The sequence below is a fragment of the Pelodiscus sinensis genome, chromosome 16 (genome assembly GCF_049634645.1).
Source record: "Pelodiscus sinensis isolate JC-2024 chromosome 16, ASM4963464v1, whole genome shotgun sequence".
Taxonomy (NCBI): Eukaryota; Metazoa; Chordata; order Testudines; family Trionychidae; genus Pelodiscus; species Pelodiscus sinensis.
The window spans coordinates 20276882-20565239 of NC_134726.1; the positions used below are offsets into that span (position 1 = coordinate 20276882).

Below are 288358 nucleotides of genomic sequence, written 5' to 3' on the forward strand. Positions count from 1 at the left end.
AACCTCTTTTGTTTAAATGTACCACTACTGTCCAATACCAGTGAAGCCTACTCACATTGGGACCATTTTCCACAGCAGTAGATTTCACATTAGTCAAGATATAGTATCCTAGTATATCTTAGCTGATTACACACTGTGGAATGTAACACACTTGCTCTATGAATTACAATGTCCCTGGACAGTAGGCATTGTTATCCACACTTTACCAATCGATAAACAATGGCAGTTTAATTTACTGTTTGTAGGCCCCATGAGTTGGGATTTACAAGTCCATCTTTCCAGAAATGGTAGTTAGCTTTGAATATGTACATAGTACTCCCACGTGGATTTGATGGGTTACTCTTTAGTCCAATCCCTGTTTCTATGAAAGTCAAAACTCCCAATGACTTTTACGGGACCCTATCGATATACAGAGCCTTTATATGTGATGACAGCAATAAAGAATGTTTTCAGTAAATTCTCCTTTGTTTCTGCTGTTTCACCAAAGACTCAGATTATTTGCTTAGTACTCATTTGCATAATGTTACATATGTGAACACCACTGTAAGGGAAACATTTTAGTCTCAGCAGCATCCACATTTTCCCATCTATTGTCACTGATCCTATTTTCTTTAGCAGAAGAGGTAGACTGATACTCAAATAAATGACTTCATTCAATTGTGAGTTACTACCCAGTTATCCTTTTAATGCACTCTGCCAACATTTGGTACATCTTTATGCTAGAAATACAATTTATAAACAGCTTAGCAGCTTGCACTCTGGGGACATATAGAGGAAAAAAATCAATTACACTCATCTTTACAAAGAAATGTCACAAAGCACTCTGGTATCAAGTTCAAAAGGTCCAGAACAACATATTTTAGTTAATGTTCACTTATTTCAGTACCAAATTTCCCAGTTAAAGTGGAGCCACTAGTCCTTAATGCTGATTTACTGTAGCAGACATACAGAAGAAATATTATGTCAAATTAGATCATTCTATTTATGTTATAAAATAGAATTGTGTGTATAAATAGGTTCCTTTGGAGAAAAGCAAGCATTTGAATAGTTGACTTTCAGAATGAATACATGCTGTTTCTGAAATTTCCTGAAATGAATCGGCTATTCCTCTGGACTAAACATTCAGGTTCTGTTTACTAAACCTACTGAGACAATTTATCAAACTCTTGGTCAAATCATAATGTGATTTATTTGGTGTGCTATTTAACATTGGCTAATCTTGTTTATAAACCTGAATTGGCTGAATTAGCCTTTTTGAAAAGGCAAGAAACCTGGCCTTTAGAGACTATGTAATTTGCAATCATGAACCAATTGAGTAGCTCTTTCACTTTTTCGGTTTGCATTCGCTTTTTACGGGATACTGATTTTCCTGTGGAGAAACGGTAGATAAAAGCAATGTCACAAGGAGTCCAACCACACCTGTGACTATTCATTTGCCTCAGCTCAGGACAGGGTCCCCAAAACTGGAGACAGCTTGAAAAGCACCTTGTCTTTATAAAGACTGAGAACTGCAAGCAGTAGGGAGAGAACAGCAAAAGTACAGGATCCTCTGGATGAAAGGAGAGGACCTTGTTCATCTGTGACTCTCAGGTCAATGATCTGCAGAGTTTTACATTATTGAGTATCAGTATCATTCCTCTTTAGCAATGTAGAGTCAGAAGACAAAGGCCGTCTGTCACGATTCCATCAGAAGGAGAAACACCATACCTTCGCCTCGGATGCTAGCGTTTTGGGGATACAGATGAAGCTGAGATCCAGCCTTTTAGCCGAAGCTTTACTTACATTGAAAGATAAGTTGATGTACAGTATACTTGGGCTAGCTCCTCAGGGTTCAAAAACTAAGTTGAGCAGGGGTGGACATTTTTGGGGGGCAGGGAGCAACAAAATTTGGTAAGTGGTCAAGGGTATTAAAGGAGGAGGTGCAGGATGTGAGATGGAGATTGGGTGCAGATGAGAGCTCGGGGTGCAGGAGAAGGTGTGGATTTGGGAGGGAGCTTGAGTAAAGGAGGAGGGTGTAACCTGGGCCACAGTATTAGGGTGCAGAGTCTAGGAGGAGGTATGGGTGCAGGAGAGGCTTCTGACCTGGAGGAGGGATGCAGGAGGGAGTGCAGGGTTTGGCAGCAGGTATGGGTGCAGAGGGTTTGTTTTACATGAGGCAGGGGTTCAGGGGAGGGAGAGGGTTGAGAGAAGACAGGCTCTGGCTGGGAGGCACTTACCTAGGCAGCTCCTGGCCAACAAGTGCCTCAGGCAGTGCCTCCCACACCGGCACATGCCACTCAGAGCAGTTTCTGGCCAATGGGAGCTGCAAGATTGCTGGGGGCAGGGCAGTGCATGAAGCCTCCTCCCCCCCAGATCGAGGCAGCACTCAGACAGGCAGATGGCCCCCACAGCTGGCTGCTCTGATAAGAAAGCAGGGGTAAAGGAGGCGGGAACTTGAGGCTCCTGCTGGGCCACGGGTCATATCCATCGCCAAAGTAGAGACGCAAAACGTGACGAGAGAAAACATCTGCCACTCATTCCACATGAAGCGCCACAAACAGAAGGGGAGGGGTTCATAGCAACTTCTCAATAGTAGAAACAATCAACAGTAAAGACAGTCAAGGCCTGAAGTTTCTGATAACTGCATAGTAGAAGAGTAAGGAGCCAAAAGGACATATTGATTACATAATGAGCAACTGCAAATAACATCCCCTCCCCAAACTGCTTAAAATTAATCCCTTGTAGAACACTAAAAAAGTCAGGGGGGCTTGCTTCTTAAAGTTATCTTTTTGCCAAATAACATGTAGTGGGTTCACTTACTTTTTCTACATGGTTTCTTCCCTCAGGGTTGCTTTTGGGGAGAAGTAGCTCGCTGTTACGCCACCAACGCACCCGTTTTGGGTGTGGTGTTGGTCTTTGGGGCACTCCGTTCTTAGTCCGTGCCCCCTTCCGGGTGGGGGGTCATTGCTGTTCTTTAGTCCGGGGTCCTCCCTACTCCCTAGAACCCCCCGTTTTTCTGCCCCGGGAACACCCAGTTCCCTCCATGCCATCCCAGCTTCAGTGGCCCACTGCCAGTCCCTTAATAGCCCCTCTGAGCAGACTACAGTATCTCCAGGACCCTCCTCCCTGGCCACAGGCACGCCTCTGACTGCCCGGTTGCCTCCTGCAACACTGCCTCCTGGTCTTACGGCCTGGGGCTTCCCTAGCTCAAGCTCCCCATCTACCGCAGCTGCCTCTATGCTAGCCACGGCTGCCTCCTTCACACCCCGGCCTTTTAGGGCTGCCTCCATGCTAGCCCCGGCCCTTCGTGACTGCCTCTTTGCAGCACTGGGCCTCAGACTGGGTAGCCTGGGTTCATCCTGCCATAGCCTCCCCAGTCGTGCCCTCTTCTAGGGAGCCTCTTGCTTCCCCAGTAGTCAGGTCTCCACTGCTCTCCCTCCAGAGCAGCAGGCAGGCAGATCTCCCTCTCCTCCACCAAGGAGCTGTTCTTATTGCCTCCAGCTGGGCCCTCCTCATTTGCAGCAGTTGGGCTTCCTGACTTCCTACTCTCAGCCCCTTAAAGGGCCAGGGCAGGGCAATGCCCTGCCACAAATGTATGTCTCAGTCGAAGAGACCCCTTTCCTACCTGAAGTACAACAGAGAGACTTGGCAACAAGACTGCAATCCATTCCCAATAAGAATAAAATCCTGTATTCAAGTCAATGAGAGCTCAGCTATTGACTACGGGGGCCAGGATTTCACTGAAAGTGTTTACTATACACAAGCAAGCTGATGCCTTTGAGTGCATTCTTGAACATTTATCTTTGCTCTTTATCATAACAGCAATCTCTAGACCAAACTGTACCTGCTATATTAATAACTGCCATAGTCTTACATGTCTTGCAGATGTAGGAAATGCATTTCAGATTGGGTACATGGAGCATAGAGTGCCAAAATGACCACAGAAGTAAGTCAAATGCAGCAAACAATTGTGGAAGTGGGTCCAGAACTACAGGTTGAACCTTTCTAGTCCAGCACCCTCAGGATCTGACCGGTGCTAAACCAGAGAATTTCCTGGACCATAGGAGGTCAAGAGTGTCCAGTAGTATTACAAACGCTTCCGCTACTTACTGGGCTCTGAACAGCACTGAACACAGAGCCAGGACGGGTGGCTGTAAAGAAACTTTATGGGACTGTGCGAAACTTGGCTGCACCCATGACAAATGGACATCGGCTAACTAAAATCATGTCGGACCATGGCTCATTGGTCTACAGAAGTGCCAGACTATAGAGGGTCAATCTGAGGAAAGCAATAAAAGCAATGTAACTTGCACTGATTAGGCATAGCCTGAATGACCAGACTGCAGATTTCTTTCGGAAGCTTTTCTGGAAGTTTTGGAAAACTTCTTCCAAAAGAGCACGTCCACACTGTCAAAGTGCATTGAAAAAGCCATCTGCTTTTCAAGAGACAGCATCCGCAATGAATGGACACTATCTGGCATTTAAACTGTGATTACTATGGACGGAAAGGCCACCAGGGCACCTGTGCTTTTTATTCTTTCCTCTTCTTCTGAAAACTCCCTCTTCTCCGTCCACACACGCCTTTTTCCGAAAGAGCTCTTTCGGAAAAAGGCTTCTTCCTCGTAGAAAGAGGATTACCAATGCCGGAAAAAACCCCTCTGGTCTTTCGATTCTCTTTTGAACAAACGTGATTGCAGTGTGGACGTAATTGAAGTTTTTTAGAAAAAAATGGCCATTTTTCTGAAAAAAACTGTCATGTAGACATACCCTCAGTGGATAGGCCACTTGAGATTTACACATCAAGCACCAAAGTAGGGGCTGGGATGTAGAAGGAAAGATCATGAAAGCACAAGAGGTAAAGCAGCCCTCTACACTTGCTAACACAATTCCTATTATTTACACTTCCGATTATACTCACTCTTGTCCCTCAACTTGCAGTGACAAAAGCCAAAACTTTGCCACTTAAACCCAGAGACATCCATTTTCGGTCCAGTTCACACTTGATGGCCAATAGTTTTTGTCGCCACTACATTAGCCTCCTAGACTCTCAAGGCACTAACAAGAAAGCCATTGAAGCAATTTGACTTTGTTCAGTCTAAAGGATAGTACAGATTTATTTTAAGACCCTGAAAAAGTGTGCGATTCGATAGAACTGCTTTGATTACTTTGTACAAGAAGCCAATTAAAACACAAGGTATCAGAAAAAAAAATCAGCCCTGCAGTAATACCATTGAAATCATTGGTGTTACATCAGGCTTCAGTCTGATCCAGCATCTTGTGGAGCACATTTCTTTTTCAATCTTTATTCTCACCTCACTTAGTGAGGTACACTGGTGTGAGGGAAGAGCCAGGATCTTTCCTTAGCGAAAGACAGAAGGACCGCCATCAGGATTCCAGAGCGAGAAATTAGTCAGCACAACTAGAATAGATGGGACTTCTAGCTCAAGTTAGCATGACCGTTCAAAAGCCTTGGATGATTAAATCATATACTACCATCTACTGGTAGAATCTCTGACTGCAGAGGTGTACTAGGAAAGCGGGAGCTCCATTCACATCCAGCAAAATCAGACTGGGATATTTTGGTTTTTTTAAACCATAAACTGAGAAAATATCCAGTCAGAAAGGGGAGATGCAGTTTCTATATCACGTGATCAAAACAGTAAGATGACTAGCCCACTGTTTCTCAACCAGGGGTACACATACCTGTGGGGGTTTACAGGTCTTCTAGAGGGGTTAACTCATCTAGATATCTGCCTAGTTTTAGAACAGGCTACATGAAAAGTACTAGCGTACAAGCTAGAATTTCATGGAGATAGAATGTTTAAAGTGGTTTATATTACTGGAATGCAAGTACATTTATATTCCAATAAACAGTAAAAATTAGAAAGCCAGCCAGGACAATGATAATGTGCTGTGACACTTTTGTCTGCTTATGTCTGATTTTGTAAGCAAGTAGTTTAAGTGAAGTGAAACTTGAGGGTACACAAGCCAATTGAAGACTCCTGAAAGGGGTACAGTAGCCTGGAAAGCTTGAGAACCACTTGTCTAGCAGATAATCATCATTCATTTCCTGCCTGCTCCAAACTTTTGGGTTCTTAGATCAGTTATTTAACCTCTTTAACCACTATACCACTTTGTAAAATAGGACTTGTGATACTTACCCACCTTTGCAAATTGTGGGGACCTACAGATCAGAATGCACTGAACATATGGGATGAACTATTATTTGTGGTTTATAAATAGTAACCATTCAATGAGGCAAGCAGGTTCTGCTTCCAGAAACACTTCCAACTCCTTCAATTAATTGCCTGTGGATTGAATATAGTGGATAGCATACAAGTGTATCAATAGCAACTACACATGGTCTTTCAAATTAGTCAAGATAGAGCTTTTTTCTAAAGCCCACCTCATGCTAGCCTGGAGACTGGGCACATGTGCAAAATCAGACAACTTGCATGCTAGTGTCTATGGAAGTCTTCAAAAAAATTTGCAAAGATTAGATTTCACTTGTTGGGAAAAATATCAAAATGTTCTGAGCATGGCTACACACTGTCAGCACCCATCTCTACGCAGTTTCTACAGCCTGCTTTAGAACTGAAAGTTTCTACAAAACCTTCCAAGGCAGCACTACACTAAAGCATTATGCTGGGTGCTGTAATCCAGCTTAGTTGCTGAAAAAATTAATTGGATCTCTAGCCTGCAGCAACTGGCTAGCAGAACCACAGCCAGAGATTGAGGAAATGTTAGGCAGACTTAAATGGGGACTATTTACTGAAGCAAAACTACCTATGCAAGCAGGTTTAGTGTTTTACAGCATTCAAGATTCTTTGTTTTAACTCATTTTAGCTGTTTTGTGTTGTATTGCGACATTTCAATTTGTGAATACAGATGCATCAGACACTGCTTTGATGTTATAATCCTGTATCAGCTAATAAGAGACAAATATTCAAACAAATAGCTTCTACAGAAAACTCCTTCTACCGTTGTTTTTGCAGGCTCTTCACTCTTAGTGCAAAAGTTCTTTTTTTAAAAATTCAACCAAGGCTGCCTCTTCCTTAGAAGCTTCAGGGGGTAGCCGAGTTGTATTTCTTCTGTAACAGACTAACAAATGGTCTGGTAGCACTTTATAGACTAACAAAACATGCAGATGGTATCATGAGCTTTCGTGGGCACAGCCCACTTCTTCAGATGACTGGAGTTGTACACATCCTAAACTCATAACTCCAGTCATCTGAAGAAGTGGGCTGTGCCCACGAAAGCTCATGATACCCTCTACATGTTTTGTTAGCCTATAAAGTGCTACCAGACCATTTGTTGTTTTTTTTCTTCTTTTAGAATCCGTCCAGTGCTTGTGTACATGGTAACTTCAAACACTACATGCCTGCTTTAAAGTTTTCCATCTCTGGAAGACTGACTGATCATATGGGGATGCTCTCCCTTAATTTTATCACATTAAAGCAGCTGTAATTGCAACCTGGATTTTATTTGATCATGAATGGGAAGGAAGCCCATATCGGAATGGAGTCCACAATAGGCAAATCTGGAAACACACACTCTAAAATCAACTTAGTAAAAGCTATTCTGGGATGGTGCTCCTGGTGCCAACCACTTACATATATGCCCTTCCTTTGCATCTGGTGCAGGAATTATTAGTGCAAAAGAACAGGTGCTCTAGGCCTGGTGTCAATAAGTCTGAATCGTGAAATAAACAGTGTACTCAGATACATAAACCAGGAATCCCTGACAACCCATCATCTCAAGCATTAGCACATTTACAAGAGGCTTTGACGACTCTCTCCTCAGACCCTATGCTGCCAGCACAATTTACTATGTTTGAGACACCACCAACTTCCTGAGGAAATTACAGAACATCAGTAATCTTTAACACCATCCTGGCCATCATGGACATAGAAGCCCTATACACCAACATTCCACACGAAGACGGATTACAGGCTTTCAGGAACACCATCCCTGATGACAGCACTGAACACATGATTACTGAACTCTATGATTTTCTCCTCACCCACAACTATTTCTGATTCAGAGACAATATGTATCTTCAAGTAAGTGGCATAGCCATGGGCACCCGCATGGCCCCACAATATGCCAACATATTTAAGGCTGATGAACAATGTTTCCTCAGCTCTTGCATTCTGCTTATGCTACATTGATGCATGTGGACCCCATGGGAGAGACCCTTGAAGAATTTCCACAGGGATTGCAACAACTTCCACTCCACCATCAACCTCAGCCTGGACCAGTCCACACCAGATCTACTTCCTTGACACTACAGTACAATTATATGATTGACACGTTTCCACCAGATTATACTGGAAACCTACCAAGGGCTACACTTACCTTCATGCCTCTAATTTTCATCCTAGACACATTTCTCAATCTATTGTTTACACCCAAGCCCTAAGATACAATATAGAGCATTCTTAAAGCTGAAATACCACCCGTAGATCAACAGAGCCAAAAGAGTACCCAGACACGAACAACTCCAAAACAGGCCAAGAAATAAAACAGAATACCACTTGTCATCACCTACAGCCCACAACTTAAACCCCTCCAATGCATTATCAACAATCTACAACCTATTCTGGAAAGTGACCCCTGACTCTCAGAGGCCTTGGGGGACAGCTCAATCCTCGCTTACACACAACACCGTAACCTCAAACAAATTCCTTCCAGTAACCACAGAGCACACCTTCAACAATCATCCAGGAACCCACCCCTGCAATCAGCCCCAGTGTAAACTCTGTTGACACATCTACACAAGCGATTTTGTCACTGGACCCAATCACATCAGCGGCTCATTTAACTGCATGTCCACTAATGTGATCTATGCCATCAAATGCCAGCAATGCTCCTCTGCCATGTATACTGGCCAAACTGGACAATCTGTACAGGAAAGAATTGAAGGACACAAATCAGATATCCAAAAATACAACACACAGAAACCTGTTAGAGAACACTTTAACCTGCCTACGCACTCATTAATGGACCTCAAAGCCACCCAATTCCACAAGCCAAATACAAGGGGGAGCATTGGAACTTAACTTCATTTCCAGGTTTGAGACTCATCACAAAGGTATGAATAAAGACATTACCTGACTAGCACACTACCTTCCCCAGCCTGACTTAAGAAACCAAACCAAACAATGGGTACTTACGAACAATTTGCACCTTCTCCATCAGCTGCATGGAACAGGAACACTCTAATTGACTTCCTCTCCCCTCCCCCATTTTGCCTTCCTTCTTCCCTCATCATCCCATTTATTTTGCAACTGGACCTTTAGTAACTCCATTCATCTGAAGAAGTGGGTTGTGCCCACGAAAGCTCATGATACCATCTACATATTGTGTTAGTCTTTAAGGTGCTGCTAGACTATCCATTGTTTTTCAAAGCTATACACATGCCAATGACTGATTTTTGTCTTGGTCTCCATAAGCCACAAATAAACTAGTGAGCTTAAAAACCACAATGAACCTCATGCAAGGGAACACCCATTACCAAGATTTTACTGTGAATCTACATTTCAATTATCTGGAGGATAACAACCCAAAGCAAGGAATTAAAGAAAACAATGCTCTATCTTAAGATGATCCCAAGAGCTTTGAGAGCATTAAACTGCTAGATTGAGCTCAGAATGCAAACTGCATTCATTACCACTAAATAGCACAAACCGGTATCCCCACACTAAAAAAATAATAATTTGAGAACTTGTTCTTAGAGAAAATTGGAAGACATATATTCCTTTCAGGAAACATTTTAACACCAGCATCACTTTGAATTTATCCATTACTGCTACACTTGAATTATTCAACTCAAGCTCTATGAATAAACTTAGCTTTTCATTTTAGGCTCAGTTTAAGATTTTGCAGTGCAGACGCCCAGGACACAAAGATAAAGGAAATCTGCAAGATGCATGCTTGATTACACTAAGGAAAACCAGGCAATTATTGAAAATGTAAAGATCTTTGTTCTATTCCAACAAGACTATTCAAGTTTTAGTACAAGACCTGGTCTACACTACAAAATTAGGTATATTTAACTGTACCAGGCAGGGGTGTGAAAAATCCCACTCCTGAGTGGCACTGGTAAGTTAACCTTAGTCCCAATGTAGTCAGGAATAGGTTGAAAGGAAGAATTCTTCCCTTGCCCCAAGTCCTGTCCCTTCCTTTGCCTCTTGGGAAAGTGGATTACCTACATCAATGAAAAAACTTCTGTCAGCCTAAGAAATATTGACCATGAAATGTTACAGCAGCTAAGTGTAGGCATAACCTAAAATTATAAATGGTTCTGGACACCACAGAACATGAACAAGATGGCAAGTCACTGGACAGATGCTGAAGGCTTTGCAATCAACAAGGAAGCATATTTCACTTTCTCCGATACTGTCTGAAATCAGCTTCCCCAATTATCACCTCTAATACTATTAACTCACAGACATTTCCCCTTCCCCACCTCTAATATCATTAACTCACTGGCATTCACCTTCCTTCCCCCCCCCCCACATCCCCCTTCTGTTCTGTAATGTGATTTGTCCTTTTCATGTGTGTTCATTTTTTTTTTAAATTGTATCCTTTGGTATATATGGTTGTGACTATTTTCTTCCATTTGATCTGAGGAAGTGGGTCTGGCCCACGAAAGCTCATCATCTAATAAACCATCTTGTTAGTCTTTAAAGTGCTACATAGTCCTGTATTTTGTTTCAGCTACACCAGACTAACACGGCTACATCTCTATCACTTGTCTGAAATCAGTCACTGTTGAACATCAGTCACTATACATCAGTTGCAGCATTAAAAAAAATCCACTAGCTTTTCACTGCTCAGCACTGTAATCTTGTGAATACTCTATTTATTTGCAGAAGAATACAAGCTTTAACAAAAGGATTACCTGGAAAGCCGAGGAACAAGCTGATCAGTTTTCCACTGTACTTACTTGCCAGACTAGGAGAAATTGTTGTAAGATACGGATTTAGATTTCAAAACACACATGCTACTTTGCTCTTCCTTTGGCACGGTCTTCATAGCACCATCTTTCGTTACCTAACCTCCAGGTAAAGACTCCACTGTAACCATATAGCCCAGTGTTTCTCAAACTGTGCTCTGTGGAGCCCCAGGGCTCCGCGAGACATCTCCAGGGGCTCCATGAGGTTGACAAACTAGAAACATAGAATCATAGAATCATAGAATCATAGGACTGGAAGGGACCTCGAGAGGTCATCGAGTCCAGCCCCCCGCCCTCAAGGCAGGACCAAGCTCCACCTACACCATCCTTGACAGATGTCTATCTAACCTGTTCTTAAATATCTCCAGAGAGGGAGATTCCACCACCTCCCTTGGCAATTTATTCCAATATTTGACCACCCTGACAGTTAGGAATTTTTTCCTAATGTCCAATCTAAACCTCCCCTGCTGCACTTTAAGCCCATCAATAGGTACAACACATACAACGCTGGGGCTCCGCATAAATTGTTATGCATGTAAAGGGCTCTGGAGCCCAAAAAGTTTGAGGATCGCTGCCCTAGGCTGTAGATATTAATACTTTTATGTAAGGGGTGCCTCAGTCTTTGCTATAATATGCAGCTTAACATTTCAGATCTTACACAGATTTTGACGGCCATTTTGGAGTTACTACTTAAACCTTGTTTCTTCTTGAACTGGAATTAACAGGTTGGCAGAATTAGAAAATTGTAATCAGAGTGGAGGAGATGCCATGTTCCATGTTTTTCATGGAATATACCATTAGATCTTAAGTGTTATTACATATTGCAGTGAATCACAGGAAATCATTAACATCAAATGCAAACAAGAGTCCGTTTGAACAATTTATTAGTATGCCTGTTTTTCACAAGTTTTAGAAAAAGAATCCCAGGATTTTGCCTCCTGTATGTTTTCGCCTTGCTTCCTCATGGTCCATGATACCAGCGGAAGTTGTCAGCACTATGTACCTATTAAGGAAAAAGTAGTTTCAATAACCAAATATGACACGCTCTTTAGAGCAGACTTCCTCACATACCTTATCTAGACTAGGAATTTTCATTTGGAATTCCTCTTAGCACTGTACAATTGAACCAGTAGTAGCAGTGTCATAAGCCCCAATTATGGCTGGCCCATGTCATCATTTTCAACCTCATGTCAATTAACTGCTCATAGCGAAAGAGTGTAATTGGCATTATGCCAAAGATTGCTAGCAGAGCCTGAAAAGTTCACATGGTAGTATTCCTAAAGTTGATCACGCTGATATTAACACTTCAATATTATTATTAAGCTTCAGACAACTGAGAACTTCAATCATTTCCTAAGGCCTATCTATGGTAATTTGCATGCTTTATGCACAGAAGTTGACTGTCGATTACCCTCATTCTATTTAATTCACAAAATAGACCAACGTTTAATCAATGGTAGCTGCCTGGACTGTGCTTGCAGCACAGGCAGCGCACAATACCCACTCCTTCCCCAGAGGCTCATGGTGCTCAGAAATCACACAGCTCCTGCAGCCAGACACTGAGCAGCATACTGGGGCATGGCAGACAGGGAGCCTGCCTGAAGGTCCAATTGGGCTCCTGACTAGGAGCAATCTAGGTAAATACCTCCTAGACAGACCCTACACCTGGAATTCCAGACTTTCCTTCCCCCACAACCCTCTGCTCTCCTGCCCCTTTTAACCCAAACTCTCTGCATCCCTGCCCCTGCACTCATACCCCCTCCCGGACCCTGCACCCTAATTCTCTGCCCTGATTACAACCCAAACCCCTGCACCTCCATCTCAGGTCATAACCTGAGGCCCTGCACCCATCCACCACCTACTCCTCCAGGTCAGAATACTGTCCTGCACCCATACCCATACCCTCTCCCAGATTCTGTACTCCCTCCTGCACCCCCATCCCTTACTCTCAAATCCCCTTCTGAACCCAAACTCCATCCCAGACCCTGCACCTCCTCCATTAATATCATGAAAAAGTGCAGCCCTTGACCACTTAGCAAGTTTTTTGAGTGCCCCCATCAGAAATCATTGTCCACCCCTGAATCTAGAGTAACAACCAAGGCTCTTGTTAAAGTCATTAATTTAATATCTAGATAATTTTAAAAAGAGTTCAATCATTTCTGATACTACACCTGTTAAAAAATAAAGTTCTAAAATACAAATTAAGTCTCTCCTGAATTTAAGACCAACATTCAGAAAGAATTATTTACTAGGTAGATGAAATTGATCAGTCTTGTCACATGCACAAATTGAAGAAAGAGTATGCGTCTTGATGCTAACTTTTAGCAGTAGGTAAAAAAAAAAAATCTTATATACACACTGAATTTTAAGTATCCTTTCTGAAAAAAGTGATCAGAACACATACCTTCACGACAAAGGATAATCTCAAGTGAAACTACCAAAGGTTGGATTCTCCTCCCCAACTAGCTTCACTTCAGACAGTTCATTGCAGTTCTCACTGTGAATTTCAACAATTAAACTGCATATCCGGAACTTACCCAAACTGACGTGAAGGCAAAAGGTTGTTCTGCCACTTTTCCAGGTCCTTCAACTGAACGTCAAATCTGGGACTGATCACACCACACTGTAAAACAAAACCCCCAAAAGAAGCTGAAGAAGTTTGATATAGCAGATTACTACATGTTTCTTCCACTGCCGCATGCAGTGTATTTGTAGCCCTTTTGGTCCAAGGATATGAGAGACAAAGGGGTGAAGTAATATCTTTTATTGGATCAACTTCGGTTGGTGAGAGAGAGAGAGACTTTCAAAATACACGAATTTCTTCATGTATGGGAAAGAAACTGGATTTATAGCTTATTACAATAATCTGCAACCAATGTTCCTCTAATTATTTCCATCCATGTGCGGAATTAATTTGATGTGCATAAAGCCATGTGTGAAAGTGCACCACCAATAGGAACACGTGCTGCTGGCTGTGGATGCTCTGCTTATCAACTGGAAGGCATTTCAATCTCTCCTGGGTGGCCATCCAAGTGCTCAGCTTACAGGGAACTCTGTAACTAGGTATGTAAGAGTATAACTGTTTAAACAGTTAACCAATAAATCTGGGTTTATCTGTTACCTTTAACTGTTATACATGGGCTCCCAGGGAGCTCACTGCTGCCCTGTGCTCCGGGTCCGTACCAACAGTTGAGATTTTCAGTGGTTACATGGTTACCTGCTTTAACATCCCTATCTGTAATCCATTACTACACACTCCCCTCTTCTTCCTATGATTGCAAGTATAAAAGAGCCATTCTACTTTGAATGGCACCTTACAATCTGTTCCACTGTGAATACCATTCCCAGACCTAAAGAGCTGTGCATGACTTGAAAACTTGCCTCTCACCAACAAAAATTAATCCAAAAGATAATACCTCACCTACCTTGTTTCTCTACACAAGTTACAGCATTTAAAGGAATTCAGTGCTATGTCTCTCTCCAAATCAATGACGCTCCTTTACTGCATATATTTCATCCACAATGCATACACTCAGGCCGTCAGATGGACTAAACAGAGGTAGGGATGTTAGCTATCGATTAATCTAGTAATTGTGTAACTGCATCAAATTTTAGCAATTACATGATTATTTGATAGTCCCCAGTGGCAGAATCCGCAGCCAGTGCACTCTTGGCCCCACTCCCAGGGAGCCCCCTACCACTCTACACTGCTGCCTGATACAGAGGCAGCAGCACTGGGCAGCAGAAGTCCCTATCTCCTGGCATCCCACGGAGCAGCCGCCCCTTCTCCCCACACATTCTATTGCCTATGATAGAAGCAGCAGTGAGGGAGAAGGAGAGGCCTAGGCGGTTCAGTGAAGCAGGCACATGAAGAAAGTCAGCTTAAAAACTGGCTCCCTTGCATGTGTTGTCTCCTGCCTGCCCCCCTTACCTTCTGCACCACTGCCTCTGCGTAATCTGGTGCTTGTGCAACAAGGGGTGTGTGTGTCACAAGCACGGTTACCTCTAATTTTTTAAAGTAAGGATGTAAAACACCATTTAATTAGTTAATCACTTAATGTTTAATTTAAACTGGTTAATTGCTGAAAGGGATCCCATGGCTGGTCCCACACTGATGCAGGTAAGGGACTGCTCCAGCCCAGATGGGCCACCGGTTAACCGCTGACATTGATAGTGCGCGGTGTGAGAGGGGACTTAGGGTTTGGGAAGATGAGGGGTCTGGCTGGAGGTGAGGGCTCTGGGGTGGGGCTGAGGTGTTGTGTTGTACAGGGCTCCAGGCTGGAGCCAAGGGGTTTGGAGTGTGGGAGTTGGCTCAGAGCAGGAGGCTGGGATTTGAAGTGTGGGGATCTAGGAGAGTTAGGATGGTGAATGGAGCTCAGGGTTGGAAAAGGATTTGAGGTGCGTACGCTGGACTGGGGCAGCACCCATCTGGGAGCAGCGGAGAGAACAGGTGGCTTTCACAAGTTCCAGGCCCATCTATAGGCATCGCCTCCTGCAGCTACTAGTGGCAGAGATTCCTGTGGACATGGGAGCACAGGTCCACAATAGATCAGTTACGGAGCCACTGCAGCCTGGTGTGTGTTCACGCACTTCTTCCCACAGACCATACAACCAAGCTTGAGCAGCATGGAGAGAAGAGGTCTCCCGGCACAGGCCGCAGGACATGGCACAGCAATTGAGGGAGGAGGTACCCCTCCCCACCAGCCTCAAAAAAGGGGGGTCATCACAGCCAGGAGGGTGGGCTTCACCACAAAGCCGGTAGCACTGGAGGTTGGGCACCAAATCCCTCCCCTGCCACTGGACAAGCTACACTCCCCAGCAATTTCCCCATGGAGCCACTGTGACCAGGGTGTATGTTTGATGCAGGTGCCTCTCTGTGCTGGACCTGGCATGGAGCCACTGTTTGGCCAAACATAGGTGGAGGCTCTTTCCTGTCAACCCTACAATGGAGATGGCACCGGGAAGGAGAGAGGGCGAGGGAAGGGGGGCAGGGGGAATTCCACAGACTATTCAATTAGTTGATTAACCAAAATTTAACATTCCTAGTTTCAAACACATGTGTCTAAAATGTTGACATTAAATTTCTTGCTGATTATTTCACAACTGACTTTTCAGACAAAAGCATTCCCAGTACATCTTCCCACAAAAGAGACATTTACTTTGTTATGGTTGCTCAAGCATATTTCTATTCAGCACAATGATTAGGACTCAACAAAGCTTCTACTTAAGACTATCATTACACAACAACCCATTCACAGAAAGCCTTCAAAGATTAATATAAATGAATATGAAATGTTTATTTCTCAGAATTAAACAGCTTTCTAGAAAAATACAGCACTAAATAAAACCCTACCTTGTTCAGTCTGCCTGTGAGATTAACAACAATTTTCCCAGCTCTGTGATCATCAATGATCTCAAATTCACCAATGTAACCTGCGAATGATTAAATCAAAAGGAAACTTTAGTATCCAAATTAGTGCACTGTTTCAAATTCAGACATATAAAAACCCTAAAATTTCAGCATTGTCTACGAGCAATTGGTTTATCTTAAAATTCATATACCAGTTTTACTAAACTGGCACCAATTTTTTGGACACCTATTACATAAGTAAAAAAACCAAGTATTAAAATTCACGCAGCTTTGTCAAGTCTTCACCTTTCAGCTATTACTGAATACACAGAAATTATTCTTTATAGAATGTATAATGCACAATGGTCTCAAATACAGCAACATTCAAAGTAGCAATAATTTTATGTTTGTCCTGCATCTCTCCAAGTATTCTTTTCAATTTTGAAGTTTAACAAGTTGATTAGTTTTCAAAGAGCAGAGTAGCCAAGCAGTTCACTTTCTCTCAGAGTCAGACTAAACCAAATTAAAGTTCACCCGGAAAGAAAATGCATGTGTTATCTAAGGAATCACTCAGACCCCAACACTGCCCATTGTGGATAGCTTCCAAAAAACAAAGTTGGTTTCATTTTGGCAGCATACCCAAGTTTTTCCAATTCTATACCCACCAAAAGACAACAGATATTTGCACTTAACCCACCAAAAATTTGTTTTTTCAAACTTCAGTGTGAGACACTGCAAGTGATACAATATCCCTTTTCTATAGGCCCTATTCAAAGTTTTTAGTATTTTTAGTACCTCTTACCTTGCATAGAAACAATTAGACATGCATTTCACTTTGTGATGACTTACCATGCTTCATCATCACAGTTAAAAACCGGACGATTACTTTAGAGCACGGTCTAATGAGAACTTGGCGTTTTCCACGTTTCTCTGCATTGTTGATACTTTTAAGGGCATCAGCCAGAACATTCATGCGCACCATGATGCCTGTGTATGGAACAAAATAAGTCACATATGCCACGTTCTTAGCGTCACATTTAAGGAGCAATGCTTTTAGGGAAAAGCTTCACATTGCTGTATGCAAATAACAAGGTTAACTGAATACGTTCTCCACAATTCAAACCCACCATAATATTCTACATTATATGGTACAAAAAATTTAAAACACATAAGCTGCGTCTAGACTGGCATGATTTTGCAGAAATACTTTTAACGGAAGTTTTTCCGTTAAAAGTATTTCCGCAAAAGTGCATCTAGATTGGCATGGATGATCTTGCATAAAAGCATCCGTGGCCAGTCTAGACATGATTTTGCGCAAGAAAGCTCCGATCGCTATTTTAGCCATCGGGACTTTTTTGCGCAAAACAGTTCTTCCCTGTCTACACTGGCCCTCTTGCGCAAGTATTCTTGCGCAAGAGGGCTTTTTCCACCTGGCAAGTTTTTGCACAAAAGCAACTGCTTTTGTGCAAAATATTGCCAATCTAGACGCACCCATAGTGTAAGATTTATGCTATGTTTTACAATAAAGTATGGTTTAAAGACTTTAAGCCTAGATTTAAAGCATATTTACAGATGCTGCAAGACATTCTGGTCAGAGTTTTTCCTAGTGGCAAGTGATTTCAGGTGTTCAGTATGAGAAAGACCTAATTTCCAGAGACTAGCTGTGTTTTCTAAAATCAGTCACCCTAAAAATTAAAGTCTTAGTTATTTTTGGACCTACTAGCTAACGTGGGCTAAAAATGGCTCACAAGGCTCTAGACAGTGGTTCTCAAACTTTTTTGGCCTGGAGACCTATCTGGGGGCTAGGGTGTCTAGTCGGTGGGAGGGTACAAGAGCTGGCTGGGGGTGAGGGATCTTGGCAGGAGGGTGCAGGGGCACTAACTTGCCTTTACCCCTTGTGCTGCTCCCAGGCATGGCCTCCCGCTGCTCCCATTAGCCAAATTCCAGCCAATGGAAGCAGTAGGGTAAGCCTCCAAGTAGCACACCCATATGCTGCTGTTCCCCCAGCAGGGGGAGGACTTCTTCCCGGTGAGCTGGATAACTCAGAGCTCTCTCTCTCTCTCTTCCCTTCCCCCCCACCTGTAGGAAACCAGAGCTAGTGCTCCAACCTCCCAGGGGAGGGAGGGTGAGGCTGGAGCACCAGTACAGGATCCACACTGTGGTGGGAAGGAGCAAGCTGAGTTTAAACAGCGGACCACTTGGAAAGCGGCCACAGACCACTAGTGGTCCGCAGTTTGAGAACCACTGATCTAGACCTATAGCAACTGCACTAGAGTACTAAGCAAGTCCTTAGAAACTACTGAAATCATATAATCGTTATACCATGGATTTGCAGGGTTGTTTTTTTTTTTTGGGGGGGGGGGAGGAATGGGGAGATGTTTTTCAAATTATTCCCAACCCTCGATAGTGAGATTCGAGATAGGGGTGCGATAGTGTAGTCGATTAGCCGAAAAGCAAAAGCGTTCAGGTTAATGCAACAGACTATACACACCGTGCCAGGCGGCAGTTAAGGCTAAACACAATCAGCACCCACCAATTTAGCAGAACTACGGGGTATTCAGCGGGAACCGTGACAAACCGACTGTTCCCTGCCCAGGCTGCGCCCTCCCACGGCAGAAACTAACTCCCCTTCCAGGGCCAAGCCTATGTCTGCACGTCCCCTGCCTCCGCGTCTCCCAGTGCCCGGCTACCGTCGCACAGCCCTGTCCCCAGCGCCCACTTTTATTCTCCCCCGGCCCGAGTCCCACGAGCCTGCCGCCAAGCCCGCCCCTTCCTCCCCAGTTCTCTGCAGCGAGCGGGTCCCAGGCTAGGAAAGCGCCACCCCCCCCCCCCATTCGGAGGGCTCCGCCAGCGGCCACGGCGGCCTCAGGCAGCGCCAAACGGGCCGGGCTGGCCGGGCGGAGTTCGGAGATGGCGGGACGGCGGGCGAAGAGGCCCACGGGGCCAGGATGGGGACAGTTCACGGCGGATGGCACCAAGGGCCTAGCGAGGCCCACAACTCACCGGTGCAGCAAGATGGCGGAAAAAGGAAGAGGCCGGGCAAGCGCAGGGAGTTATGGGAACTTCGGAAGGTGCAAGGAGCTCTCACGGATCTCGCGAGACCTGCTCTGCCAGTCGGAGAGAAGCCGCGCGCAGGTCTCTCATGCTGTCATTGGCTGGGAGCGCTGCCCGCCACTCTTCATTTGGCCCTGCCACCAGGTATCCAATAGCAACCGGAATACTTCCGGTCCGCGGAACTGGGGGCGGGGCAGGATTAGCTGAAGGGAGAACCTGAGAGCTCGCTCAGCCTGTCACAGCCGAGTCACCACCTCTCGGGAGGCGCGCGGCGAACAGCCCCTGAGCGCTGAGTCGAGCCCTCGGGCGGGGAAGGAGAGCGCGGAGCTGGAGCCCTGATTCCGAGCCCCTCTCCCGGTCAGGGGGTGCCATACGCGGGGAGTTTGGTCCTGAGGGAGCACCGGAAGCGGAGGCCTGCAAACTAGGGGGTGGGGGCTGAACTCTGTTCCTTGCAGCTGGCGGGCTGATAAGGGGGAAGCTAAACACCTTAGACCAGTAACGAGGGGAGGGAGGCGGGTTCATTGAATGAGCTGTGCTTCCAGTCAGGAGGCTCTGCTCACTCCCTGCTCCCCAAATCTCATTCACTTTCACCAGGCTGGGGTAGGGGGTTCGGCTGCAGACTTTCGTGGGCCAAGGGGTTCAAAGTGTGGAAGGGGACACCTTGAAGGGAGGGTGGTGGGGTGGGTTCTGGAGTGGCATAGGGAATTGCCTGGGGAGCACAGAGTTGAGGGCTCAAGTCCCCTCCTGCCACCCACTCTGAGAGAAGCCAATACAGGCTACCCCAGAGATAAAGCTGGCTCCTGCATTAGGAAAGCAGGAATAAAGGAGGTGGGGTGTATTCTGGAGTGGCCTAGGGAATAGGGCATCAGCATCTGGAGCACAGGGTGGTGGACTCAAGTCCTGGTCCCCCTCCACCCAGCCTGGCAGCCACCACCCATTGCTCTAGGGACAGAGCTGGCTCTGGCATTAGGAAGGCAGGATAAGGGACACAGGCTGAGTTTCTTGAGTGGGTTAAGGGATATGGCATTTGCCTGGGGAGCACGGGGGGGGGGGGTTAAAATCCCATTCCCCCTCAGCAGCTCAAGTCCCCCACCCATCTAGGGAGTGACCAGACAGTCAACACAGCCCAAGGGACTCACCAGAGGTGTGGGTGAGTTCTTGAGTGGACATGGAGATATGGCATGGCATTTAAGCATAAAAGAGAAATGAAAGTTATGAAATGCACAGACCAAGTCAAAAACCAAAACTAACCCATTTTGAAGCAGTAAAAGTAGTAACAACCCCCCCATCTGAAGTACATGTTGGATCAGGAGAGGAGTGGGAAAGGACAGTGTTTGTGAAGTGACAGATTTGCATTGCCAAGCTCCCTCCATCCCCTTCTGTGTGGAGACAGGGTACAGGAGTGGGTGGAGGAGGGACACTGACATCAGCAACCCCTCCCATGCTTTGCACAGCAAGCAGGCAGCTCCCAAGCACAGGGCAGGAACAGAATGCCAGGAGGAGGGGGGAAGCAACTGAAGGCTCCAAGATCTACTGGTTGGTGACCACTGCCATAGGAGCTCACAAGATGAAAATTGTGAAAGGCAGAGTCAGGGGAGCTAGACACCCTCAGGGGACATGGAGTGAGATCAGCACCTTGCCATGTTACTGACTTCATAGAGGAAGCTTGCTGCCTTTCATGTTTAAAAAACATTCTGGGGGAGGGGACACACAGGGACCTCTATAGAGCATCTTGCTCCATGCTTCAGAACTTAAAAGTAGGGAGCTCAACAACCAGCACAGTTAGTAGTGGAACTGCCTAGAAGGGAGCTAGGTGCTGTGCATTTGATGATATTCCAAAGATATTAGGAAAAATTGTTAATGATGCAGAAGTACTCAATGTTCTGTATTTGAAAAGAAACAGTATGATGTAACATGAGGCTGAAGAAGTACTTTCTAGTGCAGGGGTCAGCAGCCTTTCCCAAGTGGCACACCAAGATTTAACCCGCTTGCACTTGGCAGCACTGCTCTCCTGGGACAGTGCGACATTTGGGCTCCACTCTAACTCCTGTGGGGAGGGGAGAAGTAGCGTGCACTCTTCACCAGTAGCTGGATGCAGCATGGAGCCTCAGGGCTTCTCCCCCCTCAGGAAGCCGGCACTGGCAACAATCTTGCAGGAAACACAATATTAGATTGCCATCATAGGTGACGATCAAGGTGGCTTGGGGGAGGAAGTGGGGAGGTAAGGGGCAGGTTTCAGGGAAATGGGCAAGGCTGGGGGCAGGGTCCCATAGGGGTCTGGTCCATGAAGCCCTTGTCTTCCTGCCAGGGACCCAGGCACCAACGCGGTTTTGGGGCAGGGCGACCACCAATGTTGTTTTCTTCTCCCTTCAGCCACCCCAGACGAGCCCCAGAGCTGCAGACTGGGCAGAACTCACACTAGCACAGTCATTCCAAAACGTTTTGGTCCCTGAAGCACCTGGCTCAATGCAAACCTTTCCACTTACCACCACTGAAAACTCACTGTTAATTACATAATTATGCCTGAGCCATTTTGCTATTGCAACAGCTAGGGATAATGGCTTAATTTAAATTTAGACAGATTATCAAACTTCATTTTAAATAAACATGAGAAAGTTAAACTAAGTAAAATATTATGTCCAACACAAAAGTTTTCAATATTTTCTTTATTTATGGTAGGGCTGGGGAATTACCAGTTGGCGACCACACAAGTGAGAAGCAAAAAAACTACTCCAAAATCTCAATTCTCTGAGCCTGACCCCAGCCCCTAGACTCCCCCACAGCCCTTATCCCCCCCCACTGCCTCATCACCCCTACAGCCCCTCTGTCTCTCGTGTGGTGGTAACTCCTTAGAGACAGCCCCAGGCAGCCTGTTCCTATCCCCCTATCTGTGGGTCTGCACATGCAGGGGGCAGGATTTCAATCCACAGCTCTGCACAGGGTCCCTATGTCGCCTGGTGGAAGAGGGTGGGGCATTGGGGCAGCTCTTGGGGATAGAAGGGGCAGACATGAGTCAGGGCTTTCACCTTCCCCCATCCTGTGTGCTCAGAAGCCTCACAGCTGCGTGGACTCCAGAAGGGGGAGGGCTGAGCTCCCACCATGGACAAAGCATGCCATTGAAAAATCAGCTCACATGCCACTTATGGCATGTGCACCTTCAGTTACCAATCCCTGTTCTAGTGCATTTGTAACTAAGGAAGAAGTCAAACACCATATACAAGGGGTAAACATACTAAAATTAATTTGTACTCAAAAGTCCTGAAACAGTTTGCTGAGAGCTCTGGCCACTGATATTAATTTTTAATACATTTTGTTACACCAGGGAAACAGTAGACTACTAACGTGCTAGTATTCTAAGAGGCACATAGGATGATGCTAGTAGCTTTGAGCGCTTAGCCTGACAAATTCTGAGTAAAATAATAAAAAGTTCATAGGGATTACACTGATAAAGGAATAAAGATAGGAACACAATTCATTCCATGATTTTACAGAAAATCGGTTTTCTGGAAAAAAGTCTGATTATATGTTTAGTTGAGAAAGGTAACCAATAGGCTTTTGTATGCTGTTTGATTTTTGCATATTTTACTTACCTCTTGTAACTGTTCTTTGAGGTGTGTTGCTTATATCCATTCTTACAGGCGTGTGTGCGCACTGCATGCATGATTGTCAAAGCTTTTACCCTAGTGGTATCTGTCAGGTCAGCTATGGAGCCCCTTGGAATGGCACCATGATGTGAACATATATAAGACTACCAACCCCCTCCTCTATCAGTTCCTTCTTAGTGGAAGTCAGACAGAAGAGAAGTGGATGAGAAGGACAACAGTTGTTAGAGGTAAATAAGTAACTTTTTTCTTCAAGTGATTGCTCACGTGCATTACAATAGATGACTTACTAGTAGTTTCCCTGGAAGAGGGGTTCAGAATTCATCCTACAGCCAAATGAAGACTTCCCTGGTAAAAGCTGCATCATCCCTTGCATGCTATGTGAAAGCATAATGGGACATGAAAGCATGTACCGATGCTCACATAATGGCCTTCAGTATCTCCTGTATTGGAACATTCACAAGGAATGCACTGTAAGAAGCCAGTGGTCTTGTAGGGTGGGCTATCAGCAGCAGGGGTGGAACCTATGCCAGGTTATAGAACATCCTTATGTATGCAGTGATCCAATGGAAGATACACAAAGAGGAGATGGGAAGACCTCTCATCCTCTGGGCAATGGTAGTACAGCGCTGTGGTGACTTACACTGAACACAAAAAACATCTTGTAAGAGGCAAGGGCAAATTTTATGTCTACAGAGTGAAGCATATGCTCTCTATAGTTGGCATGAAGCTTAGGGAAGAACTCAGGCAAAAATACAGACTAGGTCACATGAAATCACCATAGGCAGGAATGCCAGATATGAGAGCAGCTGAACCTCATCTTTACAGTCCACCATGTACAGGAGCTCAACAATGAATGCCCTAAGCTCAGAGACCCTTCTGGCTGATGTTATCACCACCACAAAAGGCCACTTTCCAGAAAAGAAGGAGAGGGGCAAATGGCCAAGGGTTTGAACAGTGGGCCTATTAGTTTGAACAAGAGATGTTAGATATCATGTAGCTGAATAGTCACGTAACATGAAATCTTAGCATTTACTAAGACTATTCAATAGTCCCCAGGGCAGGGTTAGCTGCCAGTTCACTCCCAGCCCCACTCCTCGGTTTAACTGTGCGCTGTTGTATCAGAGGTCCGTATGCTGGTCTGGCAGGGGAGCCATTTTAAAAGCCAGCTCCCCATGCAGATCAGCTGCCTGCCACACTGTGCTGCCTCAGGCAGCAGTGCAGGGTGGCAGCAGCCTCTGCCTGCAGGGGGTCCAAGCTCCCCACAGACAGAGGCTGGTCCATGGCAGCAGCCCCCTCCATAGGGGACCCAGGCTCGCTAGAGAGAGAGGTTTCTCACTAGGATGCCGAGACAGCCTCTGTCTGCAGGAAGCTCAGAACCACTGTAGACGGGGGCCACTGCCGCAGCCTCCCCTGCCTTTTAAGCCATTCCCCCTGCCACTGGCTCCTTTCTGTCCCCCTCAATCCCGTGGGGGGCAGTGGCAAGCGAGTCAGTGGAACCAGCATGGATGGGGAGCCTGCTTATAAGCTGGCTTCCCACGTGCTTACACAGGAACCAGCTCCTACTTCCGGGAGGGAGAGGGGAAGAATTGTGTGTAGTCATCAGTATTAACTGATAATAATCGTGTGCTAGACTACACGTTGACATCCCTAGTTTGGACAGCATCAAGTTACGGTCCCACTGGAGGATGGGCTGCCTAACATAGGGATAATCTTTCTAACCCTGTAAGGATGCAACCCATCATGAGGTCATTGAACACAGATTTGGGGATAAGGTCTGAAATATTACCGACCTGAATGGTAATTCATCTAATCTTTTAGAATTGGTAGTACTCTAGGTAGGGTGTCTGGGTATTTTAAAGTAAATGCATTGTTTGGACTTCTAACCAATAAGGTAATACAGAAGCTGTTTTGTGCTGACTTAAAATAAAAATTAGAATAACCATCTGCTTTGGTAATTGGCTATCCCATTTCTTGCAGAGTACCCTAACAGACACCTCAGTTGGCTCCCCTGGGATGCTGGTTATCATACATCAGTTTACATTTTAAAAATTTTCTGCAGCTATGCAGTCTAAAGAAAATTCTACAACACTGAGCATTATACGAGACACTAAGAATCCAAAATGAGTTAAAATGTCAGCCTTGAGACATTAACAAAGGCTTCATTTTCCCTAGCAACGTCAAACTTTGTAGAATCCATAAACTTTGTATTTTTTGTTGGTTTGGCTTGGCTTACTTTGCTACTTTCAGATATGCTCTTTCCCAACACATTTAATCTAGGTCAGTCATAAGCAGCTGCTGCTGTGAAAGCTGTGAGAAGCAATAGTGGAAGGAATTCCACTTGCTGCAGAGAAAAGACATTAGTCTCTTCTGCTTCTATGACATTCTAGGTTTCTTAGCAGACTAAGCACTACTTCTCAGAATGAACAAACAGTTATACTGACAAGCTTTACTCTTAAAATAAATTAAAATGTTTACTATCTTTCAGGCAGTCATTACAATAAATGCAGTAGTTCAGTAGGAGAAATACTGTTCTTTAAGACAGTTTCTACGGGCACAAGGCAACATCCGAGAAGTTGAAGACAGGGATGGTAAATTGTGAGTAACTGACTAATCAAACAGTCAATGCATTTTGCATCAACTATTCAATTAGTCAATAGGCACCTCTGCCTTTAAAGTTTAGCAACAGCTGTTGCTACACTTCAAAGGCAAAAGCAAGGCAGGGAGCCCTGGGCAGCAGGGGAATCCCCAGCTCATCTCAGGCTCCAGTAGCACAGCTGTTTTGAAATGCCACATGGAGCCTGGGGTACACCCCAGCTGGCCCTGGGCTGCATGTGGCATTTCAAAGCGGCAACGCTGCATGGAGCCTGGGGTAGACCCTGTGATCCACATGGCACTGCCTCTGAAGTGCCCCCTCCTCTTTCCCCTGCCTTGCTGCCTCTTTCTGATAGAGGCGGGGGAAGAGAGCAACTAGTCCTTCACATCCCTAGCTGAAGATGGAAGTACTGTCAGATCTCCACTCTGGAAAAGGTTAGATTCACCATGAACATGTCAGGGATGTGCAAAAGAGCAACTCTTCAAAACAGTTCTCAAGTCTATATTTTAAACTAAAAGGTAACATGATTTACCTGTTTTACAGTTAAGACAAAGATCATTTTAAAACAATGTTCAACTTTTAAGATGCCTTGATATGTTAACACATCTTTCAGCTTTTTACTTGAGGAAATAGAAGTATGCTTTTAAAAACTGAAGTCATAGCTCAGAAGAGGCTTATTTACACGAGACAGATACAGCTACTACATCTATGAACAGACAACATATATAAAACCAGACAGGTTACATGACTCCATTACAGCAGTTTTCAAAATAATTGACTGTTAGGGTAATTATACCCTAGTCCACTTTCAACATAGTTTCAGTGCAATGAATTGACAGTAACATTACTACAGCTAGTGACTAAATTCACAATTTAAGTGTTCAGGAGCCCTATTTGTCAGAAATAATCCATGGTTTATTCAACTGACTATGCTAGCCAACAGAAACAAATTACTTTAGCTAGGCAACAGATTCACTTTCAGCCATATTTCTGCAGGCACTTGCGCAGAATGAATTGAATGGGAATGAAGAATGGTAATTGGTCTCTTCCCACTAGAATCAGTAGCGGAAGTCTCTATGCAAATTAACTAGTTCTTAAATCACATACTTTGCTACTATCTGCCACCACTGATCAGTAGCATATTGATGGTGGGGAAGCACTACTAACTTCGCAAAGGGGATACTTCATGATGAGAATACTATCCATACACTACAAAAGTGCCAATTCTTGTGCTTTAGTATGTGCGTAAGAGACTTGCCACTTGTATGGCATTTATACCAAGTTCAGGGCTGCTTCTCATTGTATAAAATAGGATTTTCCTAGATACGATCAGCAGTCGGACACAAAACTATGTCACTACCAGAGCAAACATGAAATACAGCTGTTGTAAGAATAGCATTTCTGCTGAATAGGGACCCAATTTTAAATTAGAGCCAAGGAGCAAAATAACTGCTTCTATAACATTAAGTATACATAAATTCTAGAAACTGTTCCCAGGGACACCTTATGCTGTAGATTAATTAGCCAGTGATGCTTCATTCATTTTTCTTCTCCTTTTGCTTGAGAAGTTTGTTAATTTCCCTTTTTGCCATTCCAACATACTTTGTAATGATTCCATGTTGGTTTAATCCAGGAAACAGCAATAGAAAACTCACTAAAATGAAATCAGATGGAGCATAAATTACTTAATATATATTTAGTTAGCAAAAGTTCCTTTCACTCTATAGTCCCACATGCTCACTGAACCCCATTAAGTGTGCTTTATATTGCTTTTACTTTTACAGAAAATAGGGATAGAATTAGATACATCAGAAAAGAGTAAATTTCAAACAAATTAGCAGTTTAGTGTATGAACTTTTCTGAATGTGATAGCCAAGAGGGAAAAATGTTTGCATCCACTCTGCAAAAGATAAACACTTACCAATAAGGTAGGTGAGGAACAGATTATGAACTTGCTGTCCTACCCAAGCAATCCCAGCAAGAGAACAGAGCATGGTCATGAAGTACTACGAATGAGAGATAAAAGTTATTGAAGGCCTGTCTGGGAATTTAAAATTTTGTGAAATCCCAAATTTAAAAAGTGAAGCTAACTCCCAATTACTTTAGTTGGAAACACCTCTCACCCAAACACATACATTATTGTTACAACCACTGATCAAAATACTGTACCTGATCTGAGATCAGACAAATGTTCTCATTTTCAGTTTATCAATATATTAACTGTCCCTTTGTTTGCAAGGGTCTTTCACACACATACATATAAATATTTCTGTAATGCAACTGTACCACCACTACAAAAGAATGGCCATAATGGGTCAGGACAAAGGTCCATCTAGTCTGGTATCCTGTCTTCTCAACAGTAGCAAATACCAGATGCCCCAGAGGGAATGGATAGAAAAGGCAATCAAGTGATTATTGCTTATTGCTCATTCCCAGCTTCTGGCATTACAGAAGCTAGACACCCCATCCCTGCCCATCCTAGCGAACAGCAATTGATGGACTTATCCTCTATGCATTTATCTACCTTTTTTTTTTTTAAACACTGTTAAGTGTTTTGGCCTTCACAAACTGATTGTGCATTGTGTGAAGCAATGCTTCCTTTTGTTTTAAAACCTGTTGCCTATTCATTTGGTGATCCCTAGTTCCTGTGTTACAAAATGAGTAACTAGCACTTCCATTTCTACTTTCTTCACACTGGTCATGATTTTTATATACCTTTATATCCCCTTAAGTAGTCTCTTTTCCAAGATGAGAAGTCCTAATCTTATTAATCTCTCTTCACATGGAAGCAGTTCCATGCTCATAATTGTTGCCCTTTTTTGAACCTTTTCCAACTCCAATGTATCTTTTTAGATGAGACAACAAAATCAGCATGAAGCATTCAAGATGTGGGCATACCATGGATTTGCAGAGGCAATATATGTTCAGGCTTACTGTCTATCCCTTTCTTAATGATTCCCAATTTTCTATTTGTTTGGTTTTTTTGGACTGCCATTGCACATTGAGTGAATGCTTTCAGAGAACTATCCATAAAGATCTCTTTCTTGAATGGTAACAGCTAATTTAGACCCCCTCAATTTGTACATATAGTTGGGATTATGTTTCCCAATGTACATTACTTTGTATTTCTTAACATTAAAATTTCATCTGCCATATGGTTGCCAAGTCATCCAGTTTTGAGAGATCTTTTTGTAGCTCTTAAGAGTCTGCTTGGAACTTTACTGTCTTGGGTAATTTTGTATCACCCACACATTTTGGCACCTCGCTAGTTATCCTGTTTTTCCAGATCATTTATAAATGTTGAATGGGACTGGTTCCAGAACAGCCCCCAGGAGGACACCACTATTTAACAGATAAGAAAACTGGCAATGTAGCATCTGAAGCTACTTTAGGCACACCAGAGTATCTTGGCTTAATGCAACACCTTAAAAAGACTGGTTTTCAATTGGCAGTTGCTTACAGAAAGTCATATTTATGTAATATGGTCTCAGATGCTGGGCTCCCCAAAATTGGTATCCTCAGGTTGGAAAGTGTTTGAGTTCAGAGCATAACTTTACATTGTGAAGTAGCTTCAACCCTCATTTGGTAGATTCACAAAATAAGATGTGTTCCCTGCTCTGCAAACACAACCAGACTTGCCAAATCTCAATACAAGATGCCATTTTATAAAGAGACAAAACCCTTCTTTTAAATATGAATAAAGCAGAATCACAAGTAATTTTTTCAACTTCCCCTCCCCATCACCTATCTTCACTCCTCATACATAAAAACTCAGGAGCAAGTGTACAAAGTACCATTTTAGGCTTTTCTTCCTTCAGTGTGAAGATACGTTTCCACCAGCCAATAATTCTGCGACGAGTTTTTACTAGGTTGCTGCAAATTTCATGGAATCTTTGCTGTTGTTCTGTGGTCCTTTTAAAAAAAAAGGGGGGGGGGGGAATTTTTAAATACATTTACTAAAATCAGAAATATTTTGAGCTTAAGATATTATCCAAAGTTCACTTTAAAGTTCAGGATATAAAATTCACTGCTCTCAGTAAAAATACAGAACATGCAGCGATCTTCATTCTGATGTTTAATAGTTATGTACATTGAAGAATGGCCTTAGTTTTATTTACTTTTATATTTCTTAAAATTACTGCCCATTTTATTGGGCACTACAGTAAAACCTGTGCTAGCCAGCACATTCAGGGATTAGGGCGTTCCAGTTATCTAAACATTCTGGTTATCTGAGGATCCCATCAACCTAGGAAAAACCAATGGACAATAATAGTAAAACTCAAGTTTTTAATATTGATAGTTTTGTAGTGTGAGGCAGTTGGTCTCATTTCTATTTTGAGCTAAAGATGATTAGTACTTCTTAAATAAAAAATTGTTAAACCAATCATGGTAAACCAAGCCAGGACTGTGCACCTGAAGATGAGACAGTATTGTGGTTGGGGGCAATGCCGGTTAAAGTGCCACATAAAGGTTTCACTGTATTTATCAATTGACTGTATACTTTGAATTTGTTTTAGAATTCACTCTACAGTGAATCTCTTGTAAATTGTGTACTATGCTTTCAGTGGCAATTAATTCTAAAGGCTTGCATAATAAGAGCATACACCCGAAATGCACATCACTACTTAAGTTATATTGGCTACCAAATCTGACCACACTAGCTGATACCATTGCATAGATTTTTCTCCTTTTAAACAGTCATATGGTTTTACCCTGGCATTAGCCAGTTATCCCAATTTAAATTTTGCTTTTTTTAAAATTCACTATACAATTCCCTTGGTTTTCCTTGCAATAGAGGTAAGGTTGCTTCTAGGAATGTAAAATCCCATTTAACTAGTTAACCAGTTAAACATTAAGTTTAGCTAGTTAATGGATTAAACGGGGGTAAGCTAGTCAGCAGTGTCTCGCAGAGGGGCAGGGTGGGACCACCCGTTTCTATCTGAGTGAGCTTGCTGACTCCCAACCAATGAGACCCCTTTCTAGATTTTTAGTTAGGCCACATCTAAAATCTCCCAGTATAAAAATTAGATTAGTAGAGCAAATTAAGACAACATGCCTATTACTAGAGACCTTTCTAGCTAGAATGAGGCAGAGCTGGGAAGACAACAGCTGCACTACCAAATGTTTCATTTCAACTTAAGCAGGGATCTCAAACTCATGACCTGGGGGCCATCTGCAGCCCAAACAGTTCCACAATGTGGCTTGCACATGGCTGCTGGCACATGAGTCACCTGGGGAGAGGGTGTCAGTACCCCCCTAGCTCTGCCCCTCCACTCACTCATTGCACTCCTTCCCTGAAACCCCCTCCTCTGAGGGACACAGTCTCTCGGATTGCCAGGGGGCTGGTGGAGGCTGCCAGCAGGGATCAGTACCAACCTCACTGCGGTAGTGGCAGGAGCCACAGGGAAAGTGGAACAACACAGCAGCCTCTGTTCTGCCCTGCTGCCATCTCCCAGACTGGCCTCCTTGCTCTGCTTCACCACAGAAAGCAGACGCTCCAGCTCTAGCTGGCCTGGGAGATGGCGGCAGAGCTGAGCAGGCTGCTGCATAGTTCCACTTCACCACCGTTACTGCTGCACTACCAGTGGTGGTGCCAGAGACTAGGGGCATGGGGGGTGTTAAATCACCCAGAAGCAACAGGCAGGGCCAGCTGATGCACAGGGGAGGGGGAGAGCAGACATGATGGGGGGAGGGGGGAAGATATGGAGGACCCCCCCCGCCTTGTCAGAAAGGAGTGTCTGCTGGCCCAGTAGGATGGGGTGTGCAATAAAGGGGCAGGGCCAGGACACTTCCCTGATGGCCTGGGGGTGGAGGGAGCATGTGAAGTCTTTGCTCCCCCACCCAGAGAGAACCACCAACTATTCTGAACAGCAGGTGCTTCCCTCTACATGCCTGCTCCCCTGGCGGTGGGAGAAGACTTTGTGCTCCCACCACCCTCAGGTCAATCAGGGCCTGGGGATTGGGGAAGCATGGGAAGCCTCTTGCTCCCTGCCCACATTCTGCAAGGGGTGCACTGCGTTTAGAGTCAACCGCCAACTGCTCATGTTTATTTTTCTAGTTTTGATTTTACATACCATTTATTAGAGCCAAAAATTCGAGGAGCAAGAGCAGGAACAAGATAGTCAGCCAAACACATGAACATGACAAAACAAGAGACACCTGAAAGAACAGAAGGGTCCAGGTAGTAGATCATCCTGTAAAGAAAAGGCAATGTAAAAATTCCTTCCTTCCGGCTTTCTGAAAATTCAGTCAGTTTACCCTCTTTAGTTTGCTGCATTTAAAACAATGGCTGAGTTCATCACAAAATTTAGCTTTAAACAAATTCAAAGAGGTAAGTTCTCCAGCAATTTAAGACACCCAGAGCCACTACCCTCCACTGAAATCTCACTGCATTGAATACAATTAAAAAGAATAAATGCAAAAGTGAAACCATCTTCCACTATCTACTCCAAAACAAGGCATATGTGGTGAAAAGTATAGCAGTTTTAGTTTTCAGGTAGTAACCAAGTGATAAATTGTATATAAAATGACAAGTAATGCAGGAAACTGGGTAGTAACTCTACCCCTACAAAAAAGGCGGGTTATTTTCCAAGCACCAAAGAATCACTATGTGCATACTCATTCTCCATGTACACCAGTGGTCTCCAATCTTTTTACACATTAGATAATTTTTTGAATTTAAGTGCAAGCCAAGATCTACCTCAAACCCAAATACCCTTGCTCCACCTCCTTTGTACCCCATTTCCAAGGATCCGACCCTGCTCACTCTGTCCTCCTCCATGCATCCTCCCTCGCTTTCACCAGGGAGTGGCAGTGAGTTGGGTCTTGGATTAAGGGATTTGGAGTGCGAGAGGGGCTCTGAGCTGAGCTTGGGGCAGGCTGTTGGAGTGCCATAGGGAGTGATAGCTGCAGGCTCTGAGAAGGTGTTTGGATGCAGGGGTGCTCAGGGCTGGGGCAGGAGCTTGGGAGTGCAGGAGGGGTACATGACTGGGGTAGGGTTTCAGGATGTGGGCTCTGGCTGGACACTGCTTACCTCATGTGGCGGTGTAGTGGAGCTAAGGCAGACTCACCCCTGCCCTGGCCCTGCACCACTCCCAAAAGCAGCCAGCGAACTCCCTCCATCCCAAGCTCTGTTGTGCCCCCCACCCTGCTCTGTGGTGATACAATACAGAGTGGGAGAGGGGGTACCTTTGTATCAGCACCCCTTCCTTCCCCTTCCCTCCTCTGTACCGCAAGCAGGGGGCTCCCCGGGATGGGGGAAGGCAGCTCCAAGGCAAAGAGCAGGAGATGTATAGCAGCAGAGAGAAGGGGCAGCTGAAGTGCCAACACTTGATAGCCTCTTGGCCAAACCAGTCAGGAACACCTGTCAGAGGCTCCAAGATCTACCAATAGATCCCAATCCACTGGTTGGTGACCACTGATGTACACTAAAGGTAGGAAAAGTAGAAATCAGCTTCATCTAGAAAAAGGAAGATTTAGGTTGGCTATTAAGAAAAACTTTAAGACAATTAAGTACTGGAATAGATTACCAAAGGAGATTATGAAATCCCAGTCACTGTAAGTTTATGAGAACAGGTTAGATAAACTGTCAGGAATAGTCTAGGTACACTTGGATCATCATTGGGGGCTGGACCAGAATGACCTGAAGGTCCCTGCCAGCCCTACATTTCTAGATGAAGTGGTAGAACTTCCTAGTGTAGATACCACTACACTTGTAAAGATAATTCTAACAGCATAGCTTCTTTTCCCCTAGGGAAAAATCAAGAACTATGTTTAGACCAGCTCTAGAGCCTCTGACCCACAAAAGGCACTGCTCTTCTCATAGGGTACGTCTGCACTTGCTCCCTACTTGGAGCTAGGGATGCAAATGTAGGTGACCGAAATTCCTAATGAAGCAGGGATTTAAATGTCCTGTGCTTCATTAGCATGATCTCACCGGCGTGTTACTCTGCTCAACAGCTGATTCGAACCAGGAAGTGCATGCCAGGAAGCATTAGTTCGAACCAAACCTCTTGGTTCGAACTAACGGCACTCCTCATTTTTTGGCAGGGACTTCATTTTTTGAGGAGTAACGTTACTTCGAACCAAGGGGTTTGGCTCGAAGTAACGCATCCCAGAGCGCACTTCCTGGTTCGAATCAGCTGTTGAACGGAGTAATACACCGGCGAGATCATGCTAATGAAGTGCAGGATATTTAAATCCCCGCTTCATTAGCAATTTCAGTCGCCTACATTTGCATCCCTAGCTCGAACTAGGGAACAAATGTAGACATACCCATATATACCGGTGCTGAGCAATGTTTGGATGAGCATCTGTTCAGTGATGCATAACATTCTACCCCATCTTGAGAGGTTTAAGACAGTGACATTCTAAGAAAAAAAAAGCAGACTGAACTTTGAGCACAAAGATCTCAAGTGCTTTGGCAACAGCATTAAATTATTGCTGACAAAGACCTGGAGCACAGTAGCAAGGTTCCTTTGAGATTTCTTGGACTATACTTCAGTGCTGCCACTGGCTTGAGTGCACATGGAATGTGCCTTGTGTCCTTCCTGCTCTAAGAAAAAGAAATGTTTAGAGCTTGGTGAGTTCTGCTTTCTTTGCATAAACAGAGGCCTTGGAGTAAGAAACCTGCACAGATGTATCATTAGAGAAGTAAAGACTTGCTAAGTTTCACTAAATTTTTGCTATTAGAAAATGTGAATGCAAACCCCTCTGATCACTTACAGAAAAGCAAAGGAAACACCACCCATCAAAACAAGTGGAAACCAAGCTCTTTCCCAACGAAGGATTTTGTCAGCTACCAGAATTACTTCTCCCCATCCTTGCAACTGTTCCTCCAAACTTGCAGTCTCTGCCGCCTACATTAAAAAAAAAAAAGTATTATCATTCATTAAGAAATCAAACAATTATAGCATCTAAAGTGCTTACTATAGATACTCAAATTATATGAAATAAGGACGACCTTTGGCCAGAAAGCCACTTTGAACCAAATTTTTTTAAATTAAGATACAGTATATGGTTTATTCCTTTTTTCAGTTAGGCACACATTTTTATACCAGTAATACTCAGACTCCAAAGCATATGGCATAAAGTTATCCAGTCAGTTTCAATCAAAATAATGAGACTGAGATTTTCCAAGCAGTTTAGGGAATGGCATCATCCGACAGCAGTGTTTTGAGACTCCAAACATATATGGCTACGTCTAGACTGGCATGATTTTCCGCAAATGCTTTTAACGGAAAAGTTTTCCGTTAAAAGCATTTTCCGAACAGAGCATCTAGATTGGCACGGACGCTTTTCCGCAAAAGCACTTTTTGCGGAAAAGCGTCTGTGGCCAATCTAGACGCGCTTTTCCGCAAAAAAGCCCCGATCGCCATTTTCGCAATTGGGGCTTTTTTGCGGAAAACAAATCTCAGCTGTCTACACTGGCCTTTTTGCGCAAAAAGGACTTTTGCCCGAACAGGAGCAGCACAGTATTTCCACAAAAAGCACTGATCTCTTACAGTAGGAAGTCAGTGCTTTTGCAGAAATTCAAGCGGCCGGTGTAGATAGCTGGCAAGTTTCTCTGGAAAAACGGCTGATTTTCCGGAAAAACTGGCCAGTCTAGACACAGCCACACCAGTTTCCACTTGCCTTCTCACCCTGCTGCCTGTGATAAACAGAGGCAGCAAGGGGTGGGGGGTGTAACCATTAGGGTTAAACAATGAGACAATACGGTAAGTTACTTGACTAATTTAAATTTAATGTTCCTGCTAATTCTTATTTGGATTATTACTGAGTGAGAGCCAAAGTTTACTTTGCTTCCTAAAAAAGGATTTAAATAATACACAAAACATTTTGATTAGTTCTTGGACAAATTTAAAAAGTGCCATTAATGAGAAAAGGTGTGAGTGTGTAAATAAAGGGCAGGGTGGCTCTGAAGGAAGGGGCAGGGAAGTAGGGGAAGTTTAGTTTTATCTTGGCATCAGATAGACAGCTTCCATTCCAGCTGGTAACTCCTCAAACTCCAGCTCTCTCTCAAGCAGAGCCGCATGAAGCCTGTAAACATAGGCAATATGCACTGGGGCTCCGCATGTTTAAAGACTACTCAAATTGCAGTTAGCCAGTTCTGTTGCTGAAAAACCAGGTGGCGAGCTCCTTAATCTCAGACAGACAAGACAGACAGACATTTCATCCACCAGGCAGTCTGGACTCAAGAGGCATGGCATACATAGTTCCTTCAGGAGATAAAAGGAAAAATCCCCATAGGGTAGGAAGTGCAAACGGAGCTCATACTCAGGGGGGTGTGGGGGGGAAGAGATGATTTGTCTCTGGCCCTTTTATCTCATCAATCCCCATAGCTGCACGTATTGCAGCAGACCAAAGCATGTGTCTCTTTCACTGATAAGATCTCAGCAACTCAAATTGTGCAGCTGAAAGCTAGGCTTAGTAAAAAAATAAATAAAAATCAGTGAGCTATGTGCCAGCATACAGTACTTAACTACACTGTCACTGCATACAACTAAACAAAACTTATCATACCAGTATGATTATTAGAAAGTCTTATTCACTATTAGAGCTCAAAACCAGCATGCACATTTTGCTTCCCATGCATTTTCTGAAATGTACATGAAGCATTTTTTAAAAGAGATTTTGGGATATCACTTTAAATAAGGTCCCTTATAACAGCATTTGAAAACCCTCTGCTCTTCTATAAACAATAATAAATGGGTTAAACACTGTGACAAAGTGGTAACTGTATCCACTGTTATGTCGCATGTGATTTCTACTATCCTACAATAAACCGTGTATGTGTTAAGGATGTTAAATTGCGTTTAATCCGCTAAACTGAGTAGTCGATGGAATTTCCACTAGGCTCTTGATACATTTAAGAGGCAAAGGCCCAGCATATGGGACCAAGTACAAGCAGGGATAGCTGAGTCCTGGCTTGCACCCGGTCCCCCGCTGCGCCTCTGCCTCTCCTGCCCTGCCCCCCCCCCCCCCCGAGATGTTGCTGGAGGGAGCCAGCTTTTAAACTATCTCCTTGCAGCACCAGCTCCTGCTCCCCACCTTTGCTGCGTGACTTGATTAGTGGCTTACATCCCTAGTGTGTGTGTGTCAGTTTCCCTGGGCACTGCTCCAATACCTAAAAAGAGATAGTGATGAGAATTTCCGTATCTCTTTCTTGCACACAATGACTGATGCTTTCTGTAACCTAAGCCTACGAAGGGCTGGGGGTGTAACCTGGTGACACCTTTTGCCAGGAAGCTGGACAAAGGCCAAGGCGGGGCTAACTGCAGGGTGGGGGTGGGCTTCCGAGTGGATGGGTTAGTCTCAGTGGTTTGAGGGTACAGGGGCCTTGGCTCTGAGCCTCCTGTCCCCAACTGGATTGTGCTGACTGCTTCTGGTTTAGGTGCTGACAAGTCTGTCCTAGGGATGTTAAAATGCATATAAGTAACTAACCGCTGACATTTTCAGCAGTTACACGTGAGGTGGCAGTTGGATCCCTGGGAGTCAGTGTGTGCAAGGAGCCTGCTTTCCCCACCCCATCCCTTCACTGCTGCCTCTGTATCAGCTCTCTGCATGTTCCAGAAGCCTGTGTGTAATCATGTACACGGTTACACTTTCACATCCCTAGTCTAAGATGTATCCCTGTCAAGTAATAAACCTTCTGTTCTATCTGCTGGCTAAGAATCATATTGGCCTGCAGCTGAGGGTGGCAGGACTCATGGTTAAGCCACCAGCCTTCAAGACTAGAGAATACCTCGGCAATGAGAATGTACACTGAAGTTACACTCAATCTGACTACTGTTTCAGCTCTCTTTTAAGAAGTGAATTCAAATGGTTTTTCCAGGTTTTTATTTTAGTTTGGACATTTGGCAGCACGTACATCTAGTGAGTCTCACTATTTCTTCCTATATTTTAAGGAAATAATTTCCTTCCTTCAATTTATTGGCTGTTCATTTGGAATTTTTAAAATAGCGTAAATTGAAGAGTCTTAAAATACAGGTAGAAAATATATTTCCAAACTACTTCTCAGTTTGGTTTAAAATTTCAACAGAATGGAAGTATATCCATCCTTTCCCTGTTCTGGTACCACCACCCATCAAGTCTTCACTTCTTCCATAGATATAGATATAAAATCCATCCCTTATTTCTGTCCTAACCAACTACCTAGCACCTTCTGCTGTCTACTTCACAAAAAGCTCCTCGCACCGAAATCCGCTGAAACAGGAAGAGGCCGAAGAAAAGGCCGCTAGGCTCTCGCTGAGAGATGACAAGAGCAGAAAACAACCCAGTACAGATTACGCAAATAGCGGTCTGATTTTACAACTGCATCCAGGGCTGGGCCACGCACAAATGACCCAAGCCTCGTGTGGCGTTTGTTTGGAAGCCGAGCTAACCCCAGCCCCCTTTCTTAGCGGGCAGTGGCCAACCCCACAAGCGTGTCAGAGGGCGAAGCCCTTCGGGTGCAGCGACCAATGGTGCCACGAGGGACTGCGGCAGTGGGGGCCGACAGGGGGCCCACCCGGCCTGCGGCTGCCCAACCCCTCCTGACCCAGTGTGCCGGGGGCAGATGTCTCCCTGCCACAGGCCCACAGGGCAGGCCCCGCCTCCCGGAAGCGGGCGAAAGGGGCAGGATTGGCTACGGGACCCCTTCGCTACGGGAGGCTGGAGGGGGTCAATTTTCGGTGCTCGCAGCGCCCGGCTGGCTGGGCGCGCTAAAGACGCGTGTAGGTAATGGGGGTGGGGAGAAGGAGACGCAGCCGCAGTGACTCCCTCGGTCCCTCCCCGGCGATTAGATGCTGGCGCACAGGGCCGCAGACGCTCACGTCCCCGCCACCGGCTGGCCGCCCGCCCGCAACACCCGCTCACCAGCTGGTTGGCGCTCCTGTTGTCTCCCTCAGCCATTTTGTACGCTGCAGCTGCGGCGACTGCGTCTAGTCGTGTGCTGCGCCCAGCCCTTCGCCGCAGCCCTCACACAGCGCAGCAGCCGCCCGGCCGCCTGCCCGCAGCCTTATAGACTCGGCTTCTGGAAGGGGCGGGGGAAACTGCTGGTCCCACCGCAACGCGGTGCCCGCCAATTTGATTGGCCGAATTAAGGGCTGGGTCAGGCCAATCGCAGAGCCCCCTCCTCGCCCAACGGCTACGGGAGCCTGCTGCCGTTGTTGTTTGAACACAGGCAACGGCCAATCAGATTCAGCCGAGAGCCGTTAACTGGTCGCTGGGCCTGTGACGTCAGCGTACAGCTTTTGCAGAAGGGAAAATGGGGGCGGGGCTTTCTCCTTTGGGGGGCGATGAGAAGCTCTCAGAGCTGCCTCCGTTTCCCAGCGGTGGGTGCGGGAATGACACCATCAGCGCCCACAGCTATGGGCTCCCCCATTCACAGCTGACAGGTTTTCCATCCAGGCATGGCAGCCTGGGCCATTAAACATCCGGTCAGCTGCTACCCTGCTGATCCCAGGGCCCCTGGGGGACACGGGTTGGCGGCTCCTTCCCAGAGCCTCACGCAGGCGTGTACCTTGTGTGGTTCACCCCCATTCCTGACCTTGCCGCAGCAGAGACCTTGGTACACGCCTGCCTCGAGAGCGCCAGCTTGCAGCGCCTGTTCCAGCTCCCCCAGAACCTCCTGCTGAGCGTCTGGCTGCCCTTGTCCCTGCATCTCTGTTTATACACACCCCAACCTCCTTGGGCCTGGCTCTGGCCTAGGCCCCCATCTATCACACGAGGAGGTGGCTGCTGGACGAGGGCATGCTCTGCAACTATGGGGCCTATTTCCACTCCTCCCTGATTGCACGTATCTTGGCAGAGATCCTCTTAACAGAGTCTGCTGGCTCCTAGGCAGTTCTGAGGAGCAGTGGGCACGGTCTGAGGTTCTCTGCTCAGCGTGCCCTTTGTTTTGAGCCTTTGACCTGCATCCCTGCCTCCAAAATGACTGATTTGTCATTAGTGTCCCAAGTGGTGCTGGGACCCTGCACCCATCCCACACCTAACCCCCTGCCACAGCCCAGAGTCCCTCCAATACCCAAACTCACTCCCTGAGCTTCCACCTCATTTTCCCCCCGCCCCCAACCAACCCTCTGTCCCAGCTGTGAGCCCCTGCCTGCATGCCAAACCTCTCAACACCCTATTAGTGGGTACTTGGTTACAGGGGCCTGCCACAGTAGTTGCCATATGCACAAAAACAATTCACAGACATTGGTCCATAGTGGCACAGCCGCAACTACCACTACGGCCAGCCCAGAAGAGGACTAGGCACAAGGAAATGAAAAGAAAACAGCAGAGTGGAATTAAAGACAAAGCAAGTTGGGGATGGTGACAGCTGCTTCTGGGAAGTACAACATCCTCTGATGTTACAGCAAGAACGTTTAGGGAACAACACATAACTCAGGAATGCAAAGTTCAAGAAAGTACTTCGGGGGATGGTGTGGACAGAGCCGTTCTGGCACACACTGCACAGTTTTGTCGTAGTAGGTGCAGTCCCTTTGCTTCTGGTAAATGGAAAAGCATCTATGGACAGTGATGTAATGGATGAAGCTAAAGGGAAGGCCAACAGAGGAACATGAATGGTCTGAATGTCAGCTAAACCACTTAAAGCCAACACCGACAGGTCGATCGTGATTGATCAGTCGATCGCAAGGCGTCCAGACCCCCCCATTTTCCCCCTACTCCCAAGAAGCCCCACTACCTACCTCCAGCGAAAAGGGAGATAGTACTGTTGCCTGGGCATAATACAAAATGGAGTCTGAGGGGTTCTTTTTCCCTCAAAGCAGTTTTCCCGCCAAAACAGGTAAAAGAAAGCTGTGCACCCAGCACTAAACCTATGCACTCAGCACCAAAGGCTGTGAACACCGCCCAATTGCCTGTGTGTGCACCCATTCTCTGCACACGGCACCCAAGTTTTATGCACCCAGCTCTAGTTCTCTGCACCCCGCTCTCTTCATGGTTTTCCCGCCATGAGATGTTTATATACCCTTGTCAAAGAGCATTCGTGTTCTTTGGCCCCCTTCATGTCCTGTGTGTGCGTCTGTAATCATCATTGCCCTGTGTCATCGTCTACCCGGAGGAGGCCAAGGTTCCAGCCTGCAGTCTGACAAGACTACCCACTGCTAGTGACGTTAACTGGAATAAGGGAAGCCTTTTCCGCTCCCACTAAGACTTTGGGACTTATAACACTGTCTCGCTTACGGATACTCGGACAGGATCCGGTGCCCACCAAGCGTCAGCTCGCAGGAGGCGAGAAGTATCCATCGAGGGATCGCTCCGTTTGTCCTTCCTTAAGGCTTTTCACTAGCCGCAAGGTTGAAGGTCACGGACATCGAACATCAATCGCCGCGTTGAATGTAATGTATACCCTTGTGTGTATGGGATTCTTCTATCTTCTTCTTTTCCAGGGTTAGGGTGGGACTGTTGCTGAGTTGTATGCTGTTTGCTAATGTTTGGTCTTACATTTAAAATACATGGTTTGGCCCTAAATTCTTGTTGTTTGGTGATTTCTAAGCTGTTTCCCTGGTGATTAGATACAGGATACCAGGCCGAATCTGGCTTCTGTGGGAGGGCACCTTAGGCTTTAATTAAATTGCATAGCCCATAGCACAGCAATTGTTTACCCCAGCTCTCCGGGTAACAGTTTGGCGACCGCGGCAGGACCTGGTGAGAAACAGCTTTGGTTTCCGCCAGGCCCTAGGATCACTCCCACTTATAGGAGTGGAGCCAGAGACAAACATCAGCAACAGTAAGCAACGAGATACGGTCCAGTGACTCGGGGTGGCATCTTCCCCGGGCCCCTATCCCTTTTTCTTCTGTCAGAGAGTGATATCGGGAGTAGCAGAGTGGGGACGCCCCTCTGGAACCCGATTCACCATACGGCAGCAGGCTCCCAGCCTGGCTGGCCAAGGCCTAGGCCCAATCCCCGGGAGCAGTTGGTTGGAGTAGGCCGCGGACCTACTTCCGGGTTTTAAACCCCTTTGCCGCTTGCTGCTTTTTAGGCGAAGCAATATAACTACTCCTCTGTCATTGTAGCATTTATTGTTGGGTGTTTTTGTGTACCGGTTTTCTAGCAAGACACCTCCGGCAGGCTTTGAGCAGTCAAGCCTTGCTATAACCAGGTGTCTTGGTTTTCTTTAGTGGAGGCTGGGTAAGCAGCCTTTTACAGCCATGGCAGCACCGCAGCTTTTCGGCACCGAGGGATGGAAACCGGCGTACAATAAATTGTCTGTTGAATATGCTTGTAAATAGTTATGGAACGGGAGCTAATCCCTGGGTGGATGGGTCCTTTAAAGGGGAAGATTCATTAGAAAAGTTTACTAACCTATGGGAGAAGTATATGGGAGCAAAACCTCAGCCTAAACGTAAACACCAAAAGCGGGCACTGCTGTATGGGCTAGCAATGACAAGCAAAGAGCTTGCCTCACAGCTTAAAGAGCTAAAAGCCAGAGATAATGAAAAGGAAAATCATCTAGTAGAGGTAGAGAATGCATTAGCAAAGAAGGTATCAGAATTAGAGGTTAAAGACTCCCAAGTTCAAGGTTTAACAGTTAAAAATTCTAGTTTGGAAAGTAAATTGATGGAATTGGAAGAAAAGAAAAGTAAATTGGAAAGAACCATACTAGAGCAGAATGAACAGCTTACAGATAACCAAGCAGTTATTAGACAGCTTCTAAAGGAGGCTAGTAGCTCCAAGGTTGCTGGGGACCACTCACAGTGCCAGATAGAGGTTGCTAAGTTAAAACAACAGTTAGGGATGGCTAAAGGAGTGATAGCAGCAATCCAACCTAAATACCATCAGGTGGATTGGCTGGGAGACTATGAAGAGGAGTCTTGTTTTCCTTCTGCTCCCCCTCCACAGTATCAAGGAGGGGAGGACTGTAAGGAGTTAGCAATTATGGCTCCTATTACCACAACTAGGGTGCAGTATCCTGGACAACCAGGCCCTGTTATAAAACAGGAACAGCGAGTGTTAACTCCAGAACAAGCTCGTGCTTTGGGAAGGACTATAGGGCCATGTAACAGGGAAAAGGTAGTAGACTGGATTGCCAGAGTGTGTGCTACCCCGAATCTGAGCCCAGAGGACATTGTTGTTTTGTTAAAAGAATGCATGCCAGTCGAAGATTATTTGGCTTTGCCTTACAAGGTGATTGGTAATCCTAATATAGAACCTAAAGAATTGTTCACAGCTGTCTACAAAGTTTATTTCCCTCAAGAGGATTTGATGGGAAAAGCTTATTCAGACACCCAAAAGATAGGAGAGAAACCTGATTCTTATATTATACGGAAAAGGACCTTATTTTGGTTATCTAACCCACAGAATGGTCAGGGGGGTGGCGTCTTCTGTGACACTCCTCAATTTCGACGGATGTGTTATCAAGGTCTACTCCCTAGTTTAAAACTGGCATTGGGAGCATATGATCATACCAACGCCCCGCTGTCTCTTTTAGAAGATCAGATAAGAGAAATTTATAACTTGCAGCAGTTAGCAGGAGCAGAAGTTAAAAAGGTATCTGCCCTACAAGGAGGGGGTTCATCTGAAAAGCAAGAGAAAAGGAATCTTGAGAAACCATCTCGTGTGTTGTGGGGGAAAAAGGATGAAATTTTTGTAACCAGGAAAGTTTTAGCACAGAGGCTTTCAAAATATTTACCTTGGGATAAGATCAAAGCCCTAAATACTGATTCCATCTTTAATGAGCTTGTATACTGGGAAGGGAAGACCAAAGCAGATGCGAAGGCAAATAATGAGATATCATCTTGTGCAGCTGTTACGGGATATACTACGCCATCTTGCTGTACGGAAACGCCATCTTGGGATGTACAAGGAGGCAGCCATTTTGAAGAGCGTGGGAACCTGGACCGTGGGAACCTAGACCGTGGGAACCCGGACCGTGGGAACCAGGAAGTTCAACATTGAAGGTGCCAAGCTTCCCAGCCCCATAGAATGGAACAGATTATTCCAATTACATTTGATCTCTATGGAAGACCAACAGTAGATATCATCTACAAAGGGAAGTTTGGGTGTTTTCAACAACGAGCATTGGTGGATACAGGGGCTTCCACCAGTTTCATATGCACCAAGCAACTACCTAACCTGAAGAATGTACCAGTGGATTACATCCGGACGTTACAATCATATAACAGCAAGACTTCTTTGGTACCGTTCATCACTGGAGTTGTGTGTCAACTAGGACCATTACAAACCACCAACGCTATTGGAATACAAGAACTGGACTGCATGGGAATCATGGGCATGGATTTAATACAAAAATTTGGACTAGTTGTGGATTTACCCAATCATTGTATGTACAGAACCAGTGAAAGCAATGATGTGGGAACAACAATATATCCTACCCATCGATTAGGAGCGATAAAAGCGTGCCACGGTTTATCAATGCCCACCTGGGAACCATCTATACAAGCTATTGTTAAACAACATCAAGAGGTATTTGCGCCACACAAATTAAGTTGCGGGAAAGTGAAAACATCAGTCAAGGTATCTGGACCAGACCCTAGGCCAGTGCGCCAATACAAATTTCCTAAAGAAGCAAATGAAGGAATAAAAGACACCATTCAGGCCTTGTTGGCCCAAGGGATTATAGTGAAATGTGAAAGCCCTTGCAACTCTCCCATTTGGCCGGTGCGGAAAACCGATGGGAAATCGTGGAGATTGACTGTTGACTTTAGGGAACTGAATAAAGTAACACCGAGATTGACTCCTGTAGTGGCAAAATACCCCGAAATAATAGCGCAAATTGCAAGTGGAGCAAAGTGGTTTTCAGTTATTGATATTTCTAACGCTTTCTTTTCGATCCCAATGACTCCAGAATCATGGTACTGTGACAGGGCGCCTGCCCTGCACTGGCCCTTTAATACTCGGACTCCGTCCCGGAGCCGGGGCTAGCAGAGAGGAGGCCAGCGGGAGCTAATTAGGGCTAGAGAGGGCCCAGCTGGCAAAGATCCAGAACTGCACGAATGGCTGGTAGAAGCCAGCTGAACCTATTAGGGCGTGGGAGAGCCCAGCTGGCAAAGATCCAGGACTGCATGAATGGCTGAGAGAAGCCAGCTGAACCCATTAGGGCGAGCAGGAGCACAGCTGGCTTGTGTATATATAGAGAAGCCCAGGTTGCTCAAGGGGGGAGAGAGGCCAGTGAGGGACTGGCTGTGGAGGAAGCAGGAGCTCCCAGGAGGGAGACTGGCTGGGGCTAGCCAGCTAGAGCTGGGAGAAGGTCGGCTAAGGCTACCCCGACAAGGGGCCGAAGGAAAGGCCCAGGCGTGGAGACAGGTTGCAGCCTGACTTAGGTAAGCAGGGCCACGGAGATAAGCCCAGGTGCCTATGATGAGCAACCCATACAGACTGTATTCTGCCCTGAGATGGGCTATATGAAGACAGTCAGGGGGCACTGAGGCGCACGGGGGTGCGGACCCCCTGACAGATGGTGGAGAACATGGGCAGTATAACCCCACCCTGACAGAAAAGGGGTTTATTGCGAGTAAATAGTGGTCGGTAGACCACAGGACTGGAACGGGGAGTTGGGGAAAAAAAAAAAAAAAGTGGATGATGAATAAGTATTGGAGGGCCTGGGAGGCCCTACAGGCGGGGCCATGGGAAAAGGGGAGCAGGCCACGACAAAGGGTTGACCTCGAGTTCCATAGCAAACCAGGCTCCAAGCGTTGGGGGCTGGGGCCGCGCCTGAGAACTTGTTTTGCCTGTGGGCACAGGGGACACCTGAGGAGGGAGTGCCCCTACGGGGTGGGAGCCAGGAGGCCCCCCCCAGCTAATAGGGATAAAGGGAGAACAGCCCCTGTAAAGACAACAGGGGAGGCGCGGACATGTTGGGCCTGCGGGAAGCCGGGCCACATTCGGAGGTTGTGCCCTGAGAGGACCTGGGGAAGGTGGCGGCAACCAACCGCCAGGGAAAGGACTCAGAACCACCGACCCGGGATGGTAAGAGAAACTAGGAGACGGGCGGAAGGTGGTTTGGGCCCGGGCGAAACCAACGCGCAAGGGAGCCCAGACTGGGGTCCTACCCCGCAGCGTGAGGGGCGGGGACCATCAAGCGGCCAGCGAAGGTACGACTCCCACACAGAGGGTGCGTATGGACAGGTGATGGCTGCTGACCTACGGGCAAGACTGCGGGACGGGACAAAGATCACCCGACAGGTATGGCTAGAGGGGAGGCCAGTGACCGCCCTGGTAGATTCGGGGTGCAGCCAGACAATGGTACGATCCGAGCTGGTCCCAGAGTGGGAGGCGGCCGGGGGATCCATATCAATGCAATGCATCCATGGGGATGTTAGCACCTACCCCACGGGTTGGGTCCGGTTGTCGGATGGGGTAGATGAGGTGATCTGCAGGGTAGCGTTGGCCCCAAAGCTGGTGTACCCAGTGCTACTGGGCCGGGACTGGCCGGGTTTCAGACGCATCCTGCGAGACTGGGAGAAGCAGGGGCCACCATCACCAGCAGGGACGGAAGACCGGGAAAGGGGAGCACCCCAAGGTCCCGAGGAGGAACCGCGCCCGGAGAAAATCCTCAGTTCGGAGGAAATAGGAGGGGATGAGGACTTCATGAGAGACCAACGGGAAGATCCCTCCTTAACCCATGCCTGGGAACAAGGGGCAAGAGAGACTGGGGACCCCAGCACGGGGGCAGCTGTTCGACCAACACCGCGATTCGAGGTAAGAGCCGATCGACTATACCGGATCGCCCGGTCTACCGACGGGCAGACAGAGGTTAGCCAGTTGTTGGTTCCCGCTCGGTATCGGAGGCAGGTATTAGACCTAGCACATGCGAACCCCTGGGCTGGACATTTGGGGCGAGAGAAGACCCTACAACGCATAATGCAGCGGTTCTTTTGGCCTGGGATTTATAAAGAGGTCAGAGAATTCTGTGAGTCCTGCCCTGAATGCCAACGGACGGCTCAGGGAGGAGTGCCGAAAGCCCCTCTAGTCCCTCTTCCTGTGGTGGAGGTGCCATTTGACAGGGTGGCTTTAGATCTGGTAGGTCCCCTGGAGAGATCCCGACGTGGGCACCAGTATATACTGGTCATAATCGACTATGCCACCCGATACCCTGAGGCGGTCCCCCTTAAGAACACGCTGGCGGCGACGCTGGCGCGTGAATTGGTACAGGTATTCTCCCGGGTGGGACTCCCCAGGGAGATACTAACTGACCAAGGGACCAATGTGACTTCCAAACTGATGGCGGAGCTTTGCCGTCTCTTAAACATTAAGACCCTGCGTACCTCAGTTTACCACCCGCAAACGGATGGACTTGTTGAACGTTTCAATAAGACATTAAAAAGTATGTTGCGGCGGTTTGTGGAGCTCGACCCAAAGGATTGGGACTTATTACTACCGGCACTGTTGTTTGCGGTACGAGAGGTGCCCCAAGCCTCAACGGGATTCTCCCCATTTGAGTTGCTTTACGGCCGCCAACCCCGGGGGATCCTGGACTTATTGCGGGAGAACTGGGAGGAACAGGATTCCAGGGTGACGGGTACAGTGCCCTATATCTTGGACTTGCAAAGGCGGCTCCGGACCGTAGGGGAGCTAGCTAGGGAGAACCTCCTACAGGCCCAAAATAAGCAAGCCCAGTATTATGACAGGGGCGCCAAACCCAGGATATTCCAACCGGGGGACAGGGTACTCCTGCTATTACCGGCGCCAGACTCAAAATTGTTGGCCAAATGGCAAGGGCCCTTTGAGGTTCTACGGCAGGTAGGCCCAGTGGATTATGAAATCAAATTATCGGGAAAACGAAAGGACAAACAAATTTATCACGTCAATTTACTAAAGAAGTGGAACGCCCGAGAGGGTATGCTTATTACCTTACAGCCACCAGAACCGGAACTCGGACCCTGGGGAGGCGACTTGAAGGCAGAAGGGACAGCGCACATTGGGGCCGAACTGACGGAAGAACAGCAGAAGGAGCTGAACTCCCTCCTTCGGGATTTTGACCAGGTCCTAACCACACAACCGGGTAAGACCCCCTTGATGAGTCACCACATTGCGACAACCCCAGGTAAGAAGATCCGGGACCACATACGACCCCTGCCCCGGAAAATGTGGAGGCCAGTTCAGGAGGAGCTGCAGCGGATGCTGCAAATGGGGGTGATCAGGGAATCTAAGAGTGAGTGGCGTAGCCCCATTGTATTGGTGCCTAAACCCGACGGCACTATACGATTTTGCATAGACTTTCGGAAGATTAATGCAATCTCGCGATTTGATGCGTATCCTATGCCACAAGTAAACGAACTGCTGGAGCGGCTGGGCAAGGCCCACTACATATCTACACTAGACCTAACCAAAGGCTACTGGCAGATTCCCCTGACACCCGCCTCAGAGAGCAAGACCGCGTTTGCCACGCCTTTTGGCCTGTTTCAATTCAACACCATGCCTTTCGGATTGAATGGGGCGGCAGCGACGTTCCAGAGGCTAATGGACAGGGTACTACAAGAACACCGTGAGTATGCGGCCGCATACATTGATGACATTGTCATTTTTAGTGAAAGCTGGACAGAACATCTGCGGCATTTGAAGGCGGTCCTTGAGGCGCTGGCCTCGGCCAAGCTCACGGCTAACCCAAGTAAGTGCCATTTTGGACAAAGAGAGGTGTCCTACCTAGGCTACCGGGTGGGGCGGGGAAGGATAAAACCCCAGGTGGACAAGGTGCAAGCCCTGCGAGATTATAAAGCCCCCACCACAAAAAGGCAAGTCCGCCAGTTTCTGGGTCTAGCCGGATATTACCGGAGATTTATACCCCATTTTGCCACGATTGCAGCACCCTTGACAGATCTGACCCAGAATACAAGACCCCAAAGAGTCCAGTGGACCCCGCAGTGCGAAAATGCGTTTAGAGCGTTAAAATACCAACTGACGCAGTCACCGGTTCTCCATCAACCCGATTTTACAAAACCGTTTGTAGTACAGACAGATGCGTCAGAGAGAGGGATCGGAGCTGTACTGTCGCAGGAGCAGGAAGGGGAGGAACACCCCATCCTGTATCTAAGTAGAAAATTACTCCCACGGGAACAACAGTATGCCACGATTGAAAAGGAGGCCCTAGCAGCTAAGTGGGCGATAGAGACCCTGCGCTATTACCTGCTAGGGGGAACGTTCACATTAGTAACGGACCATGCGCCCTTACGATGGCTGCAGACAATGAAGGAGACCAACCCTAGGATTATGAGGTGGTATTTGGCCTTACAACCATATAAGTTTGAGGTCTGCCACAGACCGGGGAAAGCCCATAACAACGCCGACTTTTTTTCTAGGTCCATAGAGACTCACGAGCTGGCGGGAAGGGCTGGAGTGCTGGAAAAGGGGGTGAGCGATGGGGCATTGCCGCCCCACACTAACATTGACGGGGTGGCCCTCTGGGGAGTGCACCGGCCCACACTCCGACATTGTGGGGCGTGCTCTGAGGCAGCGAGGGCAGACCTGGCGGTGGTGGGGCCAGGAGGAGAAACCAGACCCCGAGGGAGGGCATAGGAGAGGCCGGGCGGATGCCGGCCGAAGAAGGGAAGCTCGGCCCGAAGGGGAAGGTGTGTGACAGGGCGCCTGCCCTGCACTGGCCCTTTAATACTCGGACTCCGTCCCGGAGCCGGGGCTAGCAGAGAGGAGGCCAGCGGGAGCTAATTAGGGCTAGAGAGGACCCAGCTGGCAAAGATCCAGAACTGCACGAATGGCTGGTAGAAGCCAGCTGAACCTATTAGGGCGTGGGAGAGCCCAGCTGGCAAAGATCCAGGACTGCATGAATGGCTGAGAGAAGCCAGCTGAACCCATTAGGGCGAGCAGGAGCACAGCTGGCTTGTGTATATATAGAGAAGCCCAGGTTGCTCAAGGGGGGAGAGAGGCCAGTGAGGGACTGGCTGTGGAGGAAGCAGGAGCTCCCAGGAGGGAGACTGGCTGGGGCTAGCCAGCTAGAGCTGGGAGAAGGTCGGCTAAGGCTACCCCGACGAGGGGCCGAAGGAAAGGCCCAGGCGTGGAGACAGGTTGCAGCCTGACTTAGGTAAGCAGGGCCACGGAGATAAGCCCAGGTGCCTATGATGAGCAACCCATACAGACTGTATTCTGCCCTGAGATGGGCTATATGAAGACAGTCAGGGGGCACTGAGGCGCACGGGGGTGCGGACCCCCTGACAGGTACAAATTCGCCTTTACTTACCAAGATCAGCAGTATGCATTTACAAGGGTGCCTCAAGGTTTTCACAACGCACCCACTATTTGTCATAAAGTTGTGTCAAGTTTATGGAAGAACAGTAAATTTGCAGAGCACATTGTGAGTTATGCAGATGACATTTTAATTACGACTGCCAATCGTGAAAAACATCTGGAAGTACTAGAAGAGGTGTTGAAACTCTTAAAGAAAGCAGGATTCTTGATCAATCCGTCCAAGGCACAGTTGGTCCAACAAAAGGTTACGTACCTGGGGGTGGAGTTAGGAGAAAAAGGAAGGAAGCCAGACCACGAGAGGGTCAAGATGATAGCCAGTCTTCCTGCACCAACGGACGTCCATTCATTGCGAATGTTTTTAGGGCTCCTTGGATTCAGCAGAGACTTTAGTGAAAACTTTGGAGCCAAAGCAAAGCCCCTATATGTATTGCTTAAACGGAATCAACCATGGCAATGGACCTCAGTTCACCAAGAGGCATTCAAACAGTTGAAACAGGCTTTGATGGAAGCTCCAGCTCTGGCTTATCCTGATCCATCTAAAGAATTCTATATGCAGTTGTCCACCAATAAAGATGGGATTGGAGCGGTCCTTATGCAGAAACAAGGAACTTCCATTAGACCTGTGGCTTATGGTTCCAGAACATTGTCAGAGACTGAGCAACGGTTTTCCACCTGTGAGAAGGAGGTGCTCGCCTTAGTTTGGTCCCTGAACCACTGGGAATATCTTATAGGAATGGCCCCTATTGTTTTAAAGACATGTCATTCCCCGGTGAGGTACATTATTTCTGGGCGTGCAAATAATGGTCGAGTGAGCCACCCTCGCCTTGCACAATGGACCTTGACATTAATGAATCATCCAATTGTGGTTGAACATACTAACATGCCAAGTGTCATCCCAGCAATATTATGCCAACCAGTAAAGAGTTCAGAACAAGAAGAACATGAGTGCCCTATCCCAGATATTCGCCCTCCAGAAGTGATGTCCCCTTTTTCTCTAATAGAAAGTTATGATCTCGCCCAGAAGATTACCCCAGACCATATATGGGTAGTGGACGGGAGTTGTCATCGGAAAGATGGAAAGTTAGTAACTGGAGCTGCAGCTCTACATGTCCAATCCAGAAAAGAGATTTTGAAGCCCCTTAGAACCATGTCTGCTCAGGCAGCAGAAATCGTAGCCGTAATATTAGCGTTAGAAAACAGCAATCCTGACGTGGATGTTACTGATTCAGAGTGGGTTCTAAGAGCGCTAGTAGATTGGATGACCATCTGGAAAGAGAGAGGGATGTGTACAACTAACAGCAAGCCTGTAGCCTATGCATCACTGCTTAACTATGTATGGAACTTAGCCAAGATGCGTACAGGGAAGACTTACCTATTTAAAGTGAAAGCACACCGTAAAAACCAGGCGGAAATATCTAAACTTAACAATGAGGTGGATCAGTTAGCAAAGACCGCCGCTTCATTGCCTATAGATCAAGCCTGGGAAATGATAGGAAAAGAAGTGGTTCACAAAATCAAACCACCTAATGACTATCCAGATGCAGGTGTCACCGTAGATTTAGTGAAAATGCAAACAATGGATAGAGAAGTAACCACTCTAGCAAAAGAAGGAAAATATAAGGATCGTCGAATTTTTGTCCATCCTGGTGGGGTAATAATGACTAAAAAAGAAGAGATAGATGATATTCCAACAGTAGTGTTACCAACCGTCCTTAGGCAAGAGCTGATTGCTCTCTCCCATAACCAAGGACATTTTGGGTGTGAAAAGACCATGGACCGATTATCCACAGTAGCTTGGTGGCCTAATATGCAATCTGACACAGAGCATTTTATTCAAAATTGTTTAACTTGTGCGAAAAACAACCCAAAAATGGACCGACACTGTAAGCCAATTCGTCATCAACCGATCCACGGACCCTGGTATCGGTTACAAATCGATTTTATTGGTCCTCTGCCTAAAACAGCAAAAGGAAATTTATACTGCTTGGTAATAGTAGATCCATTTACTAAGTGGATCGAGGCGATACCTACGCGGAATTGCACGGCAAAAACCACTGCCAGAGTGTTATTAAATGAGGTATTTACCAGATTTGGGCTGCCCCATGAAATAGATAGCGACCAGGGCACTCATTTCACCAGTGACGTTGTAAAACAACTATGCATAGCCTTAGGGATCAAACAACGATTCCACATAGCTGGACACCCTCAATCATCAGGGTTGGTCGAGAGATCAAACTGGATGCTAAAAACGGCACTAAGGAAGGTGATTGACTCGTCGGAGAAGAGATGGGACGAAAACATTCCACTGATACTAATGGCCATCCGCTCTACCATAAGTGCAAATGGTTATTCACCTCATGAGGCATTACTAGGAAGATCTATGCGGACACCAGAACTATGGTGGATACAAGGAGGGGTGCCACCAGATGAGTTTCAGCCCAGAATGATGACCGACAACTATATCCAGAAAATCCTTACAGCCATATCGTCCATACAATATGACGTAGCATTGAACTTAAAGAAAAATATGAAGAAAATGGACCAGCGATTAGGAAATCAACTGTGTACGCAAGAATGGGAGATAGGAGACCAAGTATTGTATAGGTATATTAGTGAAAAGCAACATCCTCTCAGCCCAAGATGGTTAGGCCCATGTTTCATTATTGGTAAAGCAGGACCTACTGTATACCAAATTGAGATAGTGGCAGGGAAGCGGAAATTAAAGAAATGGTTCCACAGTTCCCAATTAAAAAAGTGGAAACCTAAACATCGACAGGATCCTCCTAATGTTCCTGTGAAGGATGTCCCGGGAGTCAGTTAGCTAATGCTTGTTCTTTTTCTTTCCTTACAGAACAATATGGACACTGTTATACTTTTGATTATATATTATATCCAGACGTCATGGGGTCTACTATTTCTGGAAAACGACTACTGGAGATGTACAGCTATCGATAAGCCATTGAGTGAGTGGAACATCCCAAAGACTTCATCCATAATCACTAGGAGACAGAAGATAACACATCTAGAACAATTCAAATCACAAGACTTAATCTTGTATGCATTTATGGCACAAGGAAAATATTACTTCAAGGTCGTGGATGAAAGATCCGGATACCCAGAGTTAACCTTTGCAGCTACCAAACAATCTAAAAAGGTCATCATAAGAACTCTCAATTGGTTTGATATGGGTCTCAACCCTCATGGAAAATGTGACTGGGGAATAGACATAGAGCAAATAGGATGTACTGAAAAACGACCAATAAGGTGCCTTGTCAACACTCATCAGCAAATGGGACCAAAACCACTCATCAGCAAATGGGACCAAACCAAATGTGTGTTTATGGACATATTAAGTCCCACAGTTGTCAAGCCAGGATCTATGAATATTTCTGTTCAAATAGTCCATATGGCAGCAGGCGTGGAAAAAGTGCCAGTAGTCATATATAGTCCTCATGGTCAGAAGATAACTCGCCAAATTCATTGCGGGATGCATGGACAAACAGCCCAATCTAGCACTCACCACGAGTCGATGTATTGTAAGTGGGAAAACAGGAAAAATATAGTCGGCTATGGATGCCATGGTGACGTAGAAGTAAAAACAGAAACCTCAGGCACCTGGACGGTTAGAGGACCGTATGAAGTGGTATACCAACTAAAAATCACGGTAGCTCATGCACCTACCCTGTCTAATATAGGCCCATATTAATCAAGAAAGATGTTGCTAAAGTAATGATGATAGAACCAAAATATTCTGTGAAAATAGTAACTATGCCCATGCATATTTCCACCAGCAAGATTAACCCAAATTGTCAATCCTACGTTATCCCTATGTTGAATGGATGGAATAGATGGTTAAGAATCATGGAGCCTGAAATTATAACGAAACGGCCCAAAAGGGATTTGATAGCAAAATTAATAGGAGGAGCAGGAGCGGGTATAGGAGCGTTAAATGCTATAGGTCAAATTCGGATAGCCCAGCAACTGGCTGCGCTGGCAAACAATTTTGTAGATTTAACACATCCCATACAAGATGCTTTGTTAGCTGTGGATAAGCTACAGTTAGATGTTACCAAACTGTTGCCATTATGGGTTGCCATCCAAGAAGCAGATAATTTACAGCTCTTACAGATCATGGAAAATATACAGAGTAACGTGTCACTTGCTCTAGCTTGTATCCAAGCTCAAGCAATACTAATAGATATCGCTAAAGACATTCTGCGTGATAGCACCAGTGGGAAAGTACCTGTAGAAATCTCAAAATTGCTTCAACCTTATTTAAATGAGCTTGAAAGAAGTAATCCAGAGTGGTGGTCAGTAATCCACACCAAATATGATTTAAAAGAAGAACAACTTCAAATGTCCATCCTTATGATGAGGGAGGCTCTTAAAGAATATATATACCCTATTGTACCTATTGGAATGTTTGTAAATCGTTCTTTGCTGCTTCCGTTGCCAGACAGAATGTGGGCACATATAAAAGAAGAAGATTCTACCGTGAGAACTGTAAACCTCCAGGCATGTGTGGAGCAGGTCGGACTTGGATATACGTGCACTACCGGATTATGGGAGTATGACCACATCTGTTTTAATCCCGATTTTGGGAAGTGTCACTACGATTTGCATCCCTCTAATAATGACAACAACCATTCTGTTGTGGTTCAGATAGCAGACGGGTGTATATGTATTCGGAGTTTGTGCCCCCATTTTACAGTAAATACCTATTATAAGGTAGTGAATCAAGGTACCTCTAACTTATGCTTATGCAAGGTGTTTCACATACAAGGATGTGACGTAAAGGTGATCTTGTCCAAACCATCAGAAGAGCAATATACTGTTAGTTTGCAGATGATAAGAATTATCGAGCCTGTATCAGTTGGTCCTAACTTAAATGCTATGAAATCTTTGTTCCACCACCCTGAGCTTATTGGTCTGGTAAAAGAAATAAATGATTTAGGGAATAGAACTGGGATAATTATACACCACGCTGTTGATAAAATAAGTGAAGTCAGAAAGCATGTAAAGACAAAAACAAGTGTAAACGTAAATGCAAATAATTGGTGGGATGTATTTTCATCTTTTAGTGAAATGTCACCTTTTATTAGTTACCCCATGATTGTCAGTTTTGTGTTACATTTTTGTATTTTAGTATATGTGATTGTACTGACTATGGTTGTATGTAAGATGGCTAATCATAAGGTTAGGAATACTTTTGTATTAGAAAAAGGGACAGCTTGATATTGTCAATAATGATACAATATGTAGACAGTGTTACCATAAAGAACACTCATTTTGTATTTAGTTATATAATGTAAGTTTGTAACTGTAAATGTTAGAGTGACGGTGTAACATGTTCAGTTCCCTCACACCGTAACACCGTCAAGAAGGGAAACTGTTGCCTGGGCATAATACAAAATGGAGTTTGAGGGGTTCTTTATCCCTCAAAGCAGTTTTCCCGCCAAAACAGGTAAAAGAAAGCTGTGCACCCAGCACTAAACCTATGCACTCAACACCAAAGGCTGTGCACACCGCCCAATTGCCTGTGTGTGCACCCATTCTCTGCACACGGCACCCAAGTTTTATGCACCCAGCTCTAGTTCTCTGCACCCCGCTCTCTTCATGGTTTTCCTGCCATGAGATGTTTATATACCCTTGTCAAAGAGCATTCGTGTTCTTTGGCCCCCTTCATGTCCTGTGTGTGCGTCTGTAATCATCATTGCCCTGTGTCATCGTCTACCCGGAGGAGGCCAAGGTTCCAGCCTGCAGTCTGACAAGACTACCCACTGCTAGTGACGTTAACTGGAATAAGGGAAGCCTTTTCCGCTCCCACTAAGACTTTGGGACTTATAACACTGTCTCGCTTACGGATACTCGGACAGGATCCGGTGCCCACCAAGCGTCAGCTCGCAGGAGGCGAGAAGTATCCATCGAGGGATTGCTCCTTTTGTCCTCCCTTAAGGCTTTTCACTAGCCGCAAGGTTGAAGGTCACGGACATCGAACATCAATCGCCGCGTTGAATGTAATGTATACCCTTGTGTGTGTGGGACTCTTCTATCTTCTTCTTTTCCAGGGTTAGGGTGGGACTGTTGCTGAGTTGTATGCTGTTTGCTAATGTTTGGTCTTACATTTAAAATACATGGTTTGGCCCTAGATTCTTGTTGTTTGGTGATTTCTAAGCTGTTTCCCTGGTGATTAGATACAGGATACCAGGCCGAATCTGGCTTCTGTGGGAGGGCACCTTAGGCTTTAATTAAATTGCATAGCCCATAGCACAGCAATTGTTTACCCCAGCTCTCCGGGTAACAGTACCAGGTTCCCGCGAGTGGACGGAAGTCCCACAGCTTAGCGCTGTGTGCTGGCTGCTCTGCCGGGCTCACTGCGGGAGGGAGTGTCGGCCTCGGAGGAGGAGCATGGCGACTCCTCTGCACTGGCGCAGGAGGGGTGAGTCAGCTCCAGGGTGGGCGCACGCGGGGTTTTCCTGTGCCGGGGGTGGGGTGTGGTGGGGTGTTTCCGCCCTGGGGCAGGCATGCACAAGATTTTCCTGTGCTGCGGGGGGGGGGGGGGGGGGGGAGGTGTTGGCCCTGGGGCAGACGCGCGCAGGGGTTTCAGCCCTGAGGCAGGTGCACGCAGGGCTTCCCTGCGCCACTGGAGGGCGGGGGGAGGTGGGAAGTGGGCCCGGAGGAGGCACGCGCCGGCTTCCCTCGGCGGGGAGGGGAATCTTGGGAGGAGGCAAATGCAGGGGACTCTCTGCCTCCACTGGCACCTTGCCCCCTGTCCGCACGCCGCAGTTCCCTCTCCCCAGCCATAGAACTCTGTCCCCACTCTCCTGTCCCGAGCCACAGAACTTTGTCCCCACTACCCTGTCCCCAGCTACAGAACTCTGAACCCATTCCCATCCCCACTCCCCGAACTCTGTCCCCACTTCCCTGTCCTGAGCCACAGAACTCTGTCCCCACTGGCACCCTGTCCCCAGCTGCAGAAACCTATCCCCACTGGCACTCTGTCCCCTGCTGCAGAACTCTGTCCTCTGCCCTCCCAGCACCCTGTTCCCTCTCCCCGGCCACAGAACTCTGTCCCCACTGGCTCCCTGTCCCCTGCTAAAGCACCCATTAGCACCCTTCCCCAGTACTATGTCCCCTGTTCCCACCAACACAGTTGGGGCCACATTAGTGATGCTTGAGGGAAGGGAGTAGGGGCTGTAGGAGGGTTTTTTTGCATCTCACTTGTGTGGCCCCAACTGACTTTTCTTGGGTTAGTGACCCCTGACTCAAAACAGGTTCCCTGCCCTTCTCAGAAATAAAGATAATGCAGAAACATTTTGTTTGACATAGTATTTTATTTAAAAATGGAGCATGTCCAACAAACCCCAAATTGGGACCAAGCACCCATCTGGCCACAGTATCATAACACTCCTGCACTCCCCTTTTCCCCAGACCCTACATCTGAGCCTATCATACACTGGAACCCCCTGTCCTGAGCCCCTCACATACCCCAACCCAAATTCCTGAACCCTCACATCCAGAAGTCTGTGGCTTGCTTAGTACCCTAACCCTACATCTGACCCCAACACTGCCCGACTTGGCGCCCCCTCCCTGAGCCAGCATCTCCTTATCCACCTTCTCCTGCATCCAGATTTCCTCCCAGAGCTTGCACCTCTCACCCCTTCCCACACCCAAATCCCTCATTCCCACCCCAGAGCCTACACATCCTGTCTCAGCCCAGCAAGGTTACGGCTAGACTGCAGGAATTTTTCAGGATTCCAGAGATATCCCAGAAAAACACTTCTACATCCACAGATGCATTTGTTCGTCCGCTTCTTTTAGTGGAAGAGCAAACATGCTCTTTCGGTCACCCCTATTCCTCTTTCCACGAGGAATAAGGGGGCTTCCAAAAGAAGGGGGTTTTCTGACATTTGGTCCAGACTAGACAGGCCAAATGTTGGAAAAACCTTTTCCTACAGAAGAATTGGGGGGAAAAGCAGCAGTATAAGTGTTGGGGATAGCAAATGATGGAGAATAGAGAGGGCGGGGCTTCAAGGAAGGGGCGGTGCGGTAGATCTTGGCTTGTTCTGTCATTTAAAAAGTGATCTTGGGTATAAAAAGGTTGGAAACCACTGACTTAAAGCATTCAAAAAACATGAGTAGGTCTCCAAAAATCATCTGGTTGATGGAGTGGTACCATCTTGTGGCTTTGTGCAAGAATTTCAGCTTTCATTAAAAAAAGTTTTAAGCCTTCTTGATTTTGGAGAGGAGGTTGAAAATATGATCTAAGTGTATTCTAAACAGGGATATAAAATCTCACTTAAAAAGTTAACCTGTTGAATGTTAATCATTCTGATTAACTGGGCTTCTGGAAGTCCAGCTGGGCTGGAGCGGTTGCTCGGGCTGAACCAGACCACACTCTGCCTGCCACACTGTGCCATGGGCAGGGGGCTGACCTGGAGTGCCCGCTGCCCGTAGCGTGTTGCTCCAGCTGGGCCGTTGATTAACTGGTTACCAGTAAGCATCACCCAGTAAGGCTGACGGTTTACCAGTTAACTGGTTACCCATTAACATACCTAATCCTAAAGACTCAGCCACCAGAAGATAAATGAAAGAATGGTCATTAAACTTACTGTGACTGTGGTTCTTCAAGAGCTGATGTCTATATTAATTTTACTTTTAGTATTCATATTCTTTTGATATGCAGCAGTAGTTCATTTATTGTCAAGGTCCAAATGGCCTGGTCAATGTATAATCAAGGTCCAGTCTCCAGAGGAAATATTTTTTAAAAATAACTAAATAATAAATTATTGGGGTCTGTTCAAAAGTCTGGCTTTCTAGATTTTATTTGCAGTCTTCCAAGTGACTACTTCTGGTATGGGGACTGTGCCATGCCCTAGATCAGTGGTCCCCAACCTTTTTGTGTCCAATAGCACATTCATGTTTTCTGAAGAGTGTGGCGGGCACCAACAATTTTTAAAGGCTTATTTTGTATTTGTACATTAAATAATATGGAAAACATAATATTTAATATTATATAATATATGAATCCATAAGATAAAGGTAATTTTACATGTAAAAGGTATTAATTAAATTATTTGGCAATTACTCTTTCACCTTACCATGTGAATTTGCTCTTTTTTATCTACCTGTAAGATAAATTTTTACAAAATTTTTACAAAAATAAATATCATAAACAGTTTTTATCTTATTTATTTTAAAAAAGTAAAACATTGTTGAACTGCTGGTCCAAATATATTTATTATTCTTACTTTAACATAGATAGCCAGTAATGGTTAATTAAAAAATATTCTCTATATTGTCACTTCTATCTGGATTTCAATAAACAAACAAATATGAAAAAAAGTTAAACACAAATTAATCATACATGCTTATCAGCACTTAATGGAAAATAGTGAAAAAACCCACATTAATTTATGTGGTTTTTCTAATAAAGTCAGCGTGGGTACGTCTACACTACAATGTTAATTCGAACTAAGCTAATTCGAACTAACGGATCCAGACTAAAAAACTAGTTCGAATTAGCATTTTGCTAATTCGAACTAGCATGTCCACATTAAGTGGACCCTGAACCGGGGTTAAGGATGGCCGGAAGCAGTGCCGGCAGGGCATCAGAGGAGGACTTAGAGCGTGGAGATGCTGTCTCAGGCTAGCCGAGGGCTGTGCTTAAAGGGTTCCGACCCCCACCCCGGACAGACAGTTCTCAGGGGTACCCCGCTTGCAAAGCAGTCCTGGCTTGGAGTGCCCGGAGTACCCACACTGAGCACATCACAGCACTCGGCCATCAGACCAGCTGCACTTGCCGCAGGCTGCCATCTGGGGAGAGGGGGCAATTGGGGGGCTGCAGGAGAGCTTCCACCCCCAGAAGCCCGCAGAGCCAGCCCAGTCCTCCCCATCAGGGGCGCGTACCCCATTCCTCCCTCACCTCCTTCCACTTACCCTTCCCTAGCCCCTCTTCTTGATGTACAAAATAAAGGACAATTGTGTTCAAAAATGGAATCTGTCTTTATTGAACAAAACTGGGGGAGACTGGGAAAAGGAGGTGGGAGAGGGGAAGAGAGAGGCTGGGAGAGGGGAGGGCAACTAAAATGATCAGGGGTTGGGAACAGGTCCCATATGAAGAGAGGCTAAAGAGACTGGGACTTTTCAGCTTAGAAAAGAGGAGACGGAGGGGGGACAGGATAGAGGTCTCTAAAAGCAGGAGTTGGGTGGAGAGGGTGCATACAGAAAAGTTCTTCATTAGTTCCCATAAAGAAGGACTAGAGGACACTAAAGGAAAGGAATGGGTAGCAGGCTTCAAACTAGTAACAGAAAGTTGTTCTTCACAAAGCAAAGAGTCAACCTGTGGAACTCCTTGCTGCAGGAGGCTGTGAAGGCTAGAACTAGAACAGAGTTTAAAGGGAAGTGAGATCAAGTCATGGAGGTTGGGTCCATGGAGTGCTATTAGCCAGGGGGTAGGAGTGGTGTCCCTGCCCAAGGTTTGTGGAAGGCTGGAGAGGGATGGCACGAGACAAATGGCTTGGTCACTGTCTTCGGTCCATCCCCTTCAGGGTCTCTAGGGTTGGCCGCTGTCGGCAGACAGGCTACTGGGCTAGATGGACCTTTGGTCTGACCCAGTACGGCCATTGTAAGCTCAGGGCTCAGGGTTGGGGGTCTCAGTGGACCACCTTGATTTTCATGCCAACCTGCTCCTGGGTGGCCAGGCTGGCAGCTCTCCTACCCTAGATGGCCACTTTCCTGTGCCTAGTGCGGAGGTCGTGGACAAGGTCCACGATGTCCACACTAGCCCAGGCGGGTGCCCGCCTCTTGCGGTCCCGGGCAAGCTCCCGGGAGCCACCAGCCTGGTCCCGGGAAGAGGGGGAGGGCTGGGGGGCGTCGGGTGGGTGGCTCGATCCGTGCCAGGTGCAGGGTCTGCTGGCTGGGTGCTGGCAGGCTTGCACCTGGCACGGGCACTGTAGCCAGCCCGTGCCCCTTTAAGGGGCCCGGGGCCGGGAGGGGGGCAGTAGAATTTCCCTGGTGTTGGCCAGAGTGGCCACCAGGGAAATCTGGGGAGGGCTAGCCTCCCACTAGTTCGAATTAAGGGGCTACACAGCCCTTAATTCGAACTAGTAAGTTCGAACTAGGCTTAATCCTCGTGGAATGAGGATTACCTAGTTCGAACTAAGCGCTCCGTTAGTTCGAATTAAATTCGAACTAACGGAGCGCTAGTGTAGCGCCTATGAAAGTTAGTTCGAACTAACGTCCGTTAGTTCGAACTAATTTTGTAGTGTAGACATACCCTGTGATTTTTGGCACTGCATTTCTTCAGCCAATTTTTCATAGTTGGGAAAGTAGGATGATATTCCCATTCGTAAGCAATCATCAAGATGAGCATCTGTAAGCCTAGATCTGTACTTTGATTTTATGAAGTTCCTTGTTGAAAACAGAATTTCGCATAGATAAGTAGAACCAAAATAAGATTTTATTTTGTATGCTACATTTTTTAAGGCAGGAAACTTTTTTCAGTCAATCAGATTCCAAAAGTTCTCATCTGTTGCACAGGATTTTTGAACAATATCATTCTGAAGGTCCAAAATCTCCAGTTCCACTTCTTCTGTTCTTACTTGAATGAAACTCGCAATTGATGTAGCCATTTCTGTTACGTCTATTTGGGAAGTAAAAGGATTCACAAGAAAGGTAACTACAGGCTCAGTGATGGTGAACTGTTGAAATCTCTTTTCAAATTGTTCCAGAAGTGTTTGAATATGGATAACAAATGGTGATGGGTTAAAATCACTATCACATACCATTTTCTTCATGCCTGGGAAATGTACAAGAGACTTTGTCTTCATATGTGACATCCACAAGATCAGTTTTGCTTTGAATGATTTTACAGAACCTATAATTTGAGCCACATGTTTGTCTTTTCCCTGGAGCTCAAGATTTAAAATGTTCAATTTGTCAGTTATGTCAGCAAGAAAAGCCAAGTCCATTAACCCAGCTGGAGTCTTCTAGTTGCTCAAAGTTCTGATTTGTCGACTTCAGAAATTCTTTGATCTCTTCAAGTAGGCTTAAAAAACATGCAAGAACTTTACCTTTGCTCAGCCATCGTACTTCTGTGTGCAAGATAAGATCAGATTGTTTATCATCAACAGGGCTCGACATATTATACAATCTACTTGCCTGTGGCGAGTAGATTGTAACCTGGAAGAGCCAGGTTCAGGTGATCTGCGCATGCGCAGAACGATCTGTGCACGCGCAGATCGCCAGACAGCATGGCTGGCGAGTGGGGCTCGCCGCGGTTTGGCGAGCCCTGATCATTAATATCTTCCAACAGGGCCTTAAAAAGTCGGTGTTGCAAAGGTTTTGCTCGAATAGAGTTAATTATTTTAATAACGACATTCATGACGTTGAAAAGAAAGAACTTTGACACACAAAGCTTCTTGGTGGATAATGCAATGATAAGACAAATTTCGAAAAGGATTCATCCAATGAATCCATTGGTGCCCCATCAGTGGTGATTGCAGACAGCTTGTGTAGTGACATACTAATTGATGTTGCGTATGACTTGAATAAATTGTAGATGTCCTCACCCTTTGTTCACCCTTTCATAGGCAATATTTTTAGTAACTCTTCTTTTACGGTGAAGTCACTAAATACCATCCTCACCATAACTGCCAATTGCGCTGTATCCAATATATCTGTCGACTCATCGAAGAGCAGTGAAAACCAGTCACATATTTCCAAGTCATTCATCCTTTAGCTGAGTTTGCATGTTGCTTGAAATTGTATGTATTCTCCTTGTAACAGTGTTGTCTGATAACTGCAAGTCTTGTATTGCCGACAAAAATCTCATGCTTGTTAGAAAATCCTTGAAGCAGGCAATCAGCACCAGTCAAAAATGCTTCTTTCAACAATTCACCATCTTGAAAGTGTTTTTTCTTCTTTGTGAGCAGATGAGCAATTTTAAAGGAAGCAATAGTAGCACTTTTAGACTTTACTACTTGTCTAGTGAAAACAGATTGCTGGGCAGATAGAAGAAAATTAATCAATTCAAATCAAACCTTTCTCAACTCAGATTTAAGTGGATGGCTAATGTCAAAAGAGCCGTGATTAGTTTGGAAATGGTGTTCAATATTATGTTTTTTTGGCGCTTCAACAGTACCACCACACACTAAGCAAACACATTTCCCTTTATTGTCAATAAAACAATAGGATTCTTCCCACTCTGCGTTGACATAATACGTACGTTGTCTTTTATTTGAACCACTCATTTTGGGCAAAATGTTATAAAAATAATAAATCGCAAAGCACAATAAAACAGCAGTATCAGTCAGGGGCAGATGAAAGTTTTGCAGGGCCAGGGCAGCACAATTTTGCGGGCTCCCCTTTGGAAAAAAATTAGAAAAAAGGCATCGAATGTGAAATTGAAGGCGATTTTCATATTAAATGTGAATTGGGTAAATTTGATAGAAGTTGGATAATTTTTATTTTAATTGTATTGTAATTCATTTTAAAACACAATTCTGCATTAATAAAAAGGGAGGATGTCCAAATGTTGAGCAAAAAAAGCACCCCCCCCCCCAAAAAAAAATCATGGCACCTTTAAATCTCACACTCCCTGCCACATGGCAGGAGAAGAATGTCCCAAGTGGCTTTCCAGCTGAGAAACTGAAAATACCAGGTATTTTACTGGTGGGGAGGGGGTCAGGCCAGAGGTTTGGATTGCGCCTCATGGGATTGCGCCTCACAGCAGAGGTTTGAGGTGCAGGGTCTGGGAAGAGAATTCTGTGGGTAAGGTGTCGGAGTGGGAGTAGCTGGGAGGCTGGACACTTATCAGTGAGACGCGCTGCTCTCCTGTTTCTCCCACAGGGGCTGCCTGGCCATGTGCCTGGGGATTGGTAGGTTCCCGCAGCTGCCATTGTCCAGGTCCGGCCAATGGGCTTGTGCGGAGGGGTGGGCAGAAACAGCCATGAGGGACCCTCCCCTGCCGGCTCGCAGCTCCTGCACCACAAAGGGCCCCACCATGGCTGTTTTGCGGGGGAGGGGGGCTATTGCTGCCTCGTGGCTGGACCCGACCAGCGCGGGGTTTGCTTCAGCTGCTGAAGCGCCTGCGCGGGCTGTCTGTTGTGGTGGTGGCAGGGCTCGAGCCTCCGAAGCGCCGCGTCGGACTGTCTCGTAAGCCCCAAGGCTGCCGACCCTGATCTAAGCAGGGGTGAATGTGCGTAATCTTAAAATGCTGGCATGGACTCACATAAATGCCCCCGTGGGTGCCATGGCACCCGCGGGCACCGTGTTGGGGACCACGGCCCTAGATGTTCTCACACAATGACCCTCTCCACTCCCCACCCCCCACCCCCCATAAAGGGAAGAAAAGAACGGTTACTTACCTGTAACTGTTGTTCTTCGAGATGTGTTGCTCGTGTCCATTCGAAGTAGATGTGCGCACCGTGTGCACCGCGTCTTCCGGAGCGTTTTCCCTAGTGGTACCCGTAGCGCCGGCAGGGCGCCCCCTGGAGTGGCGCCGCCATGGCAGGGCATAAGTACCCCTGCTGGCGCTGCCCCACCTCAGTTCCTTCTTGCCGGACACTCCGACGAAGGGGAGGTAGGGTGGGAGTCGAATGGACATGAGCAACACATCTCGAAGAACAACAGTTACAGGTAAGTTACCGTTCTTTTCTTCTTCGAGTGGTTGCTCATGTCCATTCGAAGTAGGTGACTACCAAGCTAACCCCACGGAGGAGGGGTCAGAGCAGTCATACCACCATAGTCATGAAGGAAGGTGAGCAATAAAAGGATTTATTTGAACAATCCAACACTGATAAGGCACATATTAAGAACAATGACAACAGGATATATTTACATATTTACATCACAGATTCGAGGACTGCAGAGCCCACCTCTGCATCCTCCCTGGCCTGCTGAGGTAGTGCATAGTGCGCTGTAAACGTGTGAAGGGAAGACCATGTGGCCGCCCTGCAAATTTCTGTGATTGGTACCTGAGCACCAAAGGCCACCGAGGACGCCTGCGCCCTGGTAGAGTGTGCCTTCACCCTGGGTGGGGTTTTACCAGCCAGTTGATAACATTCTATGATGCATTGCACCACCCATCTTGATAGCCTTTGTGTCGAAATAGGCGACCCTTTCACCTGTCCCCAAACTCAACAAATAATTGTTGTGATTTACGGAACGGCTTGGTTCTGTCAATGTAGAACGCCAGCGCCCACTTGGTGTCCAGGGAGTGAAGCACCCGCTCCTTAGAGGAGGCGTGAGGTTTTGGGAAAAAAAACGGGAGATAAATCTCCTGGGACAGGTGGAATGGTGATACCACCTTCGGGAGGAAGGCCGGATGAGGCCATAGGCTTACATTGATATGTGAAAAAACAAGGTAGGGCGGGTCTACAGTTAGTGCCCTTAGTTCCGACACCCTTCGAGCCGATGTAATGGCCACGATGAAAGCAACCTTCAATGAAAGGTGCTGCAGGGAACACGTGGCCAGTGGTTCAAAGGGGGGTAGCATAAGCCTCTGGAGGACCACATTGAGGTCCCAGGCGAGAAGCGGGGCCCTCACCGAGGATACAACTTTTCCAAGCCAGTAAGAAACCTTTAACCACCGGGTTAGAAAAAAGGGAGACTCCTGCCATACCAACCTGGAAGGCGGAGAGAGATGCCACATGGACTTTGATAGAGGAAAAGGATAGGCCACTAGACCAAAGCTGGAAAAGATAGTCAAGAATAGTTGGAATAGGAGCCAAGGACGGGTGTACTCCTCTCCGGGACGCCCAAGACGAGAAGCGCCGCCACTTGGCAGCGTACGACCGTCTAGTAGAGGGTTTCCTGCTACTGAGGAGGACCATCTGAACCTCTTGGGAACATTCCCTTTCAGGTTGGCTCACCACGGATAAACCATGCCGTTAGGTGGAGAGACCGGAGATCCGGGTGAACCATGATCCCCTTGCCCCAGGGTTGAGTTAGCAGGTCCCGGACTGGAGGGAGTGCTATTGGGTCTTGGATAAGCATGTCCACTATGATGGGGAACCAGAACTGTCTGGGCCACCTGGGGGCTATGAGAATGATCGAGGACTGAAAGGTCCTCGCCCTGGTCAATACCCTGGAAATTAGGGGAAACGGGGGGAAAGCATAGAGAATGCCCTCTGGCTACACGGTCGTCAGGGCATCCCCCAGGGAATATTTCCCCAGCCCCAGCAGGGAACAGTAGTTCCTGCACTTGGCATTGCGTGCCGAGGTGAACAGGTCTAGGCGGGGATAACCCCACCTGAGGAAAACCTGGCGGAGAGCAGAGTCCTTGAGCGTCCACTCGTGGGCTCCAAAGGATCTGCTCAGCATGTCTGCTAGCAGGTTTTTGCACCCCGGGAGGTATTCTGCCTGAGGTGTGATATCGTGCGTGACGCACAAGTGCCAAAGTCACAGGGCCTCTGCTTGTTGAGGTAAAAGACCGCAGCTGTGTTGTCCATACGAACCAGGATCGAGCGGTGGGAGAGCCTTGGCAGGAAGGCTTCGCAGGCTCTCCTCACTGCCCACAATTCCCGGATGTTTATGTGTAGGGCTCGCTCGGAGGGGGACCAGAGGCCTTGAGTCCTGTGCCGCCCCAGGTGTGCTCCCCAGCCCAGGTCGGACACATCGGTGACCAGAGTCAGGGAGCAGGGAGGGGCATTGAAAAGAACCCCACCGCGTACCACAGTTTCCTAGGTCCACCAAAGGAGGAAGTCCAGAATTTCTGGGGGCACCGTAATTATCGAGTCCCAAAGAACCCTAGATTGGCTAAAGGCAAACCACGCCTGCAGGGGGGTCTACTCATTCTGGCATGGCGGACCGTGTACGTACACGCCGCCATATGGCCCAGGAGCCTGGAGCAGACCCGAGGGGTCGTGATAGGGGACCGAGTTCACCCCGAGATCAGCTCCACTATGGAGAGGAACCTGCTCTTGGGCAGGAATGCCCTTGCCACCCTCGCATCGAGGAGGGCTCCCACGAATTCTATCTGCTGGGAGGGAGTCAGGGATGACTTTTCGACATTTATCATGAGTCCTAACCTTAGGAAAAGGGCTTTTGTGAGTGCCACGTGAGCTTCTACCTGCTCGTATGAGCAACCTCGGATCAGCCAATCATCGAGGTACGGGAACACGTGCACCCCTTGTTTGCGGAGATATGCGGCAACCACCGCCATGCATTTTGTGAACACCCTCAGTGCCGTACATAAACCAAAAGGGAGCACCGTGAACTGAAAATGGTATTGGCCCACCATAAACCTGAGGAACCTCCTGTGGCTGGGCCTGATTGCCACGTGGAAGTACACGTCCTTGAGGTCGAGAGTCGTGTACCAGTCCCCTAACTGTAGCAGTGGGATGACCGATGCCAAGGTCACCATTCTGAACTTGTGTTTTATGACCGTCTTGTTTAAATTTTGGAGGTCCAAGATGGTGCGGACTCCTCCCTTTGGTTTGGGGACAACAAAATAACGGGAGTAAAAACCCCTTCCTCGCAGATGCGGAGGAACCTCCTCTATTGCTCCTTTTTCGAGGAGTGCAAACACCTCCTGGCACAGGATGTGTTCGTGAGGGGTGTCCCTTACTAAGGACGGATAAGAGGGTTTTGAGGGCGGTGGGCCTAGGAATGGGATAGAATAGCCTCCATTTACTATGTTCAGAACCCAGGCATCCGATGTTATTATGGCCCATGCATGGGCAAAAAGGGATAGCCTGGCCCCAAACGGGGGGCCAGCACGGGAGACTGGTACAGGACTCTCAAACAGGGCGTCAAAATTGGGGCTTGCCCTGATGGGAAGGACCGTGGGGACCTCCCCGCTGGGTATCGGTCCTGGGGCGACGACGTCGGATCCCTACATACGAACGGGGCTTTTTTCGCCGCGGAGGACGGGGGCGGCGGGACCGCCCAGACGCGCCGCGGTCCCGCCACCCACGTCCTCCGCAGCGAGAAAAGCCTGGTCTGCTGGGGGGAGGGGTGTGCACACTAGCTGCGCCCCCCCAGCAGACCAGGCTTTTCTCCCCGACGCCTGGGGTAGAGTAGCTGGGGCGCTGCCAGGTTGGTCTCGCAGCGCCAGTCCTGGGCGCTACTGGACCTACCCGGCAGCACCCCAGCTGCTCTGTCCCAGGCGTCCAGATTCAGCTGCTGTTGAAACTGATCAGTGGCTGATTCCAGGAAGCCCGGGGCAGAGCAGCTCTGCCCCGGGCTTCCTGGAATCAGCCGCTGATCAGTTTCAGCAGCGACTGATTTGGGAACACCTGGGGCGCTACCGGGTTGGTCCCCGAGGTGCGGTGCTGCGGGGACCTACCCGGCAGCGCCCCAGCTGCTCTGTCCCAGGCGTCCAGATTCAGCTGCTGTTGAAACTGATCAGCGGCTGATTCCAGGAAGCCCGGGGCAGAGCAGCTCTGCCTCAGGCTTCTTGTAGTCAGCCGCTGGTCAGTTTCAACAGCGGCTGAATCTGGACGCCAGTTCCGACTTACATACACATTCAACTTAAAAACAAACCTACAGTCCCTTTCTTATATGTAACCCGGGGACTGCTTGTATTTAAAAATGAAGTCTGGCCAACAAGCCCCCAAGTGGGGCCCAGTCCCCATCTGGCTGCAGCATCATAGCAATCCTGTACCTGCCACACACTCCAACTCTGAGCCCATCATACACCTGAACCCCCTGCCCTGAGCCCCTCATATCCCCACATTCCCAGTCCCCTGCCATAATACTCTTACACCCCCACACACTCCAACCCTGTGCCCTGAACCCATCATACACCCAAACCACCTGTCCTGAGCCCTTCATATACCCCAACCCAGACACCTGCACCCCCACATCCCCAGCTCCTTGCCATAAGATTGACAGAAGACAGCCTGAATGAGTGCATGAAGCTGAATTTGATCAGTTACTATATAACCTTCAAAGAAATGTGCAAAAACATGCAGCAGCAGAAGTCCCTCTTCCTAAGTGATGCACCAAGCAGAGTGGGCCAGGACCATGTTGCTGCACTTTCCCCACCCTGCTGGTAAGTGTGGGGGAGACTGGCCCCTCACTGTGGGTACCAGACACCTACCTCCTTCCTAATACCTGTGGCTGCTGGCTGGCCCCTTGCCTCTTCCACCACAGCGCTTGGAGGCGCATGACCCCTTGTGCTCCCCCCACACTTCACCCCTGAGTGTTACCCTAGCTAAGAGGGGGTATGTCTATACTACCACCCTAGTTCGAACTAGGGTGGTTAAATGTAGGCAACCAAAGTTGCAAATGAAGCCCAGGATTTAAATATCCCGGGCTTCATTTGCATCTTACCGGGCGCCACCATTTTTAAAGCCCCGGTAGTTCGGACTCCGTGCCCGCGGCTACACGCGGCACAGAGTAGGTAGTTCGGATTAGGCTCTCTAATCCGAACTACCGTTACTCTTCGTGGAACGAGGTGTACCGGTACTTTGGATTAGAGAGCCTAATCCGAACTACCTACTCCGTGCCGCGTGTAGCCACGGGCACGGAGTCCGAACTACCGGGGCTTTAAAAATGGCGGCGCCCGGTAAGATGCAAATGAAGCCCGGGATATTTAAATCCTGGGCTTCATTTGCAACTTCGGTTGCCTACATTAACCACCCTCGTTCGAACTAGGGTGGTAGTGTAGACATACCCAGAGCGATGTGAAGTTATAGCTGCTAAATAGACTCCAATGCAACTAATAGAAAGTCCAGATTTTTTCTGGACTATTTACTAGATGTATATGGCTGGAAAGGGTGTTTTTGAGACATCTAGACATGAGATGTCCAAATACTATTCTTCCAAAGAGGGCTAATGCCACTCTGCTTGACACTTTTGTGCCTCAGAGCAGAATGTTCTGAACTTCAGGTCCTTTGGTAGATGTTAGCCAGCCAACATCCCGACTGTCAGATGTAACTGCATTGTTCTGTTGTAGTTCCATAGAACAAAATGACATCCTATGCTAGTCAAAGTGATTGGGGGACTGTGGCGAGAAATTAAACAGATCCAAATAACAGAACTCCCTGACTCATGCCAGAGTCTCATAACCATCATCTTGCTGTGGTTTCCTAAGACTGTTGGTATCATGGGAACTGGGAAGAAGCCAGACAAGGGGTTAAGAAAGGCATTTAACAGGGAGCCTATGCTGAAGCCTCTGGTGTAGAAAAATTGGCATTTTTTGTTCTGGTCCCTGGTAAATCTAGTGATAGGTATCTCTACTTGGAAAAGTTGCTCATCACCACTGGATCCTTTATCAAGCATTCATGGTTGTCGGAGAATTGGCTACTATTGTAATCTGCCAGCAGGTGCTGAGTGCCTGGAAAATGTAGGGCCTTGTTGAACACACCGGTACAGAATGGCCTCCTGACTACACAAAGATAACTTAGCTCCTTCTTGTCTATGTGATCTGTCACCACTTGGATTTGGAATCCCTGGATTAGAGGTATCTCCATCCTGTACCTTTCCCCCAACCCTGCCAGCATAAATCCAGATCCCACATCTGCATCCTCTGCTGGTGCCGCCTCAGCTCTGGTGACATTTGCTTCAACCCTGACCTTTCTTCCATCCATCCCTACCTTCTCCATGTCCCACATCTGTCTTCTCCCTTCTGCCACCATTCCTAGCTTTATGCCCATCCCTCCTTTCTTCTCTTCCCCTTCATTCTGGATATCCACTCCATCTCAAAAAATCTCATCTCAATAGAGGAGCTCATCTGTCAGCTCTCATAGTGATCTTTTTGTATGACACTGCCTCTGCTGCAGCCACATCTCTTACAATGGCCTCTCCTCCCACGTTCCACACACTGGACCACACCATGTGAGGGTGTCGGGCTTTTCCTCTCTTCTCCCTGCCTTTTCCAACCTCTCCCTCTCCTCCTTATCTTTCTTCTCTTTTGAACAGCACTGCTTCTGACTCTGGCTCTTTTCCACCCTCCTTTTTGATGCCCTCTACAGTTCACCCAACTCCTCTACATCAGCCTTCCTCTCGGATTTTGACTTAGAAATTGCACCTTCCAATTTCCCATTTTGATGGTGTATGGGACCCTTAGCTGCACATTTCCTCACCAGCACCTCTTCAGCCCATAGCCATGGTTCACCTTCAACCACTGATCGAAAGAGCTTGGACTTGGTTTTCACCAAGCTCTGCTGTCTCTCTGATGCTCGGTCCCCCCTTTGACTCTTACCTGGTCTCCCTCAACATCACCCATCACCAGCCCCCACTCCCACCTCATGCCCTATTTTTTGGCTTTTCTGTGACTTCCAAACCATCAGCACTGAATTGTTTGCTCTCAGCCCTCTCCTCCCTGCCTCTTTTTCCTTTCTTTCATTCGTATGCATGTTGATTTTTCCATTCCTTACGCTCCTCTACACCTGAACTCTTTTGCCTCTCTCCCTTATTACAAGGTCTGCCCTCCCAACCCTCAGCCCTGGCTAATCCCCAACATCCACTTCCTCTGTTCTTGATCTCATGCTGTAGTCTGTCTGGTGGAAATCCATTGATCAGACTGTCTTCCTCCATTACAAATTAGTTCTCTCCTTCAGTTCTCCCATTTTCCTAGCTAAAGAACTTTACTTCAACCTCTCTACCTTTTTGCCACATTTGACTCACTTCTCAAACTCTGCTCTCTTCCTACTTGCATTTTGATTTGCACAGGATCTTGCTGATTTCTTTCAAGTGGAAACTGATAAAATACAGTAACTTTTCTCTTCCCCTCCAATTGTCTTGAATTCCCCTTTACAACTTTCTTTTCCTCCTCAGATGCACAGAATTTTCCTCTAGCCTGTCCACTTGCCATAGTGTCCCCATCCTATTCCCTCATCTTCCTTGTGCCAGTTCTAATCCACTATTGTTCTATAACCTCTCACTTTCCACTGGCTCTTTCCTTTCATAATAGAAAAATGTAGTCTCTCCCTTCTTAAAAATACCCATCTTTGCCCTTTTTGCCTCTAGATCTTCCTCTCTACTTCAAACCTGATTCCTGTCAAAACAAAAATATCAGCCTCTATGGCTACATCTATACTGAAGCCTTCTTCCGCAAAAGCTTATGCAAATGAAGCAAGGAGTAGAATATCACCTGTCTGACTAGTCCTAGGGGATATCGAGTTGTTAGCTGTAATTGAAACTGAGCTCCTAATCTCTCCCTGTTTCTTTTCTCAATCACCGCGGACAATACCATCATCTTGCCTGTCAAAATCTGCATGTTATCTTTGCCTCAAGTCCTCTTGGTAGGTCCTAATTTGCAGATGATCTAAATCTTGCTGATTCTTTGTGCATAACATCGCTAAGTTAGCCTTTCCTATTCATCCACTGGGCTAAAACTCTCACCACTCTGCATGTTGATTACTTCAATATCCCTTTCTTTGGTTTTGAATGTGTATATTCTGTTTGTGTGCATGTATCAGTCCTGTATTTGATGTTAGAAATATAAAGCATAAACCAGTTTGATCTAGGTCTTCTAGTGAAAGCCACTAGTAGGACTTAAGTACCAGACCATTAAGTTCCCTGAAACAAGGATCTGTGAATAGCTGTTTTTCCTGTAAGCTTAAATTGTGATTGATCCTTTGAAGACATGTGACCATGCCACCTGCTGCTGGAATTCATCTTGAATTTGGTATTTTTCCAGAGGTGTAGAGCGGAATGAGACAGACTGCATGCCCTGATTCAACAATGGGAAACAAACAAGGACCGTCTTCAGCTTGCTTCACAGACTGCTCCTCACCACAAAAGAGCACATGAAAAGACCCAGAAAGAAGGGGGGAACTGCTAGACCAGGGCTACTCAGCCTGTGGCCCATCAGTTTGCAGCCTGTGGGTGGGATCCCTTGGGCAGTTTGGGTTTACACAGGGCTCAACTTGCAGCCTGTGGGTGGGATCCCTTGAATATGGCCTCTACTGGGAACACGCTCCACAACGGTGAGGCGTCTCCCAGGCGGGGTGAATAATGAAAGTCACAAGCACATGGGCTGGCTGGAACAGACAGGGAGGAGGTGCCAGGAGCACTGGGGCATTGTGGGAAGTGCTTTGTATTCATGCCTGCCAGTGTGAAATAAGCTATTTGCATATATATTTGCATGCACACTTAAGTTGCGGCCCTCTGCATGTGCGGAGTATCGTGTACCCCAGGGCTTCCAAAGTTGAGCTGCACTGTGCTAGACCAAGGTCAGAAAGGTGATCAGCTCTGGCCTGTAAAGATCTTTACCTGAAGTAAGAACTAGGGTGAGAAATTGATTTGTAACAATTTCCCTTAGTGTAAGCTTAGATGGCATATTGTTTTATTTTAGTTTAGAAACTTGCTTTGATCTGTCTGTCATCACTTGCAACCATTTAAATCCTAATTTGTATACTTAATACAATCATTTATCAAACAGTGTAAATAATTGTTTCCTGGGAGAGAATAGCTGTACATATCTCTCTCATTGATAAAGGGAGCCAACTTTATTTTCTCCATGTAAAACTTTTAAACAGAGTAAGATGCATTTATCTGGGGTTTTAGTCTCACTGGGGCTGTGCATCTGGGTGCTATCAAGTCCCTGTAGCTGAACCTTCCCAGAGCTGATATCAGTGTCTGTATTAGTCTGCAGGGTGGGCTGTTATCCCAACTCTATGCCTTTGCCAGGGAATACCAGAATTTATGGCTCAGCAGTACAGGGTGGCAGGGTTCCCCAGAGAGCAGGTAGGCAAGCTCAGTGGTATGATCAGCCGATCGTGTGATGAATCTCAAGGGGATCTCTGTGACTCAACCTGTTACATCCACTTTTTAAAGATCTAACTAATAAGTAGATTGCACTTTAGATATGCCTAACTTTATAATGAATCTGGATATTTATGAAGAAAAGTTCATAGAGGCTCCAATATTATAAAATCTTAGCATGTGAGGAGGACCATCGAAGCCAAAGTTACACACATGCTCAGTTTTAAAGGCAAAAATTTGGCACTTGCTGGATATTCAAGATGCTTTAATATTGTTCTTCTCCCTGTAATTTAGAAAAACAAAAATGACTGAAAACACCATACAAGGAAATTAAGAATACAAGTTGGTTTTCTTTTTAAGCTTTATTCAGTTAGGCAGTAAAGAACCCATCTCCACAAGCGTTTCATTTCTGGGTAGCAGAGGCGTAATACATGAGGCACAGGTGAGAGCATTAACCCTCCCCTCTCCCAGCTTCCAAGAAATAAAACAGCATATTTAATACAGTTTTATTACGATGGTGCTCCAATACAAATTGATTGTAAGGTTATTTGTAAGTGGAGAAAAAGTAAAATGAACTAACAGTGTGAGTGTCTTTTTAGGCATATGAAATTTCTTTGCTTTAACATTCAAAACACTGTCTTTCTTGCAATACATATCATGGCAGAGGGTTTGAAAGCATTGATATTGGAATGCATTTGCTCATGAGTATCAATAAACATACAGCCTGTGACTTTCCTACACCTAGTCAGGCAATCAGAATGCAAAAAAGGCCATAGTTTTGTTGGAATATCTTACTCTTAAAGCGCATCTTCGTGAAAGATTGGCAAAAGAGGCTAGAGAACGCCCATCTGCCTAGGACCTATGGAGAAGGCAGAACAGGTAACACATGGTAAATATGTAAAATGTAATTTTTTCTGCTACTTATGGCTGGTGTTAAGTTGTGTTATTTGATCATTTCTATTCTAGCCAAAGGGCTAAACTCGCCACTCACATAAGCAAGTGCAACTCTATTAATGTCAATGAAAATTATGTCAGCTCATGCCAGTAGTGAACTTTGCCCAAGTTCTTTAACTATGATTAAGTAATGATGAAAAAAATTCTTTAGTTAGCTCAGTATTTAAAAAGTGTGTTTTTACTCTGAAAAGTATCTAAAATGGCAAATGTTCTAAGTAGTTAAAATGGAATTCCAAGTTTATCATCTTTCAATGGCTTTTATACCAAATTTGCTAAGTTTACAAATAGAGAAACAGTATTTGCACTGGCCAGCCCTGCAAATTCATCTGGGATCTGAGAGTTAAGCAACGTGCTTTCTGTCTTGGGCATCACCACTAGTAATAGATTCTGTAATTGGAACAGAATTGTGCTAAGCATATGAGCCACAAAAAGATCTAGCTCATCTCTTCCATCATATGGCACAACATAGTATAAAGAATAAAACAGTGGAAAAATGTTAGTGAATAGGCAGATATGACAAAGTACAAACAGAAAGTAGAATTATTAAGCAGATGCCATTTGTATAGAAACTTTTCTGACCATAACCACACTTCGGGTGCAAAGCTGAATTTAAGAAAATCTTGATGGTAAGAAATTAATCAATGCTATATTTATCAACCATCTACTGAATTAACATGGCAAAGAAAAAATTACTTTGAGCAAATCTTTTCAAATGAGCTGAACAAAAATTGGATAGTTCTTCATTTTATTATACGCATAGGTCCTAGAAACCCCAGTGAACTGAAGCACAATAATTTACAAGTGTAAATTAAAGTATTAAGAAAGTGAATTAAAAAGCATATCACTCTACCTCCACCAGAACATCACTTTATTGTTTGTTTATCTGTCATCAACAATGTAAAACTCTACTAGATATTTTATCCTGGTTTTTAAAAAGGTAAAGATTACATTGGATTAGCTACGTTTTACCAAAGAAACTACAGCAATCACAGTAGAATGAGATTTGAGGGACAATTCTGAATTACAAAAAAGTGTACACTGCAAGAAGAGGGAAGTGCACATTAAATCAAATGCCTGCTAGAGTCATTACTTTTAAATGCACAGTGACAATCTTGAGAAACTGTACATGATAAAAAAAATTACAGAAATGATTTTAAAGTAACCAAAATTACAATTTGCATTTGATCAGCCAACTCAGAAGTAATCAATGAATGTTCAATATTTTCAGGGCTTTTGGAAAATTTCCTGTTTACCAAACAAAAATTATGTTGTTAATTTGACTAACCTGTGAAATACAAGGATTGAAATAAAAAGTATATTGGAAGTACGCCTAAACTACAAGAATAAGCCAAGGGGTGGGACAAGGGGAGAGAAAAGGGGAAGACACAAAGGCTTTTTCTTCTATCTCAGAAGTTCTTCCAATGCGGTATGTATCTGATACAGCTCTTTGCTTTCAGTCCATTTCTGAAGTTCATATCTTGTAGCCATTTTTATTCTAACTGGTCAACTCAACCAGCACTGTTGCCAACCAACAAGAGTAACAAGAATCTAAATGCATCAAATCTCCCTTTGCTGTGATTTCTTCCTGGCCCCACTTTTCTGTTTTTCTTTGAACAGGGTTCGATGTTGCCTGAATTGTTCACGGGGTCAGGTGGAATTGAGTTCCAAATCACTCTGCGGTTTGTAGCATTCCGATTTCTTTTCTGCAGCTAACCCCCTGACACGTTTGCAGTTCTTCTGAAGCAGAAAGACAACCGTGTTGTTCAGGCGGTGAGCCTTCACCCTTGGCCCTGGGGGGTTGCAGACCATTGTGTTTAGCATATCCCTGAGTGCAGCTATCCTGCAGGATTCACTTCCCAGTGCACCGAGATTTCCTAGGTTTCCTCAGAATAAGCCCCAGTATGCATCACCACCGGCTGTGGTGCAGCTATGGATGCCTGAGGCCGAGTTGATTCTGGTGGATGTCTGACCTTGCTGAACCAGACTGATCTGCTTTCTTCCTATTCATACCCAGGCTGTCCAACCTTCATACAGCTGAGCCAAGTTATCTAGATTAGTTGCTTCCTTAATCACAAAGTCAACCTATTAAAAAGAGCCAAATAAATAAAAGCTATTAAACTATTTTAACTGAATGCATTTTCAAATCATAGTTAACTGTTAAAAGTACTTGCTTATTAGGCCTTAATATTTATAAACTTGAATTAATTTATTCATACAAATCTACATATGAACAGACATACTGGGTCAGACCAATGGTCCTTCTAGCCCAGTGTCATGTCTTTCAAAAGTGTACGCCACCAGGAGCTTCAGAAGGAATGAACAGAACAGATAATTATTTGAATGATTGGTCCCCTGTTGTCCACTCCCAGTTTTTAGCAATCATAGGCTAGGGACACCTAGAGCATGGCGTTGCATCCCTGATCACTTTGACTTATAGTCATTGATGGACCTATCCTCTTATAAACTTATCTAATTCCTTTTTGAACCCTGATATATTTTTGGTCTTCACAACATCCCTTGGAAATGAGTTCCACAAATTGACTGTGTTGTGTAAAGTACTTCATTTTGTTTGTTTTAAACTTGCTGTCTATTAAACAGTTTTAGGAAAGGAAACACCAAATATCCTCTTTAAATGAATATGCTGCAAACATTTAAGGACATGCTCAGCTTTTCATATATACATAAGTTATACAGACAGAAATTATCATTATGATTATCTAACACTTCCTGCATAGCACACCATAGCACTTCCTTGAATTCCTGTTTGAACTCGATCAGTTCCATTGACTTCAATAACACTACTTATGTGCGTAAAATCAAGCATTTCCTTGTAGTGCTGAAATTCACAGGAAATTACTTCCTTTATGTTGCTCAGGGCTGGTGACAGACTTCGCCAGGCCTTGGGCAATGTGGGGCACACTCAGTTCTGAGGCTCCCCGGAAGGGGCGGGGACAGTCAGTCCTCAGAGCTGCCTGGACCATGCAGTACCTCTCCCAGTCAGCTCTCAGCACCATATGGACCACACCGTACAGGGTGCTCTGGCAGCGATTTAAAGGGAGCCCTGGTCCCTTGGCAACTGCCCCCTTTGATCTCCCCGTCGGTAGTCTTGATGTTATTCATTAAAGACAGGGAGTTGCAAAGGTGTGCACAAAAGTGTGACTGACAGTATACTGAAGGCAACAATTCTGATGTCCAAAAAGGGAATATAATATAGTTCAGGCTTAGTTGTATTGGCTCTGCAGGGCTAACAAGAATGAGAACTTTTGAATCACTAAAGTGAATATATATTGTGACAAAGCTCCTACTCAAAGTTGGTGGGTCCTGTGCTTTCAGGCAGGTTGTTTGCCTCAGATGCTCACAGCAGCCCTCAATTTAGACACCACAGCTAGGACATCAGCTTGTTGTTTGTTGAGCTAGTCTCATCATTGGCCAGCATAAGGTACAGAGGGAAAACTCCAGTCTCAGTGGACCCCTCAAATGATACTGGGCTGGGTAGATCCCTTTCTTTCCCCTAGCCAGTCGTTTCCTTAAGTGGAAATGGGTGTTGGGGGGAACCCTGGCCCAACCCTCTACTCCAGCCCAGGTCCCTGTAAAAGCAGCTACTTATAAATGACTCCAACACCAGCTGCAGTACAGCTACAAAACCCCTGAACTACTTAGCCACACCTCCTCCAGTAATTTCCTTGTCACAGGTTCTTTCTTGTAGTATCTGCTTGTGCTTGCTCCTTCTCAGCTCCCCGTGCACTAACTGCAGAGAAGCTCTTTTTAACCAGTCTCAAATGATTAATTGGCCCAGGTGTTCCAACTAGCCATGGTTCACTTGACGCTAAGACCACTTCATTAACTCCAGATGCTTAATTGCCCTGATTGATTCTGGCAAGTTCTCCCTGGTTCTGGACTGGCCCCTGCTATTTTACCCTAGGAACAAAGATTTACTCAATCTGAGGCTAATATACCTCCCTTCTGTCCCTCTCTTGTACTACTTTGACACACACAGCTGGATGTTCAGCAAAACTAAACTGAATATTATGGATGCACTTTAGTCCCTAGTCTGCAGTGACTCTATAGATATAGCCTAAACTTGCACTGGGTGCTTTTGCTCCCACATTGTACTGTAAAGGCATGTCTAATTTGCTCTCTTCACTATCAGGTGCCCCTCTGCTTCCTCTCCCAAACCAGATCTTCCATCCCACTGACCCTCGTTCCATAAAACAGGACAGAGCACAATATCCTGATGTGGATGACCAGTCCTGAGACCACTGACTACAGATTTCTGCTTTAACAAAAGCTAAATAAGTAAATTAATAATTTATTGACAGGGATTTGTTAACAAGGACGGTTACTTAAACCTTTATCAGTTCAACTCACCTGTTCAGCAACAGACATTCTCCTATTGGGATCCACATCTCGGCCCTCTAACTTGGCTTTGACTCGCTTCCACACACTAACTGCATATGAATTCCTTTCTTGAACAGCTAAAAATGAAATTTTCAAACAATCAGCTATATTCTACAGGAAACATAGAAACACGTTAAGACATTTTATAACCATTTTTATTCAGCTATTTACCCTTTCCTGTTTTAGGGTCTCTAACGGCCTTTTTAGGACTACAGGCAACACTTTTGCCTGTCCCTGGAACTGTGCTTGGAGGCGTATCTGCTGACGTTGCAAGATTTTTCTGAACTGGCTTTCTTGTGTTCTGTGACATGACCTCTGGCTGGGTCTTCTGGCCAGTATTGCTACGTACTGCTGTAAAATAAATGTTTCATCATTTGAGCAAGAGAATGGAGAAAAGTATTATTAGAACTGATCTGTTTTTCCATGCAAATTTAAATTTAACATTCTAAATAAGAGGAAACACACATAACCAGATCACTTGCTAGTTCTCTAAAACAAGTTCCTTGGAGATGATTAACTGTCCAGATATTCACATTAGTAACTAGTTATGAATGAATACACAAATTCAACTCCATGGTTCTGGGATTTGGTTTCCTGACAGTAAAAAGAAGTTTTGCCTTAAAAAGTGTAAACTGACCTTTTCATCCCACCCACAAATCTTGTCCAACTACTGCACAGCTGCATTTAGTTTAAGCATATTGCTCTCCACTGCCCTTGAACTCTCATTTGCCTTCTTCATCTCCTCTCTCCAGCTCCCTTCTTTCTTTTGCTCCTACCCTGCAACTCTCTCTCAAGACAGCTTCACCATTAACTAAGTAGATTACTGCCTGTTTGGTTTGCCTCCCACCTTTTCTCCATATGCTTCTCTACCCTCCCACAGACCTGAGGAGAATGTAGAAATTCAGAAACTTCTTAACAGGGCCATTTGATTCACAGTTTGGTCTAAAATGCTTGCAGTCACCTGTATGTGCCTACAGCACAAATTCCTTCTGTGAATGTATATTACCATTTAACTGTGTGTGCAGAGTGGACTGAAGGGAAGCTGAAGATATAAATGACAAGGCAGATCAATGTTAATTTTAAAATAATTATTAGGGCTGCCAAGCAATCTAAAAAATTAATCACGATTAATCGTGTGCGCGGCCCCTTTGAAAGGCCGCCCCAGTGGCCTTTCAAAGAGGCAGCACTGCGGGAGCCCAGGATCAGCTGGAGTGCCCAGCTGACACCAGCTTCATGCAGCACTGCATCTTGGAAACACTGCCGTGGTGGCGTTTCAAAGGGGCAGCGGCTATGCCTGCAGATACCTGGGATCAGCTAGATTCTCCAACTGATCCTGAGCTCTGTGTTGGGCTGCCCCTTTGAAATGCCGCGGCGGTGTTTCCAATGGACAGCACCACATGAAGCCCAGCATCAGCTGGAGTCCCCAGCTCCGTGCAGTGCTGCCCCTTGGAAACGCCACCCCCCCCCTGCATGTCTAAGGGGCAGTGCTGTGGGAGCCCAGGATCAGCTGAAGTCCCCAGCTGATCTTGGGCTGCATTGCGCTGTGCTGTCCCTTTGAAACACCAGGGCGGCGCTTCAAAGGGGCAGCGCCACGGAAACGCCTGTAATTAATGCATTAAAAAAAATTAATGCATTAATTGTGCTCTGTGTTAATCACAGGTGTTAATGTGCGTTAATTGACAGCCCTAAAAATTATTCATTGGCATAAAAAACTTGTGATTCTCATTTTCAGGCTCAACAAATATTTGGAACATCTGAATAAAAATTCCATCAGCTATTTAAAAAGTGGTCTTTTAGACTAACAGCTCAAACCGAGTTTGGATAAAACTGACACTTATTAAATAAAACTTGATATACACCCATGTAGTATGTGAGAAAATACCCGTGTCACCAAAATGGAATTTTTTCTCTTTGAGAAATTGGTGTAGTAAGTGTACAAACACCGGCACCCTGCAGAGATTGAGTACCTTATTTTTATAGTATACATACACACACATATTTATCGGATAGCCCCACACAGTATTTCAGTACATATACAAATGCATGATCCTACAACAGCCCTTTTCTCTCCTACTCCCCAGACTTCTTTATTTCTGTTCCCATTTTACTTCTTCACCTCACAAAACTAAATCAGAATATTTTTGTTCTGTAGACCATGTATTTATACACACTTAATAGATTCCCCTGCCAAAACTCGTGAGGAACTTATGCAAGCTATTCCTACTTTCCCGAAAGTTACCTGCAGCAAATGTTGGCTGATATGTAGCAGTTGATGTTGGGCTTGAACATTCATTTGATGTATCCGTCACTAAGGGTGATGCAAAACTCACTAGATTATTGTAGACACTAGGAAACATAATAAAATCCATAAATATTTATTCATATATCTATAGTAGGTTACCTAAAAATTCCAAATGAAACCCTTAGTAAAAATGAAGTGAAATTGTGCAACCAGATTGGGGAAGAACTAGACTGGTAGGTATGTCTAGTTTTATTTACACATGTAAACAGACAAGAAAATTCCCTACAAGCATAAAGGAAGCATAGTTTTACCTTTGACTCTGTGTTTTGAGTTCTTTCAGGGTGGGAGTTATTTCCTGCAGCATTTCAACATGCTCCTGATTGCGGACCTGACCCATAGCTTGAACCAATGTAAACAAAACTGTCTGAATATTGTCTTGCCATGATTTATATTCACCCAAGAACTGCCTAACACTATTGTCATAGGGAACATCTTCACCATCTGCCAGAGCAGCTTCTTCATCCTATAAATAAAGAAACTAGGTGTTAAAAGTCATTCATGTTTGCTTTGTTTTCTAGCGTAGAAGAGTTTAGCAGTTGCCCTATGTCTATAGTCTTCAATGGTTTTTCCTAGGAACACTACTTATAAGTGACTAACTTCAATAAAAAAAAAATCTGAAAAAATACAACTTAAAAGGTCTGACATTTCCTTTTCATCTGTTTTTAAAAGGTCTGTGTAAGCGTGTGGATTAAAACAGAATCCGAGAAATGCACACAAGAAAGGCAAGCCTTAAGTCTACCAATATCTGACCAACCCGTATCATACTGACTAATACCTGGCACCCCTTTACTCAATATACTCTTGAGTAAAATTTCTTTGATTTCAAAGTGTTAATCAGCTCAAACCTATCCACATGAGCAGGAATCACCCATTATTATATATTTTATTTTAAGGGATAGCATGAGGTAGCCTAATATGAATACCCTGGAAATTATTTTTGTCTTGACCACTAGACAGGTCTTCTGTAACAAAACAAAGGACATTTTGGGAATTACCTTTGCCATGGCTTTCAGCAGATGTTTGACATCTCCAAGTTGTCTATTGTGAGCAGTAAGCACTGTTTTAATACTATCAACCAGATTCTGAATTGTTTCACACACAGTTTCTATCTGTTGCTCTTTCTCTGTTTGCCCTGTCCTCTGAGTCGACATGTCCTGGGTTAGTTGTTTGTGAGCCAAGAGAAGCCATTCAGAGCTACCAATAGGATGTTCAAGATTTGTGCCCTGAAAAAAGAAAATGTTAAACTCTCTCTAGATATAATATACTATACTATACAGGTACAGTAAACCCTTGCCATTCATGGTGGATGTGTTCCTGACCACCACCACCAAACAGCAAAATCCATGAATAATGGAGCCATGGGGAAATCACCATGGCTACCAGCTGCCACAGTGAGTGTGGTGGGGGAGAGGAGGAGGAGAGGGAAGAGGAGCTGACTACTGTTGCCACCATGCACCAGGCCCCCCTCCCTGTGGCCGCTTCACTTCTCCAGGCTGGAATATGGGGTGCAATAGAGGGAGGGGTAGGAGAGAGACTCGCAAATACACAAAATGCAATTCTATAAGTCTCAAGGGTTGCCCTGTACTTCCATATTCTGTCTGCCACTAAATAGCTTTAACCTAATAGCATTTTCCTAGCTTTCCTAGCACACTAAATTAGTAAGAAAAAAAATAAAATGGAGAAGCCATTCATAAGTTTGGTAATTATGTTGTGTTTTACAATCCCTTTCTCCAATCAACTTTACTCACCACTCTCTGAAGTAAACGTAGCTCGAGGTCAGAGACTGAACTATTGAACTGTGATGCAAATGAACACATTTGTTGACAACGTTTGATAAGTTCAAATAATGCAGTGTCAAGACTCAAGGCTTCTGCTGTTCTAGTGCGCAAGCTTTCAAAATGAATGATGTTACTGCAGAGGAAAGTAACCTATACAAAGCAGAAAAAGCGAGAAGCATGTCAAACAAACTGCTAACTACAGGCAGTCCCCGAGTTACGCGGATCCGACTTATGTCGGATCCGCACTTACGAACGGGGCTCTCTCGCCCCGGAGCTGGCAGGCAGCGGGACCGCCCAGAGCGCAGCGGTCCCGCCACCTCGACCTCCGGGGCGAGAAAAGCTGCTCCGGGTGCCCCTGGTCTGCTGGGGACCGTCTCCAGCAGACCAGGGACACCTGGAGCAAAGCCAGGGAGGTGGAGGGGTCCCGCGCCTCTGAGGCTTTGCTCCCGGTGCCTCTGGTCTGCTGGGGACCGTCTCCAGCAGACCAGGGACACCTGGAGCAAAGCCAGGGAGGTGGAGGGGTCCCGCGCCTCTGAGGCTTTGCTCCCGGTGCCTCTGGTCTGCTGGGGACCGTCTCCAGCAGACCAGGGACACCTGGAGCAAAGCCAGGGAGGTGGAGGGGTCCCGCGCCTCTGAGGCTTTGCTCCCGGTGCCTCTGGTCTGCTGCGGACGGTCTCCAGCAGACCAGGGACACCCGGAGCAAAGCCGCAGCGGCGGCGGAGTCCCGCCGCCGCTGCGGCTTTGCTCCCTGTGTCCCTGGTCTACTGGGGGGGTGGGGGGGGGCGCAGCTAGTGCGCCCCCCCCCTCCCCCAGCAGACCAGGCTTTTGTTGTAGACCCTGGGGTAGAGCAGCTGGGGTGCTGCTGGGTTGGTCCTGCAGGGACCTACCTGGCAGCCCAGCTGTTCTGTCCCAGGCTCGAGATTCAGCCGCTGTTGAAACTGATCAGGCTGATTCCAGGAAGCTGGGAGCAGAGCAATTCTGCCTCCAGCTTCCTGTAGTCAGCCCCTGGTCAGTTTCAGCAGCAGCGGCTGAATCTGGAGCCAGTTCCGACTTACATACAAATTCAACTTAAGAACAAACCTACAGTCCCTATCTTGTACGTAACCCGGGGACTGCCTGTATATCAAACAAAAACACAATGATGCTTCAAAGCTTTTATCTGCAACCCTACTTTTAGGTAACCAATAGCACTCAAAGCAAAGAATAGTAACAACTGTGTCAATTCATAATCAATAACATTATATACATTTTTCTAATTTAAAAGCAGTCGGGATGAGTTCTGGAATTCCCAGAAACAGTCAACTGCCATCCTGACATCAGAGATTTTCAACAGCCTACAGTACCACCTGCAGCAAAACTGAACAAACTGTCCTAATTCTTAAATAATCCAACATCAACCAACCAGTTAAACAGCTTATAGCAGTGGTTTTCAAAGTATGGGTTGTGATCCAGTACTGGGTTGAGGAATACCAGGCGCTGGGTCACTTTGCTGTAGGGTGACTAGGCGACTAGTGGTGGTTGCTAAGGCAGGCATCCTCCCAGTCCTGGCTCCTCAGTCCTGGCATCCAGAAATGGCCAGCAGCAGGTCCGGTTCCTCAGCAGAGGGACACTGGGCTCCATGCACAGCCCTCCCCTGAGCACCTGCTCCACACTCAGATTGGCTGGTTCCCGGCCAATGGGAGCTGGAGAGGATGCAAGCGTATGAGAGCAGTGCACAAAGCTGCTTGAGCTCCTCTGCCTAGAACTCAGCCAAACTACTGGCTGCTTCTGGGGTACTACATGGCCTACAGTGCCAGGACAAGCGGGAAGCCAGCCTTAGAATCCCACAGCTCTGCTGCCTGTTCCTGGAGATAAGCCTGTAATCAACCTGGTGCCCCAGTCCCCTGTCCCAGCCCTGAGACTCCTTCTGCACCCCAAACCCTTCATTCCCAGCCCCACCCTGGAGCTCACACTTATGTTGGCTCTTGGGCATCAATAATTTTCTTCAACTGGACTGCTGAGAAAAAAAAGCTTGAAAACCACTGGCTAGAGTACCTGACTTGCTCTTTGACTTTCTTTTAGGACAAGGTTTCTTCTTTCAGCAATAGTGGCATCAAAATCTTGTAGGACCGGTGCCAATGCAGGATTGGCACCTCCTGCCCATTTCAAACGCTGCTCAATGCTGGCTTCGAGTGCTGCTAACTTCTCCTATATTGAGAAAATGAGGAGAAACCAAAAAATTGCAACACACATAAAGGCTGATTTTTTTCTCAACCACTGAACCCATGGGACTATCTTTCCTCTTGAAAGTGTATCTCAGCCGTCAGGAGAAGGGTGCTTTGCATACCTGGGTATTTAGTTATGCAGAAAATTTCCCGCCATCTCAACCACAGAATGCTGTGACTGCTGAGGCAGAGGGATGAAATAATATAACACTGCACAAAAGGTGGGGCAGGGAAAGGCAACACAGACTAAAAAGGCCAGGTAAAGGGTGTTAGTTCACCCTGGCTGATATCCAGAATCATAATGTACAAGAAGTGGACACTTTTGTAAAGGGTGGACTGCATTAGTACAATGAGAAGGAATTCCGATTTATGCATGCTGCAAAAACACTTCTCCCCAAAGAAAGCAAGTACCTGAACTGTTGCAATTGAAGTTTCAATCTGGCTCAGTGTATGAAGTTTCTTTTTCATGCTGGCTAATATTGCAGAACGGGGTGGAGTAATCGACATGGCTTGTGGGCGACTGATAAGAAGATCTTCATGCTGCCACTTTTTTTGAAAAATATTTTTTATTGTAGTTTATATAATTTTTTCAAAAATGTTAAACTTTTATAAGAAATTCTAACATGGTTACTTTTTATATCAAGGGTATACTTATAAAGGGCTAAACAATAAAAAGAATATATGTTACAGATATAAGCAGCAGGCAAAATGGCTATAAACATCAGTACAAGGTATACAGATAGCACTTATAAAATTCATGTATTTAAATGACATTCTGGCTAGGAATGTTAAATAGCATGTAACTGAATAGTTGTGTAACCACATCAAATTTTAGCAGTTACATGACTATTCGACAGTCCCTGGTGCAGGGCCTGGAGCCAGCGAGCCCCGACACCTCATGCTGCTGCCTCTTTATAAGAGGTAGCAGCATGGGGTGGCAAATAGGGATGTAAGTGAGTAGTCAAGTACTTGCTTCCCCCCCTCTATATGAGAGGCAGCAATGGGTAAAGAAACAGGAGCCAGTGCTGTGGAGAGCTGGCTTAAAAGCCAGTTCCCCGCAGCAGTGCTGCCTGCCCCCACCACTGCGCCTTCATCGGGGCAGAGTATGGGAGGCAGCTGCTGGAGCGGCCCCTGCTCACAGCCAGCTCTAGCCGCCGCATTTAAAATGCAGAGCTGCAGTGGTCCGGAGCCAGCATGAGCCAACTGCTTGGTCCTGGCTTGCGCTGGCTCCAGGAGCTACCACCGTTGGGCTATGCAGAGTGGCTCCCCTTATCAACTAATCACGCAGTCAATACAAATTGTATTGACTACACAAATAGCCAAATAACCGCTCCTTAACATCCTTAGTGGCAGGCAGAACTGGTCTGCAAGGGGGGTCAGTTTAAAAACCAGCTCCCCCACACAAACTAGCTCCACTTGCCACCCTATATCAGAGGCAGCAGCCCCTGTCCACAGGGGGTCCAAGCTTCCCACAGACAGAGGCTGCTCCACAAAAGTGGCCCCTGTTTGCAGGGAACTTGAACCTCTCCCATGGACAGGGGAGGCTGCCGTGGAGCAGCCTATATCTGCGGCAGGACCAGGCTTGCCATGGACAGAGGCTGCTCTGTGGGCTGCCAGAGCAGCCTCTGTCCGTGGGAAGCTTAGACTCACCACAGACAGAGGCTGCTTCGTGGTAGCCTCCCCTGCCCCGCCTCAATGCGCTTCTGCCTCAGAGAGGCAGCAGCGTGGGCGGAAGGGGCAGAGGAGGCACCATAGAGCCGGTGCTGAGGGGAACCAGTTTTTAAGGCAGCTCCCCCAGAAAGGGGAGGATGGGGGAGTCGGCAGAGCCAGCATGCGCAGAAACACAGCTTGAAAGCTGGCCCCATGCACTTATTAGCTCCTGCCTGTCCCCTTCACCCTCTTCACTGATACCTCTTTATCAGAGACAGCAGAGCGGGGTTGGTGGGATATGTGGATTCGGTGCTCGTGGGGAACCAGTTTTTAAGAGGCAGCAAAGGGTAAGAGAGAATGCAGATAGTTGACAAGATTAACTGACAAGCCCAGGCTTAATCGGTTAATTGTATACAGTAATTGTCTACACATTGACATCTCTATTACATCTCTGTTATAGATGTCTACACATGGACATCTCTTAGACCTGTTGGACTAAGTTGAATAACTATTTATTAATTGTTAACCCTTCAGAAAATATTTATAGAGGTACTTTCAATCTAAAGGAAAATGGATTACACTTTATACTTGGTGTTTAACCACCACAAGTTAACAGAAACAGAATATTTGAGAAGATGTTAAATGGTTTCATAGACAATTAACATTTTGTTACTTATTTTTAACAACAACACATTATTTACATTTAAAATAAAAAAAATCCACACTTTTCTAAGCCATACAAAACATTCCAAAAGGAAGACCTATCACAATACTATATTCAACTAAATATAGCAGGAATCATTATGGGCTTGTCTTCACAACCAGCATTACAGCTGTGCTGCTTTAGCAGCTTAGTGAAGATGCTACTATGCTGAGGGGAGACCTCTTCTCATCAGCCCAGAATCACCTGCCCAAGAGGTGATGGCTCTCTGTCAATGTAGCACTCTCTACACTGAGGATTAGATTGATACACATATATCAATGAGGGATGTGGGTTTTTTAAAAACTGTGGGCACTGCACTAGTTCTTCATTTCTTGAGGCAGTGGAAAGGAATTTTTCCTCACCACCAGATTGGACAAATGGACTTTTTTTCTGCCTTCCCCACAGCTGGTTTGGTGTGAGATTGTGGGAAGAGGCTTAGTTGGGCAAACATGAAACGGGAATTAGATTATGTTGTTACAATTCATGTTAATGTGGGATGGATTTCCAGTGCAGGTACTCTGTTGGGAAGAGATACAGTGATAAAATAAAATAGATTAGTTAAGGATTTAAAGGAGGCATCTTTTAAAGGAGTGGAAATGACAGGGGTGAGGGAATGGTGGTATGGCAGGAAGTCGAATCCCCTCCTTTACAGCCTTCTCTTACCCCTATATTTGGAGGAGAAGGTCCAAGCTGTGGATTGGCTGAGGACCACCATAGTGAAGAGAGAGGGCTGACAATTACCAAATTACCTGCACCATACACTTGTATCTGCTTGGTAATCCAGGATACTTAAGAATAAATTTGTATCATAATTTAATAAATCCAGTTTGGTTACTTTCAAAACTTATATTATAAATGGTCACATTTGTATCACTGTGAGTAGCTAGCTCCAAAAGCTATCAAACACACTACACTATTCTTCCACATCTGTGTATAAAATAAAATTTAAAAACTGAAAACTAAATTAAGTCTACAAACCACCAACATTCATTATATATTCCAAAAGCAATATGCATTTTATGTGCCTGCATAACAGAACTGAAGCATATTTTAGATGAATAATTTTAGGAAGAGTTTATATATGGCTTTACCTGAAACATGGCAATATGTAGCTGCACCCTCTGAAGGCTAGTTTTGCAAGAAGAAATACTGGTTTCAAGTCTGCGCACTAAATCATGTTTCTTCCATGCTGTGTCATATGAACTGGCCAATACGGTTGCCCTGTTCATGACCAACTGAGAGAACTTGCCAATTTGGATATTGTGTTCTACAGCTTTCTTACACAGGTCATCCACAGAAACTTTGCTTTCAGCTCCAAAGTCCTTAGCCTCTACTTGAGCAATGATATCCACTCCCAAAGCACTGATGAAACTGCACAGAGTAAGCCCCAAGGCTTGATTTGGAAGGCCAATTAAAAGTTGTCTCACAAAGTCTGCTGTAAATGCCTTTATAGGTTTGGCCATTTGGTCTTCACTAAAACAAGAATTTCTATAAAGGGCTTTCACATTGACAATTTGAACAGGTCCATTTACTGTGTTCTGATCTTCAAGTGAACTTGCTCCTTTAAAAGAAACAATAATTCATGTAACCATTTCATATACCTAAAAAATGTCATTTCTTTTCTGCATAGACAGCAATGTTATTACATGACAGACTTTACATTTATTTTCTAGACTTTGATATCTAAAATCTATTAAATTACAAAAGTAAAGATTAGTCCCATTCTGTACTCATATCACCTGTAAAGAGGTGGAGAGCAGGGAGGTTTCATATTGCTATGAAATGAAAATGGTTTCTTTTACATTAATGCATATTTACCTGACAAAGTTTTAGAAAATGTACCACAGAGTCTGAAAAATTCTTTAATTGTCTGTAGTCTCTTTAAAAAGAAAATCTCCTCTAAAACTTGTCGATTATCATCATCATCAAAAAAATTAACTTGAGTGCTCCGGGCTTCCCTGATTATGTCGATCTTACGCCAAGCGACAGGTACCTCCATCTTGTTTAACTGAATGAAAGTAAAGAAAGGGTTATTTTCTTGTTTTGAAAATATCATTGAGGTGCAAGACATTTATAAAAGTAAAACCATACCTTTTCAATTAACAAGCCAAATGCAGTTTCTACTTGGGCAAACATTCCATCAAATGCAACCAGAAGCATCTGGCCAGCTGACATTTTTGGAGTTTCATCAACTGAACCATTTCTTGGCTGAATTAGTTCACCATACTGAGCATGAAGTAGTCTACAAAAAAGTTGAGGCGGTTAAAATGTATTTTTGGTATCAAAATATATGACCACTGGTGAGCCTATTGACCAAGAAGTCTTGTGCAGAAAACTTATTCAAATTGTGATCTGCTGCAGGAACTGCAAAAATCATGAATTCCTCACTTTAGTTCATAATCTTCTCAGATTTTAAAGAATCTTCCTCTCCTGAAATCTCACCTCTCTTAAGCTTTGTTTTTTAAAATATCTTCCTAAGCTTTGTTTTTTAAAATCTTTAACAAAAATATGTGACTAAAAAATTGGCATTGGGTTGCCTATAAACTCCGGGAAATACTCAAAACACCAAATGCATTTAAGTCTAATTTATGCTGACAAAAATATAAACGGTTTTCAGAATCTCACATTTAGACTCATTTTACTATTAAAACTAAGCATTATCCATTGACATGTTTGGTTAAATATGTTGTTAGGTGAAACATTGTAACTAAAAGCCAGCAAAGCAAATCGAAGACAAACCGAGAATTGGACACTGTGGGTTAGAATATGACAATACATACTGAAGTTGAACTAAAGGACACACACACAAATCTATTTACCTTGCAACATCAATGCAATGAGTATGTGTTTCTTCTTCTAGCCCCATAGCTGCATTTCTTAAATAGGCTTGAAGAGATTCAACCAGTGTTTGCAAAGGGACTCCATCAGTTGTTTGTTCAATAAGACTGTCCAATTCATGAAGCATACTTTCTAAAGTGTATTCTCCTTTCATTAAACATCTAAGAGCTTCTGGAAAAATTATCTGCCTGAAGTTTGAGTTCAGTTCCTGTCAGAAGTATGCAAGAATAAGAAAAAAAAATAGGCTTCTTCCCTTTTTAGGTGTCACAGAATCATAGAGCTGGAAGAGACCTCAGGAGGTCATCAAGTCCAGCCCCCTGCTCAAGCCAGGAGGACCAATCCCAACTAAGTCAACCCAGCCAGGGCATTGTCAAGCCGAGACTTAAACACCTCTAGGGATGGAGATTCCACCACCTCCCTAGGTAACCCATTCCAGTGCTTTACCACCCTTCTAGTGAAATAGTTTTTCCTAATAGCCAACCTATCCCTCTCCCACTGTAACTTGAGACCATTGCTCCTTGTTCTGCCATACATCACTACTGTGAACAGCCTTTCTTTATCCTCTTTGGAACCTCCCTTCAGGAAGCTGAACACACACAATGTCTTATTTATTTTGTTATTATGCCACCTACAGAAAAAGTTATTTGAAGACAACAGATCACTGGCTAGCAAAAGGATCAGAAATTTGCTTCAAATAATTTATCGTATAAATTGAGAATACAAAGCCCTTAACTTTGAGCGTAGCTGTTTTAAACTTAAAACAATGGCATTTTACATAGACCAAATAGTTTTAAAACATTAAGTAGCGAAGTTAATATCTTACGGAAAGCATCTTGTTTCCCACCTTGTCATGACTTATTCAGATTACCTAGTCTCTGACTGAAGAGTGAACCACCACATTGTAGCATATAGCAATTTTATATGAAAAAAATAATTAGAAAACCTTTCAAGTAGTTTTAGCTTCTCTGGCTGTTATTTAGCAACAGAAATGAAGAGTTCTAGCACCATATGACCAACCAGATCTGCAAGGATTAAACGTGAGTGCTGTGCGGATGAGTGGTGGTGCAGAGACTTCATTTTGAGAACTATTTTCCATAAATAGAATGCATCAGAGGGCTAAAGCAGGCTGTGCAAGGTATCAGCTGGTGCCCTTCATGCCCAAAACAAGACACACACACACACAAAGTTAACTAGCTTACTTTAGTAAGCTACTCAACAAGTCTCATCCAACAACTCAAAAGGAAATATGGCCATATAGATAATGCATGCATCCAAAACACAGGTTAATGTTTTGCATTTACTTAGTACCTTTCTTCAAAGACTCTCAAAGCCCTTTAGAAAGGTGGGTAAAGAGTGCTTTTGAAAAGTGACCTGGGAGCATGAAAATCCTTAAAAACGTAACAGTGAAACCAGTCAGTGTCAAATGCATGGCTGGTAGAGCAAGTAATTGGTCCATACAATTCAGAGTTGCCCTTAAAAGCCAAAACTTTATATGAATGAGCACTCTTCTGTAGTTAAAATTAAGATAGGTCATTTTCCTCTCTCAAATCTGGGAACTGAGGCCTGTAAAGTATTCCTTTAGGGTGTTTCAAATAGCTTGGGGTTTTTTGGGTGCAGAGAGGGGGACACGTAGCTAGAAATAAACAGAAATGAGAAATTTTAAACATTATTTGAAAACCTTTTTTTGATTCCCAGTGATAGGGTTATGGAATATTAAGAAATAATAGCAAGGCAAAGTTTTGACTAATTTGTTACTATCTTTATCTTCTAAGTCTTATTACTATTAATAAATAGTAACTTAAAAAAACCCTCTGGGTTGCATTAATAATTTTAGTCATTTAACTATTAAGTAAAGATAGTAAGCATAAAAGGTTGAAAGTCGGGGAATAAATGGGATATTTAAGACTAAATCCCGATAAAAGAGTTCTTGTGAAAATGTAAAATAACTACAAATACTTTTGCAGAAGAATTTCTGAAACAACATGAATTATATGGCTTCACTGAATTAATAAAACAGTGGCCTTAAAGTACACTTCACCTGAAGTGAGATGTAAACTCCATTAGCTAAGTGAACTGCTTCTGATGCTTCAATTGGGTTAGGAATGTCTAAGTCCTGTGGGACCAGATGACATTGCTTCAATAACTGCACAAGGCATGTAACATTCCCACTCATGCTACACAGCTCCTCCAAGAACCAGGCTCCATCCCTTGAAGTCAGATCAACCAGTTGCTCTCCAGCACTAGATGCAGCACCTTCCATCATTAGATTACGTCTAAACAAAGCAATATTTTTGTTAGACAAGTAAAAGCATATGTGCTAATACATATTAAGTTTATTGTGCTTTTGATAAACTAGCCATAAAATCATGGAATGAACAGACCATCTTAAAAAAGCAAACATTTTATACTATATTCTAGGAACCATGGTAATTTAGATTTCTAATACCATTTAATCTAAATTTAATGTATTTTTCTTACTAACATCAATATCTCAAGTGTAAAAAAATAACTTTATATTCATTTTTAGCCAAAAAAAGTATCTGTGATGAACTGGGAAAATGTTGTTTCCATTTCTTATGTATTTTGTGTGACTGGTACCTTGTTTCCCAGAAATTGTGTATTGTTGCCTACCTAAATACATAGTGTGAAATCAAAGGAGGCCAAAAAAGGGTTGTTGAGGAGCCAGGTAAGAAAGGTAAAACAATCACACAGATAAGACAGCCTCTTACGCAGACAGCTGCAAGGGCATTAAGGTAACAAGTGAATGGACCATCAAGTGTGGAGCATCACCCAGCTCACTCCATCCAAGCTAAGATGTTTTTTTACCCTTCCAAAGGTTTAAACTGGGAGCAAAGGAGAACCTAAAAGATCAGAAAATGCTGACCAGCTTAAAAGATGCTTCTGGCCAAAAAGCAGGGGAGAAGTGGTCGGAAAGGCTGGTTAGGATATGACAATGAAAGGGCTGACAGTAACAGATACTCAGGGACTGGTGAGAAAAGCTGCTAGAGGATAGACTGTTTCACTCATTTCAGAGAAGGGGAATAAGCCAGATTAATTTGAGCTATGGAAAAAGAGGTTAAAGGTCAGGGAAGAAAATATGCATGTGGGTTTCTTATTTGACATATCTTTGGGGGAAAATACATCCTGCTCTCTCTTTAAATCAGCTGTTTCTGCATCACTACACACATACAGTCACAGGATCCCAGAAGGGAAACCATACAGTATCTAACCCCAGCTAGATCTCCTGAATTAGTCACAATTGGTAGTCAGGGGGCTGTAACCCAGAGACATAGAGGTTGCATCACTACAAAGACCCCATCACAAAAAGAAGGGGGGGAAGGGGGAGAGACAGGCCTGGACAGCCTATCCAGGGACCACATCATCAACTACCTATAGTATATGTAATAACAGATAGCTTACCTTGTAAGGGTGCAAAGAGCAGAGATTATAACACTTGCTAGGCTCAATGACCCCTCCTCTCCATTTTCATGAAGGAAAACTTTAATGCAACGTTCAATTTCTTTTAACTGTTCCTCACACACTGGCACAGTAACTGCTTCTTGTTTCAAGCGCTCCACCTGTCTGATTAGTCTGCTATTTATATCTGCTGCGTATCTCTGAAGAGTCATTTCTGTAGCAGTTATGAATTGACATACAGTGGGAGGTGGCTGAGGAGCATACTGCATTTCATACCTGTAAAACAAAAGCAAAATGCCAACCTCTCCTTTATGAAGCTCTAACATGTTGTGTTCCATGCTCTAGGAATACTACTCCATGTTTAAACAGGAACTGCGTCATGAAACATTTTAGGCCAAACTCTAGTTGTGAAAAAAGTAGAGGATAGATACCCTACTTTGGTTCTTCTGTCCAATTATGGATTGATAACTAATTCAATGGCTTCTGGCATCAAGTACAATAGTGCATGGATAGCATTTGTGCACACCTTGTCTTGGTAAAAAAAAAAAAAATGGTAAAAAAGTCACAATTTCCCCCCCTTTTCAGAAAGTTTTAATTGTTTAGTCAGCTTATACTATAACTGCTTGGCTCAAGTAACATTTTTTATCCTATTGTTGGGCACAAAAAGACATCATGAGAGTTGATATAAGTCAGGATACAAATGCAAATTAACCCTGTTTTTGTGTTCAACAAGTTTTCTTTTTCTTTTTTTGCTCAACAAGTTTGAGCCTTTAGTACCAGCACCTTTTCTCTCACAAAAAAAAAGCACTGTTTGAATGCATCTCCTTTTATTGAGGTAGAGAGTTTAGTTCACTTTCCCTTCATTAGCCAGAATTTGAGCCTTTGTTTCCAAAACATCTAATGCAGTAGATGCATTTGCTAGACCAATATACTCCATACTTCTTATAACTCAAAAGAAAAAAAGCCTTCCTTCTTCAAGTGTCACCTTTCAAACTTTTTTAGGGAATGAGTTGGCAATAAATTTAAAGCAGCATTGATACAAAGCTATTTATTTCATACCAAGATCCATTTGGGCGCTAAATTAGGGTACGTCTATATTGCACGCTTATTTTGAAATAAGCTATTCCAGAAGAAATACTCCAAAATAGTTTATTTCGAATAGCACATCTACACTACAGGGAAGCCTCAAAATCAATCCAAGGCAGGCTTCCCTAATGTGGATGTGCTATTTCGGAATAGGCATTATTCCTTGTGTCATGAGGTTTACAGAAGTCAGAATAAGCTGTCCATTATTTTGAATTTATTTCAAAACAGATTTTCTGTGTAGACCAGCAATGGCTAACCCGCAGTTCGCAAGCCGCATGCGGCTCTTGCCCCCCAAAAGTGTGGCTTGCAAAGCCACTCCTGTGTGCTCCACCCCCTCCCCCCCCCCAAATGGCTCCCCTGTGCTTACTGGGTTGGAGCTGCAGGGTTTTAAAAAATGGTGCCCAAGATGGCAGCCTTTTTTTTTTTTTTTTGCGCTTGACAGTTCTGGTGCAGCTCTTCACATTTTTTCTGCCACTGTTTTGGCTCCCTCTTTTAAATGGGTTGGCCACCCCTGGTGTAGACGCACCTTTAGTGATCATCCTACCTTTCTGCCTATGGATTATAATCCAGCATTGACATTAAAAGTCTATTCTTATGATCAATTAGTGGACAAAAAAGAAGCCTCCTAATTTCAGAAGTACTATTTATGTTAAAAACCACTGACCAGGCTAAAATATCAGTTTACTCTGCTTCAGTGTTTTTCTACCACCCACCATTGTAGTATTTGATAGCAATGCCAAAGTCCCTAGTGTACCCCAAGGAGTCTCTAACCTTTCTTTTTCATGATCAAAACTCTGCTTGGGGGTATGGTGGAGTTTTGTTTTAAATTATAATGGTCACTTTCCTCAAGTTGTGCATAGTCATTAATCACAAAATAAAGTAACAATATTTATAGTTCTGTTTTATCACTACATAGATAAAGATGACATACCACACTTGAAAAATGTTCTGTATTATCTTTTTAAAATTCTATAATAGCACCTTAAAAAGAAAGCATCCTTGGAAAGTCTATGGCATTTTAATATAAAACAAAACTTTGGCATTTTACATTTCCTGCTTAAAATAAAGGTATCTTGTATGTAGCAAGGATTAAATTATTAGGGAAAGCCACTGTCCTGCCAACTTACTTCCCATAGAGATCCTGACAACGTTCTATTGTCATGTTACGGATGAGTTCTTCCATCCACGTCTTCCATTGTTCAATTCTGTGTTTCTGAAACACAGCTTTTGGATACTGAAGAGCTACTGTTGCATAGTTATGCAACTGTTCAAGACAGCCACGTAAAACAGATCGCCTCTGCTGAAGAAGAGCACCAACCTCTCCCTCTAACTGCTCACACTGACTGATCAAATGTGCCTGGCCAGCATTCTGCAGAAAGGCTGTTGCTGGTACATAACTTGGGGGACCTTTCAAAAAAAGAGATTAAAATGTAACTATTTTCCTGTAAATATTGATGATCAAAGATGTAATATGACCATAATTTTAAATCGTATCTTCATATGTATAAATCCAGCATATTACAATAGTCAAGTCTCATAGAAGAAAACAAACTTAAGTAATTTCTTAAGAAAACATTTGGTTTAAAATACCACTAAATTTTTTTTTCATAGCTAAAAATACCCAGAGAAGGATACAAAGCTATTTATTTCATACCAAGATCCATTTGGGTGCTAATTTCTTGAAGAAGACTTGCAAGTTGAGTTGCCTCCAAGTTATTAAAAGCAGCTTGATAATGTGTTATCCACTGCTCAAATTCATTCAGCTTCACTTGGATTGCTTCCTGAACAGCTCTTTGCTGTGATTGCAGTTGGGTGTGTTCAGAATACCTGAGTTATAGAAGTCAAGAATCCATTAACTGCCATATGAGAAATTTGTAACTCAACTGATCAAAGCAGTATTAACTCAATTGATTTGAACATTTATTTTGTAAGTTTTACATATCACATTTTATAAAAATTTAAAACGAATTCAGTGGTTTTCAAACTACTGGTTGTGAGCCAGTACGGGGTTATGGAATGTCAGGCACTGGATCTCGTTGCTGCAGGAGTATCTGGTGACCAGTGGGGGTGCTAAGGCAGGCAATTTCCCAGAAGTGGCTAGCAGCAGGCCCGACTGCTAGGTTGCGGGGGAGCACTAGCTTCGCACTCCCACTGGTTAGAAACCGGTTTCTGGGTTGCTTCTGGGGTGCAATATGATCTACGGTGCCAGCAGAGGCAGGAAGCCTGCCTTAGCACCTCTGCTGCACTGTTAACTGGGAGCTGCTTAAGATAAGCTCCTCTTGCCCCAGCCCTGGATTCCCCCAAAGCCGGTCCCCCCTTCTACCTCCCACAGCTCTCATCCTCATCCGGAGCCCACACTGTAGTCAAATTATGTTGGTCACGTGCATCAACAATTTTCTTCAATTGGGTCACGAGGAAAAAAAAAATTGAAAACCACTGAACTAATATATTAAATACTTATGTAAATTGTATTTGCATTGTGAGAATAAGTTTCTCACCGCTGTCAATCTCTGGTATGCAGTAACTGTCATAAAATTAACCAATGTATACATAATATGTAATTCATAAAAAGCTGTAATGTGCTAACAGTGCAATATTAAACAAAGCTTTAAGATCCTCATAAAAAAGCACTGCAGAAGTTGTTCTTTCTATACCTGTGCTGCAACGTATGAGATGGGTGTTCCACTCCTTCTGCTCCTTCTAGAAATTCTATTTCTTCTACTAATTTGCCCTGCAATTTTTCAACGTCCGTCAACTGTTCTTGCAAGCTTAAATACTCTTCTAAACTGCTGTCCAACTTCGGAAGCACAACCAGCATTTCATCTCTGTTCTTAAACCAGTTTACCTATAAATCAAATTAAAAATTAGAACACTAGATGTGATACTTACTCAAAAGGATAGAGGCAGGAACATGCCACAAAGGAAGTATTTTATTTCTGTGCTGCTGCTCAGCTGTAATCCATAGGTACAGATTTCCTCCACTCTCAGAAGCTAGACAATATTCTGATCAATGTCTCTAGGCTTCAGATTTTAACCTGTGGCCCCAATGCAAGAAATTACTTTAGCACACACTTAACCTTTATGTGCTTAAAAGTTAAGCATATGTGTAAGTAACCTTCCTGAACAGAGAGACTTTCTATATTTGGGCCTGAATTAGCTCGATAAAAGCTAGGAGTATATAAAGTAAGAAATATGCTCTTGGCAAATACTATTTGTAACATGCAAAAATTACTTTAGAATGTGGAGAATTTCTATTTAAGACACAGCATTTTACAAATTTTTAATCTGGTAGTATAATGTGAAATTTTACTGTAGTAACTCTACTTCACCTTGATCTCAGCTACTCTTGAAGAAAAGAGGCTACGGGTGATGTCTCTTTCCATCTCTCTTTTGCTCTGTTTGTTTTCAGCTTGCTGGCCACCACCACCATAAACAGCCCCAGCAAAACCTGCTTCCCCTCCTGCTGTCCAGTCCACAAGTGGATCATAAACAAAAGCCTCAAGCAATGTAAGCAAAGTCTCTCTCCCACGTCGCATAATATGTAGAACCTGCATTTTGTATATTTTAACAAGTTTAGTTAGGTTAAGCAATCCTCAGAAAACAACACTGTTTTATATGCAATATAGACATTAATATTTGAATAGTTAAAGCAATCCAGTTCTGGGCCCACAATTACAGGAAGGATGTGGATGCATTGGAGAGGGTCCAGCGGAGGGCAACCAAAATGATTAGGGGGCTGGAGTATATGACCTATCAGAAGAGGCTGAGGGAGTTGGGTCTATTTAGTCTGCAGAAAAGAGGGGGGATTTGATAGCAGCCTTCAACTTCCTGAAGGGAGGTCCCAAAGAGACAGGAGAAAGGCTGTTCACAGTAGTGATGGATGGCAGAACAAGGAACAGTGGTCCATCCTGAACCAATGCCCCCCACTGACCATAAGGGCTCCATTGTTGCCCGGTTGGCCATGGCTGATGGGGGCCAGAGCTCTGCAGCTGGAGTTCCCAGCAGTCACTGGGAGAAGGAGAGCTCTTCAGACGGAGCAACCTGGCTGCCTCCAGGGGGCCTGGAGCTTCGCAATCAGGGCTGGCCCCACACTACTGCCCAGCCATTGGGGCCAGAACTCCCGACTGCACTGCTAGCCTCCCCTCCCCGGCCCAGGGCTCCTGACTGAGTCACCGCCCCCCTGCCAAAATCCTGCCCTCTGGTTATCCCTACCTATACCTGGGCTCTTTGGTCCAGGAACATCCGTGGTGCTGCCAGACCAGGGATGTTGCGGGCCACAGAGTCCCAGTTAAGGGAGGTACAACCCGTATTAAAATACAAAAGCTTCTCAGATATTAAATTCTCTAACCATCTTATAAATCCCCATAAGACATAATAGATTCATAGAGCTAATGGCCAGAAGGTGAACAAACACATTCACATAGTTGTGTTAGTACTGTGCTCAATAACCTATGTTTGGCCAATACTTCCCCCTTCCAGAAAGGCATTCAAGTCCTTATTTGAAGACATGAAGAGATGGAGAATCCAACCCTTTCTTTGATTAACCATCAAATTAACTACCAATCTCACTGTTAAAGATGTGACTTATTTCTAATTTTAATTGGTTAGCATGTGCTTCTTACAGTACATTTATCTCAAATTTTAAACACAGTATGCTATACATAATACTTTCTGGGAAGCCTAATTTTTAGAAGTCAGTTAAATCTGCCAAATAATGGACCACTGTGACCATGCCAACATCTGGAGATAAACATATCTGTATGCTTAATTTTTTTAGTGTTGCACAGAAATATAAAACATCCCCAAATAATATACTCTCATTTCCTTCATATCGAACACATTTAAATAATAGGAAAAAAAACTCTGAAAAGGCAATAAGGAGAAAGGAAGCATTTCCAAAACAGCCAACCAAAGAGGAGTCCTCACACTTCTAGAAGTTCACACAGCCTACCTGTTCACAAGAAAGTCTGAAAACCCCTTCTACTCCTGTTACTCCAAGTGCTGTTTCAATATTGTGTGTCATCCGGAATGGAACTTTTTCTGGTACTCTGAGGCTTTTTCCTTCAAAAGAAAAAATTCAGATTTTTAAATATTAAGAAAAAGTTACATTTGAATAATGCATAAAACACAAAAATATGTATTTTTTACCTTTTTCAAAGCAAACATTGTAATCTATATGTACAACTTCTCCTGTAGTCATGTCGATAAGAACATTATCCAGATGTCTGTCTCCAAGACCAATTATATAGCCAACCATGGACATAACTGCAGTGGATCTTGCGTATGACTTTGAAGAAAATTTCAGAATGACAGTTTTGATTTCAGGAATCTTCTTTAAAAACATCACTTCATTATTTTATTTTGGTTTTTTTAGGATAAGTCAAAGCAGTCAGTTGCAAGTTCTTCCTTTACTAATTGCCTCAAGACATCTACCAACAGCACTCATTTCTAGAGCCCCGCAAATCTAGGGATATCTGCTTTATATCTGTGAGTATCCACATCCACAGATGTAGATGTGGATATCCACAACTCATTTTTGTAAATTCAAAATTTGTATCTGCATCAGTATCTAGACCCCTACAAATTTACAGACATATGCTTTATATCTGCAGGTATCCATTAGGAATGTAAAAAGTCGCCTAAAAATGTAACCATGTAACCGCTAAAAATCCTAGCAGTTACACACACATGCTGTGGGCTCTGCAGTATAAAGCCTATATATAAGCTTTATACTGCAGTAACACAGTAAAACTTCCCCAGAAGCAGGGCAGGTAGCCCCTGCTGGCCCTGCTCCCACAGAGGCTTTGCTGCAGCAATGAATCCAGCTCCCCAGGGAGCAAGGCCAGCAGAGGCTGCCTGCCCTGCTCCCGGGGAAGCTTTGCTGCACTGTAGAGCGCACAGTGAAGCTGACTCCCCGAGAGTGGGGTCAGCAGGGCTCCTGGGGAGCCAGTGTATAATTGGAACTTCTGCTTATCGCTTAACTGTTTAAATAGTTACACTTTTACATCTCTAATATCCACGGCTCATTATTGCAGATATGAATGTGGATACAGATACAAATTTTATATCCATGCAAGGCTCTACTCATTTCTTTAAGAGTGTCAATTAATAAGCAAATTAAGATATAGGTAATCAGGTTTCCAACTCTTGCTAGGGCACCATTTCCTCTGCTTTTACTTCCAATCTCTCTCACTTTCTTCTTCCAACCCACATTTATGCTAAGTGATGATTCAGTAGTACCTGTTCACCTATCTCTACAAAAGTACCATTGCTTTAAGCATCCCCAACCACCTGATGCCCCACATCCAAGTAAAAATCCAATTTTTGAATGGAGAATATATACACATTAGCTTACCTGTGTAACTCTCCACCACTCATCAGGTGTAGTACACGACGACCAAAGTTCTTTAGCTAGAAGATTTGGTGGAGTTGCTTCCATAAGCTCCTCTAAAACAGCCTTCATCACATTCAAAGGCCAATCACGGCGAGATACATCTAGACTAAGCCCAACTGCCTTCAAAGCAGGTCCAATTTTACTGTAGTAAAGTTCACTGGGTCTAGGTACTATTCCAGGATTTTGAGGAGTCTGGTAAGAATCTTGAGCCTATAAGAAATTGCATTATAATGTTAGCTTATTTATTCTTAGTACAATATTGAATTGAGAAGTTATCCTAAAGTCAATTCAGTCTAAAAAACCTGGAATTTAAATCCTCTCTCTTGATAATGACTTGTGGCACTTTGACTATTTCCAATTTAGTAGTCCCCTCCGCCTTTAAATTTATGTCTTAACTCAACTTTCTGCTGAAGTCAATGAAAATTTTACAAATGAATTCAGTAGTAGCAGGATTAGGACAACATTTAGCACTTTTGAAAATTCCATCCAAAGCTACATAAGGTGAAGTGACAAAAAAGCTAAGAGTGGCAAAAGAAACAAATGATTTAGAGCAACTTTCGGTCAACCCATCTAAAAATGCTCCCCCCAGCAGTACCATGTAAGAATAGCATAATTAAAATATGCCTAATAAATGTTGTTCTCCCTAAAAGACAAAATTCAACTACACACTTTTGCCTGACATCTGATCAAACCCCTTGAGATATGAATATATAAAGATCTACTCAGCATGAATGCATGTGCAGATAATAATGAAAAATATTTTAATATTCGCTTTAGGATTTACAGCAACTTTTGATATATTCCATCTCAGAGGTGATAGCTTTAAAATGCTAATAACTTTAAAAACCTTTTGTGCTTGCAAAGCAGCTTCTCGCTGCTGCCACCGCTTGTAAAGACCAAATAAAGGAGTGGCTCCATCCACCCATTGAATTAGGCCTGATCTCGTTCCCAGTGGTGTCACAGAATAGTGCCTCGCATGAAATCGTGGTGTCTCTTGACGATTAATTGTAGCAAACATGGTGTTCACAATTGATAAAAACTGCATGATTCGCTCATCTAGATGCAAGTCTTCTAAACCTGTATTAGAAAATTTAAGAAAGTATTCTATTTAAAATTTAGCATCTATAACAAACTATAAAAGTTCTTTCCCCTTAAATGAATCCCCCCAAGTAGCATTTCTGAAGTGTACATTTCATTTTAGATTTAAAACAGTTACATAGCTACCCAGGCCCAGAATGGGTTCCTAAGCAACGGGGTATGTGCTAATGGAACAGTCCCCTTTGGCTTGGGCTCCTGTTCTAAGTCCATGGGAGAAGCGAAGCATGCAAGTGGAGTGTCAGCCCTGTAGAGCACTTCCCTACCATTCACTGAAATGTGTGAAGCCTCAGGCTGAATTTCTCTCTTCTTGCTACTGCTTGAGTTTTGAGAGAGAAAGTTCAGCTGAGAAGGAAAATCAAAATAGGTTGGGACTATTTGCTGCTACAACTGTCACAAGGATCCACAGGCCTTTTCTTCTGCAGCTTTATGTGTAAATCTGAGAATTTTATGGTGTCTGTGGAATGAAAAGCTGGTAGAAGATAAATACTATTACATATGGGAAAACTTACAATGTCTCTGGTTCAGGTATAATTTTAAGAACTGCTTGAAAGGTTTTTTGGCCAGGCTGCCCTTATCACAATGCACACAATGTTCACAATACAGCTTTCCAACTTTAATATGTTACACTCTAATTTAGACGGAATGTAAGCCTTTAACATACATATAAAACATCTGCCCACTATTTTAGCAAACTTTTTTTTCCTCTCAATGCTAAGGAAATGTCCAGGTCTTACCTTTGAATAGATATGGATAGTTTTTCCCATCTGAACCCAGGAAAAGGAGTTTTTTGGGTTTAGTTTTAGTAGGCAGAATTGTGATAGTGCTGCCCACGCTGTGAATCGTGACTGTGTCTCTGGCGGACACTTCTCCAGGGAGAGCTATTTCAGTGTTCATCATGGCAGCCAACCAAGGACTAATTTCTTCAAGGCGTAAGAGGTAACTAGCACGTTTCTGTGCTCTCTGTTGCAAACTTAGCATAACCTTTTAAAGAAATTGTTAAAAAGCTAAGTCAATCTGAGGTAGTGGTAAACATTTACAAAAAAAGAAAAAAAAAATCGATTTTTCATTTTTTGGAGGGGAAGAAAAATTGCTTTCTTTAACCATACATTCTTCCATTTTATTGACATACTAATCAATATTTACAATTATTGGTGACAACTGTATCAAAAACAGTAACATTATTTTCACTGTTTTTATTTAACAAAAGAAGAGGTTTTAACTGAGAGTAAACTGTATTTACAATAAAGGAACTCCCTTAAAGGTGACAGTTCTTGTATTCTTGGTATTCAATCTGCTCTGGGAAAAGGAAGAGAACAGAGCAGAGCACTAGAGAGTTACTTGCTAGCAAAGAAATCTGCAGGTTTCCTCTCTCCTGTTTTACTGAACAAGAAAACAAATTTATATATTAAATAGCATCCATTTAGCAATCCAGTTCTATTACCAGTTTGGCTCTGGCATTTAACAATTGAACAACATAATTTACAATCCCTCTCATTTGGTATGCCTACACTTAAAATACTGTAGTGCTTCAGCAGACACACTGTCTACACTCACGGGAGGGCTTCTGTCACTGTATGTAATCCACCTCTATGAGAGGCAGCAGATAGATGGACAGAATTCTTCCATCAACAGTGCTGTCTACCCTGGGGATTAGGTTGGATGAGATAAATAAAGCAGTTTACCCAGGCAGGCACATGACCCAGCTTAAAAACACCCTGCTCCAATGCATCAGCAATAAAACAGGATAGGAGATGACCAAAAAGGAGTCACGAGACAAATCTTAAGATTCTGTGGGCATGAAGACTTTTTATAAATACATTAAAAGCAAGAGGAAGACCAAGGACAGGGTAGGCCCACTGCTTAGTGAGGAGGGAGAAGCAGTAACAGGAAACTTGGAAATGGCGGAGATGCTCAATGACTTCTTTGTTTCGGTCTTCACCGAGAAGTCTGGAGGTGTGCCTAACGTAGTGAATACAAGCAGAGAGAAGGTAAGTTTAGAAGATAGGATACACAAAGAACAAGTTAAAAGTCACTTAGGAAAGTTAGATGTCAGCAAGTCACCAGGTCCTGATGAAATGCATCCCAGGATACTAAAGGAGCTGATAGAGGAGGTATCTGAGCCTTTAGCTATGATCTTTGAAAAATCATGGCAGACAGGGGAGATTCCAGAAGACTGGAAAAGGGCAAATATTGTGCCCATCTATAAAAAGGGGAATAAGAACAACCCAGGAAACTACAGACCGGTCAGTTTAACGTCTGTCCCAGGGAAGATAATGGAACAGGTAATTAAGGAAATCCTATGCAAACACTTGGAAGGTAATAAAGTGATAGGGAATAGCCAGCATGGGTTTGTGAAGAACAAGTCATGCCAAACTAATCTGATAGCTTTCTTTGATAAGATAACGAGCCTTGTAGATAAGGGAGAAGCGGTGGATGTCATATATCTAGACTTTAGTAAGGCATTTGATACGGTCTCGCATTATATTCTTATTGATAAACTAGGCAAATATAACTTAGATAGGGCCACGATAAGGTGGGTGCATAATTGGCTGGATAACCGTAGTCAGAGAGTTGTTGTTAACGGTTCTAAATCCTGCTGGAAAGGGATAACAAGTGGAGTTCCTCAAGGGTCTGTTTTGGGACCCGTACTGTTCAATATCTTCATCAATGATGTAGATATTGGGATAGAGAGTACGTTTATTAAGTTTGCAGATGATACCAAACTGGGTGGGGTTGCGACTTCTTTGGAGGATAGGGACATAATTCAAAATGACCTTAGCAAGTTAGAGAAATGGTCAGAGGTAAACAGGATGAGGTTTAATAAAGAGAAATGCAAAGTGCTCCACTTAGGAATGAACAATCAGTTCCATACATACAAGATGGGAAGCGACTGTCTAGGAAGGAGCATGGCGGAAAGGGATCTAGGGGTCATAGTGGACCACAAGTTGAATATGAGTCAACAGTGTGATGCTGTTGCAAAAAAAGCAAATATGATTCTAGGTTGTATCGACAGGTGTGTTGTAAGCAAAACTCGTGAAGTCATTCTGCCGCTCTACTCTGCACTAGTTAGGCCTCAGTTGGAGTACTGTGTCCAGTTCTGGGCGCCACATTTCAAGAAAGATGTGGAGAAATTGGAAAGGGTACAGAGAAGAGCGACAAGAATGATTAAAGGTCTAGAGAACATGACCTATGAAGCCAGGCTTCATGAACTGGGCTTGTTTAGTTTGGAAAAAAGAAGATTAAGGGGGGACATGATAGCGGTTTTCAAATATCTAAAAGGGTGTCACAAGGAGGAAGGAGAAAATTTGTTCCTCTTGGTTACTGAGGACAGGACAAGGAGTAATGGGCTTAAAGTGCAGCAGGGGAGGTTTAGATTGGACATTAGGAAAAAATTCCTAACTGTCAGGGTGGTCAAATATTGGAATAAATTGCCAAGGGAGGTGGTGGAATCTCCCTCTCTGGAGATATTTAAGAACAGGTTAGATAGACATCTGTCAGGGATGGTGTAGGTGGAGCTTGGTCCTGCCTTGAGGGCGGGGGGCTGGACTCGATGACCTCTTGAGGTCCCTTCCAGTCCTATTATTCTATGATTCTATGAAGTGGGAGGTATGCAGGTGTCAGAAGGTAGCTGGCCCTCTGACAGGGTCAGGGGCACAGCCTACCGTTGACAGGCTCCATAAGGGGGAATGAGATAATTTGACAGATTAGTACCTGGGACATGACAAAAGGTATCTCAGAGGGGGAACTCCTGAGGAAAAAGGCAGGTGCCAAAGAGGCAGAAATACTTCAGAGAGGATTCCCCTAGAAAACTAGGGACAAGCTGCCTGAGAAGCCAATGCTTTAAAAACAAACAAACAAAAAAACCCCGAACCACACATCAAAGAAGCAGGGCAAGACAGGAGGGAAGCCTATAGAGGAAAAAGGGCAGACGGCACCTTAAGACCTAAGCAACAAAGGACAGAGAAGGATTGGGTCTCAATGATACAGACAAGGACCTTGAGCTGGAATTCAGTAGCATAAAGTAGATGAAGTCAGATGGTGTCATTCCCCATCCTGCCACAAAGGGACAGCTAACAGATAAAGGCCCCATATTATAGTACGTGATTAAGATGTTTTGGCAGGTCCAGAGCAGCCATTATTGAACAGTCTATACATAGTGCTGAGACAGACTTTTTATGAAACCATCTAACAATTGCAGGATGGTAGTTCGCAGAAATTGCTGAAGCTCCAAATTCAAGCTTCAACCAGTAGAAAAATATCAAATGCACTAGTGGAAGGAGCATAAAAGTTTCATTACTTCATAAAAGTCACACCAAAGAGATAGCTTCAGAAGAGAGCCATATTTCCTACCTTGATCTAGCAGCCCAAGCCTTCCAGTACTAAGAGGGCAAAACCAGTACCTGAAGGAACTAGGAGAGGCTGCAATAAGTGAGATTTTTTGAAAAAGGTGACCAGGTGGTAGAAAGCAAGTCACATGAAGAGAACTGGAGAAGCTGAGTACTGCTGTTAAAGCTAAGTAGAGCACTGCTGGACTTCCAAGAGAGGGAATTTGTTCGGTACCTGAATTTGACCTCACTATGTTCATGGGGAGGGAGATGGGGAGAAATCTGAAGAGAGAGGATGGGAAGAACAGGAAAAGAATAGTTGCTTGTTCCTGTCATTTTTCAGGATACCACAGACTAGAAGATTAAAAAAGGAAGATAGTATCAGTGGCTAGAATGTTAATAGTGGAGAGGGTAAAGAAATATCCTTTATATAAGGCCTGTAGAGGACATAAAAATGTGCTTATGGGATATTACCCAAATTGCAAGGGATGAAGCCAATCTATGGTTGGAAGGTACTGAAGAACAGATAATTATCTGTACAGAGGTAGCTCTTGAATGTTAATTCTGCAGTTGACTTAATCCATCAGAGGATGTCTTTCCTCCTAATGCACCTCTGCCTAGTTCCAAAGCAGGTCATTCTACAAACTATAATTTGAGCACCATTGCTCTAATTTGGCCACATTATGATTTTAAACAAATTCCCAATGTCAGCTTCTGCTTGAGACCAAAATATTTGCCTATGAAAAGAGGACTCAAAATTTGTCCTTGTTAATCTTCCCAGATTCAACCAGCCATGATGTAGCCCTAAAACAATGTGACATTCAAACTCATAAACGGAAGAAGAGACTTTGACTGGTACATTAGTTATTCCAAAAACAAAAAAAGCCAGTTCTATCATATGTAGCAGCAGAAGTTATTAGATTTTATATAGTTCTCTTTACAGTATTAGCATGTTGAAGATAGAGTACCTCTTTAAATGGTATCCAGCTACTTCCAGGTTTAGCAGGATTAGAAGGGTTTTTAAGTTTTTCCAAAGCATTTTCAATTGCATCTCCATAGTTGTCCTGAAACCATTTTTCATGAGGTGTTTCTGCAGGAGCTGCAGTGATGCTTTGTACGTGTTCCAAAGCAAATACAATGGGCTTCATTAGAGCTGTATGCTTTTCACGCATGATTGCTATCTTTTCCTCTCTATGTAGAAAGAAGAGAAAAATAATTCTATACTAGCTTTAAAAATGAACTATTTTAAAACAAGAGGCATTGACTGTTACCAGTTAATTAGAAAGACTGAAAATAAAAAATACCAATCTTTCAGGATAAATAGAAAATAGAAAAAAATATATACTTTTAACATCAACAAGCAATGTTTAAAAATCCACAAGTGAACCAACCAGAAGTTAATGCCAGGAAGGGGAAAAAAGCTTATATATCCCCAAAATACTAACAATATTTTGATATTATAAATGTAGCAAAAGTGGTCAAAGAACCACCACCACTGTTAAGCTCCTGTTTTCTTCATTTAAAAACACTGCAAAACAAATATAAATTTGTATTTCTAAATCCATGATGATTTATTTGTGATGCCTTTCAGAAGAGGAGGTATAAAGCACTGGGAACTTTTCAGGACAGGAGGACAGGTAAACTATACCTGAAGTACTTATGCCTAACACTTCAAAAATGGATACATTACAGTTGGGTACAAAATAAATAAATACCAAATAAAATGTCTTAGAATTAACACAGAAGCGTTAATAGTTAAAATTGAATATATGTTGACATCTTCAAACATATCTACCTACTGCAGACTTTAGAATCAAAACATATATACAGAAAAGGGGATCTCATAAGTGAATAAAAACCAACAAACTAAAAGTAGCCAAGATAGGGATGTTCAAACTTTGGTTCTCAATTCTCTAACGTGTGGCATTTGATGGTGGCTATGTTAAGAAAAACAACCTGTATTTGGTTACATTTTGGAACTATGTACCCCTGAGCTTTAGCTTCTAATTTTTAAACAGAAGCCTCTGAATCAGCGCCATCCCTATGGGGAATAAAGGCACAGCCTGATATTTCTTCCTCTCCAGTCACAAGAGCCACTCTGCTATGAACACGGAGGTCTCTGAGCAGCTGCTGCATCTGCCCTGGCTGCATGAAGCACTGCAAAGGAGGAAGCAGTAGAATAGTTCTGGCTTCTTTATTGTCTGCTTCCATGCCAGACTGCAGAAACTACTGTACAGAGAAAGCAGGACTGAAGCTCATCTGGTTCTGCCTGACCCTAAACAAGTGTCTCAAAAGGCACCACTTCCTTTCACCACACAGCCATACAGGAAAACCCAGAGAAGGGGAAAACTGAAAACCAATTAAAGTTTCAGTACCAGCCTAATGTGAGCTGTTAACTGTCCCTACACCACCATCCATCAGATGTAAATAACTGCAGTACAGTGTACATCAGCCAATCTGATATTTACTCTTGACAAATCTCTACACATCTGACATGACCCTTTTACCAAGGACAGAGGAAGAAAAGAAGTTGCAGGGTATGAATATTTTACCTCTTATACCCACAGATAACGTCTCCATACTGAGGAAATCCCTAGAAAGGAATGTATTGGTATATTTTGCTCCCTTTGCACATCCAGTGTGGAGCAAATGGAGGCACCAAAGAACCAGTTGTGGCAACCTGATACAGATTTAGAAGGAAAGTATGACTGGTCCATTTAATAATGCCAATCTGTCTTTTGTCACCAAGTCTCACTTAGAAGTTACTCATGAAAACCTACTTCCGTAGAGTGTTGTTGTTTTGAACCCTCTTGACTTCATCCTCCAGTTGTTGAATCCGTCTAAGGACATACATGTGCTGCTGCAATAGTACTCCCAACCAAAGTTCATCCCAAAGAACCGTAACTCGGCGCAGCTCTGCTACTAGCATCTGAACCTGTATAAAATAAATTAAAATGCCCCTATATTTATAGTTCAAAATCTTTTGTATAGTTCAGCTTTTTAATAACAGCTTGAATGTCTTGAAAGAAAGACATGTTTATATTGAGATTAAAGCTACACCAAAATCTTTAACAACCCTCTAGCCAAAATAAGCTGTTATGAAACTTTCTGTAACAGTTGTTCTTTGGAATGTATTGCACATGTCCTTTCCAATGTAGGTGTGTGGATGCCCTGAGCAGATTTGCTGGAATTTTTCCCCTCAGTAGTACCCATTGGATTAGCTCCAGCCTCCCCTTGTGCTGCATGCTCATAGCATCAATATAAGCAGCCCCGTCATGCCCACACCCCTTTTCCTCTGAGAGAGGAGACGGTGGCCAGGTCTTGAAATGGATGTATGCAACATCTCGAAAAACAGTTAGAAACATTTTTCTTCAAGTGCTTCCAATGCAGATGACTCTCAAGCAGTTACACAAGAGGGCTCAGAGTTCAAGGTGAAGCTGATCAACACTGCACAACCCAAGTTGGCATGGTCTCTGACTTGCTGGGTAATGGCATAGTTCACTGAAGACCAAGTTGCCCCCCTGCATATATTTTGAACAGGGACTGGAGCTAGAGAACTTGAAGAAGAGGCCTGAGAACTTATGGAGTGAGCAGTCGTTTTAGGTGGAGGGAGGTGGGTGAGGGATTCCTGCAAAGTTGTAACATGCCTGGATATGTGAAGTAATCCAAAATTAAATTCTCTGGGCGGAGATGGGGAGCCCCTTCTTTCTCTCAGCTATTGCTATGAGCAGCTAAGTCAATCTGTGGAATAGTTTAATCTTTGATTATAAAATGCCAGAGCTCATCTAGCATCCAGTAAGTGCAGATGCTGTTCCTTCTTCATCTGCTTAGGTACTGACAGAAAAATTGCTTGGAATTGTGAAGCTGCAGTAGAATTGTGAAGTTTTGGGAGGAACTTTGGATGCAGGAAGAGATGTATTTATCTCTGAAGAACACTGTATATGGGGAGTTCCAACACAAGGAACTCTCTTGGCCAAAGTGACAGAAAGTGATAAAAAGGCCATTTTCCGGGGAAACACCCTCTTCAGGCATTTCCAGATTTCACACCAAAAGACCAGTCTGTTCTAGAATAAATTGCTGAAATGTCAGGTCCAAGAGAAGTGGGAGCTGGACTGGGGATTCCACTGAAAAACTTAAGAGGATGATGAACCAGTGAGGTCCAGAATATGCAGGGCTATAAGGATGACCCATGTTCGGTTTTGCTTGATCTTTGTCAGAGCCTTTTGAATTAAGGGGATTGGGGAAAAGTGTAACACGGGTAAGTTGTCCATACCAACAGGAAGGCATCTGTAAGAGACCCCAGTCTGCGGCCCCTCAGGGAACAAAAGTGCTGGCATTTTCTGTTGTCATGGGTAGCGAATAGATCTATAAATGAAGTCCCCCACCTCTGGAAGATGTCCCCTGACATGTCTGACTGAAGGGCCCGCTTGTGGCAAGTAGAAAAGGATCTGCAGAGGTGCTCTCTATGAGTTGGTTCTGTTCACCCTGCAGGTACATTGAGTGTGTAATGCAGAACTCCTACAGCCAGACTGCCTCCTGGCATAGGGCAGAAGAGATACTGGGGCGGTTCTTAAGTTCGTAAAGGCGAAAGCCCTATTTCCGGAGGATAGTTTCTGCTCAGTCTTGACCATGATACGCCTGAAGAAGAGAGCACGCTGTCCTGCCCATTGATGCAGTGACAGTGATTTAGCAGTTCTGGTGAAGATGCAATAAGTCGATGGAAGAGAGCTCTCCGGTTGACGTAATTAATCCAGTTCAGCAAGAGGAAGAAACTATGTTACCAGGAGAGTCTCCTACCAATATAGTATGAGGTAGACATTGCATTAAGCCAATGCAAGTTACAGTGCTCAGAGGGGTGGGTTTTTTACACCCCTGAGCAACTTAATGTAGGTTATCTTCAGTGATAGTACAGAAAAGACCTTAAATCGAAATGGAGCGAGAGTTCTTTTTGAGACCACAGAGCTTGAGTCCTGAGGTGCCCTAGTGGGTTCTGCAACCCAGTGCTGAAATACTGGAGACCAGATGCATGGATGGCTGCGGCCTCAGAAAAGTTACTCCTGCACAGATTGTGAATTGGTTCAATCACCAAGTCAGTGAATCAAGGACATGATGTACTGTGTCCAGATGATGTTGGGATGGTGACTATACCATGGCCAACCAGGCCTGGAGATATCGGAGATGTAGCCTCACATGTTGTACCACATTTGTGCATGATGCCATGTGGCCCAAAAGGCTCAAGCCTATCCGAACTATCATTATCAGATGCATCTGAAAGGAGTTTCATGGCCAAGACTGAGCAGAAACGATTCTCTGGAAGTAGGGTCTTTGCCTGCACGAAGTCAAGAACCACTCCAGTCTTTCTTTTGTAAAGGGATAAGGGTGGACTTCTATTAATTTATTAACAGGCCCAATGCCTAGAAGGCTGATTGGGTGAGATAGCCTGCATGGCAGAATTGCAAATTGGCTGTGAACCAGAGTCATTACAAATCTTTGGAACAGTCTGTGGTTTTGGGGAAAAAAAATTGATAAGTGGAATAATACTTCTTTTAGGTTGGGGGTGGCACACCAATCTCCTAGGTCCAGTGAAGGAATGGTGGAGGCCAAGGAGACAATGTTTAACTTGAAATAACTGGTTGAGCCACTTCAGGTCTACGATTGGTCTGAGATATCCTCCCCCCCCCCCCCCCCCCACACACACACATCTTGTCTTCTGCAATTAGGAAGTATCAGGAATAGAATCTTTTGCTTGTTAGATGATACGGAGCCTCTTCTGTAGCTCCCACCCAAAGGAGGGATTGGGCTTCTTGTTCCAATAATTGCTTGTGGAAAGGGCCACGTAAGAGGGATGAAGACTATGGACGGAAAGGCAGAGTAGACAAAAACTGAAGGGTATAAACCTATGATCTCAGGTACTATGGATCTAGGCTTTAAGGTAAGTGAGATAGTTGGTTGGAAAACAGAGTAACTAAATCCAGAATTGAGATATTGTCATTGAGTGTCTTGTCAAAATGAGCACTTCAAGGTGCCTGAATATCTAGGGGCAGAATTCAACAGCGCACAGGAAGGTGGTGGAGGGGGTCTATGCCCAAACCCTTGGTTTTTCTTACTTTTCTTTTTCCCCAGGTCTTCTCTAGAAGGCTATGTGAAACAGCATCCAGTGTGGTAAGGCCTGTAGTGTCTTCTGGATGCTACTAATGTATACAGACGCAGAGATTTCAAGGTCCTTAAGACTCTATTTGGCATCTGTTTGCTTTGAACAGATTCTTGAATGGGAGGACCTGGAGGATTTGCTGCATCTCTTGAGGAAACCGAGGACTGAACTCCTGCAAAAAGCAAAAGCTGTAGCCATAGATGTGGCTGCAAAATTGGCAGCATCTACAGCTGCTTGCTGGAAGGCCTGGGCCTCTGTCTTCCCTTCTTCAACAAATGAGAACTCCTGTCTGGCATCTTGCAAATTTTTGCAGCATCTCCCTCATATTAAAATCATAACCTAGCAGAGCCTACTGGTTCACTATATGGAGCTGTAGCTCACCAGTCAAGAAGGCTTTCCTGCCAAACAAGTCCAGGTTTTGGGGTCCTTTGCCTCGTGTGTGGGCCAATTGATCTTTACGGTCTCTCTCACTTATGACTGCCACCACTAGGGATCCTGGAGGAGGATCGGAGAACAGGACTTCCTACTTTTTAGCTGGCATGAAGTATTTTCACTCCATTTAGTCATAGGCAAGAGGGGTCTGCCAGGTCCATAATTGTTTCATTAAGGGAATCACTCACCACCATCAACTAGATGTCTAACAGGCTGTAAATCGCCCCTTTCACACTGACTTGAATACCCAAGCTCAAGTTTAGCTGCTTTAATAAGTACTAGTGAGTACTAGTGACTTGGCGTCATCTTGGGATGAAGATACACTGGCCATCATGTGCCATCAATGCCCCACTGCTATATACATCGGCCAAACTGGACAGTCCCTACGTAAAAGAATCAATGGACACAAATCAGATATTAGGAATGGCAACATACAAAAACCTGTAGGGGAACACTTCAATCTTCCTGGACACACAATTGCAGATCTAAAGGTAGCCATCCTGCAGCAAAAAAACTTCAGGAACAGACTTCAAAGAGAAACTGCTGAGCTACTGTTCATCTTCTAGTTTGACACAATCAACTCTGGATTAAACAGACTATGAATGGCTCGCTAACTACAAAAGCAGCTTCTCCTCTCTTGGAATTCACACCTCCAGATCAGCTACTAGAAGTGGGCCTCATCCTCCTTGACTGGATCCACCTTGTCCTCTCCAGCCTGATCCTGGCCTGCGTATTTATACCTGCCTCTGGAAATTTCCACTACATGCATCTGACGAAGTGGGTCTTTGCCCATGAAAGCTTATGCTCCTACACTTCAGTTAGTCTATAAGATGCCACAGGACTCCTCGCCGCTTTTGGTAGTCACCAGTGCCTCATCTGGGGAAAGGGAGCAGGAAGTGGTTAAAGCTAGTTGAAGAGCCTCTGCCCCTTCGTCCGTCTCAACTGAGACCTACAGAACCTGCTCTTGAAGTTCAGCACAGCGCTCAGCATCAGAGTCTGGTTCTAGTGTCTGATGATACGGAAGGTGCCCTACTTTCTGAGGCTACAAAATATGAATACCTCAAGACTGTGCCCTGGCCGTGGGGAAATCCACATGGAGGGTTCAAAAAAGGCCACTGAATGCATGCTAGCCCCAATGACCCTATAAGCCAAGTGTTTGGGGGCACCTTAGCATCAGATGTCTCAGGCGAGTAGGAGTGGTACGGGGAATAATGTTCAGCAGTCATGGTGGTGGGGGAAAGAAGAATATTCTTCAGACTCTGATGAGGAAGTGTGAAAAGGAGACCCTGGCAGTGCAGACCATCTCAGTGCTGCAAAGGGGTCCAAAGCGAGGCTATCATAGGGGATTTTCCCATATGATATATGACCCCTTTCTATGAAATCCGGAGGAATTGCTCATTGGAACCAGTGATGCAGAATCCTGGATCTCTGCAGGCCTTAAGCACAAGTAGTATGAGCAGGTCTTTAGCAGTTGCAAATGCCTCAAGATAGAGGGCACCACAAATTGCCTAGTATGTTGCCTGCCGGAGGAGGAGATTTCCCACACTGAAGTATGCAGAGCTGGCATGGGTGCCAGGGCTGACAGAGGAGGCTACTGCAGTTCTAGGCAGGTAGAATGGTCCAAACTCTCTCTCACACTATCTTAACCCGTTTACTTGCTTCCTTTTGGCACTAGGGAATGACACTTTTCCTGGTGCTTAGGCACTGACAGAGTGGTGCTAGGATTTTTGACTGGCTGCGGGGCATGCTCTGCACTGAAGTGGAGGTGCTTGGTGCAAAGTCTGAGTGCAGCTCTGATGCTGGTCTCAGGGCTGCCTCCATGGAGGAGAGTCTTCCATCTTACTGACCAGTATTTCTGGGGGCAGGGTTTGAAGTCCCAAGCTGTAGCAATGTTCTTTTCTGTGAGCTTCCCCTAAGCACTTGAGACAGTTCAAGGGTGGCATCACCTCAGCACAGGAAGAACAGGGCTTAAAGAACCAGTGACAAAGATATATCCCAGCACTGGGAAGCAGACAAGCTTCACCAAGCGTAGAGGCAGTCAAAACACATTAACTACTTAAAGTAATACCACCACCACCAGACTAGCTAAACTACAAGAACTATGTACACCAAAAAAGGAGAAGGAAACTATTGGCTGAGATTGCCTGAACAATGAAGGAACTTCCAGCAACTGCCATGGGCAGTAAGAAGGAACTGAAGGGACGTGGGGTCAACAGGGCCCCATATACCAGCATTATGAGCACACAGCAGGAGCCGATCCAACAGATACCACTAAGGCAGAGGTTGGCAATAATTTTCACAGGGGGCCACTTCACGAATTTTGGTATGCGGTTGTGGGCTGGCTCCGGGCTCACTGTAATGGGGGGAAGCCTCAGGCAGAAGGGGTAGAGCTGGGGGCTACAGAGAAAGACACACAGGCTACATCTACACCACACAGTTATTTCGGAATAAGCTATTCCAGAATAGTTATTTCAAAATAGCACGTCTACACTGCAGGGAAGCCTCAAAATTAATCTGAGGCAGGATGTAGGCGTGCTATCTCGATTTAGAGCCCCAGGAGAAATAACTTAGAATGGCCCAGATGAGGGGCTATTTCAAAAAAGCAGAAGTGGAGCGTCTACACATGCCTTACTTCAAAATAGCTATTTTGGAATAGGCGTTATTCTTCGTAGAATGAGGTTTACAGAAGTCAGAATAAGCTGTCCATTATTTCAAAATTATTTCTAAATAACGGAATTTCTGTGTAGATGCTCACATAGTTATTTCGGAATAATGGCTGTTATTCCGAAATAACTTTGCTGTGTAGACACACAGATTGTGTGAGTGTGAAAGACAGACTTTGTGACAGACTGAGTGCATGAGGCACTGTGTGAGAGACAGTGTGGCACAGACTGGGGGGGGTGACAGTGACAGAGTGTGTGTGTGATAGATGCTGCTGGGTAAATTTCTGAGAGAAGCCATGCTCTGTCCCGCTCTCTCCCCCTTCCTCCGCTCTGCACTCCTCTGAATCACTTACCATCCATGCTTCAGATTGGAGCAGCTCTGCTGTGAGTCTCCCTCTCCCCAGCCCCTGCTCTGCAGAGATGGGTACACGAGTGGGGGGGGGGGAAGGGGGCGGAGACGGGACGACACCCTCACTTCAGCACTCCCCTCCAATCCTCCTCTCCCACCAGCTCTGCACAGCTAGTAGAAGAATCTTGGGAGCAGCTCAGCTGCAGGAGAGAGCAAGGTGTGGAGGGGAGGGAGGAAAGGGGGAAACTGAATACATCTGCCACCTGCTAGCTGTAAGTATGTACCTCTGCTCATCAGCTGGGCGAGCCGAAGAGAAATGTTTGGTGGGCTGCATTTGACCTCCCGGCCTGATTTTGCCCTCCCCTGCACTAAGGGAAAAAAAATTCTGGCAACTGTGTACATAGAGCGCACTCACCTACACTGGAATGGACACGTGCCAGCACTCAAAGAACACAATTTCATAAACTGTACATTTTGTTACAAGCCAGAGCATGAATAACTTCCAAAAAACCCAATTTATTTTACCTGTAACACCATTGTTGGATTTGCAGTAGACAGTTTTTCTACAATTTTGCTGTAGCAATCCTGCATCATTGCTTGGTCTTCATTTAATCCATTTTTCGGTTCATCCTTATTACTTTCTTGAGAAGCTGGGGAACTTCCTCCTTCACATTCACCACCTAATAGTTCTTCACCTTGAATGTTACCTAGCAAAGTAGGGATTGCAGAGGAAAACTTGTTCCCTACATTAGAAAAAGAGTATTAAATATTATACATACTGTAGTACAGCAAAATCTGTGTTATCTGGCACGCCTGGGGATTAGGGTGTGCCAGTAACCTAAACATTCTGGTTATCTGAGGGAGGGAGGGGAGCCGTGCAGGGCCCACGAGAGCTGTGCGGGGGCCAGGATATGGCCTGCTAGGGGCAGGCCATGATGCGGCCTGGTGAAAGGGGGTGGAAGCCGGGGGGCGGGAGGTGGAGATGGTGGGAGCTGGCCTGCTGGGGGTGGCAGGAGCCGTGGGGGGGGGGGGGGGGTGCGGGAGCCGCAGGGGGGCTGGCCTGCCAGAGATGCCAGGAGCTGTGGGGGAAACTGAGATGCTTGCTTCCGGCTGCTGTTTGCCCATCTCCCAGATACGTGTTGCAATTCTGAGGAGCACTTAAAGGGCCAATTTGCTCTTTTTTTTTTTTTTTGCTTTTCCCGGTGTCAAAAATTTGCCAGTTTCTACAGTTTTCTGGATGCTTAAAAGTTCCGGATAGCGAGGTTTTACTGTAGCATCCAAAACCAAAATTGGAATTGGGGTCCCATTATGATAGTTACAACACAAATTTATGACATTATAAAAGACTTACACATAATACATGAAATCATAATGAAAAAATTACAATGTGCCAAATGTATCTCCATATAAGATACAAGAATATTAGACAATTTACAGATATAGTCTCATAAGGAGTGCTGTATCAAAGGATATAACTAAAGCAGCCATGGCCAACCCAAGGCTCACATACTGCATGCGGCTCTTGCCCCCCGTGTGCGGCTCGCAAAGGCGCCTGTCCCTCCCTCCCTCCCCTGGCTCGTAAGCCGTCCCCACACCTCCAAAAACGGCCCTCTCCTCCTGGCTCCCTGTGCTGACCTGGGGAGGGGAGTCATCTGGTGCGGCCATAAAAGATGAGAAATAAAGATGGCAGCGGGAGCCTGCTATAGCCAAAAAGCTTCAAAATACGTTTAAATGTGTTTTCTTAAAGGGGCAAAGCTTTTTTTTTTGTTTTGGGGTTTTTTTTTTCTGCTCGACCTAACACGACAGGGGCTCCTTTTAAAGGGGCAGTCCTTTTTTTTTTTGCTCGACAACTTTGCCCTGGCTCTTCGCGCTGGATCCACTGCTATCTTGTCTTTTTGCCCAGAATGGGCTGGCCACTCCTGAATTAATGCAACAACACTATTCAAAACAATTTTACTATAAAGGCATTTTGCTGTATAAAAGTGTAAAAATACAAACATACTGCGTTTGAGCTAGCAGCAAACACGTACATAGACTTGATGTATTTCTCAGCAAATTGTTTAAAATATTAAAATGGACCTTCCAAATATGGTTTTATTTTGCATTTTACAACTATTTGGCATGAAGTAACAAACCCAACAAAAAGAAAAAGAATCCTTCCATACCTGAAGATTGGGATTCACTGCTAAGTGAAATGGTACCCACTATTGCAGGATACAATATAAGATGAGGAGAATCTTGAGCTACTCGACACAGTAAATTGCAAATACTTTGACGAACATACACTTCAGGGTGGTTCAGGCGGGAAAAGAGCTGAGGAATAATACCTTTATATTAAAAAAAAAAAAAAAGGTAGGCTTTTGGTTTTGTACACTGAAGCCATAGAAAGATGTTTTCAATTATGTGTAAATTTTTGTAACAAAACTGCATCCTCCTGTTATCTAAATCACACCACAATCTGTACTTTTTATTTTGTGAAAACTAGATTATGTCCCCTACCATTCAAATAGCTGAGTCAATTATATTTAGTATATAAATAAATCTTGCAACAGAGCAGTAGGAATTGAGTCCTTCACATTGAGCCTGTTAGAATCATTGTAGATGATTGATTAAGAGGAGGCCCATTTCCATTCAGCATTATTCTTTTATCATCAGGTCACTGCATCTTGCTGACTAATCCTAGCACTTTATAGAGGTGGTAGGAATTCATTCATTTTGGAAGGGCTGACACTGTCCAGCCATTACCATTGCAATTCAGGGATATATGGTCCATCCCTTTGACTGAGCAGGGAAGGCATCTTTAACCTTTCTACAAGAAACTTAAAATAGTATTTCAAATTTGAATCCAGGTTAGCCTTTGTAAAAAACAAACATCTTGGAGAATACCAAAATCTTTTAGTAGTTTAGTTTATTTGATGAAGATTACACAATTTGTTTATTAGGTGAAGGGCAGACTATTGCATATAAAAATGTTGTAATCTTAGAGTTCACAAGGTTTGTCAAGACAAGTTTGATAAAATTGTTTATTTATATTTAGCAAAGTTTGTCAAAATTCAGTTTAATAATTCAGCTAAAACCACCTTACCTCTCCATGGAGCAGTAGGGGTGGTTTCTAATCCATGCTCTAGATATTGTCGAAGTTCTCCAGCATGTTTCACAAGTAACCTCAGCAATCTTAAGGTTGCCATCACAATAACATCATCAGTGCTTTGTTCTGAAGTGTTCCTTAAAAGTAGTCTGGGATCATCTTCATCAAGAGGAACCTACATATTTAACAAAGAAATACCAACTCTTAACTGATCATACTGTTAATCATCGTTTAAAAAAAAAAAGATTCAAGAAACTAGTTTTCATCCCTATAGCAGATTGTAATACATACCTGACCAGCATTGAGTTTAAGGAAGGTAAAATATGCACTGCAGGACAGTTTATAGAGACTGAAGATTCTATCTACTACTTTTCTCCATACTTTAATTAACCCCTCTGTTGCATTTTCATCAAGATCTGAAAGCCAGGGGCAACTAGTCAACAACTGACGCCATATTACATCCACCATGTCATCTTCTTCATTGTCTTCATTTTCTGTGATCTGTAGGGTCATATCTTCATCCTAAACTCAGATCATACAAGAATATTAAGGGAAAGACAATGAGATAATTGGTTTAAACGAGACCACAACACTTTTCCACAATGTTTATTAATTGCTGCTCCTGGGAAGAGTAGCCAGGAATTTGAAATGTGTACACACACAATCTTTTCAGTTGTCTCATTCCATACTAGAGCCATAATCTCTCAGAGCATATATAATGTCACACATATATAAAGAGAAGTAACATAACTTATTTCTTTTGCAAATTCTTCATTTTTTGTGCAGTATGCTATTTTAGGAAAATTTTGTTACAGGCATTATATAAAAATTGTAGTCTGCTCAACATCAGGGAGGAAAGCTGAAGTGGCAAGCTGAATGAATTAGAACATTTTTCAAGAATGCAAGTTTCCACTTACCTGAATTCCAGCTGGACGACATACTGCCTGTCCAAGAATGCCATAGATTTTCTCTCTGTCTTCCTCTGAAATGTTTTCAGGAAGCAAGCTTTGAACCTCAGATTTCTCTCTTGGCAGAAGACGGACACCTCCCTGACTGTAACATTTAACAATTCATCAATCTCAAATCCACAGTTAATGAAAATATTTACAAAGCTATTTACGTTTGTAATACTCTACATTTAGGGCCAGCAATCAAAAAACAACACAAGAAGCACATAGGACTTGTTTTGGCTCTCTGCACTGCATGCAGTGAATTACACTCACGGAAAGCTAAGAAACACTCAATAAATGTGAAAAATATATTTTTTTTAAAAAAAGGAGAATAGATTTACCTGGCATTATCGACTACTTTCCGGCCCCATCTGTATGCCCAACTAGCCAATGCTGCCCATGACTTGGCTACTTCAGGTGCCTGTACTGAAGACAGGTGGTACAGCTGCCCCAAAATGAAGTCAGGTTCTCCAACTCCAATATTAACTGTGGTGGTGGAAAGAGAGCAATACAGTTTCACACACAAAAACAAACATGTCTGATTCAGATTTATGAAAATCCTAATCCCCAAAATGCCAGAGACTGAGACTTATGTATCACTCTAAAAAGGGTAAATATATAAGAAGGATAAAAAGAAGAAGAATGTAGATTCAAGTCAGGTAGAGAGCATGGCCTGAACAGAGGCCTAAATTAGATGGAAAATTTAAACAAAGAAAACTGTAACTGACACTTGGAGAAGGCTACTAAAACCAGAACACTTTACTAACTGCAAAACACATCACAATTGTATTAGAAATATTTTTGTAAAAGATTAGTTAACCTCGAGGGAAAAATCTTATAATTGTGTCTCAAGTTTATTCAAGGTATTTAAATATAGATCTTTTATATTCACTGAGTGGGTGCTAGATCTTAATTATTTTATAAAGTATATATTTAAGTGGGTTTAAAGTATCACAAAAGCATAACAAAGCATAGTGCTACCCTTAGATAATTCATTCCAACTTCCTGTATTTATCATTAGTATTTAAATTCTACACATAAAACAATGTATATGAATTGCATATAAATATTAGCCTTGCTCTGAAAAATAATTTGTTTTAATGGCAAAGCAGTTGTACTATATTAAATCTTTATAAGTGTGACTGGATCCACTTCTTATTGGAACCATCATATTTGAGTAATCATGTAGCCTAGCAAAGCATAAACTAGAAGAAGGAATTTCTACCTGTAGATTCACTTTCTATTCTAGGATATTCCTCTTCTATCGTATTAACAGCCGGCAGGTCAATCAAAGTATACAAATTTTTAGACAAAGTAGAAAGGCCAGTGAGATTCTGTTGCTGTCGTGCTCTGTATACTTGCTTCAGTTGTCCTGAAATCTCTTTCCACTCAGCTTGAATCCATTTAGCTAGTGTAAGAATAGACTTAGCTACTGCATATTCGGCTTTGGCAGATTTGCAAAAAGATATGGCACAAGAACTTAGCATTTCCATAGCATGTGTTGACTGACCTGTAAATCAAGGAACAGTGAATTTTCATGAGAGGTTAGTTTTCAAAGAACTTTCCTCTAATTTCAAATTCAGATGTAGCTTTAACAAATTATGAAAAGAATAAGGCTTTCTATATCCTTTCTATGTCTTGGGGATATTATTAGATTAAATTCTACAGGGCCAAATATTCATAAGAGTAAGACTTGTAATATAGAAACAATTATATTCTCTCAAATTTGTAATAGAATGAGTTTCTTCTCCTTCAAATCTTAACAAGTGAAGAGGAAAAGCCATTTTAAAACACTCTTAGAGACATTAGTTATTGTGCTGAAAGCAATTTCTAAGTTTATTGTACCATTATGATTTCTTGGAAAAAAAAACTATTTTGCAAGAAGCATCATAAGCCATAATATAACTCACTAACCAGCTGTGTATAACAGTTTTGTTTTCTCAATATCAAGTTCAGGACCCCATTTTTCTTCTATTTGACCCGGTGCTGACAATTTTTTGAAGTGCTGAACTAAATCTTGAGCAGTACTGGTTTTTCCCAGCTGAACTTCACTGCACTGTGCAAGCAATCGTGTGGCTAGGGCCACATTTCCCCGTTTTCGAGCAAATTTTGCTGCCGTTAGACCCAGTTCCATTAAATGACTTTTAACCAGGACAGTTTGTTCTGAAAAAGAAAGCAATTTTTGTTAACAAAACTTAGTTTTAAGGCAATAACTGCATTTGGAACACACAGTAGAAGACTGCCTGCCTTACTATGCTAGCCACATACAGAATGCAATTACCAACAGAATAAAAAAAATGCACTTACTCTGTCTTTTTTTAGTCCATATAAATTCTAACAACTTTCCTTGTATGTCTGCTACAGTTTTATCTGGGATGATTATGGAAAGATTTTGAAACAAGAAAGATATCCTGGGCAACAATATTCAAGCTGACCCTGGCTATTCTAATCAACCAAGAAATTGCATACTTCCCTCAGTACCTCTTTTTTTTTTTTTTTCATCTGCTGAAATAGCAGTTTGAAATTTAAACTATATAGCTCGACTGTTTTGAAATTTTAATTCTCCCCAGTATCTTAAAGAATTTGTTGCTGTGACGAGGTGTCCGCCCTGCCCTGTCTTAGCAAGGGTTAAATTCAGCCCTGGGAAAGGGCTGAGATTATGGAGCCCACCAATTAGGGTCGCTCTGAGGGCTGTAGAAATGAGGACTCATGAATGGCAGGAGAGAGAGAATCTTGCTTCAGCTGTGGAGCAGGAAGGAACTGGCTGCCAGGGAAGCTAGAAGCTTCCTCAGCCAGAGTAGCGCTGGAGAAGGCAGGCAGAGCTGGGGAGGCTCTGGCCTGACCTCACCCCCAGGCTGCAGGGCCTGAGACAAGGCCTCAGGGTACTAGGACTGCAAGGATACAGCCAGGGAGAAGGCGGCAGCAGATCCACACCCCTTGACAATGATGAGTGACCACTTCAGACTGCAGTTTGCCCCTGAGCCAGGGTCTAAATTGGGGTGGGGGACCTTTTTTGGATCAGGGACCACACACAAATGAGAAGCAAAAAACAAAACAAACCTCATTGACATGGCCCCGGAGTAAGAAGCAGAAAGACACTCCCCAATCCCCCTTTCACATCAGAGCCTATGGGGCCCAGGCTAATAGATTTTGTGTGCTTCAGCCCCACTGAAGAGGTGGCTTTGGGGCAAGCCAGGCAAGCCAGGGACCACATCCAGCCCCTATGCCTGAGGTTCCCCACCCCTGGTCTAGATGACAACAGGCAGTAGGGTCACTGAGGCAAGGTGGGTATAGGGTGTTGGGAATTCCTTGAAGAGGTGAACCCCCGAGCGTTGGGGCACTGTGGCAGGGCAGTACACTAAGGGAAGGGCTCCGCAGTCTGGGAGGGATATGGGTCCTGATACAAGGTGGAGAACAAACAGGTAAAGCAGATGAGACACTGGCCAAAAGGGGGGCGTGACAGGGCTGAACTGAGCTAATTCCCTGAGTGCCCAACAGGATGCAACATGTTACACTGCCTATTTATACCCAAATGGTTTCTAGAGGGATAACATCTCAAAGTCTGGAAAATTTATAGCTAGAATTACAGATTTATCATTACAAATAAAAACAATTTTGAAACCTCATGTTTTCCTGACAATGGTTTTCTTTAGATACCAAAGAAATAATCAGGTTCAAAACTACTGTATCAGCATAGCAGTTCAGAAAATAGTTTTTATATATATTACTGTGATAAATTAATTATTCTTTATCCTCTGAAGGCCATGGCAATGCAAAAAGTAAAGGAGACAATGGATATCCATACCTAGATCCCCTGTGTAATTCAAACAGGGGAGATTTAACTCAATTTGGCACAGCTGCTTTCAGGACAGTATAAAAAGCAGTTATCAATTTGATGAATCGGAGGAAGGTCAATGTCAATATGAGATAGGACTAAATAAGTGTTTAAAAACTTGAGAATGAGTGAATTACATTATAGCTATTGTTTAAATATTTTCTAAAACATACATAAGCATTTGCTAACTAAAACTTGTTTATTTTGTATTTCTAAGTAACACACACCGACTGGATGTGGTTCACTATCCCATGTAGTGGCACAGACCACTTACAGAGTGAAAGAATTAGTTTGCTCTATCGCCTTAGGTGAAAACCCGTTGGCCTTATAGCTTAGGCTATAGAGACTCATGCACTAAGTTCCAGAGGGCCCAGGTTCAATTCTGCCTATCAGTGTTACATAAGCAAATTATATGAACCAACTGTAGAAATGCAGGTGTTTCTACCAAAATAAAAAGGTAGAAAGTTACCAATTCTGCACAGGTAATTTAGAAAGTTAAAGTAAAATTTAGATACCTTTAAGTTTTTCCAGCAATTGATTCTGGTACACTGTATATCTTAGAGCATGCATCCATGGTCTTACATCATGCTGTTTGCAGGATCGTAAAGCATCACTAAAAAGAGGGATAAGACAGTCCTGTGGAAAGCACAAAAAATTGCACGTTAGTCATGGAATAGTGTAAAGTGTAGTGTGTAGTTTTCAATACAGGCAGTCCCCGAGTTACGCGGATCCGACTTATGTCGGATCCGCAGTTACGAACGGGGATTTTCTCGCCCCAGAGGACTGGAGCGGCGGGACGCCTGGTCCCGCCGCCCGCCTCCTCCGGGGCGAGAAAAGCTGCTCCCCGTCTCCCTGGTCTGCTGGGGGAGCCAGCAGACCAGGGAGACGCGGAGCAAAGTGGCGGAGGACCCGGGCCGGACCCGTGGCGCTGATCTGGAAGCGCCGCGGGTCCGGCCCGGGTCCTCCGCGGCTTTGCTCAGCGTCTCGCTGGTCTGCTGGTGGGGGACGCAGCTAGTGTCGCCCCTCTCCCCCCAGCAGACCAGGGAGATGTGGAGCAAAGCCCGGAGCTTGTGGTAGAGCAGGTGGGGCGCTGCCGGTTGGTCCCGCAGCACCGCTCCTTGGCGCTACTGGATCAACCCGGCAGCACCCCAGCTGCTCTGCCCCAGGAGTCCTGATTCAGCCGCTGCTGATCAGTTTCAGCAGTGGCTGAATCAGGACGCCTGGGGCAGAGCAGCTGGGGTGCTGCTGGGTTGGTCTAGTAGCGCCGAGGAGCGGCCGCGCTACTGGACCAACCCAGCAGCACCCGAGCTGCTCTGCCCCGTCCCAGGCGTCCCCAAGTCAGCCGCTGCTGAAACTGACCAGCGGCTGACTACAGGAAGCCCGAGGCAGAGTTGCTCTGCCCCGGGCTTCCTGGAATCAGCTGCTGATCAGTTTCAGCAGCAGCTGACTTGGGGACGCCTGGGGTTCTTAAGTTGGATCTGTATGTAAGTCGGAACTGGTGTCCAGATCAGTTTCAGCAGCGGCTGAATCTGGATGCCAGTTCCGACTTACATACAGATTCAACTTAAGAACAAACCTACAGTCCTTATCTTGTACGTAACCCGGGGACTGCCTGTACCTAAAGGATATTTTAGAATGGAGTAAGGTGTAAGTTTACTAATTTTAAGTTTACATAGCGAAGTGCAACACCAAAAATATTTGAACTTTTTGAGCAGGGATGTTACTGCATAAGAGAGGTGTCTAAAGTGAAGTGTCTTTCAATGAAGGCCCTTTTACTATTACCGAGGGCAGTTGGAAGTGGTTTTAAACAATCAGAAATTTTACTAATAGATAGTAAAATTTCAAGGGCAACTATGGGCAAGTTCATGCCTAGCAAGTTATAGCTCTTTATAAACGGCTGGCATTAAACCAGTGTTGCATGACCACACTGTACTCCTTGTGATGGTGGAGCGCATCCATATTAGCAGCGCTTGCAACAGCACACAAAGCAGTACATTGTGGTGGCTATTCCATTGTACAATGGACTGCAGGGTGTTTTAGGAAGGATTTGCAATGCTGTATGGGTTAGGCAGCATCACAATACAGGTTTCCCAATCCCATTGTTCTATGATCATCCTACAACACTGACTGCTTCTTTTCAATTGAAGCATGGAGGCAGGACAAAGAGTGAAAGATGTGGAGTGTGTGTCTGTGGGATGTTCAGTGTGCTTTGGGGGAAAAGATAAGACAGCATGTAAGCTCAAATAGTGGCAGGAAACAACGCAACCTGAGGCAAGGGGAGGAAACCCAATCAACCCCTACCTCCCCGCTCTCGCGCGCGTATATGCACGCACTCCTCTGCTTCTGTGTTCCACTTCCAGGACATTTCTGGAGACCACTTAAAGTCCTGAAAGCAACTGAAATATTTATACTTACACCCCAGCATTGTAGCACTAGTACAGGAAGCTGAATGCCTCTCATCAATGCTAGTGTAAATACGTCAGAAGTTACAGTGCTGGAAGCTGATTTACTGCACTGAAACTTGTAGATAAGGCCTCTGTTCGGAAACACTGTGTTCTCAACTTAGTCTGAACAAGAATAAGTGTATCTCTGCAACAGTCCAGATGTAAGAATAAGTGCATCTCGTATAATAACAGTCCAGTAGAAAGACATTACCTGAGTCATGTATTAATACAGAACCTTATTAATATTTTTCCAAATTTATACATAAAAATATACCTCTGATGAAAGCCTGCTTGATACTGTATTTTCCAAAGCAGATGAACAATATAACTGCAATGTGCTCAACACTGGCAATGACTGAGACACAGTCAACGTGGAAAGCCTTAATGGTCCAATGGCTATTCTTGAGGTCTGCTTCAGGTATTTTACAATATTTCTGAAATACAGGTTTTGTGTTAGAATGGATTGTTCTAGTTCCTATTAGCTAATAGTCCTTGTCTTTTTAATAAACAGATATTGTTATTTACTAAAACAAAACACTTCTGAACAGAGAACAGGCAGCAAAATTCAGCTTCTTCATATGGAAGAAAGGATCAGGACTTGCATAATTTATAGTTTATCACGCACAGTAAGTTCCACAGAATGTTTTTTTCAAAGCATTGTTTATTCTCAACTAACCAGATGAACGAAGCATTACATCTCTAAAACTAAAATCCCTCCTTCTCATAGTGGGTTTATAGTCCTAATCTACAAAACACAACTTCAGATACTCTCAGAAAAGCAGCCAAACAAAAGCTTTATACTTTACAGACAAATTAACCCTACAGCTACTATAAAGTGGTATTTAATGGATTACAATCTTCTCACACATAAGAGATAAAGTTATTGTATTCACTCAAAGAGTCTTTAAACTTACTCAGTGATCAACTGCCATTTCTGTTCCTGTTCTGTGTGATTTATAGCTGTTGCCAGACACACTGAACTTCTCAATAGCTGTACTTCAATTGCTTTCTGAAGTTCTCTTGGATCTGGACTTAGCATGTTAGGAAGGAGTTTCTTCATGTCTACAAAGATTATACACACATTCCACAACCAGTTAAAATGATAATCTACTACCTTAATTCTTACAATAAAGTTTTGAATTGAACGAAGTTTGAGATAATAATTGAGAAAATTGCATTTAAGTCCAAGTTCTTTTCTCAAAAAACACATACGTCCAAAACTACAAACACATTTAGGACTGATTGGCAACTATTTCTGAACCTAGTAAATAAAGTTATAGTAGTTCTGCTAAATTCTGAAAGCCGTATCCAAAAAGCTTCCAAGCATCACTTCTGTATGGATATAGTACAGTATTTTAAGCTTACAATAAGTGTTTAGGAAATACTTTATTATGAACTTTGATTTTATTTGTACCTATTTTTTCTTTGGATCCTCCAGTAAGTAGGTTGATGTTTTCTCCAGGTAGTAGCTCTAGTTGTTCTGTACAGTCAGTAAGTTCTCCAGATTCAAAGCTGCTTAAAGATCTGCAATTCAATTTTTATAGTTTTATTTCCATACTTCTTATTCACCCTAGTTGAATATCCTACAACTAAACGGCAATAAAAGTCTGAAGCAGCAGTACTAATAAACAAAGGTCTTAATGTGTTTCTTCCATGTAGCCTTCTGGTAGGTCTATGATTTTGAGCAAGCCATGTGATTCCCAACTTGAAGAGATATTCACACTAGCTCTAACTGAGGTACACGCTAACTACAGAGTATAGCCACAGCAGTACAAGCACCAGGTAGAGCTAGCCACCCAGAATGTGTGCCTGTCAGAAACAGTCGACATGCAATCAGGGCAGCTAGCTCATTTGCACTGCTGCTATATTCCTTTAGCATGCTTGCTCAGTCAGAGCTATCATAGCTGTGAATTATGCCTCCAGCTCCAAGTATAGGCATACCTTTATTCAAAGTCCTGAGGTTTTTACACATTTTTAGAAGGTGGAATTCAGAGAACATTCACATAACTAACATTAAAGCAAAGATTTCCATCTTAATGTACAATCACAATATGTAAAATGAAGGTAACATATCAGAAAATTCTATATTTGCCAATCATGAAAATTTAGAAGCTATCAGACTATCAAAATTAAAAAATAAACATTTCAAACTTCCTTATTTACAGAAAATCATCATTCAGTTCACACACACACCTAGTGTTCTTTCACTAAGTGTAGGGATGAAGGAAGAAAAAGAATATGCATCAGCAAATTAAAGTGAAATCCTTTAGGGGTACAATCTTAAAAAGAACTTTCCTTTATATCTAAGGGGTAGAACCCTCCAGGTGAATGAGTTTTATCACTGACTTTGATAGGACCAATAATGAGAACACAGAATTTTCTTGGCAAGTAATTCAGCTGCTTAGTACACATGACAACAAGAGGCACAGAGCTTGTCTATATAGGGAAATGCAAAAAAATTAATACAAACTAAATTTTAAAGGGGCTTAGTTAAAATATATTAAATCCCTGTGTGGATGATCTTATTCAGAATTAAAATGAACTAAGAATAACCACTTTAATTCTCAATAGTAGCATTCTCAAAAAGGGGTTAAAACTTCATTTAACTAATGCACTTGAAATTTACACCTTCAGTTCATTTTCTTGAGTGTCCTTTCATACACATAACCCTAGAGTCTTATGTAGGAGCTAGTTTACACATGAATACTTTGATTGTCTGTAATCACCAAAATACAACTTCCTCACCCAACTTTTCTACCACACTGACATCATATTAGTTGAACATTTCATGAGACTCAATTCTTTGAGAAAAGTATTAGTCAGCCAACTGAGCTCAGACCTTGAAGATCAAGTCAACAATCCCCTTTAATGTCATGATTAAAAAAATGTTCTAGTGTTCGGTTACCATCTGCTGGTAGAAAAAAAGCCATGCAGTGTCTGGACTGACAAAAAAAACCCCAACAACCCAAGTTCAGTATGAAAATGTTCATATCCCCATTACTACTGAAGTTTTCTTTGATTAAAAACTTCTCTAACTACAGAGTTTCTCCCTTTTGCTAGATTCTGTAGTGAAGTCAATCTTAAATGGGTGCAGAACACCCTAAAAAGCTTTTTTTGGGGGAGGGGTGTACAAATGTGGTGTCCAATAACCAGGAAAATATGTAGATAAGTCAGACTACCATGTGGCCTATGCCCACCCCACACAACTCAGAATGATCAAATCTCTGCTTCTGCAAATAAATGATTTGTGGAAGCCTATCACTGAAAATCTTTGCCAGATGAGATCAATATATCTAAAAAGGATAAGTATCAATATCTACTTTTTACAAAATATTTTCAAATAATTGACAGTATGGACTCTGATGCAACTACAACAGGGCAACTTTTAAAAGCAAACAATATGAATTATGGCTATGTGAGGAAGGCCACCAGTTTTACTAAAAGAAAAAAAAAGTGCACATTATCCTTAGGAGCTCAAAGTTCTCGAGAGAGTGTACAGGAGGCCCCTGCTTTATGACAGCCAGATTTACGACCCCCCATACTAACGACCTATTCCGTAAGTGCAGAAGAGGCTGAAATCCCCCGACTTATGTTCTAGGTACCGCATTTATGACGGTGTACAACTCCTGTCATAAATGCAGGCTCAAGTTACAACGTCCCCAACTTGTGATGCTATCCCCGGAGCTGATCGTGTCGTGCAGCAAGGGGGATGCATATGAAAAACTTAAGACAAAAGTATTTTTATGAAATTTACTGGAGAAGTACAGGCTTGAAAGAAAGAGGTCCTCAAAAGGAATGGTTACTGAAGCTTTATTTATTGCAGTTCTACCTAACTAAGCAACGAGTTTCAACCTGAGGAGTTTCAACTCCTCGTCGCTTTTGCAGATTCAGACTAACACGGCTAGCCCTCTGATACTTGACAACCTGTGGTCTGCAGACCCCGAAGGTCCACAGACTCCACCTAAGATTTTGAAAGGGGTATGCACTTACATGAGACATTTTTTAGGGGTCTTCAACTGAAAAAAGGTTGAAAACCTCTGAATTTAGTTCAACAAGTCACATATTTTTTAGAATCATAGATGTTCAAAAAACCTAATAACTATAATGATTCATTAATATAATGCAGGGTTGTATTACTGTGAACAGCCTTTCTCCATCCTTTTTGGACCCTCCCTTCAGGAAGTTGAAGGCTGCTATCAAATCCCCCCTCACTCATCTCTTCTGCAGACTAAACAAACCCAAATCCCTCAGTCTCCCCTCACAGGTCATGCGCTCCAGCCCCCTAATCATTTTGGTCGCCCTCTGCTGCACCCTCTCCGATGTGCTCACATCCTTTCTGTAGTGGGGGGCCCAGAACTGTACGCAATATTCCAGAAGTGGCCTCACCAGAGCCGAATAAAGTGGAATAATCACTTCTCAGGATCTGCTGGCAATGCTCCTCCTAATGCACCCTAATATGCCTTTCGCCTTCTTGGTTACAAGGGCACACTGTTGACTCATATCCAGCTTCTCATCCACTGTAATCCCCAGGTCCTTTTTTGCAGAACTACTACTTAGCTGGTTGGTCCCCAGCCTGTAACAACGCTTGGGATTCTTCCGTCCCAAGTGCAGAACTCTACACTTGTCCTTACCGAACCTTATCAGATTTCTTTTGGCCCAATCCTCTAATCTGTCCACTCTGGACCCTATCCCTGCCCTCCAGTGTATCCACCTCTCCCCCTAGCATAGTGTCATCTGCAAACTTGCTGAAAGTGCAATCCATCCCCTCATCTAGGTCATTAATAAAGATGTTGAACAAAACCGGTCCAAGAACAGATCCTTGGGGCACTCCGCTAGAAACCATCCGCCAACCTGACATCAAGCCTTTGGTCCCGTTGGGCCCGACAGTCTAGCCAGCTTTCTATCCATCTTACAGTCCATTTATCCAATCCATACTCCCTTAACTTGCTGGCAAGAATATTGTGGGAGACCGTATTAAAAGCTTTGCTAAAATCAAGGTATATCACATCCACTGACATTCCCATATCCACAGAGCTTCTCTCTCATCAACAGATATTGGCCCAATAAAAGATATTATTTACCCACTTTGTATCACTAATGACTCATATCAACAGGGCTCGACAAATTATAGAAAACCCTACTCGCCAGACACAAATGGGACTCACCACCCCCACCGCATGACCCCCATCGTGCAGGTGCGTGCCACCTGAAGAACGGGACGACCAGGACAGCACGCTTGCTTCTGTGACGGGACGGGGCCACTCCGCAGAGGCGAGGACGACCCGCCCCGCACTTCAATGGCGCCAACCCCCGTGCTGCACGGGGAGCACAGCGTTCTGACAGCAGCCTGCACCACTTGCTCCCGTGCAGCCGCCCAGCTGAGCAGTGTGCAGGGGGGCCAAGTCCTGGGATGGGAGCCAGAAGCAGGGCCACACGCGGGCTTAGGTTGGGGCCAGAGTGTGCTGATGTCAGGGGGAAAAGCACCAGTGCAAGAGAGCACCGCAGTCAAAGGGGAGCAGAGGAGAGCGGAAGAGAGGAGGGAGGAGACGGAGGAGAGTAATGGAGAAAGAGGGGAGAACAGAGGAGTGAGCTAGAAGATGGCGGTGGGCAGAGAAGTGAAGGGGGAGAGTGGAGGAGAGCGGAGGGGGACAGGAGTCGGAGGAGGTCAGAGAAGGCAGGAGGGAGACGGGAAGTGGAGCAGAGAGTGGGGGCAGAGGACGTGAAAGGAGAAGTGGAGATAGGAAGCAGCCCAGAGCGGAGACACTAAGAAGCCCCGTCCTGGGCTGCTTCCTACCTCTGCTTCTCCTTTCACGTCCTCTGACCCCACTCTCTGCTCCACTCCCCGTCTCCCTCCTGCATTCTCTGACCTCCTCCATCTCCCATCCCCCTTCGCTCTCACTCTTCACTCCTCCGCCCACCGCCATCTTCTAGGTCATTCCTCTGTTCTCCCCTCTCCCTCCGTTACTCTCCTCTGTCTCCGCTGCTCTCCTTTTGAATGCGGCGCTCTCTTGCACTGGCACTCCCCCGCCCCCCCCCCCGACATCAGGGATGCATGCACACTCTGGCCCCGTCCTACACCCGTGTGTGGTCCCTCTTGCGGCCCCGCTCCCACCCCTGCTTCTGGCTCCTGTCCCAGGACTCGGCCCTCCACATGCCACTCAGCTGGGTGGCCACACAGGAGCAAGCAGCGCAGACCGCTGTCAGAATACCGCGCTGCCCGTGCAGCATGGGGGTTGGCGCCATTGAAGTGCGGGGTGGGTCGCCCTCACAGCCATGGGGCAGCTCCGCCCTGTCACAGCTCGCCAGCTGCCAAAATCTACTCGCCACAGGCGAGCGGATTTGTCGAGCCCTGGACATCAATATAATCTTTAATTTCTGAGAATATTTTAGAGTAAAAAATATTTTAAATCACAAATCTAAGTAATAAAAAGATACGAATAAAAATAAGATTTTCCAAAAATATTTTAATTCTGAGAATGTATATTTGTATCATCCTCTTAAAATGAAAAGTAACTAAAACAAAATTCACTATCTTCTGCCTCCAGATAAACAAGTTGGAGGCCTTTTCTAAACATCAGTCTAATCCTAAAAATTATGAAAACCCAGTGGTTTATTTAAGATAGTTTCAATACAGAACTAATCTGTTATAGCTACAATAATTCAAGGAAAAGTTTTCCAACAGAAACCATATTGATTTTACAGCACAAAATAAGATCTTGGAAATCAGATCTGGCACTGACATGATAAGACTAAGAGAAGCTTTCATGTAACAATTTATTGCTTTTAGAGATATTATTGAATAAATTAATGAGAACCTTACTTTACGTAGTTAAAGTCTGCTTTTAAATTGACTGAGGTATTACTTGTGCTTTTTTTCAAGTCATGGACAGCATTCTGCCATTCTTGTACAGCAGACCAATCAGCAACTGCAATGTAACATTCACATGCTTTGTTACCCAAGTAATTTATAACTTCAGGTGAAGAATCACTTGGTTTAGCCAGAACAGTTTTCCTAGCTTCACCTGTGGAATTAAGAAAATCAATATTTAAGGAAAATAAGTTCGGATTACTTGACAAAGCATTTGTAAATTATGTTTAAGGCAAAAAGTTTCATTTGTTTTACATAAAATTAATTATACAATATTTACAACATCTCTCTTCTGATCAGTAGCATATTTTACCTCCTGCAATACTCAAATACTTATGAAAGAGGTTTTGAATTAATGTAGTTAATATTTAGAGAGAGATTGGGAGACAGAAAATTATCTAAATCAGTAAGGAAGAACTAAATTAGTATGCGCACCTAATAATACAAAGAAGTGTATGAAATACCTCTTCCACTTCTCAAAGTTTTGAGAGTGCTGTAGCAAGGCTTTTTATACTACAGGACATTCATAATATATAAAAATCATTGGAAATTAGAGTATTATAGTCTTAAATAATTAGAACTAAACTGAAACTGCTTAAAATATAAAGTACATTTTACAGAAGTGGGCTGTATCCACGAAAGAGCGTGATACCATCTACATATTTTGTTAGTCTATAAAGTGCTACTAGACCATTTGTTGTTTTTTAAGTTTATCCGGACAGACTAACTCGGCTACCCCCGAAGCTATTTTACAGTGTGTTATCTTTGCTTTTATCTATCTTTTCACTAGGCCCCAAACCTGCAAACATTTATGCATCTTTACACATGTGAGTAACCCCATTATCTTCCACAGAACTACCCAGTTAATCTTGTATGTAAGAGTTTACAAAGTAAATTAGTAAGGCCCACATCTTATAGTTTAGCAAGGCTTTACTGTATTATCTGTAAAGCACAAGTACATGGAATTCATAGAAATTTTAAAAAGCAAGCAACATTACTTACCATTCAAAGAATGCTTTGGGCTGGCATTATTGCCACTATTAGAATTGGCCAACTTCAAGACCGATTTATCAAAACCAGCTATGCTGCAATCCATTCCTGTCATGGAACTCAAGTGCTCCTGGTATTCAACAGTTGCTTTTTCAAACCTTAAACATTGAAGATTTAATATTTAGTCAGCATTTCACAGCAGTGACTTCATAAGTTTTGTAGATGGAGCATGTATTAAAATTTCCTATGGAAGACATAATGAGTGATCCCTGCAATGCCAAAGGAATAGAAGAAAGAAAAACAGGATTTCTCCCTATGAAAGAATTTGGCAAAAGTCTGTGTCGTGGGGGAGGAAAGCTACTGAAGGTGGGTGATCTATTTCAGTGGTTCCCAACTGCTGGTCGGTGAACTGCTGGCTACTGGGCCATGGCATGCGTGAGGGACCAGCTTCCCCTTCCCGCTCCCAGTTTCCAGCCGAGCCCCAATGCAGCCCAGTAGGGAAGGGCCAGGGCCGCCTCCTGTAAGGGACCTGGGGCTCGTAGTGGACCTCCTGGCCTGCATGAGTGTGGGTGCAGTGTGGGTGCTGCCCGGACAGGGAGGGAAGGGGAGAAGAGGCGGGGAAGGGGGCTGGGCTCTCTCAGAAGTGCTTTCACTTCCTAGCTGGGGAGTGTAGCATTTACTGCCACCGCCTGTGCTCCTGTGGCAGCTACCTCCGCAGTGCCTGCACCTGCAGCTTGAGCCCAGGGCTTTGTATGGTATGTGCCAGGGCAGCAACCCCCACTGGGGCTCCTTGTATGGTTTCCCCTTCCGCCAGCTCTCAGCACAGCATCTCACCATGGTGATGCGGCTGCTGCTGCAGGCTGTGATCAAGGGCCTGCCAGGCTCTGGCTGGGACACCATCTCCTCCTGCATCATCAAGCACTTGGCCCTGAAGCACCTGTCCAGTGTGGACCTGCTCCGGGACAACATGCAGAGGACAGAGCAGGGATAGAGGGGGACGGCTGAAATGGCCCTCTCAGGGGTGGTTGAGCTGGCACAGAGGATCTGAAGCGTAGTAAGATCCTGCCTGCCCCCCAAGATTGACTGTGCCATTGCTCCAGCCCCTGTCCGCACAGAAGGGCTCAAAGCTACCCTGTGTGAGACAGCTGTGCTCCTGAATGACATAGGTGTCACCACAGCTCTTGGGCTAACGGGGGGCGGGATCATGCTATATTCTGGCTCCATAGCCTAGACCTGAACCTGAACCCCTTCAGGGACTTGTATAAGCCCCTTGCCCCTCTAAGATGGGTAAATCAAATTAGCTTGTGGTTTTGAGATAATGAAAGATCAGGGCCATGGGAGAACAGTATCACATAATACTCCCATGGCAACTATAGTCACGTTTCACAGAGGAAAGTAATGGTATTGTTATTAGAAGCATTTTCGCTGTTCTTCAATTCCCTTTCCTAGCTGGCATCATGTAATCAGCTAGTTATCTGCAAACTCTGATCTGTTACAACGACATGTATTGGGTGCATACAGGTGTATTGTAAAACAATACATGACCTCTTAAAATTAATTACCACAATGCATATGCAAATAAAATGTTACCGGTCCGCTAAAAGTTTATAAATGAGTTTGCCTGTCCGCAGTATAAAAAACATTGGGAACCACTGATCTAGTTACTGATCTCTTATTTTTGGAACTTTCTTTATCCTTCAATCCCAAACATCAAGCTGTGATCTTTAAAAAATAAGGCTGAATGAGATGGAAAACAAGGTTGTCAGTCGAGAGATAATAACTTTACATAAAAAAAAAATCTGACAGTTTCTTGTAATTCAAGTATGCACGCCAACTTCAAATTACTATCAACTGAAGCAAAATTTAGTGGCTGGCACTGTTCTAGATGAGTGGCTTTAATATTACTTTTAAATTAAGAAGTTTGCCAGAAACTCCCACTCTCTCACAAGAGACAGAAGCAACACCACAGCTGGGTGGGGATGAGCAGAGTTCTCCCAGTCACTTCCACGACTATGTTGGCTTGGGGGGACAAATCAAAAGCCATGGTTAGTGGAACTAGCTACGGTTGGGCTAGTTTCATAGCCCCAAGGCCCTAATGATGTGAGCAGTTAGCATTTTGCAATCTGAATTCTAGACTTTTTTTCTTATTTGCTTCCCCTGTCCTCATTTTCACCCCTCAGTACAGCCCATCAATTGCCAGTGTCACTCTCCTTGCACTCCTGCTTCTCAGTGGCCAATGATCTTCCTACAACCCTGATTCCCTCAGATCTCCCTCACTCCCCTGTATTGTCCCTATAACAAAATGGTTTGAAAAGAAAACACAACCTATGGAACAAACAAGATACACGCTAACTGCCATGGCCTCTTTGCTTGTGTGAGGTGTTTTCTCCTTTTTTGACTCAAATCCTTACGACAGGACTCACTCCTCTGCCTGTTTGGAAAGCGCTTGGTATACTGTATCTACTTCCACATATAAAAGGTGGGATGGGTGAACAAACAATGCAGCGAGTATTATTTTTACATGCGTTTCAAATTCAGAAGACATAATTAGTTGATTTCAGATGAAAGATGACCAGACTAACTGCTTTACTCATGACTTAATTCTCAGAAGCAAATATTGGATACTCTTCCTCTGCTTACAGGAACTACAGCAGGACACAGGGAGCTGTAATCTGGCAAGGTTACTGTGCTGAGGCAGGTCTGGAAGGAGTGCTCGTCTGACACTGATGGTCCAGTGGAAGAGACCCATGATGTTCCCCTTTCTCTCACTTAATAGAGCAGGAGAAGAAAAGATCACTGGTGTGATCAGCAGGCCTGATTTACATCCACTCCCTCACTGACTCTTCATGCCTCTGACCAGATCCTATTTAAAGTGTAGAATCATAGAATACTAGAACCGGAAGGGACCTTGAGAGGTCATCAAGTCCAGTTCTCTGCCCTTACGGCAGGACCAAACACTATCTAGATCATCCCTGATAGATGTTTGTCTAATTAAGGATGCAAGCAACTAGTCGACTAACCGATAAGCAGTAGCTTATTGGTTAGCACCATCGACTAGTCGCATCCTCCTCATTCTTGCTCCGCTACCACTCCGCACTACAAAGGACAGTCCCTGTCCTGGGACTCTCATTCACCAGCATTAATCCCGCTTCCCCTGCTGCTGCTCTACAATACAAGGGACTGGGCACCTGGTGCATCAAGATGCTGACTCAGTTCCTGCTCCCACAGGTCATTGGTTAGCTAGCATCACCTCCCCCACTGCCACTCTGCATTGTAAGGGACTAGGCAGCTGGTACACAAAGAAAGAGTTTCCCCTGTCCCATACAATGCAGAGTGGCAGCAGGGGAGTTTATGTTGAGACCCGGCGCAAGCCAGACTGAGCGCTGTAATGGTGATCCTTATTGACTAATTGAGTAGTTAAAAAAAAAAAAAATCTATCGACTACTCAATTAGGAAAGTAACCGCATTTTAATATCCTTGGTCTAACCTGCTCTTAAATATCTCCAATGATGGAGATTCCACAATTTCCCTAAGCACTTTATTCTAGTGCTTAACCATCCTTTGCATTAGGAAATTTTTCCTTATGTTGAACCTAACCCTCCCTTGCTGTAATTGAAGCTCACTGTTTCTTGTCCTATCATGAGAGGTTAAGGAGAATAATTTTTCGCCCTCTTCCTTGTAACACCCTTTTAGGTACTTGAAAGATGCTATCACATCTTCTCTTTTCCAAACTAAACAAACCCAGTTCTTTCAGCCTTCCTTCAGTCATAGGTCATGTTTTCTAAACCTTTAATCATTTTTGTTACTCTTTTTTGGGCCTTTTCCAATTTGACCACAATCTTTCCTGAAATGTGACCAGAACTGGACACAATACTCCAGCTGAGGCCTAATTAGCAGAGAATAGAGGGGAAGAATCATTTCTCATGTCTTTATTATACTCCTGTTAACAGACCCTAGAATGATCTTTGCTTATGTCAATTCCATTCTAGGTGACTCAGAAGTAGTATCTATGGACATCATTTCAGAGTTCATGGTTGTGCAGCCTGTAACACTATTCTACCAAAGGCAGCGAGTTACCTCAGGCATTGTGGGAAAGTCCGTAATGAGACAAAGAAGTGTGGACAAATCTAGGTAGCAGCACTTGCACCAGAAAAGCCATCAACAAAGCATGAGCCCTAGTTGAATGGGCAGTCACACCTGCCTGTGGAGGCACTTTTGCCAGGTCATGGCAGAAGTGGATACAAGCAATGATCTTGGATAGAATGATTAGGACACTGGATGATCTTTAATTCCATCTGCCATCACAATGAATAACTGCATTGATTTACAAAATGGCTTGGTCCTTTCAACGTAGAAAGCTAGCACCCTCCTAAAATCCAAGCAATGTAATCTGCGCTCTTCCTCTGACTTATATGTACCTATCTTTTTAACCAGAACCACATATGTCCTCTCCTGTACGAAATTGTGAAACAACCTTGGGCTGGAAAGACAGAAGTGAACGCAGCTGGATCTGGTCCATGTAGAACCTCAATCTCAGAGCCCAAAGGCAGATGTTATTGCAACCAAGAACACAACCTTCCAGGAGAGGGGATTAGGAAGCAAGTAGCTCGAAGTGGGGGACCCATGAGTCACAACAGCATAAGATTCAGGGCCCAAGAAGGGACAGGGTCCTGGATGTGGGCATCTCAATCTGGTGTGTTCTACCTGTCGTGATCTAAAACTGTTAATAAAGGTTGAATTCCAGTGTACTGAATAGAGTTCACCGGGGCAGACCCTGCCATCACTTTGTCCAACAATGAAGATGAGCATTGCAGGAGAGAGGTGGATTCTCCTTCCCCTTCTGGGGATGGATTTTCTAGATGCTGATACCTGATGTGCTCCAATTTCAGTGACGGCAGTGGTTTGTCCAAGGCAGACAGGAAGGAGTGGTTGGAGTACAGAACCAGCATCATCAGCACCCCCTCCCGGGTTCCAACAAGGTCAAAGAGCAGGTCATTGGCCTTGCTGCCGTGCCTCTGCTGTGGATGCTGTGCCAGTCTCCAAGACCTACAGAGATCCATGCTCTCTCAGAGAGGGACTGAACTCTAACTCGGACTCAGAACAGTTCCCTTCCAGTGACCGAGGCAGAGCCGTGGAGTTCTGTGTCTGCAAGCTGACCTTTGTCGGAGACCAATGCCTAGACATGAGGACTCGGACACATTTATACTAGCTCTCCAGCCACGTGCCAACTTACCGTCCTTCCGCTTGCTGAGCTACAGAATTAATCCATGAAAGACTCCTCCCAACTATAGCAGAAGACCAGACAGCTATTCCTTGTATAGCTTCAGGACAATGAAGCTCACATAGTGCTTCCACCAACATCATAACTGTCACTTCTAATTCACTTCCCTAGAAATTAAGTTGAAGATTAATTTAACAGATCTTGAAGAGAAAAACTATATATACTTTGTTACACATTTAAATACAAAATGCAATACTTTATGCTTATATTTAATATAATAATCTCAATAGTCACTGTTCCCCCACTTCTAAAAGAAAAGAGCAAAAAATCTTTGAAAACCAGACATGGTACACTACCCCTCCTCCGAAAAGCACATCCAGGACATGGCCTATAATTATGTAAAGACATTTTTTACAAATCCAAAAAAATTCACCAGCAGACAATTGTTAGCTAGACAGAAATCTAGAAAGCCTCTGCTGAGAAACACATTTTAGTATCCTTCAGGCTTTTATACAAAATATTCTAAACACTGTTTTTTTTCCTAACTTGTGCCATCATTTTATAAAAAAGTCCCCTTCTGAACCACATCCTCTTCTAGTCTTCATCCCAGACCTGGGGTTTCACAATACTAAGAAAGGCTCCACAAGCCAAAGTCTGAAAAATATTGGTCTAGCAAAAGTACCAAAAACTTCCACAAGTTTTATACAGATACTCCCTAAACAGAGAGAATTACACAGCTCAAAATAGGAGCTAGCTCCAGCATCTGTTTACTATAAACCTTTGACCAAATATGTAACCATATTTTTAACTTTTTTGCCTTGTCAAACTCCACCCCCTCAAAAATAAATAAGGAAAAGTTTTTTCCTCTAGAATACATAGTTTTTAACAGGCCCACTGGTTTAATAACTTAATCCACTGATTTATTATTTCGGTTTTTTACAATACTATGGAAATGTTTTTTCTATGGTCTACTAAGTTCTGAAAAACACAGTACCTGAGAGATATTATTCATCTTCATTTCTGTGAGCAAATCAAAACCATGTCTGACTGTCACAGCAGGTTGACCAGCCAACAATCCAACCCGCATGATAGAAAGTCTAATCCGAGTTAGCCAATCTTGACAGGTCTGGCGGTTAGTATAGAAGAATGTCCTGATAACCTTTACAAAAGGGGAAAGAGGAGAGGTGGGAGGAGATTTATAATACCATACTTTTAACTTTTGTATAAATTAAAATAACTTCATTACAATATTTAATACCACCTACAGCACAGCATAATCTTTGCCTGGAAGGCTTTCCTTCTTTCAAGTTGTATAATTTATTATAGTGCAATTAAAAATGTAACACCATAACTGTAGGAAGAGGTATCAAGTCCAATACAAGTTAGACTTCAATGTGTTTAACTTGTCCTTTCAAATTCTCATTCCCTCATACCCAAGAAATCCTATTTACAATAGATCATTTCTCTGAAATATTTTTGCTGTATTCAACCCTCTGTCAATACCTACTCTTAGAGGACCACATTTCCATATGAAAGAGGCTGGAAATTAGACGAAAAGAAGTGATGAAAAGAGAGAAATTCTACGTCATCAGTGACACCCTGCTTCTTGCCAGAGCAGGTGAAAAGCATGATCCTCAAAATCTGATCCCCAGTGCAGTAGCAAAATACATTAATTCTAGACTGCTCCCAATTCAGTTTGACCCGACATTTAGATAATTACAACATACATTACAATTATAGAGATTCTGAGGCAAACGCACATGAATGGCGTAATATCTTTCTAACAAATATTATACTGAATCAGGTTTGGATGGCTTTGTTCTTGAACAGAAATGGTTTCCTTGGAACCCTTCCAGCTATACAACTTGACAGGCAAAATAAACAATTGTAGCAAAAATTCACTGCAATTACACCACGATTTACAATGTCAACAGCTTGGCCATTTTACAAGTTATTTAAACAGAAATGGGAAAATAGTAGTCCATTCAAATTTTTAAATCTATTTTTTTCTATGAAGGTTTGACTTTCATAGATTCAACTGTAAATAAATCAATTTTTATTTTATAGCCAATAAATGGCAGCCTAAACTCTTCACAACTGAATGCATTTCATAAGAGAGGAACAATGAAAACAGCTTAATACAGCAGTGGAAAAGATACTTTTAATTCACATAGGGGAGTTATTTACCTCATGCAGTAACAACTGTTCAAGATGTGTGTCCACGGGGCTGCTCCACTGTTGGTGGCAGGTCACGCAAAACCACTAACTGGAACATTGCAAAGCAGTTTCCCCCCCATCAGGCTGCGCATGCACAAGAGGCGTCTCATGCCACTGCCTCCTGAGCGCCTGAGATGTGCAGCCCGGCTCCCCACACGCACAGCTCGGCCCCTCCCCTACGTCTGAGTAACTAAGACTCCAAGTAGAGGGGAGGGAGGGTAGTGGAGCACCCACGGAGACACACATCTCAAAGAATAGTCATTACTGCAAGAAGTGAGTAACTCCCCTTTCTTCAACTCCCCTTTCTTCTTCGAGTGATGTCCTCATGGGTGCTCCATTCTTGGTGACTACAGAGCAGTATTCAAATTAGATGGAGGGAGTCTGAGTCATTGGTGATGGTGGACAAGACTGCAGTGGCCACCACTGAGTCAGATGCTAGTTGAGGTAGCATAGTGTTTCGCGAAAGTGTGGTCTGAGGACCATGTTGCAGCGCTACAAATATCTCTTAGGATACACTGCTCAGGAAGGATGTAGAGGCAGCTGTAACTCGAGTGGAATGTTCCCATGGTGCATGCTGAAAGGGCCTGTTAGCCAGAAAATGACATTTGAGTATGTACGTCGATATCCACTTCAAGATTAGCAGAGATGAAATAGGTGTGCCTCCAGAGCACTCAGCAATGGAAATTAAAAGTCTGAGATTTACGAAAGGGCCCAGTTCTATCTAAAAAGAGGACCAATGTCTGTTGAATATCGAGGGTATGCATCATGGCATCCGTTGATGAAGCATGTGGCTTTGGTAAGAAAGTAGGTAGTATGATGGGTTCACTGACATAGAACGCTGTACATACTTTTGGGAGGAATGTGGGATGAGGCCTTAATGTAACCCTGTCTTTTGCAAAAATAGTTTGGGGGTGGGGAGGGTTCCACCATAAGGGCCCCAAGCTCCCCAACCCTTCTCACTGATGTAATGGCCAACGGAAAGCAGACCTTCATGTATAAGAAGGGAAGCGCAACTGTGACTAAGGGCTCAAATGGAGGCGTAGTCAAATGGTCCAAAACAAGGTCCCATGCTGGCACCGGAGGTCTGCGGAGTGGGTACATGTTCTGGAGACCCTTAAGGAACCTTTTTGTGACTGGGTGAGCAAAAATTGAGAGGCTGTCTATTGGGGTGTGGAAAGCTGTTATATCCAAAAGGTGGACTCCTAGGGAAGAAAGTGAAAGTCCAGATGTCTTAAGTTCTATTATGTAGTCAAGGATGACATTCAGTGGGGACATTCAAGGGTCCATCACACTGATATCAGTGAGAGAAACGAGTCCATTTTTGCAGGTAAGGTTTTTCAAGTGGAAGGTCTCCTACTGTGGAGGAGAACATCCTTCACCAGTTGAGAGCATTGATCCTCTAGTTCCCCAAACCAGACAGGAGTCACACATGGAGGTGAAAGGAGTGTGGTTGGGATGCAGCATCGTCCAATGATTCTGGGAGAGAAGGTCATGTTGACGTGGTAATGGGTATGGAGGTTGAATCAACAGCCTGTGCAGGAACAGAAACCATTTTTGGCGTAACAAGGATGGAGCTATCAGAATGACTTGAGCCCCTTCTGTGCTTGAGCCCCATAGTATAGAGGTGCCCTCCATAGGATCAGGATCAGGATCACATCCCCAACCAAGCCCTTGCCAAGTCCCACTCTTGAACAGAATCAGGGAATCTGGTGGTGTGGGGAGAGGCAAAAAGTTCTATTGGTGGCCAACCCCATTGAGAAAAGATCAAGTTCGTGACCTTGGAATGCAGCTCCTATTTGTGGTCCGCAGAAAAATTGCAGCGCAAGAAATCTGCAGTGGTTTTGGTGACCCAGGTAAGTATGATGCTACTAGTGTAACCTGGTTGCAAACGCACCAATTCCATAAGTGGATGGCCTCTGTACACTGAGAATGGGAGTGGGCACGACCTGGTCTGTTTATGTAAAACATTGTGGAGATATTGTCCGAGAAGACTTAAGCTGTACGACTGGCAATTTGAGGCATGTGAGCAGGCATTTCTCACTGCCCTGAGTTCCAACACACTGATGTGCAGGGATGTCTCGTATGGAGACCACTTGCCTTGGACTACTTGGTCTTGAAGATGGGCTCCCCTACCAAGCAGGGATGCATTCATTGTGATTTGTGCTGTGGATGATGGAAGGGGTCTCATGCCAGCAGACTGTCTGCTAATATCCACCAGCATAGGGATGTGAGGACATCTGTGGGTACAGTAACCCTCCTGTGCAAAGAGCGGCATGACAGAGTGTAGACCGATGCTATCCATAAATGAAAGCATCAGAAATGCAAGCATGCATAATGACCACATCTGTAGTTGCAGTCATATGGCAGGTAAGTATTACGGTGGAAGGGCTCAAGGATGACGGTGATGAGATCTTGGATGGTTGCGAATCGTTGATGAGGTAAATAAGCACGGGCCGAGACTGAGTCAAGTAAAGCACTGATGAACTCTTTGTCTTCGGCTGACTCTAGCTTTGACCTGTGCATTTATTAGAAGACCAAGATGAGTGAAGGTGGCTTTGGTTTTGTTCACCATAGAGATAGTCTCATCTCTTGATCTTCCTTTTATCAAGCAGTTGTCTAGGTATGGGAAGATGACAACATACAACTGTTGTAGGTATGCAGTGGTTTTGGCTAGGACCTTTGAAAACACTAGGGGAGCCGAAGAGATCAAAAGGCAGAACCTTGTATTGGAAGTGGTGTGCTCCTAGTGTGAAATGAAGGTAACGGTGATGAGCTGGGTGAATGGTAATGTGAAAGTACGCATCCTGTAGGTTGAAGGGTACGAATCAGTCCCCCGACTCAATGCTGGAATAAATCAAGTATTTCCTGATTTCTCTGGTCTGGAAATACTTGGAGTAGAACCTCTTTCCGTGGAATTTGTTGGGTACCCTTCTCTATGGCTCCAAGCCACGGGAGACAATTGACCTCTTGTCTTAGAAGGCTCTTGTTAGAGGGGTCTCTGAAGAGGGACAGGGTGAGGAATAGGGTGGTAGAAGTAAAGGGGTAGTATATCCTGTATGAATTATCTCTAGCACTTAGTGGTCCGATGTTATGGACTCCCAGTGTGGTAGGAAGGGGTGCAAATGGTGGGTAAAAAGATGGCAACGCTGTGTTGGCATTGGATTGTGGGGGAGGTTGTGCAGACCCTTGACAACACCTTCAAATCTGCTGTTTTGAGGCCTGAGTAGTAGCAGGGCAACTGTGGTTGGAACATCTCCTCTGAGGACTGTGTCTAGATTGAGTATCCTTGTAAGGTCTTTGAGGGGGGCCAATTATATTGGCCATATCTATTACGGTTATATGGAGTATAGTGCTTGCACTGGTAAGGTGGAGTGTACATTCCCAATATGCGAAGCGTAGTTCTTGAGTCTTTGCTACTATGAAGGATCTCATCTATCTTGGATGCAAATAACTTTTGTTTGTCAAATGGCAGGTCCTTCACCTTAGACTGGAGCTTGCGAGGAATCCCTGAAGCTTGGAACCAGGATGCCCTTCACATCAGGACTGCTGTGGCCATGTCTAGAGCTGTTTGTTGGGCAATATGTGAGATAGTGCATGAGGGACACGCTATCACTTTCAAGATAAGTCTCTGATTCGGGGAGGTGTTCCATGAGATCTCCCAGTTTTGATTAATTATCAAAATCATGATTTGCCAAGAGGGCAGTGTAATTAGCTATTCTAAGCTGCAGTGTGGAGAAAGTAGATCATTCTACCGAAAAGATCTAACTTCTTGTGGTCTTTGTCTTGATTAGCTGTTTTACATTGGGGCAGTTTAGATCTGTACTGAGCCGGCTCTACAACCAAAGAGTTTGGTTGTAGATGTGGAACAGGAATTCAGTGTCTTAGGGAGGAGGGGGTCAGAACCAAGTATGTTCTGTCACCTTTTTACAGGTAGGTTGGATAGATGCAGGCGTTTGCCACCGCTCATCAGATGTCTCCATAACTGCCTCATCTATGGGCAAGGCAATTTCCCTCTGTAAAATGGGGTGCAGATTCTTTAGTAAACAGTGCTGCTTTTCATGCACTTCTTGAAGTGGAACCTGCTGACTTGTTGCTACTCTTTTGAATAGCTCCTGGAATTGTTTAAGATCATTGGTTAGGCGTGTGTCAAATGGCATGAGCACATCATCTGGCAGTGACAAAGTTATCTGTGGGAGAGGTATCCAGTGCATGAGGCTCTGGATCCCTATCTTCTATCTGTCCCTCCTCCTCCAAATCTTTGGGTCAGGGCAAGGGATCAGGATGGAGGCAAACGTCTCTTTGCTGATGTAGAGTGGGCTAATGAGCGCTGCCCATATGGATCCCAATGATCCCAAGGTGCCCACTGTGGTGGGTAAGGTAGAGGGGGTAAGCCCAGTGTGGATACTAGGCAGGCTGATGAGGACTCTCTCTGTAACAGTGTGAGCATGAGTCCATTGGTGATAAGTGCTGCAATGAGAATGCACTGATTTGGTCATCACCAGGCAAGGGACTGCACTGAGAATACTGGAGACCTAATCGCATGTGGAGAGCTGCATGTTGGAGATACTGAGGTGATAGACCTGTAGAAGCAGGGCGTGACTGAAGGTGCTTGCCCTGTCAGGTAATGAGTTACATTTCCCAGCTATTGCCTGTGTTAACTGCGGGTCTGTATCAAGCACTGGTATGACTGGTGCTGAGGGCAGTGGCATTGAAGGTGGTGCCAACTTATTAGAGTGCGCCACTTTTGCCTGCGGTACCGAGCTCTTAAGCAAGAGAGGAGAGAAACACCAGGGTGCTCTAGGCCCTGAGGAGGTGCACACTAGTGTAGGTGTCATAGTATGGGCTCTGCCTGCTGATTTTATGGCGGTGGCCCCTGATGTTCCCAGTCTCTCCCCCCTGTTAAGTCTTGTGGAGGAGGAAGAAGGGAGACCACGAGAAGCTCCCTTTTTTGTGGCTTTCCTGGGGAGCGGGGAGGCAGCCCCTTTCTTTGGAGAGCCATCTGGTTAGAGGAGGCATATTGTGCCTTAGCAGGCTGTATAGCCTTATTAAACAGTATCCCTCTCAGGCGGAGCTCTCTATCTTTTCTCACTCTCACATCAGGCTTGAACAGTGTGCAGATTTTTGTGGGCTGTGGACTTCCCCCAAATGGCATATACAGAGGGAATGGCCATCAGATACTGGCATGGGCTCTCGGCAGTCAGTACATTTCTTAAAGCCTGAAGAAGCAGACATACCCGTTAATATCACTCTGTCTGTTTGTTAATATTTGTTGATTCATCTCTGTTCTTTTTTTAATTAGAGAAGTGGGGAACCAAGAGGTACCCAGTTCGCCATGCTTAAGCAGCTAGTGCTGTGTTCAAATCCCTTGAAGGGAAGAAAAAAAAAATCAGACCACAGATGCTTCCAGACCAGAAAGTGCTGGACTAGAGAGATTCAACTGTTTCATGTTTGTTTTAAAAGAGAAGAGACAAATAAACCAAGGTTAAATGAAAATTAGAACACAAGCCTAAAATGTCTGGAAACAATGTTATCTGTAGCTGACTTTTTTTTTTAAAAAAAAGTAAGCTACATCAGTAGGGAGAAGAACTAGGCAACTGTGAGGGTGGTTTTTTTTTAAGTTATTAAACTATTGGATTATAATGAGATCAGCATATCATACATTTGGTAGAAAAGTTGTTATAAGGAATCATTAAGAACTGGCATATTTTCCTTGGTGAACAGTAAGTGATACACAATTAAATATTCCCTCTTTTGTGGGACAGTGCAATACTGTCAGCATTTAAAGACACAAACCTTGGGTGGGGAAGTGAGTGCATTAGCACACCCTTCATAAGCATTGTACATCAATTTCTCCAGATTCTCCAGGTACTGTAGAAGGAGAACAAGTCTGAGTTGGTTACTGCTGTGTCCTTCATCATTGTCTGCTGTAGTCCATTGGCTAACATCTTGTTCAGGGTTTAACGTATGGGCTGCAAGACTTCTAATGATACCTACGAAAATTGGGCCAGAACATTTCGAGACACTAATTATCAAACAATAAGGTACCTACATCTTTATACAGTACAAAAATATCTGTAAAATTGAGTCTAAAATATTTCTTATGTAATTTATTTCTCACGGTGCATTTTAATTATTTTAAAGGTTTTGGAGAAGCTTTAATTGTCAATTCAAGCAACTTAAAAAAAGCAACAAATTTCTGATGTAGTGGGTTTTGCCCATGAAAGCTCATAAATCTTATATTTTGTTTAGTCTTTAAGGTGCCACAGGACCACTCTTTTTTAAAGTTACATACTAACATAAATCCTCTGAGATGCTGAAAAAGGAAGTATTTTTTTCCTATCTTGAATATAAATAAAATAAGACAACAGATCACTGTTCAATTTCTTAAATATCCCATAAAAATTTTACATTACCTTCAATTGTCTGGAACGTATCTTGGGCTCTACCTAAAGGGGTTCTTAACTTAGAAAGGACTGTGAATTGAGCTGCTTCCCAAACAGCCCACTGCCAAAGTACAGCTTCTGTCTTCAATAGATTGCGAGGAATGGTTGATTGGTCGCGCTTATCTAATCTCTGGCAGCTGTAGAACAATCTTTCTAACCAATTGTCCTTCCTGAAAAAAATTAAAACAGATACAGCAATTAATATCAATGCACACAGCTGTAAATGCATTTTAACTTGTAACGGATTACTCTTATAATCAAACTCCTAACAGACCTATGTTTCCTATGGTTATGCACACATGCATATACACATACAGGGTTATTCTGCAAGAACATATACAGAGTTCACGAACATTGCAAAAAAGACTTAAAAGGCAGAAGAAATGGAGACAAATGTGTTTTCTAGCTAATAGTAAAGAAAGCAAAGTGCACACAAAGTTAGAAACAGAGGCACACACTTTTGGTTAAAAATAAAAATGAGCAAAGAAATAAGAGTAAAAATTCAGAGAGATAAAAATAGGTATGAACAGAAATTAATGGAGTGCAGTGTTTTATGCTCTTAAATCCTCCATCCCAAAGACTGGCCTGGTAAATAGTTTTGGTTGGTACCAAACACTGGAAAAGGGATTTCCGATACCTTCTTCTAGATGTACAAAATGGCAGAGAAGGCCCACAAGTTATCAAGATCACAGTGAACCCAACTACAAATAGTACATCGCAATAACTACTCAACCCTGTCTCCTCCAACATGCAACACCACCATCAATTCATGCCTCGCTGTCAGCTTGCATTGAGTCTGCAGCCTCAAGAAGATATCAGTATAAATTCTTAACATAGCAGATGTCAAATACATGAGAAGAATATAGGCATCCTACAAAAAACTATATTAAATGCAAAAATAGTACATGCCGCTCACAAGACCAGTTGCTATAATTTGGGGGCTATTTCAAACATACGCCTCCACAATTGCTAAATTTCTTCATACACATCTAAAGGCTGAAGCACATCAAGTTTCATTTTTAATAATAAATTTTTCACTCTTGCAGCTTTGCTTCTGGCCCTGCCCCCGCCCCCAGAGAGCTAGCTGCTGCCCTGCACTCTGATACAAAGCCAGAAGCGTGGAATGGCAGCTGGTTCCTGGGGAGGAGGGTCGGGAAACAACAAGTAACTATTATGGTAACCAAAAAGTTCATGCTTATCTGTTAACCAATTTGAATGGTTATATTATTACACCCCTAGTTTAACTACATTTTCACTAGCAGAACCCTACACACAGTTCCCACAAAAACTGAAACTAAACTACAGAAGCAATTTTTTTTGAGTCATCAATCAGGAGTCTTTGAAAGGTGGAAGCAGCCTTCTACCACCAAAAGTGACTTTCCATTACTCCTAAGTGCAAAAGGCCCAAGTGCTAGAATAATTCTCCAAGGGTGTAATGAAAATGGCTGCCAAAGGCATTTGATTTTATACATTTAATAAAAGCTGAATGTCCAGTTCCATCACCGGTAATATCTGTCATGAAGCAAAACCATTTATAAATTAGTTACTACTTTTGAACTAGGTCTATTGATGAGCTAATTTCATATTTCAGGATTCAAGGTAACCAATAAAAACCAAACATATTAAAAGCTCGTTCAATAAAATAGGGATATATTAGTAAATAAACATGTGGGGATTTTACTTTTTTTTTATTTTAAAAAGATACAAAAAAATTCTTACCCTGTTCTGTGACAGCTCCCATACAAAATAAAACTAATGACATCAGAGAAGTCCTGTGGATGGAATGTATTACTTGGAGCTTTGCTCATGTGATTTCGTACAGCCAAAGAGATTTCCTGTATTTCTGTGTGGTTGCTGTTACTACAAACAGAAAAACATGTTAAGATGTCTGATTATCTTTAGACCAAACTATACAGTAATAGAAGGAAGATCACAAAATTTTAAATTAGTCCCAGAATTTACTAACTTTAGGGAAAAAAACATAACTAGTTTTTGTATAGATCCCTCGAGCTCATTGGGCAATCTCATTTTACATAGGCCTAGATAGAAGGAATAAGCAAAACTGAAAAAGTAATGTAGTTTATCCCCCATTAGTCTACATTTGTGATTATCTCTTTTCCCTTCTTTCAACTCAGTGATCTCAACCAAGTAGAACTACATATTTTAGTCTGCAGTATAATTTGTTGAACTGCTTTTATACCTATTTTTTGTCACAAATACAGATGAAAATTTTTAGGACTTGACTGGTTTTCTTCAAAAGTTATTATAGTAAATGGTTGAGAAACTCCTTCGTGAAAGTTTTGAAGTTAAGGATTATATTTGGTTTTATAACTATAATTTTGACATTACATTACTTACCCTTTGGAGTAAAGCAAAGGCTTTTTTGTTGTGTACATTATTATTTAGAGGGTTGGGGATAACTTTAATAAATAAATGTGTGGAATTTTATATTGGAAGATTTCCTTGAGAGAAACATTTGAGTTTCTGAAGAACTTCTAAGAGACAAAATTTCCAGATAAGTCCCACCCTCAAAAACACCCAGGCTTCCAGGTCCCTGCCCCGAGCCCCTCCTCAATGCCCTACCCTGATTCCTGCACCCTCACCCACTCCGAACCTCATTCCCTGCTCCCCTCACAACTCCAAGGCTCTACCTTGACTCCTGAACCCCGCCTCCCCCCGATGCCAGCCCCCTGCTCTAAAGGACCAGAACAATGCGTGGGTAAGTCTTCTAGTATACATTTCTGGAATGGGAGGTGGAGAGTGAGTCTGTCTGTCTTTCTCTCTCTGGGCGGTCTCTGCCAGACACACCTTGTTAATTTGTCAATTTTCCTGTAGATATAACTAGGATAATACCACAAATTACTTAATTTTGTAAAAAATTATTGTATAAAAAACATTGACACTTGTTTTGTTCAGGCAGAAGAATCATTTGAACAACGTAAGAAAAGATGGCAATCTTTAGCAGAATAGGAGTAATTAGAGTAATGAATTTCTAAAAATACAAATGATGTAGTTATAGAATAAAAAAACAGGTCACAAATATATCATAATGTAGGATCAAAAGATTTATGTAAGGTTTGAGGGACTTGATACTTTGGTAAATTTACCAGATACTAGAAGCGTTTCTAGATTTCAAATTCTCTGCCTATACAAATTGAATCATCTTATCATCAGGTGGTCAAAGTATCAGAAAAAGATATCAACTCAGATGCTATACACTGTTTGTTAATATTTGACTCTAGAAAGAGGCTCTTTCATACCAAAAGAAATTATGAAGATAACACATTCGTATTTTTCTAGAGTAAGAATACAATTATTCTTATAGCAAAATCAGAATTTACTAGATATACACAGGAGCAACAATCTTCTTCCCAGTCAAAACAAAAGATATAAGTGCTGAAAATAATTATGTTCTCAGATTATGAGAATGAAAAATGCTTTTTGGAATCCAAAACTCTGTCTCAGAAACCAAAATGATGTTATTATTGAAACACTAAATGATACTGACCTGGAAAAAAATGAAATGTCAATTTTTAAAAAAATTCAGTAACTGTCATTTTATACTAAAAATTTTACTATTTTGTAGTACTTTTTGAGAGTCTTACAGCATCATATTTTATATGACCTTCTAAAAATTAACTCTGTGTAGTTAAACTATTTCGCTATATTACAGAAGTGTATTTTTTTTAAATTAAAATAAAGTTAGACTGTGAAATAAAGAAGGAAAAATCTCTCGATACACACTTAAAACAAACTAGTTACCTCAGAACCACATCTAAAGGAATTGACTTTAACAGTTTTCCAAAAGCTTGCCTTACACGGGCACCACTATGGACTAGTTGAACACGGCACACATCAACACACCTGCATAAATAAATAAATAAGTAAAACAAGTTATAATGTGTAACTAGCAATATACAGTAAAACTTTGTTATCTGACATCTTGGTGGAGTTGGGGTGCCAGTTAGTCAGATATTCCAGTTAACTGCGAGTTAACCGGACTAAGTGCAGGAAGGAATGAGGGTTCTGGCTGGTGACGCAGGTTCCGGGATGGGACCACAAAAAAAGAGTTTGGGATGCAGCAGGCGGCTCAGGGCTGGGGTGTGGGAGGAGTATCAGGGTGCTGGATTCGGGTGGCACTCACCTTGGGTGGCTCCCAAAAGTGGGGACATATCCTAATGCTTCTAGGCAGAGATGTGGCTACACACTTCTATGTGCTATCTCCATCCACAGGTGCCATCCCTGCAGTTCCTATTAGCTACAGTTCCCAGCCAATGGGAGCTGTGAAGCCAGCACTTGAGGTAGTTTAGGAGTAGTGCGCAAAACCCCTGTGGGCTGTTCCTCAACTCTAAGAGCAGCAGGGACATGTCACCACTTTCCTGGGAGCCACTCTGAGCCAGGCAGCGTGCCTTCAGACCTGTGCCAATTGGACTAAATCCAGATTTTCCAAGGCTGCCAGAAATGTTCTTTTATAGAGTTTTCTGAGTGATGAAGTGTCAATGAAGTAAAAACAGCTTTTACAGTATTAAGAAAATTTAATGATTTTTTGGGGAAGTACCTTTGTAAGAGGTCATCTGGCAAGGAAGCTGACAGGGCATGGAGGCTACTACATGCTTGAAGACAGACATTCGCATCTTCAAGAAGGGCTGTATTAAGGGTATAAATAAAATATATCATTTTAATTAAGCTGGAAAAACTCATTCATTTCCATACTGCTTTTCTGAAAGTTTCAGGATTTTACTATATTTTTTAAACATCTTTTTTTTTTTTAAATTGTGTTTTAGCTGTAAGGATTTTATCAATAGTGATGGAAGGCTCATGGCAATCAAAACTGAAATTGTATCTTTGCCAAGTGTATTTAATATAACTGTGCCATTTTAAAAATATATAACCATCATTATTAATTCTTCGCCCTTATGTAGCACTTTCTGTTCTAAAACAGTGTTGAAAGGTTAATCTTCATATTGCTTCTATGCAAAGGGGATAATACTCATTTGCCTATTTTACAGAAAGTAAATTAATTGCCCAAGGCAAGAAAGAGTTAAAAGCAGGACTAATTTACTTGTTTCCATAACCCTGTTGTTTAGTTTTTCAATCTCTAGCACAATACCTCAAATTATGGTAGGACTGTTTATCCATTGTCAAACATACAATCTGATTCTGATTTCTAAATATTTATCATTTTACAGAGAATCTTTATCAATCTCATGACTGTAGTCCCTTCATGCAAGATTATCATCTTTTCCAAATAACTGACAGTTTGAGAAACAAGAGGAGAAGGCAAGGGAATAGTTATACTGCTACAATCAGAGCTCAGCAAAAAAATTGCAAATCAGAAGATGACCACAGTTTATCTATCAGTTTTCTTCACCCGAGGACATATCAATGAAGTAAATGGCATCTTATAAAGGATAACCAATAAGAAGGAACAATTTTGGCAATCTTACTGTTTCCAAGAAGTCCTTTACAAAACTTGTGGAAAGATGGAAGAGAGAATAATGGTGCATATGTTTCTGATTTTTTCATTAGAACAGCCACTTCCAAAGCCCAGGTCATCAGTAGTTTCCTAAAAATTTGTTACAGAATAGTCATTCTATACAATTAGATACTAGGACAAAGTTGCTCATAAAACACTAAATATCTTGAGTTTTTGCATCAGCCTGGCAATGCAAGCTGACAAATGTTTGTGAAAGGTAATCAATAAAATAAGTGAAAATTACCTGTCAACTAAGTTTTGAAAGCTCAATATTTAATGTTTGACCTAGAAGAGTTTCACCTCAGGTGTCATTCATTAATATGAAAATTAACTGATCAAATTAATTTTTTCAGATGTTTGGACATGAATAATTCATTTTTATGTTTTGTCTGAAATCAAAATCTTACACTTTGAAATGTTTAGTCCTTCCTCTTCACCCCCCTTTTTTATAAAGAAAAACTAATCAAACATATCTTGGTTCTAAATTAAAACTGATAATTCTCTTGGAAAAAAAAAATCTCAATCTCTGATATGAAAAAATACTACTTACCTGGTGTCCTGAATAAGATTATCCTTTTTAAGCAGTAACCCCAAAAGGTTGAGTATGATAGAGAAATGTTTCTTTGTAGCTGTTGTTACAGTGCTAATCACTGCTCCATCAAACAGAGAAGGAGAAGAGGAGCTGAGGCTACTGGATATGAAGTGGTCATGTCTAAAGGAAAATTAGAAAAAAGTATTTTTTACCTTACCATACAAATATCGCACTCGCACACAGACACACAAAAATTCAGTGTTATACTCATATAAATGGCTCTCTAAATAAGAAAGGTCAAAAAATAACTATAGGTTGAACCTCTCTAAACCAGCTCAATCATCCAGCAACATCTGTGGTCTGGCATGATTTTAGTTAGCTGCATTTCCTCTTATGGATGTGGACAAGTTTCCTGCGATCCCATAAATTTTGTTTATAGCAACTAGCCTTTACTCTCAGTGTTTTGTGCTGTTATTTAGCTATAATTGGCCCCTATATGTCTTCTAAGAGTCCAGTAAACAATGGAAGTGTTTGTAATGCTGCTAGATCAGGAGTAAGCAACCTACGACATGCAAGCTAATTTTCAGTGGCATGCGCAGCAGGAGCTCAGCCCTGTCCGTCCTCCTCTGCAGAGCCGCTGGAGCCCTCCCTCTTCCCCAGCAGCAGGTTAGGCTGTAGTGTGAGGAGGCAGTGCTGAGACTGAGGCTCCTCAATGGTGCCTCCGGCCTGTGACCGTATAGCTGTGGTAGTGCACCTATATGACCAGCCTAGGACCGTGCGGCCATGATAGTAGCACCTCCAGCCTCCAGGGCTGGCCCAGGACCGTGTAACCATGGTAATGGCATCTCTGGGACTGCGTGGCCACAGCAGTGGTGTCTCCGGCCTCCATGGCCTACCAGAGACTGCGTGGCCCCCGCAGCAGCACCTCCAGGGCCGGTCCAGGACAGCTTGGCTGTGGTAACACGCCTCCGGGGCCAGCCTGAGACCGCGTGGCCATAGCAGTGGTGCCTCTTGCCTCTGGGGCTGGCCCAGGATCACGTGGCCACAGCAGCGGTGTCTCTTGCCTCCAGAGCTGGCCCAGGACCGTGTGGCCATGGCAGTTGCTGCAAGGGGGGCACAAAGCCAGGTAAGTGTCCTACCCCACACCCAAATCCCCTCACTCCCCTCTCCCCACCAAGACCCGACACCCACAACTTGCTCCTGACCTTTCTTTGCTTCTGCTCCCTCCACCTGGCCAGACACCCTACTCGCAAGCCTGCTTCTGCACCCTACCTTCCATCCAGACCTAACAACCTCTTCCCCTTCTGCACCTCACTTCCCTCCTAGATCCTGCATCCCCATCTCACTCACTGGCAACCCTGTATAACATAGTGAACTCCTAATTTTTGTTCCTACTTCAGAGCCTAAAAGGGGTCCATAAAAATCCATTAACTCCAAAACCCCAGAAAGGTAAATCTGGCCTATGGGAAACCCTAAACCTCAGTTCCCCCTGTCCCTTCCCCTCTCCCCGTAAGGCTGGAGTGTCAGAGGAGTGAGGTGTCTCATTTGGGGGCCACATCACTGAGGATTGGGGGGTTTTGGAGAAGTTTTTCTGCTTCTCACTTGTCTGGTCCCCAACTGACTTTTCTGTGGATCAGCGGCTCCCAACCCAAAAAAGGTTCACCACATGTGCCATAAATAAAGAAAAACTTAAAAAACAACAAATAGTCTAGTAGAACCTTAAAGACTTAACAAAATATGTAGATGGTATCATAGTAAGTCCAGATCCAAGAATAAATAAGGGAAGGGGGGAGGGGTAGAGAAAAACGGGCGGGGGGGGGGGAAGCAAGACAATGAGTAGGTAGTTCAAATAGTTACAAAAGGCTGTTAAGAACCATGAGCACCTCCACTGGTTGGTTGGTTAAGTCATTAAAAGGTGGAAGAATTAAACTTGTGAAATAAGTTAATTCCTATCCTTCTTTGTGTATTTGGCTTGTGGAATTGGTCTGAAACAAAATGGCAACTTAGAGATCCATTAATGAGTGTCCAGGAAGATTAAAGTGTTCTCCAACAGATTTTTGTGTACTGCCTTTTTGGATATCTGATGTGTGGTCATTAATTCTTTCCCGTAGCGATTTTCCAGTTTGGCCAATATACACTGCAGTGGGGCATTGCTGGCATTTGATGGCATAGATCACATTAGTGGATGTGCAGTTAAATGAGCCTCTGATTTGGTGGCTGATGTCATTGGTTCCAGTGATGAAATCATTGGTATAGATGTGTGGAGAGAACTGGCACTGGGACTGATTGCAGGGGTGGGTTCCTGAATTATTATGATGGAGATGTGTTGCATGGCTACTGGAAAAAATTTGTTTAAGGCTAGGGGGTTGTCTAAATGAGAATTGGCCACTCCCCCAAGGCCTCAGAGTGAGGGGCCATTTTCCAGGATAGGTTGTAGATTGTTGATAATGCATTGAAGGGGTTTAAGTTGTGGATTATAGGTGAAGACAAGTGGAATTCTGTTTTCTTTTCTGGGCCTGTCTTGAAGTAGTTCATGTGTGGGTATTTTTTTTTTTTTTTGCCTATGTTTTTTCACTTCTCCAAGTGGGTATTTCAGTTTTAAGAATGCTTTATATAGATCCTGTGGGTATTTGTCTCTGTCTGTGGGATTGGAGCAAATATAGTCGTATACAATAGATTGGGAAATGTGTCTGGGATGGAAGCTAGAGGCATGAAGGTAAGTATAATGGTCAGTAGGTTTCCGTTATAGGATGGTGGAAATCTGTCCATCATTTAATAGTACTGTAGTGTCAAGGAAGTGGATTTCTCGTGTGGACTGATTCAGCCCGAGGCTGATGGTGGGGTGGAAGTTGTTGAAATCCCTGTGAAATTCTTCAAGGGTTTCTTTCCCGTAGGTCTATATATTGAAGATGTCATCAATGTAGCATAAGTAGAGTAAAGATCTTAGAGGGGGCGAAAGCTGAGGAAACATTGTTCAAGGTCAGCCATAAATACGTTGGCATATTATGGTGCCATATGGGTGCTGCTGACTTGAAGATACAAATTGTCTCCGAATAGGAAGTAGCTGTGGGCGAGGACAAAGTCGCAATGCTGTGTAATCAGGTGTGCAGTGCTGTCATCAGGGGTAGTGTTCCTGATAGCCTGGAATTGTTGTTCATGTGGACTATTGATGTAAAGAGCTTCTTTGTCCATGGTGGCCAGGATAGTATTTTCAGGTAGATTATGGATGTTTTGTAGTTTCCTTAGGAAGTTGGTGGTGTCTCAAAGGTAGCTAGGAGTGCTGGTAGCATAGGGTCTGAGGAGAGAATCAATAAGCGCCAAATAATCCTGTTGTAAGTGTACCGATGATGGGTCATCCAGGATTTCCAGGTTTGTGTATCTTGGGTAGCAGATCGAAAACTCCCAGTCAGAGATTGGGGGAAGGGAGTTAGTGTAAATTTGGTCCTAAGCAGCATCAGAGAGCCTCATGAGCAGCTGTTTCTGGGGTTTTTTATATTCTTTAGTGGGATCACAGAAGAGAGGCTTGTAGAATTTGGTGTTGGTGAGTTGTCTGGTCACCTCCGGTTACAAACTGTTTTGTTCATGACGACTACAGCACCCCCTTTGTCAACCTCTTTGATTAGGAAGTTAGAATTGTTTTTGAGGCTGTGTATTAGCATTGTGTTCTGCATGACTGAGGTTATATACTATATGATGTTGTTTGCTGACAATGTCAGTTTCAGAACATTTGCAGAAGCAGTCCATGTAGAAATCAAGACTCTTGTTATGACCGTTAGTAGGGGTCCATATAGAAGCCTTCTTCTTGTGAAATTGGTGGTGGGGGGGGGGAAGAGGGTTAGCGTTAGGGTGGGCTAAGGGATGGAAAGGCGTTTTGTAGACCAGTGAGGAATCTTTTGGTGCTTGGGTTCGAAAGGAAAGAATCACCGTAAGTGGTGCGGTGGAAGGCGGCTATAGCAGCTGCATGAACCTTGATAGTACTTAGTGCCAGGCCTGACTCCCTAAGGTGAAAGAGGTAACCCAGTAGGAGAGGGATAGTCTGAGGGGGTATAGTATGAGTACGTTTAAGCCACTAGGAGAATCTGTTCCATTTGTAGAGGTTAGTTTTCCTGGTGGACTCTCCTACTGTTGATTAATAGTTCGTTTACTCTTTCACAGCAGGCATTCTTGGCATCCTGGAGCCATGAAGGAGCCAAGTGTGGAGGCGGAGTTTGTGCAGTTTGGGGTTGAGAATTGCACCGTGATTCTGGGAGAGAACACTACGTTGAGGCAGAAAAGCATAGGGATCTATCACTGTCATTCTGTAGAGGTAAGAATACCATGTTTGTCTCAACCATGCTGGTGGGATGAGAATCGCATGAGCTCAATCTGTTCTGATTTTGATGATGACCTTGTGAAGTATGGGAAGGGATGGGAACACAGAGTAGCAGTGCATCCCATTTGATGGAGAAAGCATCCCCCAGGGAGTGCTTCCCTAAGGCTGCTCTGGAACGGTAAAGGTGGCATTTGCTAGTCATGAAAAAAAAGTGGCAGTTCCTGGTCACGAAAAAAATCTATGTCTGGTTGACCCCATTGGTGAAACACGCAACCGAGGGCATGCATGTCTATTCCCCACTCGTGGAGGTTATAAAACTTGCAACTGAGGGGGTCTGCTGTAACATTTAACACCCCTTGGAGGGACATGGCAATGGGGGTAATCTGGTGCGCCAGGCACCAATTCCATAGCTTGAGAGCCTCTGTACATAGGGATAGGGATCGTGCACCATCTTGCCAATTGATATAATACATGGAAGTGGTGTTGCTGGTCATGATGTCGATAGTCTTGTGAGCTATGTAGCGTAGGAAATGCTGGCATGCATATCACACTGCTCTTATTTCTGAAAGGTTGATATGGAGGGTTTGCTCTGCGAAGGTCCATTTGTCCTGGGCCGTGAGGGCTCCTAGGTGAGCACCCCATCCCATGTGTGATGTATGGGGTCATAATGGTAAATGTAGGGGTCAGTTGATAGAATGGAATGCCGGTTAAGACATTGTGTGAATCCGTCCACCAGTGCAGGGAGTTAAGGATCCGTGGTGGAATGGAACTGACTTGGAGAGCGGGTCTCTGGATGGGGCGTAAAGTATAGCGAGCCAAGACATCTCATCTGGAGCCTCGCTAGCCTGACAACGTAGGTTGTGACAGCCATGTGGCCCAAAATTTTTAAGCATTCGCAAACTGTCGTAGTACGGGTCGCTCATGCTACCGCTATGAGGTTGCATAGGGTGTGGAATCTGTGCATCAGTAAATTCGCTTTCGCTGTGACGGTATCGATGTGTGCTCCTATAAATTTTAGCACCTGTGTGGGATGGAGCATGGATTTTTCATAGTTTATATGGAAGTCAAGGCAGAGCAAAAGGATTGTGGTAGTCTCGATCATGTGTTTTGTTTCTTGGAGGGATGTGACTTTTATGAGATAGTCGTCTAAGTATGGAAATATTATGTCTCCCTGATGACATAGGCATGCTGCTACAATGGCTAGAGTTTTGGAAAATACTCTGGGAGCTGCTGAAAGGCCAAAAGGGAGCACTTGGTATTGGTAATGGTAATGACGAGAGCCAACAGAGAATTGTAGAAAACGTCTGTGGGCGGGATGGATTGTTATGTGGAAATCTTGGAAGGTTGAGAGCCAAAAGCCAGTCTCCTTGATCCAATGCTGGGATTATTGTTGCTAGGGTCACCATCTTGAATCGTTGGTAAGCGACAGATTTGTTGAGCTTCTGTAAATCTAGAACGGGCCTCCATCCCCCATTCTTTGTCTGTGTCAGAAAATAGGTTGAGTAAAACCCTCGGCCATGGAACTCTGTTGGTACCTAAGCAGAGGCGGTAAAGCATCATTTCTTCGAGGAAGGTCTCGTGAGAGGGGTCCCTGAAGAGAGATGGGTAGGGGGAAGAGAAATGAAAGGGATGGAGTAACCACAGTGGATGAGCTCTAGGACCCATTTGTCCGATGTTATTTGAGCCCATTGTTGAAAGAAGGGGCGGAGGCAGTGATTAAATTGTGGATGGTTGGCTGATGGTGTAACCACAAGGAGAGTGTCTTTCTGGCTGCCGACCGAACCTTCAAATTTGCTATTTGGATGTAGAGGGTTGGGCTGCTGCCGTTTGGTGTTGTTGCTGACATTGAGGCCTATGTGTCATTAGGGTCTTTGCTTTTGTTGGAAGTCATATCTTGGTTGCTGTCTGTATGGCTCCCTGGGCCTCTGGCAATTGTTTTATCTGGTTCTCTTAAATGGGGGTGTATATGTCCCCAGGATCCTGAGGGTGGTGAGGGAGACCATCATCAGTGAAGTACTGCATCGGTTTTTGCAGTGAAGAGGTTGATCTTAAACTTTCTGCTGCAAATCCCTAGGCACCCCTGATGCTTGGAGCTAAGATATTCTCTGCATCACAATCACTGAGGCAGTGACGCATGCGGCCATGTCTGCCACATTCATCCTGGACTGTAGTGCCATGCGAGAAACTGTATGGCCCTCCTGCATAATTTTGAGGAGGATAGGCATCTTATGGTCGGGTAAGCATGGTGTAAATTCTTGGTATGGGGAATAATTAGAATAGTCATAATCCGCTAACATGGCGGTATAATTTGCTGCTCTGAGCAGCAGAGTGGTCGAGGAAAATACTTTGCGGCCCATAATATCCATTTTTTTTATGATCCTTGACATGTGACATTGATCTCATGTTTGGCTGTTTGACAGTGTCAAACAGAAACGACTACCAGAGAGGAGTTTGGTGGAGGGTTAGTAAAAAGAAAATCCATTCCCTTTGGTGTGATGAAGTATTTTCGATCTGTTCTCTCATTACTTGGAGTAACAAATGCCAGGGTCTGCCAGATGTTGTCTGCTGGGTCCATAATAGCCTTGTCCATGGGGAGGACAATTTTGGAGGAGGTAGGAAGCTGCAAGGTTCACAAAAAACTATACTGCTTTTATTGAACTTCCTGCAAGTCTTGTTCTTGAGACAAAGCTGCCCTTTTAAAAAGTTCTTGGAACTTTTTTGAGTTGTCCGACGGTGGTGGGGTGATGGATATTACCACCTCATCTGGTGAGGATGACAAATTATGGACAGGCATCCTCTCTTCACCCTCCGACAAAGAGTCTTCCATCTGAGTCTGGACTAGGAAGTTAGGCAGTGTCATCAAGGTAGAGGGTTGGGGAGAAAAAGGTGGTTTCCTGGATGTTATGGAATGTGCGATGTGATGAGTCTTCGCATGAGGACATGAATCCCATGATTGCTATTGTCCCGGGTAAGAGGATGGCGGATACGTATAATGATGAGTATTTCAGGGTAGCGCTGTTGGTGGTGGGTATGCAAATGTAGAAGGTCCAGTATCCAAGGATGGGGCTCTGTGTGCCGAGCTGGAGTGCTGGGAAGAAAAATTGCTGCGTGGCTTGGCGCCGGCTTCACTCAGGGAGTGAGACACATTCGGTGACCTGCGAGAGTGCACCGATTGTATGGAGGAGCCTGGGGATTCCAGTGCTGGTGAGGGGCGGCTCAAAATAGGAGAATCGTACCACCAATGCTCCTGGGTTGGTGCCAAGATTCTCATATTGCTATGGCATGGGAGTAGGCGGAGCTGATTAGTCCAGAGGTGGCATATTGGCACGGGGTCTCTTGAGTGTCAGTGCCGAGTGAGTTGGCTGCTTCAGTGCTGAGCGGTGTTTCTGTTGGTCGGACAGTGTTGTCAGTGCCACCGGTGCCACTTGTTTTTGTTTGGGTTCTGATTGGACCCTCTTATGTGGTACCAGCGTCTTGGCTGGTGCCATGCCCGATGTGCTGTGCCTGTCCGCGGTGCTGACCCTCGAGGCAGTCGGTGCCAATGGTAAGGATCGGGCTAGAGATAGTCTCGTTTGTGAGACAGACTTGCCAGAAGAGGTAGAGGGACGTGATTTATCCAAACCTTTCGGCTCGGCTAATGATTTTGAGGCAGTTGTTGTGTCCTCTAAAGATAGTTGGAGACACCTTTCATAGAGGAAGGTCTTTAGTCTGTTAGCAAGGTCGTGGCATGCTCTGGCCGTCAATTTAGAGCAATGAGGGCACTTTTATGTTTGGTGCCATTCTCCAAGGCACTTTATACACACAGAATGCCCGTCAGACAGTCATAGCATCCCGGCCCGAATCACACCTCTTGAAGCCGGGAGATCCCAGCAGTAGGCGCAATGAAAAGCGGCCGGCCGACATAATTTTTTTTTGGGGGGGGGGGGGGGGTATAGTGTTGTGGCGGAGCGGGGAAGGGGAGGTTAAAGCTTGGAAATGTGAGGAAACTAAGGAGAATTAACCATTGTGTGTGTGTGTGGGGGGGGGTCATTTCTCTGTAGAATAGCGGGATGGAAAGAAGCTCCATCTGCTGACAAGGATGACAAAGAAGGAACTGAGGGAGCTGCACATGTGCCTAACTGACACCAACGGCATGAGGGGGCACCACAGCACATGTGTAGCTGACACTGCTAGAAAAACCTCCGGTCACTGGCACAAGGACACACCAGCACCCAGCACTACTTGAAGAAGAAACTATGATACTATTTTTGTTAGTCTCTAAGGTGCCACGGGATTACTAGTTTTTAAAGTTACAGACTAACATGGCTACCGCTCTGAGACTTTCACCCTTGCATCTCACTCATGTTATGACTACTTGCTGATCTGAAATCTAAAAGTTTTCTATTCACAGGCATTTTATCCCTAATACAACAATTAACATCTACTTCAATTTTTGCAGCTGTAACATACAATGCTTTTGTTAATGCTTTCATGCAAGATTCCACACATACAAAATGACACTGTTTAATGCATACTGGAAAGAGTACACTAAATGTAAGAGGAATCATGTAGACACTGTTTAATGCATACTAGAAAGAGTACACTAATGTAAGAGGAATCATGTAATGTACTAGAGGTTTTTTTTTTTTTTTTTTTTTTAAACTAAAGGAAAATCATTAGTCCATATCAAAATAAGTTTGCTTACTTATTTTGACACACTTAAATTATAAAATAAACCTTAATTTGCCATCTTAAAAATATCTAAAATTACATTTTGCACAAGATTTTTAGGAAACAAAATATGCATGGCCAATTTCAACCTGGAACCATTTTTCATGGATGAGATATAGTATTTGTGAAAATAAAATCAACAAAAATAAGGATTTATAAGAGAATAATATCATAGGGTTGGAAGAAACCTCAGGAGGTTGAATCCAATCCCCTGCCCAAAGCAGGACCTACCCTAACTAAATCATCCCAGCCAAGGCTTTGTCAAGCTAGGACTTAAACTCTAGGAATGGAGATTCTACCACCTCCTTAGGTAACCCATTCCAATGCTTCGCCACCCTCCTAGTAATACAGTTTTTCCTAATATCCTCCACCACTGCAACCCGAGACAATTACTCCTAGTTTTATGATTTATCACTACTGACAACAGCCTCTCTCCATCCTCTTTGGAACCTCCCTTCAGGTAGTTAAAGGCTGCTATCAAATACCTCCTCACTCTTCTCTTCTGTGGACTAAACAAGCCCAAATCCCCCAGCTTCTCCTCTTAAGCCATGTGCTCCAACCCCCTAATAATTTTTGTTGCGCTCTGCTGGACTTTCTCCAATGTGTCCCCATCCTTTCTGTAATAGGAGGCCCAGAATTGGTTGCAGTAATCCAGATGTCACCTCATCAATGCCAAATAAGCACTTCTCTAGATCCGCTTGCAATGCTCCTCCTAATACATGCTTGGATTAGCCTTCTTGGCTACAAGGGCACATTGTTGACTCATATCCAGCTTCTCATCCATGGTAATCCCCAGGTCCTTTTCTGCTGAACTGCAGCTTAGCCAGTCAGTCCCCAGCCTGTAACAGTGCTCGGGATTCTTCCATCCCAAGTGCAGGACTCTGCACAAGTCCTTGTTGAACCTCATTGGATTTCTTTTGGCCCAATCCTCCAATTTGTCTAGATTACTTTAGACCCTATCCCTACTCTCCAACGTATCTACCTCTCCCCCAAATGAAAAGTAACAGAGAGGTAGCTGTGTTAGTCTTATCTTGGTAAAACAAAAAAAGCAGTCATGTAGCACTTTAAAGACTAACAAGATAGTTTATTAGGTGATGAGCTTTCGTGGGGTAGACCCACTTCTTCAGATCATATTCTGAAAGTGAATTGGCATGACCCCACCTTCTGTTCTATGTAGCTGATTCATTAGTTTGTAATTTATTTTTTCCATTGTATCCCTCTGTTATATAATGGTCATGCCAATTCACTTCCAGAATATGTTCTGAAGAAGTGGGTCTGCCCCATGAAAGCTCATCACCTAATAAACTATCTTGTTAGTCTTTAAAGTGCTACATCACTGCTTTTTTTGTTTCCCCCAAATGGTGCCGAAACATTGCTTACACTAATATCAGTACTGCTATAGTAAAATTCTTTCTTAAAACTCAAATACAGTTTAAATCTATTTATAATCTTAAATATTAATGCCTTAGTGATCTTCCTACCTGGTACAATGTGAATATAAAGTGTAGAGAACTGCATACTGGACAGCAGGAAAATGAACTGCTATGTCACTGTGAACAATCATCAAATTCTTACTTAGCAGTGCAAAAACAGTTGGAGAAAGGGCCCACATCTATAAAACAATTGTAATAAAAGCACAAAAATATAAGTGTAAAGCATATTGCAATTAGTCATATATACATGTGTCTGGTTTATAAAGAAATAAATTGTCATACATTTGCTTGCAACAAAAATCTAATGCTGAAATCACAAAAAAAACCTGCTGAGATTAGGACATTTTTACTAGAACTCTTGGGCTGTGTCTACATTGGCATCCCTTTCCGGAAAAGGGATGCTAATGAGACACTTCGGGGGATATTTAAATCCCCCGCGGATTTGCAATTCCGAAGTGTCTCATTAGCATCTCTTTTCCGGAAAGGGATGCCAATGTAGACACAGCCTTGCTGTTTTGTCTATCTAGAGTTTCTCAAATATGAATGCTTTCCTGCCCATGATTGAAACAACACACATCAGTCTTTTCTGATGTAAAAGTTTTCTTTAAAGGTAATGCAAAGTTAGTTTGAATCAAAGTGGTACAATACAAAAGTTGGAAATAGCGCAGGCTTCTATATTTTTCTTTCCTACTCAGTAATTTTCACATATTGTACTCAAATACTATATTTTCTTTCGTTGAATCATTTAAAATATGAATAGGCAAATTATCCTATATATTTCCAACTTTGTTTGCTAATCTATTTTGCAGTCCCTGTTTTTTTAAAAGCACTCTGTACATAAGTTGCCCCAAAAGTTTTATATTCTACCTTGAAAAGACAGAACACATATCAAATGCAAGGTAGCATTATACGGTCAGTGAAAATCACTGCAAGATACGCCAAAATTATTTCTCTCTTTCTTTTCTCATCAAGATGGTAAATGTTCTGGCAATAGTATCAGAAGCAATACACCATCACTCCAGTAAAGAACAATAATGTGGAAATAACATTTCAATAGATCTTTAAGATTAGAAATAATTTTCTCAACAAATTTTGCACCACTAAAATGAATATTAAAACTCCCCCATTAACTATGATGAGAAATCAAGAAAAAAAAAAAGACACCTTAAGTACATATATACATGTATGAAATGAAGATTAGTAGAGCCCTGCGCAGATAGAAATGTCTATCTGCAGACTGATATTGTGATCTGCAGGGCTCCACTCCCAAGAGCCCCTTTGGCCAATGGAGAGGATTCAGGGCTGGCCTTATGAGGAGAACTGAGGCAGCCACCTCAGGTGCCAGACTGTGTGTGGGTGGGTGGATGGTGGGGGGGGAGGAGAGGGGAAGGGAGAGGAATGACACCACTAGGACCCAGAGTGTAGAATTGTGTCTGCTGCTGGTGCATATGTATTCTCTCTGCTCTAGATGCACAGAGATGGCGGAGTGATGTGCTGGAGGAAGGAGGGCACAAGAGAAATAACAGGCAGGCAGGAGAAAAGGTGGCATGGGGGCATCATTTGAGCTCCCCGCCTCAGGTGCCAAAACGTTGTGGGCTGGCCTTGAGAGGATTGTTACCCTGTTGCACCAGGGAGCCAGCGCCCCGCACCAGCAGCTCCTCCTGACAACGTGGCTGTCCCACTCCTAGCCCTGCCTCCAGCCATAGCATCTCCTGTTCCAGGTCATACAAACCCGCTGGGAGCGGAGTTGAGGAAGGTTTAGACACGCTGCCGGGAAAAGCTGCTGGCATGGGGCCCTTGCTCCCTGCTGTTACGCAGTGGTTCTCTCCACTGGCAGCAAAGGCAGGAGAGCACAGACTTGAAGATCTGTGGATCACAATGTCTGTCCGTGGATATCTGCATATGCAGATAGACATTTCTATCCGCACAGGGCTCTAAAGATTAGGTGCATTATATGAATCCTCAAAGACTTATGACCATCAAAAAGAGCCAAAAAATATATATAATTTATTGAGTAAAAATTACTTTTGTTTATTGCCATTAAGTACTTACCCCAATCAATGAGTTTTTAGCATTTCCAATAGTAGTTAGGGCACTGAGGTCAAATATAATTACAAATTTTGCATTAGCCACATTGAATAAATGGTTCTTAAAAGCATCATGCTGGATTTCAGAACATGCCTCAGGAAGCTGTAGGCTACAAAGGAGACTGTTTAGAGCACAGGTCATTTCTCCCAGAATCAGCCGGTAAGCAGTCTCCAAAACAGGAATATTCTTCAGGCTCAATACCGCTTGATATACAGCATGGGCTGCTCCAACAACCTTGAAAATGAAGCGATTCAAATATCATTTAACCGTGTGATATTTCTGAAGCGAAGCATTCTTGTTAGATGAGACTTATGAACATGCATGTTATGACAGTGCCTCTCAACTGCTTCCTTAATTCTTCTAGGCAAATTAAGCAGATTACCATTTTAGGATATCAAAACCATGCCAGCCAATAGTAAAACAAATTAAGACAGGTGGGTCAATTTCCATTAAGCATCAACTGCAAAACTAAAAAATGAATTAAGCTTAAATACATGCTAAAATCCCTCCTGAATAAAACTTTGAGTTAAGTTATATTTAGTGCATACAAAAAAAACCAACATTGTAACTGGCATTTTCTTTTCCACCTTCCAATTTATATTTACACCATTTGCTGCATATGCAATTTATAAAAACAGTTTAGAAAAGATCTCTCTTCTGTCTGGTATGTGAGATCAAAGTATTTTTCCCTATGTGCCACAATCAAATGAATAATAGCCAAACCTGCGTTTGGGCTTCTGTTTTCCTAAATAAGTTCAGACATCTAGCCAACTTTTTTAGGAGGTAAAATTCCATAAGTTAATATGCCAGTGTGCTAAAATAGTATCCAAACTACAGAAGCATATTGGTAGCAGCCATCCACTCCTTACCTCTTTCTCCTTATGGTAACGAAGAACAAGTAGTTTAGATTCTGGTATAAACAGTTTCTCTACAAATGTCGATGGCAATTTTGTATTTATTTGTTCAACAATCTAGAGACAAAACAATCAGTGATAATGTATATCTTCAGTCATCTGAATTCTTTTTTCAAACATGCATATTTATGGCACTAATTTATAGAATTTAATGCATCAGAACCCCTTAAAGATATTTATAGACATTTAACAACATTTAAGTTAAGAAACAAGTTAATGAAAAAATATATACATATAGTTATTTATGTAATGTGCAATTGCTCTCCAAAATTCAATATTGAGAGGACGGGGTATTTTTATGCTATCTTGTCAACCTAAGTGGAATTCAAGACCAATATAGGTTGCTGGACATAAGTTTGGTAATGTGATAATATGGCTGATTAGCCAACAGAACGCTTAGTCAACACCCTGGGTGTTCAGATTAATATTCCGCAGTAGTCCAGTATCCAACTTCAGCCAGGGCAGAGCAGTTGAATAAACACACTAAATCCCAGCCTCTCTGGCCTTTCAGCAAAAATACTACCACCAATTATTAATATATTGGTTAAAGAAAAGTTATGATCCAAAGGTCAAAGGAAATTGTTTTGAACAAACTGGACACACCAATCAATAACGTAGAGGTGGGCAAAAGGGCATCCATGGGCCAGATTCAGCCCGCCAAGCAGGTGGATCTGGCCCACAGAGGCCCTGCTGCTCCCCCACCTCCAGGCTTCAAAGCGCCGCAGGCTGCTTGCGGGGGGATGGGGGGGGGGGGGAGAGTGGAGGAGGCTTTGTGTGCTCCCCTGCCCCCCCCCGGCCAATCAGGACCTGACGAGAGGGGAGGGAGCGGCATGAGGCTTCCTTTGCCCTGCCCCAGCCCTGGGAGGAGCCCACAGCACTTCAAAGTGCCACATGCTCCTTGCAGGGCGGAAGGAGGCTTCATGTGCTCCTCGCAGGGCAGAAGGAGGCTTCGAGCGTGCCAAGCCTCTTCCAGGGCATGGGTGTCTAGTGGGAAGGGGGGGGCAAAGGGGCTCCCCCACTCCCGGACCAATCATGGGGTAATCCCGCCCCTTTCCATTTAGGCCCTGCCCCTTCCGGGGTGGCCCAGAGCTACCTCAAAAATGTTTGAAGTGGCCCCCAGACAAAAATTATTGCCCACTCCTGCAATAATGGAACAAAATCAGAAGACTATCACCACAAGCTCTACCAGCTTTTCAAAATTATTACATGGATTTGATAGATTTTTGTTTGCTTGGCTGGTTTGGTTTGGTTTGGGCAAGGGGAATACAAGATATTGAAACAGAAAGAAAGGAAGCAAATATTCTGATTTATTATTAAATCACTTTGTAATTCAGGTGCCTGAATGAGATGTGAGAAATATTTTTTCTAGTTAAAAATCCCCACAAAAATGAGAATTTGTATGTACCAGTGTCAATAAATTCAAGACTGAGATGATATAATCGGTACCACAAGTCTGGCAATTCTCCAGTTGATCTAACCCATATGTAATGACCATGTCACAGTGTATAGTCATACTAGGGTCCAGACTACCAAGTAAAACCCCAACACACTCATTGGCAGCTGTCAGTACAGCCTCAGAGAAGAACACTTGGTTTGCTGCAGTTACACATCTCATTACTCTGTACAGAACCTGGAAAAAAAGAAAAGCAAATTCAAGTCAGTTTAACCAAAACTAGTATTGGATATTACTTAAGTATATCTACTTAAGAAAACCCACATCTACATGCTACTACATAGAATAATAGAAATGCAGACTGAGGACAGGGTGTCTGGCCAGGAAAGGGGGGGCAGGATCGGGCTGGCAGCAAGGTGTCTTGCCAAGGGAGAGAGGGCAGGGTGTCTGGATGAAGGAAGGGGGCAGGAGCAGAATGGGGGTGCAGGGTCTCGGCATGAAGAGCAAGGGACACTTACTTTTTTTGTGCCACGCACCACTCCCAGGGACCAGAGGCTTTTCCCACTGCTCCAATGGGGAAGCTGCCTCCAGCACCACTTCTACTATTGGGTATGGGGACCTGATGCACCGCCACCCAAACAGTGGGGAACTGTCTGCCTGGCACTCCAGCCTCATGCCCCCCTGCAAGATTACAGTGCCAGCTTCCTATGGAGAGAGGGGAGTATCCCGAGGCTCTGTGCCAGATTCAGCTTGCGGGGAAGCATGAGTGCTGCTCCTCCCCTCCCCACAACAGTGTGCATGCTTCCTCAAGCCAGATTGGGGCTCTCCCCTCCCCCCTCCTTGCAGGAAGCCAGCGCTGTAATCTTGGGAGGGGGAACGATGAGGCTGGAACACCAGGCAGGCAGCAGCCTGAGGCAGGCAGTGATTCCTTGGTGGGTTGCAGAGTGTCAGGACCCAGAACTTGGAAGGAGAAGTTGGACTGGCAGCAATTACTGGCACCGCCGCCCCCCAGGCCCTCCTGCAGGGGAGCTGAAGACCAGCAGGGAGCCCTCCGAGGAGGGGCCGGAAGGGGGGAATCCCAAGCCATGGCCACCGCTTCTGACTCTATGGAGGCTGGGGGAGCGGGGTGACACAGTGACATGATTACATCACTCTGTTGTCCTACAGGAATTTCTAGATATATATAGACACACAAATACACGTGCACATATACATGTCCAAATCACTGTTGTTTATAGGGTTGTGAAAGTGTAAATGTGTACACAGTTAACTGATGAGCTCAACATATGTAAGGGGGGCACTTACTTGGCTCTACACACTCTGTTGCTCCCATTGGCCATGATTCTGGCCAATGGGAGCACTGGGGAAAGCCTCCAGGCAAGAAGTTTCTGGCGCTGCCGTTCCCCCTCAGTGGGAAGCCCACACTGGCGCTCCAATAGGGAGAGGAAGAGGCGGAGCTGGAGCACCAGCATGGGCTCCCCGCTGCAGGAGGCGACAAGCCCTGAGCCCAAGTGGTTCACGGACCTCAGTTTGAGAATCACTAGGTTACATGAACAGATCATAACAACAAAAGTCAGAATGAAACACCTTCGTAAAAATAATGACATCAAACATTGTGATTTCTGGCACATAGCTATCAGGCTTCTGTTACAATCATTACAAAATATTAAATCAGATTGTTAGCTGGCAAACAAATATAATCCTTGAATAAAGTTGACCATGAGTATACTTGTATGTTGCCAAATATTGCAAAAATATACAATACTGGGTTTCATTATTATTTGTAGTCAATTTATCAGCAAGTATTTCTTAATAAGTAGCATGAAACAGGTACTGAAATCTTACATCAGTTACATATGCTTCAGTAATTGGTGGTCCTCTAATAGGGCTGAAGCGTTCCCCAATACTCCTCACCACAGTGCTGAAAACCCGAAGAAGTGCAGCTAATTTAGGTAATGATACTGAAGGAGGAGGAATATCTTCGTCCACTGATTCCCCAGAGGCCACATGGCTTAGGTCCTAGATGTGGAAACATATATCATTAAGCATACCTATGAAGTAAGCATAAGCAATTGTAATAAACAAAATATATTTAAATTGCAATTTTAATATCACACACATCCCATATATATAATATATATGACAACACTAAGAAACCCTGAATTTTCTCTTTCTACATAGCTTCATAAAGCTGTAATTATACTTGTTAATTAAAGATTACAAGCAACACAAAATATCTAGAAAACTATATTTATATTAGCTTTGTGTATATAGTCTCCATAAATGTTGAGCTAAATTACTGATGTACAAATTACAGATGTATTATTGTTGTAATTTATAGCAAAACAAATCCAGTTACCATATGATGTCAGATTTAAGAAGCAACTTTTTTTTTTTTCCCCCCCAATTACTGTGATGTCTCAACATCATCTCATCTGTTTTAACAGGAAATCATGACAAGATTACAAACTAGAAGGAAATGCTAAGAAAAATTTGGCTCTCTTACCACTAGAAGTTGGTCCAATAAAAGATCTCTCATTCACCTTGTGTCTTTAAGAAAATGCAATATTGCATTCCAGTGTTTTAATAAACATGTTTAAAATGCATCTAAGAGCTACTGGCTAATATGTTACAAGAGATCACTATTACTTTCCTATTCCTATCCTTAAAACTACATTCCTCCTAAAAACAAGACGGGATCACTTTAATACTGCTAAGATTTCATCCAAGTAGTATGCAAGCATCTTTATTTTATATTCTGTAAGTGTATGTAGCATTTGAGTCCCCTCTCATCAACCACACACCTTACTCTCGGCATATTTCCTATAAATGTTACAAAACAAGGAAACACAAACACACACATGGTGGATGAGGTAATAATTTTATTGGATAAACTTATGTAGGAGAAACAAGCTTTCAAACTTAACAAAAAGCTCTTCAAGCAGTACTTTATGGCTATATTATACCTGAATTATTTTAGACCTGTTAAAGCTGCTGCACAATAAATTTCATATACCTCAGCATATGCCTCCATATCCTCTAGAAATTGCCCCAAAAGTGTGGTGGAAAAAGCCAGATCAGCTACCCAAAATGGCTCCAAGCTCTGTAGCCATCCTGTGTAAGTCAGACCAAGTGAAACAGATTGTTACAAGCAAAATAGAACATAGGTATAAAATTTCAGGTACATATTAGCAAGGGGACAGAAAAGATTACTAATTTAATCTTTAGAACAAAATTTTTATTTATAATTATTTACATTAGAGTAACAAAAGTAGCCTCCAGGAGATGGGGTTCCATTGGACAAGGCACTGCATAAATACATTGTAAGAAAGAGTCTACCATTAAAACAGATAAAGGAAACACTAGTCTCCTTTTACAAATGAGCACATGAAGCACAGAGAGATTAAATCACATGCCCAAAATCACCACAGGAAGTCAGTGGTAAAGCCAGGAAGTTAATTTCAGTATCTGGAATCTCAGACCATCCTCCTCTTTTCCAGCAGAACATTATTTTAAAGGTGCACAAAAAGGATGCTATGTTTTCAGAAATTAACTTGAGATTTGATAACTATAAGAATGATTTAATTTTTGACATTTAAAGGAAAAGCAAATGATATTTAAATATATAATGGCTAAAACATCTTTTAAATAATAATTGACTGATGTGCAGAATACATGACAAGAAGTGTTTTGATTCTGAGTTCTAGTAATACATTAAGTCTCCCATATAAATTCATTTAATCCATATGGGGAAGAACTGAATTGGACTTCTAACAACTCATGAATGCCACTTACCTGTAGGGATTGCCACTGTGTGACAAGAGGCATCTTTTGCCTGGGGATCAAATAGGTTACCTTCACAGCAGCGTGAGCGCAATGGAACTGAGCAACACTTAGAAATAAGTCCACATTCTACACAACGTGGGGAAGAACACTAGTCACAACATGCAATGATTTTATAGGTCACACTTACCAGACACCTGCTGTGTCAGAGAAGGTTTCTGAGTGTGATCTATATGCCATCCAACCAATATGTCAACTGTGTCCTTGAAAGTAATGAAATAGGTAAATCACCTATGTGACGTGGTATGTCAATGTTATATACAAAAGAAGGGAACAGAAGGAAGTCAGGCACAAGCTTACCCTAAAATTGGTGCTGAAAATATGTGGGTAACATCGGGACACCAGAAGGATGCATTTGACACATTTGCACAGTAACTCTGGTGTATCCACATTTTCTAGAATGGACTGCAGGCTAGTCATTACAAGCTTAAAAACACAATCACAAATTTAAAAAGCTACTAGTTATTTCATTAAAAAACATTTACAAATCCTGAATTGTGATTAATTCTATTATAACCTTGACAAGTCAGATAAAATAATAAAGGTCTGCTACAAAACAGATGGCTGCTCATGATAACATTTTTAGGATTCAGGCAAGTATTTGCATAGCATTTTGATGTATGGTATATATTTTCTGCCTGCCTATGAAACAAGGGAATGGCAAGAGGTGAAAGGGAGGAAATGGTAGGTTAACAATGATAAACTTATTTAAAGCTCACTAGGAATTACAGAAACAAATAAGTCTACCAGGAGAGGGGATGCATACTATTAGGGTTACCAATAAACTACAGTATAATTCTTTCCAGTTCCCTAAACAAAATACTCTACACAGGTAAAGGGACTTTTCTGCCAGTATAACTGCTTCTATACCAGTGGTCACCAACTGGTCAATCGTGATTGACCGGTTGATCGTGGCACCCATAGGGGTCGATTGCTATAGCCACCTGGCCAGGCAGCAGCCCCTCTTTGATCCAGTTCAGCTGGAGCATGGCACAGCCTCACTGGCCATGGTGTTTAGCCAGCCTTGGCTGACTGAATGCTGCAGCCAGTTGGGCTGGAGCAAACAGGGACAGCCACCCAGCCAGCTGGCCTCAGTTTTCAGCCCGCCGAGGCTGCGCCATGCTCCAGCTGGACTGGGTTAAAGAGGGGCAGCTGCATGCGGCTGCTGACCAGGTGGCTGCCCTCTTTGATCCGGTCCAGCTGAAGTGCAGCACAGCCTCAGCAGACTGAAAGCCGCGGCCCACAAGTCTGAGCCAGGCTCCAGCTGGGCTGGATCAAAGAGGGGCAGCTGCCCTGGAAGCTGGCCCTCTTTGTAAACTTGCTGGCTGGGAAGGAGGAAGAGGTATGCCTGCAAATAGAATGCGTCCCCTTCTTCCTGTCCCGGAGCAGGAGGTGCTGGGCACGTGGCACACAGGGAACAGGGCTACTCCCCACAGGCTGTGTGCACAGCTGGGGAGCCATCTTCCCCAGTGCCCCGTTGTACCCGGCTGGGCTGTGTGGGGGCCAGGGAGCCCCTTCCCCAGTGCCCCGCTGTGCCTAGCCAGGCTGAAGCTAGCCCTGGGCAGCCTGGGCTCTGCCTGGCCCAGCCCTCTCTATCCTCACCCTGGTGTTGCTCCCTGGAAGCTGAGTGTCCCAGCACTGCTGTCCTGCTGATGAGTGAGCTAAGGACACAGGGATGTAGGGGCAGGATGGGAGAGGATAGAAATTGCAGTTAGGGGCATGGGGCAATGCAGGGGATCAGGTTGGGGGGGGGGGGTGGTCACGGGGCTGAGGAGAATGAGGCTGGAGCAGAGGGAAGATGTGAGGAGATACACAATTTTACTTTGAAGAAGCTGCACTTTCCTTTACTCCCCACTTCTTTGCCTCTCCCCCTAACTAGCTATTTGGCTGCATTCAGACCCTTTCATCTTTTCTGCGTTACTGCCCCAACCCCTCCCGCCTCCAAACTCCCTCCAATACCCCCAGCCCACTCCCTCTCCTCCTGCTAAACTCCCTTCCAGATCCTGTACCCCACCTCCCTCCCAGATCCTGCATCCCTATCCCACTCGCTGACAGTCCAGTCCTGCACATTGAGCCCCTCATTTTTGTTCCCACCCAAGAGCCTAAGGGGGTCCACAATATCCACTAAACGTGGAACCCCAGAAAAGTGAATCTGGCCTATGGGAAGCCCTGAACTTCAGTCCTCCCTGTCTCTTCCCCTCACCCAGTGGCGGCTGGAGTGCCAGAAGAGTGAGGTGTCTCAACTGGGGGCCATATCAGTGAGGATTGGGGGTTTAGGGAGGTTTTTGCTTCTCACTTGTGTGGTTCCCCAACTGATTTTTCTGTGGGTCAGTGGCCCCCGACCCAAAAATGTTCCCCACGCCTACCATAAATAAAGAAAACATTCAAACTTTGTGTGTTAGACATAATGTTTTATATTATTTAAAATGAATTTTGATAAACTAACATAAGGAAGTTAAAAAGCTTATTCTGTTTAATCATTTAAATTAAACCGTTCTCCCCAGCTGCAGCACTAGCAAAATTGCTCAGGTGTAATTATGAAATTAACAGTGAGTTTCCATTAGCAACAGATAGTCTGTAAAAGGGTTTGGAGAGGGCAGGGCCTCAAGAAAGGGGCAGGGTCTCGGGGAAGGGAAGGGATAGATCCAGGCCTGCCCTGACATTTAAAAAGTGAACTTGGGTGTAAAAACGCTGGAGACCACTGTTCTATACTGTGGCTTCTGCCAGCATAGCTAAATCAATCAAGGATAAGAGAAGGGAAAAAACCCACTCAGTGTGGACACAACTGTGCTTTTTTGGGAAACAGTCTAAGCTATATTGGCAAAAGAGCTTTTATAGATACAATTTTCATCTACACTAAAAGGGTTAGCCAGAATGACTATCTATGCTAAAGCTTTTGCCAGCGTAACTATGTCAGTCATAATTAAACCAGAAAAAATTGAATACAGACCAAACCTTACTTTATTTTAGAAACTGCTTTAATCTATACTAGCAAAAGAAAATCTCCAATTATGGGAGTTTACCATCATAATTCAACCAGTGTACTTATACCAGCAAACTATTTTAAGTGCAGGTAAGGTCTGCTTACCAAAAACCAGCCAGGGAACTGACAAGATCATTAAAACTCATAACAAATTGAGATGAAGAGTAAAAAGGTGTAAATTAAAATACCAGGCAAATAGAAGCTAATGCTCTGTTGAATCTCCCAGACACCAAGCCTATTTTAGGGTACGTCTAAACTACATGGCTCCGTCGACGGAGTCATGTAGATTTGTTTGTTTGGCAAAGGGAAATGAAGCCGCGATTTAAATAATCACGGCTTCATTTAAATTTACATGGCTGCCATGCTGAGCCGACAAACAGCTAATTAGCTGTTTGTTGGCTCAGCGCGCTAGTCTGGACGCTCCCCTGTCGAAATGAAAGCCTTTTATAGACATCCCCGGTAAACCTCATCCTACGAGGCATAGCGGGGATGTCGATAAAAGGCTTTCAGGTCGGCGTGGAGCGTCCAGACTAGCGCGCTGAGCCGACAAACAGCTAATTAGCTGTTTGTCGGCTCAGCATGGGAGCCATGTAAATTTAAATGAAGCCGCGATTATTTAAATCGCAGCTTCATTTCCCTTTGCCGATCTGTCTAATCTACATGCTCCATCAATGGAGCCATGTAGTCTAGACACACCCATAAATACTTCACAGCCTGCATTCTGGATAAGTGATATTTCATATTTATCTGTGCGTGAAAACAATTTTTCAAGGGAAGGGAGAGTTTTTCAAGTTTTGCTACCAAGTTTTCTAGTTTAATAAAGTAATAAGATGAAAAAAATTGCTATCAAAATCAAAAGCAAGCAGCAATGTCACAAGTGAATTACAATAATAATTTTAGTTCCAAAATACTTACAGACCAGAGATTAACCAAGAACCGAATAAAGGGCATTTTACACATCCTTACTATGCAAAGATTTTTCAAACTATAATCTGGATTTCAAATTCAAAACACATTTTTAAAAGAAATACAAAGTTTAAATCTGATAAAATATTAAACTTTTTATCTATTATTCTAACATCGTAGCTGCTTATCTTTCATTCGTTATTTTTTCATTTTAGCAAGAGCAATTATTTGATTCAAGCAGTGAATCAATACAATACTGGAAAAGCAATAATGTCCCAATTTTACTTTTTATTTTTACCTGCATTACAGATGAAAATGCTTTCTTTTCTCCCACAGTCTCTAGTGCTTTGTAAGTTGCACGCAAATAAAGAAGTTTAACTTCATCTTTAGTGGATGAGGTAAATTTGCTAAAAATCCATTTAAAGATCTTCTCAGCCTCATAGCTCAAAGAAGCACAAAGAAGGCCAAGACAGCAAGCTCCCTCTTGTCTCAGTTCTTGAAGCAACTTGCTACTGTATTTATTAAAAAAAAAAAAAAAAAGCTTTAAGAGGGTGAAACAGCTGGACCTTTTATACAGTGAAAAATAAGTGCAAACATAAAAAATATGAACATACTAAGTAAAGTTTTATACAAGCAATCCTTCCTAAAGCAGAAAAGGCACATATATATGAAGCTACTGTATTTCTTCATTAAATAGCTGCACTAGCCATTTAGATTGGTTATAGCAGAGAAAGTTGAGGACCTGGCTATCTCAGACACCATCTCTCTCCCATACTTTATATGAAATACATTCTACTGGCTCAAGTACTCTTCTGGCAACCCTCCAAAATTATCACACTGTGGCAACACATTCAAAATGGGTGATCCTCTGTAACTCATTTCCTCCTCACACTTCATAAGAGCTTATGTCGGGACACTTCCCAGAAATCACATAAAACAGTTTTGATCTAGCTTTTACTTGGATTATGTTTCTTCACTTGTATGGAGTTTGTCTATTGGCCAATGGAGAAAACTTAATACTGAGTAACACAACATAAATATTAAAGTTAGAGCACATAGGTACAAAGGTTGCATTTGGCACAGAATTTCTGTAATCTGTACATTCCTCTAATTAGATATTCATGTGTAAAAAAAAAAAAAAATCTTGGATTCTCTCGCTTCCAATCCCCCAAGGATAACTTATTTCGTTTAAGTTATAGATGTATAAAATTTAAAAAACTGTAGGGTCAAACTACTTAATTCAGCCAGTAGAAAACAGCAAAATAAAGTTGACATTCAGAAGCTACTGTACTGAAAATGAATTTCAAGTTTAAAAAGCTTATGCTTAAAATATGCATTATTTTCATTATTAGGAACCTAGGAATTATGGACAACACCAGATCAAATCAGCAGTCTGTGCAGTTCAGTATCCTGTTTAACAGCTGCACAAATGCTTCGGGGAAAACCAACAGCAGACAATGATGGAACAGTCTGCTCACAAAGGGTATGTCTACACTGCAGACTAAAGTTGAGTTAAGATATGCTACTTCAGCTACATTAATTGAGTAGCTAAAGTCGAAGTACCTTTATTTGACTTTTGGCTCAGTCTCCACAGCAAGAAGTCGAAGGAAGAATACTCTCCCTTCAACTTCCCTTACTCCTTGTGAAATGAGGGTTACAGAAGACAAAGTAAGGAAGTCCATTATTTCAAAATTATTATTTCAAAATTATTTTGAAATAATGGGCTTGCTGTGTAGACACGCACTCTTATTTCGAAATATGAATTTTTCAAAATAAACGTGCAGTGTAGACATAGCCAAAAGAAACTTCCTCCTAACCTGTCACTTAGGCTGTCTAGACTGCAAACTTCTTTTGAAAGAAGCTTTTCCAGAAGAGATCTTCTGAAAAAACATCTTCTGAAAGAGCATGTCCACAATGCCAACGTGCAGCAAAAAAGTGATCTGCTTTTTCAAAAGATAGCATCCACACTGAATGGATGCTCTCTCATACGGAAACTGTGATTACTATGGACGGAGTGGCCACCAGGGCACCTGTGCTTTTTCCTCTTCCTCCGAAAGAACTCCCTTTTACCCATCCACACACGCCTTTTTCTCAAAGAGCTCTTTCAGAAAAGGCTTCATCCTTGTAGAAAAATGATTACCAATGCCAGAAAAAACCCTCTGTTCTTTCAATTTTATTTCAAAAGAATGCAACTGCAGTGTGGATGTAATTTAAGGTTGTTTTTTTAAAAAAAAAAAAAACAGCCATTTTTCTGAAAAAACTCTGTAGTATAGATGTACCCTTAGTGACTTGTATACACCCTGAAGCATGAAAATATATGTTTCTTCTAAAAAGGTATTTTGTATCTGATGTAACCCTGGATGTAGTGATGTAAGCAACTAATCGACTAGTTGATCATCCGATAAGCAAAAGTTTATCAAATAGTCACTACCCCGCCCCTTGCTGCCTCTATCAGAAAGAGGCAGCAGGGGTGGGGGGGGAGAGGAGTGGGTGCTGGGGGGAGCCAGCTTAAAAGCCAGTTCCCCCCAGCTCCAGCTTCATGGGAGGGGGCAAGGGTGTGGGGGCAGCGTTCCTCCTTGGAAATGTACAAGAATCCCTACTGGGTCTGGAATTCCAATGGTCAGTTTCCCCTTGTAATCAACACAGGAGCAGAAAAGCACAAACATTTTTTTTTAAATCCTTTAAATATTTTTAAGTTAGGAAACACTATTTGAAAAAGTGCTCCATCAGAATACATTTTAGAAATTTAGTCAGTTTGCAAACACTGAAGTTGACAGTTTTCCTTTAAAACTTTTGAACGGCTTAGTTTTTCTAGCTTATTGCAGCTTACCTTTCATTAAGCACATCATGTATGGCAGTCAGGATATTATCCAGCTGTTTAACTAGTACCTGCAACAGTTAAATATACACTTAAAAAAGCTGTCATAATTGTTACTGTAATTAGGTACTACCTAAACCCACATCAAAACATTATTTGCAACAGCATTTGCAAGCTGGATACTATTATATCTTCCCTAGTCATCATACACAGCTATGAATTATGTTAAATAGATTTATAATACTGTGCCATAGATTTTGTTTCATACCTATCTACACTGGCTAGGAAAGCTTTACACTGCTATTAAGCCTAAACATAGTTCTTGCTAATATTGTTGCATCACAAACATGAAGAGCCTTATCTCCAGTACAGTAGATTTTCAGAGTTATGAACACCAGAATTACAAACAGTCCAGTGAACCAAACACCTCATTTGGAACTGGAAGTATACAATGAGGCAGCAGCAGACAAAACAAAACAAAAAAACTCAACCCCTCCCCGAAACACTATTACAATACGGTAATGTGTTTAACATAAACCACTAAAAAAATAAAAAATAATTGTTCTTCTGCATAATAAAGTTTCAAAGCTGTATTAAGTCAATATTCACTTGCAAACTTTTGAAAGTACAAGCATAAAGTTTTGTTCAGAATTCTGAACATTTCAGTGTTATGAGCAACCTCAATTTCTGAAGTGCTTGTAAAGGAGGTTCTACTGTAATATCTTCTAAAGCACTTTTGTGCTGACCATTAGGTATGTCAACAGAATAACCCTTGAATTGGCTCTGGTGTATAACATGTTTTATTAGATGATTCCTAGCTTTGGAAAATAGTAAAGAACATTTCTTACTGTGCAAAAGGAATTATTGCTGAAGCTAGAGGAACAGTTATCGGCATGATGTATACTGTAGTGCACTGTCAAACAATAATACACTGATTGCAATAGCGTTAAGCAAAAAAACCCCATGACATTTAAAAAGAAAAACTACTTTTATGTTTTCTTTACAAGACATGTTTACTTTTTAATGCGCTATGGAGAAAAAGTGCATGGTCACTTCAAAGATCTTATATTCTTATCAATACTAATCCATTTCAGAAAACAATGATGAATAAGAGGGTCTGTGTGCTTGATTCCCTCAGAATTCCATTATGTCATTATTAGGGCGCTGAGCTCTTTGCTTGCTCCACTCGCCTGCCCCCTTTCTCCGGCTGCTTTCACTTCACTGAGAAAGCTTATTGACACTGATGACATAATTCTGTCGCCCAGGAGGAAAAACACATTGGACAGACTTTGCTTCTGGGAAAGAAAGTGTGAAAAGGGGACAAGGAGAGGAAACACTTGGCTTTGTGGAAACAGAATGAAAAAACCAGTGGTTGCATCTAGTGCCTACAAACATTAAGTCCCACTAAAAATCATTGTCTTAAGTATGTTTTAAAGTTTTGGCTCAAGATTATATGACAAGAACATTACCTGCTCATAACTAAAAATTTAGTTCACAAGTGTACTTCCTGGAATTGCCTAAGTAAAAATTGTCTTTTATACAAATATTAAAGGTTTGACATTGTGAAGAGGCTTTGACAGTGGCCTGATGGGCCACATATGAGAAGTGATACTTATTGTTCAAATTGTTTGTGGGTCTACTCTGAAATTTCCTTCACAGTTGAATTAAGCACAAATTATATGGTCATTGGCATCATATTCTGAGAAACACAGTTGAAAGTCTATTGCATCTTCCCCAGTGTTATGAAAAGGCTAAATTGAGATTATGTAATAAATAATAAGAGCCTGAGCCAACGTCCAATGAATTAGATTTGAGAAGAGATTCGTAGCAAGTCCTCACATTTTCAGGTAGGCCAATTCCTAATTTTGAAATCCTGACGGTGCAAGAAAACTAAAATGACAGTGCTCCCAACTGTCCCACTTCAAGGAATCTTTTAACATCTCCTACTTGTTAAAAAACACTCACCAAATTTATATGCCACCCCAAAATAAATAATATTAAATGTTCACAGATGACCACCAGGAGTGTATTTATGATAAAATCCTGAGGCCATTGAAGAGCTTGAGAGATAATTAAGCCTAAAACATGAAAGATCTACATACCAGGGGAGGAAAGAAAGCAGGCTTATGTTAGATTCCAAAACGAATACATGTGAACTAAAATTCACACGTAAGAGTAGTCTGGTCACCTACCTAAGGATGTTAAGAGGCAGGTAATAGGCTAATTATGTACTCACAATTAGCTGATAAGGAAAGTCTCACTCCTGGGTTGTGGTTGAAGCAAAATGCAGGACTATGTAGCACTTTAAAGACTAACAAGATGGTTTATTAGATGATGAGCTTTCGTGGGCCAGACCCACTTCCTCAGATCAAATAGTGGAAGAAAATAGTCACAACCATATATACCAAAGGATACAATTAAAAAAAAATGAACACATATGAAAAGGACAAATCACATTTCAGAACAGAAGGGGGATGCAAGGGGGGCGGGGGGAGGAAGGTAAGTGTCTGTGAGTTAATGATATTAGAGGTGAGGAAAGGTAGATGTCTGTGAGCTAATGGTATTAGAGGTGATAATTGGGGAAGCTATCTTTGTAATGGGTAAGGTAGTTGGGGTCTTTGTTCAGCCCCCCCTGCGGAGAGTGTCGAATTTTAGCATGAATGCCAGTTCAGAGGATTCCCTTTCAAGTGCAGATTTGAAAGTCTTCTGAAGTAAGATGCATGTGATTAAGTCATTGAGACAGTGTCCTTTCTGGTTGAAATGGCAAGAAACTGTTTTTTCTTTGTGATCCTGTCTAATGTCTGTTTTGTGGGCATTAGACATTAAACAGGATCACCAAGAAAAAACAGTTTCTTGCCATTTCAACCAGAAAGGACACTGTCTCAATAACCTAATCACATGCATCTTACTTCAGAAGACTTTCAAATCTGCACTTGAAAGGGAATCCTCTGAACTGGCATTCGAATTTTAGCATGAATGCCAGTTCAGAGGATTCCCTTTCAAGTGTAAGATTTTACATCTGCACTTGAAAGGGAATCCTCTGAACTGTCATTCATGCTAAAATTCGACACTCTCCGGGGGGGGGGGGGGGGGGATTGAACAAAGACCCCAACTACCTTACCCATTACAAAGATAGCTTCCCCAATTATCACCTCTAATACCATTAGCTCACAGACATCTACCTTTCCCCACCTCTAATATCATTAACTCAGACACTTACCTTCCTTTCCCCCCCCTCCCCCCGCATCCTCCTCCTGTTCTGAAATGTGATTTGTCCTTTTCATATGTGTTCATTTTTTTTAATTGTATCCTTTGGTATATGTGGTTGTGACTATTTTCTTCCACTATTTGATCTGAGGAAGTGGGTCTGGCCCACGAAAGCTCATCATCTAATAAACCATCTTGTTAGTCTTTAAAGTGCTACATAGTCCTGCATTTTGCTTCAGCTACACCAGACTAACATGGCTACATTTCTACTACTATTCTACATTCCTGGGTTGTGGTGGGTCCAGGAGCTATCCCCACTGTGGCTCTGCAGTTTAAATGTAGAGGCAGCAGCATTGGTGGAGGAAGAGGCACTGCGGAGACAGTGCTGGGGGAACCAGCTTTTAAACCATCTCTCCCAGCACTGTCTCCTGCTTCCCACCCCTTGCTGCCTCTGTAGTCAACTTGACTACCTGATAACCCTATTCCTAACTGCTTATGCTTAATTTTTATTCCAATCAGCATCACATAAGAGTTTTTATGAACAGTAAGTTCCTTCAGAAGTTTTAACTGCATTGTGGCTATGAAAAGCACAAAACAGGTATGCACTTCAGAGTGTTCTTATGCCTTAGTCCAGTGGTCACCAACCAGTATATCGGGATCTACTAGTAGATCTTGGAGCCTCTGACTGGTGATCCTGACTGGTATGGCCAAGAGGTTACCAAGTGCAATACATCAGCTACCCCTTCCCCCACTGCCATGCTGCTCCTGCCCTCTGCCTTGGAGCTGCTGGCTGTGTAGGGGAGGGGAAGCAGAAAAGGGGATTGCTGATGGCAGGATGTCATCCTGCCTCCGCACTTGTACCCAGTCTTCACAGAATGGGAGGGTGGGGCCTCGTAAAAAGGGTAGGGAAGGAGGTGGGACAAGTGTATTTGGATTTGAGATAGATGCTGGATTGACGTAAAAAAAAGTGACCTTGTGCTTAAAAAGGTTAGAGATCACTGCCTTAGTCTTAAGAAATCTCACACACACACACACACACACACACACACACACACACACACAGTAGCTCCTCTTACATGTCTGATGGATAACAGGAATCCTTAATGAAGTATGCATTTCCTGAAGTTTAATTATCAAGACCTAACACAAGATTTCTTTACCAAAAAAAAAAAAAAAAGATTCAATATGATTCTGAAAATCAGCGTGGTGATTTCTGCAAGAGACTTTTCAGTTATTGTTAAGCTAAAGGAGAGTAACTGATTTATCCTTCATTTGCATGAGAAAGGATCATTGGTTTAAAATTTAAGACAACATCTATACAATCTTCAAAAGAAGCTTCTGATGTTGATGGCAAGGCTGCTGACTCAGTACCAATTGTGGCAGAACAAGAGATTTGTATATATCCTGGGTAGATGTCTGCCAATATGTAAATAATGGCAAATTTGATCTAAGAGTCACACTTCTCAGGTCTATAATGCCAAATCTTTCTAAATTACAGAATGTGATTAGAAGACTTTTAGGCTATGCCTACACTGCGGAGCATCCACACAACATGCGCATTCTTGTGCAAAAAAAAAAAAGTACAGTACATCATAAGAACACAGGGCTTTTTGCACAAGAGGTATTCCTCTTTCTATAAAGAATAAGACTTTTTGCATAAGAGTTCTTGTGCAAAAAGGTATGTGTGGACCGTCAACAGGGGTTTCTTGCACAATAAACCCCTATAGCTAAAATGGCCATCAGAGCTTTCTTGCGCAAGAGAGTAGACATACTGCCATGGACATTCTTGTGCAAAAGCACATGGCAGTGTGGACACGATCTTGCGCAAAAACTTAATGCGCAAGAAGCCTGCAGTGTAGACATAGCCTTATTGTGTCTAACAGTGATTCGGAGGAGGCAAAACACTTTCTTCAAGAAGAAAGAACCACCACAATTTCTTTGAGATGTGCTGGGCGTGACAAACTATAAAATCTACTCGCCCGTGGCGAGTAGATTTCAGCCGCGCGCCCCGTTCACCGGCGGCGCGCACATGCACAATGTGGGGCTGGCGAGCAGTTTTCGCTGCTGTTTGTCAAGCCCTGGAGATGAGTATACTTCTCATGAATCAAGAATGGTTTCCCCCTCCTCCTGCCTCAGGACAGGCTGTTTCCTGTCACTGTCTGACCTTACAAGACAACATGCTGGCATCCCCCAAAACATACTGTCTTCTCTTCCCACACCCCCCATACACACACACTCCCTATCACACTCTGCCCCAGACTCCTCTTGAAAAGCAGCTGTCAAAGTAGTAGAATGACCATGGAGCAATGGGATTGGGAAACCTGCATCTTGTAACACTGCCTCCCCCATGTAGCATTGCAAACCCTTCCTAAAGCACCTTACAGCCAGTTGCACAGTGAGCTAGCTAACACAATGCACTGCTCTCTGTGGCATTGCAAGGTCAGCTAATGTGGACAGGCTCTACCATCACAAGGAGCACAATGTGGACATACCACAGTAGTTTCCCTGCAGTGCTCTGTGAGCAATGTTGTAACTGTGAGCGCTTTACATCTGCCAGTGTAGATAAAGCCTAAGATTGTCTGGCCCCAGGCCTTTCATCTTTAAAAGGCACAAACTAGCCTTTTATATAGGGTCATGGATGAAGTGAATTAGAGGGCTACAAGTGGAATCAAAGCTATTTTGCCACAATTTTTCCTTTTTGGGCAAAGATATTAGGACAGCTGTGACAAAAGTAACTTCACATGGAGCCCTTGTATGACCATACCCGTTTTCACTGACTTTGAAGCCTGGTTGGCAACACAGAAGCTGCCCTTAGTCAGTAACTGTCACTAACCTGGTAATAAACGGAATTCAGATTTATTATAGTATTTACAGGTAACTGAGATTTTGCTAACTTGGCAGTGATCCCTGGCAGAGGTATAAGGTTCATGCTTCAGTGGTTCTATTTTTCCCCTTCAGGGAGATCTGAGAGGTTGGTGATGAGCAAACGCTCATTTTTCTGAAATAATCCATCATATAGGTTTCACAGGATTCATATCTATCACCTGTCCCTGTTGATCAGCTGGGAAGATTCTGGAGAGTCAGCAATACTCCTAACTCTAGACCACTGGCCACCTCTGTGGTCCAGGACTCCGCGGTTGCCAGTGGCTGGGAGCCCACAGGGCCAGTGGTCTAGAGGCTGGGATACCAACCAGCAGGCTGAAGACTGGGGTCAGGGAGCTCCACCCCATCCCTCTGGCTGCTGGCCCCACTCTGGCCAGAGGCAGGGAGTCCTGCTAGCCAGGGGCACAGAGCCCTGCCACAGCCACAGTGAAGCTAGCCTGGAGTGGAGTTCCGCTGGCCAGAGGCAGGGAGCCCCACCAACCAGAGTGGGCCTGGCATCCCAGAGATGAACTCCACCAGAGGGCTGAAGGCAGCAGAGCCCACCAGATGGGCCAGAGGCAGTGCACTAGCCAAGGCCGCAGCCAGGAAGGGAGCCCCGGGAGAGCCCCAGGAGACGTGACCTCCCCTAGTCTAGCAAACTCCCTTGTTCAGGACCCCTCAGGTCCCCAGGATGCTGGATCAAGGAGATCCAACCTGTATGCGTGTAACCATCACCGGGAGGATTCAAACCTGGAACCTCTGATGCTTAATGTAGGAGACTCTACAGCTTGGTCTAGAAAGCCAGTTTGCTCTCAGCTTAGGCTGTAGAGCTCACTCATTCTTATCTCTTACTGTAAGTGGTCTAAGTGCCACTATGTGGGACAGTGAATCACACCACTAGGTGTGTGGGTTACATGTGCATCAAGCTAGTTCACGATAGAAGTGCAGAGAGGGTACTTCTTGTTCCTATTTATGGAGAGGGTACTTCTGGTACCATTGTAGGAAGTATTCCCGATCTATATTTCTTAGAAAACAATTTTCCTCAAATGTGAACCTAGCCATAGTAATCCATGGCATATAGATATATTCAATGTTTATTAGAACTATTCACATTTAGTACAATTTTGAATGTAAGACCATTTCAATGCAAGTGAAGATGCATTTAGTGCATCAAGATGACATTTCCAGGAGCAAATCAGAACAAAAAGAACAGACTAACTGTTGTATAATGGATGTCATATTTACATGTAGGGCACACCTTTTTTTGTGGTTTTGCTTTGGGACAGATATCTTAGGTAATCAAGCTATAAATGACTTCTTGAACACTATAGAAAGGACACATGGCCCAGAAATATTTACCCTTAAAAAATAGTTTGTAACATCTTACCCTCATATTTTAACAGGCAACCTTCTATAAAAATGATTTAGAAAAAGAGCACACACTATACATTTTAGCATTACAGGGCACAACATTTTAGCATTACTAACCAGTTTGTTTTCTGGTTGCTGAATAAATTCTTTCAATTGCTTTACAGTAGCCAGTCTTCGGTCTCTGTCATCTTCCCGAGTAATCCTCCGAAGAAGATTTGACAGTCGAGACTCGTCAGAATAAGACAACGATCGCTCTGAAAAATAATATTTTATTCTCTACATATGGTGCATAAATATTTAATAAGAAAACAGAACTTGAATTCAAGGGTATATTTTAAAACCACAACTATTCCTTAAGAAAAAACAAAATCCAGTTTTATTTTTGTTTTAAACTTGACTTCAAATTTACAAAAAGTAAGAAAATGGGTTTAAATACTTGAAAATTTCTTCTCTTCCAGCAGATAGGAGACACCCTATAATGCCTTTTCTGTCTCCTTGCTGCTCTGAGGCAGAGTGAAACCTATGGTTACAGTATATCATTGGACTAAACCTGACTGTTGAAGAGCCTGTCAGTGCAATAACTTTCAAAACTGAAATAAACTTAAATTTGATGATTAACTAAGAACAAGTTAACTCTTATTTTTTAAATAGAAGATCCAGCTGCAAAGGCAGATAAACAGATGTTCAAAACAGAATATCTTTACTGTAATTATGTCTCCACTAATCCTATTCTCCATGACTACAGGAAGTCCCCGGGTTACGTACAAGATAGGGACTGTAGGTTTGTTCTTAAGTTGAATTTGTATGTAAGTCGGAACTGGCGTCCAGATTCAGTCGCTGCTGAAACTGACCAGCGGCTGACTACAGGAAGCCCAAGGCAGAGTTGCTCTGCCCCGGGCTTCCTGGAATCAGCCTCTGACCAGTTTCAACAGGCTGAATCTGGACGCCAGTTCCGACTTACATACAGATTCAACTTAAGAAACCCAGGTATCCCCAAGTCAGCTGCTGCTGAAACTGATCAGCGGCTGATTCCAGGAAGCCCGGGGCAGAGCAACTCTGCCTCGGACTTCCTGTAGTCAGCGCTGGTCAGTTTCAGCAGCGGCTGACTTGGGGACGCCTGGGGCAGAGCAGCTGGGGTGCTGCTTGGTTGCTCCAGTAGCGCCGCTCCTCGGCGCTACTGGACCAATCCACCAGCACCCCAGCTGCTCTGCCCCAGGCGTCCTGATTCAGCCGCTGCTGAAACTGATCAGCAGTGGCTGAATCAGGATGCCTGAGGCAGAGCAGCTGGGGTGCTGCCGGATTGGTCCAGTAGCGCCCAGAGTGGCGCTGCGGGACCAACCGGCAGCGCCCCAGCTGCTCTACCACAGGTGTCCGGAGAAAAGCCTGGACTCCTGGGGGGGGGAAGGGGGGGACGGCGTACTAGCTGCGCCCTCACCCCCCCCCCCCCCCCAGCAGACCAGGGAGACGCAGGCGGGGGACCGAGACGCACCGCGGTCCCGCCGCCCGGGTCCTCCGCGGCTTTGCTCTGCATCTGCCTGGTCTGCTGGAGACCATCTGCTGGGTGCAGCCTCCCTGGGCTGAGCGCAGGGAACAGAAGCAGCTGCCCAGCCAGCTGGCCATGACGCTCAACCAGGGTGCACCATGCTCCACAAGGGCTGGTGTACAGGGGAAGGTGTCTGTGGGTTCAGTCCGGAGGAGGCTGCCCCGCGCTCCAGCTGATGGGCGGCTTCCCTTGTGCACCAGCCCACGTGGAGCATGGTGCACCCTGGCTGAGCGCCAGGGCCAGCTGGCCGGGCAGCCCAGGGAGGCTGCACCTAGCTCCAGCTGTGCTGGAGCAAGCTTCCCGGGATGAACGCAAGGCAGCCGGACGGGCGGGAACAGAAGCAGCTGCCTGGCCAGCTGGCCATGGCGCTCAGCCAGGGTGCACCACGCTCCACGTGGGCTGGTGCACAAGGGAAGCCGCCCATCAGCTGGAGCGCGGGACAGCCTCCTCCGGACTGAACCCACAGCCAGCTGGCTGGGGTTTTTCAGCCCTCCCAACCTCCCACCATTCCTCGCATCTACTCACCGCTGGTGTTGTTCCGTGAGTAGTTGCTCCTCAAATGAGGAAAACTAATGTAAAGGTACTGCGCATGTGCGCAGTTCAGAGAGGGCTCAAGAGCTACTCAGAGTGACCAGTAGATCGCGAGCTACCGGTTGGCGACCACGGCTCTAAGCTTTTCTCGCAGACACTGTTTATAATTATATCGATATGTATGTACAGAGCAACGGGGCACTAATCTCACTTGGAGTTCCTTTTATGCCACTAATATAAAATAAATGTAAGTTAACAAATTACTAGGGAGCTGCACCCCTTGCTCACTACACTCACCAATACCCCTCTCTCTGGGGGGTGGGCAGCCCCAGCTCTCCCCCCAGTTGCTGAGGAAGGCCAAGCTAAGGTGTTGCAGCCCGAGTGCTCCTTGCCCCTCAGCCGCCGAGGAGTGGGGGCGCACCATCTCCAGCTCTCTCCCACTGAGCACAGGGGAGAGGGGAAGCAGGATCAGGCAGGCAGGATACAGAGTGACAATGTCACTCTGTCAGTGCACTCTCTCATTTTTTATATATATATATATATATATATATATATATATATGAATGAATGAATGAATGAATGAATGAATGAATGAATGAATGAATGAATGAATGAATGAATGAATGAATGAATGAATGAATGAATGAATGAAAGAGAGAGAGAGAGAGAGAGAGAGAGAGAGAGAGAGAGAGAGAGAGAGAGACTACTACATGCAAGTCTTTTCATCCAAATGTTTTCTGGTTATAGACTCCACATAAGTTTTAGATTGTTCATTGGTTATGTAGTAAATTGATCATTCACTAACTTGATTTGAGATGTACCATCCCCTGGTCCATGATAGTATTATTGATAGTTGATTTGGAGCCCTAAATAAGATGGTTAAACTACTATCTTCAGGACTCTTGATGACCCTGCAGTTGTCTAAAATTTGTCAGATTTATTTTGCATTTCCCCAGAGATCCCTCATTATAAAAGTCAGGTCATGAAGAGGTGAAAAAGACTTTGATAAATAAAATACACCCTGAAAATTCAGGGAAATCTAACTGAATTTTCAGTAAATACTTTTGTCAGAGAAAACCACTGAGGGAAATGAACTACCAATCTATCAGAAGTAAGATTCTGCTTTCAAATCTATCATGACATAGGGATCGAAGGAAGATCATAGTTTTATTACTAGGAGGACAAACAAGGATAGAGGGAACATGAACTCCATAAAAGTTTATGTTTATCCATATCATGCTGGTGAAAATCCCACACTTGTGCAAATTTACATGAATTATGGATGATTTTATCTGACCTTACTCTGGTGTTTGAACACAAATTTCAGTACTTACACTTACACGTGAGGCAGCAGCCAGCTCCCCAGTTGCCGGCTCCCCATGCATGCTGACTCCCACTTGTCACCCCATGCTGCTGTCTTCGTAGCAAAGGCAGCAGTACAGGATGGCAGGCAACTCCATGGGAGCAGCATGTAGCCATTTGGATAACTGACAAGCACGATCTTATCGGTTATCTGTTTAAACAGCTACACTCTTACATCCCTACTAGCAGGTTCTTCTTGTGTTGAACAGACAGATTATTTCTTAGAGACTTGTTGATCCCCCAAAAACATGGTATCCTACATCAGGTTTGCATGATAAGAAAGACTATTCTTCTGATCTTCAGCAGAATCTCTAGTTCTTTAGAAAAAGGTAATAGTGAACAAGGGCTCCCTTGCTCCTAACTACAAGTGGCTACTGCTCCCCATTTCAATCTAGCAGGTAAATACAGAGAATAATTGTAGGTTTGCTTGGAAGTCGTTAGATCTATCCAAAGATGGCCAATATTACTAAAAGAGGAGACAGGAGGGGGCAATCTCAATCCATAAAATTCATCCATTCTTTGCTTAACCAGCCAACTGGGATAGTATTCTCTCAAATGAGGGAGTTCAGATGGGCAATAGTTTTTCTTCCTCTGCTTAAAGGCAAATGTAGGCTCCTTGTATTCCTGTGTTTGGAAAGGGTGCTTTCCAACCTTCCAGACAGGTATCAATTGGTTATCTGCCTTGCCTGGTTTAAAAAAACATGTAAAGGCATTTGACAATCTGTTCCTTATCAGCCACTAGTTCAGAGTCTTAAAGCTCTGAAGAACTCTTACTGTATGGGTGATTGGGCATCTTTAGCATGAAAGAGAAATGGCAAGGAAAACTTGACACAAGTTAATGTACATCTTGTTTCTAGCCAGTATGTCTATCCACAAAAGTGCAAAGAATTTCACAAACGCCTACAGAGTATGTTATTTCCTCACTATAATATCCTCACTGGGACTGAGCACAATATACACTCAAACTTATTGATAACTACACTCCCATAAAGATGGACTTCATTCTCCTTTTCTCTTGGCTTATCTGGATGCCATACTCTTAAGAAATGGGAAGGCACATCATCCATCCCGTGAGGAGTGCTGAAAGAACCACAGTCAACCACTGGTGTCACTGAGGCAATAGCTGGAATTTCTTCCATGAAGTTCCCACTCTAGGAATTGAAATCCCTGACCACAAGGCGATCACCCTAATTTGAGAAGCCTTTGGCTGCTGGACATATGTGGCAGCTGCTCTGCAAAGATTACCTGCCAATGTTCCATACATGGCTGAGCTACAAAGATAGGAGAGTATGATGCAAGTGCACTGCAGTGATTAATCTGAAAATAGAAAATCACCAATCTCGGACCCACGCTGGAAGAAAGGAGAGGAACAGGATGAGTAGTTCTGCCTTAAGTTTTCTTTTGCCTTGTTTGCCATTTTTCTGTAGCATTCGGGTAGCAGAGCAACAGGTTAGCAGAGCCTCAAAGAGAAATTATTTTGCTGAAATGCACTCCATACTATTTATATTATAGTTAGGAGCCAAAACTAATAGCATTACAAATAAAAGGGCTTTTAAGCAAGTAATTTAGAAACTTCTTGAATAAGACTCTTCAGTTTTAACTTGCAGATTTAAAACTAACGGAAATAAAACCTGTAGTAGTTAAATCTTCATCTCTTTGTGTCTCATCTTGTGTGTCTATCCTTTTGTTTTTAATCTCTTCCGAGCACTAACTGTACATTTATTTCTCCATTAATATACAACTGTACTATTTTATATACTTAACAAAACTACAATATGAAACTGTAAAAAAGACAAAATTTGCTGGTTTGCATAGACATACTTCATTTTTCCATGAAAAAGTCATCCAGCTTAGAATTGTGGTAAAAGCAGGTTTATTTCAATTTGATTAATAAATTAAATATTGACCTTTATTACATAAGATGTTGAGACTAACAGGACAAAACAGACACCCAAAGTAACATTAATGAACTCATGCAAAACAAAGCACTAAACAGAGAACATCTGCAAAAGACATTCAGTTTGCAAAATAGGGAAGTTTCTGCAACATGCTAATTATCCCTCACACTAAGAACGTCCATATTCTAAATGTGGTTTCTTTGCAGTTTTTAAATCATGGCAAACAAAGAAATTAAAAATAAAATCCTGCTGCAACCAAATTGTGTGTCAAAGTCATCAAATTTCAACATAACTTGCTAAGAGACTAAACCACCAATTACATTAGTGAACTCTCCACAACTAAAAAGATGCCCTCAAATGATTCGATCCAAAGACAGATCAAATATGAACAGATTTGTACTAGTCACAAGTGGCTACTTTTAAATTTTATGCTCTACAGACTGTAATTTTTTCATTTTAAGAAGCAAATTAGAGATCGTCAGCTCAAGGGAAACATATATAATATTAAGAATATTCTGCTAATACTGAAAAATATTCCTCCTCACCACCAAATTCTGTTACTATAGACTAAAAACCAGGATAGCTAGTAGTCATTCATCTGCTTCACATGGTTTATGGCTCATCTGAAGAGATCAGAAAGGCAAGACATTCTTATTGTTAAGGAAGTAGGTTGGGACTCGAGTGGTCTAGGTTTAATTCCTGGCCTGCCACAAAATCTGATGTGTCTGTCTCAGTTTTCCAATCTGTAAAATATAGATTATTCTTCTCTCCTACTCTGTGTCTGTCTGGTGTAAAATAGACAAAACTATTTGGAACAAGGACAGTTTGTTACTATTTGTTTACAAATTGCATAACACAGTAAATGTTGGCGGAAGCCTCTAAGAACTACTAATTAATTACAATCACCACCTGTTGGAATAACTAATTAACACAAATCCTGTTTCATGCAAGTGCAATTCAAATTGAAAATATTATACAAAATAAGGCTGAAGATCTGTTCAATGTCCCATAGTAAGCTTCTGGTCCAGTGGGAGCAGAGCCCATGACTGATTCCCATCTTGCTCTTATCACTAAGCAGACCACACTTCTCTCTTTAGAGAACAAACTAAGTTGTCAAACTAGAGAGTCATATTTTAATGCTCTTTTTCTATCCACGTAACAATATAATCAAAATATTGTTTTCAAATAGCATATTTTACCCAAACATTCACAGTCAACCTATCTTTGGAAATTAGTTGTACACTTTAAAATAATTTTATTCTTACCCTGTGATTTCCTCATGTCTTTTGTGGCTAAAGCACGATTCCCATGCTGAACACTGGTAAAATCAGAGTTGGTCACATTGTTAACTCTCAGCTCTTGCCCCAACGACTTCCGACCATAAGTATTTTCCCCAGATCCTCCATTGACATTGTAGCCACCTGGGAAAAAAATTGGTTTGAAATCAGAATGTTCCTGATCTCTCTCTTTTGTATCAGGTTATAAAATGTTTCAATTTTAATTTCCATTTCAGCCTAGTAATAATTTAATTTGTGATTTGGTTTAATTTTAGACTTTTATATGCACAAGTGCTTTACTAGTTCCTTTGAGTTCCTGGGTCTTTTGCTCAAAGGGACATTGTCAATTTGAAATTTTAATTAATTTTAAAGCATTAGATTTTAAAAATTCAGGGAAAGCTTTGTTATCCGGCAAGCTGTTAACCAGAAAGCTTTGTTAACCAGCATTGCCCCCTTCCACAATACCGCTGTTTCTTCAGGTGCACGTGCCTGACTCCCACCTATCCAGCTGGCTGTTGAAGAGCTTAGGACAGCTGGCGATGTCAAAGGACAGCTGGCACTGTCTGCTGACATCAGCAGGTGCCTCCTTCCTCCTCTGCCTGCCTTCAGGTGCTACAAGCCGGGAGGGAGCGGAGGAAGAGCAATACGTTTTATTATCTGGCTCATTCAATTAACTAGCACACCCCATTCCCCATGAGTGCCAGGAAACAAAGCTTCCACTACCGTATGTTTGATATTTTTTTAAAATCCCTTTTAAAAGATTAAGGGATTTTTGCTCTTACTTAAGATTTAGAAAGGTCTTCTTGGTGGGCCTGACTGTAGACATGCTTAAGTTCCACTCATCCTCTGTTCATCTGTTCCTTGCTGCCTAATTACTTCTAGTTCCAGATCTGCTACTGCTATTAACCTGCAAATATTACCTTGTGCGTTCTGGGAAATAAGTGAGAAAAACTGAGAAAGTTCTCTAGCCTTAATTATAGAGATGCTAGGCGTTATTTGTAAGAATAACTTGTTCCATTCCAGATAGAAATGCGATTTTTAAGATTGACAATGTCCCTTTTAAGCATTTATCAATTAATATCCTCACACTTATCTGGGGTACTAACAGGTCCATTATTTGGAAAAAACACTTTAAAGATATGGAATAGTTTATTCCATGGGTTCTTGAACTGGGTGTCATGACCCCTCAAGAGATCATAAGCGGTCAGCATCCATCCCCAAACAATGCTTCACATCCAGCATTTATAACAGTGTAAAATATGTTTTTAATATGTTTTTAATTTAAAAGGGCAATGGTTGCACTTATCTGCCAGCTATGTGAAAGGAGTCACCAATATAAAAGTTTGAGAATCACTGGTCTATTTTAAGTGCATGCCATATATTTAAATTGGGAACACTTCCACTAATAGTAAAATAGAACCTAAAATGCTGTCATTGCCTTAGTTCAACAAATTTTTTAGGATTTAACACATTCTTTCCTAATGGATCATGTTCCTTAAAAGTTTGCATATTTCCAATCTATAAAAAGACCTGGAAGTTAATTCGATTCTGATTCACCACTAACCAGCCAACCCAAAAGAAAGAATCTCCTCATGTTACTTGCACAACGCAGGGGTGTTCATACTCCCCTATGACAACCAAATACCACTGTCTCCATGAAAGAACCAGTTCTCTAAGAATGTACATAGCAAATGGAAGAAACCTTCTGTTCCATCATGTTTGCTGTATCACTTTGTTTGCTGGACTTCCCTCTGCCCAGCTCTCCACAGGACTGCAGGGCAAAAAATAGTCTATTGAGCCTTCAAAATACTTTGACTGGCAAGCCTTTTAACATACAGTCAATGAGAGAAGAACTCCATCTTCAGAGGGGTGTTAGTCTGAATCTGCAAAAGCGGCGAGGAGTCCTGTGGCACCTTATAGACTAACTGAAGTGTTGGAGCATAAGCTTTTGTGGGCAAAGACACACTTCCTCAGATGCATGTAGTGGAAATTTCCAGAGGCAGGTATAAATATGCAGGCCAGAATCAAGCTGGAGATGACGAGATGGATGTCATCATCTCCAGCTTGATTCTGGCCTGCATATTTATACCTGCCTCTGGAAATTTCCACTACATGCATCTGACAAAGTGGGTCTTTGCCCATGAAAGCTTATGCTCCAACACTTCAGTTAGTCTATAAGGTGCCACAGGACTCCTTGCTGCTTTTACAAACTCCATCTTGTCACCTAGAATTGATAGGCCCTCTCTCAGCAATACCATTTCCACAAGCTCAACTACCTAACAAGATAAGGAAGATGAAAAAGGAATATGACCATTAGGGATTCCATCATCTAGCACCAGGGTGGGCAAGACAGCCTCTGCAGGCTAAATCTGGCTTGCCAAGATGATTGATCTGGCCTGCAGCCGCTCTACTGCTCCCCTACCCCCAGGCCAAATTGAGACCTGGGGATGGGAGAGCACGCCAAGTTACCTCCCCCCACCAGGGGCCCGATGCACCAGCAGTAACTGCCAGCTGTTGGCAGTTCCCTCTAGACACTGTGCGCGTCTTGCATGGTTGGGGCAGGGAGTAAAGACTTCACATACTCCCCCACCCTCAGGCCCTGATTAGCCTGGGAGTACGCAGTCTCTTCTTACCACTAGGGGTGCGCGGCAACTAAAGTGAACTGTCAGCTGTTCAAAACAGCTGGCAGTTCTCTTTAGCCACCAAGGGGTGGGGGACAAAGACTTCACATGCTCCATCACATCCAGGCTAATCAGGATCCATGGGCAGGGAAGCACAGGAAGTCTCCTGGCCCCACCCTTTCTGCCCAAGGTCCCGCCCCTTCTGGGGCAGCCTGGTATCACTTCAGAAATTTGTGAAGTGGCCCCACTTAAAAAATGATTGCCCACCCCTGAACTACGGGCAAAAATTACTGTCCACCCCAAGCTACGGCACTTGGAAAAGGGATGTCTTTTAAGACTGCAGGACTTAGGAAATTTAAAAACTGAAGTCCCAATGATGTTGAGAAGTTGAGATGAAGTGAGTCCAAAAAGCAATTGTAAGTCTTTTCTCCTAAAGTAGTGCAGCTGAGATGTTAAACAGACCTGTAACATCCTTACAATTGAAATTATGTACAGTATATTATGTAATGATCTAGAAAATTATGATAAAGGATCATCTTTTATTATTAATTTTTTTTGATCTACAACACGTCTATTTTTTCAGCTCAAACAAAAAAACGTGTGTCACCAAGGCCTTTTTGCCATGAGTACAGCAACATTCCACTCTAGTAGAATTTCCTTGTTTGATAAAGGCAGTTTGAAGAGAAATAAAAACAGGTGCAAAAACCTACAGATATCTCCCCACTGGATTTATGACTCATTACAACAATCTATAAACTAGTAACCCTTCTTTGTCATAGGACTCTAATGCTGTGTCTACACTGCTATTTTCAACACTAAAATGTTAGTCATTCAGAGGTGCAGAAAAACCCCCACACACCCCTGAGCAACAAAAGTTTTAGCACTGAAAACTGCCAGTATGGATAGCATTTTATTGCCAGGAGCTGTGCTACTGTGGTGCTGCTGTTCCAGGTGGGGATTTTTGTTTCATCACATCCTGGGAGAGGTCTCCCCAGGCCATAAAGCATGACTCCTGTTCCCACATCACAGCACTGCTGTGGCCATGCTATAATGCGAGCCCTGTAGATGTTCTCTTGGTGTTAACTGGCCACTTAGTTTTAAATGATCTCTTAACTCCTCAGACCTAACCTTCTATTTAGTTGTGACACTGAGAACCTTCCCCAGATCTGAATAAAATTTTGTCTCTTTCACCAACAAAAGTTGACCTAACAACATATTACCTTGTCTGTTTCATATTGTGGGACCAACATGGCAACAACAATACTTAAATTGTTATATTTATAATAATTATTATGGTTAGAGGATAATGTACCACACTAAAATTCAAGACTAAAAGCAGGTTATTTAATTGAAGGTGTCAGGTAACATCTGAATTCACACCAAACTGAAGCCACTTTTAAATGTCCACCTTTCAAAATATCCATGTTATACAAGTAAAGAGGAGCAAGATATGGGAGGAGGAACAGGAGGGGAGGAAAGGGCATGGCACATAGAGCTCCTTGGATTCAGAAGGGCTAGTAGGAGGGACAGATTGGTGGAAAAGCACAGAAGATAGTGGGGTGATAATACTAAGCCAGAGGCTGAATGAGAGTAGGGTGCAGACACACATGGGGACAGGAGCAGGTGGGGTAGCTGAGTAGAGTGCAGGGATACATGGGAATGAGGCAACTGTGCCTGACAATGGGAAAGGTTAAGGAGACAACCAGGGTCTGCATTGGGGAGGCTCACCAACTCCATCACAGCACCTTCCCTCTCAGCCCCAGAATAATTCACTATGTTAATATTTCAGCGTTGTTTATTTTAGCAGAAACATGCAGACAACATTCTGTGCAACACTGGAAATTCAGGCAGCACATGGGGGGGGAGGGGTAACTAGCTGCTGTGAAAGGTTATGGAATGAACTTTCAATATCCTCAAATCAAATTAAATGCTACCTAGCTGCCTGTAACAGAGGAAAAGGGGAAATATACTCCTTTCTGCTTACCAAAAGCTACCTCCTGGACTATTGCTCAAGAGTAGCGTATGTGATCCTCAACTCTCTTGTTACAGGGTTGAAACATTCTAGCAATGGACTTCCAATGACAAGAGTCAGAATTGTGAAGAAACAAGCTATTTGTGACAATTATCTGTCTATAGAACAGGCTACAGGTTGTACCTCCCTTAACTGGGACTCCATGGTCCAGCAACATCCGTAATCTGGCATAGGCCACAGATGTTCCTGGACCACAAAACCTAGGAACAGGGAGGTCTGGCGGCTCAGCCAGGAGCCTAGTGTCAGAGGAGGGGCTGTGTGGACAGGCAGCACAGCAGGGAGCTTTGGCCCCAGCGGAGGCCAGTACGGCAGGGAGCTCTGGCCTCTGCTGGGGCCAGAGCTCCCTGGCTCAAGCCCTAACCCTGGCTCCAGAACCAGGTGGCTGTGGAGCTCCGCCCCAGCTGCAGCGCTCCAGCTGTGGTGCTCCATCCCTAGCAGCAACAGGGCTGGTGGCATCTAGAGAGCCCTGAGGAGCTAGTGCAGCAGCAAGGGCAGGCTGTACCCTTAGTCCAGCGGCAGCATGGGCCATGAGAGGTTGTAAAAATCTGTTTAATTACTTACCCGGTGAAACATGATGTTTAACTGGTTAACTGATTAAGGCTGGAGTGCCCTTGACCGTAGCAAGCCCTGCAGGGTTGGCGCAGCCTCCTGCCTGCAGCAGCCACGAGCTGTTCCAGCCTCAACCAGTTAATCAGAATCGTAAGCATCTTCTGTTAAGGGTGATGCTTACTGGGAAACCTTTTGCATCCCTAATGTAAACATACCCCAAAACACCACTAGTGCAGGGGCGAGCGCCAAAAACAAAACTAGACAGCAATTCTTATAATAAAACATTAAGTTCCTAATGTGGATAAGAAAGTGAAGGTACCTTCACTTTTAAGTCTAGTGAAACCAAATACTTCCCAAGCCCGATTTCCCAAAACAATGTATTTGGTCATTTCCACAGTAGAGCATTTCACAAAGAAAGAAGTTAGATAAGTCAATGACTATTTTTCCTAACTCATACCCCTTCCTACTACAAAGTCTTTAGTGCACACGAGTGGAATCTATGCCTGCTAGTTAATCCACAACACTGATGGGTTTTAGAATTCAAACTACTCTAGTGCATGCTGCTGTGCTATGTAGACAATAGGGATGTAAGCGACTAGTTGAGTAGTCGACTACCTGATAAGCATATGCTTATAGGGTAGTTGAGTCACTACTTGACTAGTCGCTCCCCTTGGAGCAGGAGCCAGTTTAAAAGCCGGTGTCATCCCCCCCCCCCCCCCCCGCAATATTGTCTCTATGTGAGGCAGAGGCGCAGCAGCGGACTCAGCTGTCCCAGCTCATGCCTAGTCCCAGAAGCTGCCTTCTGCTTTTGAAAGGTAGCAAGAACAGTCCCCACTTATCCTGGTTTCCCTGCTGTGCCTCTGCCTTCCCTGTCAGGCTTCCGCCCTGCGCCTCTGCCTTTGAAATGTAGCAAGAGCCCTAAGCAGCTCTATTTACATTTCAAAGGCAGAGGCACAGTGGGAATAGTGAGCCCCTCTCCCCCCACTTATCAAGTAGTTGATGGAAATTCCATCAACTACTAGATTAGCTGATTAATTGAAATTTAACTCTAGTAGACAATCTATTAGAACCTACAGAAACAACCAGAAAACAGCTATAAAGTTGAAGTAGACAATGTCACTTATAGCTATACAGCCTCTCTCTGACTTACGAACCGGTTACGGACCAAGCAATTGGTCTTAACTCAGTTTGTTCATAAGTCGGACCCCAATGAGTTACACGTGACCACGCTGTTCGTAAGCATGGATCGTGTTCGTAACTCGGAGTCCGCCATTTACGACAGTTTTGGTCGTAACTGCGAATGGTCGTAAGTCGACCATTTGCAACTCGGGGACCGGCTGTATATAAAGCAACATACTTTATACTTTCTCCAATGACCATAAAATGCCTTACTAACCAATTGCATAATACTTTAGGACAGATTAATATCACACCAATTTTATTTGAAAAGGTAAGTTGAGGTAGAAAGAAATTAAAACCATTTACTCAAGATTACAGCAAGCTGCAAAATTCAGATGATATTCCAGGAGCATATTTCAAATCCACTATTATGATCACTAGAAAAATAGTGGTTCGCATAACAGATCAGAACAATGGTCCATTTAGTTCAATAATCTACGGCTATCAGCAACTAGTACCAGGTATTTCAAATAAAGGCCTTCTATTTTTATTCGGTATAATGCAACTCTGGATTTTTCTCAATAACCACATACAATATTTATCTTTTTTTTTTTAAAACTTGTTATGTTTGAGCCTCAGTGATATCTTGTGGCAATGAGTTCCACAGATTATATAAAAACAATCCTTTTTATTAGTTTTAAATGTGCTGCCTTTCAGAGTTTTTTTTTTTTTTTTTAAATATCACCTAATGCTTTACACATGAAATAGCAACCCATATACCTTTTTCTTCATTCTGTATGTCAGTGTGGACTCTGATATCATCGTGTCTTTGACGGGACACCACAGCTGAATTTGAGGGTTGTAATCCATAGGAGGCAGAACTGCCCCGGTCTCTGGATGCAGAGTATTTTAAATTGTCTTGTTCAGCTGATGCACTGTCAGGTCTACAAAAAGAAAATTATTTTCATCTGTAAGAGTATACTAATAGATGGGTTCACATTTATGAATACAAGTCGCATTTAAAAACAATTCAATAGTGAATGAGGTTATACTGTATACTCTAGCTACTTTTAGAAGAAGCAAGCACCTTAAAGTTATGCCTTGAATCAGAACTGAGTAACCACAGTAACAGAACACAAAGGTAATGTGTTCTATTGTGTCAATACCTTGCTGCAGGACATATCTGGTCAAGTACTCAGAATTGGCTGGACTGTATGATTGAATGGAACGTTAAAGCTCAATTTGGCTTTTAGCAAGAAAAAAAGGATGGACAAAGAGAAAAATCAGGTAGAGCATATGCTCTTAACTGTAAAGAAACTTAAAAACTGCTCCAAAATAATTCCTCTCTGTAAGTAGTATTGTTTGTGATGAGCTGCTTATTACCCAGATGAGATTTAAAGGAAAAGTGACCGTGGGAGAATTAAAGCTGCAAAGTAAGAGTTCTCATCCATTTTAAGGGTCAGGAAGTTACAAATGACATCAGACAATTCCTTTGCAATATGACATTTTTAAAAAAACAAATCATAATAAAACTATCACACTGATGTGTTTCAAAATAATTATGCAATATGAATTGTACTGAATAGTTTCAGTCAACAATAAAACTCTCTCAAGTATAGTGCAGAAGTATAGCAAGCAGCAAATTTAATATTAGAAACCATTTAGAGTACATAAGGTACCTATATAGCAAGAAACTGGGAAAGATTATAAAGGTGCACTACTGTCATTAAGTTTGTTGGGTATACAGGCAGTCCCCGGGTTACGTACAACATAGGGACTGTAGGTTTGTTCTTAAGTTGAATCTGTATGTAAGTCGGAACTGGCGTCAGCCGCTGCTGAAACTGATCAGTTTCAACCGCGGCTGAATCTGGATGCCAGTTCTGACTTACATACGGATTCAACTTAAGAAACCCAGGCGTCCCCAAGTCAGCTGCTGCTGAAACTGATCAGCAGCTGATTCCAGGAACCCTGGGGCAGAGCAACTCTGCCTCGGGCTTCCTGTAGTCAGCCGCTGGTCAGTTTCAGCAGCGGCTGACTTGGGGACGCCTGGGGCAGAGCAGCTGGGGTGCTGCTGGGTTGCTCCAATAGCGTGGCTCCTCGGCGCTACTGGAGCAACCCGGCAGCCCCCAGCTGCTCTACCCCAGGGGTAGGCAAGAAAAGCCTGGTCTGCTGGGGGGGGGGGCACTAGCTGCACCCCCCCCCCCACCCCAGGAGACCAGGGAGACGGGGGGTGGCGGCCCAAGTCCTCCACGGCTTTGCTCCGTCTCCCTGGTCTGCTGACCTGGGAGACGCGGAGCAAAGCCGCAGAGCACGCGGGCAGTGGGACAGTCCAGGCGCGCCGCGCTGTCCCACTGCTGGCGTGCTCCGAGGCTTTGCTCCCCATCTCCCTGGTCTGCTGGTCAGACCAGTGAGACGGGGAGCAAAGCCACGGAGCATGCCCGCAGCAGGACAGCCCGGGCACGCTTGAGCTGTCTGGCTTTGCTCCCCGTCTCCCTGGTCTGCAGGGAGACGGGGAGCAAAGCCTTGGAGCACGCCCGCAGCGGGACAGCCCAGGCGCACCTGGGCTGTCCCGCCGCCGGCTTCCCCCGAGGCTTTGCAAAGCCCCAGCCCCTCCGCGGGGGAAAGCCTCGGGGGAAGCCGGCGGCGGGACAGCCCAGGCACGCCCGGGCTGCCCCGCAGCCCCAGCCCCTCCACGGCTTTGCAAAGCCTCGGGGGAAGCTGGCGGCGGGACAGCCCAGGCACGCCTGGGCTGCCCGGATGCCCGAGCCCCTCCGTGGCTTTGCTCCGCGTCTTCCTGGTCTGCAGACCAGGGAGACGCGGAGCAGCTTTTCTCGCCCCGGAGTACATGGGCAGCGGGACTGCGAGGTCCCGCAGTCCGTGTCCTCCGGGGCAAGAAAAGCCCCGTTCATAACTGCCGATCTGACGTAAGTCGGATCCGCGTAAGTCGGGGACTGCCTGTATGTTAAATATATTTGTTGGCCATGTTAAATAAATTTATAATGAAAGAGACGGGAGGGAGTGAAAAACTGAAACCTCGATGATCATTTTCTCCCCATAAATATCAAGTTAATCTGATTTTGAATGCTGTAACTTTAGTTAATATTCTAAAGTTATTGGATTTTGCATAACCAAGTCCAGTACCTTAAGTTAAATAAAATCAGACTCCTTTAGATGAATCCTTATAAAAAGGTTTAGAGATTTGAGGTTAAACCCAATAAAATGATATCCAAAAAAATGATTTTTATAGAACACTCTGAATGATACCTGAATTTACTTTGCTGAAATTTATTCACAGAGGCTGTCCAGCAAACCCTAAAGATCTCCCATACTTATTGTGAGCTTTATTTATATTTAATAAAAATCAATTTAAAAATGACAGTCTAATTTTGCTATTCTTAAATATAAACTTTGAAAAAAATCAGGAGAGAAAAAAAACTATAAACCCTCAATAGTTTTCCAATAAAAAAACAAAACAAAAAAGTCCATTGTGGTAAAAGCCAAGAGGCAAATTCAGAAATAGTAGAATCAAATTTACTTTGCAGCAAACCAAGAAGTATTATGTGGCTTATTTCTTCAGTCATTTCTTAAAGACCTGATGGGCTCAAAGATCAGCTTCCAGATCTACAAAATAGAGTAACTATCCTGAGAGCTAGTGCTTGTCAAGTAATTTACAGGTGAAAAGCCACTAAGTATATTATTGGGGATTTTTTTTTCTTTTTTAAAAAAAGAGAACAAACTTTTCTGAATTTCCATCATCTACCTCAGATTACAATTTTGTCCCCAGTTTGCAGAATTAAATAGAGAAGTATCCCAATCAATACACTAAAGACAAATGTTTACTACTTCATGACAAAAACCTCTGTGAATACAGAAAGTGTTCCTATCATACAAAGTTCCCTGAGGTACTGCACCCCAAAAAATTCAATTATTTTGTTAAGCAATTGATGCCACTTTTTTTTTTTTTTTTTTAGGAATAAGCTACAGTATTCCCTTAGGGCTATGATTTAGGTCAACAGTCAAACCTGGAGTAAAGGACTTTGCTCCTCAGAGCTAAGTGGAGGCAGTGCAGTAGATGTCCACACATCTCAACTACAGTTATTCACTACTATACCATATGGTACAGTATTAAATAGCAGATGAAGCTTATTGTGCATCTCCTCTTACCCCCCCATTCCAAGCAATTTTGTGCCACATATAGCCATAACATACTCCAGCTCCACTTGGATCAATGGTGGCAATCTGCAGCACATGAGCCACATACAGGCCATTGGGGTAATCTGATTGTGAGCTGTAAGACTTGTATTACTGCCTTTCTAAACTCATGACCAGGGCTTGACAAACAGCGGTGAAAGCCACTCGCCAGTCCCGTACTGCGCATGTGCAAGAGCTGCATTGTGCATGTGTGCGCCACCGGTAAATGGGGCACGCAGCTGAAATCTACTTGCCATGGGCGAGTAGATTCTATAGTTTGTCGAGCCATGCTCATGACTATATTTTGAGATTGTTATTTTTCTTGTGCATAAGGTAATATACCTGAACCTCCATTCTTCGGATGACCCTGATCCAGGAACACATGTGGTTTGGCAGAGGGAAGAAGTAACTCGGTGCACTGCTGCTCCTCCTCCCCTCAAGTTGGGAGAACAGCAGCACAGTGAAGCCCTTCTCAAAAGGCTCTCTTCTGCAGCTACCAGACTCGACGCGGGTGGTGCCTAGCATCTTTGCATGCTGCTCCCCTCTGTCCCTTTAAGACTGCAGAGTGGCAGCCAGGAGTTGTGCTCAGACGCAGCCTGAGCTGGAAGTGAGCACTTTAAGCGCCCTTCTGTAACAGCTAGTCAAGTAGTCAATGGAAATTCCATCAACTACTCAACTAGTAAATTAATCAATACTTAACATCCCTAGGGGGCCTTCCACTTTGAAATGCACGAGAGCTCCTGCTGGGGCTCTTGTACATTTCAAAGGCATAATGCGGAAGTGCCTATCAACTAGTCAAATAGTCGATGGAAATTCCCTCGACTACTTGACTAGCAAATTAATCGCTTGTTAACATTCTTAGTGTACTTATATTTTGACTAGTTTGTGTCAGGCAGGTAAGTTTGAGTAATGAACACAACTCTGTTAATGCCTTATCAAAGTCTTGTGGAAGGCCAATTTTACAATCACTCTCGTATTTTGACATGACTGCATAAGAGAACACACACACACTGTGTGCTAACCAAACCATTATGCAATGATGTCAGTACCCCAGCTCAGTCACAAATACAAGATGAGAATAAAAATTGTTCAGTTGGAATGAAAAGAAAGAAACCAAATGAAGGTGGATAACCATAACTACCCAATAAGGTGCTAGATGCACTTCCACAAGGCAGTGTGAATTAAATACTTTCAAGTTTTTGTTTCTATATGATAAACTTATGACTAAGAATAGACAAAGAATACAGAAGATTATGGCTAGAAACACTATCTGGTAACAGAAGAGAAAGGAAATCACCAAAGTTGTCTACTGAACAATTTTCTTGCCCATACTGTGCTTGTTTCAGTGCTGCACTTTTACATTGTGAAACTCACACTCACAAAAACACCATTCTGAACTCTTTCCTCACCTATTAAAAAGGGAACAGTCCAGTTTAGTAAACACTCAAATAGTCACTGAATGGTTGCAAAAGTTACTGTACTCACATAAGTAAGGAGACAGGCAGAAATTTCTTTGGAAAAGGAGTTTATTAATTTCCAATCAAAAGTAGGGATGTCAATGTGTATTCATGTAAATGGTTAACCGATAAACCTGGGCTTATTGGCTAACCAGCATGGTTACACGTGTGCACACACTCCCTGCTGCCAATGTATCAGAAGCAGCTGGGGGTTGGAAGAGTGGGGGGCCGATACATGCGAGGAGTCTGCTTTCAAGTCAGCTCCCCATGTGTCAACTGCCCCTCCCCCCGACTGCTGCCTTTGTATCAGAGCCCTCAGTGGGGGGGGAGGGATGGGGGGAAGCCGGTACACATGGGGAGCCACCTGCCCCCTCTGCTGCTGCCTCTCTGTCAGAGGCAGCAGCAAGGGAAGACGGGAACCAGGACTTTCAGGGAGCTGTCTTAAAATCTCCTTGCCCTCCCCCCAAGTAAATGACTAAATGCTAACAATTTCAGTGGTTACACATTTACACAAGGGATGTTAAATATCAGTTAATTGAATAGTCAAGTGATAGAAATGTAGCCTTGTTAGTCTGGTGTAGCTGAAACAAAATACAGGACTATGTAGCACTTTAAAGACTAACAAGATGGTTTATTAGATGATGAGCTTTCGTGGGCCAGACCCACTTCCTCAGATCAAATAGTAGAAGAAAATAGTCCCAACCATATATACCAAAGGATACAATTAAAAAAAAAATGAACACATATGAAAAGGACAAATTAAATTTCAGAACAGAAGGGGAATGTGGGGGGGGGGAGGGGAAAGTAAATGTATGTGAGCTAATGGTATTAGAGGTGATAATTGGGTAAGATAGCCTCCCCAATTATCACCTCTAATACCATTAGCTCACAGACATTTACCTCCCCCCCCACCCCGCATCCCCCTTCTGTTCTGAAATTTGATTTGTCCTTTTCATATGTGTTCATTTTTTTAATTGTATCCTTTGGTATATATGGTTGTGACTATTTTCTTCCACTATTTGATCTGAGGAAGTGGGTTTGGCCCACGAAAGCTCATCATCTAATAAACTATCTTGTTAGTCTTTAAAGTGCTACATAGTCCTGTATTTTGAATAGTCAAGTAATCTCATGAATTCTTATCAGTTAATTGACTATCCTAGTGTCCCCAGGAGCGGGGTCAGTGGCCAGTGCACTCCAGCCTCACTCCTGAGGAGCCCCCTGCCACCTCTGTATCAGAGGCAGCAGCATGGGATGCCAGGCGACAGCTAGTCCGCAAGGGGAGCCAGTTTAAAAACCAACTCCCCTCACGGATCAGCTGCCTACCACCCTGCATTGCTGCCTCTGATATAGTGGCAGCAGCGTGGGATGGCAGCAGTCCCTATCTAGTGGTGGGTCTGAGCTCCCAGGCGCAGTGTGAGCCAGAACTGAGCTGGGCTGCCTGCCCAGCTCCTAAAACACTTTAAATGCAGAGCCGCATCAGGGATAGGTCCTGGACCAGTTGCAAGACAGAACTAAGCCTGGCTGCTGGCCAGCCTGCTAAAAAAATTTACCAGCGGGTAGGGGGATGCACATAACCTATAGAATTAACATAAAAGCTATTGCTTAATCGACTACACTATTACACCCTTAATTTACACAAATATATGTATTTTAACATCCCTTGTCATAAGGAGTCATTATGTTCTAATTCCACAAATTCATGACTGAGCTTATGCCATAATAAATTTGTCAGTCTTTAAGGTGACACCAGACTCCTTGTTATTTTTGCTGAAACAAACTAACACAACTACCTCTGAAACCATTATGAATGAGGAACAACATCAACCTGTGAAGGACCAGAGGGTCAGTGACCTTACAAAGAGATTTGTTTCTTTCCTCCTAGATGATTATATTGATAAAATAACCTGTTACAATAGCTGGGTGGAGCTAAAACTTGCACATTTTTAGGACAGCTAGAAGACGGGCTTCCTTGCCTATATAAAAGAAATTTGCCGGCATAGCCACTAGGGATTTTAATGGGCAGGGCTTGACAAACAGCGACAAAAGCCGCTCGCCAGCCCCACACTGTGCATGCGCAAGAGCCGTATTGCACATGTGCGCGCCGCTGGTAATCAGGGCGTGCGGCTAAAATCTACTCACCACAGGTGAGTAGATTCTGTGGTTTGTCAAGCCCTATTAATGGGTAATCATGTAATGATTAACTGGTACCCAGGGAGCAACCTGCTGCGGGTGAAGGGCTACTCCAGACCTATCACCCATCCCTCGTTAAATGGTTAAACACAGCATTAGCGCTGCATTTAACCAACTGAACGGGTTGGGAGGCAACAAGGAGACGGCATGGCTCCACGGAGCTGACACGCATTGAGAGCTAACAGAGCCATCTCCCCATGCATATCAGCTCTTGCCAAGTGGCCTGCCCCCCTCCCCAGCTGCTGCCTCCTACAGAAGTAGCAGCCCAGTGGGTGGGGAGGGCAGGGCAGGCGGGAGCCGACAAATGCGGGAAGCTGGCTTTTTTAAGCTAGCTGCCTATGAGTAGCAGCTCCCATGGAGCTGGCTCCCCACACCCCACCCCCACTGCTGCCTCTGATAGGAAGGCAACAGCACAGGTGGCGGGATGGAAAGGGGGCCAGACAAGAGCAAGATAAAGCAGTATCTAGACCATCCCTGATAGGTGTTTGTCCAACCTGCACTTAAAAATCTCCAATGATATTCCACACCCTTCCTAGGTAATTTATTCCAGTGCTCCAGAACCCTGACCATTGGGAACTTTTTCCTACTGTCCAACCTTAACCTCCCTTGTGCAATTTTTGCACATTGCTTTTTGTCTTATCAGAGGAGAATAATTTTCTTTCCATCCTCCTTGTAACAGCTTTCAGATATCTAAAATGTTAGATCCCTTCTCAGTCTTCTCTTTTCCAAACTAAAAATCCAAATTCTTCAGTCTTCCCTCATAGGTCATGTTTTCTAGACCTTTAATCATTTTATTGCTCTTCTCTGGACCTTCTCCAATTTGTCCACATCTTACCTGAAAAGTGGTACCCAGAACTGGACACAGCATTCCAGCTGAGGCCTAATAAGCACAGAGTAGAGCAGAAGAATGTGATGGACAATTCTCTCCAGGCTTCATTCCCCTCCACATTTTGATTCTTTGGCAAGATTCATCCTGTCAATTTGCAGCCTTGGCTCAGCCACAACATCTACTTCCTTCTGCACCTGCTCTTATATAGCTGAGGATCACAGGTTAACTTCCTTCACTACAAATGCATTCTCTCCTTCTTCACTTCTGCCACCTTCCCAAGCAATTCTACTTCTCCAACTTAACTGAATGTTCTGTTCATTGTTCTGTGTAAGCGGTGCACTTGGGCAGCCACCAAAAAGAGATTCAAATGCCGGCTAGCTGATTAGCAGATTTTTCACAGTTGTCAGCATGTGTTTCTACAGGTGATGCAGATCCACATATGCCTCAGTGCACATAAAATTTATCCTGCACATGGATGGAAAAAATTAGAGGGAACACTGGTCACGTCCTCCAGCCCAGCCATCTTTTTAACATCTTACACACACTGCTCAAACCCTCCTCTCTTCCCATCTCCCTTTCCCTCTCTGCACAGGATGTTGCAGAATTCGAAGAAAAACTTAACATAGCCAAAATGACTTTTCCCTCTCCCCTAGACTTCCTTCTTTTCCCAATCTGCTCCTATAGATCTCTGTTTCTCTCCTGTTGGAAATACAGAAGTTAGTCTGCTCTTCTTCTCTAAGCCTCAGTAAACCAATCCCATGCCATCTCCTGATCTCCTCACATGCACTCTTGTTCCCTTATTTCCTCTTCTCAACCTGTCACCCTCCTCTCACTCGTCCCCTCACAATAAAAACATACTCTAGTCCACTGGGGGTACTCAGACATCTTCCAGAGGGTACACCAACTCGTTTAGACATTTGCCTAGTTTTACAACAGACTGCACTGAAAGCACTAGCAAAGTCAGTACTAAGGATGTAAAGGGTTAACAAGTTACCCAGTAAGCATTGCCTTACTGTCATACTTACCGGGGGTAACTGGTGCCCAGCCCAGCTAGAGCAGCCCTCTATCCACAATACAGTGCGTTTGTGGGTTAAACATATAGTTTAATCAGTTAATATTAATAATAATGGGATTCTACATGCCCTGTCAGTACAAACTAAAATTTCATATAATGACTGATTAATACTTGTCTATGTACAATACAGTGAAATGCAAGCACAACATATATATTCCAATTGATTTTATTTTATTTTATAACAAAAAATGAAAGTAAGTAATTTGTCAATCATTAGCATGCTGTGTCACTTCTGTATTTTAGGTCTGATTTTATAAGCAAATAATTTTTAAGTGAGCTGAAACTGGGGGGTATGCAAGACAAGTCATACTCCTAAAAGGGATACAGTAGTCTGGATTGGTTGAGAGCTACTTCTTTAGTTTTTCTTTAAAAAAACAAAACAAAACAAAAAACAACAAAAAACCTTTCACCCCATTAGCCTCTCCAACTGTCACCCCTTCTACCACCTATCTGTAAGTTCATTGAATATGCTGTTTACAACTGTTTTCTTTTCTCCAATTCCATCCTGGACCCTCTCCAATCTGGCTTCAGTCCTTTGCACTCCAGTGAAATAATTCTCGCCAAAATCTCCAACAACCTCTTCCTAATCAAAGTTTAGAACCAGTACTTCATCTTTATCCTTCTTGTCCTGTAAGCCACCTTCTACATGGTCAACCAAGCTTTTCTTGAAACCCTTGTCTCTTATGCTTCTGCCCTCTCGTAATGTTCCTCCTATCTCTAACTGGTAATTCAGCAGGTCTCTTGGTAAATCCTCTGCATCATCTGTACAATTTTCTGTGGGAGTTCCATAGGATTCTGTACTCAGCCCCTTCTCTTCTCTTTTTCTACACCAGCGGTCTCCAACCTTTTTATGCTCAAGATCACTTTTCATTGTCAGAACAAGCCAAGATCTACCGCCCCATCCTTCTCCCAAGACCACACCCCTTCCTTGAAGCCTGGCCCTCTCTGGTCTCCTCCTCTCCATCACTTACTATCCCCAGCCCTTATACACACTCAAGAGTACGGCTACACTGCCACTTTTTTTTTTATTCTTCTGTAAGAAGAGGTTTTTCCAGTATTTGGCCTGTGTACACTGAGCCAAATGTCAGAAAAACCCCTTCTTTCGGAAGCCCTCTTATTCCTCGTGGAACAAGAAATACAAGGGTTACCGAAAGAGCATGTTTGCTCTTCTGCTAAAAAAAGCTGAAGAACAAACACATCCCTGGATACGGAAGAATTTTTCCGGGATACCTCTGGAATCCTGGAAAAACTCCTGCAGTCTAGCCGTACCGTCACTGGGTTGAGACAGGATGTGTGAGCTCTGGGGTGGGAATGAGGGATTTGGGTGTGGGAAGGAGTGAGAGGTGCAAGCTCTGTGAGGGAATTTGGATGCAGGAAGAGGTGGAGAAGGGGACGCTGGCTCAGGGAGAGGGCTCCAGGCTGGGGAGTGTTGGGGTCAGGTGGAAGGTTGGGGTATTGAGCAAGCCACAGGCTTGTGGATATGAGGATGCAGGAGTTTGGGTTCGGAGATGTGAGGGGCTCGGGGCAGGGAGGTTAGGAGTATGATGGGTTCAGAACATAGATTTGTGGTGTGTGGATGGTGTAGGAGTGTTGTGGCAGAAGACTGAGGATGTGGGGGTGCAGGAGTTTGGGGATGTGAGAGGCTCAAAACAGGGGGTTCCAATGTATGATGGGCTCAGATCTAGGGTCTGGGGAGAGGGGGGGCAGGAGTATTATGATGCTGCAGCCAGATGGGGGCTTGGCCCCAATTGGGGGTTTGTTGGACAACCTTCATTTTTAAATAAAATATGTCAAACAAAAAGTTTCAGCGTTGTTTTTATTTATGAGAAGGGCAGGGAACCTGTTTTGAGTCAGGGGTCTCTGACCCACAGAAAAGTCAGTTGGGGCCACACAAGTGAGATGCAAAAAACCAACTGCTCCAAACCCCCCAAAGCCTCACTAATGTGGCCCCAACTGTGCTGGTGGGAGCAGGGGACATGGTACTGGGGAAGGGTGCTAGTGGGTACTGGGGCAGGGTGCCAGTGGGAGCAGGGTGCCAGTGGGGGTAGATTTCCAGTGGGGGCAGGGTGCTAGTGGGTGCTGAGGCAGGGACAGGGTTCTGTGGCAGGGGACAGGGTGCCAGTGGGGACAGGGGACAAGGTGCTGGGATGGAGGCAGAGTACCAGTGGGAACAGGGGACAGGGTGTTGGTTGGGGCAGGGAGTCCTCAGCATGCACCTCCCCCCGCAAAGGAGGGAAGCTCCGGTGAGTACCTCCTCTGGGGACTCCCCCCTGTCGAGGAGGGAAGCCCCAGCATGCGCCTCCTCCCAGGACTCCTCCCCGCCCCCCCCCCACCCCGCAGAGGAAGGAAGCTCCAGCGCGCACCTCCCCCCGGAACTCCTACCCCCTCCCCCCGCGGAGCAAGTTCCCAGCACACAACAGACCAGGAGATGGGGAGCAGCCAGTGCACTTCCAGAAACCCTGGAAGTGGCATGCAACTGCTGGACTTCCGTCCACCCCGCAGGAAGCCAGCACTACCTCCATTGTCACTGGAGGTAGGTAGTGGGGCTTCTTGGGGGTAGGAGGAAATGGGGGGTCCCCGAAAGCCTCGCGATCGACCCGTCAAGCCCTTCCAATCGATGGGTTGGTGACCATAGTTTTACACCTTATCTCTAGGAAATGCAACAAGAAAATAAGAACGTTAGAACAGCCATACTGAGTTAGACCAAAGGTCCATCTAGCCCAGCGTCTGACAGCAACCAATACCAGATGCCCCCAAAGGGAATGGACAGAAAAGGTAATCATCAAGTGAGCCCTCCTGTATCACTCATTCCCAGCTTATGACAAACAGGGGCTAAGGACACCATTCCTCCCCACCCTGGCTAGTAGCCACTGATGAACCTATCCCTCCATGAATTTAATCTAGTTCTCCTCTGGCAAGGAGTTCCATAAGTTGAATGTGTATTGCGTAAAGAAGTACTTCCTTTTGTTTGTTTTAAATCTGCTACCTATTAACCTGCTACAATCCAAAGAGACAAATTAAACAACCATCTACATTTTCTTGTCAGATATGTCTCCTTCTGTCCAAACAAAAATCGCAGGCACACTCCAACATCTCCTTGTGGCTGACTGTCACTCAAGTTGCATAAAGTTACAGCAGAGCTGTTAATCTTTTCCATCAAACCCTCCTCACTACCTCCTTTCTCAAGCACAATGAATGACACCACCTTCCTTCCTGTCACTCAGGACAGTAACCTGCATGTCATTATCTTGGATCTCTCTCTAGGTCCTCACATCAAGTCTATGTATAAGTCTTGCTAATTCTTTCTATACGATATCCAGGATACAGCTTTGTCTATTCACTCACATAGCTAAAACTCTTACATTGGCTTGTATCAGCATAGCTACATCTCTCAGGAGTATGCCCTTTTCCACTACCACTACAGCACTTCAGTGTAGACACTACTTACCTCAAAGAGAGGGATTCTCTCATCAAGGAAAATAATCTACCTCCCCAGGAAGTAGTAGCTAGGTCAATGAAGAATTTTTCCACTGATCTAGTGCTGTTTACACTGGGGGAGGGGGCGTTTAGGTCAGCTTAACTACAGCACACAAGGGTGTGAATTTTCTGATCCAGAATTTTCTAATACAACCCAGGCCTAATGCATAGACCATAAGCACTTTGAGTGCAGGGGTCATATTTTTGTTCTGTATTTGTACAGCACCTACCACAAGACAATCCTAATTCATGACAAGGGCTTTTAGGTGCTATGTTAATACAAATAATTAATAATAATTCAGAACACTAACTTACATTGCATGAGAATCATAAATTCCATTTTCAAGAATTAAATTCCAGGATTGAACTTGTATCTATCAGAGCAGTTTTGGAACTTATACCAGTCAGAGCTTTTGTTTCTTACTTCTCCATATACATCCTCAACTACTGTATTGTCTTTTTCTGTTCATAAAGAGAAGTCCAATTATTCCAGAAATAACTGCTGATTAGAGGAGCAGGCTATTTAAAATCCACCTATCCTTTCTTATCCTGGCCTAAAAAGGTAAAAGTTAAAACCACAGCTCTAGTTCTTGCCATTATGCTGCATCAGTAGACATTAGTTTGCTTAATGCTACTGTGTTGCACAAAACCTGCTTTCTTGTCAGTGTGAAGTAGTATTGAGTGTTGCACAGTTTATTCAGCCCAATGCTAAAGATTAACAGCAGACAACCTAACAGGAGCTAGGGATGTTAAATTTATATTAATTGGCTAATCAAATAGTCAATGCAATTTGATTAGTCGATAAAGGCATCTCTGCCTTTGAAGTATAGCAACAGCTCCAGTACTGTTGTTACACTTCAAAGGCGAATGTGCCACATGAAGCACCTGGCCAGGAGGGGACTCAAGCAGTCCCCCACTGGCATTTCAAGCTCCCCATGGCATTTCAAGGTGTCAGCACCACATGGAGCCTGGGGTCAGCGGGAGAATCCCCAGCTGATCCCCGACTCCATGCAGCGCTGCCACTTTGAAATGCCGCATGTAGGCTGGGACCAGCTGGGAACTCACCAACTGGCCCTGGGCTGCACACAGCATTTCAAAGCAGCACACCCCGGGCTCCACGCAGCGCTGCCATTTTGAAGCACGCCCTCCTCTCCCCCACTCCTTGCTGCCGCTTTCTGATAGAAGCAGAAAGGAGGGGGAGAGGAACGACTAGTGTGTCAACTATCCAATAAACATTTGCTTATTGGATAGTCGACTAGTGGTTCACATTCCTTAGCAGGAGCTACACAGTGATATGAATTTGTATTTTGTTTCCTATTTCCAAAAGCCAAAGAATGTGGAACCTTGAAAGGGAAACTAAGGCGGCAGAGGTACGAAAGTTCAGAAAGGTAGCAATTGAGGGTCTAAAATCGGATAATCTCCTGGATTAAAGTTCTGCCACATCCACTCATATCTTGTCAGTATTAGGGATGTAAAAAAGGTTTTTAAAAAAGGAACAGTATAACTGGTAAAAATCCTAGCTTACAGTATATCATATAGCAGGGCTACTCAACACGGCCCACGGTGCAGTTTGGATTTACACAGGGCTCAATATGCAATCCACAGGTGGGATCCTTTGAACATGGGAAACACTTCACAATGGCGAGTCAATATAATGGTCTTCTGTTGACATGCGTTTTAGTAGTTAAATTCCTGGACTGTCATTGCTCATTAAAAGTGCTGTCATATGGGTGGAAATAGAGTAAATATTGCATTTTATTAATAACAGCAGAACGGACTTAAATTGGGCCTGCATGTTGTGTACTCTTGTCTTAATTTTTGTATTCATGCCTGTCAGTGCGAAAAGCTATTTGCATATATATTTGCATGCATATGCAACCACACTTAAGTTGCGGCCCTCAGCATGTTCTGACAGTATCGCTGTGACCCCCTCCTCAGGGCTTCCAAAGTTGAGTAGCCCTGTCATATAGTTTATTCCTGTCCAATATACAGTGTTACAAAAACTGCATGTGGACCAGTCCTCTCACATCTAAAAAGTATTGTTGCTTTCACATGGGAACAAAATTCAAACTCTGCTTCACCAACTACATTTTATTAGAGATAGATCTGAGCTGCAAAATTCAGAATCAGATTTTTCTAACCTCAAATTTCAGGAGGTTTTGATTCTGATGATTTAGTTCACATTTCATCTCATCACTTCTAAAGAGAATTAAACTTCAAAACACAATGTACTAATTAAAGGGATACAGTCAACTTCAAAAATTATATTTCCATTTGAAAATGTTATGCACACAATCATCCATGAAAAATTAGTGAAAAAAGTATTGGAGGGGTAGCCATGTTAGTCTATTAACTTTAAAAACAAGTAGTCCTGTAGCACTTCAGAGACTAACCGAAAAAATGTAGATAATATCATGAGCTTTCGTGGGCAATCATCCTCCTTCCCCCCCGAAAAAAATCTGTATGTATTTATCAGAAGTGGGTTTTGCCCACGAAAGCTCAGGAAAAAAGTTCTATTTTCTTTTTTCTTGCACTGGAAATTTGACAATTTTTGCAGTTTTGGTGCCTGCGTACAACCTTCTTCTGGATCTGCATGAAGCTATTTACCACTAAGCAGCAGTAACAGCTCTAGACTTGAACAGGCAGAAAGCAGCAGACAGGCAGATACACAGAAAAATTGGAAAATGAGGGGAAAAGAAAAGAAAAGAAAAAAGAAAAAAGAAAAGAAAGAGGTCTGAGCACATTTTGTGGTGTTGTTATAATTGCTACAAAAATATTCTATACATAAAACAAGGAAGCAAAAAATTCACAGCTACTTTTAAAACTAAAAAAAATTAGCTAGAATTTCCTTAAATATTTGACAATATACCTTTGCAAAGATTTTTTTGTTGTTGAAGACTCAACAAATGTTTATTCATATGGTCAAAGTAACCTTTATAACAGGCTAACATTTTTAGATTTCAAGTACAAGTTAAAATTCACAAATGTCATTATGAATATTTTTATACTCTTTGGTGTGCTTGGTTGATAGAGGTAGCTAACTAAGGTATAAATCTAATTGCTGTAGGTTCAGGTTGCTCCCAAAGACAGCTACAGATCTCACTTTTCCTTTACAAATTCTTCAGTTTCATGTTCCTTTAGATGTGGAGGACCAAGCCCCATTCATATTAGGAAACTCACTGGTCAGTGACAATGGTTCATCACCTCTCAGTTACGTTTTCTGTAATACTGCTGAATACAGTTTTGTTCTTACTGTGCCAGCAGTTAAATGATTTTCACCTCCTCCAGTTCAAGGGTTTTCTGCAGTAAGTAAACTTCCTAGCATAGAAAGGGCTTCGGCATCTGTAAAGCCATTTTCTATGCTGAAAATAAGATGGGCCTTGTGGCAAATTAATGTTTCTTATCAGGAAGCCATTATCACAGCTGTCACAATATCAGCAGGGATACAAACTAAGCATCTAATCCTCTCATATAAAGGTGGAACTCTGGGTCAAGAGCTTAAAAGTATTTGACTTTCAATATGGAGTCCAGGAATCTGAACCCTACTCTACAATAAAGTAAGGGACCAGACAGGAAGAAACAGGATGTCACAATAGGACATCACAACGATGGTTTGCAAATTTCTAACTTTTAAACTTGCAATGTTTAGTATACCTCATCAACTAGAGACAGCAGAATTTAGTGAGGTGTGACCATGTGATCATTTAAATGCTGCATGCTTTTTGGGTACAGTACTTAACATCACTAACATGTGGTGCGCGGAATATTCTGAGAGAAACAAATTCTAAGTTTTGGTACATATATGAAACTAAGATTACACTCATACAATAGGAGGATCCACATCCACTCAATCTCCCCATTCCAATGACAATCCCATCAGTTTCATAAGCTACGTGATACTAACAGCAATCTTTTAGAGACTATAGTTCCTTTCTCTGCCAACTTATGTTTTAGTGACATTCAAAGCCAAAAAAAAAATTAAACACAGAAACAATAATGAAGTTAAGATATTTTATGTCAAATTACATTAAAACTTTATAGTAGACTAAAGTGGTTTAGCAGCTACATGAGTGACAAGACATGCTGGAAATAAATCAGATGCAAAATACACTTTCAGTACTTAAATAAGACATAACTACTGATACTCCATTGGTCAGAAAAATTGCTATATATGTAAATGAAATGTAATAACTGCAACACGTCACATACAAAGCTTACTTACAACTTTAAACTATTTCTCCTAATCACATTGTATGTATATATATATATATATATATATATATATATATATATATATATATATACACATACACACACACACACACAAACACACACCTATGTTGTGTGTGCTTTTAGCCCTTGAAAGACTTCCAATATGTTTGCAGCCTCCATTCTTCAATGAATTTTCAATTAAATACGAGAACAAAAATGCACTTACTGAAGGTTCCCATAAATTCTGTTTCAATATAAGCAATTCAAAACATCTATTGACCACTCAAGAGTCTCCTACTTTAAAGAAAGTCACTGAGCAACAAAGTTGCTACTTATAATACTGTGAGAGAGCCAGCAAAAGATGAACGAACTAAAATGTCAGAAAATCATCTTAAAAGTATAAAAAACTAGGAAAAAACCCTGAAAGGGGAGGGAGAACCTGGACTAAATCAACATAAAGCCAATCAAACTAAGTTCCTACAAAGTTATGAGATTGTGTGATACAGAAGCATTTTGTCTCTAGCCACTAACACTAATTGCTTATATAGCAGGAAATACCCTCCACTATCCACACATCCTACCCCAACTCTTTCCAGGTCATAACAGAGTCTATGGGAAGGTGATAGAGGGAGGCGACGTGATCTCCTTTATACCAGGTATCCTGGGTTTCATCTCCCACCTGAATAGGCTACATCAGAATCAGGAGCTGGGTCACTCTGTCCCGCCCCCATATCTGCCTCTAGGCCCCAAATGTAAGGGGGTCACGCCACAAACACACACACCCCATATCTCCTACTAGATCTCAAAAGTCAGGAGCTGGCTCACTCCCCCCCCCCCCCCCATCTCTTTCTAGGCCCCCCCAAGAGTCAGGGGCTGGGTTACTCCACCCCTTCCCCACATCTCCCTGCAGGCCCCCAAAAGTCGGGGAGTAGGTCACTCCTGCCCACCCCACATTCCCCGGTAGGCCCCCAAGAGTCGAGGGGTGGGTCACTCCCGCCGCAGCTCCCTCTAGGCCCCAGCACTCAGGAAGCTGGGCCTGCCTACGCAGAAAGCCGGGGTTTTCTCCTCTCCCCCGCTCTCCCCCTCCGATCCCCGCGGGCCCCAGCACAGCGGGAGCAGGCCGGACTCCCCCACACGCTCTCCTCCGCCCCCGGGGGCCGCCTAGGCCGCGCCTCCCCCTGCCCGAGCCCAGCCCACCTGGGTTGCCAGTCATTCCAGCTCCGCGGGTGATAGTGCTGCCTGGTGCCGATGCCGCTCAGCCGAGACCCCGGGGCTCTGCGGCTCATTACCTTGCCCGAGAGGGCATGGCCGGCCGGGCAGCAGGGCAAGGGCGGCGACGGCTCCTCACTCGCGCTGCTCAGGCGGCTGCTGTCTCACACTGAAGGAGGAGACGACAGCGGCGGCAGCTCCGCCTGCTGCTGCTGCCTGGCCGAACGGCATGCCGGGATCGCGGGCCATGGGGCCGCCCCGCTCGCCCGCCCTCCGCGGGGCACCATGGGACAGCAGCGAGCTAGTGGGGTCAGCCCGCCGGGTCGCGTGAAACCCCCCCACCCCCACCACACTGGGCCGGGCTCCCCGCACGCCGCGATCCTCGCTAGCCCCTCCCCCACGCCGAGAGGGAACCCCCCTAGGGCAGCCTCCTCGGCGCGGGGCGCTGCCCAGAGGAGCCTCTGGCCCTGGAGGAGGGGCGCCCCACGGAGTAACTCAGGAGGAGTCTTCATACCCCCCATCCTTTGGTGTGTTGGGGGGGGAGTCAGGGAGCCGCCTGGTCCCTACCCACACTGAGGGGGGGTTAATACTTGGGAGGGGTCACCCTGTGCTGAGGGATGGGCTTGTGGTCCTCTCCCAGTCATACTGAGAGGGCTGCTCCTCAGAAAGTAGTTCCCTAGCTTATTTCCACATACTTGGAGGGTTTTCCTTCCTACCCAACCCGAGCCAATCCATGCTGAGCTGCTTCTCCCAAATGTAGGCCAAAAGTTCACAGACTGGTGCTACAGAGTAATAGGGGGGTGGTCAGCAGGGAGCAGGCAACCCACTCTCTGCTGGTTTCTCCGTTTTTACTTCCAGCTGCTACAAAGGCATTTTAAAAGAGCTAAAAAATACATGACACTTGGTAGTGGTAGTGGTTGCCACAAGGATGAGACTGAAAATGGGAGGGGAGACAAATCTGCAAGAAAATTTTGGCCTGTTATAACACGGTCCACACTTGAAAGAATGTGAGAACCTGTACCATGGGATACTTTTTCAAGGAAGACATTAAGGCTGCATCTACAATACATTAAGTCAACCCAGTTAGGCCACTAGCATGAAAAATCCACACACTGAGTAACATAGTTATGCCAACCTAACCTTGTAGACAGTATTAGGTTGATGAACCATCTACAACTTCTTGAGGAAGTAGATTAACTACAGCGATAAGAGTGCTTGCTCTCTAAATAACGAGGGTCTCTACACTGAAATACTACAGTGGCACAATTGCAGTAGGTTAAGTGGAGACAGAGTGTGACTCCTTCATTTTTTTTCTCTTCCAAGTCCAGAGTTTCATTGACTTATTTGGTTACCCTGATTCCTGAGTATATTTTCCTGTGGTTTCTGAGTAGTCCTCAAGTTTTCATGAAATCTGATACACTTGAGGCAAAGAATCAGCAAAGATGCTCATAGGTCTAATTGCTCTTATTTCTCTTATTTATCTATTGTATCCCAGATTGAACAATGGCATGATGGCCTTGTTAATATCAGTGATTAAACTGCAGTTGTGTTGGTGAATAAGCAGACTCAATTATTATATTGCCGCTTCTAGCTTTTTATTGGATAGGCCTGAACTCATTGGTGTGGTTTTGCATCCCTCAAGCAGTACTTGCAGGACATCCCAAGGTTCCAGAATAAATTCGAAGGCAGAGACATCACAAGGTTGAATTACAACATAATTACATTTTAATGTGATGTGATCCAGCATCATCATAATGCATCACAACATTCTGACTGTCACAAATAGTAACCTTGGGTAGGTGCTGTGTTTTAACGGATTTCTGCTTACTAGCTTTCAAATGCTTAGCAATTTAAGGGAAATACTATAAATTATGATGATGAAGCTGCAACTCACATACTTGAATCAGTTTTGCAGAAAAAAACCATTTATAACCCAAGGTGTTATAAATCCTTTCATTTGTTGTCTTCGTTCTATTTCTTTTGGTATTTAAATAGAAAAAGTTATCCAGTCGCATTTGATATTCAGCAAACTGAAGAACTAGATTTAAAATAGTAAAGTCAAAATCACATTTTACTGGAGCGCCAGAAATATTTACCACAAAGATTCTCTTACTTTCAAAGAGAGAGTCTTATGGATCACTGATAATGAAGCAGATTGCCTCCTCCCATATTCATGATTTCATAAAATTCTTGCAGAAACTACAATAGTTGCCTATGGGGAAAGGTAATATTAAGAATGTATTTTCAGCTTTCTTTTAATGTGATTTATCAGCTGGGCACAAGAAAGAAAATTAGCACCATGTGACCAACCTCTAGCTATAGTCCACTATTTGAGCATTGCTGATTTTGTAGTTAGATTGTATTAGAATTGGATTCCAGTCATGAATCTGTTTCTAACTCTGTGTGGTCTTGTGGAAATAATTTAGCCAGAGTCTCATTTTCTTCTCTTGTAAAACAAGGATAATAATGGTTGGTTAATTACATTTTGAAACACCGTACAAACATTAAAGTGCTATATAAGTGCCAAGCACTATTAAATATATAATTGAACTATTTGTGCTTAAAATGACTACATTGTGAAATGACTACCTTGTGATAGTTTTTAACGTAATAATTAAACTTTTCATCATTATCCATGAGATTTTATAATAATACTTGTGTCATACCACTTTTTCATCCGTATATCTCAAGGTGCTTTACAAAAGAAGATAAAAAACATCTAATCCCCATTTTACAGAGGACATAGCTGAAGTACAGGGAAACTGATGCTCACATTTTTAATCTTGGCTTTTAAGTTTGCTATTTTCAGATTTTGGATCCTAGATTTAGATACCTATAGCCCAGTATTGATGTCAATGGGAGCTACAGATGTTCAGCACTTTGGAAAATAAAGCTGGAGGTCTGTAAAGCGGGATATCCAAAATTAAGCACCTCACCCCAAATTAGAGGACATTTTAAAAAATGTATGGTTAAGTCACTTGTCCATTGTCACAAAATGATTAAATGGGAGTTTTGGAAGTAGGGCTCTGCGCTTCCAACTTCGAGCAATGTGCTTAGCCCACTAGACAACACTGTCAATGTTCTTTATAATGAAGAATTTTGGAGCTGATTGACATCACTAATTCTTTTGCTAAGTTTCAATATTTATCCTAATGATTTACTGACTTAATATGTAAATTTATTAGTCCAAATATTACTTTTAATTATAGTAGAGTAGCTGACATACTTCTACCGTGCTTAAATAAGATAATACATTACATCTTCCAACCCCCACTAATTTGCTGCCTTACCCAGCATAACTTTTCTAAAAACTCTTTTGCATGCTAAGGAGTAATGGCCAAGCTAAAAACCATTTTCTTGGCTCCACAGCTCTATGTAAACCCATAACAGAACCACATATTGAAAGAAAATCCATCATCATTGTAGCTAAGGTGAGGGAAAGAGATGCTAAACATTCCTAGTTTGATGAGGCCAAGGAGAAAAACAATATATGACTGGAGCAGAGAGGCACAATCTACCAAGATTCTGTTGTATGATTACTGCAAGTGGGAGCCTCCTAAAGAGTGCAAAGGATTAAATCCTGACAAAGATAACGCTTCTACGCAATTATGCCTCATACAGATTGTACAACTTACCTGCACATGCCCGTATGCAGGAATTTCTGTGGTAGGGTGCTTTTTTTGTAAATGTGGACTGCAAGGTTGTGAATGCACCCCCATGATCCCCCAAATAAGCATGGAAATCATCCCCAGCCTTCTCCCGGCTGGCCAGAGCATGAGGGAGAGAGGCTCGAGCAGTACGCCACTCTACCTTTTCCTGGCCAGCCAAAGCATGCTTACTTGGGGGACAATGGAGGTGCTTTTACACCCTTCACACACACCCGGGCTGTGTCTAAACTGGCAAGTTTTTCCGCAAAAGCAGCTGCTTTAAAGGGAAAACTTGCCAGCTGTCTACACTGTCCGCTTGAATTTCCGCAAGAACACTGACGATCTCATGTAAGATTGTCAGTGTTCTTGTGGAAATACTATGCTGCTCCCGTTTGGGCAAAAGCCCTCTTGTGCAAATGCTTTTGCACAAGAGAGCCAGTGTAGACTACGCAGTATTGTTTTGCGCAAAAAAGCCCCAATCGCGAAAATGGTGATCGGAGCTTTCTTGTGCAAAATCGCGTCTAGATTGGCACAGACGCTTTTCCGCAAAAGTGCTTTTGCGGAAAAGCGTCCGTGCCAATCTAGACACTCTTTTCCGCAAATGCTTTTAACGGAAAAACTTTTCCGTTAAAAGCATTTGCGGAAAATCATGCCAGTCTAGATGTAGCCCCTGAGTGTGGGCCTGCTGCATTTCATCCAAAACCGATGTTTACTTAATCTTCTTTACATTAACACATAAGCAAACTGAAGCAATGGACTTCTTAAGATAACACACTCATACATTCTAGATTGCTGTTGTTATTTCAAATGTTGTTCATTTAGTTCCAAGAAATCTTACAATAGTTTCTTTGCGTGATATGGTAAATATACTGTAAATGGAACACAAATAACAAAAATAGCATCTTGTAACTTCCCCTATTGATGTAGATGACAAGAGGAAAAGGCATTTTATCTACTCACAAATCTGTTCCAATTACTAACAAGTTTTCAACTGATCACTTATTTAAAATATTACTTGGGAAAAGTTGATATTGTTTGTGTGAATTTAACCTATGGCATCAAGGTCATTTAGAGGACAGTTTATATTGAGCAGCGTTCCTCTGATTCAGTGGAAAGTAATTGTATCAGTTGTGTTACCATTTATATTTTCACTTTATACATTTTAAAAACATGCTATTAAAATATGGGTATTACGGGTCTCCAATGTCAGTTAATATCTTATACTTAAGTTTGCATGTATGGGCTCCTGATGTAGAACTTGGGTTTATATCCTGGAATACATGAGGCCTGCAAATATAAACTATACTTCCATATGATCAGTTCATTAAATGCAGATTACTTTCAATATTCTACGCCAAGAATATTGTACGCCAAGGGGCTACATACAATCTGTAACTACCTTCAGGACATATCTACACTAGGAAATTATTTTGAAATAATTGAATTCAAAATAATAGCTCCCGAAAAAACAAAATTGAAATAGTGTGTCCCCACTATGGGGGAGCCTCAAAATTAATCCAAAGTAGGCTCCATTATTGTGGACAAAGTATCTCAATTTAGAGCCCCAGGGAGCACTGGGGAGCAATTACTTCAAATTACTCTGGGGAGTAGTTATTTCAAAATAACAGCGGAGCATCCATACTAATGCTATTTTGAAATTACTATTTCAAAATAAGTGTTATTCCCCGAGGAAAGCAGGAGTACAGATTTCAAAATAACCTGCCTGTTATTTCAAAATAATGAGTTTGGTAATGTAGATGCTCTGCTTATTATTTTGATATGCGGGGGGGCTATTTCGAAATAACTCCTTAGTGTAGATCAGGGCTTACATAAAGCTGAATAATTTCATTAAAGTGAATGGTTTCCAAAGAAGTTAGTACTCAGCAGAATTACTTTTATTTGACACCAGTGTCACTGAGAACAGATTGAGGTCTGTAGATTAAATAAAGGGCCCTGTGAAAAACATGCATAATAGTAAAATTATAATTAATACTATGTAACAGGCCATATTGTATCCGTTAAATTTCAGCCAGCATAGATTGTGGAAAGGGGTGCTACAACACTAGAGTCAATTCCCTTATGGTCTCAGGGGAGCAATATTGCAGCAGCCATTTTAAAATTATTTGCAAAACACATAAAATGAAAAACATCGAGTAGGAAACATATTATATAGTTAATCAATTGCACAGCAACTTCTTTCTTCTTAGTAGTTTTAAATTATATTTATACATTCCTGAGGATCCCAACTGAACACTTTAGCTCCGTCTACATTAGTAACTATACATGTGTTCATGCACATGGTTTTGTGAGAACTCCCCTAGTGTCCACATCTAAACCCCAAAAGCATGTACCTGAAGGTGAGTAAGCTAGCATTCCTGAAAAGACCGGATCCATACATGTCTTCAGAGTTGTCACAGCACCATACATGTACCACTGTACAGTGCACATAAGGGCCAGAGTGTGCAACAGGCCTTGAGTTTCAATAGTCTTCCACTCCAGTCCCATGATGCACTGAAGCTTTTCCTTCTTGACCCTGACCCAATCTGTAAAGGTCCCTGATCCACATTTTCACCTGTAGTAGTAAACTACACTGACCACATCAGAAAAGCTTTCTGCTGCACTCTTTACAGATCAATACAGGAGAATACATTCAGCCCCATGATTGTACAGAAAGGCCAAAGACTCAAACAGTTGCTCCAAGAGTGTTCATTGTACATATCACCCTTCTACGATGTGTTGGCCTGGGTGCTATCAAGAGTTTCCAGTACTGATCCTGAAGTGGCTCATGATCCCTTCTAATCCACTAGTCTCATTGCCCAATCATAATGAGGGTCAGAGTGAAGAGACAGCAAGACCACAGAAGGTGCCCTGAACTCTGAAGGACCAGAGGACAAGGATCACGTGATTTTGCCCCTCTACTCAGAAAAGCCAGTTAAGGAAGCATTCTCACAATGAACCGGAGGAGAACCCAGAGTGATGGCAGAAACCAAGACAGGCAAATTACGAAGGCCAATATCCACTATTGCGTTATTGATACATTCCTCATTTTAAGCCCAGCCCATGCTACACTTCAACTCTTGAATTGTGCCTGGCAAGATACAGCTATAAATTAATTCTTTTATTGATTTCTGATGAACCACTATTAAGCCCTTAGCAGAAAATGTCTGCAAAAACAGATTATTAAGTAAAATCATTGTGCCTCTATGTATGTGCATTTCTCAGCCAGCACACAGGCAGAAATGGTCCCAGGGAGAACATGAACTAGGGAAGGGAAAGGGCAGATTTAGTTGCTGAGTGGGACATTGTAGGAAACTGTCAAGTATTTGTGTAAATGTAGTAACAGCTGTCTTTTGTTCCTTGGAAGATTACCCGTTTCACTGCTTCTACCACTCTCACCTCCTCTCCACCTTTCCCCCACTGCCACTTTTACCATCCCTTTACAAATGGAATCCTCAACAAAAAGGGGGGGGGGGGCTCAGGTGGAGTGAGATTAGGTCCAAGAAGGAGAAGGAAGCATTCTGATTAACTGAGGAAAAGTTAGTCACAGCAGTCCTTTCTCTCCCTTGGAAGATTACAACATTTTTACCATCCCTGTACCTGGCCTCTCCTCAGTTAACCATGATGCACACAGAGCCATCTGGGGGAGAGGCCTAGGGCAATCCCCTTTATCTCAGGCCCTGTACCTGCTCCATCCCAGCTCCACCCATGCCCTGCCCCCACTCCACCCTTCTCCCAAACCCTGTTCCTGTTGCACCTCTGTCCCACCCCTTCCCATCCCTGCTTCACCCTCTTGCCCAAAGCCCCTCCTCTGAGCAATATGAGCTGGGGGATTGCTCCTCTGAGCAATGTGAGCATCAGGCCCCCAGGTAATCCCCTGGGCCATCCTGGGCCCTGTCCATAGGATGGTTGAGGCAGCCACTGCAGGGGATCCCCAAAGAGTGGGGGCTTGAGCAGCCACCCCAAACATCTCATGGTCAGGATGGCTCTAGCTGCACAATCTGAAGGAAATTGAGGTAAGAAAAGGATCTGGACTAGCAGTTGGATAAACACAGGGGTTACGTCTAGACTACATCCCTTTTTCAGAAAAGGGATGTAAATTAGACGTATCGCAATTGCTAATGAAGCGGGGATTTAAATTTCCCTGCTTCATTAGCATAAAAATGGCTGCCTTTATTTTAAGAGGGATAGGGGATCTTTCGGAAAAGGCTTTATTTTCCAAAAGATCCGCATCTAGACTGTCACTTTCTTCCGGCAAAGCTCCGTGCCGAAAAAAAGCGGCAGCCATTTTTATGCTAATGAAGCGGGGGAAATTTAAATCCCCGCTTCATTAGCAATTGTGATGTGTCTAATTTACATCCCTTTTACGAAAAAGGGATGTAGTCTAGACGTAGCCAGGGTGGTTTCCCTTTGCAGTAGAGATGCACGGAACTTGTGATGCTGATCTGAAGCTTCAGGGAACCAAATAGATTTGCAGTGTTCTCTTTCTTTTCTCTGTATGCGGTGTTGTTGTAGCTGTGTTCATTCCAGGATATTAGAGAGACATGGTGGATGAGGTAATATCTTTACTGGATCAACTTCTGTTGGTGAGAGAGTCAAGCTTTTGCTCTTACACAGAACATTTATTCCCGTACATCACCCATCTTGTCTTTCACTAGCCATTTCTCTGTTGTTAGGAAGGAACCGGGGCAGAATTTTCTGGTGATGCCACCTCAGAAAAATTTCAATTTCTAGTCAAATCACCTTCCAATCTTATTAACAATTTTTTGAGGTATCGGAAACTCCATCTGGGTCTTGAGCAGTGTTTCCTCTAAGCTGAGTGGCAGCACAACTTCACAGGTGACTAATCAGCCCCACCCAGTCAGTGAGCCAGTGCATGGAGCCCTGAGACTCTGATTGGGTGGGGCTGATGAATCACCTGTGAAACTGTGCTGCCTCACAGGTTAGAGGGAACACTGGTCTTGAGGTTCAACAGCAGTGCAAATCTGCTCCATCAACCTTCACAGCTGAGCATATCTCTCCACTCAGCAATATGTGGGGGGCTGAACATTAGCAGTAACTTCTCTTAGGCATAGATTACCATATATCTCCATGTGACTAGAAAGCCACCTCTCTTTTCCATTCTGGTATCTTGAAAATTGCCATGTATGATGGGGTGAAGCAACCCCTCACTAGACTAGGGCCCCATGAACCACGGGAAGTGGGGCTAGAGGAAGAGGTCCACCCCGGGAAGGTGGCCGAAGAAGCTGCTCTGGATTCCAGTGGAAGGCTGATCGGGGCTGAAGGGGAGACCAATGGCACAGGCGTGGTAAGCACAGAGCTGGTAGGAGAGATGGACGCTGGATGATGACGTCGCCCGCCAGCGTGGCGGGGATGTCACCGCTCACACGCAGGAATCTCGCAGTGGACATGAACGGGAGGTGGGACGTTCAAAAAGGGCACCTGCCGACCTGGAGGGAGGAGCACTGTGGGGAGCTCCGGGTGAGCACGGAGGTATACAGAGGAGGTGGGTAGGAAGTGGTCCAGAGCAGGGTCGTGGAGCCCTCAGACTGGCATGGTTAGGGGCGACTCCCCCATCAGTCAGGCAAGGGAGATGGACATCCCAGTCTTAGGGCCCTGGGTCAGGACCCGGAAGTGAGGGAGGGCCTGGGTCCCCCTAACCCACCTCCTCTGGTCAGAAAGGAGCAACGTTAGCGATGGAAGCTAAAAGACGCCCCCGGTCCCAAACAGTGACCTTTAACAGTGACGTGTAACACCATGTTCTTCGAATGTTGTCCAGCCTTTAAAGAAGAAATTTAAAATTGGTAACATAGTTCTTAGGAGGAATTGCTACCTCCATGTTTTTAAAACATTAGTACCCTTATTTTACCATTAGTAGCCTGTACACCTTCCTCATGGATTGCAAAAGTTGTCAGAGAACCAAAGATTTCTGGAACGCTGAAAAGTATAAAAAAATGTGGCCTTCTGCTGCAAAGTTATGTTATCAGATCATAAGAATGGTCATAAAGGGTTAGAACAATGGTCTGCCTAACCCAGTATTTTGTTTTCCTCTCCAAGAGTGGCTAGTGTTGGGAGGTAAGTGAATCTCAGTCCAACACTGTGACAAGCCAGCCAGCATGTTCATTGGAATTAAGAGCCAATATCACCGGGCAATCCTGGGACACCCAATGTCTAACAGTGTTGAGGGATTTAAGAAATTTGTAAGCGATGGTGGACTCACTGGTGAGATACACAGATAAGAATCTGGGTGGACCTGTGGTGGTCCTCCTGCAATAGTGGACACCCTCCCAAGTGAGAGTCTGCTTGAGGGAGTGGTTAATCTGCCGGAAAACTACTGTTTTGGCAACAAAACGTTGCTGCAAAAAAGGTAAAAGCCACAGTTTAGAGTTTGAGAGTGGCAGCCAGAGGAGCCATTTCAGATGTGGGAGGACGGGGCTGTGCATGCCGTGATGGGGGGTGGAGAATGAGAGCATGGAGTGAGGGCAGACTGAGGACAGAGGCTTCAGCAGTATTACTGAGCATGTTCAGTACTAGCCAAGCACCAAATGGGGTGGGGGAAACCAACCCCATCCACCCTCCCCCACCTCCCCAAGCATCAACTCTATCCAGGGACTAAGTTACTGGAAAACTAGGGATGTTAAGCATTAAATTATCTAATGGAGTAGTCAATGGAATTTCCATCAACGACTCAATTAGTCAATAAGGAGGTGGGAGGGTGCTCGCTACCCCTGCTACATCTCTGCATGCTGGCAGCCCAGCTCCTACCACATTTAAACTACAGAACTGCAGAGGGGTTCGCTCCTGGGGGTCCCGGCTTGTGCCAGCGCTGGGACCACTGCACCTCCGCCTTTTAAATGTAGTAATAGCCACCTGGCATTTAAAAGGCAGGGCCACAGTGGGGGACCCAGTGTGAGCTGGGACTGGTTCAGTCCCGACTCACGCCGGTTCTGGGACTGCTGTGTCTCTGCTTTTTAAATGTAGTGAGAGCCATGCCATGTCCCCCCCTGCACTGGCTCCTGCCCCCCACCCTTGCTGCTTCTGTTACAGAGGCAGCAAGTGGGGGAATCGAGTAGTCGAGTAGGCTTATTGGGTAGTCAATTATTCGACTAGCCATTGACATCCCTATGGAAAACTCCTTTTTTTTTTGTCAGACAACTTAGCAGTTAGCTGACAGGAGCAGTGTATCTAATCCCTTTATAGAAGAAAGGAAATTAAATAAATATTAGATCCACTCAGCTCTAACACTAACATATTCTGACATCTTGTGGCAAGTTACCTAAGGGACACTGTCTAGCCTTAAAATTGTAATATATATATTCTTACTTTGTTATTAACTCTGTGGAGAGAGAGAGAGAGAGACCCCATCAGGACTCTTGGGCGCTATCTCAGCTCTGAAAGGGGAGTGGGATCTAGTGGGTTACAGCAAGGGGGCAGATATATTTCAGTTCTATATAAGAACATCAGCATGGATATACTGGGTCAGATCAAAGGTCATTCTAGCCTAGTATCCTATTTTCCAACAGTGGCTGTGACTGTGCCCCCGCCCTCAGCCCGTCTCTGGGGGGGGGGGGAGCGGTCACTCGACTCTCCGGAAGGGTTGTCTAGTCTCAGGCGACGAGCCCGGTCGTGGTCCAGGTTTCCTCGGGAGGAGAGAAGGAAGGGGGGTCTGGGCCCGCCCTCACTCCCAGACCCCAGCCCAGGGCCCTGAGGACGGAGACTACCTGTAAGTCTCGGTCCAACTGGTGGGGGCGTGCCCCTAAACGCACCAGCCCACGGGCTATCTTGCCGCCCTGCCCTGGGCTGCTTCCTTCCTCTCTCCTACCCCGGCTCCAGGGTGTCACTCCTTCCCTGCCGGTTCCTGCTGCCGAAGCTGACATTGTTCCTGCGGCTCCTCCGCCGCCGGTTTTTCCCCTGCTCAGCCCGTCGGCGTCTCTGTGGGTCCTCTACTGCCCGGGGGGGGTACTCTCGCGACCTCCTCGCGTTACCCCCTCCCCGTCCTTGGCAGCCGGCCAGCTTTTTGAGCCTCTCCACCGGCCCGGGGGGGGGGGGGGTTACGCGCCCCGCCCCCCCCTTGCGTCCACCGTCGCGCGCTTCTTCCCTTCCCGCCCCCTTGTCGGAACCGCGTCCCGCTCAGCTGTGCCGCCGCTCCTCTCCAGCTGGGCGGCGGCATCAATCAGCTGAGCCGCGGATTTGCTCAGCCGCGCCACAGTGCCACTCCGCTGAGCCGCGGCGCGTGAACAGCCAGCACAGCGGCGATAAGCGCTCTGTTGCCCTTCTCCCAGGGCACAGAGTCTTGGTGGTTGGGTGCAGGGTCTCGGTGCCCCATCACAGTGGCCAATACCTGGTGCTTCAGAAGGAATAAACAGATGAGGCAATCATCATGATCCATCCCCTGTCGCCCATTCCCAGCTTCTGGCAAACAGAAGCTAGGGACACCATCTCTGCCCATTCTGACTAGTAGCCATTGATGGACCTATCCTCCTTGAACTTACTTTGTTCTTATTGGAACCCTGTTACAGTTTGGTTTTTCCACCATTTCCTAGCAAAGGGTTCTACAAGTTGATTGTGAAAAAATAATTTATTTTGTTTATTTTAAATCTGCCACCTATACATTTAATTGGGTCAGCTTCTTGTGTTATGTTAGTGAAGGAATAAATAACATTTCCTTATTCTATTTTTCCACACCGTTCACGATTTTCTAGACATCTAACATATCCCCCCACTCTTTAGTCATTTCTTTTCCAAGCTGAAAAGTCCCAGTCTTGTTAATCTCTCCTCATATGAAAGCTGTCCCTTATCCCTTAATAATTTTTCTTGCCTTTCCTGTTCCTTTCCCAAATACAATATATCTTTTTTTAGAGAGGTTGACCAGATCTGCATACAGTATTCAAGATGTGGACATACAATGACTTTATGTAGAGGCAATAAGGTATTTTGTCTTCTTATCTATTCCTTTCCTAATGATTCCCATTAGCTTTTTAGTTTTTAGACTGCCATGGCACATTGAACAAATGTTTTCACAGTCACCCAATTTTGTGAAATCCCTTGGTAGCTCATTGTAGTCACCTTTGGATTTATGTGAATTTATCACAGTAATCCAAATGCAAATCTCAGCAGCACAACACTCATTCCTATACCTTTCTCTCCCTATCTTTTAAGTGAAGTACCCAGTAATGTTTGCATGATGATCTAACGATCCTTCTATTACTGGAATGCCTAACGTTTTGTTATTATTAATCACCATGCCTCCCTTTTTTCATAACAAAGTCCCTGCCTCAAAGGCAAAGCTGCAAGCAGCTCAAACTCTGTTCCATTTAAGAACTGCTTCTGGAATCAGGGCATGCATCTTTAAGCAGACCTCAATTACGAAATACAGGGGGTTCAAACTCAGGGGAGGGGACTACTGCCCTCCTAGCCCCTCAGAAATGGTGCCCTTGGCCAGAGTTTCTGTAACACAATCTGAACTCTGAAAATATGAAACTCAAGTTAAAGAAATTGCAAAAGCCCAAGATACAAGAGCTGAGGAACAAGGTCACTAAGCAGAGGACATGACAAGTTCTGAGGATTTGAATGAGAAACCTCAGGAACATGAGTCTGTGACGGAGCAGAATGCATTTTGTAAGCCCAGCTAGAAACAGTTGTGACAGGGCAGGTTAGAGGGCTTGATGGAAGGGGCGAGAGGCAGCTCTGAAAAACACCAAGGGCCCTAGTTAATTAGGGGCAGCTGAGACAGGACTGTTATAAATCAATGAAGGGCTAGGTGAGCTGACATGGGACCTCTTTAAAAACCTTCCCTTTGGGGAAGGCAGGGGAGAGCGGAAGAGGAGTTTGGAGGAAATGGAGGGAAGTGAGAGCTAATGCAGAAAAAGATAGAGAAGCTGAAAAACAGAGCTGCCAGCATTGCCGAAATAGATGAGGAGGGTAAGGGGCCCTGACAAGGAGTGGCTGGGCTTCCTTCTCCAAGTGGCTGAGGGCCCAGCTGATGACTGAGGAGAACTGGCTATTCAGCCCAGGGTGTCAGCCCCAGTGCCCATGTAGCCAAGGGACAGAAGCGCAAATGCTGGAAAGGGCAGTGAGACTGTGGGATTGTGGACAGAGCAGGGGTCTGGGACCCAGGAGTGGGTCCGACCCTGCCACACAGTGCAGCTGGAGAATAGAGAACTGTTAAGCACTTTTAATCAGACAGTGAAATTTTGGAAAGGCGAAAGCATGGATATGGAATTGAACAGTGTTATATTTTCTGAGAAGGCTTCACCTTTTTATAATCCACTTTTTCTTCTCCTGAGCAATCTGGTTTCTAAAGATACACATAGGTGCTTGTCACAGACCAAAATAATCAGGGTGGCACATAAAGGTAAGTGACGAAGAAAAAATCTTTCACCAGTGGCGATATCAGCCATATTGAAAGTAATAGGTCCTTGTCCCAGAAGCAGGAGCACAGAGGAAGTTTTAAAGTGGTTTATGAAAACTAGGATGATAGAGGAAAATGGGAGACAATTTTGGAGTGGCAGTGAGCCCTGGAGTCTGGCTGCATGTTCCATAGGACTATAGCATCAAGGACACGGACAATTCTTACGTTCAGAGATTATCTGAATTTTATTTGGCTCTGACAGAACAACTACCATTGCTGGTGCTATGAAGCTGAAAACAGAGGAATCCCCTGCAAAATATGACAAGTGACTTTACTTTGTTTATTATTTGGTCACAAATAATCTCTCTTACGATGATCCAGACCACCAACAACTTGTTATAAATTGGCTACTTGTGTAGGTCAAAGTGGCAATTAAAATGGTGTTTGATTACTAATGTTCAGAGTTTGGTTGAAAAAGCAGAATGTACTTTTCACTTTGCCCTGATAAGAGGGTAAGAATAAGGACACAGTAGACAAAGTATTCAAGGCTGAAAGTGGCAGCAACTCAATTCTGAGGATGGTACTAGAATCCCTGATTATGGGAGAAAGTGTGGGTCAGGGTGGTCATGGTCATCTATGGATCACTTTGTATGAGGTACAGAGGCTTCAGGAGCTGACCCTGGGGATGGGAAGAGGTCTTCCAGCTGGCATCATTTCCTCCAACCCCCCAATAGGGGTTCTGAGTCTCCTCCCACTCATCCAGGATTCTTACTTGAACTATCTTGATGGGTAGGGATGTCCCAACATATCATCAGTTAGAGGAAGCATTCATAAGTAAGTTTTGCTTGTTAGTATCTGTCTCTTTATCATCTAGAATTCAGGTGAGAGATGTCACAAAACAGTGTATTACCATGACTGGCGTGACAGAGCACAGAGCCACTCACTAGCTTACTAAACCCTTTGATGTCAAGGTGTGTGGCTTTTCTGTCACTCGTGTCTTTGTGGCTGATGCTTCTAAGGAAATGTTGGGAGCAGACTTCATGAAATGCCAGGGGTTGTAAGATGGATTTGGCTAACCTTTTGCTGTGGAATTCATGAAAGGCCAATGAGAATATGTCCACACCAATGGCTCACCACAGTATTTAGAGTTATAAGGGTTTATTTTTTACATTAGAGAAAGCGAGTGACAGATGCTGAGGTTCTAGACTTTGCATGCTGCTTCCTGAAGTGTTTGACTGAAATTTGAAGTTTTGAGTGTGGGAATATGGATGTGTTTCCAGGTTGTGGGACTGGGTCCCTCTTCCCAGCATCAGGATTCTTTGCTCTAGAAATGTGGGGACTCGATTTGTGTAGTTATTGACTACCCAAATCAGCAAAGTGCAGCTGTGCTTTAAGGGCTATGTCTGGAGTACAGCTTTGCAGACACAGTTACAAAACAAGCTACACTGAAAAATGAGTATAAATGGCACTGAGAACCTTAAAAATTATAGACTATATTGGCTGAAAACTACATCACTCTGCCCAAAAAGTTAAAAAATTAAAGCTAAAAATTATAGAATACATTGGCTGACGACTACATCACTCAGCTTTAATTTTTTAAACTTTTTGGGTAAAGTGATTTTAAGAAAAAGGAATGTGACATCATTAAAAGGAGTTTTGGGTCTTATCTACACAAAAGCTAGGTTGATGCAAGGCAACTTATGTTAACCTAACTATGGAAGTATTTTAAATTTCACTTTTACCAATGCAACTGTCCCACTAAACCGATTTAATAACTCCATCTCCACAAACAATGTAGACTCAAAATTGATGTAGTTAGGACAACACAGTGTCACTACCTATGCTTCCTACGTTGACCATTATTGGTTTTTAGGAGCCATCTCTTAATGCTGCACACTAATAGGACATGCACTGCAGACATAAGGAGAAAAATGTAGACATGGACAGGCAAGGTAATTACTGCCGTGTTGGTATGCTGAAGTCAGTTAGGCTGACTTATTTTTGTAGTGTAGACGTGGTCCTGTACAGACTCTAAGAACACTGCAGAGTTTGGATAAGACTAGACTATTGGAGTTGTGCAAGTGTTACAAGTGTAAATGTCAAAGAGTGCTGATAATTAAAAAAAAAAGAGGGGTATGAAGCATCTTGTAAGTTCTTTTAGGAAAACCATGAATAACATAGAAGCTACCATTACCTATCAGAGGAACCGTTTAAGTTTAACAGGACTGATATCTAAGTTGACTGAGACTTGAGCCTCGTCTACACTAGGAAATCAGGGCAATATAACTATGTCACTCAGGGTGTCACTGAGCAACACAGTTAAACTGATTGTTATGGGATGTATCAATCCCACACTGGACCAGCAAGGGTTAACCAGGACTTTCTGGCTGAGAGAGCCCCCATCCCGGCAGCCCTGCTGGGCATACTCCAGCTGGAGGCCTGCTATAAAGGCCTGTGGATCAGCTCAGTCTGGGCTGACTGCCACTGAGGAAAAGTGTTGTTAGAGCTGCTGAGGAAGAGCTACAGACAGACTAAACCACAGAGGCCAGTCAGCAGGGAACAGCCAGAGAAGCCCCCAGGTAGGAGTAAAGTGGTGAAGAAGCCTACAGTCGTGAGTCTGGTGGGAAGCAGCTCACGGTGGGGAGTTACTTCTGAGAGCTCAGCGTGATTCAGGTGGATTTCCCACTGAGTGAGGGGTGAGTCACTCCACTGCTGACCCGATGAGAGGGTAGGCCTGGGTCTCCCTACCCCATCTCCATTAACCCCTGCGGGGAGGGGGGGCGGAGAAGGCGCGTTACAACTGTTGCTGGAGACTCTGGCTGCTAGGCCATGCTTCCCTGTGTGAAGGGGTGTTGATAGTGATGGTGTGACTACAGCCTCTAGGACCCACTTCCCTGAAGGCAGGGGGTGATTACTAACTGACTGCTAGGCCCCACTGCCCTGAGAGCACGGAGTGTTGTTACTGACTCTAGCCGTTAGGCCTCACTACCCTGAGGGAAGGGAATGGTGTTACTGACTCTGGCTGCTAGGCCTCACTACCCTGAGGGAAGGAAGTGTTGCTACTGACTGGCTGTTAGGCCTCATTGCCAGGAAGTGTTGCTACTGACTCTGACCACTAGGCATCACTACCTGGAAGGGAGGGAGGGGAGTGGAAATGCAGAAGACGATTGTGAAGTCAAGGAAATTAGGTGGTGTACCACAATCATTCCTTTTATGCCTGCATCTCCTGTCAGGCCTGGATGCTTTAGGCAGCCATTTGTGCTTTGTGCTTCTTATTATTCTTTTGTTATTCTCAAAGAGTTAGCTGTTTGCTCAAGATGGTACAGTGTAGGAATGCACTGTTGACTTTCAACAAGTTCTGGGACAAGTCCCAAGGCCAGCCTGTAGCAAAGTCAGGGTTCAGGGTGCCCTAAGTGTCCCCCCCCCCTTTGCTCTGCCTCTGTCCTCCTTTTATCACTTTTTAGTGTGCCCCATCCCATAGTCACGGCAAGTTCATGCCCAGTTGCGAGTATCAGTTTGCGAGTTTGGGTTCCTTCAAGTCCTCCTTCCATCCAACTCCTTTGCCAGGCCTGGGAAGCTCCGTCTCAGTCACGTCCGCCCCTTTCTTGCGAGCTACCTTCTCTGGGCTTCCTGGGGGTGAGAGCACAATCAGCCCCTGCTCTCTCCCGCCTCTCTGTTATGCTTAAACGAAGCACACGAGATCTTTTATAGGGGAAAAGGCAGTATGCCACATTTATTGAGAATACAACTGTTGCATATGCTTTTCAATCTCACACACACACACAAAACATCATGCATACATCATCCTGCCAAATTATATCATAGTTACCAGTCCAGAGTCTGTGTCAATCTAGTGACCAGCTAGATCAAGCACAGGGGGGAGCGGTGCCTTTGTCGGTCGATCGATCCGATGCTCCTCTGGAGATGGTGTCTTGGCAGGACAGAACCCAAAGTTCCATAGCAAAGCACCCTGCTTTATATAATCCTTCTTCTCTGTTAAAATCCATGGATCCTGCTCTGTCATCTTGTGTTATCTTATTGATGTCAATCGTTCCCAAACATCTCTTCAAGGCTCATCCTGTCCTGGATTAAATCAGTTGTTTTCAGGGGTGCCCGCCCTTCACCTTTAGAGCCGTCAGTTCTGCCAATCTGATCCATTCTTGACGTGGGTACTCACTGATGGTTTCTGTGACGTGACGCTGGTATGTCTTTGCAGTCTGTCTTCTCCCCACATTCTCCCCCTTCTCTCTTGACCATCTGGCTCTAACAATGATCTTCACACCCTATCTCATTCATGCAAACAGTCTTTCTCACAGAATCCTTCAAAGGTAAACAGCAAAATCAAAACAATTCACATCAAAAGCCCGGGCCTTCAGTATTTCTAATCTCATTAACATAGTCACAATACCCAGAACTCTGGCTCTTTACGCACTACACTTTAAAACAAGGAGATATAGGAGAGAGATACTTAACTAAAAGGACTTAATTCAATACAATATTAAATGTATATTGATATATATATATGTATATTGCTATAATACTATATTGCCAAACCTAAAATGCAAATATAAAAAGAATAAAACTGTCAGCCGTAACATCGCCATTCCCCTCTCCCTTTTGAATCCCGCGCGTTATGCCGTCCGATGTCCCCATGCTGAGGGCAGCTGGTGGCCTTTGGGTCCTAGCGCCTCCGCGTTCGGGCAGGAACGCCCCCCGCACATGCACGGCAGGCTCGGTGTCCACCGGTCTGCACGTCCCAAAAAGCCGCACTCAGGCGGCCTCCAATGCAGGGTCCGTCCCTCCATCACACACCTCCTCCCTTAGCAACCCACTATTCTCTATGTCCCCCATCTCACTTACGCACTGAGGCCGTGTCCAGACTCAGGGTTTTTTTCGGGAAAAGTAGCCTTTTCCCGAAAAAACTTCCCCTGCGTCCAGACTCAAGCCGCGTTCTTTCGAAATTATTTCGAAAGAACGCGGCTTTTCTTTCGATGGCGGTAAACCTCATTTCATGAGGAAGAACGCCTTCTTTCGAAAGCTCCTCTTTCGAAAGAAGGCGTTCTTCAATGTAAAGAGGCCGTCTTCGAAAGAGAGCATCCAGACTCGCTGGGTGCTCTCTTTCGAAAAAGCGGATTTCTCTTTCGAAAGATCCACCTGCAGTCTAGACGCGATCTTTCGAAAGAGCCTCTTTCGAAAGAAGCCTGCAGTCTAGACATAGCCTGAGACAGGAAGTCTGCGTTACCATGAGTCCACCCTGACCTATGCAAAACTTGAAATTTATACTGTTGCAAAAATAAATACCATCTCATTATGTGTGGGTTGGTCTCTTTCATGGCTTGAATTCATTTTAACAGTGCATGGTTGGTCATCAATTGGAAGGAATTCCCCAGAAGGAAGTACCAGAGGGATTCTACTGCCCATTTAACTGCTAATGCCTCCTTTTCTATCGTTGAATAGAGTGGCTCCTGTGGTATTAGTTTGTGGCTTATATATAACATGGGGTGCTCCCTCCCCTCTTGTTCCTGGGATAACACAGCTCCTATCCCCACATTTGATGCGTCCGTTTGCACTAGGAATGTCTGCCCTCCTTTCATCAAGTCTGTTAATGGTGCCGCCACTGTGGCAAAATGCAGTATGAACCACCGATAGTATCCAGCCAGTCCCAAGAATTGACATACCTGCTTCTTCGTGGTAGGTGTCCAGTAATTTCTCACGGCCTCCACCTTGTCTACCTGGGGCTTCAGCTGTCCTCTTCAGATGATATACCCCAGGTACGTCACTTCTGGTTTTCCAAGTGTGCACTTGCTCGGGTTGGCTGTTAACTGTGCTTCTGCTAAGGTCTTGAGGATGGCTCGAATGTGTTCTAAGTGTTCCTCCCATGACGTACTATAAATGACGATATCGTCTATAGAGGCTGCGACATACATCTGGTGATCACTTAAGATTTTGTCCACTAAACGCAGGAATGTTGCTTCCGCCCCATTTAATCCTAATGGCGTTGTTAAAAAGTGGTACAACCCAAAAGGAGTGTCAGAGGCTGTCTTTTCCTGTGATGCAGGAGTGAGGGGGATTTGCCAGTATCCCTTTGTGAGGTCAGTTGTGGAAAAATACTGAGCCTTGCCTAGCCTCTCCAGGAGTTTGTCTACCCTAGGCATGGGGTACGTGTCGATGCGTGAAATGACATTGACTTTTCGGAAATCAATGCAGAATCACAGTGAGTCATCGGGCTTAGGAACCAGGAGTATGGTGCTCCTCCACTCGCTTCGTGACTCCTGGACCACCCCCATCTGCAGCACCTTTTGGATTTCCTCTCGCACTGGGTCCCATAGTTTCCTTGGTAGGGGTCAGAGGGGTTCACATACCTTTTGTCCAGGAGTTGTTTTATATGGTGGTTTGCTAGGGGTATCTTTCCGGGTGTTGAGAAGACAGTTGTAAATTCCCGTAGAAGGGCCCTCACCTCCCCCTTCTGTCGGGTTGTCAGGTCCGCTCCTAGGGAGGCCTCTCCTGGTGCCTCCAGGTCCCCTCCCCATGGTCCTAGTTTGGGTTTGGAAAGTTGCAGTGTTATCAACATGCACTCTCGCGGCTTCCATTTTTTAAAATAAATTCATGTGGCAGATTTGGGTATTTTTTATGTTTGCCTGTTAACTTAATTTCGTAGTCTACGGGTCCCACCTGTCGGAGGACCTCATACGGGCCTTGCCATTTGGCCATCAGCTTTGACTCGGTGGAGGGTCAGAGCAATAAGACCATCTCCCAGTGTAAATGTATGGAGTTTTGCCCCCTGATTATAATATTGGGCCTGTTTTCTTTGGGCCCATAACAGGTTTCCTTTAGCTAACGCTCTCACCACCTGCAACTTTTTTCTTAGATCCAGGATGTACGGTATCATCCCTTTTACCTGCGAGTCTTGTCCCTCCCAATTTTCTTTTAATAGATCTAGGATTCCTCAGTGCTGTCTCCCTTATAATAGCTCAAAAGTGGATGCTTGGGGTACTTTCCTAACTGCAAACAGAAGGGTGGGTAGAAAGACATCCCAGTCTCTTGGATCTACGCCCACAAATTTTCTTAACATCGCCTTTAAGGGTCTATTAAAACGTACCACAAGCCCATCAGTTTGTGGGTGGTATACAGATGTTTGGAGGGTTTTTACCCTCATTAACCAGCATAAATCAGCCATAACCCATCCCGATATGTTAGATCCCTGGTCGGTTAACATTTCTTGGGGCATAGTCTATTAGGACTATCCCCACCCTAAAAAATACTTTCACCAACTCGGCAGCCAAAGTAGTGGGCTTTGGTATTTCGGAGGGGTACTGCTTCGGGGTATCTTGTGGCATAGTCTATTAGGACTAAAATATACTGGTTGCCTCTCTGTGACCTCTCCAGTGGGCCCACCAGGTCCAAGGCTATTCTTTTGAATGGAAGGTAAACTGCAGGGGGGGGGGGGACTAATGGGGCTTTTGGTATGGCCCTTCTCCCTGCCTGCTGGCACTCTGGACAGGACTCGCAAAAGTCTTTCACTTCCTTATACACACCTGGCCAATAGAACCATTGCAGGATTCTTTGTAAAGTCTTTTCATGCCCTAAATGTCCCGCCTAGAGGTTGGCATGGGCCAGATCCATCACCCACCAGTGGAATCGAGTTGATACTAGTAGTTGTTTAGTTTCCCCCATCTCCCCCACCGGTCCTCTATCCTCTACAGCCGATCCGCTCTTACCTCGAATCGGGACCCACAGCGGGCCTCTCTGTCCCCTGACTCCTCGCCTTGGGGCATGACGACTTGCTCCCATGCATACATTAGGGACAGATCCTCCCGCTGTTCCCATAGGAAGTCACCTTCCACTCCGAGTTCCTCCATCCTGGGGTTGGTGGGGGAGGCGTCTGCAACCTGGGCCTCCGGCGAGTTCTCCTCTCCTAGCGGGGGATCAGGTCTCCGGGCTGGAGCTACCTGCTCAACCCTTCTCCATTCTTTTATCAGGCAGTGAAAACCTGGCCAGTCTCGCCCCAACACCACCGGATATGCTAGCTTTGGGGCTACTTCCACCTGGCTCTTTTCTTCTGTCACCCCATCCGCTATGCGTACCCACCGCGTGGGGTAGTTCTGAAAGTCCCCGTGTATACATTGCACGATGACTGGCCGGCCATTCGGGCCTCCCTCTGGTATTAACTCGGCCCGCACCATGGTTTGGTTGCAACCCGAGTCTACCAGGGCCAATACCTTTTCCCCTTCCAGGCTTACCTGGACCGTTATCTTGGAGAGGTCTCAACCTCAGGCTTGTTGGTCTGCCGCCATCATCCTCCCGTACGAGCAGTCCTTGAAGGGGCAATTGTGCCTAAAATGTCCTTCCTGACCACACTCATAACAGGCATCCCGCTTCTCCGGTTCAGGAGGACTGGGCCACAGTCCTTCCATCGGCCGGAGTGTCTCCTCTCCCTTGCGCTCACTGGCCTCCTGCTGCGGTACCTCGCCTCATCCTTTCCATGGTGTTGGGGTGAGGGCCTATGCCCCCCGGCCCCTCATGGGACGAGCCCGTCCACTCACTGGTTTTGCGTCGTGGCTTTCTTGGGAGTCTCTAGCCTTACTTTCACCCCCATCGGCCGCCATATAGTGCTCTAGAATGGCAATAGCTTCTCCGAGGGTCGAGGGCTGGTGTCTGCGCACCCACATCTGTCCGTATGCCCACAGGTAGCATCTATAAAAACTGATCCAGCACGACCATTTCTACAATTTGAGTGGTAGACCTTTTCTCTGGCTCTAGCCACCAAGTGACTGCCTCTTTGAGCCTCTGAACGATGGCCCGTGGGCGTTCTCCCGGACGATACTTCTATGCCCAGAACCACTGCCTGTATGTCTCCGGGGTCACTCCTGCCTGGTCTAAAATGGCCTCTTTAACCTTGTGATAATGTAATGCATCCCAGGCAGATAGACCCCTATATGCCCACTGGGCTGGGCCTTGTGAGGTAAGGGGCCAATGTTCATCTGGCCACCGGGCTGCTGTAGCCACCCTCTCAAAAGTTACTAAAAATGCCTCAGGATCATTCCCGGGAGTCATCTTTATTAGTCTAAGTGGCAGTGCCAGGACTGAGCCCACCCCCTGTCCTTCCAGAGGTGCCCCTGCCAGGCCTGCTCCTGAGGCCACAGTCCACTGCTTTGACCATTGTTCCTGCTGTCTCTGCTGATGTTCCATCAGCTCTCGTACTAACTGCTGTTGCTGTCTCTGTTGGCTGGTCATTGGAGCAACTGGGTCTGCTGTTGCTGCCGCTGTCGCTGATTCTCAGCCAGCCATTCCAGCAGCTTCCCTGTATTCATCTCCACCCTCCTTCCCTGTCTGCACCGCTGTGGGTTTTTTTTCTTATACCTGTGCCCACATTCTCCACCAGTGTAGCAAAGTCAGGGTTCGGGGTACCCTAAGCCTCCCTCCCCCACTTGCTCTGCCTCTGTCTCCTTTTATCACGTTTTAGTGTGCCCCGTCCCACAGTCACTGCAAGTTCATTCTTGGTTGCGAGTATCAGTTCGGGTTCCTTCGAGTTCTCCTTCCATCCGACTCCTTTGCCAGGCCCGGGAAGCTCTGTCTCAGTCGCGTCCGTCCTTTCCTTGTGGGCTACCTTCTCTGGGCTTCCTGGGGGATGAGAGCACAACCAGCCCCTGCTCTCCTCCCACCTCTCCATTCGCCCCTCCCCCCGCTTTTGACTCCCCTGTGTTACGCCGTCCGGCGTCCCCACGCTGAGGGCGGCAGGTGGCCTCGAGGTCCTAGTGCTGCCGAGTTTGGGCAGAAGCACCCCCGTGCATGCGTGGCAGGCTCGGCATCCGCCGGTCTGTGTGCCCCAAAAAGCCGCGCTCGGGCAGCCTCCAGTGCAGGGGTCCGTCCCCCCATCACACAGCCACCTGGCATGGGAGTGCAGGAGCGCTTGGGAAGATCACATAGCTAACTATGGTGAATGTTTCCCACCTGATAATGCTAATTAGTTGGCCTGGGAACGTATGCAAAGTATCAACAAGCTAATGATTGGATCTGGGAAAATATACAACGTATCAACGATCTTGTTAGGTTCTCAAAACAACAGGTGTGGTTACTGTAGATCCAACAGTATATAAAGGCCAGGAATATTCCTAACATTGGAACCTCGGCATAGACCGAAGCTGCAGAAGGTTCTATGTACCGGCCACTGGGGTCCATCTGCTGTCCTTCTTCAGGGGGTTCCTGGCAGCAGAAGGGATGTAGGCATTGCATTTTATTCTGAGATCTGCTTAGGCTGTACAAGTATTGTATTTTCTTAATAAGCATTGCATTTTATTCTAAGGCTTGCTTAGGCTTAATAAGCATTGTATTGTTTTAGTAAGCATTGCATTTTATTTTGAGGTTTGCTTAGGCTTAATTATTATATTTTATTCTAAGATTTGCTTCATTGCATTTTACTCTAATATTAAGCATTGTATTTTACCTTAATATTTGCTTAGTAAAATCTTTGAGCCTTCTCCCAATTTGTGTACTTATTGCCTCCGAATCCCTTAAGGGAAGAACCATTGCTGGCAATACAGGGTGTTACTAATTCTGGTCACTAGGTCTCACCACCCTGATGGAAGGGTGTAGTTTTATTGACTGGCAGCTGGGCCTGATTGCCTCACAGAGACGAGGTGTGGTTATTGGCCCTATGCAGTTGGTGCTGATACACATGTGGGGTGGAACACCCTTTGAGCGGCCTCAGAGGCCCTAATGCCCTACTGTGGAGGAGGACAGATGTGTCCACCCCGTAACACTGACCTAAACTTTATTTGGGTAAAGGATGAAAAAGGGAGGGTGAATCAATGTTGCATGCTATGCAGTTGAAGCCATACAGAGGGAAGGTCAGAAGGGAATCTGCTGATGTAAGAAGAGAAGGCTAAGAGACAGGGGCATTAACACATCATTGTGCACGGATTCAGTCCCATTATGTTTTGTTGGTTTACGTCTTTAAAATATTTTACTTATGTGTTCTATGGTACTTTTCATGTTATAGTTTCCTTTACTCACGTGTGGAACCTTTTTCCTAAAGATGAAAATAAGATATTTTCCAGTTCAGAACTGGGCCCCACAATTCACAACACATAAATTGGAAAGGTGTAACTGGCTGTTGCCATGATACTGCAAACACTTTTCTGTCTGGCCCACACTCACAACTCCTCCCCTCCCTCCAGGTTCAGAAATACCCAGAGTCCCATGGATACAGGGAAAGTGCAGTCAGTGTTATGTGCTTACAGAAAGCACTGCCAGTTCACAGTGCAGCAGAGGTCAGGAGGACACTGAAAGTGGGTAGATAAGACTCTTTATGGCTAGCAGTAAATCAAAACCCAATTCAAGTAATAATACAGGCATTTGCCACTGCCCACTGATTAAACAATTCCTCCTTTCTCCCCGCCTCCCCAAACCTTGCCCAGTTTCTACCTTAACAGCAATCTTAGTGCTCCATAAAGGCCTTTAACCCCACTGACAAACAACAGAAAATAAAAACCTGATGCACCTTCTCCAAAGCAAATGTTGATAAAGGCCTTTCAGATTGATTGAGTCCTTTCATTAACAGAAGTTTGCAAACAGGTGTGAATAAGAAAGAGGAAAGCATTGCATAAAGACTGCATTATAATCTGGCTGCTTTCCTCCACAAATGCGTGAATTGTCTCAGGAATGGGAACAAAACCCTCACAAAGGTACATAGCCCAACATGTCTGTGTCAGTGTGCAATCATGTGCTTTTCTAGCATTGCGTAAGTGTGAAGATGTTCTTTACCACAAATATGTGTTCCCCTCTGCCTTCCTGCTGTGCCAAGATATACACACATATAGGATCCTTGATTGCCCTTGCCCCCTAGTTACCAGGACTAGTGTGCACAGTAGTGTGGTCTGCTTGCCTATTGAATAGTGTTTGTAAACTGTACTTGAGCTAAGGCCACTTAGGACAGTGGCACTTCCATTTACTCTCATGTACACTATGGCAAGTACATCAAGTGATGGCTACACAAATGGGCTATGTCTAGACTACATCCCTTTTTCGTAAAAGGGATGTAAATTAGACGTATCGCAATTGCTAATGAAGCGGGGATTTAAATCTCCCCCGCTTCAGTAGCATAAAAATGGCTGCTGCTTTTTTTCTGCACGGAGCTTTGCTGGAAAAAAGCACCGGTCTAGACACTGATCTTGCGGAAAATAAAGCCTTTTCAAAAGATCCCTTATCCCTCTATGAAATAAGGGAGTCCAACCCTGGGGTGGCCAACTCCCAATGTTAGGCCAGGAGGCCTGTCCTCCTTGACTCACACCCCTGCTAACATCGTATGGGCTTGTTTAGTCTGAAAAAGAGAAGACTGAGAGGGGACATGATATCAGCTTTTAAGTACCTAAAAGTTTGATACAAGGATTGCTCTCGTTAGTCCTGAGGATAGGATAAGAGGCAATGGGCTAAAATTGCAGCAATGGCTATTTTAGTTGGACATTAGGGGTGTGTCTAGACTACAGGGTTTTGTCGACAAAAGTGGACTTTTGTTGACAAAGCTATACCTGCGTCCACACTGCCTTTGAGTTATGTCGACATAACGTCGACAAAACTCAGCAGTTTTGTCGACGTATGTAAACCTCATTCTACGAGGAATAACGCCTTTTGTCGACAGAGTTCTGTCGATAGAAGGCATTATTGCATCTACACTGTCTTTTGCGTCCACACTGTTATGTCGACAAAGCAGCTTGCTTTGTCGACAGAACTGGATGTAGTCTAGACGCTCTTTGTCGACAGAAGCTTTGTTGACAGATTCTGCAGACAAAACTTATGTCGACGTAAGCCTGTAGTCTAGACATACCCTAGGAAAAACTTGTCAGGGTGGTTAAACACAGGAATAAATTGCCTAGGGAGGTTGTGGAATCTCCATCATTGGAGATTTTAAGAGCAGATTAGACAGACATCTGTCAGGGATGATCTAAATGGTGCTTGGTTCTGCCATGAGGGCAGGGGATTAGACTTGATGACCTCTCAAGATCCCTTCCAATTCCAGTATTCTGTGATTCTATCCTAGGCTGCTCATTGGGTGTTCAACCTCTGAGGTGACCCAAACCTGGGGCAGAGAGGGGCAGGGTCAGCAATTAAAATCTAGGGCAGCCATGCAACCCATCTAGGGGAGCTGGTGACCTCACATATGCCCACCTTACCTATCTACTATGTGGGTGACCCCTGAAATGGTGTATGTTGGCTGGAAGCCTTTGCTTACTGCTCCCTGCTCTGCCTCTCCCAATGGGCTTGAGCGATTGACTGGCTGTGTTTGACTGCTGTCATAGCCCTGGAAGGCTACAGATGGGCATCAGTCCAGCAGTGCCCTGAGGTCTAGGACTCCAGACTCTTAATTGGTGTCAGCCCCAGCTGAGATACTGCAAGCTATAGACTATGTTGGACATTGCCCTTCCCATGGCTAGAGATAGAAGCCCCAGGCTACTGTTTGTTTGCCTCTGTTAGACAGGCCCAGGTCATAGACTGCGTATGGCTCAGCCTTGCCACTGTGACACAAGCCCAAAGACGAGGAGGCAGAATGGCCTCCCTCCCCGCTGGAGAGTGAGAGACCACTATATTGCCCCAGCGAGATTTCAGTCTGCCAAATATGCACTCCATGAGCATTCTGCAACAAGTGATCCCTGGTCTACACAACAAACTTATGGTGGTTTAACGGTATCACTCAGGAGTCTCCTCATCCTCCTAGTTCTACAGCCCGAACTTCTGATATAGACAGTGCTATATCGATGGGAGAGCGTCTCCCATTGGCATAGCTACCCCTCTTAGGGAAATGGAATACATGTGCCAAGAGGAGAGGCCCTCCTGTCAGTGTAGGTAGTATCTTCACTAAGTGCTACAGCGGCACAGCTACATCTATGCAACTGAGAAGCCACGATGCTGTAAGTGTAGATGAGCCTGGAGTTTGTATTTGAATTCCCTTTTTCCAGGGTCTTCCATGAGCCAAGTCACATGTGGGTGGGTCCCAAAATAATGGGAGGCACAGACCTACCACAAGGAACAATAATGCTTATATGGAATTAAATCCTTTCCTTCCCCTTCAAATAGAATCCTGATCTCTTCAACAGCCTGGTATTACAAAACTCTCCAATGTTTCCCATATTTTTATTCTTGAATCTGCCTCTCTACTCCACTAAACCTTGCAGAATGGGGGTATGTCTACACTACCCCCCTAGTTCGAACTAGGGGGGTAATGTATGCATACCGAACTTGCTAATGAAGCCCGGGATTTGAATTTCCCGGGCTTCATTAGCATAAAGCCGGCGCCGCCATTTTTAAAAGCCGGCTAGTGCGAACCCCGTGCCGCGCGGCTACACGCGGCACGGACTAGATAGTTCGGATTAGGAAGCCTAATCCGAACTATCTAGTCCGTGCCGCGTGTAGCCACGCGGCACGGGGTTCGCACTAGCCGGCTTTTAAAAATGGCGGCGCCGGCTTTATGCTAATGAAGCCCGGGAAATTCAAATCCCGGGCTTCATTAGCAAGTTCGGTATGCATACATTACCCCCCTAGTTCGAACTAGGGGGGTAGTGTAGACATACCCTGGGTGAATAATAATCTTTATGGTTTGCATGCTCACTTGCCCTTCTTGGTGGGCAATGTATTGGCACGTAGGTGCCATCAATGGAAGACTCCCCTTGACCAGCATGTGGTTTAGTCATGGCTAGTGACTGGAGCAAGAGTCAGGCTGAATAAGTGATAGTAGCCAGCAATCGGAACTCAGGGTCAGAGCTGGAGTTAGAGGCCATGTGCTAGAGCCAAAGCATGGCAGCTAGCATCAGGAGCCAGAGCCTATGGTAACAAAAGTCAGAGGCCAGCTGCCAGAATCAAAGATTAGAGCAAAAGTCTGAAATCAGAGCTTAAGGTCAGAACTGGTTTATCTTTAGTGAGTCCAGGCAGGGCCAAGGCAGGAGCCAAGCTGGAACAAAGTTAGAAAAGGAAGCAACAGGAATGGAAGAAGGCAGAAGCAGGGTTGGAAACAAGCAACTATAGGAACTATTGCAGCTGCAGGCTCACAATGAGGCAATACCATCATTCACCATACCTGTATGTGATGGGCTGAGCATACCCTACACTGGAACACCGCGAGTGAAAACCCTGTGGGTGGAGGAAGCCCCACCCCTTCAACCAAACTGGGCATGCTCCAAGTGCTGGCGAAGCATAAAAGGCAAGAGAGCCGCTCAGTCTGGGCTGGCCAGTGAAGGAGAAGGACCTCCAGCCAGAGCTCCTAAGTTGCAGTAGCCAGCAACCCAGACAGCAAGACCTGGAGTCCCAGGAGATGGCTACTATGCAACCCCTGTGGCATTCAGGGAGAAGCTGCTGCTGGGGAATGGGACCCAGCTGCTACATGGGACATTGACCTGCCAGAATCAGTAGGAAGTGACCCAGGGAGGGTGCTGGAGTGGCCTCTCCCACCCAGGTATACTTGGCGTGTTTTGGCTGGATTCCGTGGCGAGGGAGCGGTAAAGTAGTCTGCCGCTCACAGGGCCCTGGGTTGGGACCTGGTGGAGCAGAGTGGGCCCGGGTCCCCCTACCAGGGTGCTTGCCCCAACCCTACTGACTCTGGCTGTTAGGCCATGCTACCCTGAGACAAGGGCTACTTACTGACTCTGGCCACTAGGCTGTACTGCCCCGGTATGAGGGCTGATCATGTTGGACTCTGACCAGTTGACTGGAGTTGGGTATATTAATTCGATTTTCCTATGTCGTGTAGACCTGGCCTAAATGGCCTCCACCCAATTTGGCATGAGGGAGACCAAGAACTACCATCCCCCAAAGTGTGGAGGCAGGGGCCGATACCAACAACACACAGCAAAGTAGTTCCTTGAGCGGTGGTCTCCAATTTTTTAAGCACAAAATCACCTCTTGAATTTGTCTGATCCAGGAGCTACCTCAAACCCAAATATCCTTGTTCTGCTTTCTACCCCATCCCTTTTCTGTTGCTCCACCCATGCTCTGCCCCATCTTGAGGCTCCGCTCTGCTCATTTCCCTCCCCCCCCAACTTCACTGACTTTCACCACAATGGTGCAGGGTATTGGAGTGCAGGGGATGGGGGCTCTGTCCTTTGGACTAAGGGTTCAGAGTGTGGGAGGAGGGTTGGGGTGCAGTTCAGGGTGCAGGCTCTGCAAGGAAGTTTGGGTGTTGAAGGAGCTCAGGGCTGGGGCAGAGATTCAGGATGCGGACTCTGGTTAAACACGGCTTATCTCAAGCTGCTCCTGGGTGATGGCGCAGCAGTGGAATTAAGGCAGGCTCACTGCACCCTGGGCCTGGGCCACTCCTGAAAGCAGCCCACATGTCCAGCAGCAGCTTGTGGGGAAAGAAGGGGCAGATGATTCCATGTGCTTCCTCCCATCCTCCGGTACTGGTCCCCACACCTTCCATTGGCCATGGGTCCATGTTCTTGGCCTATTGGAGCTGCAGGGAAAGTGCCTGCAGGCAAGGGCAGCAAGTGGAGACCTGCCGCTCCCACCTTCCCCAGGGGCCATAGGAATGTGCCCCAGGAGCGGCACAGGGCCAGGGCCTGCTGGACTGTTAGTGGCTGATCTCTTGATTTGGTTGCAGGAGCCTCCATAAGATCAAGCCCCATACCAGGAGACCCCTGACCAATGTTTTGCGCATGTATGGGAAAAAATGAAGAGGAAATGAAATTTATTATGTGCACCAATATTGAGATAATGTGCAGATGTGCACTACTAATAAAAACCAAAAATCTCTCTCTATATATTTTTAAATTACCTTTAGATATATATATTTAGATATATACCTTTAGATATATATTTTTTAAATTACCTTGAGATATAATTACTTCAGCCACAACAGTATAGGCACTTTAGAATTCACTGCTCAAAGAACACAGTATTGGTATAAAAGCTGGATTACTGGCTCCTTTGTTTTGAGTTTGTAGTCAATCTGTAGTGCTGGCATGGCTTCCAGAGTGTCTGGGCTGGAGCTGAATGAAAAATATTGTACCTTGGAGGAATAGAAACTGAATCAGTCCTGATAAGCAATTGCATAATATGGAATTGCCACACAGTAGAAGAGCTATTGGCAGTGACTGTGCTGCACTGAGAGTGAAGATGGAAGAAGAAACTAACAGTTTGCTGTATATGCTATTAGCAAAAAGTGTTATATTTTCTATGGGACACTTTCTAAAAGTTATGAGGTCACCCTTTCAATTAGTCCTAATGTTTCACATTCTGAAATAACTGCTCTCTAGATTATCATGCTCCGTAGACCCAGACTGTAGTTTGTTGCACTTGTGAAAGGGTTAATTTGAAAGAATCCACTTTCTAAAGCTGCCAGCAACATTGTGAGGCCCTGAGAGCAAGATGAGCCAATGAGCATTAATTCTGTTTCTTGAGAACCTGCTGGAGGTGGATTTCTGTGGAAAAACTTAAGTCTTTTCAAGTTGGCCAGGTGAGTGAAAAGTAAACTGTGAAGAACAAAACAATTATTTGTCCTTTACTCCTGCTATAAGGGTGATCTCCTATTTTTTCTTTCTTTCTAGAAGACTTTTTTGGTATTTATTTTGAATGTGTATAAAACATCAATAATATCCTTAATAGTGATGTCACATGAGGCATAGTTTGAAGTTATAGTTCTTTCTCCTGTCTCTTTTAGTTATTTATACTGGGAAATTACACTGTTAGGACACAAATTCGAGGAGTCATAAAATCATAGGGTTAGGAGGGACCACAAAAGTCATCTAGTCTAACCCCTTTCCAAGATGCAAACCCCTTTTTTGTGTCTAACCCATTGCTGTCCAGTAACCTTTTGAAAACCTCGAGTGAAGGAGCTTCCACAACCTTTATAGGTGTCTGTTTCATTGTTCTACTGTTCTTATAACCAGAATTTTTTTCCTGAGATTTAATTAAATTTGCTAGGCTGTCATTAGAACCCACTGCCTCTTATCCTGCCCTATCATCTTTATTACCAGCTCACCTTCTCCATGGAGCAACAGAGCCACACTATCCTTGATCTTTCTTTTTTATCTGAGACATTTGAAGGAGTCCTTCTTGTCTAACATTCCTTACCAACTGTAACATATTCTTTACCTTGGCCATGGGCAGTGGGTGAAGGCCCAGCTGGAGAAGGCCCAGCCTGGCAGCTGGGCATGTAGGCAATTTTGGGAAGACTGTGCCTTCCCTTGCCTGTATTACTAGCCGCCATGGCCTTGGCTTTCCAGATTTTGTCTACATGCTCATGCTATTCCCATCTATACTTCCTTGATGACATACCCCCCTCCCTTCAATGTCCAATAAGTCAAGCTGTCCTTTGGGTACAGTGAGTTGAGGCAACATCCCTGGGTCCTACGCTTTGGTGGCCCTGGCACTTTGACAAAATCACTTCCGACATTATTTGTCTGTCTGTCCTGGCTGATTTACAGCTGGGATACCATTTGTCCTGATATTCAGATAGGGAGGTGGGCAGGGTAGTGAGGCGGGAAGTGGGCAGGTAAGGAGGTGAACAGGGAGGTGAGCAGCAGACAGACAGGCAGGTGGGAGTGAGTGAGGAGGTGGGCAAGTGGGCAGATGGTAAGGCGAAGAGCAGTGGTCTGGTAGACTGGGTGGCATGCCAGATGCATGGTGATAAGAGCAGGGAGGCAAGTAATGGGTAGGTGGTTAAGGGGGTAGATGGCAAAGAAGAAAGGCAGGTGGGTGTGGTGGGGAGCACATCAGACAGATGGCAAGGAGACTAGTGGAGAGACAGGTGAGTGGACAGCAAGAGGAGTGAGGCAGGAAGGGGTGAGGAGCCAAGCGGCAGCCAAGTGAGTGCGTACGCTGGGCAGACAGCAAAGAGACTAGCGGGGAAGCTGATTTGTCCCAAGTACCACACCCCTGTAGGAACAGTTCTGCCATTAGGTATCTCTTTTGGTTTTAGATAGCTTTAAAAAAACTCCTTGTGCAGCCATACTGGCCTCCTGTGGCTCTTTTTATGTTTCCTCTGTATTGAAATAATCACTGTGTTTCAACGTCAAGCTAATACAATACATAATATAGTCATAATAACTCCTACAGTATTAAACAACCTACGGTTAGCCACAACCAGCTGGTACAATGTTGACTATGATAGGCTCTCTCTACTGAATATTCAGTATCATGGTAGTACCAAAACCCATGTTCAACCCTGTCAGGGCTGTTCCCCACTCTGAGTGCAGAAGATGGGGTCCCACAAGACCTTAAATACCTTGCCTCTATAGGCTCTGCTTACAAAAACTCCCCAGTCTCAGATTTACTGACTTTAGGGGTTAGCTGCCACTGCCAAACCTCTTTCTTCTTGAATCCAGAAAGAAAGCACGTGGACTTCCTTCCCCAGGGGTACCCCAAGCTCCTCTGCCACAAGAGAGCTTGAAAAAAGAAACAAGAGAAAACAAACTGTGTCTTTGACAGTGGACCTCTCAGGCTCAGCAGACACACACTCAACAGACCTCCTGTTTCTTTCCAGGACACAAGAATCAAAAAGGATAATTTTATTAACAAAACAAAAAGATAAACTTGATAAAGCATATTTGGTTACTAGGGGTTACAGAGTAACTGAATGAAACACAACATCTCTGGGTACTCTTCGGGTGCGTCTACACTGCACTGTTATTTCAAGATAACCAGCGTTATTTCAAAATAATGTTAATGTGAGCATCTACACAGCCATTTCATTATTTTGAAATAATTTCAAAATAATGGACGGCTTATTCTGAAATCTGTAAACCTCATTCTATGAGAAATAATGACTATTCCAAAATAGCTATTTCGAAATAAAGTGTGTGTAGATGCTCCACTTCCGCTATTTTGAAATAGAATGGCCCTGGGGAGGGGCTAAGTTATTCCTCCCCAGTGCCTCCTGGATCGCTAAATCAAAATAGCACATCTACATTAGGGAAGCCTGCCTCAGACTAATTTTGAGGCTTCCCTGTAGTGTTATTTTGAAATAAGTTATTTTGGAATAACTATTCTGGAATAGCTTGAAGGAGTAGCCAAGTTAGTCTGTACAGGATAAACTTTAAAAAAACAAAACCAAATGGTCTGGTAGCACTTTATAGACTAACAAATGTGTAGATGGCATAATGAGATTTCATGGGCACAGCCCACTTCTTCAAACTCCGGTCATCTAAAGAAGTGGGCTATGCCCATGAAAGAGATGATAACATCTACATGTTTTGTTAGTCTATAAAGTGCTACCAGATCATTTCTTTTAAGTTTATTCTGGAATAGTTTATTTTGAAATAAGCATGCAGTGTAGATGTACCCTTAGATAGTGAATGGGAGAGGGAAGGCATCGATTCACATAGAAGTTTAATGAAACAACCAAAACAAAGAAAAATGCCTTGATTGCAACTAAATACACATTCTCCCTTAATTTACTCATGATCCATTACTGGTTCAGTCCACTTCAATGCCCAATATTCCTTGCAGGCATGGTAATTCTGATTACTGCATGTTGCTCCCTCCAACCCTTAACTTAGATGTCCCACAAAGAAAGAGCAGGAAAGGTATCTATATAGAATTCAAATTTCAGCACCGTACCCTCTTGGTTCTTCTGGCCCCCAGCCAACACCCTTGCTAGCTACCTGAGTTTAACCCTTTAGTCACCAGGTGCTGGCCAGCTCTCCTCCTATCCATCACAAACCCAGTGCAGACAAATCCCTCTGGGCATTGCCCAGCTTGTGTTGAATTTGTGGACAAGTTTGCATTTGCAATGATTTCCTGAAGAATGTGGAATGGGTCACAATACAGGAAGTCTGGTCATGTCCTCGTGGACATTTTCATTTATATATTTGGGTATTTTGTTTATACTTATCTTAAGGAGGGAGACGGAGACACCATATATATAACTTAAGACGGAGGCACCATATATATAACTTCAACTTAAGAAGAAACCTACAGTCCCTATCTTGTACGTAACCCGGGGACTGCTTGTGCATATATATATATATATATATATATATATATATATATATATATATATATATATATATATATACACATACAGGCAGTCCCCGGGTTACGTACAAGATAGGGACTGTAGGTTTCTTCTTAAGTTGAATTTGTATGTAAGTCGGAACTGGTACATATTGTAGGGGAAACTCTAGCCAAACATTTCTCCAGAGCTCAGTTTTATTCTCCCACACCTCACTTCCCTCAGTCCTTTATTCTCAAGCTGAGGTGTCTGCTGAGAAGCTGCTCCACGTTTCCCTGGTCTGCTGGGGGGTGGGGCGCTAGCTTCGCATCTCCCTGGTCTGCTGGGGGGAAGCAGCTAGTGCGGGGTTGCCTCACCCCGTTTGTAAGTAGGGATCCGATGTAAGTCGGATCCATGTAACCCGGGGACTGCCTGTATGTATATAAACACATTTAGTATTTATACAATCTACTTTATCCTGTTATGATGAAAATATGCAAGCAAAACATACTGTGTATAGGGTGCCTATATCTGTAAATGTATATAGGGTGCCTATATCTGCCTTTCTCCCTCAAGAGCCATATATATATTTTTAGCTGGAGAACTGTTGATGGTTTTGTTTGCCTACCTGCTGTGTGGCCTTGGGCATGTTACATCTTCTCCCCACACACTTAGGCTACGTCTACATTGGCCCTTTTTCCGGAAGGGGCATGGTAATTTTTGAAATCGCAATAGGGAAATGCGCGGGGGATTTAAATATCCCCCGCGGCATTTAAATAAAAATGTCCGACGCTTTTTTCCGGCTTTTAGAAAAGCCGGAAAAGAGTGTCTACACTGGCCCCGATCCTCCGGAAAAAAAGCCCTTTGAAGTAGGAATAAGATCCTCCGGAAAAGGGCTTTTTTTCCGGAGGATCGGGGCCAGTGTAGACGCTCTTTTCCGGCTTTTCTAAAAGCCGGAAAAAAGCGGCAGACATTTTTTATTTAAATGCCGCGGGGGATATTTAAATCCCCCGCGCATTTCCCTATTGCGATTTCAAAAATTACCATGTCCCTTCTGGAAAAGGGGCCAATGTAGACGAGCCCTCTGGGTATGTCTACACTACCCCCCTAGTTCGAACTAGGGGGGGTAATGTAGTCATACGGAGTTGCAAATGAAACCCGGGATTTGAATTTCCCGGGCTTCATTTGCATGAAGCCGGCCGGCGCCATTTTTAAATGCCGGCTAGTTCGGATTCCGTGCCCCGCGGCTACACACGGCACGGAGTAGCTAGTTCGGATTAGGCTTCCTAATCCGAACTAGCTGTACACCTCGTTCCACAAGGATTCACTAAGGGCCTGCTGGATCTGGGCCTTGGCCATGCAGCCCTCATCTCCCTGCTAACTCACTCATAGTATTACCACTTGTGAGTTCAGGTTGTGGTCCAGCAGGACCACAGATGTTGCTAGAGCAGAGACCCCTGCTGCAGAGGTTGAGTGGCTGAGAGTGGAGCCGGTTGGGTGGGCGGCAGCCCACAGGACCAGTGACTTGGGGACAGAGGACCTCAGGAGAGCTGCGGCCCCATGGGAGATGAAAGCAGGGAGCCCCAGAAGCAGCTGCTGCCCCACTCCTGGCCAAGGGCAGGGAGCCCTGGGAGCATTCTCTGCCCTGCGCAGGCCAGGCATCCAGGAACAGCTGCTGCTCCATACGGGGCTGAGCACAGGGAGCTCCAGGAGCAGCCGCTGCCAAGTGTGGTGCCGGGTGGCCAGGAGTGGCCCTGAGAGCAGCTGTTGCACTGCCCAGGGCAGGGAGCAGAGCCCCAGGAGCAGGCTGGGGGCAGCAGAACCAGGCAGGTGGTCTGGAGATTAGGCCTCTGGATTCTCTCAGGGCAACAGCCAGGAAGGGAGCCTTGGAAGGCCTGATCTCCTCTGGTCTGGCAAATTCCCTTGTTTGGGACTACTCAGATCCTGAAGGTGCTAGACTAGGAAGGTCCAGCCTGTATTGTAATTGCTTTCCTTTTCCTGTACATTTTGTTAATGACCTGTCTGAGTTCCTGCCCTGGAGTGTTTGCAGTCTGTGTTTTGTATGTGTTTGTACAATGGCTTGCATGATGGACCCTCGATCCTAATTAGTTGGCTGAAATTAAAGAAAGCAGAATCAGGTCCTTAACCAAAGTCATAATTTTTCTTTCTTTTACTAAGCTGGGTTTAGGCTACTCTGTCTCACATCCCCAAATTTCATACAGCTGTCCTCCTCAAAGCCACCCTTTTTTAGTTAATCTACAGAACAGTATTCTAGCTACAAATTCCCTTTTCTTAAACAGTCTACTACACAAAAAAACTTCAACAAAGGAATTAATAAGTGACATGCCCTTTGGTTTGTAAATTACATTACTAAATAACAGCCCTTATTTCGAAATAACTTTCCTAGCATCTACACAGCCAAACCGCTATTTTGAAATAAATTCAAAATAGCGGAGCACTTATTTCGAATTTGGTAAACTTCATTCTATGAGGAATATCGCCAAATTTGAAATAGCTATTTTGAAGTAAGTGCTATGTAGACACATATAGAAATAGCGGGCCTCCAGCCTTCCTTGGGTGCCCTGGTGGCCACTCCAGCCTCAACCAAGAACACTCCTCTCCCTCCCCCCGTCCCCGGAGCCCTTAAAGGGGTAGACTCTGGCCACAGTGCCTATGCCAGCTCCAAGCCTGCCAGCCCAGAGCCAGCAGCCACTACCCCTGACCCAGTGGCCCCAAAACATAAGCCAGCAAGCCCTCCACCACTCCCCAGAAGCAGTCTGCCAGCTCCCAGGAGCCTGCTAGGGCCCGGAGAAGGTGGGTGCCTTCCTGGTCCAGGGTGGAGATCATGGACCTTATTCAAGTTTGGGGGGGATGCCCCCAAAGTTCATGATCTCCGCACTAGACGGAGGAATGCAGCCATCTATGTCAGGATAGCTGCCAGCCTGGCCACTAAAGGCTACATGCGAACCCTGGAGCAGGTGTGCATGACAATCAAGTTGGTCCGGCGAGACCTCCAACCCTGAGCTTCTCCTCCCCCTTGTTCCCCTTGCTTCCCCCCTCCTCTCCCACCTTCTCTTCTCCCCTCTCCCGTTTCCTTTCCCCAGTGTCACCAGAGTTTCATTTCTTTCCCCCCCCAGTTTTGTTAAATAAAGAGAGTTTGTATTCATGAAAATACGTGTACTTTATTTGACATCAGGAAGGGGGGTTAGAGAGGGGTAAGTGGAAGGAAGTGAGGGAGGAATGAGGCATAAGCCCACAGTGGGGCAGACCAGGGAGGCTTTTAGTGCACGTCAGGGTGGAAGCACTCCCACACGGCCTCCTGGATACTGACAGCCCCCCAATGGACCTCCCGGATGACAGCCTGCAGAAAGTGCAGCCAGGCTTGCAGCAATACGTCCAAGAGAAGCACTAGAGTGCCCAGGGGCAGCTCTGGCTGCATGTTGCAGAGTGCTGTGGTATCCTGAGTGAGGGCAATCAGAGTACGCAGAGACAAAATGCTTTGCTGTCCCTCGTCGAGGCAGACAAGCAAGCAGGGAAACCTGAGAACTGGCTGTCCGAGGGGGGGGGGGGGTGTCCCTTTAAGCACAGACCTCAGATAGCCTCAGGCAGCAGCCCCACACTGTAAGTCCTGACCTGGTGCCCTGTTGGAACTGGTTCCGGCCAGCCTTAAATGCGATTCAGAGGCTACTTAGTGTGGACGTGCTATTTCGAAATAGCAAAATGCTATTTCAAAATGCATTTTGTATGTAGACGCATTATTTCGAAATAACACTGTAGTGTAGACATACCCTACGTTTCAGAGGGGTAACCATGTAAGTCTGTTTCAGCAAAAACAACAAGGAGTCCAATGGCACTTTAAAGACTAACAAATGTATTAGAACACTAGCCTTTGTGAAATACATCTTAGTTCCTCAGATGCTTGAGGAGAAAAAAAAAATCCTTAGTCTTGCAGCTAATGAGATCATTACACGTAAATAATATTAACCTTACAAGAATATATTACCAACAAGCTGTTTCAGCATATTGCTTTTTCTCACTGTCTCTGTTCACTGAATGTTACACTGAAGTATTGTTTTTATTCCTCCTCATTAATTCAGATGTATGTGTGAAGCACTGAGACAATAAGTTGTTTTGCATTTGTTCAGCACCTAATATGTCTATTTGTTCAAATCTACTCTCTGGATAAAATGGAATTCAATTTCAGATGTTCTTGCCCCATCCTTCAGCCCACATTGTCATGTTCATACAGCCATAAGTAGTGGATACATGCATGCATGCATTCATATGAGCTGCAGAGCAACTGAGATGTTTAAACAATGAATAGGAAAATCACAATGAGAGAGAATCAATAGGCTAAATTCTATGGTCTTTACCAACGTGTGCAGGGGATGTGAAGAGGTGTCTAGATGCCTTCCCCTACTTTCCTGCACAGTCCATATAAGAAGAGAATAGGCAGCACTCTATGAGAGAGTGTGTGTGTATACTCCTCAGTGTTCCAGGTAGTTTCCAGAGATGTGCCACCTGTAAGAATGCATCTCTGCGTCATTCTGAGCTGTGAGTAAAATGGTACAATCTGGGATATATAAATAACACTAAATTAATGTCTGCTCAGAATTCATCAGAATGCTAAAGCATCTTCACACATAGCTAATTTCTTTATCAGTGAACACTGGGCTATTTACATAAGTGACAGGCCATATTTAATTTTTTCTGGTTCTCCAACTTCTCGTTCATTACAGACCTCATTCTCTGATAAAATATGTAAATTACTTTTTTTAAAAAATGCCTGCTGTGATTAATTACTTAACTTTTCTTACCTGTTATTGATGTGTTTGATTATTGAAGAGCCACTCTTCTGTTTGCATTATAGAAATGCACGTCCTCAGCTGGTGTAAATCAGCATAGTTCTATGGAAGCTGGCCCAGTTTTTGTTTCCCAGCCATAGATTTACTCCATTCCAATTTAGAGTCTTGGATTATAAAATAAACTAAATTCCAGAATGCCCTGTTAAACTGTCAGGGGAATGCCAGCTGTTTTTAAACTGATACATTTTCTTTATGGTGATAGTTCTGATTCTCTTCTCTTTACTGTTAAAGTCACTCCTGCTTTACACCAATGTGAGAGACACATTTAGATCCATTTTGTTTAATAAGAAAAGACCTGCTTCTTCTGCTCCCAAGGTCATCAATGGAAATTTTGCCATTCTAGTTTACAGGTCCAAAACTAGGCTCAACTCTTTTATCATGGCCATAAACAATGCACACCCTGCACTGTTCACTTTAAATACACTGGTAACAATGAAGCAGTGTAAGTCAACCACAAATAGTAAAATATTGTCCATTCTCCTTGCACACCAAATATGCCCCAACTTCACAGCAGCAGATTATGTACCTAAAAAATTCCCTCTTAATGTCTCTTAAATAGAGACCATACTTGGGGGGAAAAAACCCACTGCAAGTGATTGGTTGGGAAGGCAACCAGAATGAACCAGCACAAGTGCCTACTACTACATGAGACACTGGTTAGCAGCTTGTTCCTACAAAGTACTGGGATACTATTTATCCTGTTCTGTCCATCTCAGTCCAGGAACTGTTCCTAGGATCTATTTTTTTATGTAAAAGGCCCATACTAGTGACTATTGCAGTTACCCATCTGCTGGATGATGTCACAGTCTTTAACCCTTTAAATACACAGAGCTTGATCCTCCACTGCCCTGAACTGGGTGGAACTCTCACACAAACAAGAAACCTCTGGAGTCACAGTACCCCTTGCGGTTCACGTACTGGGAGGCCTGGTGTTCCGGGGCACGGATGGGGATGTGTGTCCCGTCGATGGCTCCCCCACAGTTGGGGAAGCTGAGGGTGCCGAACCCCCAGATGACGGCGTCCGGGTCGGTGAGGCGGACCACCCTGTGGAGCAGCACCCGGTTGATGGCTTTGACCACCTGCAGAGAGACACAGCAAAGCACGAATCACTGGGGCACCCGAGTGGCTGGGAGTGTTCGTGCCCTGGCAGTGCCCCGTGCCCCACTCCTGGAAGCAACCCCCCCGGGCGGCGTGTAGTACGGCCGGGACAGACCGACTCCTCCGGTGCGGGGCACTTTCGCTTCCTCCCTCCCCCTCCCCCCGTTTTCCCTGGGGCGGCCCATCCTCTCCTTGCAGCCCCCTGGCCCAGTGGCCGGCGAATGCCGTACCTGCACTGCTCCGACGGTGGATTTCCCCGCGCCGAACTGGTTCCCGACGGATCGGTAGCTGTCTGGTGTGGAGAGCTTCCAGAGGGCGATGGCCACATGCTTCTGGAGGGGGATGGCAGGCCTCATGCGAGTGTCCCTTCTGCGCAGAGCTTGGGCGAGCCACTCGCAGAGCTCCAGGAAGGTGTCCCTCTTCATCCTGAAGTTCTGGGTCCACTGCCTGTCTCCCCAGGGCTCCAGGACGATGCGGTCCCACCAGTTGGTGCTGGTGTCCAGACGCCAGATGCGGCGGGGCACGCCGGCATCCGGGCACCGCCGCAGATCCTCCACGGCCCCCAGGGAGGCCAGGCAGAGAGGCAGGGGGCTGACGTGCACCAGGTGGTGCCAGGCAGCCTCCAGCCATTGCTGGCAGGCTTGCAGCAGCAAGTCCACAAACTGCACCAGAAACTGCAGGGCGAGCTCTGGCTCCATATTGCCACCTGTGGTGGCGTCCCTGAAGGGAAGCACCGACACAGACGGGCACAGAGACCAACGCTTTGCTGTCCTTTGGCGAAGTAGGCAAGCAAGCGAAAAAGCTGAGAACCGGCTGTCCAGGGGGGTCCCTTTAAGCACGAGCCTCAGATAGCCTCAGACAGCAGCCACACAAAGCAACTACTGACCTGATGCCCTGCCAGAACCGGTTTCAACCGCTCTTAAGTGCACCCCAGCGTCCCATCAGTGTGGACACGCTAGTTCGAATTAGCAAAATGCTAATTCGAACTAGTTTTTAAGTCGAGATGCGCTAATTCAAATTAGCTTAGTTCGAATTAACTAATTCGAACTAAGTTAGTTCGAATTAGCGCTGTAGTGTAGACATACCCTGCGTTAACAGCAGTGTCTGAGTGTAGCACGGGGCTAGGCAAAATACAGCCGTAGGCTGGATCCAGCCCACCAAGCCACCGAATCCAGCCCATGGACACAGTGGGGAGCCCCAGGCAGGTTCTCCTGCTTGCCCCACAGCCTGCTCAGAAAAGCGGCTTCAGGACTGTTTCTCTTTAAAAGCCATGAGCCTGGAGGGGAGGGGGAAAGGCTTCAGGCATAACTCCCGCCCCCAGCACAATCCCATTGGCCAGCTTCTAGCCAGAAACTGGCCAAAGGGAGCTGCCTGTTTGAATAACGGACCGCACACAAAGCACCATGCCCCCTCCCATCTGGCTCCGCTATTCAAATGAGCACATGGCCAGGCAGGCTGGCTGAGAAACTTTTTGAGCATTTAGCTCTGTAGGCAGGCATGCTGGTTGGGCTGCTGGCTGATAAGTCTACTGGCTAGAGCTTGCCTCTGGCACCCCGACCCCTCTCTTCACCAGCCCTCTTCCCCCCCATTCAACATACCCAAACACCCTCTGCTTCCTTCCTATATGCATCCACCCTCTCAGATCTGGCACCCCAATCTTCTGCCCCAGATCACAGTCCCCTCCTACCCTAGGTCACAAACCAAACCCCTGCACCTCAGTTCCCTGCCCTAGGTCACAACTGCTTCCTTCACCCAAACTCCCTCCCACCCCACACTCCCTCCTATACCCCAGTCCCTTACCCCAAGATAACTTCTGCACCCACCTCCATCCCAGACCCCGCGCTTCCTCCATTACCATGCGAGAGTGCAGCCCTCGAACACTTTCCACAATCTTTGAGTGGCTCCCCCCATCCAAAATTATTGCCCACCCTGGTGTAGCATGTATTGCAACTATCCTCAAGAGAACTTGGGTCCTATAAAGGCTGGGAGGACCACAAGGCTGCCAGTATTTTAATGTAGTGTTTATCCTAATTAGGGATGTAAAAACTCCTAAAAATATTAAGTATGTGAGGGTATGTCTACACTACCCTCCTAATTCGAAATAGGAGGGTAATGTAGGCATACCGCAATTGCAAATGAAGCCCGGGATTTGAATTTCCCGGGCTTCATTTGCATAAAGCCGGCCGGCGCCATTTTTAAATGCCGGCAGTTTGAACCCCGTGCCGCGCGGCTACACGCGGCACGGAGTAGCTAGTTCGGATTAGACTTCTAATCCGAACTAGCTGTACTCCTCATGGAATGAGGAGTACAGCTAGTTCAGATTAGGAAGACTAATCCGAACTAGCTACTCCGTGCCGCGTGTAGCCAAGCGGCACGGGGTTCGAACTGCCGGCATTTAAAAATGGCGCCGACCGGCTTTATGCAAATGAAGCCCGGGAAATTCAAATCCCGGGCTTCATTTGCAATTGCGGTATGCCTACATTACCCTCCTATTTCGAATTAGGAGGGTAGTGTAGACATACTCTTAGGGTATGTCTACACTACAAAGTTAATTCGAACTAACAGACGTTAGTTCGAATTAATTTTGATAGGCGCTACACATGCAAACCGCTAGTTCGAACTTAATTCGAACTAGCGGAGCGCTTAATTCGAACTAGGTAAACCTCATTCTACAAGGACTAACGCCTAGTTCGAATTAAGGGCTGTGTAGCCACTTAATTCGAACTAGTGGGAGGCTAGTCCTCCCCAGCTTTACCTGGTGGCCACTCTGGGCACCACCAGGGAAACTCTTCTGCCCCCCTCCTGGCCTCGGAGCCTTTAAAGGGGCACGGGCTGGCTACGGTGCCCGTGCCAGGTGCAAGCCTGCCAGCACCCAGCCAGCAGACCCTGCACCTGGCACGGCTTGAGCCAGCCACCCGCTGCCACCCAGCCCCTCCGCCTCTTCCTGGGACCAGGCTGGCGGCTCCCGGGAGCCTGCCCGGGTCCACAAGAGGCGGGCGCCTGCCTGGTCTAGTGCAGACATCGGGAACCTCGTCCACGACCTCCGCACTAGGCACAGGAAAGTGGCCGTCTAGGGCAGGATAGCTGCCAGCCTGGCCACCCAGGAGCAGGTTGGCATGAAAATCAAGGTGGTCCACTGAGACCCCCAACCCTGAGCCCTGAGCTTACAATGGCCGTACTGGGTCAGACCAAAGGTCCATCTAGCCCAGTAGCCTGTCTGCCAACAGTGGCCCGCACTAGGTACCCTGGAGGGGATGGACCGAGGACAATGACCAAGCCATTTGTCTTGTGCCATCCATCTCCAGCCTTCCACAAACAGAGGCCAGAGACACCATTTCTACCCCCTGGTTAATAGCACTCCATGGACCCAACCTCCATGAATTGATCTAACTTCTCTTTAAACTCTGTTCTAGTTCTAGCCTTCACAGCCTCCTGCAGCAAGGAGTTCCACAGGTTGACTATTTGCTTTGTGAAGAACTTTCTGAACATTCATTTCATTTGGTGTCCTCTAGTCCTTCTATTATGGGAACTAATGAAGAACTTTTCTTGATGCACCCTCTCCACCCCACTCATGCTTTTAGACCTCTATCCTATCCCCCCTTAGTGTCCTCTTTTCTAAGCTGAAAAGTCCCAGTATCTTTAGCCTCTCTTCATATGAGACCTGTTCCAAACCCCTGATCATTTTAGTTGCCCTCCCTTCTCCCACCCTTTCTCTTCCCTTCTCCCACCTACTTTTCCCAGTCTCCCCAAGTTTTGTTCAATAAAGAGAGTTTCTATTTTTGAACACACGTGTGCTTTATTTTGTACATCAGGAAGGGGGGCGAGGGAGGGGTAAGTGGAAGGGGGTGAGGGAGGAATGGGGTACGAGCCCCCAATGGGGAGGACTGGGCTGGCTCTGCGGGCTCCTCGGGGTGGAAGCTCTCCTGCAGCCCCCCAATTGCCCCCTCTCCCCGGATGGCAGCCTGAGGTAAGTGCAGCTGGGCTGATGGCTGAGTGCTGTGATGTGTCGAGTGTGGGCACTCAGGGTACTCCAAGCCAGGACTGCTTTGCAAGCGGAGAACCCCTGAGAACTGTCTGTCCGGGGTGGGAGTCGGGTCCCTTTAAGCACAGTCCTCGGCTAGCCTGAGACAGCAGCTCCACGCTCTAAGTCCTAACCTGCCCTGCCGGCACTGCTTCCGGCCATCCTTAACCTCGGTTCAGGATCCACTCAGTGTGGACATGTTAGTTCGAATTAGCAAAACGCTAATTCGAACTAGTTTTTAAGTCTAGATGCGCTAATTCGAATTAGCTTAGTTCGAATTAACTAATTCGAACTAAGTTCGAATTAGTGCTGTAGTGTAGACATACCCTAACTGATTTAAATGTAAATCAGTTACATTGTTAAATGAACTTCACAGGCCGCAGTCATGTGGGCTGTGGCTTTGTGTTGCCAGCCTTCGCAGGCTCCTGGCTCCTGCAGGCTGCTGGCGCTCCAGCCCATACAGGTTGCTGAGGAGTTTAACCATTAACTGGAACTGATAAGCATCAGCTTATTGGTTAACTGCTTGAACAGTTAAACTCTTACATCTCTAATGTTAATGAATTTTGATTTGGCCCATATGTTTGCAAGAATTATTTTTAAACAACCACAAATGATACATCAGTCATATCAGCCCCCATGAACATTACTGAAAAACTCAGCAGAATAATGATTGAAGATTTGAAAATTAATTGACTTGTCTATGCTGGATTTTTTGCACTGGTGTAGTAGCACCTGATTGTAGAAGTACTGCAACAATGAAAAAAGTGGCTTGCAGGATTGTGGTTTACCGCACTTCAAAACTGGGTTAAGTCGCTCTCAGGCAAGTGCCTTTTCACTTTGCTGCAGTGCTACAATAGGGATTTGCGTCACTTCTGCTACATCAGTTCAAAAAATTCCCAGTGTAGACAACCCCCCCTCTACTATTCTTAATATTCAGTGCAGGTGTGAAAGTAGAAGTAAAACAGTATGCCTCATTCTGAAGCAGTGAGATATGAAATACACGCTCGCAGTGGGGGCACTGGGAGTTGCTAAATGAGTTTCTGATAATCTCCATGGCAATGGAAAGCTACCAATAAGAGAAACCACACAGAAGATACAAACCAGAGATATGTCTCCTTGACAGCAACAGAGGCGTGGGACTAAAAGAGCTGCGTAGAAAAGCTAAAGCTAGATCCACTGCATCCTTTGCAGGTAAGGTCACTTATATGGCATAAAATAACTATACTAAATGCAAATAATAAACAACAGGAGGAAACCCTATTACTGAGGATTAAACTTTAAGTGAACTATAAAAATATCTACTTACATATTTTAGAGTGTGCCTGTCTGTCTGTGCATCTGTTTTTTCAAGAACTCCTCCTAAACAGTAAGAGCTAGGGCCACCAAATGTGGTATGCAACTTCCTCTTATCCTAGCTTAGAACAAGGTCAGGGCTTGGTTGTGCCAAGAGAACCAGAAGCCCTGGGGAAAAGACAGCTTTCCATAACATGCAAAGGGAGGGGCTGCTGTTCAGAGGGACACAATATGAGAGTGGCCATTGGGGGCAGTGATCCTGCAAGGAAGAGCTAGCCTGCAGAGTGCCCACAGGTGGCAGCCGTACCCACAAGTGTCCAAGAGGGCTAGGGCTCCACCATCTTGCCTGCCAGCAGACTGGTAAGTAACCTTCCTGTCCCAAACCCACAGCACAGGATGGGAGAGAGAGAGAGAGAGAGAGAGAGAGACTAGTCCCCTAGTTTGTGTGTGTAGGGGGATAACAGGCCCCTCAGGGCAGGGAAGGGACCTGGGGGGGCGAGAATAGATGGGGGAGCCTGGGGAGGAGAGAACAGGCCCCTGATAGCTGGGTGGAGTCTGGGGGGAGGGAAAACATACCCCTAGTGGGCAGGGGACCGGGGAAGGAGAGAACACACCCCTGGCAGGCTGTGAGAAAGCCCCTGCCCAGAGCACCTCTTCACCCTCCGACCATCTCACACCCTCCCCAGCTACCTGCACCACCCCAGACCCTCACATCTCCAAGGCCCTGCCCTGAAGGACCCAGGCAATGCCAGAAAAGCCTGCTAGTACATATATGTGCATGTTATACATATTATTACACACTATAGCCCTCCCATTGCAAAGTCAAGCACTCAGAAGTTAGGAAATCTTAGAATTAAGATTGCCTGTGCAACCTTAACACAGCCCTCACCCTATGTATATGTATGCGGATACAGTATTTTACAGCACCTATTTTTTTCCATGGGACTCTGTCTCATGCAGTGCACAGACTGAACCATGCTCACTCAATATTTTCTTTTCTCCTCAGTGTTCAGAGAGTGGCTCTATGCTTTATTTTACTATACACTATTCAAGGCCTGCTCTGAAGACAGAATTAATTTCTTTATGAGCTCTTTTATGGCACTTATCATTACAGAATCTGAGTGGTTCGCAAACATTGATTAATACCAGATGAAGGGCTGGTATTATCCCCATTCTACATATGAGGAACTGAGGCACAGAGATTAAATTCAAACTTTTCCACTATTTTGGGAACCTAGGATTTGAGATTTCAGAGTCTTTAGTATTGTATAGCACTTTATATGTTCAAAGAACAGCTCACAGCTGGGAACACTCAGCCCTTCTGCAAATACGACCCGGGGTATCAGCTAGGAACCCAGAAAACAAGGAATGCATAATTAGTTATCTGTGGAAAGCTTGGTTTAAGTTACTTTCCTAGCATCGTGGCTGAACTCTATGGAAAAGGCAGGGAAAGAATAAAATTCTCCAAGGCAATATTCAACTGCCTTTAACCAGGAGACTGGCCTTTCTCTTCCTTCATCTCCCAGCTTCATTCACTGCTCATCTTCCAACCTTCTTGTGCTACAAGTGAAGCCAGGTCCCAACAGTCACTGAAAAACTCTGATTCATGCACAGAGTAGATCCTGTGGATGCAGTAGAAAAGTTTTGGAAAAAATGGTATGTGAGAATATTATGGAAACCAGTATCCTACTGTACATACACAGGGGGGCCATTTGAAGATTTCCTAACTGTTTTCTATCTTTTCTGTGCATAACATTGAGACCTTGGTAATGTTCTTTTGGCACCATTTTTTGGGGTGTAATTTTCTAGGTTTTAAAAAGAAAGCAAACTGAGTCCTCCCCTGCCCCTCTATCTCTTTGAAATTCCATCATGTAACATAGTATCAGTACCTATGTGGTTCACCAGCAGGTTTCGAAGCTCTAGATGGCTTGCACAGACCTCTGTCACTTGACCTAAGAGAGTGATTCACAGCAGTAGTTGATTGTCGTCCACTAAGTGTATCAGCACCAGATGGAACAAAAGACAGGACTATGTAGCACTTTAAAGACTAACAAGATAGTTTATTAGGTGATGAGCTTTTGTGGGCCAGACCCACTTCCTCAGATCAAATTGTGGAAGAAAATCTGATCTGAGGAAGTGGGTCTGGCCCACGAAAGCTCATCACCTAATAAAACATCTTGTTAATCTTTAAAGTGCTGCATAGTCCTGTCTTTTGTTTCAGCAAGACCAGACTAACACAGCTACATCTCTATTACTATTCAGCACCAGATGGGAATGGGACACACACTTTGCCAGTGAGTTTTTCTCAGATTTTTGTGAAGAGCAGAAAAATAGGGAGGCTTTGGAATCTCGTATATCATTCCAGGCTCTGGAGCAGAGCACACTCTAGATTGGGCATAGACTTTTGCCTATTCCTCTGAACTGTGGTCTTTCTGTCCTTTCCTTCTCATCACTGATTCCTTGTTTTAGTCTCTTCCTCCTTACTTACATAGGCTGCATCTAGACTGCTTTCCTCTTCCGAAAGAGGAAATACAAATGAGGAAAACAGAAATGCAAATAAAGTGCTGATTAGCATATTCATTTGCTTCATTTGCATATTCTATTCCAATCCTTTTTTTGAAGAGGTTTTTTTTTTTTTTTTAAAAGCAGTCTAGATGTGGTTCTTTCAAAAAAGCCCCACCTTTTTTCGAAAGAACCCTGTAAACCTCATTTTTTGAGGAAAAAGGATTCTTTTTGGAAAAGGTTTTTTTTTCCCCAAAGAACTTCATCTAGACTGCTTTTTTTTTCTTTCAAAAAAACCTCTTCCAGAAAAAACCTCTTGGCTAGAAAAAAGGATTGGAAGAGGATATGCAAATGAGGTGCACAAACATGCTAATCAGAGCTTCATTTGCATTTCCTCTTTCGGAAGAGGAAAGCAGTCTAGATGCAGCTCTAGTCCCAATTTCCACTCCTCAGGCTTCTCATTTCTGTTTCCTTACTGAACCAGTCTTATAACCCGTTATTAGAATCCCAATTCCCTGCCTACTCCCAGTCTCTTTGCATTCCCCCCAGTCCCACTGCTCTGTTCCTCTCCCAGTCCCCTCCCTGTGCTCCCTTGTGAGGCTCAACATGTCTTGAAATCGTGCTTGCAGTTTGTATGCCAGCCACTGCCCAGCAGCTTGCTAGTAAGCAGTGGCTGAGTGAGTAATGGAACCCTGGCTCTGACAGAGGCCCTATCCAATGGGCACCCTGATTAGAGGAGTGCCTGACTCCATCAAATTGTCGAGCTGCACTGTTTAAACTGGGAAGGAGACACAGGAAGTTGTTTGTGCAACTGGGTTTTTTCCTGGCCAACTGTTCCATTGAACCCTGACTTCTGAGCCTTGCTCTCCTGCCTTGTTCCTGCTTCTCTGCCTTGCTCCAGGATCCTGTTTCCCTGACCTGTTCCTGGTTCCTGCCTTGTTCCTGATTTGACCCTTGGCATGCTTACTCTGACATTTGGTTTGATCCTCAACTCTGATTCTGGCTCTGACCACTGGTGGTGACAGCCAAAGCCCCAGTTTTGACCTCCAGTACCCGTGTCGTTCCCCTACCAGTTCTAGCTTCCCCTCCAGCTCCCAGCATCCCCATCTCCCAGTACCTGTCTCTCTGCTTAGTTTCCCGCAGTTGCAATAGCCTTGACCCAATCTATTCCTTTCCCTCTCCCTGCTCTGGCTTTTGTCCCCTTTGCATTCTAATAAGATGGCATCCTCCTCCATACTAGCTCACATAGGGAACCAGTCTCAGAGTCCCTGCTGGAGCTCAGGCGTTCCCCTCATCACATGTTGTTGTAAATATCCACTTTAATTTATTTTATATTCTCTGGTGAAGATAAACACAGCCTGAATGAAAATCACCTAACCTGCAGGGTGGAGCTCAGTGCAGGGCGCTAGCAGGCAGGTCACAGAGAGCACAGGGAAGACAAGCTTCTTTCTCTTGGTTTCAGGCCTTGGCTGCACCCCAGCCTGGAGCAGCCATTCTAGGTAAAGTCAGAGTCACTCTGTGGGGCTGGCATATGCACTGTCCAATGTCAAGCAGCAGCTATGAGGGGATGGAACATGCTCGGTTGCTCTGTGGGGTGCTGCATGTGCAAACTAGTCATCACTAGGAGCTCTGAGAAGCTTGAGCATGTTAGGTGAGGATGGAATCTTCAGAGTGTTTAGCAGCTAAAACTGATAGTTTTTACTGAGCATGTGTGAACTGTGAGTGTTCCAAGGTGTATAAACTTGGCATTTGGGCAGAGTTTTACAGGGATTGCCGACACAAAATACTGCCCCTCTCCTCTGCCCAGCTTTCAAGTCCCTGATCCAAAACATGGGGCTCTTCAGCTTTGCAAAGAAAAGATCACCATGTTTATTTTTTAACTTGAGCAAAACAATAGATTTTCCCCTCATCTTATTTGAGGAAATGGCTGAACCATTTTGGCTGCAATAATAGATCAGTCAATAAAAAATCATACTGAAGCAAGCAGCTGGCATTGAAAATTTCAGCTTGAACAGATTTGTCTGGCAAAGTTATAAGCAAGTTAAAACAGGGTTTTATAACCTTAATAAGAGGCTACTATCCTGTCTATATAATTTGTGTTATGTACATTTACAATTTTTGTTGCTGATAATTATAAATACAGAAAGTAAATTCCAATTTCTGTATTTGACCTGCCTCAGTCCATTATTGGCTGATTTATTTTAGGAGTCATTGCAGAGATAGGTCATGAGCAGATATTTGGGAGAGGGGAGTGATTTTACAGATCAGTTCAAGGAAAGTATTTCATGCTTAGAGGCAGCTTGGAAAAAGATCCTGAAATGTGTGCAGGGGAAGCTTACAGGCACCTGTCCTAGGCTGAGTAGAGGCATGATAACAGGGAGAAGCAGGCAAATAGATAGGGAAAGAGTCTTGCAGGTGAGAACAGAAGTCTTGAACTTAGTGAAACAAGATGAAAGTGAGTGAAGAGATTCAGAGGAGGGTTTTTCATTTAACTGCCTTTGAATTTAAATTGAATAGTGTATGTATTTTTGGACACAGTGGCACACGCCTGTAATCCCAACTACAGATTGAACCTTTCTAGTCCAGCACTTTCTGATCTGGCATGATTTCAGTTAGCCAGATGTCCACTTATCGTCAATGTGGCCACATTCCTTGTGGTCCCATAAAGTTTGTTACAGCTACCAGTCCTGGCTCTCAGTGTTTTGTGCTGGTATTTAACTCTAATTTACCCCTAAATGTCTTCTAAAAGCCCAGTAAACAGTGGAAGTGTTGGTAATGCTGCTAGACAATACTGACCTCTCATGGTTTGGAAAATTCTTTGGTTCAGCACCAGTCAGGTCCTGAGGATGCTGGACTAGAGAGCTTCAGCCTGTATTTGGGAGAATAAGGCTAGCAGAGCACTTGAGCTCAGGGTTCTGGGCTGCAGTGTGCTATGCCGATTGGATGTCTAGTGCCAGTGAGAACCTGGCCAGCAGGTGGCTGAAGCACTGGCTAGAATACCAACAGTGTGTTGTGATCAGTGCTCTCTCTCTCTGAAGGCTGATATGGACCAATTGACCCAGCTGACATTATACAGCCTGGCTACGTCTAGACTGGCATGATTTTCCGGAAATGCTTTTAACGGAAAAGTTTTCCGTTCAAAGCATTTTCGGAAAAGCGCGTCTAGATTGGCAGGACGCTTTTCCACAAAAGCACTTTTTGCGGAAAAGCGTCCGTGGCCAATCTAGACGCGCTTTTCCGCAAAAAAGCCCCGATCGCCATTTTCGCGATCGGGGCTTTTTTGCGGAAAACAAATCTATGCTGACTACACTGACCCTTTTGCACAAAAGTTTTTCGGAAAAAGACTTTTTCCCGAACAGGAGCAGCATAGTATTGCCACAAAAACACTGACAATCTTACATGAGATCGTCAGTGCTTTTGCGGAAATTAAAGCAGCCAGTGTAGACAGCTGGCAAGTTTTTACGCAAAAGCAAATGCTTTTGCGGAAAAGCTTGCCAGTCTAGACACAGCCCATGAGTTAAACTTTTAGGGGAAATATTTTTAGCTGGGATTATGCACCTATCTTGGACCTATGAAAACAGATTACATGTCTGAGTACTTGACCTGTGTGTTCAGTCAGGTTGCTAAAGACACAAGAACTCCTACTTGCATGTGCAGTTCAATAGCAGGTATAGAAATATGGGACTAGCTTTGCACACATAAGCAGCACCCTCTAAATGATGGCAGCTTATCTATGAAAAGGATCTCTAAAAATCACTGCTTCTCAACATGTATTAACATCTGTGAAAATACTGTACTGCGCTCCACCCTTCAGTTTAGGTGATTTCCATTCAGGCTGTGTTTATCTTCACCAGAGAATATAAAATAAATTAAAGTGGCTATTTACAACAACATGTGATGCAGGGAATGCTTGAGCTCCAGCAGGAACTCTGAGACTGGTTCCTGATCAAGTGACTTACTCTCTCTGCCTTAGTCTTACTATTTAAAGAGGGGGATAATACTCCAGTTTTTGCTTTGCAGGGATGGTGTGCAGATTAATGAACACTTCAAAAGCACTTTGAAGATTTCACCTTTCTCCATCAGGTGCATCCTGAAAACTCACTCCTTTTGGCTGTCCCTGGCCAGCCCTGCTTTCATGCTATTCACCTCAGAACCCTTTCATTTGGCTCCCATTACAATATAAAGACAAAATGTAACTGGGGACATAAACAAAGAAAACCTTTTTGGAATTAACAAATACACATGCAGCCACAAAATAATTTAAATGTCTGTGGTACTACACTCCTCCCCACACAGTATTTAAAACGGGCCAAATAATATTCAATATAAGTAAGGCTAACTCCAGGGAAAGTCACAGTGAAGTCTATGAGACTACCCATGGCATAAGCTGCTATGAAACTAGAAATAATGCTATCACACACTGTCCCAAAGTAAATAAGACATTAACTAAAACACTCTAAATGCAAAGACAAAAACAGGAATAGAAACAAAACCAAACCCCTGCAAATGGATAATCCATCAAGCTGCATATTACTCCAAGTAGCTCCAGCTCAAGGTGTGTAGCCTTGTTCTTCTTTCACTTTCTATTTACATGTCTACCCACACAAGGCCACTGTGGTATTCAGCACCTTTCACTTACTTCCCATTTTTCTCATCTCCAATGGCTGTGTCAGGGTCTCATTTATTTCTAAACTCTGGGACAGTGACCAGGCCTCAGTGATTTGAACACTTTTGAGCCCTATAAAACAAATAATAAATAATGCGAATAGGCCCTCATCCACCATAGTGCTGAGTACACCCAGCAACCTTGGCAATGGAGGGCATTCAACATCTTGCAGAATTGAGCTAAAATGGAAGAACTTCCTTCCCACGATAGAGCTGAGGCTCTCAGTTTTGTTCCTCAGTTATGTGATCATCTGCTGTGAAAATGTAAGGTACCCTAATTTATCATCTTAATGGTGAAAATAAATAACTCTGGCATTTTCTGTAAAACAAAGTGGGAAGGTCAGCTCCTTTTGCAGGGAAAAAAAGGATTCCTGTTTTATGGGTTGTTTGAGATTTTATTGCAATGAAATTCTCTAGATTCTTGTGACTTTTACATTAAAAAAAAGTAATTTCCCTTTAATTGTTTAGGCAACTTAAGGGTAATGGCATCATAATTAAGTTTATTTGACTAACTAGATGAAGTATTTGACTCTCACAGGAAGAGTAGATGGACACCTGCAAATTCTGAACAGTGCTCTTCAAGCCAGTAGAGCCCAGCAGAAATACAGCGTTTCCTGAAGTCTCCCCAGAAAATCAAGACCTCCTGAAATCAATGGGATTGTTACAAGGGAATCCAGCTAGAACTCACTAGTATTCGTATAAAGGCACCCCTAATGTCAAAGAAAACAGAGGGTCAAACTCAGTCCTGAAGTAAGCAAGCTTCATGCCACTGAAGTCAGTTGATCTGATTCTATTTACATCAGTCAGGGTACGTCTACACTGCATGCTTATTTCAAAATAAGCTATTCCAGAAGAAATACTCTGAAATAGCCCCAAAATTAGTCCAAGGAAGGCTTCCCTAATGTGGACGTGCTACCTCAAATTAGAGACCCAGGAGGCACTGTGGAATAAATACTTTGAATGGCCCTGGGGAGGAGCTATTTTGAAATATCAGCAGTAGAGCGTCCACACTACTGCTATTCCAAAATAGGCATTATTCTTCATGGAATGAGGTTTACAGAAGTCAGAATAAGCTATCTATTATTTTGAATTTATTTAGAAATAACAGAATTGCTGTGTAGAAATAACACTGCTTTGTAGACGCGCCCTCAGGAATTAGCCAGCTACTCCAGAATGGAGACCTTATTTGCACTCAAAACTCTTACTCACTATACAAGATGAGAGCTTAATTGGAAGAAAGACCCATTCTCTGCTCCCTGACCCACTGTGCCTCACCCCTCCCCCCATCCCAGTTTTCAAATGGTAAAACTAATTCTTCGTTCTTGAGGCTAGGGTGAAAACATGAATTTCATTTTTTGCAGCTTATTAGGTAATCTTGGCTTTGACTTATTTGTGAGTGCTTGTGAGTGCTCCAGACTTCTGAAAGCAGGCCCTAGCAGTCTCAGACTGAGCTTCCAAAATCTGAGATGTCAGTGGCCACTTTTGAAAATATCATTTAAAGTGCTTAGGTCATGTTAAAACAAGCTGGCTACGTCTAGACTGGCCACATAAGACGGAATAGGCATGCAAAGCAGGCAAGTCAGAATAGGGAAATCCGCGGGGGATTTAAATATCCCCCGCGGGATTTAAATAAACATGGCCGCCGCTTTTTTTCCGGCTTGGGGAAAAGCCGGAAAAGAGCGTCTAGACTGGCGCGATCCTCCAGAATAAAGCCCTTTTCCGGAGGATCTCTTATTCCTACTTGCAAGGAATTCCTACTTGCAAGGCGGCCATGTTTATTTAAATCCCGCGGGGGATATTTAAATCCCCCACGGATTTCCCTATTCTGACTTGCCTGCTTTGCATGCCTATTCCATCTTATGTGGCCAGTCTAGACGTAGCCGCTCTGTTGTTTAATTTGGAAGGTTAGGTCCATGGAGGTTAGGTCAGGGGATAAAATGGTGTCCTTGGCCTCTGTTTGTCAGAGGCTGGAGAAGGATAGCAGGAGACAAATCACTTGATCATTGTCTTCAGTCCATCCTCTCTGGGGCACCTGGTGCTGGCCACTGTTGGCAGACAGGATACTGGGCTAGAAGGACCTTTGGTCTGACCCAGTACGGCCGTTCTTATGATCTTATGTTCTATGTTCTTAATTTATGTTCTTCCATGTATGAGTATGGTGCAATAACTTACCTTTGAGCCCAATGAGTCATTCCTGAACTCATGAGCGTGATGATTTATCAGAGGTAGTCACCTGCAGGTCTTATGATAGGCCCCATAATATTCTACCAGAGCTCAGAAAATCCATAGGTGAGGATCCACCCAGGTGATCCCAAGGAAGGTATATAAACGCCTAAGGGAGCCAGTCTCTCCAGTCTGCTTAATGTTACTGCTATGGATGCAAAATCCGGGTTAATCAGTTAACTGGTTAAACATTGGATTATCCTAACATTTAACAGGTTATCCATCTAAAAGCAGAATCCGGGCTGGAGACTGCTGCATCTCGGCTGGAGCAGACCCCGGCCTGCGGGGTTCCCACCCTTAACCACACACTGGGCTTGCTATGGGCTCCAGCCCACACTGGGCCTGAAGCTGCCACCAGCTCCCAGCCTCCAGCTCCCACCAGAGCAGCCTCTGTCTGCAGTGGGCCCCCACAGCCCACAGGACTGAAGCAGTTACCAGTTAACCAGAAGTGTTAAGCATTACCCATTTAACCTTCCACTCCCTAATCACTAAGGGTATGTCTACACTACAGCGCTAATTCGAACTAACTTAGTTCGAATTAGTTAATTCGAATTAAGCTAATTCGAACTAACGCGTCTAGAACTAAAAACTAGTTCGAATTAGCGTTTTGCTAATTTGAACTAGCATATCCACATTAAGTGGACCCTGAACAGGGCTTAAGGATGGCCGGAAGCAGTGCCGGCAGGGCATCAGAGGAGGACTTAGAGCGTGGAGATGCTGTCTCGGGCTAGCCGAGGGCTGTGCTTAAAGGGTCCCGACCCCCACCCCGGATAGACAGTTCTCAGGGGTGCCCCGCTTGAAAACCAGTCCTGGCTTGGAGTGCCCGGAATGCCCACACTGGGCACATCACACCACTCGGCCATCAGCCCGGCTGCACTTGCCGCAGGCTGCCATCTGGGGAGAGGGGACAATTGGGGGGCTGCAGGAGAGCTTCCACCCCCAGAAGCCCACAGAGCCAGCCCAGTCCTCCCCATCGGGGGCTTGTACCCATTCCTCCCTCACCTCCTTCTACTTACCCCTCCCTAGCCCCCCTTCCTGATGTATAAAATAAAGGACAATTGTGTTCAAAAATAGAATCTCTCTTTATTGAACAAAACTGGGGGAGACTGGGAAAAGGAGGTGGGAGAGGGGAAGAGAGAGGCTGGGAGAAGGGAGGGCAACTACAATGATGAGGGGTTTGGAACAGGTCCCATATGAAGAGAGGCTAAAGAGACTGGGATTTTTCAGCTTAGAAAAGAGGAGATGGAGGAGGGATATGATAGAGGGCTATAAAAGCATGAGTGGGGTGGAGAGGGTGCATACAAAAAAGTATCAGAGGGGTAGCCGTGTTAGTCTGAATCTGCAAAAGCGACGAGGAGTCCTGTGGCACCTTATAGACTAACTGAAGTGTAGGAGCATAAGCTTTCGTGGGCAAAGACCCACTTCGTCAGATGACATGCATCTGACGAAGTGGGTCTTTGCCCACGAAAGCTTATGCTCCTACACTTCAGTTAGTCTATAAGGTGCCACAGGACTCCTCGTCGCTCATACAGAAAAGTTCTTCATTAGTTCCCATAACAGAAGGACTAGAGGACACCAAAGGAAAGGAATGGGTAGCAGGCTTCAAACTAATAACAGAAAGTTCTTCTTCACAAAGCAAATAGTCAACCTGTGGAACTCTTTGCTGCAGGAGGCTGTGAAGGCTAGAACTAGAACAGAGTTTAAAGAGAAATGAGATCAATTCATGGAGGTTGGGTCCATGGAGTGGTATTAGCCAGGGGGTAGGAGTGGTGTCCCTGCCCGAAGTTTGTGGAAGGCTGGAGAGGGATGGCACGAGACAAATGGCTTGGTCACTGTCTTTTGTCTATCCCCTCCAGGGTCCCTAGGGTTGGCCGCTGTCAGCAGACAGGCTACTGGGCTAGATGGACCTTTGGTCTGACCCAGTACGGCCATTGTAAGCTCAGGGCTCAGGGTCGGGGGTCTCAGTGGACCACCTTGATTTTCATGCAAACCTGCTCCTGGGTGGCCAGGCTGGCAGCTCTCCTGCCCTAGACGGCCGCTTTCCTGTGCCTAGTGCGGAGGTCGTGGACGAGGTTCCCGATGTCTGCACTGGACCAGGCGGGTGCCCGCCTCTTGTGGTCCTGGGCAAGCTCCCAGGAGCCGCCAGCCTGGTCCCTGGAAGAGGGGGAGGGCTGGGGGGCATCGGGTGGGTGGCTCGAGCCGTGCCAGGTGCAGGGTCTGCTGGCTGGGTGCTGGCAGGCTTGCACCTGGCACGGGCATCGTAGCCAGCCCATGCGCCTTTAAGGGTTTCGGGGCCAGGAGGGGGGCAATAGAGTTTCCCTGGTGTTGGCCAGAGTGGCCGCCAGGGAAAGCTGGGGAGGGCTAGCCTCCCACTAGTTCGAATTAAGGGGCTACACACCCCTTAATTCGAACTAGTAAGTTTGAACTAGGCTTAGTCCTCGTGGAATGAGGTTTACCTAGTTCGAACTAAGCGCTCCGCTAGTTCAAATTAAGTTCGAACTACCGGAGCGCTAGTGTAGCGCCTATCAAAGTTAATTCGAACTAATGTCCGTTAGTTCGAATTAACTTTGTAGTGTAGACATACCCTTAGTTGTTATAACCTGCCTCACCCAAGGTAGAAAGGACCATTTTAATGAGAAGCTCTAAACCCCAAAATAACCAGAAAATGCAGGTGATAAGCCCATCTAGAAAAAAGTCAGGTCCAAATTAGACACTCAAATCAGAAGCCCCCTTTTGAAAATGGCCATACTTTTTTGTCAGATACCATGTAAAATATGGTTATATCAACATTATTGTTATATTTCCTTTGTCAGGGATTTTGGATCATTTTGGATCGTTTTAGATTTTGGATCAATCACCTTCCTCAGGATGCAAGATTGGCTAATACTGTTTATCTTTCAATTCACTTTTTTTTTTCCATAAGAAAAGATAGGATTAGCCAGACAGATCTCGAAATGTCACAAGTATAGTCCCTGTTGCAGAGGGCTTTCTTCTCTGATGATCATGATCTCACTGGTGGTATATGGCTCATTATTCTACATGGCTTGTACAGATACTTATATGCCAAATAAAAAAGAACAATGGAGAAAAATAGTTTGCAGATCTGGGCTGCAAAGAAAAGGGACTATGTTATATAGAGTGCCTATCTGTGAAACCAATTAATACTGTCCCACTTGGGGAATGTTTCAAAATACATGGAATATGAAAACATGAACACCACAAGAAGGCAAGCCAAAGGGAGATGACACACGTCCAAAGTAGTAATACCTGTGATCACATTAGTGCCTCTCATCCACACATCCAAAACAAACAGATGTCTGGGCCCAATCTTGTGCTTCTTTCTTACACAGATTGTCCCATTTGCCATCTCTGAAGTGATTCCCATACATGTCTATATTTCATCTATCCATCTAGGACTGTGATTGCTTTATCCATTACTGAAGTGCAGCCACCTCTTGAATGCAAGGCATCAGACTTTAACCATTGCACAGTAACACACCACACTGGGGTAAAGTGAGTACCTTCTCCACTCAAAGCTACAGGGGACTCCATTCAAGTCCCACAGTAGCCGACTACTTCCCGCTGAAGTCAATGGGAGTTACTCAGATAGGGCTCAATTCAGCCCCTACCGAAGTCATGGGCCATACACCACTGAATTCAGTGGTACGGTTTGTGTGTGCAGTGGAGACAAGCAGGATCCAGGGAATTAAAGTCTGGCAGCATTTGATCATGTAGTTGGAAGTCTATGAAAACTGATTTTTCCTTGACCCCTCTTTTTGATTTTAAACATTTTTATTTTAAAAAAGGAAGGAAGGAAAATACAGTTAAAAAGGTTGTAGAGCAGTTTTTAAACTGTGGGCTGGAGGAAAGCTGACAGGTGTGGAGGAGCACATGGATCAAACAGAGACATCTCTGAGGAGAGGGTCTATTCAGTGGCGGCCCATCAATACAGGTGAACTAGGTGGTCGCCTAGGACACCAAGATAAATGGCCGTTGAGGGCTTTGGAGGTGGGGGCGCCAATCGCATGCCAATCGCGCATTTTGCCTAGGGCACCAGTTGCCGGCAGCTCATCTAGGGCCGCTCCTGGGTCTATTAATAGATATCCTCTATGTGGGTATGTTTACACTGCCACCCTAATTCGAACTAGGGTAGCTAATGTAGGCATTCGAAGTTGCAAATGAAGCCCGGGATTTAAATATCCCGAGCTTCATTTGCATCTTGCCGGGCGCCGCCATTTTTAAATCCCTTTTAGTGTGGACTCCGTGCCCGCGGCTACACGCGGCACAGAGTAGGTAGTTCGAATTAGGCTCTCTAATTTGAACTATCGTTACTCCTCGTGGAAAGCCTAATTCGAACTACCTACTCCATGCCACGTGTAGCCGCGGGCACGGAGTCCGCACTAAGGGGGATTTAAAAATGGCGGCGCCTGGCAAGATGCAAATGAAGCCCGAGATATTTAAATCCCGGGCTTCATTTGCAACTTTGAATGCCTACATTAGCCACCCCAGTTCAAACTAGGGTGGCAGCATAGACATACCCTGTCTTAGTAGAGAGGAGAGGACGGAAGATGATAAGATCAGATGAGAAACAGTCAAATGAAAAGGAGTCTATTCAATCACATCAGGTAATGGCAAACAGCTAAATAGAGACAAGTTTTTAAAGTGCTTATATACAAACGCTAGAAGTTTAAATAATAAGATGGGTGAACTAGAGTGCCTCATATTGAATAAGGATATTGATACAATAGGCACCACAGAAACTTGGTGGAATTAGGATAATCATTGGGACATGGTATTACCAGAGTTCAATACTTTGGGAGGACAGAAGAGGTCATGCTGGTGGGGAAGTGGCAGTATATGTGAAAGAAGTGTAGAATAAAATGAAATAAAAATTTTAAATGAATCAAATTGTGCCATAGAATTTTTTTGGAGAGTAATTCCATGCTCTAATCATATGAATACAGCAGTGGGGATATATTAGCAATCACCTGATCAGGGGAGTGATAGTAACTATGAAATAATCAGGGAGATTAGAAAGGCTATCAAAGTAAAAAACTCGATAATGCAGGATTTCAACTCTTCCCATATTGACTGGGTACATGCAGAGATAAAGTTTCTTGACACTTTAAATGACTGCTTCTTGGAGCAGCTGGTTCTGGAACCCACAAGAGGAGAGGCAATTCTTGATTTAGTCCTAAGTGGAGCATAGGATCTGATCCAAGAGGTGACTATATCTGGACTGCTTGGAAATAGTGACCATAATATAAATTTAACATCCCCATGGTGGGAAAAACACCACAGCAATCCAACACTGTGGCATTTAATTGCAGAAAGAGGACCTGCACAAAAGTGAGGAGGTTAGTTTAATAGAAATTAAAAGGCACAGTGCTAAAAGTAATATCCCTGCAAGCTTCATGGAAACTTTTAAAAAAACATAATCATAAAAGTTAAACTTAAATGTATGTCCCAAATTAAAAAACACAGTAAGGAAACAAACAAAAATGCCACCGGGGCTTAACAACAAAGTAAAAGAACCAGTGAGAGAGAAAATGGAATTGTTTAAAAAGTGGAAACTAAATCCTAGTGAGGAAAATAGGAAGGAGCATAAACTCTGTCAAATAAAGTGTAAAAATATAATTAGGAAGACCAATAAGGAATTTGAAGAAATGATAGGCAAAAATTCCAAATAGCAAACATTTTAAAAGTGCATCAGAAGCAAGAAGTCTGCAAAACAACCAATGGGGCCACTGGACAATCAAGATTCCAAAGGCGCACTCCAAGATTATAAGGTAATTGCTGAGAAACTAAATGAATTATTTGCATTGGTATTCATGGATGAGGTTATTAGAGAGATTTCTAAACCTGAGCCATTCTTTTTAGGTGACAAATCTGAGGAATTATCTCAGATTGAGGTGTCATTAGAAGAGCTTTTGGAACAAATTGCTCTACTTAACAGTAACAAGTCATCGGGACCAGATGGCATTCACCCAAGAGTTGTGAAAGAATTCAAATGTGAAATTGCAGAACTACTAACGGTGGTTTGTAACCTATCCTTTAAATCAGCTTCTGTACCAAATGACAGGAAGATATCTAATGTGAGACAAATTTTCAAAAAGGGCTCTAGAGGGGATCCTCATAATTACAGACCAGTAAATCTAATTTCAGTACTGGGCAAATTGGTTGAAACTATAATAAAGAACAGAATTGTCAGACATACATAGATGAACATAATTTGTTGGGGGAAAAGTCAACATGGTTTCTGTAACGAGAAATCGTGCCTTACTAGTCTACTAGAATTCTTTGAGGGGGTAAACAAGCATGTGGACAAGAGGGATCCAGTGGATATAGTTTATTTAGATTTCCAGAAAGCCTTTGACAGGGTCCCTCTCTGAAGGCTCATAAGCAAAGTAAGCTGTCATGGGATAAGAGAAAATGCTCCCTCATGGACAGATAACTGTATAAAAGTTAGGAAACAAAGGGTAGGAATAAATGGTCAGTTTTCAGAATGGAGAGAGAGGTAACTAATGGTGCCTGACAGGGGTCTATACTGGGACCAAACCTATTCAACATATTAATAAATAATCTGAAGAAAGGGGTAAACAGGGAGGTGGCAACATTTGCAGATGATCTAAACTGCTCAAGATAGCTAAGACCAAAGCAGACTGTGAAGAGCTTCAAAAGGATCTCACAAAACTAGGTGACTAGGCAAGAAAATGGCAGATTAATTTTAATGTTGGTAAATGCAAAGTAATGCATATAGGAAAACATCCCAACTATATGTATAAAATGATGGGGACTAAATTAGCCAGTCAAGAGAGAAATCTTGGAGTAATTTTGGATAATTCTCTAAAAACATCTACTCAGTGTGCAGCAGCAGTCAAAAAAGCAAACAGAATGTTAGGAATCATTTTAAAAAGGATAGTGGATAAGACGGAGAATATCTTATTAGCTCTATATAAAACCATAGTATGCCCACATCTTGAATACTGCATGCAGATGTGGTCATCTCATCTCAAAAAAGATATATTGGCGTTGGAAAAAGTTCAGAAAAGGAAAACAAAATGATTAGGGGTTTGGAATGGTTGCCATATGAGGAGAGATTAAAAAAACTGGGACTTTTCACCTTAGAAAAGAGGAGACTAAGGGGGGGATATGATCAAGATCTATAAAATCATGATCAGTGTGGAGAAAGTAAATAAGGAAAAGTTATTTACTTGTTTCCATAACACAAGAAATAGGGGATCATCACTAAATAAAAAGTAGCAGGTTTAAAACAAACAAAAAAGTATTTCTTCACACAATGTACAGTCAACCTGTGGAACGCCTTGCCAAAGGATGTTGTGAAGACCAGGACTTTAACAGGGGTAAAAAAAGAACTAGATAAATTCATGGAAGATAGATCCATCAATGGCTATTAGCCAGGATGGCTAGGAATAGTGTCTCTAGCCTCTGTCAGAAGCAGGGAATGGATGACAGGGGAGAGATCACTTGATGATTACTTACTCTGTTCATTTCCTCTGGGCACCTGGTATTGGCCACTGCTAGAAGATAGGATTCTGGGCTAACTGGACTTTTGGTATGATCCAGTATGGCCGTTCTTATGGTCTTATGTTTAAGGAAAATGGGAAGGTGATGATAAATAAATGTACTGTCAATATGGATTAAAATTAGGGCAGATGCAAACTTGGTTAGTATGTAACTACTGGGCACTCGCAATAGAAATGATACAATCCTGAAATTCTTAATGTAGTTGGGGATTTTTAATAAACTTCCAAAAGAGAGAATAAAAGGGGAAACATTAATGCCATAAGACCAAATTCTGATCTCAGTTATAAGTGAAGATTGCCACTGATGATAATGCTATTACTGCAGATTTATACTGATGTAACTGAGCCCTGCTCTACACTAGGCAGTTATTTCAAAATAATCCCCCTTATTTTAAAATACTAAGTGGCACGTCCACACTACCAAGCCCATTATTTCAAAATAACGGGCTGGTAATATCTAAGTCTTTATGCCTGCTTTCCCGGGGGAATAACACTTATTTTAAAAGTGTTATTTCGAAATAGTGTGTGTGTGGACGCTCTGCTGCTGCTCTTTCAAAATAACTTCTCCCCAGAGTAATTCGAAGTAATTACACCCCATTGCTTCCTGGGGCTCTAAATCAAGGTATTGCGTTCAGAATAACGGCTCCAACCTCAGACTAATTTCGAGGCTCCCCCATAATGGGGACACGCTATTTTGATTTTGTTATTTCAGGAGTTATTATTTAGAATTGATTTATTCTGAAATAATTTCCTAGTGTAGACGTGCCCTTAGAGAAGAATCTGCCCACTACTTCCAGATACTACAGATCACTGTTTTCCTCTTTGCATTTCACGAGTCAAGGATTCAATCAACTGATTTGTTAGTATAAGTTCTGCATTTTTGTATTAATTCTGCTTTGGGGCATTATAAATTTTGGCACAAGAAGGAAGAATGTTGAGTTGTTTTCTTTGTTGGGACCTGAGGAAATTGTCCAGTGTTCTCAACAGGAGGAATTTCATGCCTGGTGGGGTGCTGTCACTTTCCTTAAATAATGCATCCACTATTTGCATATCAATTTAACAGTCAAGTGTTTTTCTTCAGCTCCAAATTGCATGGCTCATTTTCTCCTGTATGACATGGCCATCAAACACATGGATCAGTAACATGTTTCTTTGGAGAGGGGAGGAGAGAGGGAGGAGGGTGGTGTATAATACAAATCCCATGCAATAACTATAAGGACAATACAAAATATTTTGCTCTGATTATTAGAGAAGAATCTGAACAAAAATATCTAGTTTGGGCTGCATTCACTCAAACTGGATTCAGATCCAAATATTAGAAAATTACTCATTTTTATAATGAGCTGAGCTAAACCACCCAGAAACCAACACCTCTGAAGTTTAAAGCAGTGTTTCTCAACTTTTTTTTTATAAAGTACCCCCTTTAAAAAAATTATAAGTACCCCCAGTACCTACAGTTTTCAGACACACAAAATTTTGTTCGACCATTGCAACACATTTGTTTAAACAACTTAATTGTAGCTGCGTGGACGATGAAATTTTTGGGTGTAAAAAGTACAAAAATAATAAAGTGATGTAAAACTAAAAACAAAAATTCAGTTTTCTCCAAATTTCAATTGTGTTGACATACCCTCCAGACTTCTCTCAAGTACCCCTAAGGGTACTCGTACCACTGGTTGAAAAACACTGATTTAAAGCATCAGTCCATCTCTGTTAACTGGTTTGAAAACCAGCACATCTATAGTTAACAGACCTAGACTATCTTTTTCTGGTAAAGTGATGGGGAAATGCAATGAAAAATCAGTACCTGGGATAAATAAGAATAGCAGCTAAATGCAGAGGCTTTTTATCTCTGAACTCTGGGCTGAAAAAGAGAATGGGCAGAAGCAAATCAATACCCTTGCTGTCAAGTCTAGAAGCAATTTTTTTTAAATGATGGCAGTTTGTAGTGGACAAAGATGTTTTTCAGACTTGGCAAAATTGGTCACTAGTGTAAATTCACTTATATCAGTTGAGTTATTCTGGGGATGAATTGGAGCAGTGATAGTTGAAGGGATTGGGGTATTTATGCCTGGATCTTTGCCAGAATGTTGGCGTTCTCTTCCCTCTGACATGGCTACCTTCAGAGTATGAATTCTGAGTATGTTGACAGACTGAGATGTGTGGTCTGGGGAGAACATATGTCTCAGTATGGCATTCTTGAAAGAATGGGGTTAGCAGCAGTTTTTAGGCACCATTTCTATATCTATACAATATTCAAGCTGGATAATCCTAACATTGAGCCACACAAGGCTGCTGATTAATTGGAAATTAAGGGTGAATTTCGCCAAGAGGGTGTTATTTAAGGCTTTTTTTGCTCCATCCACTGTTGCCACACATGTTCAGCTCCAGTTGTGGTAACTTTGGGGGAATGCTTCTTTGGAAGGTCTCAGATGATAAGCACAGAGTCACTTAACTCAGGGTATGTCCACACTAAAGAATTTTTTTTTGGAAAAACAGCCATTTTTCCGAAAAAAACCTCATGTCCACACTGCAATTGTGATCTTTAAAAAAAAATAATCGAAAGAACAGAGGGGTTTTTCTGACATTGGTAAACCTCTTTCTAGGAGGAAGAAACCTTTTTCCAAAAGAGCTCTTTCGGAAAAAGGCGTGTGTGGATGGGGAAGAGGGAGTTCTTTCTAAAGAAGAGGAAAGAGGAAAAAGCACAAGTGCCCTGGTGGCTACTCCGTCCATAGTAATCACAGTTTAAATGCAAGATAGCGTCCATTCAGGGTATGTCTAGACTGCATCCCTGTGTCAGCAGAGGGATGTAGATGAGGCAGGTCGACATTGCAAATGAAGTGAGGATTTAAATATCCCGTGCTTAATTTGCATAAAAATGGTGACCGTTTTTGCGGTCCTGCAAGGAGGTTTACAGGATCTGTCGAAAAGGCTTTCTTTCTTGACAGATCCCTCTCTAGACTGCCGCTTTTTGCTGACAAAGTGCTGAGTTGGCAAAATGTAGCGGCCATTTTTATGCAAATTAGGCACAGGATATTTAAATCTCTGTCTCATTTGCAATGTCAACCTGCCTAATCTGCATCCCTCTGCTGACAGTGGGATGCAGTCTAGACATACCTTCAGTGTGGACGCTTTTGAAAAAGCAGATTGCTTTTTTGATGTGCTTAGCAGTGTGGACGCTCTCTTTCAGAAGAAGTTTTTTTGGAAAATCTCTTCTGGAAAAGCTTCTTCCAAAAAAGCCTGCAATCTAGACATAGCCTCAGAATGGGTCTATCCAATATAGTGCTTAAAGAGCTGGTGGCTGCTGATACCTTACCTGTGCTAGCACTCCCACTAAGGAGCTGATCCGGTCATAGCAATGGTAGAAAATTTTGGGCACTAAACTCCAACATAGACAAGATTAGAATGATGAAATGCTAATTTTTAGAGAGCAGTGAGACACCAATTCCAGAGAAAAGGGTTTGAGGCTGGTGGTTTGGGGTTTGCAGTCAAACAAATATTTATTGGTATCTTTCACCCAAATATTGGCGTGGCCTTTACTAGTCAAAATAAGTTTAAGCAAGGGCTGGACAAATTCATCTTGCATAATTATGAGTTCCTTGGAATTTTGTTGATCCAGGATGTCAACTGACCCAAACATTGGTTTGTTTTTGCCAAAGAGAACCTAGTCAATAGAAAAACAAGATCAATTTGGGGAGGGAAAGAAAAAGAAAAAGAAAAGACAGGTGAAAGAGCTGGAAAAATTCAGAAAGAATGAACAACATAGAGTAGGGAAGAGGAGACACTATCTTATAAAAAATAAAACCTATAGTTGAATTCCTGGTTCCTCTGAAGACAACTATTTCCGGTCAATTATTTCTGTTTGGCCATCTATCTACATCTACACTTGGCAGAAAAGATGGTGGCATAAGGATCTTGCGGAAAAAAGGTGTTTTTGTGCAAAAAGAAAACATCCACACTGCTTGGTTTTGCGCAAAAACCCCAGCGCAAAAACTGATCCGCAGAAAATATGCAAATGAGCTTGCGACTCATACAAATGAGTCCCTCATTTGCATTTTTTTGCAGAGAAAACTCGTAGTGTAGACATAGCCTATGCTACAAGCACTACAGTAGCACAATTATGGCACCGTAGCTATGCTGTTTTAGCATAAATCGGAGGTTGACAACCTACGGTACATGTGCCTTAAGTGGCATGCAAGCTGATTTTCAGCAGCATGTGGGAGGGAGCTCAGTCCCGCTCCTCCTTCCCCGCACAGCAGCTGGAGAGGGCTCCCTCTTCCCTGCAGCAGGTTAGGCTGCAGTGGGAGGAGGCAGTGCTGGGGCTGAGGTTCCTCAGTGGCACCTTAGCCCGGGACTGGAAGCCCTGCTATTGTGGCCATGTGGCCTGGGGCCAGCCTGAGACTGCGTGGCAGAGGCCGCTGCAGTGGGGACTCCGGGGCCAGCCCCGGACCACATGGCCACAGCAGTGGGGTCTCCAGGGCCAGCTCCAGATCATGTTTGCAGTGGCAGTGGGGGCCTCTGTGGTGGCCCAGGACAGCATGGCCACGGCAGTTGCTACAAGGGACCTAAAGCCAGGTATGCATTCCCCCTCATGCCCAGACCCCCACATCCCAATCCCCCTCATTCACCTCCCCCCCACAAGACTCTGGACTCCCAGCTTGCTCTGACACCCTCCTTTTTTCCCTGCACTTTCCCTCCTGGCCACACACTGCACCCTATCTCGCTCCTGATCCCTCCTACCAGCCAAACCCGGCCCCTACATGTATGAGAGCAAGAACGGGGGGAGGGGACTACTGAAAAAGTCAGTGCTGGCAAGATTTGTTTTTTGCTGGAAGGCAATTCTGTAGTGTTTGACTTCAAAAAGGCTCTGTGTGGTGTCCATTGCAAGAGCAGGGCCTAAATGAAGGCATCTTTTTGCAAATGCTCAAACACAATGGTCAAGTCTACACAGGCACTTTACAGCACTATCACATTCTGGTCAGGAGTGCGAAAAAACACCCACCCCCACTGATGTGAACTAAGCTCCCAGCACTTAAAGTTACTCCCCTCACAGAGGTGGTTTACTTAGAGCACTGGGAGAGTACTTTAAACTGTTACATGTGTGTAGACACAGCAGTGAAAGAAAATGAACTAAATGGATTTTTCATCTAGGCTACGTCTACACCGGAGGTATCCCAGAAAAGCTCTGCCGCATCCAAGGAATGTGTCTATTTTTCTGAAAATTTTTTTGGAAAAGCAGACACATTTTTCGGCATCCCTGTAAACCTTTCTATGAGGAAGAAGGGATGTTCCGAAAGAGGGTTTTCCCCGACATTTGGCCCCTTGTAAACTTTTCGGAAGAAAAGTGGAAAAAGATACGCAAATTGTGGTTCACAATTTGCGTATCTTTTTCCAACTTTTCTTTGTAGCGTATACATAGTGAAGTTACAATGCAATTCCTATTAACACCAGCAGATGGCCAAATATTACCATGTATTCATAACATTTATAGAGAAAGGTCACCACAGTGTGGAAAAAACTCTAAGTATGTATGTTTAAGAAATGTCATGCACATACTTGGCATTTACTTTTATAAACAATATTGCAAAATGCATGAAGAATTAGACAATTTCTGTTCCCGCCAGGAAAATCCTCACCTGTTCACCAAAGTATAGATTAGTCTTTTGACCTGCAAGATATGCTGTTAAAGCTAGTCCTTTTCAACAGATAAATATTTCTTATTTCAAATATTTGTAATAAAACAGTCTACAATGCTTACCTGACTACAGCTACATGCAGTTTAACCAGCATTCTCATTTCTTACCAGAAGGTGGCAGAACAGAACATGAGTTCTTCCAGTGCAGACACAACAGCCAAATGAGATTTGAATTCATAAAATGTTTCATTTAAAAAGGAAATGTGTTGCATTAGTTAAAAGTACCTGGCATTTAATTTATTTATTTATTTTTACACACTCAGTTTCATAGCATTTCCCTTTTAAATAAAAACCTACAATTTCACTATTGTTGTAATATTGCAGAATTAGATGTTTTAATATAGATGCTGGTATAACTTATAAGGCTGATATGTACATAAAGCCAAGAGAGTAATATTTTTAAAATCACCTTAGTAATTGAGCAGTCTAAGGGTATGTCTCCACTGCGCGGCTATTTCGGGATGCCAGAGGTATCTTAACAAGCCACCTATTATTTTGAAATATTTTTCAAAATAACAGGCATGCTATTTTGGCATCCTGGTAACCCTTGTTCCACGAGGGTTAAAGGATGTCTCAAAATAGCATGTTATTTCGAAATCTGGCACTGTGTGGATGCGCCAAATTTTAAAATAAGCTATTTCGAAATAGATTTCAAATAAGATACACAATTTGTGTAGTGCAAATTGCGTATCTTATTTTGAGTTTAGGGTGCTGTGTAGATGCACCCGTGTGACTTAAACATGTTTTCAAAGTGTTACCTAAGGCTCCATCCAGCTCCTAGTGGTTATCAAAGACCCATTCCATATTTCTCCATTAATGCTGGTGTTTTAGGCTGATTCCAGTCTGAGAAATTTCATTCTTCTTACCTCAATTCCCTTTACAGTTTCAAGTGGATACACATTTTTTTATTTTCTATCTCAAGCTCTTGTGTATTGTTGTATATTGTTCATCAGTTTCTCTGTATTACTCCAG

General features: G+C 44.2%; 3 protein-coding genes and 1 long non-coding RNA gene across 5 annotated transcripts in view; all 4 read right to left on the bottom strand.

The window, feature by feature from the left end:
- Positions 1-11806: 11806 nt before the first annotated feature.
- RPS15A (ribosomal protein S15a) lies at positions 11807-19441 on the bottom strand. Its single transcript, XM_006134172.4, is given in 6 exon segments — positions 11807-11942; positions 13477-13562; positions 16293-16372; positions 17139-17276; positions 19293-19413; positions 19415-19441. Coding segments are annotated over 6 exon segments (546 nt in total). The 3' UTR covers positions 11807-11848.
- A 6585-nt stretch (positions 19442-26026) lies between these two features.
- Positions 26027-38585, bottom strand: ARL6IP1 (ARL6 interacting reticulophagy regulator 1). The gene is made up of 6 exons (XM_075899381.1): positions 38397-38585; positions 34266-34399; positions 31616-31735; positions 29336-29453; positions 27463-27547; positions 26027-27195 (listed from the first exon to the last, which is right to left on the bottom strand). Exons 1-6 carry the CDS (start codon positions 38430-38432, stop codon positions 27077-27079), a joined length of 612 nt encoding a protein of 203 aa, XP_075755496.1. The 5' UTR covers positions 38433-38585; the 3' UTR covers positions 26027-27076.
- A 35109-nt stretch (positions 38586-73694) lies between these two features.
- Positions 73695-218856, bottom strand: SMG1 (SMG1 nonsense mediated mRNA decay associated PI3K related kinase). 2 transcript variants are annotated; one of them, XM_075899384.1, is made up of 63 exons: positions 218646-218856; positions 200706-200869; positions 193593-193748; positions 187111-187247; positions 179566-179624; positions 177034-177247; positions 173147-173272; positions 172977-173049; positions 172020-172117; positions 170849-171022; positions 169016-169240; positions 167566-167667; positions 166661-166930; positions 164657-164787; positions 154172-154333; positions 153593-153711; positions 152704-152791; positions 151908-152009; positions 149865-150005; positions 148116-148315; positions 147496-147692; positions 140480-140644; positions 139498-139652; positions 134277-134422; positions 133227-133428; positions 127821-127930; positions 127321-127468; positions 126681-126840; positions 124478-124598; positions 122042-122290; positions 121353-121637; positions 120469-120613; positions 120095-120230; positions 119469-119699; positions 119175-119352; positions 118255-118416; positions 116615-116832; positions 109275-109429; positions 107463-107685; positions 102904-103150; positions 101919-102148; positions 101033-101281; positions 99826-99964; positions 99629-99738; positions 98007-98225; positions 97332-97522; positions 96332-96504; positions 95805-96084; positions 93595-93867; positions 92213-92447; positions 90156-90382; positions 89428-89578; positions 89155-89344; positions 88428-88897; positions 85395-85529; positions 84814-84966; positions 82750-82929; positions 81997-82224; positions 81253-81464; positions 80939-81045; positions 78871-79050; positions 78670-78776; positions 73695-76383 (listed from the first exon to the last, which is right to left on the bottom strand). In XM_075899384.1, the coding sequence occupies exons 1-63, from the start codon at positions 218660-218662 to the stop codon at positions 76306-76308; spliced, it is 10908 nt and encodes a 3635-aa protein (XP_075755499.1). In that variant the 5' UTR covers positions 218663-218856; the 3' UTR covers positions 73695-76305. The 2 variants fall into 2 exon arrangements, with proteins under 2 accessions (XP_075755499.1, XP_075755498.1); XM_075899383.1 differs by having other exon boundaries at positions 218554-218856.
- A 68432-nt stretch (positions 218857-287288) lies between these two features.
- LOC142818546 (uncharacterized) overlaps positions 287289-288358 on the bottom strand; it is a 14050-nt gene continuing 12980 nt past the window's right edge. Inside the window, exon 5 of the long non-coding RNA XR_012896054.1 lies at positions 287289-288358. This exon is cut by the window's right edge and continues 400 nt beyond it. This is a non-coding gene — a long non-coding RNA (uncharacterized LOC142818546).

Coding starts and splice junctions, on each gene's coding strand:
- SMG1 (XM_075899383.1), bottom strand. CDS start 218,642: ATGAGCCGCAGAGCCCCGGGGTCTCGGCTGAGCGGCATCGGCACCAGG. Junction 169,241..170,848: donor CTGAAGCATATGTAACTGAT/GTAAGATTTCAG, acceptor CTTTTTTTCCAG/GTTCTGTACAGAGTAATGAG. Junction 121,638..122,041: donor AAAACTGTTATACACAGCTG/GTTAGTGAGTTA, acceptor CTTGATTTACAG/GTCAGTCAACACATGCTATG.
- ARL6IP1 (XM_075899381.1), bottom strand. CDS start 38,432: ATGGCTGAGGGAGACAACAGGAGCGCCAACCAGCTG. Junction 34,400..38,396: donor ACAGGAGCGCCAACCAGCTG/GTGAGCGGGTGT, acceptor TTTTTAATGTAG/GCGGCAGAGACTGCAAGTTT. Junction 27,196..27,462: donor GTTCCTCACCTACCTTATTG/GTAAGTGTTTAT, acceptor ATTTCATTTTAG/TGAGTTTTCTATTGCTGTTT.